The sequence below is a fragment of the Dromiciops gliroides genome, chromosome 4 (assembly GCF_019393635.1).
Source record: "Dromiciops gliroides isolate mDroGli1 chromosome 4, mDroGli1.pri, whole genome shotgun sequence".
Lineage (NCBI taxonomy): Eukaryota > Metazoa > Chordata > Mammalia > Microbiotheria > Microbiotheriidae > Dromiciops > Dromiciops gliroides.
The window spans coordinates 272,627,926-272,916,283 of record NC_057864.1 but is presented as its reverse complement, the minus strand read 5'-3'; the positions used below and the strand labels follow the sequence as shown (position 1 = coordinate 272,916,283).

Genomic DNA, 288,358 nt, shown 5'->3' with positions numbered 1-288,358 from the left:
CTCATCTAGAAGAGAGGCAATTCATTATTATTAACATCATCCACTACCATTTAAATAATGATGTCAAGTCTACAAAGCACTTTACAAATATTATCTAATCTTATCTTCAAAACAGCCCTAAAAAGTAGATGTTATTATACCCCATTTTGCAGCTAAGAAAGACAGAGATATGGGATGTCTAGGTGGCGCAGTGGATAAAGCACCGGCCCTGGATTCAGGAGTACCTGAGTTCAAATCCGGCCTCAGACACTTGACACTTACAAGCTGTGTGACCCTGGGCAAGTCACTTAACCCCCATTGCCCCGCAAAAACAAAAAACAAAACAAAAAGAAAGACAGAGATAAGTAACTTGCTCAGATACACACTCCTAGTCCAGTGCTTTTCTTGCCCACTTTCCTTCTCCTTGAGGGCAGCTAGGAGGCACAGTGGATAGAACTGTGGGCTTGGAATCAAGAAGACACATCTTCATGAGTTAAATCCAGCTTCAGATACTTACTAGCTGTGTGACCCTGGGCAAGTCACTTAACTCTGTTTGCCTCAGTTTCCTCATCTGTAAAATGAGTTGGAAAAGGAAATGATAAACCACTCCAGTATCTTTGACAAGATAATCCCCAAAATGGGGTCATGAAGAGTAAAACAAATGAACAACAATAAATTCCTCCTCCTCTATTCTGGGTTCTGAATAAAAAAATTCACTATAAATTAAGGTTTGGGGGTCACTAGTGCACAGAATTTTCTAGTCTACTATTTCACTTACTCCCCTTCCTATTGCATCTTATTTACCAACAATAATGCCATAGATCTGAGTACCACAAATCAGGCCCTGATTCCAAATCTAACATAGCTTTTGTGAACTGATCCAACCATTCTGGAGAGCAATTTGGAATTATGCCCAAAGGGCAATAAAGCTGTGCATACCCTTTGACCCAGCAATACCACTTTTAGGTCTTTTTCCCAAAGAAATCATGGAAAGGGGAAAGGGACCCACATGCACAAAAATATTTGTAGCTGCTCTTTACGTGGTAGCAAGGAATTGGAAGTTGAGGGGGTGCCCATCAATTGGACAAGTTGTGGTATATGAATACAATGGGATACTATTGTGCTGTAAGAAACAATGAACAGGAGGAGTTCAGAGAAACCTGGAGGGTCTTGCATGGGCTGATGATGAGTGAGATGAGCAGAACCAGAAGAACATTGTATACAGTATCATCAACATTGAATGTTGACCTACTGTGATGGACTACATTCTTCTCACCAATGCAATGGTACAGAAGAGTTCCAGGGAACTCATGATAGAAGAGGATCTCCAAATCCAAGAAAAAAAAAAAAGAACTGTGGAGTATAGATGCTGATTGAACCATACTATTTCTTTTGTTTTTGGTGCTGTTGTTTTCTTTTCTATTTTGAGGTTTTGCATCATTGCTCTGATTTTTTCTCTTATAACAGGACTAATGCAGAAATAGGATTAATGTTATTATGTGTGTATATATATATATATGTGTGTATAGATAGATATATATATCTATATATAACCTATATCAGATTACCTGCTGTCTAGGGGAGGGGGGGAGGGAGGGGAGGGAGGGAGAAAAATCTGAAATTGTAAAGCTTGTATAAACAAAAGTTGAGAACTATCTTTACATGTAATGGGAAAAATAAAATACCTTATATGTAAAATTTAAAAAAATAAATAAATAAACAAATCTAACATAGCTTAAGTCCACTCAGCCCATGTCCTTCTTCAGTGCCTTTTGCCACCCACAACATTCTGCCTAAGAATCATGCAAAACACCTGTACATATAGATGCAGTTGAAGATGTCAGACAGGAAGTACCTCTATTACTAAACCTACAAGGAGGTATTCTCAAGCTCACATCCCAAATGCCTTTCTGATACTTAACCTCTGCCTACCTCGAGGACTGAGAGTATTTCAAAATTGAGCCACTGTTGACCTGAAATAAATTCTTACCAATGTTTTCATCTCTATCTTATCTTTTGAGCAGCAAGGTGGTACAGCGTATAGAGTACCAGCCCTGGAGTCAGGAAGACCCATCTTTGTAGTTCAAATCTGGACTCAGACACTTACTAGCTATGTGACCCTAGGCAGGTCACTTAACCCTGTTTGCCTCAGTTCCTTCATCTGTAAAATGAGCAGGAGAAGGAAATGGCAAACCACTCCAGTATCTTTGCCAAGAAAACCCCAAATGGGGTCATGAAGGGTCAGACTCAATGACCTCATCTTTATATTCAGTCCATGGACACTGGAAAGCACACTCAGCATAAACGGATTGGGCCCTAATTCAAAATATATAGTAATGCAATATTCCAGAGTTCACCTTCTATTATTGCCTTTCAAAATTGATAGTAATTGTTTCTTTTACTTTCTCTCAGTGCATTAAAAGTATAGGAAGCTTTTGTGATGTCTATTTAGTAAGTAAACATTTAAATATATTTTATATTTACATATGTATATACATATGTATGTGTGCATATGTATATACACACATGTATATAGATTTACTCTTTTAAAGGGGCTTTGTGCTTTTGCAGATAGATATACCTGATAAAATAAACTGAAATAGATACTTTGAATCCTAGCTTATTGAACACAATAGCTTAGTTTTGTTTGAATCCTAAATCACCCTGCCATCTGGTGGTACTCCAAAAAATTACAAGTATTTGCATAGCTAAGCATTTTAGAACATTAGATTTTTCTTCAGTGGGTATCTTCTATACCCACTGTAGAAAAAAACCCATAGTTGAGAATTAGTCAGACAATGGTTAACATCTTAATGTGGATTATTTGAAATATTAGTACTGAGATCACTACATTTAAAAATATAAAAATCTAGAGGAGGTTTTTTAATCATTCACACCAAACACCTGAACAATGCCTTGCACCTATTCTATGCTTAACAAATTTGGTTTGATTGATTTTTTTCTTCAAGCTTATAAACCTATTTAATTTAGACATTCATAGCTGGAAGTAGCTTCAGAGACTCTCTAGCTCAACCATTTGTTAGGTTCAGCACCCACAAATAGGATTCTTCTTTGCATATGTGTTATTTTGCCATTGTTCTAAAAATAAAGCAAAGATAGGTAAATAAGTCTATCCTATTAGAAAACTAAAAAAGGCAAAACATTATATGATAAATGACCTTATTTGTAATGTTTTTTTTTTCAAATAAGTACACTGATAGTCAGACCTTCCTCAAAAATATTTGACCATTTTTAATGGTCAGTTAACCATTAAAAAAATAATAGGACAGCCAATTTTTCTCTTAGTAATAATAATATTATTATGAAGAGTCATATTATTTGGAACATTACCAGATTCCTAATTCTAATAAGGAACATTTAGTAGTATCAGTCAACATAGATTCAGTTTCTACTTATCATTGCTTCATTCAAAAAAATTTTAGTGTTTTCACATTGCTTTTATATCCAAAAATATCCTTTTTCCTTACCTACCTACTGAGCCATGCCTTGTAATAAAGAATTTAAAAAAGAAAGGGGGGGCAGCTAGATGGCACAGTGGTTAAAGCACTGGCCCTGCATTCAGGAGTACCTGAGTTCAAATCCGGCCTCAGACACTTAACACTTACTAGCTGTGTGACCCTGGGCAAGTCACTTAACCCCCATTGCCCCACAAAAAAAAAAAGAAAAAAAAAAGAAAGGGGGGAGCAGTTCAGTGAAAATAACCAACATATCAACCATATCTGACAGTACATTCAATATTCCACACCCATACTCCCCCACCCCAGGAAGGGGGACTATATATTTCCTCAGCTCTTCTCACTGCCAATATTAGAAATTACAATTACACAGCATCTGGTTTCTTTTTATTTTTAAACAGTATTAATACCTTCTATAAGCAAGGCAAAGTCCTAGGGACTACAGAGATTTACTTACATAAGAGAGGAGCTAAAATGAGGCAGTCACCTCACCCCACTTAGAGTGGATACATTTGTCAGGTCATAACACCTCTTTGATCATTCAGTTAATCAAAAGCATTAATCTAATGTACACAACGCCATGCCATGCAGCCTATTGAATAGCAAGCCAGTTTGGAACCCAAAATTTGAGTGTCTGACAGAATAGAAAAGTGTCAGCCAAGCCCAAGATTAAAATGTCAGCTTGGGGAAAGAGCAGAGCCTTTTCCACATACCCTTTTTTTTATCAGAATACAACCTTGTGAACTTCAAAGGGTCAGAGGATTTGGACTTTTCATTGGCATCCTAGCAGCATTCTTGGGAGAGAAGAGGTTTATAGTAGTGTCTTGGGTAATGAGGATGGCACAGTCGATTGAGTACTGGACTTGGAGTCAGGAAGACTCATCTTTATGAATTTAACTTCAGCCTCAGACACTTACTAGCTGTGTGTTTCTGGGCAAGTCACTTCATCCTGTTTGCCTCAGTTTCCTCATCTGTAAAATGAGCTGGAGAAGGAAATGGCAAACCACTCCAGTATCTTTGCCAAGAAACCCAAACAGGGTCACAAAGAACTGGACATGACTGAAATAACTAAACAACAATATAGTAGAGTCCACATTAGGAGCCAAGGAACTAAATCAAACTAAATCAAACACATTAAGGAAAGGCAGCTTCGAGATTAAACAAAGAGGTCAGTAGAAAGCTACACCATACCTAAAAGATCACTTTTCCCTGGATTTTCTATGTACTTGTGAAAAATTGTGTTAAAGCACTGGGGAAGGGAGGCAGAGAAAAGTGATGAAGATGTTTGAACCAATTGTTCTTATTATACCACTTGTGTGTGTGTGTATGTGTGTGTGTATGTGTGTGTTAGTCATGTCTGACTCCTCATGATGCCATTTGGGATTTTCTTGGCAAAGATACTGGAATGGTTTGCCATTTCCTTCTCCAGCTCATTTTACAGATCAGGAAAATGAGGCAAACAGGATGAAGTGACTTGCCCAGAATCACACAGCTAGTAAGTACCTGAGACCGGATTTTAGCTCAGAAAGAGGAATCTTCCTGACTCCAGGCCTGGTGCTCTATCCACTGTACCACCAAGCAAACAAATGGAAGGGATAGAATGTAAAACCCATGTCCTCCTGAGTCAGGCCAAGGGATCTTCTTTAGATTCAGCTACGGCTGAATTAACAGTAATTCTTATAGCAGCTAGGTGGCACAGTGGATAGAGCACCAGACCTCAAGTCAGGAAGGCTTGAGTTCAAATCCAGCCTCAGACACTAGCTGTGTGACCCCGGGAAAGTCACTTAACCCTGTCTGCCTCAGTTTCCTTATCAGTAAAATGAGGATAACACCTCCTTCCTGGGCTTGTTGTGAAGATCAAATGAGATGACAATTGTAAAGCATTTAGCACAGTGCCTGGCACACAGTAAGCACTATAAAAATATTAACTACAATTATTTGGTAATCAAATGTGGCATGCCCTATATTATTATATTCTATTTTATTATTATTATATTCAATTTTCACACACATATGGTTCGCACAAGATTGCCTGATGTTGTGTTGCAATTATACTGTACATCATAGGCAGTATGGGGTAGCAATTAGCAGGCTAGCCATAGAGCAAGGAAGATGGGTTCAAATCCAACCCATGCCACATATTGGCTCTGTGACCAATCACTTCATCTCTCAGTACCCTAGGTAACTTTCCAAAACTATAAATTACTGAGCAGGCGCTGACCCGCTCTGGTAGAGGGAGTTTCCTTATCAGTTTCCTTTATGTCAATAAGACCACAAGTCCAGTTTTTGTTTTTGTTTTTTAAGCCATTTCCAGAGCAGCTAGGTGGAGCACTGGATAGAGCATCGGCCCTGGATTCAGGAATACCTGAGTTCAAATCCAGCTTCAGACACTTGACACTTACTAGCTGTGTGACCCTGGGCAAGTCACTTAACCCCAATTGCCTTGCAAAAAAAAGGGGGGGGAAAGCCATTTCCATGAAAACTTTATTAATGATATATGACTGTCACTTTATTTTTTTTTCCATTGGGAGGCAATGGGAGTTTAAGTGACTTGCCCACTTTAAGTAAGGTCACATTTGAACTCAGGTCCTCCTAATTCAGGGGCAGATGCACAATCTCCTGCAACACCTGGCTCCTCGGTCACTTTATAAACTGCCCTTATACCTCCTGTTTTGTGGAACTAATTAATTACATGAGGTAGGACATGCTTCTTCCTCTACCTTTTCTCACCAAGTAGACTATAAGCTTCTAGAAGGGAGGATTTGTGTCCTTTTATATGACCCTTTGTAACACCCACAATAACTTAAACACAGTAGGTGTTTTTCTCATTCCTGCTATTTTTCTAGAAACAATCCAAGGACATTAGACCCAATCATATGCATTCAAGTTGAAAAGTGCTCACAGAACAAATAATGTTGCTTTTACAGTCTGCAATTCAAGTGGTTCTTTTCACCTAATGATGTGCTTGAAAAATAATTAGAAAAAGCTTTTTAAGCTCTCCATTTGTACCAGATCTGAGACTAATACCCATTAAAAAATAAAGTATGTGGCTTTTAAGGAAACAAATTTCATCCATTTAAAATTGTCTATAAATAACAAGATGAAAACATGAAGTGATGTGGGAAGTATCCTAAGTGCTTAATCCTAGAAAGAATAAAAGGCTTTAATTTATGACAGTTTTATATAATTAAAAATAACATTATGTTGAAAAGACATCTCTTTATCTTTCATACCTCTAGCTCTTTGTTTCTTGCTGGTATTCCAGTCATTTCTACTGAATTTTCTCTGGACAGTTGAGTAGCAATGGTCCCCTGAGAACATACACAATTTATTAAATGCTTTATCCTATATATGACACTCAGAGAAAGAAACATGAGAAAGAATAATTGGATTTTCAAAGATGTATTATCAACTCTATCCCCAAAGTCAAGCTAATTTTCCTATATCCAATTTATAGGTCCCCCATACATTTACTAAGTAAAAATAGACAATGAGGTACAGGGACAACATTACACATCTTTATTGTGTTTCGCAGACCAGGACACAAGAGATTTTGATAAATGATACAGAAATCACGCCCTATTCATCCCTCCTCAATAGGTGAGACAATGATACTTACCCTTAATTTTTTTTTACTTCCAATTTAGGATCACAAAATCACAAACCTAGAGCAAGAAGTGACCTTAAGGTGTGGAGAAGTTAAGTGATTTGTTTACTTTTTGTTTGGTTGTTTTTTTGCAGGGCAATGAGGGTTAAGTGACTTTCCCACTTTCCCAGGGTCACACAGCTAGTAAGTATCAAGTATCTGAGGCCGAATTTGAACTCAGGTCCTCCTAGCTGCCCATGATTTGTTTACTATTTGACGAGTTCTGATTTGACAAGTGTCCTTCTGATAAATTAGTTAAAATAAAGAGATCTTCTAAAGATAGATATATATATATATGGATATGGATATGGATAGAGATATAGATATATGCACACACATACATGTGTAATATCTATTATATTGTTATGTTATATTATGTTGTTGTGTTGTGTTATATTGTATTGTTTTATATTATATTAATTTAGTGCAGTATAGTATATCTTTTGTAAATTATCCATTTATTGGGAAATGGATGAACTAGTTGTGTCATATGATTGTCATGGAGTGTTATTGTGTAAGGGAAACCTTCAGAATACACATGGAAAGACCTTAATGAACTAATGGAAAGTGAAGTGAAAAGAATTGGAAGATCACTGTGCATGGTAACAGCAATGTTGTAATGATGATCAACTGGGAAAGACTTGGCTACTCTGATCAATACAATGATTCAAAACAATTCAAAAGCACTCATGATGAAAAAATGCTACCCAGAGACAAAATTTATGAATTGAGTGCAAATTGAAATATAATTGTTTTCTTTTATTTTTTGGCTTTTTTTTTTACAAAATGCCTAATATGGAAAAAAAATTTTTGCATGATTTCACATGTATAATTGATATTATTTTGCTTGCCTTCTCAGTGCATGGAGAAGGGAAGGAGAAAATTTGGAACTTGAAATTTAAAGAGAAAAGAATGTTTAAAAGAAATAATATTATGCAGGAGAATGGTAGATTATGAGCAATATCAACTCATAAAACAAAGATAATACATAGGAGATTTTTTAAAACAATTTTTTTTAAGTTTTACAGGTCAACTAGATTAAAAAATTTTGTCTCAGAGACATTTAAAGATAAAGCTGGAAGGAATACAAAAAACTGATAAAAGAAAAAGATCTTAAGTTTTAAATAATAAACTTGTCAGTTTCAAGGATAGTAGAGGTGTAGTACTTGATCTTTGATAGAATTGTCTTATATATTTTATTTTAAGAAATAAAATAAATTCTATTATTTAATCAAAAAGAAAAACAGTTCAAGGAAACAAATACTGAGTATTTCTTCTTTGCATGACACCATGCTAGGTACTATGAATTGGTGGCGTTTACAATCTACTTAGGAAGATAAGACACACATTTTATATTTCTAAAGACATAAAAGATAGACTCTAAGACTCAATAATTCCATTATTGGGAATATACTGGGGAAGTACTTTCAAGAGAAAAAAATCTTTGAAAATATTTTCACAGTAGCATTAAGTATATTTTTTAAAAAACCAAAAGCAACTTATGTGGCCAACAATAAAAAAATGATTAAATTAATTGTGAGACACTATCATGAAAAGGCAGCTAGGTGGCACAGTAGATAGAGTCCCAGGTTCAAATCCAGAATCAGATACTTACTAGCTGTGTGACTCTGGGAAAGTGACTTAACACTATTTGCCTCAGTTTCCTCATCTTTAAAATGAGTTAGAGAAAAAAATAGCAAACCACTCCAGTATCTTTGCCAAGAAAATGCCAAATGGGGCCATGAAGAGTCAGGTATGACTGAAATGACTAAATGACAACAAAAATGTTAAGAATACTGTAATGCTGGGGCAGCTAGGTGGTGCAGTGGATAGAGCACTGGCACTGGATTCAGGAGGACCTGAGTTTAACTCTGACCTCAGACACTTGACACTTACTAGCTGTGTGACCCTGGGAAAGTCACTTAACCCCAATTGCCTCAAAAAAAAAAAAGACATCAAGATTCTCCTTTGGGGGCAGCTAGGTGGTGCAGTGGATAAAGCACTGGCCCTGGATTCAGGAGGACATGAGTTCAAATCCAGCCTCAGACACTTGACACTTACTATCTGTGTGAACCTGGGCAAGTCACTAAACCCTCATTGCCCTACAAAAAGAAGAATACTATAATGCCATGAAAATGGAAGATATGACAATCACACAGAAATATGGCAAGATAATTATATAACAACAGCAACAATAACAACAATAATGATACCTAGCAGTTATATAATGCCTACTAATATGTCAGGCACTATTCTAAGCACTTAATAAATATCTCATTTGAGCCTCACTAATATCCTGGGAGATAGGTGCTATTATTATCCCTGTTTTACAATTGAGGAAACCAAGGCAGACAGAAGCTAAGGGAAATAATGCAAAGGGGAACCAAGCAAATCCATAAGCATTTAAGTGTCTACTATGTGTCAGGCACTGTGCTAAGTATACTAGCTACAAAGAGGAAAGCAAAACAGTCCCTGCCCACAAGAAATTCACATTCTAATGGAATGATAAAGTTAGCATTTATAATGTGCAGGCATAATGCTAAGTAAGTGCTTTACAATTGTTATCTCATTTCATCTTCACTACAACCCTGAGAGGTGGGTGCAGTTATTATATCCACTTTACTGAGGAGAAAACTGAGGCAAACATAGGTTAAGTGACTTGCCTGGGGTTACATGGCTAGGAAGTGTCTGAGGCCGAATTTGAACTCAAGGCTTCCTGACTTAGGGTCAGTTGCTCTATCCCTGTACCTCCTAGCTGACATAACATGTAGACAGGCAGACAGACAGAAGACAGACAGACAGAAAATGTGTATAGCTATGTATAAGACACATATCAGGTAGACAATAACTACTCAATGGAAGGCACTAGCTGAGACCTACAGAGATAATTTTTCAGAGATGGATCAACTAATACTTAAACAAAAAAGAAGCTCCATTTATGAATTGACAGTTAAAGATCCAAGTTCCACAGGAGCAAGATCATGTCCTCTGTGTCCTCTAACCCCAAAGAGAACATTAAAAATGTTCTATCTTTTTATCCCTAGCTACAATGAGGGAAATCTAATCAGGGAAGCAACAAATGAGTACACACTTTTACAAAACTAGAGTGAGTAAAACTGATCACAATTGCTTCTTTATTATTGACCCTTAAATGGCTTACCAAGAAATCTGTCTATGCATATTCTTCCTCCAAAAGTCCCAAGGTTCAGGCCTTTGGACAGATATGAGTCTCTGACTCTGAAGACAACTGCAGATGACTCTCATTTCCTCGATGAACCCAAGGGACAAATGCTTCCAAAGGAATATATGAATGATGCAAGTTTCAAACTTTTTTTCCTACACATGTGCCTCCCTTCAATTATCTAAGGTAGAGAATGACCTCATCTTTTTCTAAAAATAGAAAGGAGTCTTGTTCCAGGAGGATGACTAATACAAGATTCTCCATTTCACTGCACACAGAAAAGGGTACTTTACCAGAATTTATAATTAATAAGATAAGGGCTTAATTATTCTAGTATCTTAACTGGTTAGCAGTCCAACATCACCAACTCACTCTGCTAATACAAATAGCTATTAATATTTTTTAATTAGTGAAGATCATCAACTGGCTTTTATCTCTCCTTTCATATTTTCTTGGTGTCCACAGTGGTTATTTAATAGTTCATTGACTAATAGTATCAGCAGTATCAATAAGTCTCTGAAACAGGAGATGAGCATCCCTAGCATACCATCATAAAAATCTTGAGAATTCCCAGTCAAGATCATAAGTAAATCAGTCCCAAAGGTTATATTCACAGAATCACAAAATCTCAGCCTCAAAAAGAATTCTTTTGATGGTTGTTGAGTACATTAAGGTGACTATTTAGTAGAACCCCTAGTGGACAATGAATCCTTACTGTCACATTCAAGCAGTCACTCAAGCCTTTACTTGAAAACTACAAGATGGCCCAGAAAGGTTATGTGACCTGGCCAAGATTGCATGGCTAGTAAGTGGCAGAGCTAAAATTCAAAGTCAGTTCCTGTGACTCCAAATTCAACACTTTTTCCACTGTATTATTTTCTCTCCCACTACCTCCTGAGGTAATCCATTCCATACGGGCCATCTCTTATTTTTAGGAAGATACTTTGATATCAAGATTAAGATTCCCTTTTGTAATTTCCACCAAATTCTCCCCCTTTGACCCTCTGGGATCAAACACAACAAATTTCATCCTTCTACTTGACAGTTTTTCAAACACTTAAACACAATTATGTCACCCTGAGCCTTCTCTTCTCCATGCTAAACATTCCCAATTCCTTCAGTTGATCATCATTTGGCATGGACTTCAGGGCCTTTCATGATCTTGGTTGCCTTTCTTGGGAGTCTCTCTAGCTGATCACTATCTTTCTTAAGAAAACAATACTATCTTTTCTTTATTACTGGATGGTATGCTTCTCTAAAGATACTAGTTCTCTTGACAGCCATATCTCACTATGGAGCTTGAAGTCCACTAAACCCCCCTGATCTTTTTCTAACAAACTACCATCTCAGCATATGTCTCTAACAGTCTTCTGGGTCATATATGACTAACAAGATGGAAGAGTAGGCATTTCCTCCAGTCCCCACTGATGCTCAAAAAAAAAATTAATTAAATAAAAAAGGAAGTGGGGACGGAATTGTGTACTAGAGGTAGAGCATTTTTTTCCACAGGACAAGAAATCGAGAAGTCCAACAAAATAACAGCATCATGAATTTACAATGGAGAATGCTATCATTAACTTGCTTACTCAGCATCACCCCCTCACCAGTCTCCATACTCAGTAGGCACACTTACAGATCCATTGGCTTCTGCTTTGGCACCCAGTCAAAGATTCATCTCCTGCAGGTACACACATCCCCTGCCCTTCTCCAAGTAATTAGGCCATTGCAACAAACAGTGGACCTGGACTCTACCCAGAGACGAATAGAGGAAAGGCAGGCAAAAAAGGGAAGACCATCTTGCTTCCTTTCTGTCCAAAATCACTCATACATTAGAGAACCCCAATGCAGCAGAAATTCTGTCCAAAGCACCCACTATACCCTCCTTCAAGCCTACAAAAAACCATAGACACAGCTTTGGGTCAGTTAGAAAAGATAAGAATTGAGGGAATTAGAACAGCAATCCGGTGTGTGTTTGGACCAGGCCTGAAGGAAAGAAGACTTGGATATATCTAGGTCAGTACTGTTCCCTGAGAAGCTTACTAGGGTCAAACCTAAGGCTGGTAAAAAGCGAATTCCCCAGTATGGGAGAAGGCTAAGACAGCTTTGGGGCCTAACCCTAGAAGCAAACGCACTACCCAAGGGAAATATGTCAGAAAATGAGCAACAGGAAAACATAATTTAAAAAGAGGAGGCAGAGAAGGGGAACTGTGGCTGCTCCTGAGGTAAGGTCACCCTTCCCAAGTAGGGGAGCCCTAGGCAGTATATGGAGAAAGGAGGAGGTTCAGAGGTCAGCAGCAGCAGTGGTTTGGCTCAGACCCCAAGCTCAGAGCTTATGGCCAAGAGTAACTTACCTAGAAAGAGTGTAATATTAAGGCAGGCAAATGGATCTTTAATGAAATAGGAACTAAAGAGGATAAACTGCTTACATTTAAATATGGGGAGATGATAAGATTTGTCCTCTCTGATTTCTATCATTATCAAGTTTCATAGAGGAAGTCCAATTAGACAAGACCTGAGAATGGTTGTTATGTCTTGATGACCTTAAGAAAGGAATGGAAAGAGAGGAGATGAGGAATATGTGGGATGGGAGTGGGGAGGGGAGGAAAAGGAAGTTAAGGAAAATTCTCTCACGTAATAAGAGTATACAAGTAAACAGCTATATAAATAAGGAAGATGGGGGCGGGGAGGGAGGGAATGGCTGACACTCAAACCTCATTCTCATCTGAACTGGTCAAAAGAAGGAAGAAGAGAGACACAGAGAGAGAGGTAGCAAGAGAAAGAATTTGGTACAAAAATACATTTTATAATAGGAGGGAAATTAGAATGGCAGAACTGGAGAATTATAGAGAGTACAGACTAAGGGACAGACTAGTCCTAAGCAAAACAAATTGTAAGGATGTATAAAAATATTTATAGTTCTTTTTGACTAAGGATGGGAATCTGAGAAGATGCCTATAAATTGGAGAATGGATAATAAACAGGTTATGGTATATAAATATGATGGAATATTTTGTACTGAACTCTTATTAGAATAATGCCAACCATAATTTAAGAGAAATAATGATAACAACTACCCACCTCCAAATAGAAAGGTAAAGGACTCAGAATGGAGAACAAGACACATTTTTTCTGGCCATGGCCAATGTTAAAATTTGTTTTCATTGACTATACATTTTTAAAAGGTTTTTGTTTTTCTTGTGTTTTCAATTGGGAATAGGAGAGAGATTGAATGAGAGGGTGAGAAGGCAGATTCTGGCAAATAAAAATAAATAAATATTTTTAAAATATAAAAAGGGGAAAAGACTAAAAATACAAAAGATCTCAAGATGAAGAAAATTCTGTTAAAAACGAGCGAAATCAGATAAATCAAGAAGTGAAATACTAAATGTACAAATGCCTGTAAATGAATGAATGAATGAGTAAATAAATAAATAAGCAAGTAAATGAATAAAGAAATAGATATATAGATAGATTGATAGATAGATAGATAAGTGAATAAATGAATGAGTACACAAGTGAAAACACGAGCAAATAAATAAATAGATGAATGAATAAATATATGAGTGAATGAATAAGTGAATTAATAAAGAGATAAACAAATTAGATAGTTAAGATAGATAACAAGGCAGAGGAAATTAGATGAATTTTGTACTTGTGAAACTGATCTCTTGAACCTAAGTCTAAGACTTTATATTTACCCAGTTAAAGTTCATCTTATTCAATTCAGTACAACATTCCAGACCTTTTTTCAAATTCTGGTTCAGTCACACATTGTTAGCCATTCCTTCCAGTTTTGTATTATCTATAAATTGGATAAAAATATATCCCTTTTAAGTCACTGATAAACATGTTAAGCAACTCAGAGCCAAGCCAATAATAGGTACCCCACTGAACACCTCCTTCTAATGATTCTAATGAATCATGAGCCTTTGATTCTGACCATTCAACCAGTTCTAAATCCATCTTAATATACTGGCACAATAGATAGATTGCTGGGCCAGCCATCAGGAAAACCTGAATTCAAATCCAGTCTCAGACCCTTACTAGCTGTGTAATCCTGGGAAAGTAACCTCTGTAGGCTTCAGTTACCTCAAATGTAATATGGAGATTATAATAGCACCTACTTCCTAAGTTTATAGTGAGGATTAAACAATATAATGATTGTAAAAGCACTTAGGATAGTTCATTGCACATCTGTTATTCAGTTGTTTTTCAGTGGTGTCCAATTCTTTGTGACCCTATTTGGGATTTTCTTAGCAAAGATACTGAAGTGGTTTTCCATTTCCTTCTCTAACTCATTTTACAGAAGAAGAAACTGAGGCAATCAGAGGTAAATGCCTTGTCCTGGGTCACCCAGCTAGTAAACATCTGAGGCCATATTGGAACTCAGGAAGATGAATTTTCCTGATTCCAAACCCAGTGTTCTGTCCACTGTACCATGTAGCTGCTCCTGGCACATAGTAAGTGCCTAATAAATATTTGTTCCCTTCCCCCACATATGTCTACCTTTTCCACAAGAATATCTTGAGATACTTGGTTAAAATCTAGGTCCCTTATATATATAGTATATCAAGATCTAGATCAAGTATCTCTGCATAATTTCCCTGATTTACCAGTTTAGTCACTCTGCCAAAAAGAGAAAACAGGCTAGGGTGGCATAAGTAATTTGCGGGGGGCAATGAAGGTTAAGTGACTTGCCCAGGGTCGCACAGTTAGTAAGTGTCAAGTATCTGAGGTCAGATTTAAACTCAGGTCCTCCTGAATCCAGGGCCAGTGCTTTATCCACTGTGCCACCTAGCTGCCCCCATAAGTAATTTTTTATAAAGCCATGACAATTCTTTATGATTACCCTTTTATTTTCTAGATGCTAACTAACTCCTTCTTTGACAATGAATTCTAGAATTTTTCCAGGAATTGAAGTCAGATTTATGGGCTCATAGCTTGATAAATCATTCTCTTCTCCCTTTTCAAAATTTGGGAAATTCCCTTGAGTCAATTTTCCTGCTTTTTTTGTTGTACCAAAGTGAAATCGGTCCAGAAGTCTTCTTTTTAAAATTCTCCAAAGGAAGAAAATCTAATATAGCCTGTCAGTGACCCTTTTTAGTGTTTATGACTTTTTATCATTAAGCAGTCCATTACCATTCTGGGCCTCAAACTTTCTGCAGGCTCTGTCCTTTAATTCACAGAATTAGAAGGGACCTCAAAGGTCATCTAGTTCTGGCCAAGAATTCTTTTTACATCACGTTCAACAAGTGAGCATCCAATTTTGGAATGAAGACATACAGTGAGGGAGAACTCTTTATCTCCATTCCACTTTTAGATAGCACTAATTTTCCATGCACCAAGAGCAACTAGGTAACACATTGGAAGGCAGTGAGGTGGCACAGCAAATAGAGCACTGGGCTTAGAATCAGGAAGACTTTATCCTCATGAGTTCAAATCTGGCTCCAGACACTTACTAGGTGTATGACCCTGGGCAAGTCACTTAACCTAATTTGCCTCAGTTCCTCATCTGTAAAGGGCAAATCATTCTAGTATCTTTGCCAAGAAAACTTTAAATGGGGTCACAAGGTTGTTAAACCAAAAAAAAAAAAAAAAAAACAATTCAACAACTACAAATTTTTCGTGCTAGATAAAGATGGCATACTGTAGTGCTAGGTTAATAGAATCCAGAATCATTCAGAGAAGGGGAAGTAGAGAAAGGACCACCATTTTATAATTCCTGTGTTTATGAAAGATCTCTCAAAATTCTCACAGGGAGTGTGAAACAGGCTGGGAAGGGAAGGGAAGGGAATAGGCATTTATATCACATCTGCTGCGTGTCAGGTACTGTGCTAAGCACCTTTTTACAAATATTATATCATTTGATTACTAAGATGCCTCTGTTCTATTGGCAACTAACTCTTCTTTCTGACTCACAACCCTAGGTTGTCCTACTTTTCAAAAGTACTTAAATCTAACACATTGAATTTCCCATCTCATCCTATACCTCTCCTTGAGAGCAACCATACATAATAGTATTAGTTCCAAAAAATGAATACCCTAAGGCACACAAAAAAGTAAGTGGAAGTTCTGAGTTAATGTTTCCATTCTGTCCTCTTCATTCACATTCCCAGGAGACTGACTGGAAATGGAAATGAAGGAGGATCTATGCACCTGAGACTCAACTACCATCCCAACTGGTATATTTCCAGTCTCCTTGTCCAAGTTAAAACTGTAAATTCCTAGAGGACTGACAGTATTTTCTCCTCGATTTGAACAACCTTAAATATACAATTAGTTTTTAATAAATAAATTAGCTAATATTTATGTTGTAGAAGATGAAGTAAGTTCTACAATGATGGTTCACTATCTGATCATTTTTCGTTCTGAGTTATATCATTTGGGGTTTTCAAAATTCAATTATTGTGAATTAATAATAATAGCCAACCACTAAATTGTCCTGCCTGGTTTACAAAGCAAGAGATCATAGCCAAGGCAGCATCATATAATAGAAAGAGTTCTGAATTTAGAGCCAGGACAACCCAGTTTCAAAATCTACCTCTCACATATAGTAGCTTAGTGACCCTAGGCAAGTCATATGACTTCTCTGGGCCTTCATTTTTTATTTGTAAAATTGAGATAGTAATAGAACCCCATAGTACCTGCCTCACAGAGTTCTCATGAGAATTAGCTAAGATAATGCAGGTAGGTCAAAGTGCTTGGCAAACTTTAAAAATGTATTATTTAGATCTGGAAGAGACCTTGGATCACGGAGTCCAAAACTCCCATTTTGCTGATAAGGAAATGGAAGTCTAGAAAGGCTAAGTGATTAGCCCAAAGACACACAAGTAGTAGGGAACAGCATGTCTAGAAGGGGTCTAACAATGGCCTTGCCTTATGACTCTACCTACCATCCTTGTCCCCAACCAAAATTTCCTTCTTTGACCCTCCCTCTCTATGAGTCTCCTCATTCATTAGAATGTAAGCTCTTTGTGGGTAGGGACAGTCTCGCTTCTGGGCTTGTATTCCCATCATTTAGCCCAAGGAATAAGACCTGTGACTTTTTTGGTAGAGGGAGCTCCCAATGAAGAATTTCTCCCAGTACTAGTGGAAGGCTACACCTTCTCTGCAAGCTATACTCTGGGGCACACGTTCTTAACCTTGTTTGTGTCATGTACTTCTTTGGTCATCTGGAGAAGCCATGATATCCTTTCTCGGGATAATGTTTTTGAATGAACAAAATTAAAAGACAAAGTTTCACAAGGGAAAACAAAAGCTAATGAAAAACAAGATTTTTTTCCTATTCAAGTTCACAGACCCCTATGAATCTTTAATCTAGAGTTGATCTAAGTCACTTAGAAATTAAGAAAAAAAAAACAGAAACTAAGTGAATTCCTCAGCATCACAAAGTCAATATGTATCAAGAGTAGATTTGAGCCCATCTCCCTACATAGGACCCTGTAGATACCTAAAACATGTTTTTTTCCCTCCCTTCCTTCCTTCCTTCCTCCCTCCCTCCTTTTCTTCCTTTCTTCCTTCCTTCCTCCCTTCCTTCCTTCAAACATTCTTTCCACTATACCAGTTACATAAGTTATCATACAGAACTTTTCACTCTAATTCCTGAATTTGGGGGCTACAGAAAAATATTTCACAAAAATAGCATGCTATATTTTTCTAATTTATTAGGGAGGAAAAAGGAACATACTAAGATCATTTGCCATGAACAAGCAAGCATACAAGGAGAAGATGGGAGATGACTACATTTTTTTTCTGATCAGAATGCTTTACCTTCGAGGGTTGCTGGGTCAGCTCTCTAGCTCCTGGAATGTGACCCTGGACTTCTTCAGAGAACCTGTTGTTCCTGGTGTGAAAATGGTCAGCTGGAGCGATGATCTGCCCCTTCGCTTTAGCCTCAGCAAGCAGCCCTCCAATTATTGCTGCTTTCTGCCTGTCATGAGAACTGATCCAGGTTGTTCTTGGGTCCCTGTTGATTGCTCCAGGATCAAAGAGACTGTCGGAAATCTTGGATGTAGGCTCCTGTTGTGGTTTGTATAAGCAAAGAGGGGGAAATATCACTTTAAGACAGCAGTTCTTAACATGGGGGTTTATGCACTTTAAATAAGTAAGTAGATAGAGAGATAGAGAGAGAGATGATAGATGATAAATGAGTAAATAAATGAATGAATGATATATCTACACATATACGTACACACATATGCTCATATATTTCAATAACTGTAGTTGGATATAAATGGGATACTTTGTAATGCTTTCATCAAATTCCCCATGGTTGGAACTGTACCCTTTGAGCCTGTGCCCTTCTTGCTTACATCATGCCTCTGAAGACACTGCCATGACTGACACCTTTGAGTTTTGGCATTTACAAATTCACTTATTTCTACAGGTTTAAACAAAATAGTCCAAACAATATTAAAAATTGTAAAGATTTTATAAAGACACCCAAAGAGGATGTGGTAAAACCTGTAAAAGAAATTGACAGAGCAGAATAGCCAAGCCTGATCAACTCAACCACCATGGTTTTTTTTAAATCAAAATAACTAGCACACAATTCCAATGAGGAAACTGTCCCAGTGCTCAGGGGAAAATGAGATTCACAGCCATAAATAATCATAATACAAAAGAGGAAATCCTAAGCAATATAAAAAATAGTACCTTTTATCCCCTAAGATCCCAGAGCTCTTTGGAAAGGACTTCCTCTTGGAGAAGCTGAACCAAATAGACCAGTTAAGTCACAACTCATGCCCAGTAAATTACTCAAATCCCACCAGTGGGAAGGAAAAATTCTGGCTAAATTCTCTGGGGCAATACTAATATTAGACCAGGGTAGGAAGACCAAGGATGGAAAGTTCAAAATCAGTTTTAAAGGGGGCCAACTGAATAGAAAATATCAATATGTGCAAATATCATTTCCCATCTCTGTGCCTTTATCCATGCCAACAAGGTACTACCTCTTCATTTCTGCCCCTTGAAAGCTCTATTCTCCTTCCTTATGGCTAAAATGGCTAGCATTTATATACCAATTTAAGTTTTACAGAGAGAGATATTTCCTTTTTTTTTTTTTTTTTTTTGCAGGGCAATGAGGGCTAAGTGACTTGCCCAGGATCACACAACTAGTAAGTGTCAAGTGTCTGAGGCCAGATTTGAACTCAGGTCCTCCTGAATCCAGGGCCAGTGCTCTATCCACTGCTCCACCTAGCTGCCCCCTGAAAAGAGATATTAAAATATACATCCATCTTGTCTTTGTAGAGGTGGGAGACAAAGGGTATGAAACACTTCATGTAACATCTGATTTTGTTCATCTGTTGGTTTGTTTTATTAATCTATTTTTTCCTATTTTTCATTCTTTGTTATAAGCAGCCACTAAGCTATACATAAAGATCGCTAATGCCATATATTGACTTAAAATATATTAGCATTATTTATATTCTATTGTATTTTTATTTATTTCATTAAATATTCCCCAATTTCTTTTTTTTTTGCAGGGCAATGGGGGTTAAGTGACTTGCCCAGGGTCACACAGCTAGTAAGTGTCAAGTGTCTGAGCCTGGATTTGAACTCAGGTCCTCCTGAATCCAGGGCCGGTGCTTTATCCACTGCGCCACCTAGCTGCCCCCCAATTTCATTTTAATCTGATTGAGGGCACTTGGGAGTTTTGCAGGCTTGTACCACAGCTCTAATTATAAGGGATGGCTCTCTGAGAGAGGCAGGAAGATACATTGGGAACTCAAAATGTGAAAAACAAAAGATATCAGTGAAAATTAAAAACAAACAGAATTTATTTTCTAATTTTGTTTTTGTTTTTTGTTTTATTTTGCTTTGAGACTAGATTTCCCTCTAGCACCCAGGCTGGAAATATCATGGCCATTCACTGACTTAATCCCATTTATTGATCATCAGGGAAGCTTTGACCTGCTCCAATTTTGAACAAGGATGGTTTTCCTCTCCTTAGGCAGGATGGTGGCTCCCACTCTCTGGAGCTAACCATACTAGTGTTAGACTTAGTTTGGATACCTGATTGGCCTTAGTCCACTGCAGCTAAGAGCTCCTTGGCTCAAGTGATCCACCAGCCTCAGCCTCCCCCAGTAGCTAGGGATTACAGGTGAGTGATACCACACCTAGCAAAAATTTATGGGTGAAAACAAAACTAAAAATAAAACCCTTAGCTTCCCTCAAGACAAATGCCACTTCATACACAAAGCCTTAGTTGCTCCCACCTCCCCAAGTTGCGAATGCTTTCTAGCTCTTAAAATTACCTGTATTTACTTATCTGTGTAGAGAAATTCCTTGAGGGGAGGTACTTTTCCTTTTTTTCATTCTATTTCCATAGTCTAGCACAGTGCCTGGCACAAAGTAATATTTAATCAAAGTTTGTTGAAATCAAGGAAATATATTTCTAACTCTCAATTCTAACTTTCCAGATTTTTCATTCTTATCTTGATCTTTGTGTGAAATATGAAATTTATTAAAAGTTTTTTTTTCTCTCTCTCCTGCTGTTGGTACCAGAAATGAAACAACTTCCTAACAGGTCCTAAATGGAGAGAGCAATATCTGGATAATACTGTGGAGATTCACTCACTCATTTAATCACCGTCCGCTAGGCACTGTGCTGAGTGCTGGAGATATTTATATATGTATGTATATGTATGTATGTGTATGTGTGTATGTAGACGTAGATATGTGTATATAAATGTATATATGTGTGTGTGTGTATATGTATAGAGAGAGAGCTAGAGATATTCATATATGTGTGTATGTTTGTATTTATGTGTATATGTCTATATATATAGTGCTATGGGTATTCATATATATTTGGCATATATTACATATGAATATAATATCCCTATCACTATATATACATACACACATATAGGTATAGGTATAGGCATAGGCATAAGCATAGGTATAGGCATAGGCATAGGTATACATAAGAATATATTTTTATATGTATGTGCATGTATGTATATATATATGTATGTGCATGTGTGTGTGTGTGTGTATGTGTGTGTGTGTGTGTGTGTGTGTGTATAGAAAGATAAAGTCCCTCTGCCCTCAAAGATGTTCTGTTTAGGGAGCAGAAGGAACAGCAGAAAAGTAAACACAAAATATGTGCAAAGCAGATACAAGGTAATATCTGGTGGGCAACCAGCAACTCCAGAGGGAGATTAATGTCAGAACTGGCAGTACAGGATTATAAATCTAAATCTGAGGGCAGCTAGGTGGCACAGTAGATAAAGCACAAGCCCTGGATTCAGGAGGTCCTGAGTTCAAATCTGGCCTCAGACACTTGAAACTTACTAGCTGTGTGACCCTGGGCAAGTCACTTAACCCTCATTCACACACACATCTAAATCTGAAATAATCCTCAAAGGTCATGTAGTCCAACCTTCTCATCTTACAGAGGAGGAAACTGAGGCCTAGGAAGGTTAAGTTACTTGCCCCCAAGGGGACACAACATACACATCAGAAGTGGGATTTGAATCCAGATCCTTGGATTGGAGACATTGTAATACCTTGCCTCTCCCTATGTGCAAAGGAGAAGAATGTAAAGAAGTTTGGAAAGGTAGGCTAGAGCTAGATTGTGACAAATAGCTAGATGGTACGATGCATAGAGCCCTGGGAATGAAGTGAGGAAGACTAGAGTTCAAATCCAGCCTAGATATTTGCTAACTATATTGAATCTGGCCAAGTCACTTATAAGAGCACCTACCTCCCAGGGTTGTCGTGAGGATAAAATGAGAAACTATACATAAAGTATTTTGCAAACCTTAAATTGCTATATATAAGTGCTAGGGATAATGAATGATATATCTTCTGTAACAAAGAGGACCAGGTCAGAGAATGTGGATGGATCAACACAAATTCATCACCATTACTAGGGAGTAAGATTTCTTCAATATCCATGCCTTACTTATGGCCAATCAGTAATGTTGTCTTCACATACAAAGGTAAGACTTGGCGGGAGGGAGTTGAGGGAGGCAGGTAGGAAAGAAAAATTTACATAGAACCCCATCTCTTTTTATTCAAGAGTTTCTTCTTCTTCTTCTTCTTCTTCTTCTTCTTCTTCTTCTTCTTCTTTTTGGTGAGGCAATTGGGGTTAAGTGACTTGCCCAGGGTCACACAGCTAGTAAGTGTCAAGTGTCTGAGGCCAGATTTGAACTCAGGTCCTCCTGACTCCAGGGCCAGTGCTCTATCCACTGTGCCACCTAGCTGACCCTCAAGAGTTTTTTCTAATGAGAGGGTCAGATGTGTGCTAAAGTCTCTTCTTGACAGAAATTCTATGATTTTAAGCATTAGTTTATTGTTAAACTGTTTCAGTTGCAGACAGAACAGGTGGGTGTTTTTTGTGGGGGAGGGATAACTGGTTATTTTTTAATACTTATAATCAAATGAAATAATATTCATAAAGCACTTTGTAAACATTAAAGGACTATATAATATAAATGATTATTTATTTTTATTATTATTATTTTCTGATTATAAAGATTTTAGGGGCAAAGGATGACAAATTTAGAATGGAATGGAACTTTCAGGCCTTATGGACAAACCCTCTCATTTTACAAGGGAAGAAAATGAGGCCCAGAGAAGTTAAATGATTTGTCCCAAATCACACTGGTAACAAATGAATCTTCTTACATCTTCACATAGATCCTCTAACTCCTCTGCTTCTTGCTCTGGACTAACTCTTCCTTCCTTCCAGTTTTCTTTGGTTGGTCTGAGTTTGTACGGAAAACCTGGGTGAAAATTTTCCTTTCCCTTTAATGAGCTCCAGCGGGAATCCTGCAGGTTCCAGTCAGGGCCAACACAGCACCTGGGAGACTCTGGAAGCCACTTAAGTGTGTCCTGTGAGGAAAGTGAAGACAAAATGATAGACGTTATTTTTCGCATAGGTCTAAAACACAACTATCTTAGGAAGCAGTTGTAGGGCTGTTTATGAAAGTAACTTAATTAAAGTAAAGGGAAGGCTCACCAACTTACAAAATAGAGTCCTAGGAAATAGAGAAATCTTTTTTATTAACCAAACAACTTTACCCTGGCATATAAGGCTTTCTGCAAACTGACCCCAGCCTACCTTTCTGGCTTTATGTCATCCTAAGTGAAACTCCGACCAGCTAAATTGGTTTGCTCACCAGTATCGTGATTGTGCCTTATGCATCCCAGACTCTGTACATGCAAAGACTCCCCATCTTTCCTCTGCCTATAAAGATCTTATGAATCCATCAGGACTTAGGTTAATTATCTGTTATCTTCCCTGAAAAGCTATTCAAAACCACTGTAGCATTCCTTTGAACACAGACCTTTCATTGCCCATACAACCCATTTGTCAATTAATCTGTGTCCTGACTTTCTGCTATTGCTAAAATGTGATATTCTGCATTAGCGTTATCTCTGCTTATCCCTAATCACTCAGTTAGGCTATGATCTCCATGAGGGCAAGGTCTGTGTTTTGTCTAACCTGTGCACTTCAGCACCCAGGAAGGTGTTCTGTATAAAGTAGGTGCTCAATGTTTGTTAAATGTAAATGCTTATACCCAAAGAGTTATATTTGGGATTGGATATTAAAATTTTATGAGATAAAGGTAAAAGAAAAAATAAAAGTTCGACACTAGGGTGCAGGGACAGTGTTTATTCAATCCTGAGGACTAATGTATGTACTGTAGAATAGAGGTGTCCAATAGTTGCCTCACCATCCCCAATGTGACCTGAATTAGATTAAAATAAAATGAAAGGGCAGCTAGGTGGCGCAGTGGATAGAGCACTGGCCCTGGATTCAGAAGGACCTGAGCCTCAGACCCTTGACACTTATTAGCTGTGTGACCCTGGGCAAGTCACTTAACCCTCATTGCTCCACAAAACAAAACAAAATAAATAAATAAAATGGAAACTATCTACCAAAACAAAAAATATAATAGAACATAGGTAATGTTATTATGTGTTTTTCTAAATCAGTATATGGGTCACAGGGATCCTTATATATGGTTTGCTGGCCCTGTTTCCTTTAGTTTGACACCACTGCTATACAGTAAACATTCACCCAACTCTTGAGTGTCCTACCCAACACCAGAGGGCATGCTGAGGCATTAGCCACATAGCACCCAAGACTCTCAGGCTCTACAGCATCTGCCATGACTCAGCCTCTTGCTCTTGGTGAAGGCTCATTCTTCTTATAGTGTATGGGTGTGAAGCTACCCAATCAGATTCTGTGCCCACAATGCCAATCCTTTCTCACTCTACATCTAAGGAGGATAACTGGAAGATTCTAGCAAAAGGGCTTTCCAGGAACCTTGCCTCAATTGCCACATACTTTCTAAGCATGAATCTATTTTTCCCTAGACTTTGTATATACTTATGGGAGGGTGTGTCATGGATTTTGTACCAGTTGTTCTTACTATGTCTCTTTAGCAAATGCCCTTTTCTAAAAGTTAATTAGAGCTGGTAGATTAATCGATAATCAACTGACAGTCCTGACCTCCCCCCAAAAAATAATCAAAACACACCAATAAGGGCTCATGAGCTATAGAATTAGAAAGAAAATCCCTATCCATTAAGGCAACCTCTAGATCCATGAGAGGATGTAATAGCTACCCACTAAAAACTCAACTTGTCAGAGCCAAGTGAAAGTTGAAATAGTTGACCCAGATTGTGTGCTACATGAGCATATCCTGTGGGATTTTTTTCTTCTTCCCATAAGTATGGCCATATATACATGGGCAATTGTGTTCATCTTTCTTTCAAGAAGAGAAAACAGAATTGTTACATAAAAAAGAATTCCAGTCAATGAAAGGGCACAGATATTGTTTTATCTCCAACTTCCCAAAGGCCAGACAGATAGCACTTTAATTCAGATCACTGATCATTGATCAAAGTCATCCCGAGGGTGAATGGGAGAGGCGTGATTTCTTTAATGCTTGTGTCCAGTACAATTTTTTTCCATTTTCTTTAAATGAAAGACTCTGACCTGTATACTTTCATAGATTTGGGGAGCAATTTGTTGGTTGAGGATCAGAAAAGCATATCAAAGATTTTTGGACTGGGTTTTTGAAAAGCATCAGAAAAAGTATAAAGCAATTCTCAAAATGATAGTGTCTTGCCTTACATTACTCGACATCATGGCTCTCTGTTTTCATAACCCCTGGGTAACTTAAGTGCCTCAAACAATGCTGATGTGGAAGAAATCAGCAAAGCAATTCAGAACTATCTTTTTGCCTGCTTTCATTTGGAGTAAGAACATGAGGCAGATACTGAGCCTAGGAAAGAGGTGAAGAAATAATGAAAAGGGATTGAAATAGAAGTGAGAAGGAGTATAATATAAACTTTTCAAAATTTTGGAAACAAATATAGATCCAGTATCAAAAATGGAACTGTCCTCATGCCCCTTGGCCAAAAACTTTACCATCTACCTTATCCTCAAAATAAGAAGGCCTCAGGGCAGCTAAGTGGTCCAGTGGATAGAGCACCAGCCCTGGAGTCAAGAGGACCTGAGTTCAAATTTGACCTCAGACACTTGACACTTACTAGTTGTGTGACCCTGGGCAAGTCACTTAACCCCAATTGCCTCAACAAATAATAATAATAATAATAATAATAATAATAATAATAATAATAATAATAATAATAATAATGAAATAGCAAAATAAGAAGGCCTCTCTCAGTTCTTGTGAGATAATCAGAGCTGCTGGAAGGAACCTTAAAGACAATTTCATTAAACTACCTTCATTTAACAAATAAGGAAATTACCACTGAATAAGTGTTTTTAATTTTTTTTAATATCAAAGATCCCTTTGAAAGTCTGGTAAAGACCATGGACACCTTTGCAGAATAATGTTTCAATGCATAAAATAAAATAGAGTTAAAAAGAAAATTAATTATATTGACATACAATTATCAGATAACAAATAAGAACTTGGGACTAAGGTTAAGAACCCTGTCCATAGAGAGTTGTATCCCAATACCATACTGCCTCTCTCTTTTCAAATTATGTTAGGGTCATAGATTTAGATCTGGGAAGGAACTTCAAGGCCATTAAGTCTAATGTCTTCATTGTACAGATAAGGTAACTGAGGTCAGAAAGGTTGAATGACTTGCCCAGGGTCACATAGCTAGTAAGCATCTGAAGTAGGATTTGAACCCAAGTCCTCCTGACTTCTAGTTCACCACGCTGCCTCACTACACTATACTATGCCCAGCCAGCCTTAAAAGAAAAAAAAGCCATTTCCTTACACTTACACAGGACAAAAAGGACAAAGTGAGAGCATGGGGTTATAACCTACCCAACACCAGAGGGCATGCTGAGGCATTAGCCACATAGCACACAAGACCTCTCTCAGGCTCTACAGCATCTGCCATGACTCAGCCTCTTGCTCTTGGTGAAGGCTCATTCTTCTTATAGTGTATGGGTGTGACTTGCCCAGGGTCACACCGCTAGTAAGTGTCAAGGGTCTGAGGCTGGATTTGAACTCAGGTCCTTCTGAATCTAGGGCCAGTGCTCTATCCACTGTGCCACCTAGCTGCCCTTTCATTTTATTTTAATCTAATTCAGGTCACATTGGGGATGGTGAGGCAACAATCCACAGTTAGAAATCTGGGTTCAAAATATGGATCTGCTATATACTACCTTTATAACCTTGGCCAAGTCATTTAACTTGTATGGGCCTATTTCTCTTAGTTCTTGAAGGCTGTATATAAAGCAAATTTCTGAAGATCAAATCCTATGTTCTTCACAGACTTCCACTATGAAACTGGAAGCATTGGGACCAAAATATAATTAAATAATACTTAAGAAATCACGAACTCTTTTTTTAACCATCTAGGAGAAGAGTCAATTAAGAGCTAAAAATGTCTCTTAGAATCCCTGCAAAAACAGACCAGAGACTAGATTTAGCCCTTGGACCATAGTTTGCTAATCCCCAATCTAGGGGGAAACACTTTTTCTTGTAAAGTATGAAAAACAAACAAAAAAATCACAGAAAGAAATAACAAAACTGCAGACCCTGTAGTGGGAAGGGAATGGGTACTTATAGAGCACATACTATGTACCAAGCACTGTGCTAAGCACTTTTTACAAACATTATCTCATTTGATCCCCACAACAATCTTGGGAGTTAGGTACTATTATCATCTTTGTTTTACAGTTGAGGAAATTGAGGCAAACAGAGGTCAAGTGCCTTGTCACTTCCATTTCAAACCAGATTTTAAGTGTCTGAGAGTGGATTTGAATTCACGTCTTCCTGACTGTGCCTGTGTGTCCTTTCAGGGCAAGGTGGAGATGAAGTTCAATGCTGGAAAAAGAAGGTAGAGCAGAAGGTAATTTGTTTTATCTTGTTGGTTACCAGAGGTGGACAGATGGGGGACAGGAGAGAGTCATTATCTCCTTGGTTTTTAAATATTAACTTTCATGGATGTTCTCTTATAGAGGTAGGCAACTGAGACCCAGGCCAAACCAACAGAGACCAGGGCTGAGCCAACACAGATCAAGGCCCAGGCTGGCTGCCTGGACCCGGGTCCTGCCAACACAGATCCAACCCCAGGCAGGCCACGCCAGATAAATTTACCCCTGTAGGCTTTGAATCAGCTGCAGCACCGGCATCTTCTGGAACTAAGCTCAGGATCTGGTGAGAGGGTCGAGTGGTTTGCTGGGGGTATAGTACAGGGGTCACTTCTAGGACTGAGGTGGAATTTGGTTGTTTTACCCCAGCTGCTGGGAACCAGGAAGAAATCTTGAGTGGTGGTAGGCCAGGAGGGGAAGGGCATAGGCTCACCAGAGCTATCAACCCAGTGAAACAAAATTTTGTTTCCTGGTTGAAGGCAAGTAGGCTTGGGGTTATTTACAGGCCAGAGCACAGGCCAGGAGAGTGAAGAACCTGACACTCCTTAAATCATACCACCTTGGACTCCCTGAAGCTTGGGACGATGTAGCCTGGAAGCAGTGCCTTACGTTAATAAGGAGTTAAAAGTCAAGAAATAGGCAGGCAAGATGAGCAGACAGAGAAAGATGCAGACCATAGAAAGTTTCTTTAGTGACAAGGAAGATCAAGGTGCACCTTCAAAAGAGGAAAGCGGGGCAGCCAATTGACACAGTGGATAAAGCACTGGCCCTGAATTCAGGAGGACCTGAGTTCAAATCCAGCCTCAGACACTTGACACTTGCTGTTGTGACCCTGGGCAAGTCACTTAACCCTCATTGCCCTGAAAAAGAAAAACAAAAACAAAGAAAAGAGGATAGCAACATCAGGACTCCTACATCCAAAACTTCCAAGAAAAATATGAATTGGTCTCAGGCCATAGAGGTGCTCAAAAAGACTTTGAAGATAAAGTAAGAGGGATAGAAGAGAAAATGAGAGTGATGCAGAAAAGTCATGAGAAAAAAAGTCAACACCTTGAAAAGCCAAATGGAAAAGCTCTCTGAAGAAAATAATTGCCTAAGAACTAGGATTGAACAAATGGAAGCTAGTGACTTTATGAGAAACCAATAAAGCAAATACAAATGAATAAAAAAAATAGAGGGAAATGTGAAATATTTTCTTGGAAAAACAGCTGACCTGGAAAATAGATCCCTTAGAGGTAATTTGAAAATTATGGGACTACCTGAAAACCATGATTTAAAAAAAAAGAACTTAGACATCATCTTCCCAGAGATTGTCAGGGAAAATTGCCCTGATATTCTAGAAACAAAAGGTAAAATAGAAATCGAAAGAATCCGCCCATAACCTCATGAAAGAGATCCCAAAATGAAAACTTCCAGGAATATTATAGCCAAATTCCAGAGTTCCTAGGTCAAGGAGAAAATATTGCAAGCTTCCAAAAAGAAAGAATTCAAGTACTGTGGAGGTCCCAGTCAGGATAGCACAAGATCTAGCAGCTTCTACATTAAAGGATTGGAGGGAATGGAAGATGATATTCCAGAAGACAAAGGAATTGGGATTACAACCAAGAATCACCTACCCAGCAAAACTGAGTATAATCTTTCAGGGGGGAAATGGGACTTAAATGAAAAAGAGGACTTTCAGGTATTTGTGATGAAGTCTTGAACTGAATAGAAAATTTCAAATACAAGACCCTAGAGAAGCATAATAAGGTAAACCGGAAAAATAAATCATGAGGGAATGTTAAAAGGTTAAACTGTTTACATTCCTATGTGGGAAGATGATAAGTCTAACTCATAAGAAATTTCTCAGTATTAGGGCTGATGATAGGAATAAATTTAGACAGAGGGTACATGTGGGAATTGATTAGGCAAAGCATTTTATTTTTTGTTTATCTTTTTTTGTGGGGCAATCAGGGTTGGGTGGCATGCCTATGGTAGCTAAATTGGTGAGTATCTTGTGTCTGAGGTCAGATTTGGGCTCAGGTCTTCCTGGGACCAGAGAGGGTGCTTTGTTCACTGTGTCACCTAGCTGCTCAATGATGACATCTTTAAGGTAAAATTGAAGGGGGAGAGGATTGCACTGGGGGAGGAGGAAGGGGAGAGGTAGAATGGGGTGAAATTTCACATGAAAGAAGCAGGAAAGTGCTTGTGGAATGGGTAGAGAGATGGGGGAGGAGTGGGGCAGTGAATGAGCCTTATAATCATCACAATTGACTCAAAGACCTTACTCTCATCAGAATTGGCTCAAGGAGGGAATCATATACATACTCAGTTGGGTGAAGTAATCTATCTAATACTGCAGGAAAGTAGTAGGGGAAGGGGATAAGGAGGGAGAGGTGAAAGGAGGGCAGAGTGGGGGAAAAGGCAGTCAGAAGCAAAACACTTTTGAGGAGGGATAGAGTAAAAGAAGATAGAAAATAGAGTAAATATCGTGAGGAGGGAATAGGATGGAGGGGAACAGCAATAGTAGCTGAAAAAATGTTGAAGCAGAGGCAAGAGTACTCTAAGATGATGATGATGATTGAGTGATGGATTGATGATGATTGGGGGAAGATGAGGACTGATTGACGATGATTGATGCTGAGGATTGAATGATAAGGATAAGGATTGGTTGATGATTGTGAGGATTAATTGAGGAAGATGATGAAGATTGATGGATGATTGATTGATGATGATGACAAAATGTATGGTACTTACTTTGCTAGGCTATTGTGAAGAAAATTCTTTGTCAGGTATAAGGTACTATGCAAATGTTATCTATTACTGCTGTTGCAATAATGAGTTTATTGTAAGGAAATCTCTTTTTAAAGTACTATATAAATGTAGTTTATTATAAAAAAAACAATGAGTAGGATGCCATCAGAAAGACCTGGAAGGACCTGCATGAGCTGATGCAAAGTGAAATGTACTGTATACAAAATAACAGCAATATTGTGAGATGATTGGCTGTGAATGACTTGGTTATTTTCAGCAATGCAATGATCCAAGACAACTCTGAAGGTCTTATGAAAAAGGCAATCCATCTACAAAGAGAGAACTGATGGTATCTTTTTTTGTTAGTTCCTTTATCTGAAGTTTTGTTTTTCTGTTTTCTTTCACAACCTGGCTAATGTGAAAATGTTTTGCATGGCTGCTCATGTATAACTTATATTGAATTGCTTGAGTTCTGTGGGGGGGAGGAAGAGAATTTGGAACACAAAGGGTTTTTTTAATTGATGTCAACATTTATATTTTACATGTAATTTGGGAAAATAAAATTCTAAATATAAAAAACAAACAAACAACAAAAAGAACTAAGCAACTAATCTTCCACTGACCCCTAATGTGTGTATAGATATGTTCCTTTTGTCTAAGTGAAGAAATAAATGGGCACAAGTCTAAGCAACCTTTTCTCCTCTTCCCTACCTCTAGCCATAATTTTCCATGAGTTTCAAGAAGAGAGAGAGAGAGAGACAAACAGCCAGATAATCTCTTTGCTCAGAACCACCAGCAGAGACTGATAGATAGTAGGGAGTATTTGGAGACTATTAAGGAAAGGATAGAGGTCAGTGTCCACAGATGGATCCAGCTTATTTCCTTGGCTTCTAATTCTATCATGGATTATATAGTTAGAACTAGAAGACACCTGACAGATCATATAGTTCATATGTGGAGTCAGAAAGACCTAAGTTTAAATCTGGACACAGATATTTGTTAGTTGGCTGACCCTGGACAAGTCACTTAACTTCTTTTTGCCTAAGTTTCTTCAGCTGCAAAATGGAGATAATAATAATAATACCTCTGAGAGCTGCTGTGAGGATCAAATGAGATATCTATAAACTGCTTAACACAGTGCTTAGCACAAAGTAGTCCCTTAATGCTTTCTCCCTTCTCTCCTTTCTTTTTTCCCTCCTTCTCTCCCTCCTTCCTTTTCTCCTTCATCTTCCTCCTTCCATTCCTTCCATTCCTACCTTCCTTCCTTCTTTCCTTTCATTTTTCACACAAACAAACTAAGATTCAGGACTTAATTGTCTTGCCTGAAATCATAAAGGTGACTTCAAAGATTCTTTTTTAAAATTTCATTCATTCATTCATTCATTCATTCATTCATTCATTCATTCATTTATTTATTTATTTATTTATTTATTTAGTGAGGCAATTGGGGTTAAGTGACTTGCCCAAGGTCACACAGCTAGTAAGTGTTGAGTGTCTACAGTCAGATTTGAACTCAGGTCCTCCTGACTCCAGGGCCAGTGTTCTATCCACTGTGCCACCTAGCTGCCCCAACTTCAAAGATTCTTAACCTGGGTTCCATGAATTTTTTGTTTGATTGATTTTATTTTATTTTTAGTATTTGGACAACTGAATTTCGGCATTTCTGGTTTCCTTGAGAATTCTATATATTTTATTTTATGTATAAAAAATTACCCTGGGGGGCAGCTAGGTGGCGCAGTGGATAAGGCACCGGCCCTGGATTCAGGAGTACCTGAGTTCAAATCCAGCCTCAGACGCTTGACACTTACTAGCTGTGTGACCCTGGGCAAGTCACTTAACCCCCATTGCCCCGCAAAAAAACCCAACCAAACAAACAAACAAACAAAAAAATTACCCTGAGAAGGGATCCAGGCTTTTCCAGACTGCCAAAGCGGGGTTAAGAACCCCTGACTTTGATTGTAAAGTTACAAAGCTTGGAATTAAACCTAGGCAGCAGATAGAGTGCTACAATAGAAAGAATTCTGGCTCTGGTGTCAGGGGATCTGGATTCAAATCTCACTTGTAACATTGCCTTGTGACCTGGGACAAATCACTTAATCTGGTTCTCAATTTCCTCATCTGCAAAAATTAGGGAGTTAGACTAGATGGCCTCTGAAATCCCTTTCAGTTCTATATCCATGATTCTAGGTCTGTCCATGGTCTAGAACTGTTCTACTTGATTTGAATATTAAATTTGGGTAGTAGAGATATCATGCTTCCCTAGTTGATGGAAACATCTACTTAAGTTTCATAGGAATTAGAGCCAGAAGGGACCTTAGATATCATCTATTACAACCCCTTCATGGTATATGAGCTCCTTTGTCCAATATCATGACACAGTAGTAGATTTGGATTTGAACCCAGCTCCTCCAGACTGGACCTCTGAATCCAAATCCAATCCTCTACTAGTTCATGCTTCCTTCTTCCTTCCAAATCTACAAGTAGCTTGGAAGATTAAAGGACTATGCTTTTACTAAGAAATGAGGAGCACAGCAGTAAAAATACAGCATGAGATAGCTAGAGTTACAAGCAAGGGAGGACTTGTCCAAGATCAGATTTCTGTACTGGTTTGGATCCTAAGCAATTGAACAAGGGTCCTCGGGATTCTGGTCTTCTTAGAACTTGCTTCTTAATTATCTTTCCTAGAAGCAGCCCTCCAGATTGCCTCCTCTGGATCCTGACTGCACCTCATTCTGCCACTGCTTTGGCCATTCTGAAAATTGAACCTGGACTATAGGGTCTTATATAAAGAAGTCATTTCACTCCTTACTCAACAAAGATCCTTCCCTTTTATTTAATCTCTCCTGATTTTGTCCTTATTCATCACATTTTTCACAGATCAAGGTCCCTAAGTGTGTTTTCTTTGGTCAACAATTGGGGTAATGGATAGAGAGATGGTCTTAGAGCCAGAAAGACCTGGGTTGAAGTCCCATCTCCAACACATACTTGCTGTGTGACCCTGGAGAAGTCACAACCTCTCAGTACTCTGGACAGCTCCCTAAGGCCATATGCTACAGAGAGGGTGTTGACCTTTGCTACTAGGGAGTTTCCTCATCCATGGAGTTCCATAGTCCAATGAAATCCCAGGTCCAGTCCCTATCTCCTTGTGCTGGGCATCGTGACTTAAGCACTAGAAAATCTTCAGTCATTCTCAGTGCTTGTAATAATAGCTGCCGTGCATATAGTTAAGGTATACAAAGCCTTCTACGTCTAATATCACATTTTATGCTCCCAATAAACTTGAGGGTAGGAAATTTGTGTTTGGATTTTGCATTCTCAATGTCAAGCACAATGTCCTGCATGTAGTAGGCATTTAATATATTTTAGTTAAACTAATAAACAATTACATACAATAATTTCATCAGAGAAAGACAAAACAAAGTGCTATGGGTGGTATCAAAAGGAAAAGTGGCCAGTGCAATTAGGGTAAGCTTTTTGTATCTTAGATTTAGAGCTAGAAGATATCTGAGAAGTTTTATACTCATTTTATAAATAAGAAAACTAAGGCGCAATGAGTAAAAATGACTTGACCAAGGTCACACAGGCAGTAAGTAGAAGAGCCAGAATTTTAATTCCAAGCTCTGCACTTTTCCTCCTTTAAAAAAACAAAACACAACTTTCTTTGTATTCCCAGGGCTTAGCACAGTGCTTGGTGTATAATAGGTACTCAAAACCTTACTTTATTAACAATAACACACTTGCCTCAGATTCATAAACTGTGTGACCCTGGGCAAGTTATTTATCCTCTGCCTAAATTTTCTAATCTATAAAATGGGGCTAAAAATGAATAACACCCACTTCTCAGAGTGTTTGTAAGTATAAAATGAGATAATATCTGTAAAAGATAGTCAAGTTCAGTCAAGTCAGCAACAATTTATTAAGTGCTTATTATGTACCAGGCATTTTGCTAAGCACTGGGAATGCAAATACAGGCAGAAAGAACATCTCTATCCTTAAGGAGTTTATGTCCCAATAGGGAAAAACAATCCTTAAAAGAAAACTGAAAGTGAGAAAGTGGGGAGAAGAAGAAAGAATATATCCAGGGCTTGGTAAAGACAATTCAGAGAGAGGATTCTGGAGAGTATTGAAGACATAGCTGGCTAGGGTGGTTGTTTTAAAATGAAGGTTTGGGGAGGAATCAGTCAATCAGAGGAAGGGGACATTGTACTTTTCATTGTCAGATCCAGGGTTGGATTCAGCTTCCAGGGAAAGGAGGCATTTGTGAATGGTAGAAAAAGTCCAAAGAGTCAGCACTGGAACCTGGAGAAAGCAATACTAGCTGCTGCTATTATTATTGTTGTTTTGTTGATGCTATTGATGTTATTGATGCTATTACTGCATTACTATTATTAATAATAATTAATTATTATTACTATTAATTTAAGTTAGGAAGTAATTCAGTACTTCAATATGCATGGAACACACTAAATCTCCCTACTTACTTGTAAATTTCTTAAATTCATCAATTTTTCATTTTTCCACATTGAACTTTGCATGTATCAGGCACTTAAAGTTTTTGTGAATTAAACTGAAATTAATAAATGATGAAGAGTGGATAAGAGGTAGGATATTCCAAGCATAGGGAATGGTATGGCAAAAGTATAGAAAGGGGAATGTGTGAGACATTTTCTAGGAAGATATTGGGAGATAGGGCAGCTTGGTAGATAGAGTGCTGGGTTCAGCAAGTGCAAGAGTCAGCAAGACTCTTCTTTCTGGGTTCAAATCTGGGCTCAGACACTTACTAGCTGTGTGACACTGGGCAATTCACTTAACCCTATTTGTCTCAGTTTCATCATCTGTACAATGAGCTGGAAAAAGGAAATGGTTCATGACTGAAAAATTACTTAGCAATAAGAAATAAGGTTTGAAAGATAAATTGGGCTAAGATTGTAGGGGCCTTGAATATCAAATAAGATTATTCATTAGGAAATAGGGAGTCATTGAAGTTTTTGTTTTTGTTTTTTAAGCAGGGAACTAACTCTCTCAAAGTTCTGAATTAGGAAGACAGATGATCTCATAGTAGCACATGGGTTGAATTAGAGCAGGTTGAACATGGTTACAGAGAGACCAATGAGAGACTATTGTAACAACAATAGAGAGATGAGGTCTTGCACTAGGTTGCTGGCATTGAGAATAAAAAGAAGGAATGGATGTGTAGAGGTTGAATAGACACAGATTTGGGGATTTGATTTGATTTACAATATGTATAAGGGAGATGACCTTCAGATTTCAAGTATGAGTGATGAGGAGACTTGTCATCAGGAGACAGAAAGTCAGGAAGAAGAGCCATGTCGAGGGGTGTGGAGAGATGGAGATAATGAATTCAATTTCAGACATGTCAAGTTTGAGGTGTGGGTGGCCATATGGGTGGAGCCATGCAGTATGTCATTGGGAACTAGGGTTTGAGAACTAGAGATACAGATTGGGGATCCATTTGCATAGAGATAAAGGTTGAAACTCTGGGTGAGATCATCAGGTAAGAGAGTATAGTAAGAAAGAATACATGTCATTAGGCCTTTGAAAAGTGCCTTTATTTAAGGATCCAGCTAAGGATTAGTTAAATAACGAAGAACCACCAGGAAAGAACAGTGTCAGAGAAGCCAGTGGAGAGCATCAAGAAAGCAAGAGCGGGGGCAGCTAGGTGGTGCAGTGGATAAAGCACTGGCCCTGGATTCGGGAGTACCTGAGTTCAAATCCGGCCTCAGTCACTTGACACTTACTAGCTGTGTGACCCTGGGCAAGTCACTTAACCCCCATTGCCCCCCCCCCAAAAAAAGAAAAATAAAACAAGAGGACCTATTTTCTGCAATGTCCAGTTGCTTCAGAGAGTGAACAAAGGATGGAAAAATGAGATAAGACCGGGAGGTTGGATTATGTGGAGGTCACTGGTACTCAGAAAGAGAAAGAGAGCAGTTCAGTAGAACAGGAAAATTAGGAACTACGCTGGAAAGGGTTAAGAAAAAGGGGATGGTGAAGAAGTATATGCAGTGTTTGTAGACCATTCTTTTAAGAAATCCAGAGGTCAGATAGGAGGGATCACAAAAATAGTAGCCAAAGAGGGGTAATGAAGATGAGACAAAAACTTTGAGATTAGGAGGGAGTTATCAAATAAGATAGATGTAAAGCACTTTGCAAATCTTAAAGTGTCATATAAGTGTTAGCAATCATTATTAAGATATAATTATTACTCTTCTTGTGAAAAAAATGACTAATATGGAAATGTTTTATATATTGCACATGTATAATAACCTTTATCTGATTGCTTACCATCTCAGGGAGGGGGAGAAGAGGGAGGAAGGGATAGAATTTGGAACTCAAAACTTTTTTTAAAATATTTTAAAAATTTTAACATGTAATTGGGAGGAAATATGTATATAAACATAATTATTATTACATAAGGTTATATCACACCGTATGTTATAACATATGTTAAATATCACATAACATAAATTATATCATGATATAACACATTATAATAATAATTATTATTCCTTTAAGTCCCAACTAAAATCCCACCTCCTATGGGAAGCCTTCCTCAACCCCTTTTAACTCCAGTACCTTCCTTCTGTTAAATGATTTCCTATTTATCTTGTATATACTTGTTTATATGTTGTCTCCTTCATTAGGTTTTAAGTTCTTTGAGGGCAAGTACTGTGTTTTGCCTCTTTTTATAACCCCAGTGCTTAGCACAGTACCTGGCACATAGTAGGTACTTAATAAATATTTATTGAATTGAAAATCATCATCACCACCACCACCATCATCATCTTAGTTCATCTTTCCATGGGGAAGGCTTATCTAAAGTATATTCATGGGTCAGTTGTAGCTATCCTTCACTGGAATTCAGCTTTCATTATTCTAAACTGACAAGGAAGTTTGATCTCTGGAGTGGCCACAAGACTCAATAAGACATCACTAACTTTTTTTTTTGGGGGGGGGGAAGGTGAGGCAATTGGGGTTAAGTGACTTGCCCAGGGTCACACAGCTAGTAAGTGTTAAGTGTCTGAGGCCAGATTTGAACTCAGGTTCTTCTGAATCCAGGGTCAGTGCTCTATCCACTGCGCCACCTAGCTGCCCTGATCACTTTCTATCAGCTTCCTCCCCAATGAGAAGCAGACATTTCTTGAAAGTCAATGTGGTAGAATAGAAAGTGGGTTGGAGCCCAATAGCTGTGTGGACCTGGAGCTGAATCCCAGCTCTGTTACTTGCTACCTGAGTAACCTTGGGCAAATCCTTTTGCCTGTTGGGGCCTGTTTCCTCAGCTATTAAATGAAGGGCATGGCTTCTGAAGTTCCTTCCAGCTCACAAAGTCTATACCTTGTCTGTTCCATAGGCTAATCTTCCTTCTGAGGAACCCATTACATTGGTCAACCCTGTCTGCTTTACAGAGCTAAGATGACTAACTGTGACCTGAGCCCAGTCAAACTTTCTCCACCACTCACACTTCCCATTACCAGGGCTGTCCACTTCCCCAGGTTCTGTTGGTTGGCTGGTCACAGAGGTATATAATCTTCCAGAAGGCTGTCATTACAGTTAGGTAATCTCAAAATCTCATTAAATGTCCATTTAAAGTACCAGTCATAATTCCCACCTCACAAAGGGGAGCAGAAAGTTCTATTAAAGTGAGTTTAAGTTTTCACACAGCAAATCTTTCCCTAATAATTAAGAAATAATTAAAATTTAATAGTCTGGTTGTAGCTAGGGTTTCCCACATCTATAGAGTACCTGTATTGAACTGTTAAATATAAAAAGGAGCTTGATGCTGTGGATAGCTTGATGTACACAGAGCAGGGGCAGCTAGGTAGTACAGTGGATAGAGCACCAGCCCTGGAGTCAGGAGTACCCGAGTTCAAATCTAGCTTCAGACACTTGACACTTACTAGCTGTGTGATCCTGGGCAAGTCACTTAACCCCAATTGCCTCACCAAAAACAAACAGAGTAGTAAGATTTGAGTTCAAATGCTGCCTCTGAAGCCATGTGACCATGGGCAACTCATATCGCCCTTCTCATTCTCAGTGTCCTCATCTGTGAAATGAGTGGGTTAAACTAGGTGACTTCTAAGGTCCCTTCCAGTTTGAAATCTATTATATAATCTTCTGCGTCCCAGATAAAAACAGTGGTAAAGGTAGTAAGGGAGGCTTTTCCAAAAAAGGTTCCAAATGAGGTGGCATCCATACTAGTCATTTCAAGGATTGCTTTACACATGACTACTGCAGATATATACATAGATACAAAGTGAAATGGTCATATACTTAGCGGGATGTCAAAATGTGGCCCACAAAATGTGACCTAAATTGGGGGGAGGGCAGCTAAGTGGTGCAGTGGATAGAGCACCGGCCCTGGATTCAGGAGGACCTGAGTTCAAATTCAGCCTCAGACACGTGACACTTACTGGCCGTATGACCCTGGGCAAGTCACTTAACCTCTGCCTGCCTCAGTTTCCTTATCTGTAAAATGGGGGTAGTAATGGCACCAACTCCCAGGGTTGTTGTGAAGATCAAATAAAATAATATTTGTAAAACAAATAGCACAGTGCCTGGCACATATAGCAGGTACCTAACAAATGCTTAAGCAAACAAGCAAACAAAATGGATATCAAAACTGAATTCACTGGTGCTCAGGGCTCCCCTTCTTGTTTTTTCTCCCTGGCTTTATTCCAGCTTCCTCAGTTTGGAGTCACTGCTCTGGGTTAACTCTTTTCTTGCCTTGCCCCAAGGATCCAAGCATGAACTCTGACTTGACGTGGCGTGGCACATCAGATCACAAATTAGATTATGTTCCCTTTTCCCCGGAAAATGCTATCTCCTTGGGCCCAGTTAATTGCTTCTAATCACCATCATACTTCACATCCATCTCTGGAGGGTAGAGATTTGATAATACAAGAGTAGAAAACATTTTGCAAAGAATGGCAAGAAACTTAGATTAGCCCTAATGAAGAGCAGAGACAAACCAAATCCATTAAAACTCCCCAAAACTAACTTGAGGCAAAATTTGAAAGCTTTTTCAATCAATCAGTCACTCAGCAAACATCTACTAGATACCTAGCAGTTGCCAGGCACTGTGCTAAATTCTGGGGCTTCAGAGAAAGTCAAAAGACAATCCCTACCCTCAAAGACCTCATATTCTACCACAAAAGGTTTTGGCTTGTGAGCAGCTTTTTTTTCTTTTATTCCAGTCACCTTCCACTGAAGCTGTTAGGCTGACTATCCCTTGAGATCAGGGACTATTTTGTTTTTAATGGACATATCAGCAAAGGGCAATCATCCAAGAGGAAATGAAAAGGCTGAATATTTATCCCCTGAGAAGTAAGGAAAGAAGGAAGGAAAGATGGAAGGAAGGAAGGAAGGAAGGAAGGAAGGAAGGAAGGAAGGAAGGAAGGAAGGAAGGAAGGAAGGAAGGAAGGAAGGAAGGAAGGAAGGAAGGAAGGAAGGAAGGAAGGAAGGAAGGAAGGAAGGAAGGAGGGAAAGGAGGGAGGGAGGGAGGGAGGGGAGGGAAGGAGGGAAGGATGGGGAGAGAAGGGAAGGGAAGGGAAAAAGAAAACAAGAATTTATTAAGCAACTACTAGACATGAGGCACTGGGCTAAGCATTTTACAAATATCTCATTTGTTCCTTATAGTACTCCCAGGAGGTAGGTGCAATTATTATCCCCATTTTACAGTTGATAAAACTGAGGCAGAGGTTAAATGACTTGCCCAGGGTCACACAGATATTAAATATCTAAGGGATGGATTTGAAGTCAGGTCTTCTTGATTCCAGGCTCAGTGCTCTGTCCACTTTGACACCAAGATGGCTCTAAATCTATACCCTAGTGACAGGCAGAGGGCAAATAATATTTCTAAAGTGCCTACTGTGAGCAGAAGCAGTACATGTTCTTTCATCACTACTGAATTTTGCCATTATTGGTTCCTTTCCTCACTATTTCAACAGGTTGTCTGTTTCCCCTGTAGTTGTCACGTCCAATTTCCTGTGTAGTTGCCCAAGTCAGTCAAATATACTAAGACAGAAGTTCTTACCTTTTTTGCGTGCCCTAGACCCCTTTGGCAGTCTGGAAAAGACTATGGAAGCCTTTTCAGAATAATGGCTTTTAAGTGCATAATATAAAATACCAAAGGAATCCAATTATATTGAAATACAATTGTTCTTTTTTTTAAAAAATTCACAAACCCTAGTTTAAGAATCCTTGCACCAAGGAGCAGACCACAATGGTAGATTTGGTTTGGGATTTTTGACACCTATAGTGCTGACTGAACATATGATCTTAGCATGAATTTTCCTCAGATCAAATAAAGGAAAAAGGAAAAATTACTATGGATCAACTGGAGCAATCAATATGAGTGAAATTCTCCAAATTTGAAAGGGTTAAGAAAAAGGGCCAGAGTATTAAGTTACCCAGTATTTATTTTGCAATAAATATCATATCCAATGGGAAGCAGCATGGTATACTGGAAAAGGAGCTGGAATTGAAGTCCAAGGATCTGAGTCAAAGCCAGACTCTGCCACTTACTGTCACTTAGCCTCTCTGGGCCTCAGTTTCCTCGTCTATAAAATGAAAGGGTTGGACTAGATGATGATTGTAGCCCCTTTCCAGCTCTAGTTCTAGGATACAATGTGTGTCAGTTTCAGTCAACAACAACTGGAGAGGAGGATTGCCAATTCCATCCTTGGGAGTTGGTGGGCAGCATCAGTTTCTGAATCTTCGACCTTTTGAAGCTTTCCCCATTCTGATTCAATAGCACTAAAAAAAGCATTTGCTGTCTACCCCTTTTCAGAGAATGAGAGTGAAGGTATTGTGTTGACTTGTATATATAAATATATATAAGCAAATGATTGCTGGGATATAGTCAATATTCATAGGCCAGGACCATCAGAGACCACTTTTCAAAATACAAAATAGATTCCCTGTACCCTTTCTGCATACCCATTCCCCATAACTTAGGGACACTTGATTCTCCTTTGATGAGATTTCATCTTGTGCTGTTTTGTGTTTAAAAAATAGCACAAGGCATTCTGCTATAAAGTACACAGAATATAAATTCAGACCGTTCTTCTGAGAATTATTTTATGTTTCATGAGTCCATTCTCACTACATCTATATGATCTCAAACAATTGAATATAGATTACAAAACCTGCTCTCCTCCTACAAGGGAAATACAAGAATATGAAATCCTGACATACCATAACTCCCAGAAATCTATCTGATGTCTGAGAAATTTCTTCATGAAATGTTCTTAAAGCAACAGAACAAATTTAATAAATCATACTTTGTTAATAATTTCCCACTCGAGTCACACACCCTGTTGGGACATATATTGTATATTCTGGGTCCAAACTAAAGTCATTATTTTCCCCTGCAGACAGCTTTCTTCTCATGTTCCAAAAAAACCCTGATAGGATTACTAAGTTAGTCAAAATCTTTGTAAAAGACATAGATTTTAGGACATTGTAGCCCATCAGGTGGGGGAAAAAGTTTTCTTTTGAAAAGATGTGAGGGGAAGTGGGCACACAATTGAAGGAAGGAAAACACTGAGTCAAAACAACCAAGATAAGGTGGCAATGATACTTAGATCAAGAGGATTGCAAGCTTCAAATCACTTGTAGTGGCAGGAGTGGAAGGAAGGGCAATAACCAGCTAGAAAAAAGGAAGAAAAAAAGATATGGTATAAAAGCTCCACATAAGACTATAACTGTGCTAAGAACTTGGAGAAAACAGGAGACTATTTAGAAAGAAAAGTCTGGGCATGAGACATCTTGTATCATGTATAAAGAGGGTAGAGCTGGATTTCTAAGGATTTGAAGAGATGGGGCAGCTAGGTGGCATAGTGGATAAAGCACCGACCCTGGATTCAGGAGGACCTGAGTTTAAATCTGACCTCAGACACTTGACACTTACTAGCTGTGTGACCCTGGGCAAATCACTTAACCCTCATTTCCCCGCCCCCCCCCAAAAAAGGATTTGAAGAGACAATTTGATGGTATAATGCATCATAGGTGGCACAGTGGATACATTGCTGGGCACAGAGTCTGGAATACCTGAGTTTAAATTCTGCCTCAGATACTCAGACTCTGGGCAAGTCACTTAACCTCTATTTGCCTCAGTGTCCTTAACTGTAAAATAAAGAAGGAATAAAGGAGGAAGGAAGGAAGGAAGGAAGGAAGGAAGGAAGGAAGGAAGGAAGGAAGGAAGGAAGGAAGGAAGGAAGGAAGGAAGGAAGGAAGGAAGGAAGGAAGGAAGGAAGGAAGGAAGGAAGGAAGGAAGGAAGGAAGGAAGGAAAATCAAATGAGATCTGTAAGATACTTGCTATATAAATACTAGCTATCATGATGATGAGAATGATAATGATAGCTAACTGTCCCTAGGTTTCCAGTCTGATGCTTAGCCCAAGGGTACACTGCTTTGGCATGGGAAGCCACTCTGGTATCAAGCAGAAGGATGTAAATTAAGGCATCCAGCCCAGTGTCCCAAGGTAGCTTGTGTTGTTCCCATACTTCAAAGCTTCAGGTACACAGTTGAAGTGGCAGAGAGCTGATGGAGATGATTTCATAAGCACAGTGTACCTATAAACGCTTTCCTATATGCCAACAGACCCAGGAGAAGCAAGGTAGACACGTAATTATCCCCCAGTGAGCATGCAAATGAGTTCACTGGCCCTCTCACAATTAAAAAATTACAACTCCTCCCCCAAAATAAAAAAAGAAAAACCCACAACTAAAAAACAAAATAAACCCAAGCTTAAACAGACCCAACCCACAGCCCTTTCTCCTGAAACCTCAAGTGCAACCCGAAACTGGCCACACCCATTAAGCCTCCAGGCTGATGGGCAGAAAGAACAAAAACCAAGGAAGAGAACATTCAATGCCCAGACAAGTAGGTGTGTAGTTGTTGTTGTTGTTGTTTTTCGGAGCAGCAGTGTGAGAGAAGTTTAAACAAACAACCCCTTACACCAACAGTCTAAGGAGTATTAACATCCAATCCAGGGAACCCAGACAGGATCAAACTTTCACCCACAACAAGCATCCTGCAGGTTTAAAAAAAAAGTTTCTGGTGTTCTGTCAAGGCTGTCCCATAGGTTTTCTTTCTTTCTTTCTTTCTTTCTTTCCTTCTTTCTTTCTTTCTTTCTTTCTTTCTTTCTTTCTTTCTTTCTTTCTTTCTTTCTTTCTTTCTTTCTTTCTTTCTTTCTTTTTCTTTTTCTTTTTTTTTGTGAAAAAGACTGAACAATGACTTTGGGGGGGGGCTGGGCAATGAGGGTTAAGTGACTCGCCCAGGGTCACACAGCTAGTATCAAGTGTCTGAGGCTAGATTTGAACTCAGGTCCTCCTGAATCCAGGACTAGTGCTTTAGCCACTGTGTCACCTAGCTGCACCTGTCACATAGGTTTTCAATGAAACTCATACAAGCCACTATCTAGGGCCTGAGTTCCAATGTGGCTTCAGATCCTTACTAGCTGTGTGACCCTAGGCAAGTCATTAACACAGGTTACCGCCAACTTAAAAAGAAATAGCAACTTGTGGAACTTTAAAATTCCCCCTTTAAACTTAAAAAAACAAAAGATGATTTTTAACCTCTCCCCTTCTCACAACTGCCACCACTGACCCCCCTCAAAAGGTAATCTGTGATAACTCTATTGATGTAGAGTTCATTGCTGTCATGGGGGAAATGGGTTGGTGGGGGTCCTTAGGTATTCCTCTTTAAAGAATTACACCCTCTCACACACAAATCCAATTAGAATAAAATAATCTTTTATTTAGGCACTAGAGAAAGGAGACCAAGAGAAGTCTTTGGACTTCTCTCAAGGGGAGATGGTCCAGAGACCTTCTCTGAGATACCTATCTCCAACCAGAGAAAGGCTATAGGTTTTACAGATGGTAGATTGGGTGATCACCTGAGTCCTTATTGGGGGTGGGATGGGAGAAGTCAGGTGAGGAGCAGTTGTTCTATCTCTGTCCTCTTGGCACCACTCAGGCAGCAGCCACGCCTAATAGGTTTATCTCCCTTGCTTCTCGAGGTGTGTCTGTCCTTTAGTTTAGCTTCTCAAGGAGCATTATCCCAGACCCATGTCCTTTAGTTTAGCTGGCCAGTTTAAACTTTAATAGTCCTAATCCCATAACAATTGTTCTCAAAGGGAGAGGAATCAAAATGGTTTCCATTTATCTAGTGGCCCAAGGTTACAAAGAAGAATGTAAACTCTTTATGGGCAGGGATTTTTTCAATTTCTGACTTTATATACTCAGCCTGTTTAATAGATGTTCCTTTTGTTAAGTCAAAAGTGCTTCACCCACCCAATCAATCAATAAACACTTATTAAGCATCAGCTATAATGTTTCAAGGCAGCTGGTAGCACTCAACCTGAATTCAGGAAGACTTGAATTCAAATCCAGCCTTAGACATATTAGTTGTGTGACCCTGGGCAAGTCACTTAACCTCTCTTTGTTTTAATCCACTAGAGAAAGAAATGGAAAACCACCCCCAGTATCTTTGCCAAGAAAACCCTATGGACAGCATCATCCACAGGTCATGAAGGGTTGGACATGACTGAACAACACCACAATATGTCAAGTACTGTGCTTAGCAAATCATTTGATCCTCATAAAGACCCTGTGGGAATAGGTAGTATAAGGAACATTCAATGTTCAGACAAGAAAACAGGCCCAAAATGGTTGTTTGGTTTACCCAAGGACATACAACTAGTGGACTGTGAAGCTAGGACTTGTAATTCAGGTTTTCTAGTTCTGAGTTCAGCCCTTCTTTATACTACACGAGGGTGTCAGGTAGAGAGATTTAAAAAGAAATTAATCACAATCCTTTTATGTTAACCAACCACTTATTGTCTATTAGAAACCATCTTGGTTCCTAAGAACCATTCCTGAGAACTCACCAGATAAACTGTCATTTCAATTAATGTTGAATGTATACAAATGAATTCTTGCCCACTAATGAGGAATAATTGTCATTCTTCATTTCCTTGAATTTCACACTATTTAATACGATAGCTAGGTGGCACAGTGGATAGAATGCCAGGCCTAGAGTCAGGATGACTCATTTTCTAAGTTCAAAACTGACCTTAGACACTTATTAACTATATGACCCTGGGCAAGTCACTTCATCCTGTTTGCCTCAGTTTCCTCATCTGTAAAATGAGCTGGAGAATTTGACAAACCACTCCAATATCTTTGCAAAGAAAACCCCCAATGGGGTCATGAACAGTCAAATACAACTGAACAACAACAAAGAGCACCTAGAAACAGTCTCAGAATGCTTTTCACCAAACAATTTCATATTCCTTTATGGGGGGCGGGGGGGGGGGGGGTAGGGTAGGGTGGTAAGACTATGGCCCTAACCTCTGACTGCCATCTCACAGATGTTAACTCCTACTGACAGGGACCAACTAGGCAAGAGTATAAGAGAAGGATCAATAGAAATCTTAGATCTCAGGGCAGCTAGGTGGCACAGTGCATAAAGCACTGACCCTGGATTCAGGAGAACCTGAATTCAAATCCAGCCTCAGACACTTGACACTTACTAGCTGTGTGACCCTGGACAAGTCACTTTACCCTCATTGTACCACAGGGGGGAAAAAAGGAAAAAGGAAAGGAAAAGAAAAGAAAAGAAAGAAATCCTACATTTCTAAAAACGAACTCAAAATGCGTGTCCTCCTGCCTAACTCTGGATCAGTAAGACAGTCTTAGTGTAGAAGATAGTCTGTCATGGTTATGAGTTTAAAAAGAAATGCTGAGGCATCCAAAGAAAGCAGTTTCTGGCATTAGCCTAATCAGATTCCTGCCCAGTAGAACTTACAAGCTTTTGGCAAAGGGCCTTCAATGGGCATCCTGGTCACTGCCCCAATCTCTTAGTTTAGAATTCCATGACATTCCCGGCCCATTGCCAGATCCCAAAGCTGATCTTCCAAGCACTCCATGTAGCCTATGTAAAACAAAAGCTATTGGATCAGGTTATTTTATACAGTTTTCCTTTTTCAACCAGCTGTCTATTTTAAAATATATATATTCAAAAAGTATTCCTAGGGGCAGCTAGGTAGTGCAGTGGATAGAGCACCGGCCCTGGAGTCAGGAGTACCTGAGTTCAAATCCGGCCTCAGACATTTAACACTTACTAGCTGTGTGACCCTGGGCAAGTCACTTAACCCCAATTGCCTCACTAAAAAAAAAAAAAAGCATTCCTGTGAGATGGAATAAAGGATTCCTCAATACTTTTCTCCCAAACCAAACTAGCTCTTTGCCAGTTTCTCTTGATTAATCAGTTTCTTGTATCTTCAGGTCCTTCCTGGAACAGATCCCAAAGCAAGAAAAGGTTTCAAAGAGAGAACAGGATGAGGAAGGGGAAAATAAAGTGATAGGAAAGAAATTAAAAGTAAAACCATTTGGTCAGTCCTGTCTCTGTGTGTGTGTGTGTGTGTGTGTGTGTGTGTGAGAGAGAGAGAGAGAGAGAGAGAGAGAGAGAGAGAGAGAGGCGTGGGGGAGGGCGGTAAGAGAAAGGATTACCAGGAAAGAGCAGAGAGTGAGATGATTAAGTCATGCTCTCTTCCCTCATGACCATCTATTGCCCCCTTTCTTTCCATCATGTGATCATACCAAGGCACAAAAATCAAAGAAATGGGAGAAATGAGATGGAAAAAAAATTAGATAGGAAGTAAAATATAATTAATGTCTTAATGTCAAAGAAAAACATTCAGTCTTAACTACTGCCTGATGAGTTTTCAGTCTGTAAAGAAGTAGCAAAGGCTGGAAGATAGAATGGGAATAGTCCTACCTTCTTACTTCCCTACGTCTCCTTTCTTTCCAACATGGCTTTGGGCTCTAGAAGGAGGTAGAAAATGAGTGTAGTAAAGTTGGAGGAGGTAGTTTCAAGGGGCATTCTAAAGTTGATTGTATTTGCTCAGAAATAGAATCAAAATTGCCAAAAGGGCTGACCCAGCCCCTCTTCCTTAACTTAGGCAGCTTGATGGGCAGTGGGTAAAGCACTGGATCTAGTCAGGAAGACCTGAGTTCAAGTCTGCCCTTGAATTTTTGCTAGTTGTGTAACTTTGGTCAAGTTGCTTAACTTCCCCCGAGCCTCAATTTTTTCATCAGTAAAATGGAGATAATAATAACAGAACCTACTTTTAGGACTCTTAATACAATAATACTTGTAAAGCACTTAGAAAACCTCAAAACAGTATATAAATATTAGCTTATTTCTACTACTCCCTCCCAGCAAAGTTCTACCCTGATTCCATCAATTCTGAGCAGAAGGGCAGATCACTCAGAAGATTGCATAGCCCATAACAGGTTAGTTTGGGAACTGCAAAGTTCTACAGTCTAACCATACTGCAAGATCCCTCCTCTGTATCTTTTGCCCCAAGGGCCCCCTCCTCCCTGATTGGAGAGCTCCTCCCCGATTTCTGAGTTTAAGAAGGGTGCCCAGGGCAGCCACTTCATTTCCCTCCTCACTACAGGACTTTCTTCTTGCCTCTAGGCTGGGCATCCTCCTCCTCCCCACCCTCCTCTCCCTTTACAGCTTCTCTCTGTTGAGTGTAACAATAGTCTTTCTACTTTAGCTAGTGAGCTGCTTAAAGTCAAAGGGTGTATTTTGCCTTTTTTTTTTTCAGCAGTGCCTGAAAAATAATAATAATAAGCACTTAATAAATGTTTCTTGCCTGACTGGAACTCAGGAAGACCAGTTCAAAGTCCACTTCTGACACATCTTAGCTGTATGATCCTGAGCAAGTCATGTATCTTCTGAGTGTTCTGGGTAACTCTCTATAGTGTACAACTTGCATTGAGTTTATTTCCTCACCTGGAAATTCTTTAATAATATTGAAATCACAGGTCCAGTCCCTACCCCTATATTTAACAGCATATTTGATGGCTTCCTGTTTAAGTTTTGGCTAGGCTATTATATCATTTGTATTGCTTGAGTATGATGTTTAGGAAGCAAGGGGAAGGGACCAAGAGTACCCCACTTGAACAGATCAATTCCAAATCAACCAGATACCAAAACGAGTAAGCATCCTAAGCTAGTTAATTGTTTACATTCTAAATCATTTGGTGTTTGATTATTCATTTTTATAGCTAATTGAGGCCATTTCTTTTTCTAGCATGGCAATCTTTAGCTTCCCTCATCTTTCCCTTGCATTCAGAAAGAGAGAGAGAGAGAGGAAAGAAGGAAAGAAAGGAGGGAAGGAAGGAGGGAAGGAAGGAAGGAAGGGAGGAAGGGAGGAAGGAAGGGAGGAAGGGAGGAAGGAAGGGAGGAAGGGAGGAAGGGAGGAAGGAAGGAAGGAAGGAAGGGAGGAAGGAAGGGAGGGAGGGAGGGAGGGAGGGAGGGAGGGAGGGAGGAAGGAAGGAAGGAAGGAAGGAAGGAAGGAAGGAAGGAAGGAAGGAAGGAAGGAAGGAAGGAAGGAAGGAAGGAAGGAAGGAAGGAAGGAAGGAAGGAAGGAAGGAAGGAAGGAAGGAAGAGGAAGATAAGAATCCAACTTGCCAATTTTGGCTTCATTGAGAATGTCTTTTGTGTGGCCCTGGACAAGTCACTTAATCTTCATTGCTCGAGAGAGAGAGAGAGAGAGAGAGAGAGAGAGAGAGAAAGTTTCTCATAAAAGTTGGCCAATACCAATGACCGAATGGAGATTTTGAATTCCTCATGGCAATCACATCTTAATTTGCAGAGATTACAGACATTTTTTTCTTCTAATGAACATCTGCACAATACACAGACCTTGATTATGAATGTGTTGCACAACAATCCCCATATTGGTCACTAACTTTTCCCATAGAATGGGTGTCAGTCTCTAGACAAAGGTTGACTTCCTGTCAGTTTCAGATTTTTTTTTTCCTCCAGCCTCCACATCTTTTATTATGTTTTTCCCCCTTAGGTGTGGTAGATTTCACACAAGCTGGCAGAAGGATTATTGCACAAGGTTAGTGGGAGAACTTCCACTTAGAAGATTTTACCTTGAAGACAGTTAGCAAGCCTCCTGACAGGGTGAACCTGATAAAATGAAAAGGTTAGAGCTATATAGCCCATATCTCTGAATTTTCTGGTATGAAAACAATTAGATAGTATGTGTCTGGGGCAAACACATCATTGGCTTCCAGTTCCTTTTCCTGGTCCCATTTCCACTAACAATTTTTACTTATTTTACCATCTAATGCATGGGTTCTTACCCTAAATTCTGTGAAATATGTATTCATGTATGTATATGTATGTGTTTATGTATGCATGCATATACACATGTGTGTAAACGTGTTAAATATATTTTAATACAATTTGATTATAATGAGTTAAATATACATTGGAATAGAATTCACTTTATTTGTAATCCTAAATATTTTATTTTACGCACTAAGATCATTCTGAGAAATGATCTACAGGCTTTACTAGGATGACAAAAGGATCCATGACCACTCCCCCGCCCTCCCGCCCATAGGTTAGAAACAAGCTCTCTAATGTGTACAGTCATACTTCCTTAGATGGTTTGTTTGGTTGGGATGAGGGTGCTATTTCCTTCCATGTGAATGGGAGATAAAGATAAAAAGGGTGAACAGATAGTGCAATGCTAGCCTCTTTTCTGGCTGCTCACACCTTCCACCTACACAAAACCAGGAAGCATTTTAGGCCACACATTATGCTCTTCCTCTTCCTGTAGGAAATGCTAAAGACACAGAATGATGCCCCTAAAACTGCTACATAACAGTCTGAACTAACAAGAGGTCGGGAACCTTTGGCATTTGAGTCAAAGCCAGTAAAAGAGGTCACCAGTTCTCAATCCTGCCTCATAATCTTAAGATTCATTATCTACTATATATTATTCTAAGAAGAGTATTTTCCTTGTAATCTTGCCTGCTTGACTACTGCATAGCTTATTTTAATTTTTTAAATTGTTATAAAGGCTTTTAGCTCCACACACCGTAGACCATTAAAGCCACCGACCAACTAAACGTTTACCTTTGTAGAATTGGCCTTTCCCCTCCCAGCAGAACAGAAGGCAAAGGTAGCACAACATAAAACTATCTGAAAAGTTAAAATATAGACAGAACAGAAGGATCTCATCCTTCTCTTCTACTGTAGCCATGACTCAGTGAGTAGTAAAGAGTAGAGGATATTTTTTATTAAAAACAAAATAGCTTTGGAATCAAAATGATTTTTCTTTTAAATAAATTGATCAGCTGATGAAAAACAACATGATCATGACATTATTCTTACAAATTTTAAACCATATACACCAAAAGACAAGCTGTCCACTTGCATCTGACCAATAGTTTCTATTCATCCACTGGAAGTAAAAGTAGAAACAAGTAGGGGATGACATGGTACACAGGCACTGCAGAAACTCCAGACCTTTTCCAAGAGTCAGGGTGCAGAAATGACCTGCAACCTCTATGCCAACATACATGAAATTCAATAAATACCTAGTTGTTTTTTTTAAAGACCTTTATAAAGGCAGATTAAATAAGGAAATTTATAGTAGAAGAAAATTATTATTTCATCTGATTAGTTGGAACAAGATTGCTAAAGCATCCAAGATTAGAATCCATGTGGGTCAGTTAGTCCAATAGACTGCTGAAGTCACATGCCCCTACCACCCAGAGACTGTGCATTAACATAAGCATTAACTGGTGCTAACCTGACTACCTGACAGTAATAATGCAACTCCCAAAAGTGCCTAACTCAAAACCACATGTGTCTTAGGTAGTGAAAATGGCTTATTATAAGAACAAAATCAACTACAGGTTCTGCGAGAAAATTGCCACCCACTAAAAAACCCATCTTGATACTGTCATACAAAAAGTCTTGGGTGTCATTGTCCAGGGTGAGTTGACTTCATTAGTGAAATAACTTGGTTCCACTGACCTCTTTTAGCAATTTTGCAGTATTCATTTTTCAGCTTAACTCTAGTTCATATTATTTGTCCTTAAAAATAACATACCCTTCAATTCTTCCAAAAGTCTAAAATTTCAACAAGATGAGTGATGTACATCAGAACCTCTTGTTATAAGCCATTTTGCAAATTGTTGTGGCCAAAATATTCATCACCTATACACAACCTCTTGCAGAAAATAACAGACAAAAGCATGCATGCATGCACGCACGCGTGTGAACGAACACACACACACACACACACACACACACACACACACACACACACACACACACACACACACACACACCTTCCCTACCTCTGCCTGCCCGAAAATACAACTGGCTATTTTATTCATCTTTTGTAGCATTTTGTTACCCTTCCCAACAAACTCAATTCTCAAATTAAATTGTACCCCTAATACACCAGTGTTGCTCTTGTATATTTATAAGGTTTCTGCTTTATTACGGTTTTATATCTGTATATAAAACCTCTAAAGCCATTTTCAATAGCGTTATGCTTTCCTCTATAGTACAATTGTTTGTTCTCCTAATGTACTCTGGACCAGTCTCCTACTGTGCTTCCTGTTCCATTCTCTTTTACACAAATGGTACAAACCTCACTAGCAGGAGCAAACCCTCTGCATTAGAACAATTAAGACACTGTCTTCGTGCAAAGTTTTAAACGGTAAGTAATCAGACTTAGAAGCTTAGTCCTGCAGATTCATCTCTCAGTAATCAAACAGATGTCAAGTACAATTCAGGAGTCCCTCTTTATAGCTCCCTCCCCTCTCATTGGTTAAAAAAAACAACAACCAAGTTAATTGCTAATTTAAGACACACATGGCTAAAAATAAGTGCATCCCCCTTGTCTAATCTCATTGCTTAGGGATGTGATTGGTTAGGACTGGTTTGACATACAACAAGACATACATTAAGGCACAACTGGGTGGTACAAATACAAATGAATACTTTAGGACTGTCTCCCCCTCCCCCCTCCCCAACAAATAGTAAAATATGTACCGTTTTCCAGATAAAACAACAACAAAAAAAGAAATACATAATTTTCTTATGAAATGCCTATACAAAATTTTAAAATTTACACCATCTGAGCTGCCAAAAAATGTTTAAAAAAGTATCTCTTTTTTTTTTTCACATAAAACTATATCTCTCATCAGTAGGTCCGAGTATACCTGGGTCTAAAATATCCCAGCACTGTAGGAGAGAGGATCAAAAGCCCTCCTTCTCCCAACAAAGGACAACAATGACAAGTGAAGTTGTACAGTAGTGTATTCTACTCATTAAAAGTGACCAAAAATCCATTAAAAATATATTATCTGGAGATTACTGGTGCCACAACTAGTTAGTATAAGGCACTTCCTTCGAGACAGCAGCACCCTCCAATAGGCAGTACAAGGAGATGATGGGTCAGGATCTGGTTAAGACAAAGGGCTGGATGAGATTCCTCGGAAGACAGGACCATTTCAACAGCAGGGGAGGACACAGGAGGTAAAAACTTGGAGGTGAAGCTCTACACAGAAGTGGTCACTCTGTCAAAGGTATTATTGACCTCATTTTTGTTCGAATCCAGTCCTTTAGCAGCGTTCATATCATTCCGTAAATTCTCCACTGTCTTTTTCATACTCTTTAACTCTCCCGGGTGTGGAGTGGCTCGCCTTAGGAGTGTTCTCTAAAAAACAAACAGCAGAGGGAGTGTTTTTGTCTTTATTTCATTTTCTCAAAAAAACAAAACAAAACAAAAAAGCACATGTTTAAGGCATTTGTATTTAAATAATGTTTAAAAAATTAAAAGAATGACAACAATCAAAACTGAAATTTGTGAAATTATAATGGCCAAGTCCAGCCTTAAAGAAGACATGTGAAGGGCACCTTCTGACCTTCCTTGCAGAGGAAGAAGAGGTCTATGAACATGGGACACTGCATAAGAGACCATACTTTTCCATGTGCTAAGCTAATTTTGCTGAACATTTTTCTCCTCCTTTTTAATCACTTGTTAAAATGGGTAGCTCCCTAAGAGTGGTAGGTGACAGAGAGAAATCTATGTGATATAAAAAAAAAAAAAAACAAAAGGTATCAATAACTTTTTACAAAATACCAAATATTACCTTCTTAGAAAATACTATTTAAGAATGAAGTGAAATGCAGCCCTACCCTTTATCTGCATGTATCATCAGTAAGTTTCTGACAATTAATGGAAGATCAACATTAAGTGGAACAGTAAGTTAAGAAAGGTTTGCTAAGAGATGTTAAGATGTAACTATTGTGAGGGGGAAGAAAAACCAAGGGGGCTAGATTATCTAATAGAGTGGGTGCTCAGATATATGTGCCAGACAAATTTTTTAAATTAGAGAAAAATTTTCTCAATAAAACCAGTGACTGAGATGGGGGAATGGGAGGAAGAGTGAGAAAAGAAGTCTGTTAGGGGAGGAAAAACTCCTAGTTTAAAATTATGGTGCTTTATGGGGTTTGGCCTCTCATCCATAGGTTTCTGGCAGGGGAAGATGAGAGGAATTCATTTTTAATACTGTCAGTTGTAATTTCTTTTTCTGAATCAAATTAAGAGTGTACTGCATTAGTAAGGAATTGTCTGTACCTATGAAACGATCTTAAATATTGTTGTTCAGTCATTCGGTCATGTTTGACTCTTCGTGACCCCACTTGAGGTTTTCTTGGCAAATATAGTGGAATGGTTTGCCATTTCCTTCTCTAGCTCATTTTACAGATGAGGAAACTGAAGCAAACAGTGTTAAGTGACTTGCTCAGGGCCACACAGCTAGTAATCATCTGAGGCCAGATTTGAACTGAGGAAGATGAGTCTTCCTGATACCAGGCCCAACACTCTATCTAGTGCATTACCTATCAATAAAGATTAAGTGAATAAGGCCACAGAACTAAAAATTTTGTAAAAGGGTATGAGTAGGGGCGGCTAGGTGGCGCAGTGGATAAAGCACCGGCCCTGGATTCAGGAGTACCTGAGTTCAAATCCGGCCTCAGACACTTGACACTTAACTAGCTGTGTGACCCTGGGCAAGTCACTTAACCCCCATTGCCCCGCAAAAAAAACAACAACAACAACAACAACAACAACAAAAAAAGGGGGTATGAGTAATGGATTATTTCTATAAGGGTAGTTGAAATAACATTTTAACATACTTTTTAGCTCAAATAACAGCAGCAATGACCTTTAAAGGATATTTCCTGGAAGCTGGGAATAAGAACCAGACAGAGAGGGAGCAGACTTGTAATCTCATGGATATAGGAATTCCTGTATAAGGATATTCTGCCTGTCAACACCAGCCAGCACTTTGTTTGCAACTTTTAGAGAGCTCTCTATATCATGGAGGGGTTAAGTAATTTGGCCAGACTCACACAGTCAGTACATGAGATAATACTTGTAAAGTATGGAACAGTGTCTACCACATAGTAGGTGCTATGTATAATTATATAATACCTCTTCTCTTATCCTCCCGTCCTTCAGAACACTGTTCTTCCCAACCTCAATAAACAAAAGGCAATGAAGCAGCAATGAAAGCAAAGCCAACTCGCACAGCAGGGCAGACTTCACATGCTGCTAACTACTCTTAAATGGCTATTTCATCGAGATAGCATAAATATAGGTAACAGGAGCTTTTCAATGCAGTTTATTCATTTTACTGAGTAGTTAGTAAGGTGCCAATTCCACCATAATTATGAATACTCCACATGACAGCCAAGGTAAATTGGTCACAGAAAGGAGGGAGAAGCACTTGGCATAAAAGGAATAAGACTGCACACACTCAAGACAGTCTAGGCTACAGAGAGAACATTAATAAGGGCGCATAATTCGCTGGGAACTGTAGGGGAAATCAAAAACCAAATCATTCTCAGAGTAGAAGGGACTGCATGAAATAAAATATATAAATTAAAAAGAAATCCTTTTTTAAAATAGAATGCTTGTCCTTATTTACCACTTTGCAAACCAGCACTACAGTGCTGAAACAGAAAGAACAGAAAAATCAAAATTCATCATGAAAAAATGGCAGGTTGGAGCCGTTCTCTAAAAATGATTGCCAAACCTCAAAGATGAAAGATATTGTTTTCAAATAAGGGAAATAACCACTTAGCTTCCAGCTTTGAGCCTCCACGGGTACCAAGGGATACTGCTCATTTGAAGAACATACCATTTCATTATCCTCTTCGTCTCTTTCATCTTCTAAAAATCGGATTGCACTGACTCTGTTCACTGCACGCTCATTCCACGTTTCATCTGACATCTCATTGACTAAGCTTTCCAGTGCCCCACAGCGGGGCAGGTTCTCTGTTGGGATGACAAAAAAGCATATTAAACCAAAAGCTTGTCAACTCAGGCAGCCACTGCCTTCCACACATTCATTACATTCCTCATTGGGCTCAACTCAAAAGGCCAAGCAGTGTAAAGGAAAACAGGTTTCAAATCATTAACTCAAATGGCAAACAACTCCTGAAAGGAGCACAAAGCACCTTCTCAACTGTTCAGTTATTATGAGAGAACAGGAGTAATGTAGTAGGCAAGGGCTGCCTCATAATCTCAGAATTATATCATATTCATATGGTCCTTTAAAATTAAAAAAACAAAAAGGTTTTCTCACAATAAAACTGGGACTTTGGTATTGCAAATTATCTCCTATTATCCCCATGTTACAGATAAGGAAACTAAGAGATTAATTAACTTGGTCAAAGCCAGATGGCTATGAAGTATTATAGATGGAAATGAGATAATGACTCATAGGACCCTAGGATGTAGAGGGAGAAGGGACCTTTGAGATCACCAAGTCTGATGGTTTCATTTTACAGAAGGGGAAACTGAGTCCCATAGATAATAAGTGACTTGCCAAAGGTAAGACAGGTAACATGGAACACAGTCAAGATTGGAAACCAAATCTTTTGACTGCTCTGGTGTTGTGTCTACTATACCACATTGACTCCAAGTCTAGAACACCAAATAATCCATAATTCTTCATATGTTCACTAAATTCTGTGCTTAATGTCACACCATGGAACTACCTTAACTACATATATTATCCTTTTTGAGGAAATCCAAAGTTGATTGCTAACTCAGTAAAATCTCTGCTGTTCTAGCTACAGGGATATTAGATTTTAAGCCTTTTTTTCTCAGGATGTATACTATCTCATTTCTTTCCTTCAAGTTGTTGTTACTGTTGTCTGAGACTGGGTCTCCCTATTTCACAAGGCTGAAAGAACAAACATCACTTATTGGCCCATGAGCTTAGACCTGTCCTGTTTCTGACCAGGACCAATTCTTCCCTCTTTAGGCATCCCTGGGGTCACCATATTGGAGCTGGAATTAACTGGCTTTGCCCACTACAGCTCAGAACCACTTAATTCAAGCAATCCACCAGTGTCAGCATCCAGGAACAGAGATCACAGACATATGCCACAGCTCCCAATTCCCCCAAAATGTATAAGGAACTGATCCGCCTACTAAGTTGACAAGAGTTTAAAATAGGCCCTATGTGAAAATGTTAAAAAGAAGGCTCTGGGAGGTTCTAGTTCCCTTTAAAGTATTTATTGCCTTTTCGTCCTCTTCTGGGCCTGGTACTCTTAAATATTCCCCTACCAAAATTTGCTCCCTAGTGTTAATTTGTCACCAAGTAGCATCTCCATGGGAGAGTCACATTTTTTAAAAGCTTCATACCTAATACCGGAATGAAAGTCTTTGTCCTCTAATTGAAGAATTTAAGGCATTGGCAAGCAGGTGAGCATGTACTCCAGGGAAGGTGGGGCTCGTCCCAGAAGAACACCTGAAATTATATGTGTCACTAAACCTAGCTATTGGAAGAGTACTACAGGATGAAGCCGGATGTTCAGCTTGTTAACCTCTCATATCCTACTCAGCCCCTATGATGATGTGGAAATGATGTTTAAATTATATTTACCTTGGCAACTAGGTTCAGAAGGCAGTTGAGGAAGCAAAACACAAGTGAGAATCTTTTCTCCTGTTTCATGGTCTGTGTCCGTCTGGAATGTAAGCAGGGGCTGGGATTGGTTGTCAGACAGCCACAAAGCCTTCAACTTCAAGTTAGTCAGGGATAAAGGCAGATGCAGTAATCTGATTAAAAGAAACAATGAAGTTATGAACTTCATTTTAACCAGTTATTTTCGGGAACTCCTAAGAGTTAAACAAAACAAAAACATGCAGAAGGCCGCTCACAGTTGGTTTCCCATGACTGAGAAGGAGAGGCCTTTAAGCCAAGCTTCATTAATAAACACTGGAACAAAGATGGAGTATTGGCCCAATCATTCAGGGTTAGGATGATTATCTACAGAAGCTTTTGCTCAACTTTCCACCCACATCTGTGCTATTTCAGGACGCATCAGCGACTCAAGACAAGAGGAAAGAAAGAGGAGATTTAGCCGGACTTAGTAAATCTTGACATAAAAGTTGCTAAAGGGAGGACAAGGGAAGAGGGCAAGAGAAAGAAGGAAAGACAAAAGGGAAAAGAGAAAAAGAAGGGTATGTGAAAAGATAGAGAGGGGGAAGGAAAGGGAAAGAAAGGGAAAGGGAAGGAGAAGGATGGGAAAGAGTAGGAAAAGAAGTGGAAAGGAAAGAAGGGGGAGGAAATGGAATAGGAAAGGAGACAGAAAGGAAGGAAATCAAGGGAAATAAGAAGGAAGCAGATGGAAAAAAGGGAAGGAAGGGAAGGAAAAGGAAAGAAGGGAGAAAAGGCGAAGAGAAGACAGCACTCTGTCTTGCAACTGTGCATATTCACTGTCCATCCCTATGCCTGAAATGTTCTCCTCCTAGATTCTCAAGACTCAACTCAAAACCTACCCAGAGAGTTCTTTAACCCCCTTCTATTTTTCCCTTACCCACATCCCCCATTGCTATTGCCTCCTCTCTGAGATTACCTCCCATTTACTCTCTTTCTCCATACATATAAACACACACACACACACACACACAGTCATTTGCATGGTGTCTCCCCCATTACAATGAAAGCTCTTTAAGGACAGGGACTATGTCTGTACCTTTCTTTGTATACCTAATACTTAGCACACAGCCTTGCACATAGGAAATGCTTAATAAATGTTTATTGATGATAATGATGCTGATGAAAATGAGATGAAAAGAGAAGAGAAAGGAGAGAGGAAGGGAAGGGAAGGGAAAGTGGGGGTGGGGTGGAAGAAAAGTTCCAAGCCATTTATGGGAGTTTCTCTCTAGAGAAGAAAAATCCTAATGGTAGAATAAACTTCAGCAGTTTTGGCATAAGTGGCTTCAGGAAGCTTCTGGTCTTGGTCCCCTTCTCACTGTCCCTCCCTAATAGCATCAAGCAAAAATGAAAGGTGATAAGGGGTGATGTCTTAGCCCTGCTTATTATTAACACATGTGGTTCAAGAGTAGTTATTAAAACAAGTATCTGAACATATATTAAAAGCAAAGTTTCCATTAACTACTTCGCTTCACAGTTTCAATTGTCTGCACTTTAGAGTAATCTCTGCTAATTTCTCGTCTCATATTTTAGGGGATAATTGACAACACGTAGTCCTCATAAACACTCTCAAAGAATTTTGGAGCTGCAGGGTCTTTAAGGATAATCTTCTATATGTTACAAGGGAAGATTCTACTAAGGAAAAGTCATTAGAGAAATAAAAGCAATGTCATTGAAGAGGGAGGGAATCAGTAAAACATTTTATTTTTTAAAATAAACAAAGATCATCCAGAAAGCAAGAACTATCTTGCTTTTTTATTTGTATCTCCAGCACTTAGCACAGTGCTTTTTACATAGTAAGCACTAAATAAATGCTTTTTCATTCATTTACACATTTAAACTATTTTACATATAAGGCAACTGAGATCCAGAAGTTATGTGACTTGCCCAAGGACACAGATGCAGTTCATGGAAAGACCAGAACTAAAAGCAGATCTTCACTCTCAGTCTACACAAACACAAGTTTTTTGGAACAACTGCAAACTAGTCATGTCTAGTAACTCAACCAGAGCTAATTGATAAATGAACCTCTCGCAATAAGACACAATATATTTTGCTTTTCCTTCCTTCCTTCCTTTCTTTTTTTTTTTTTAAGTGAGGCAATTGGGGTTAAGTGACTTGCTCAGGGTCACACAGCTAGTAAGTGTTAAGTGTCTGAGGCCGGATTTGAACTCAGGTACTCCTGACTCCAGGGCCGGTGCTCTATCCACTGTGCCACCTAGCTGCCCCTGACACAATACATTTTGAAAATGAATTTACTGGAAACCTTCAGGCTTCCAACTACTCTACACAAATCTATTTTGAAAGTGTAAAGAAACTCTTTTGGAATAAGGGTCAATCACAAAAATTATGGAATTTAGGGCAAGGACTACTTGGCTAAATATTTCCTTCAATCAGAGGGATGGATGAATATTTAAAAAATAAGGATCACAATAAAACTGGTAAGGGGAATCATAGATCTACAGTCAGAAGGGATCTCGGAAGCCACCTGGATAAACCCCTTCATTTTTACAGATAAAGAAACTAAGGCCCAAGGAAATGATGTGATTTGCTCAGGGTAAATCAGAGAGTAAGTTATCCTCACAGGTAAGATTTGAACTTGAGGTCCAATGAATCCACAGCTGATGTTCCCACTAGAACACACTGCCTCCTGACTAGTCAAGTACTTGTTTCAAAAGTCAACAACAATGTCATTACCCAATAATCCTCCACACTTCTGGGGAAAAAAAAGGTTAACAAGAAAGAACCGCTTTTTTTGTTTGTTTGTTTGTTTTCTTTGGCTAAGCTCCTTTGGATATAATTTATTTTCCACTTTAAAAAAAAAAGGATGAAAATGATACACTCCATTAGCTATATTTCAAACAAACAAGCTTGCCCCCTCACATCTCAAATGTGGAGTTTCGATAAGTAGGTTCTAATAGGGTTCTTACTTTTACTAGAAGGCCAATCTATTTCTTAGTTAACATTGACAGGGATTTAATTAATGTATAAGAGAAATTTTCACCGATGGATTGTTGTAATCCATCTTTCTTGACCATTTGGATATAATAAGTAGTCACTGAAGATGCTGCTTTGAATCATGAACCCACAGAGTAAGGTAACTAGATCCATGTGGTGGCAACTATGTTGTTTTGTTGCATTTTTAATAAAGTTTTACTCTAGAATTCTATAAAATCATTTTGAATAAAGAAATGCATGAAAAAGATAAGAAGTAACTTTGGAGAAAAAAGGGGAAAATGCAGAAATTTTTAAAAAATGATACTACCTAAAATTAAATGCCTAATAATAATAATAAATATTTTCAGAAGCAGAAGTGGAGCTAGTGATAATTGGATAAACAGACAAGCTAGAAATAGTGATAAGTGGATTTTAAAAGAAAAAATATTATCCATAAGGTTTTCTATAATATTTTTTGAAAATTTTTCTAAGATATTTGTTACATAAGTTTGTCAAATGATTTATGTAAGTCAAACCATTTCTATTGAGTGCAGTAAAAGTTATTCCTCACTTAAATACCTTCCTTTAAAAAAGCACAAACACATAGTACATTAAAATCATTCCTTCTTTTGTTCAATCTGAAGGAACCGTTATTTTCAGTGCCAATCACTATTTTGTACAATTGTTCTTTGTTTGGTTTAAAAAGTGCTTCTGATGTTGTACCCGAAACAGAGGGTCTATTATATCCTCTCACTTTCCAGACTGCTGAAAACTACCAGGTCTAAGGGAAAAGAACAACAGTCATTTCCCCCTTTGCCATTTTAATTATAAAAATTAAATACCTCCTTTCATATTACACAGATAAAAATTAAACAGTTTGGTGGAATTTTGATCTCAATGATATGGGTACTGACTCTGAAGATAAAGAAGAGAGCATGCCCATGTTTTCTCATTCTGTGCAACTCCTGGCCATGCCTTTCCAAAGATCATCCATCTATCTAGACAATATGCTGAAGGCCTTTCTCTAGGTCTTTTGATATTCTGGGGATACCATGCAGCACTACTGACTATTCAACTCCTCTTAAAATAAAGATTTCCTAGATAATCTCCTTTATCTCTGTCATGAAACACTGGCAATAATCTACAGCCTTAAATCTACCATGTGTCTGTTCCTTTGGGACAACTATGATTTTGACTCTTTGGAGATTGTAGTGTCTCATCATGCTATATAGCATCATTAAAAGAATATTGGTTGGGGGCGGCTAGGTGGCACAGTGGATAAAGGACCGGCCCTGGATTCAGGAGTACTTGAGTTCAAATCCGGCCTCAGACATTTGACACTTACTAGCTGTGTGACCCTGGGCAAGTCACTTAACCCCCATTGCCCTGCAAACAAAAAAAAAAAGAATATCGGTGCTTTTAAAATGGTAAGCTTGTCTATTGGAAAAGTTTAGGATTCCTGATAGCATTTTACAGTTTCCTAAATGCAATCCAATCAGCTCTAATCCTCCTATTTAATTCTGGACCCAAGTTCATTGTCTATCTGCAGTATTTGTCCAAAATGGATATAGTGCTAGAGTACAACGATAGCTCATCTAGATACATGTCATAACCTAGACAATAGGCATTCTTCATTCATTTGGTACCCCCTTATGGAATGTTAGATTGATCTCTTCTGAATGGTCTTGAATTTCATTAGGGAGATGGTATAGCAACGCTAGGTCTGATGTAATCAGAACACCATTCTCAGAAGCAACAGTATCAAACTCATGTCAAAATTCCACTGGCTGCACCAGTAAAACTCTCTAGTGCAGCCTGAACTAGATTAAAACGTAATTGGGAAATGTTTTTTTTAATAAAAATATTATACAACACAGATAACATTAATCGGTAGTTTTCTAAATCAATATGTGGTATGTAGGGATCCCTTTCTATTTGAATTTGACACCACTGATCTATGGGGAATCTCTCATCTATTTGAAATCCATTTAGGACATCCTCCATGACAGAGGTTCGTTAACCCTCATGAGTATATATTTGGAATGGAGTAAACACTAAGTACCTAGATTGCACCAGGGACTGTGCTAAACACTTTACAAATATTATCTCATTTGATTTCTGCTTCATGTTTTGTTTGAATAATATTCAGAGGGTTAACGAACAAAGTTACTTCTATGATTGCAGCCTTCTACAAAGGAAACTTGTATGATCTCTGTATGTGCATGTGAGACACATCTTGCTGGAGGAGAGATTTGAGAACTGCACTTTATTCTCCTGAGTAAGTGGTGAGGTTTGTTTTTTTTTTAAATCAATAATAATAATAAAAATCTTGACCAAGATAAGGTCTGTATCGCAAAGAGATCAAAGGAAAAGGACCTATATGTAAGAAAATATTTATAGCAGCTTTTTTGTAGAGACAAAGAATTGGAAAATAAAGAGATGTCCATAAATTGGGGAGTGGCTAAACAAGTTGTGGTATATGATTTTGATGAAATCTCCTCTGAATTTTTCTGACTTCCTGTGACCCCATTTGGGTTTTTCTTGGCAAAAATACCAGAGTGGTTTACCTTTTCCTTCTCCAGCTCATTTTACAGATGAGGAACTAAGGTAAACAGGATTAAGTGACTTGCCCAGGGTCACATATCTAGTAGGTGTCTGAAACCATATTTGAACTCAGGTCCTCCTGATTCCAGGTCTGGTGCTCTATACATTGTACCACCTAGCTGCCCCTTTGAGAGGATACTATTATACTGTAAGAAATGATGAGCAGGATGCTTTCAGAAAAACCTGGAAAAATTTATATGAACTGATACAAAGTAAAGTGAGCAGAACCAGGAGAACATTGTACACAATAAAAGGAATACTTTGTGATAATCAACTTTGAATGATTTAGCTACTCTGAGCAATATAATGATACAATATAATTTTGAAGCATTTATGATGAAAAATGCTATCTCCAGAGAAAGGACTCATGAAGTCTGAATGCAAATTGAAGCATACTTTAACTTTATCCTAGTTTTTTTTATCTGTGTTTTCTTTCACAACATGACTAACATAGAAAGATGCTTTGCATGACTGTACTTTTTTAACCTATATCAAATTGCTTGTCTTCTCAACAAGGAGAAAAGGAGGGAAGAAGAGAATTTTGAACTCAGATGTTTTTAAAAATGAATTTTAAAAATTGTTTAATATGTAATTGGAGGGGCAGCTAGGTGGCACAGTGGATAAAGCACAGGCTTTGGATTCAAGAGGACCTGAGTTCAAATCCGGTCTCAGACACTTGACACATACTAGCTGTGTGACCCTGGGCAAGTCACTTAACCCCCATTGCCCCACCCCAAAAAAAAGTAATTGGAAAAAATAAAATATTTAATTAAAAAAAGGAATCTTATATTCTCCGCAACTTTTCAAACAACTGTCTGAAGACATGATACTATTTTGTGAGTTTCTTGTATTGCTAGTTACCTTTCTTTTACTGGGTAAGGCAGTTTTCTAGTATCCTTTGATCTGGCAATTGATCGTGGCAATTAACTTCAGCAGGAAATGTAGTTAGTTCAAACTGGTATCTTTTCTTTTTTCCATTTCCCATTTTTTATTATCAGTTGTTTGTTTGCTTGAATAGGTCAGCGTGGAGCTGTTCTAACTGTTCTATAGAATCATCTTTCAAATCTTCATTCTTTTTTTCTGGTATGGTTCAGATGTTTACCCCTGCTCTAATGAGTCAATGATCTGAAAAAAGCTGATTCATAAATGACTCCTGCATTATTCACCTCTCATTTCCTAACAAGATAATAAATTTTACTTTTTTGTGGCAAAGTTCTTTCTCACTTAACTTTAAGTATCTTCCAGAAGAAAGTATTCATAATATTTAAGTGGAAGATGTCTTAGTAAGTTATCAGCCTTTGGCCTCTTTCTTACTTTATTTCTCTAACATAATGTCTAATATAGTTTAACTGATCCTTGTCACCTTGCTTGATGTCTTAAAACTTGCAAAGAGTGTCTTAGTTTGAGAAAAACTGTTGTTTTTGTTGTTGTCAAGCAACAGAATTGGGACTTGAACACAGATCTTCTGACTTCAGAACCAAAACTCTTACCATTGTATTAAGCTGTTACCCTTGGGCATACAAGTGGCACTGCCTCTGATCTGCCTTATCTCTCTTTCCAAGAAGAAACAATGAGTCACTTTTTGATTTAGTTACAATTTCCTTATGGTTTCATTTATAATTAAAATGTCCATATTGTTATGGTTTAATTTATCCAGTAATATGTGAATTAGTTGGTCACTGAATGCTTAGAGTACTAAACGTCAGTCAACTGATCAAAAAGCATTTAAGAGCTTATTGTGTGCCAGGACCTTTGCTAAGTGCTAAGGATACAAAGACAAATTGAAACAGTCCTTCCCCTCAGGGAACTTACATTTTAATGGGGAAGAATTCATTCAGTACTGACACATAATCTATCTATATGTTTATATTTATGTATTACATATTCTAATATACATTATACTTTACATGTTAAGCATGTTATGTTCCCCTTTCTGCCAACAATGTGCAGCTAGGTGGCATAGAGGATAAAGCACTGGCCCTGCAGTTGAGAGGATCTGAGTTCAAATCTCACCTCAGACACTTACTAGCTATGTGTGACCCTGGGCAAGTCAATTAACCCCAAGTGCCTTAAAAAACATCTGGGGCCATCTCCAGTTGTCCTGATGTATATCTTGCCACTGGAACCAGTTGGCTCTGGAGGCGAGAGTGAGGTTGGTGACCTTACACAGCCTTCCCTCACTTAAATCCAATTCAGTGCAAATCATGACATCATCGAGATGTCATGGTCTTCCTCAACAATGAAGGACAAACAACAACAACTAGTAATGAGATTCTCTGTACATAGCTAGGCTGGTCTTCAGAAAACAGATGTAGTATGTTGTCAGGGTCTTTCCAGATTGTCAGAGAGATTATGTTTTATTGGTATAGTCCCTGAGAATCCAGGAAAAATCCATATCACTCCCATACCATATATGAAGCACTGGAACAGGATTTTGATGGGAAAATACATACCTTGAGAAATAGTAAACTATTTCAAGCTAACTATGAAGAAACACTGTCTTTTCACCTCGAAACTCACATAAAAGCCATAAAAAAGGCTAGCAAAATGTTGCTAATCAGTTGTAAGCCTGAAATCCATGTCTACCATGGGAGTATGTGGCAATGGCCTCTTTAGAGAGGCAGATCTTATAATGATTGTGTAACTCCATCCTGACACTAATGACTAGAATGAATCACCCACCAATCCTCCTGTAAAGAATCAGAGTGCCAGCTTGAGCATAGTTAGAAGAGGGCCAAGTAAACAATACACACAGGCTTATTTGCAAGTATCTTGTGGGCAAAAGTAATCCCAGTGGTGGTAGATGGGAAAAGAAAGGCGATGTTCATTGACAGTCTGGGCACAGGCCCTCTCCATGTTAAGTCTGGCTCTCCTACTGATTCGCTGTGTGTGGTTTGGGAGGGGAAAGAAATACACATAAGGCCGTTTCTCATAGCCTTTCCTTCCTTGTTACTACATAGAAAATAGGTCAAGGGACATCAGCCTTTTTTGATAATAGTCTACAAATTATATAATGCTGATTTAATTTTAAACTGGCATACTTTATATGACAGGATGTGATATACAGTGGATAGAGATGGACTTGGAGCCTGGAAGATCTGAGTTCAAAATCTGTCTTATACACATATTGGTTATGTGTACAGCTGGACAGGTCACTTAACTTTGCAGAGCTCTATACTAGGGGTTGGCAAATTGTCCAGTTTATGCTTTTTATTATTATTATTATTATTATTATTATTATTATTATTATTTTTGCAGGGCAATGGGGGTTAAGTGACTTGCCCAGGGTCACACAGCTAGTAAGTATTAAGTGTCTGAGGCTGGATTTGAACTCAGGTCCTCCTGAATCCAGGGCCTGTGCTTTATCCACTGTGCCACCTAGCTGCCCCTATGCTTTTTTTTTTTATATAGCCCATGAGTGAAGGATAGTTTTTATTATTCTTAAATGGTTGGGGAAAAAAGAATATTTTGTGAAATGAAAATTATATGAAATTCAAATTTTAGCATCCATAAACAAAGTTATATTGGAACACAGCCATGGTCATTTGTTTAGGTTTCATCAATGGCTGTTTCTGCACTACAACAGCAGAATTAAGTAGTTGTGACAGACCATATGTGGCTGCAAATCTGCAGTGCAGTTAAAATTCGACAGTGGGTTTTTAGTTCCAGGTATATATACCCATCATTTCAAAACAAGAAATGAAGAGGAGGGGGGAAAAGTTTTCTTTTGATTTTTTGAGCTCAGGACCAAGACGGAAATTTTTCTGAATGAGAACTGACTTCAACTGCTATTATCAAATTCTACATGGCTTTGGAAATTAGCTTTTGCTGCAGGCTTTTAATAATGTTTCTTAGTGAATTCAGCCTAAAATTAAATGCAAAACCACATTTTGTGTGTGAAACTTAAACTGCAATAAAGTCAATTTGATGAGAAGTAATGTGGTTTGATTCGCAGGTAATATCAAGCTGCCTTATACATTTCCCTGGATGTCAAAAATTAAAACAAGAAGCAAGGTCTCCATACCCACGCAAATTTTCAGCAGATATATTTTCCAAACTCAAACTACAGTTCCAGCAGCATTTTCCAGACCTTGATGTAAGCACAAATGAAATTTCCATATTTCAAAATCCATCTAACTGTGCAACGGAGGAGTATCCACCTAACCTTCAATTGGAAGCAATTAATCTGCATTATAATGACATGATAGAAGGCAGATTAGAAGGGTCTAATAGAATTCTATAAATGCCTTCTAAGCAATGAATAAGTTCAATTTAAAATAATATGCTCAGGGGCAGCTAGGTGGCGCAGTGGATAGAGCACCGGCCCTGGAGTCAGGAGTACCTGAGTTCAGGTTCGGCCTCAGACACTTAACACACACTTACTAGCTGTGTGACCCTGGGCAAGTCACTTAACCCCAATTGCCTCACTAAAAAAAAAATAATAATAATAATATGCTCGTAGATTGAGATCAATTTTTGTCAATACCTAAACTATATGAAAGACATATTCAAAGATGAAATATGTAAAACTTCATTACAGATGAATGTTAATAAATGAATATTTGCAATCAATTTTGATGATAGGGAACATTTAATTAATTAATGTTAATTAATGAACCTCAATTAAGTGAAATGTTATCCTACCAAAAAGAATTCCATTCTTCTCATTAGTAGACGAGACCTGTATTACTAAAAATTGTGCTCAATTATTATGATTACTATATTTTGAATTTCATCAATTAAAATTTGTACAAGTACCCTTATAATATCCTTGCTTTTGTTCCTCAGCCCACAAACTCAGATATTTACTTTTGGTCCTTTAGAGGAAATCTGCCAAGCCCTGCTTTAGAAAGCTCTCTAAGACTATAAGTTGCAGAGAACGTGCCAACTATATTGACAGAAGGAATTACTCTATATCTATGAAAACATTGGTCTGGTCCCTACCCATGTCCCTATTCTTTTTTTTTTTTTGCTGGGCAATGGGGGTTAAGTGACTTGCCCAGGGTCACACAGCTAATAAGTGTTAAGTGTCTGAGGCCGGATTTGAACTCAGGTACTCCTGACTCCAGGGCCAGTGCTTTATCCACTGCACCACCTAGCTGCCCCATCATGTCCCTATTCTTTTGTATGCTTTAAGCCCCAAGCACTGAAGGCCCTGGTCTCCACCCTCTACACCTGCTCTCCTTTCCCTCTTAACAAGAACCTCTTATAAACTGGGTCTTTTTCACTGACACTAACATGTTTATTAAGGAGTAATTCAAATGAAGACCAGAACTTAGAACTTTTAGGGTCACAGAAGTAGAACTGGAAGGAACTGTTGAGGTCACAAAGACCAACCCACTTTTTTACAGAAGTCCAGGAGTGTGTGTGTGGGTGTGTGTGTGTGGGGGGGTGTTACATGACTTGCCTAAGATCACACTGCCAGTAAGTACCAGAATCAGAATTTGAACAAAGGTCCTTCTTCATACTGTCACAACTATGCCCCATCACCAACCTAAAACTTTCTTCCTTTGAACACTTAGAGAAAAAACGTTGTATAAAATTTCATCTAGCCATGAATCATGCACTGTCTTATGTTATCTGTACCTGCAAAGAACTCTGGCTCAGGAGCCAGAAGAACCAACATCAAATCCCACCTCTGAAACGACCTTTATGACCTTGAGCAAGCCACTTCTTTGTGCTACTTCGTTTCTTCATCAGTAAAATGAAGAGGGTTAAACTAAGTGATCTCAAAGAGTTCTTGTGCTTTTAGTCCTATGAGCCCAAATAGTGAGGAAGAAGCTAAGAGAAAGGTAGGTACCTTAACTACAAAACTGCATAAGCATTACAGGCTTATTTACATTTTAAATTATGAATTAAATTACTATCATAACCAGGTTTTGATGTTGTACAGAAGAGGCAAATCAGAGATGAATGGACTTAAAAATCAGAATGAGATCTTTAATTGTGAATAATGTGGAATTTTTTTGCTAAACTATCCCTATTTGTTATTGGGGATTTATCTTTATTATTTTGTATCTTTCAATGAGGAAGAAATAATAAATACATGAGAAAGAAAGGAAGAGAGAGAGGAAGGGAGAAGGAAAGAAGGGAAGGGAAAGAGGGAAGAAGGAAGGAAAGAAGGAATGGAGGGAGGAGGGGGGAAGGGAGGGAGGGGGGAAGGGAAGGAGGGAGAAGGAAAGAAGAGAATGGAAAAAGGAAAGGAAGAGAGGAAGGAAGGAAGGGAGGGAGGGAGGGAAGGGGAGGAGGGAACAAAGAGGCAGCTAATTGGTACAGTGGATATAGTGCTGGCCTTGGAGTTAGGAAGACCTGGGTTCAAATCTTACCTCAGACACTTATTATACTGTGTGACCCTGAGCAAGCCACTTAACATGGGCCTATCTCAGTTTCCTTATCTGTAAAATGGGGATAATAATAACATCTACCCCCAGGGTTGTTGTGTGGATCAAATGAGATACCTAATGTGGTAAAAAAAAGTATGAAAGTTTTTAACAGTCGGTTAGGATAACTGAAAGACGCCAGTTTTTGAAGGACCACCCTTTCGGGGAGGAGACCAATGGCATGAGCTAAGCACGCCAGTCCGCCTGCTGCGCACGTCAGACTGCCTGCTAGCACTCCACTTCTGGGGTGCGAGCTTAAAAGGCAAGGAGAGAACGGAAGTGGGGAGCTTTTTTCCTGCTCTGCTGGTCTCCTGACTGCGCTGCACAGGCTGATGCTGACGAGAGTTCGACTGGGCCCGGCTCGCGGTTAGCAGCAGCATGCGCTTGACACGGTCTCTCTCTCTCTCCCCAAAGGTGGCCTTCGGCTTTTGGTGAGTTTTATACGGAATATAGACTAAGCTTAGACTTAAGATGATTTGTATTGTCTTTCTACTTTCCTATCCTTCTAATCAACATCACCTTGTGACTACCATACAATAAAAGCTCTAACTAGAAAACCAGAAGCTTCTTCCATTTACTAGTCTGAGAGATAAATTAAGGGAAAGGTTAAAGAAGGGAGATTTATGATCTAATATCCAATTTTAAATCTCACACTAAGATATATAAATCAAATGGCAAACAGGGTTTGCAAATCCTCAAATTAGATAACTACATACATAAATGACTCTACAAATCTGAATATGCTATATAAATACTAGCTATAGAATTAAGAGGGATTCTCCCCATCTGCTAGGTACAGATTAACCAGCCTTTAACTTCCTTTTGGAGTTTGCTACCTTCTACTTTATGGTCTGGAGCTCTGATTTTATTGGTGATGGGAACTTTCACATTAAGAGATGGCCTCCATTAATATAGATCAACAACTATTCTTCACCTGGGTTAATAGAATCATGGAATTGGACCTCAGAATCCATCTAGTTCAACATTTTCATCTTATGAGAAAGTAGAAAAAAGCACCAGAGTGGGAGTCAAAGGACCTGGGTTCAAATCCTGCCTTAGTCAACCTGGATGACTTTAAACAAGTCACTTAAATTCTCTAGGCTTCATGTGTTTAAAAATGAGGGAGGTGGATTAGATATCCTCTAAAGTCCCTCCTAGCTTGAAATCTATGATCCTATGAATTGAGGCCAGGGGTCAAGAGTTGGGATTTGAACCTGGTGTCTCAAGAGGTCAAATGACTCAGCCAGGGTCATAGAACCACCATGTGTCTGGGGTCTTTCTGACTGAATCCACTACAGCCACTCTGTCTCTCATAATTTTTTTGTTGTTGTTCTTGTTGTTCATCACATACCGAGGTGGGGAAAAGTGGCCCATTTATTGGCATCCTGACTCAATGCCTCTATTATTCCCTTATGAATCTGAAACTCTTGGGAGAGAAGCTTTTGGAATCTATGTCACAGGCACTGTCCTCATTGCAATTTCATTTTTTTATATGCTTGTGAGAAGAGGCAGAAATTGCTGGGTGTGCTTCATAAGACCTCCCATGGTGAAGTATTTCTACAAGCTTATGCATTTTACTAGTTTCTATAGGAGCACATAAAATAAGCTGTAATTAAAATTTTTAATTGCCTCAGATTGTGTTGCTAATGCACAGGCAGTGTGACTACAATCGGCTCAGTGGACAGATATATAACTAAATTTTTTAACTGGTCTTTCCCCCCACAAGTCTAGGAATCATAAAAATATAAACTTTTACTTCTTGGGAAAGTTGGAAACAGAGCCCTATTCATATGCACACCATTTCTGAAGAAAGGTTCACACAGTTCATGCACATGAAGAAGACTGGGGCCCAAACTGTTTTGTTTTGACTATTTGGGGTATAAGGACAGGAAGCTGGTTGCTGCCCATTCCAGATGGGCCCCATCCTATCCTTTGTCCAAGAATTCAATACTCCTCAGGAAGGAAGCCAACTAGTTCTCAGATAATCGAGAACTATTAGTGGCGTTAAAGAATTTACTTATGGAAGGTAAGCTGATGTTCTTGGAAAGAAAAAAAAAAGGATTTACTTCACACCTTCTGAACCTGAATTAGTTCCATTGATTCACCTCTGGGTCCCAGCTTAGTTTGGCTTTTTTTGTTTAGCTTTGCTGTCTTAAATCCATTAATGAAAGTGAATAATGTTCAAACACCATCCCTAGAATGATGCTCTGCAGGACCCAAGTAGGCTGGCATGTTCATTAGCCTTGTGAGAAATGCCTTAGCAACACCACTACAATGTTGAAAATCAGTCCAGATTGTTGGTGGTCACTGATTTAAACTATTTATCTGACCAGTACAATTTTCCTACTCCCACCTGATCTAAGAGCAATTTTATTTCTTCTGGCCTTGGCACACACCTTGTGATGTTACACTCCCAGTTGCTCAGTACTCATTCTGAACTCTACAGCAATGGTAGCATTGACCATTACCCACCAATTTAGCCTTTAAAATGCTTCCTTTACAGGGGGATTGGGGGGCTCTCTAGGCCTGTCTCTTGACTCAAGACCTCAAGGGTGCCAAAGAGGCTTCTGTTTCAATACAACAAATACATATTAAGTTCTGGGCAGAGCCCAGGGAAGGAAGGAAGGAAGGAAGGAAGGAAGGAAGGAAGGAAGGAAGGAAGGAAGGAAGGAAGGAAGGAAGGAAGGAAGGAAGGAAGGAAGGAAGGAAGGAAGGAAGGAAGGAAGGAAGGAAAAAAAATTAAATAAAATGCTTCCTTTAATTCAGTCAAAGATGTATTAAGCACCTACTATGTGCCAGGCACTGTGTTAAGAGTTGGGAATAACAAGAAAGACAAACATGGTCCCTGCTTTCAAAAAACTCATATTCTAATTGAGTGGGTGGGTTGAGGAAGGAGGCAGGGGGGAGCTGAAAATTGTAAAGAATCATAGAAAGACCAGGTGAGACTAGCCATTCTATGCTGCTCTCGATTCTTCAAAGCCCTGGAAGGTGGGAGGATGGGTGCTGCCAATGTTTGGAGGTAGGATGTAACAGGTAGTAAAATTGATATGGGAAATGGATCCCCATAAAGATGAAGTGTTTTATTTAACATCATGTGGCTAGTTAGTGGCAACACCAGTACTAGATCTCCTGACTTCTAGGCCACTGTTCTTTCCATCACACTGTCTCCTCAGGCAGCATTTTTAAATTGGGGATATTTTAAACTTTAATGGGCCCTAATCTGGTCTCATGCAGAGAATGAACTGAAAGTGAATCTGTAGGGATTCTCATCTCTGTATTCCCAGTGCCTAGCTTAGTGCATGGTATATTGGTTAAGGAATAGGGACTTGTTCAGTCATTAAGTCATGTCCAATTCTTCATGGCCCTGTATGGGGTTTTCTTGGCAAAGATACTGGAGTGGTTTGCCATTTCTTCCTCCGGAAATAGGGACTAGAAATTGTGAAAAAGTAATTATTAATAATGGATTTCTTGGGGGACCCAGGGATCAGTTTCTCCGTGCTTCCCCCCCCCCCTCCACCCCCCCCTCAAAATCCAGTTCTTGAGAAACTTCAACAAATATTCAGGACAAACTCAAGGGAACAAAAAGATTGTAGATATAGACTCTTGTCTAGCTTGGTGAAGGACTGATGGGATCAAACCACACCTAGATAATGGACTTTGCCTTGAGCAGCTTCAGTGAGGGTCTTGAGCATTTTCCCTGATGTCATCTGCAGAGTTCATTTTAATTTAGACCACCTTCAAATCATCTCAAACAATGGAATTGAATGATACTAACCAATTACCTTTGATCAATGTATAATGACCCACCAAAAGAGGATAGAAATCCTGGGAAGAGGCCAGGGGCTCTTTTGGCTCTCTTTTTGAGGACAGTATAGGTTTTGTGGTCTTCTGAACTCTCTTGGGTCTTGAGACAATGTGCTGTCTCTCTGGGAGACAGCCTGGGTCTTTTGGGGCATTTCCCCTGCTGGAGCTAACTGTCATGCTGAAGCTCTCTCCCTGCTTTCTATACCACAGGGCCTGAAACCATGAAAGGTTAGGGAGACACATGGTCAATTCTTTACTGGTATATATTAAATTAAAATATGCTTACACAAAACTGGTATCTGTAGCAAACAGTAATTATTTTAGAAAACACAAACTGTCCTATTACTTAAATAGGTTAACTCCCAAATGAGAAATTCCCAGATTGGCACATTCTCTGCAATTTATAGTATTGGAGAGTTAACTAAAGCCCTAAGAGGTTGTGTGAGTTGCCCAGGGTCACACCACAGGCACACAGTGGGAGTTTAATAAAGCTTGTTCATTGATTAATGGATGTGAAGACTTCGCTATGGGCTCACCATAATCTGTCCAATGTTGTCCTGCCATATTTTCTATAAAAGGAGAAAAAGGTTAATATTGAAACAAAAAAAGATGAATATAGAGAATTAGATGAACAGTTACAAAAGTTTTTTTAGACTTTTTTTTTTAAAAACTGTGATTTCATCAGAGTAGGGAATCCGTGATTAAAAATTTCCCTCTGGGGGGCAGCTAGGAGGTGCAGTGGATAGAGCACTGGCCCTGGAGTCAGGAGTACCTGAGTTCAAATCTGGCCTCAGACACGTTACACTTACTAGCTGTGTGACCCTGGGCAAGTCACTTAACCCCAATTGCCTCACTAAAAAAAAAAAAAAATTTCCCTCTGTCACAACAAACCTGTACCCTCCCTGAAAGTCTTAAGACAGTTGGCTGGCGGATGGATATTCATAGGTGAAGTCCCTCACAGTATGTATCAAAGACAGAAACAGAACCAAAGTCTTTCTGAATCTGAGGCTAAAATTAGATTGTAATTTCCTTGAGAGAAGGGACCACTTTTTGCCTCTTTTTGTGTCCCTATTGCTTAGTATAGCACCTGACATATAATAAATGTTTATTAATTGATTGAAAGCATCCTATCAGTTAAAAACTGTACATGTTATGTGTGCACCCAAATTTTACACACACACACACACACACACACACACACACACACACACACACACACACACACACACACTTCCAAACAAACCAACTAAGAAATTGCTTACCTATTTCCAGCAACATCTAGGACATGAAGTTCACTTGCTTGTGAAACTTCCGAGGGTATCCGGGTTAATCTGTTGTCACGCACAGAGAATACAGTGAGACTGCAACACCCACCAATCTAGAGTCAAAAAAAGAAAAGACTTTTTTTTCCCCTCTTCCACTGTTGAAAATCTATCATACAAATGGTGAGAAGCACAGACAGAATGCATAACAGGATAAGGCATGGGGACTGTGTCACAAGGACCATCAGTCAGAGTTAATGACCTATCCAGCTTAAGGTTTAAATTGAACTATAAGAGTTTTCTAACTCCCATAGTTTCACAAATGCCTTTTCAACACACTAACAATAAATGTCTTAATTTGATAACCTCCAAAGAGCAAGGGTAAATCATTTCATTAGGAAATGAGGATATTATTCTCCAATTCTAACTTCTTCTGAACTTTCTACTTCTTTCTTTCTTTTTTTTTGTGGGGCAATGAGGATTAAGTGACTTGCCCAGGGTCACACAGTTAGTGTCAAGTATGTGAGGCTGGATTTGAACTCAGGTCCTCCTGACTCCAGGGCTGGTGCTTTATCCACTGTGTCACCTAGCTACCCCCTGAACTTTCTATTTCTTTCAAAGAACTACTCAAGGACCTTGGCTATACAGTGATTTGTCAGGTTATCAGTTGCTGGGGAAATTCAGATGTAGGCCAGAGAATGACTTTTTAAAAAACAGACTGTCCATTATCAGATATTCTAGTTTCTTGGTTAATGCAAAGGTATGTAGGAATATAATAAATACTGATGGGAAAGCAAAAATGTATCATAATGTAGAAACGTCCACTAGCGGAGGATGATTACAATAGTTACTGATCATTTTCTCCAACTCTTAATGTATAAACATTTACTTTCCTTATGCAGGAGACACTACTACACAAAAGTAAGTTTGGTAATTATATTTATTAAACTTATAGCTGTCAGCTATTGCTAAAAATATACAAATAAACAATCTAAAAATATAAGTAATTTAAGGTCCCTGGATTCTATACAGTCTTCAAAAATATGTATAAAAAAAAAGTTAATAATGACAAATGTTGAAGGGAATGTGGAAAAACTGAGACACTAATACACTGTCAGTGGAACTGTGAACTGATCCAACCATTTTGGAGAGCTATCTGGAATCATGCCTGAAGAGTTATAAAACTGTGTATATGCCCCTTGACCCAGCAATACCACTATTAGGTCCACTTCCCAAAGTGATCAGGAAAAAATGAAAAGAACCATATGTTCTAAAATATTTTTAGCAGCTCTCTTTGTGGTAGCAAAAAACTAGAAATTGAAGGGAGGCCCATCAATTGGGGAATGGCTGAATAAATTGTGGTATTTGATTGTGATGGAATACTACAGCACTGTAAGCAGTGATGAACAGGTTGACTTAAGGAAAACATTGAAAAACTTGCATGAAATAACAAAGTGAAAAAAAAGCAGAACCAAGAGAATGTTGTATATAGCAACATCAATACTGTTCAAAGAATAACTGTGAATGACTGTTATTCTTTATTTTTTTAAAGTAGTTTATTATTTTCCAGTTACAAATAAGGATAGTTTTCAACATTTGTTTTCACAGGATTTTTAGTTCCAAATTTTTTTCTCCCACCCTCCCTTCCCTCCCTCCTCCCCACGATGGAAAGCAGTCTGATACAGGTAGTATATGTACAATCACATTAAACATATTTCTACATTAGAATGACTTATTCTGATTATAAATACTCAAATCAGCTACAAGAGAAAGCTTTCCAGAGAAAGAACTGATATGTAGAACTATATATTGTATATATGTATGTGAATGTATATCAAATGTTGGCCTTCTCTAGTGCAGGGTTAGATGGGAAAAAGGAAAACAGTTTGGAACTCAAATGTTACCCCCCCCCCCCAAAAAAAAAAAAAGTTAGGTGATTCGGTTAGGCAAAGTAATTTGTATTTCCTATAGGGTTAGGGAAACTGATAGAAAAATGATGATCCTAAGCTCAACATCTTACAGAACTTCAAAAAAAAAAAACACCCAAAAAACCAACCCACCACATTTTTCCTGTGGTTTAGATCCTGACTAGAAGTAATTACTAAGGACAGGTCCATAAAGGAAACTACTGATGTCTCTCTGAGGCATAGAAAAATTCACCAAAGGACTTCCTAAGTGAGAGGAAACAAAAGAAGTTTGTGTTCTCTTCTTTCTAAAATAAAAGCTTTTTTGCATTTTTCTATCAGAAACTCTTGTTTTCAAAAAAAGAAAAATGAAAGATATCACCTTTCTGACACAATAAAAGTCCTGTGAGCCACAGGATATTTTTATTCAGATTATACAGTATCTAGCTTATTTTATATATATATACATATATATATATATGTATATATACATATACATATACATATATATATATATATATATATATATATATATATATATATATATATATATATATATATATATATATATATTTGGCAGGGGAGGGGGAGAAGGGGGGCAGGGCAATGAGGGTTAAGTGATTTGCTCAAGGTTACACATCTAAAGTGTCAAGTGTCCGAGGTCATATTTGAACTCAGGTCCTCCTGAATCCAGGGCCAGTGCTTTATCTACTGTGCCACCTAGCTGCCCCCCTTCTTATGTATTTTTAAAAAGAATTTTTTTCTTAAAGTTTCATCACCACGCCAGAATCAACAAATATGTATGTTTAGATTTTTAAAAAATAATTCCAAAGATGTCAAGTCACTGGTCAATGGAAATGTGGAAGAACACTGTCTCTGAAAGTTAGAAGCCTTGGATTCAAATATCACCTTAGATAATTGTGCCTTGATTTCCTTATCTGTAAAATGAGGGAGTTGGATGAAATGATCTGAGGTCCTTTACAGCTCTAAGGGAAGGAAATAAGCATTGATAAGTGCCTACTATGTGCCAGGCACTGTTAGAAAAACTTACAAATAGTATTTCTTTTGATCCTCACAACAATCCTGCAAGGTAGGTGCTATTATTATCCCCATTTTAAAGTTGAGGAACTGGGGGCAGCTAGGTGGCGCAGTGGCTAAAGCACTGGCCCTGGATTCAGGAATTCCTGAGTTCAAATCCGGCCTCAGACACTTGACACTAGCTAGCTGTGTGACCCCGGGCAAGTCACTTAACCCTCGTTGTCCCGCCAAAACACACACACACACACACACACACACACACACACACACACCAAATAAAGTTGAGGAACTGAGGCAAACAGAGGTTAAGCGACTTGTCCAGGGTCACACAGCATTCTATCCACTGCTCTACTCAGCTGCTCTAGAGTTATCATCCCCACCAATGCTAACTAGATCTATTAATGTGAAAACTGTCAAAGTTTGCTGATATTTCTTCCAACTTTCAATTTCCTATTACCCTACTTTTGTTCCTCCATTTACCAAACCTGCAACATCAAGCTAAAAACCAAACCAAAGCAAAACATTCTTACTAGAATGTGACATATTATATATACATATACACACAGACACATACATACACATATATATTGACGAGTTAAATTTATCACCTTCGCTTGATGATTCAAATTAAATTTATTTTTAAATTAGTAAGGTTTTATTGAGGAATCAGTCATATAATAGAAAGAACACCCAATTTAGAGTTAGACAATCTGCTTTCAATCCCAGCTCTTCTACCCACTGCCTGGGTGACTCTGATCAGGTTGTTTTCTCTCTCTGAACTTTTCTCATATAAAATCCTTTGAAATATGAGAGGCAACTTAAGCATAAAACCAGATAGGAATCAGGAAGCATCAAACAGACTAAAGTAATAACTTTAAAAAATCAATACTAAACAACAGAAACAAAAGCCCAGAGGCCTAAGGAGAATGTTTACTGAATAAATTAATTTCAGAAGGGAAAGTAGTAAAATGTAGTCTGTGAAATCACTCACAGAGTTCATTTGATATTTCTGGAACCTAAAAAGATAGAAAAAACACAGTACGCCTGTCCAATATACTACCATCAGGCAGCTAGGTGGCGCAGTGGATAGAGCACCGGCCCTGGAGTCAGGAGGACCTAAGTTCAAATCCGGCCTCAGACACTTGACACTTACTAGCTGTGTGACCCTGAGCAGGTCACTTAACCCCAATTGCCCCACAAAAAAAAAATATGTATATACTACCATCTGTCCCAGGTATTATATGGAAACAAAGTCATTGGCTAATTAATTTTGTTACTGTTACAGCCATCCCCCGCCCCCAACTAAATTGACACTGTAATAAGCCAGCAACACTGGTGAAATATTGACCCCTAAAAGCATCTCTCTCTCTTTTTTTGTTTTTGCAGGGCAATGAGAGTTAAGTGACTTGCCCAGGGTCATACAGCTAGTAAGTGTCTGAGGATGGATTTGAACTCAGGTCATCCTGAATCCAGGGCTGGTGCTTTATCCACTGTACCACCTAGCTGCCCCCAGCATCTCTTTCTCTTTATCTCCACTCTAGGCAATATACCTTCACAACCCAACCCGAGTGGCTCTGAAACAGATCAGAAGCAATAACTCAAGAATTGACTGGAACTTTCATTTTAATTGTGTTGTACTGATGAGATAGTCCTCATAACCTCTTTTGTCAGAATTTTTCTTTCTTTCCTAATTTATTTGCTTCTCAAGCCTCTTTTTATTTGATATTGAATTGTTCATTCTGTTCTTTAACCCATTTTGACTCCTTGTTTTGCTGTAACCTTCTAGCTTTCACTTTTTTTTTTTTTCCTGGCAGGGCCATGGGGGTTAAGTGACTTGCCCAGGGTCACACAGCTAGTAAGTGTCAAGTGTCTGAGGCCGGATTTGAACTCAGGTACTCCTGAATCCAGGGCCGGTGCTTTATACACTGCACCACCTAGCTGCCCCTAGCTTTCACTTTTAATCATTGATTAGGGATTAAGAATTTCTAATATGCTTTTATTTTCTGTATTAAGTTTTTCATGTTTCTTTTTGGCCTTTAAGTGGTGATATATTTTTGTTTGCACATACTGGATAGATATTGATGTAATCCATTAATATCTTTCCACAGGTCTTCAATAATTTTTTTTTTTTTTTTTAGTGAGGCAATTGGGGTTAAGTGACTTGCCCAGGGTCACACAGCTAGTTAAGTGTTAAGTGTCTGAGGCCGGACTTGAACTCAGGTACTCCTGATTCCAGGGCTGGTGCTCTATCCACTGTGCCATCTAGCTGCCCCAATAATTTTCTTAAACTGCTTCTGCCTTAAAAAAAAAAATGGACCAGAACTCCTTGGAGATGACTCAAGTTCACCCTGCCCTCCCATGACATTCATGTACTTCAGCAGGGCTGCTTTCTCAGGGCTCATGGCACCATTCCCAACCCTGCCTCTTATCTGCTCAGCACCCAAATTCAAATCCAGGCCTTGTTCTCAGGATGCTTGGCCACTCTTTCAGGTAGGTGCTGACCATGCTTCATGTCACTTTCTACTCCTTGTCCATCCTTTCACCAAAACCCTTGGACCAGAGGGCTTGACTTGAAGGTTTTAGCCTTTTCATCTCTGAGCCCCTAAGAGGTGATAAGACTCATTTGATTTACTATTTTAGGAAGACCCCAGATATACTTCACTCTTACCACCAAACCAGTTTCTCACCCTTTTGGTGAGGAGGGAAGAGATCAGAGAAGGTTAGAAGTGGTCCCTCATCTAAGCCTTGAAAGATGAAAAGGGTTATGGCAGGCAGAAATGAGGAGGAAATACATCCTGAGCATAGAGGATACTCAAGGAACAGCTTGACTGGAAGCGAAGAAGTCAAGGGAACATGATTACTTATATTGTTGTAGTAAACTGTCATTATTTCTTGTATTGTTAACTTTTCATGTGTTTCTATCTTTTCCCCAAAACAGAATGTAAGTTCCTTGAAGGCAAATAAGAGAAAGTTTTATTGGGTTTTTTTAAAACTTCTCATAGTTCTTTGTACATAACAGGTGCTAAGTAAATATTTGTAGACGGAAGACTACCCATGAAGAAGTCAGCTTTTTTAATTGCCTAACTGGAAATTTCTCTGGTTCCTGGAATGAATCACTAGATGTGTTTGTTATTTGCCTTTTTTTTTTTTTAATGTGAGAATGAAGGCTCTTGAGTTCTGCAAAGCTTTCAGTATGTTGTGTTGCTTTTTTTTTAAATTTTTTTTTTTTGAGAAAAAAGAGAGCACACTATCCAGTAAAGCATCTTTTTAATACGATGTGTTTATGTTCTGAACTTCCTTAACATTTTCCATTTCCTTTCCCGCCCTAAACTCACACCCATTAGACAATGTCCAGGAGCGGATGGCATTTGTGTTAAGAGAAACCGGTCTATGCTGTGTACTGTCAAAGCAGCCATGGGACCTTTTGATCTCAATTGTTACCCAGTTTGTGTACTCCACCACTGCTTATATAAGCTCCTGCCAACAAAAAAGCACATGTTGTTGTATTTAGGGGACATACCTTAGTCAGTGTTTCAAAGTCACATTCCGTCCCCCTGGTAGCTCTGCCTGGTTCACAAAAATTCACAAACAAAACAAAACAAAAAACAAAACAAAAATCTCCTTGCTTTGCTCTTCAAAGGAAAAAAAGCTTTCCAAAGCAATTCAGTTCGTGGTAGCCAAAACTTACCTATGGGTTTTTAGAAAATGAATAAAAGAACTAAGCAGCAACTAAACTTGCATGTTAATTTTAGAGGGGAAAAAATGCCTAGTCCATTTAGAGTTCTTGATTTACCTCGTCAGATGAAATTCATAACTAACCTCCCCCTAACTATTCCACTCTACTCCACCCCATAAATGATATGAGGGCACTATAACAGGATGAAAAGGGATTTTGTTGCAATAACAATAAAAATAATATTCAGCTACACACTTTTACTTATTTATTTTTTTAAGGCAGGGCAATGAAGGTTAAGTGACTTGCCCAGGGTCACACAGCTAGTAAGTGTCAAGTGTCTGAGGCCACACCTGAACTCAGGTCCTCCTGAATCCAGGGCTGGTGCTTTATCTACTGCGCCACCTAGCTGTCCCCTTCTTCTTCTTCTTCTTCTTCTTCTTCTTTTTATGGGGCAATGAGGTTTAAGTGACTTGCCCAGGGTCACACAGCTAGTAAATGTCAAGTGTCTGAGGTCGGATTTGAACACAGGTCCTCCTACATCCAGGGTCAGCGTTTTATCCACTGCGCCACCTACCTGTCCCCCTACACATTTTTATAATGACTCTGTGTTTATTCTCTATATTTCATATAGGACCTTTGGAGTTTATTATAAAGGAATGTCAAGTTTCCATTTGTTTTGACCTTTTAACTGCATTTTTAGTTATTGTGAACTGTAAGGTCAAAAAATCAATTTGAATTACATTGCTTACAAATAAACAAAGACAGTATGACAGTGGAGAAAGAGCAGGCCCTACAGCCCAAACACTTGGGTTCAAATCCTGCCTCTGATCAGTATTGGCTGTGTGACTCTGGACAAATTGCTTAACCTCTCATTGCTCCTAGTCAACTCTCTAAGACTGTAAGTAGCAAAACAGATGCTGATACTTATTGGTGGTGAAAACATTTGAGGGAATCACAGGTTCAGATACATACCACCTTCTCCCCATCCTCTGAAAAAAAAAAATGGAATAAATACAGTAAGTAAAATCTGCCCTCCCCCCCAATCTAATGAAGATTGAAGATTGAAACAAGAACTTAGAAAGCAAAATGCTTTTAGGTCCTTTTCTATCAACATCAGAATATTGTTCAAAATTCTGCCCACATCATTAATGGAACATAAATCACTAGAATCAATGCTGTCTGAATATCTGACACCACTATTTTCACTAATCTGTGCCAGGTCCTGGCGATATGAAGCATTACCATGATGAATAAGCATTACCATGCAGAAGTGAAGGGGTAGCTGAGGTCAGACAGTCTGATGCTGAGGAGGACCATGGTTAGGAAGGCTTCATGACTTCCTCCAGCAGCACTGAACAATTTAGGACTTGGAGGGAAGAAGGGTGAGGTTGATAGGTGAGAATTATCCACCACTGAGACTAGCAAGGTAGGAACAGAGAGAAAGGATAAGAAGAAGAGAAAGAGGAATTCAGGGGTGGACAAGAGGTCATTTTTGACAGCAGGGTCAAGACTATATGGGAGGAGGAAACGAGGCCAAAGGACCAGAAGCTATAATGAGGATGGAAAGTGGGTGCAGAGAAAGGGGAGCTATGAGAAAAATGGAAATACGGGGTATGATACTGAATGAAACAGTCCCTGTCCACAGGGAGATTATATTCTACTTTGAGGCTCACCTCAGGTGTTGTCCTAACTAGTACACCCTCCCACATCAAATTATTTTATATTTACTTATCTCTGCTCCCCAGAAGAGTATAAGAACCTCGAGGGCAAGGCCTAAAATGATTTTTGTCTTGCTCTCTCCAGCCTTCAGCTCATTTTCCTGCACTTAATAAATGTTTGTTGACTTAAAATAAAGAGGAAGACAGAAAGAAGACCTGAGTCTTCTGGCTACCTTTGCAACCTCTTGCCTATGTGATTTGGGGAAGATTATTTAACCTTTTGGGGTCTGTTTTACCATGTTAAATTAGAGGGCTGAACTATATGATTTGATAGATTCTTGCCAGCTTTAAATTGATATTCCTCTGATAGCAGATATTGTAGTAAGAGAAAGGGGGGGCAGCTAGGTGGCGCAGTGGATAAAGCACCGGCCCTGGATTCAGGAGTACCTGAGTTCAAATCCGGCCTCAGACACTTGACACTTACTAGCTGTGTGACCCTGGGCAAGTCACTTAATCCCCATTGCCCTGCAAAAAAACAAAAAACAAACAAACAAAAAAAAAAAAGAGAAAGGGAATTTGGAGTTATGGATTGGGGGGGGGGGGGCAGCAGGGCAATGAGGGTTAAGTGACTTGCCCAGGGTCACACAGCTACTAAGTGTCAAGTGTCTGAGGCCGGATTTGAACTCAGGTCCTCCTGAATCCAGGGCCAGTGCTTTATCCACTGCACCACTTAGTTGCCCCGGAGCTATGGATTTTAAAGGTAGAAAAGTTTCATGTTTTGCTTGGCCTGATACAACAGAATAAAGTTCAATTTAGGTCTCCTGTAAGGAAGAAATTCCTAAAAATGAAGATCAAATGATAGAGGAATGGGAGATGATGGGTTCCTTCTCCCTAATGGTCTTCAAACAAAGGAAAGCTAATCACTTTTCAAGTATGTTGTAGAGATTGAACTGGGCGACACTTGAGGTTCTTTCTAACTTTGAGGTTCTGTATCTCCACCCCAAATAAGCCATGGACAGCTGGGGTGGGGTGGGGGCTGTTCTTGGGATGAACAAAGAACTAAGAGGCCAGGGTGTTAGAATAAACAAGGAATCTTGGGAGCAACTAGGTGGCAAAGTGGATGAAGCACTGGCCCTGGATTCAGGAGGACCTGAGTTCAAATCCGACCTCAGACACTTGACACTTAACTTGCTGTATGACTCTGGGCAAGTCACTTAACCCTCACTGCCCTGCAAAATAAATAAATGAATGAATGAATGAATGAATGAATGAATGAATAAATGAATAAATAAATGAAAGAAAGAAAGAAAGAAGGAATCTTGAAGCTTCTGAGGGTGGAATGGACAGTGTCAATTGAGGAAGATGGGGAAATGTCATTAAGGTCAGGAAAGGAGGGAACATAATCAGATGGTATAGACTTCAAAGAAAGGGGATATGCTAAATGAAGGCAGCAGAACCAAAGATGGCAAGGGATACCAAGGAGTATGTTGATTCTCCCCTGGCTCTTTGGGATGGAGAAAAGAAGCAGGCCAGTCCTGGAAAGGGTGGTAAAAGACATATGAGTTATCCTCTGAGGTAAGCTGAGTTTCCTTAAGTGCTAGGACCTAGGAGAGGAAAGTATGAGGAAGAGAGAAGATGAAAAGGAATTACTAATTATTATAGGCCTGGGGTGCCTCAGAAGTTTTCTGGGGGAACTCAGGGAACATTCTCTTTGAGAAGCTAAACCAAAGGATAGACATACCTACAGATCTGGACAGAGGTAACTCCAGGACCACCACCCTTCATTCCAGGCTCCCCCACCCCTTGGGGAGATAATCCTATTAGGTGAGAAAATGGGTAGTTGTCTCCTCTCAATGTGGATATAACAATCAGTCATACTCCCCCTGACCTGTTTGTAGGACAAAGGTCTCAGATCCCCTCCTCCCCTCAGGCTAACATGGTTCAAGGAGCCCTGGTCTCAATAAGATCCTGCTCCAGAGTTGTGTCCATATAAGGAAGCATAAGGTTCACTCCTGAATTATGCCCATACAAGAAAGAGGGGTGGGAATACTGTGTTCTGATTAGCTAGTTTTTGAGTAATTGGACCAGTGAGGAAAAAGGGGAGGGTCCATTCGAGTTAGGGACTAGGGTATAAAACAGGGCCTCTGAGCCCCCTTTCTGGGCACCCACTAGCTGCATACTATGGTGCCTCCTTCTCATGAGAAGAAAATAAAGAGCCTTTGCCACACCTCTGTTGAGTTCCTGAGAATTATTGAGAAGAGGATGGATTTTTTCCCCCACAGGTGTGACTGCTGCCTGAGTGGTACCTAAGGGATAGATAACTCCAGGAGTCAGGTCCACTTCCCCTCATTCCAGCTTCTCCCACCCCCAAAGGGAACTTTCCGCAGTATCTCAAAGAAGCATGACTCTGTGCCATGCCATCTCCCCATGAGAAAAGTTCAAGGACTTTTCTCTTGGTTTCCTTTCTCTAGCGCCAAAAAAAAGAATTATTTTATTCTATTTGTATTTGTGTGCCAGAGGATGTAATTCTATAAAGAGGACTTCCTAAGGACCACCACCCCACCACCATTTCCCCTTAACAGTAACAATAAAGTATGTATTGAAGGGGGTGGAGAGATTCAAAGGGCAGAGTAGGTAGATAAGGAAGATTGGGAAATGGAAGTCATTAACATAGAGCAGGGGCCTGCAAACCACAGTCCATGGGCAAATAAGGTTATATTGAAAAATCTGAAGCCCATTGCAGGCCAAAGTTGGCTGACCCTTGACAGAGTGGAAAGCTATCTATATAAAGCCTCCCCTTGCCATCCTGGACCCAATTCAGCATCACAATTTCTGCACATACAAGACCAGCCTTTGATCATCCATTGCACCATTTTGAATCAGTCCTTCATCCAGAGCAGTTAAGAATGCACTTAGAAAGCACCACTTCATTGTATCCAACCCCCTTTCACATTCTGCATTATTCTTACTTTCCTGTATTCATTCATTCAAAAAGCATTTAAGTTCTTACCATGGCAGCAAGGACTGGGGAGACAAAAATAAAAATAGAACAGTTCCTGCCTTCAAGGTGTTTACATTCTATTGTTCTAGAGCAGATCTCAAAAAAATAGAAGAAATTCATACCAAATAGAGTGAATTTCATCTTGAATTCAGGGAAGGGCAAGGGAGATAAACCAGGCATAATTTTCTACCCAGACTGTTTTAGGGTCACATATGGCTTTTTGGGGTTTTTTTGCAGGGCAATGGGGGTTAAGTGACTTGCCCAGGGTCACACAGCTAGTAAGTGTCAAGTGTCTGAGGCTGGATTTGAACTCAGGTACTCCTGAATCCAGGGCTGGTGCTTTATCCACTGTGCCACCTAGCTGCCCCTAGGGGTCACATATGTTAAATCAATTTACTGAATTGCACTCTTAAGAAGTTTAACTGATAACATTAACAAAGTGCACTAATTATGCACCCATGGTCTATGCGAATCTTGTGATAAAGCACCTTCAATTCAAGATCAAGTTAAGTGGGGGCTTTGCAGATGAAAAAGTCTAGGCTCCTGAAAGACTTGTACAAGGTCAATGATGCAGTAAGTAGGAGAGGCAGGGTCTGAACCCATTTTTTCTGAACTCCAAAACCAGTATTCCTTCTATCTCATGCGGCCTCCCTTGCATTTCCTGCTCTTCTTCTCATACCTATAGAGTGTTAATTTATTAAGCATGCCACATTCTTTCAGAGCATGATGTGGCTGGGGGCAAAAAATCTGAAGCATGCTTAGTATAGGAAAGAAGGAAAATTGAACCTTTTCATCAAAGAGACGGAACAATGCTGACAAATGGCTATTAAGTGCAAGTGAGAGGAGCCCATCGGGTGGTGCTTTATCGTTCACAGAATTCTGAATTACTTGGGAATGTTTCATTCATAGAAAAAGCATTCTTGTGAGTGTGAAAAATCTGAATAAATCCAACACACAGAAAGCCTTGGGTTTGGGGCCATGCAGCCATGAGCAAAAAGTTCAACTTAAGACAGAAATTTCCAGTAGTTGACAACTGGGATACAGCAAAACATCTAGCTGGGATGAAGTCATCATGCATTCAAATCATAGAATGAAAGTTATTGGTGAGACCACAAGCTGAACAATACTTACAGGCTTACAAGGTTACCTGACATTTTAAAATTTCCAAGCAGCTAACAATTAAGAAAACAAGAGACATTCATTTGAATGACAAGTTTTCCCACTAATACAAATACTGCCACAAACATATAAAAAACACATATTATCATGAAGCAGACAGTACATACATTTCCCCTACCCTGTTTTTTGTAAAGAATAACTCACAAATAAGAGCTGCTCCCAACTAAACTGCAATGCCCAAATGACAATAGACAATGCTATCTTTACAAAACAAGCCAACAGAGGAAAAAATAAAGGCAAAAACAAAAACACTGCACATCACGTCACTGTCAATTGCTTCAACTGTGCAAGTAGAATGGGTCTGCATTTTAGCACACCCTTCCACCCTCAGGATTTCAATCAACTGCTTTTAAGGAGGGTGTTCATTTTCACAAAACAATACAGAATCCAACAATAGCAGAATTTGATTAGATAGTATCTAGCTTGAAGGCAGAGCCAGCACACACTGAGCCACAAAAGCACCAGGGCTACACACACATTCCAAGGCTACCACTTTCATCCAGGGAAGAAAGCAAGAAAGCCAGGGCAGTGACCACTATGACGCAGAGAGGGCCAAAATGCTCTTTGGGGCTCGGCTGCTCCATTTCAACCGTTGGGGTCAAGAGCTCAAAGGCTTCTTTGGAACTGCCAAGCAGTTATCAGACAGTCTTGTAGACAGATGTTTAGCACATTTTCCCCTTCGTTTATCAAGTTGTGCATGGGTGAATACACAAAGGTTCATTTTTTAAAAGACCAAAACATTCAATGTTTTAACAGGGAGAGGAGGAAAAACATAGGAGGGAAAATACAGAAAAGGGACAGGATGTGAAAGCAAAAATTCTTTAGAGGCTGGGAACCTCTCCAACAACTAGAAATGGAAGCTGTGGTAGTATATTTAAGCTGGAATATAGTGCTACCATCAGAATTTTTTTAAGTATATCTAATAAAAATAATATAAGACAATACGGACAAAAAGAAGAAAAATTACAGAGTTATACAACTACATTCACAAGATAGAGGCATATTCATCACAATAATGGGTAAAAAAAAAAGAGTTCAAAGTTGGCTAAATTATTGTTTAATCATTTTTGGTTGTGTCTGACTCTTCGTGACCCCTTTTAAGGTTTTCTTAGCCAAGATAGATGTTAATTCACTGAACAGATACTCAATACAATACCATTTATAAAGCCCTCTTCCCCTGCTAAGATAAAACAAGAAATTTTTAAAGAAGGCTTTGAGAAACCCTAGCAGGAGCTCAGCATCAGCTCTGGGTCCTGGAAGGTGGCCTGCAGGACAGTGTATGGATGGGTTGGACTGAACTGAGTCAAGGGGGAGGAAAGTGCCTAGGGGGTCTGAGGACAATCTGCACTGAAAAAGAGGAGAAAGCAAAAAAAAAAAAAAAAAAAAAAAGAGGAGAAAGGAGAGGCTGTTGTAACTGAGTTGTCTGAGCTTCCTCAAAAGTTAGGAATTATGAAAGCAAAGCACTCAACTTGGGCTATCTACTGAGAGCACATAGTTCTTGAAGATAGCCCTGGATCAATTTGAAGAAAGTCAAACTTCTTGATATTTGAGGTGAGAGGGAGATAGAAGCAACAATAGAAATAAGGGAAAACTGGGATGTGGATACCAAAAATTTTAAAGAAAATATCCTAAATCTAAGGAGGCAAATAAACAACCATTATGTAGGACAGACAAGCTGATTCAAATTTGCTGCTCATTGGCAGCTCTGTGGTAAAGCAAAATATTGATGATATGGGTTAAAATTAGCTTTAGGCACCACTTAACTCTAAAAATTACCAGCTGCATATTGCTTTTGTTGTTCAGTCATGTCAGACTCTTTGTGAACCATTTGGGGTTTTCTTGGCAAAGATACTGGAGTGGTTTGCTATTTCCTTCAGCTCACTTTACAGGTGAGAAACTGACAAATAGGGTTAAATGACTTGCCCAGGATAACACAGCTAAGTAAGTGCCAGAGACCACATTTGAACCCAGAAGTTCCTGACTCAAGGCCTGTCATTCTATTCACTTTACCACCTAGCTTCTTCTCAACTCCATATTATTCCCCTCTTAATACAAGCTCTCCCCATATCCTCATACCCACCAAACCTACCTAATCTGCCCTACCCCTCCCCCGCACTGTCACTAGGACCTTCAAACCCCCAAATCCTTCCCATGTCAGTCCTCCCTAGCTGTTCTGGGATTCTTCCCTAACCTAAGCCTAGGAGCTATTAACTTATATGTTCATATCACTAGCATACCAGACTCCCTGGACCTTTCATCAGTACTGTGATACAGTTCTCCAGTCCTAGACAGTATTATCTGCCTTATCAATCCTTGCTTCTGGAACACAGACTATTGCTAAGCATTGTATTAGAGTAGAAAAAAAAGACAAAAATAAAATTATTCAACCCGCTCCCATTAGCTTATATCCAGAATTTCATCATTTTTAGCTGAACTGGTATCCCAGCTTCAGTCCCTCTTCAATTACAATCCATTCTTCTACACAGATACCAGATTATTAACAATTATTTCATCAATATTATTGTTGTTCCCACAGACTGAGAATGGCTCCACACCTATCAACTAAACTCTACATCTAAAGTCCTCCAGTGGCTGAACTAAACATCTATCTACCCTTATCACCCATTTTTCCTCAACTTAAGCCCTCCTGTTGGTATAATAGCATCGTCAGATCTCATGTACTGACTTTAATCAATTTTAAAACAATTTTAAAAAATTATATATGTCAAAGCACCGAACAATTTTAACCATACTTTTTAATAGTTTCAATATTTTTGTAAACATACATACCTCTTTTGGTAAAGACACTAATTTGTTTCTGTCTGCATTCAAGTTGCTCAACTTCTTTAGTTTTCCAATGCTTTTGGGCAATGTCTGTTTTAATAACAACAATTTATTATTGTTAAGAAAATGTGCTTATTTATTACCTAAACCAAGGGAATTTTTTAAAATTCACAAAGATTAATTTTCTGAGAAAAAACAATGCTTATTCTTTAACTGAAGGTTTTAATGTAAATATTATTATGATTACTAATATATTACATGCTATTATATTATTATTATTATACTCTTATATTACATGGTCTTTTACATACAGCATGGGTTTAAGTAAGTGAAGCTTTAAAATGAAGATGTGATTGACCTAAGTGAAAGTCTTATCTTTGGCAACCGGAAATAATAACAACATCAATAATATGGCCTAGTTTTAAGATTTACAAAGAACTTCACAAATACTACCACATTATCTTCATAACATTCCTGGGAGTAGGCTCAAATTGCTATCCCCATTTTTCAGATGAGAAAACTGAGATAGAGAGTGATTAAGTGACTTGTTCAGGGTTACATACTAGTATCAGAGGCATGACGATGATGATGATATTTGCCATGTAATGCACTTACATGTGCCAGGCACTGTGCTAAGGGCTTGACAATTATTATCTCATTTGCTCCTCACAACAACCCTGGGAGGTAGGTGCTATGATCACCACCCCCATTTTACAGATGAAGAAACTGAAGCAAAACGGTTAAGTGACTTGCTAGGATCGCACAGCCAGTGAGTATCCGAGGCTGTATTTGAATTCAGGTCTGTTTAAATCCAGGGCCAGCATTCTATCTGCTGTGTCAGCTGTCTGATAGAAAAACACCTAAATAAAAAAAAAGAGATGCTACCCATCTCCAACAGAACACAAATTGCTCTTCTTCTTGTGGCCTTCTCTGCCCAACTCCGAACGATATTCCACATGACAGCCCCATGTGTAATAACTTTTCTTTTTCAAGATAAGGAAGGAGTGTAGTATGGTACAGGGTGGGTCAAAAATCATATTTTAATCGCTTTTTGAAAATTATTTTTTCTTTATTTTTTGCCATTTATAAAATTTGATTTTTCATAAGTAATGGAAATTCATTTCCTATATATAGTGTACATGATGCTATGGTATTGTGAATTAAAAACAAAAAATAAAGAAATTATTAAATATTGAAACCCCTTCATGATTTCTGGCACACTCTGTAGAAAGAGCCCAGGATTTAGAGCCAAAGCATCTATCTGGGTTCAGATTCTGGCTATTTGGGCAAATCTGGTCTTTGGAAGCTGGAGTCAGTGACCTCTATGACCCTTCTCATTACTAAACTTATGATCGTAGTCCCAGAAAGGTGTGGATTTGTGTTCTGTTACCTAAGACAAGTCAGTTAACCCTCCTGAGTCTCAGTTTCCTTATCTGTAAAATGAGCAGGGTGAAATAGAGATCATCTAGTTTTTATCTCTAGATCTATGATCCTAAGAACTCTACTACTAAAATCACTATATAACCTCAAGGTTTTCCCCCCTTATTAAACCTAAGCTTTCTCTTCAGTAAAACGAAAGATTTAGATGAGATGACATCTAAGGTCTTTCTTTTTCTAAAAATTTATAATTTTCTGGTTATTATGGCCAAGGGACCAATTTAATGGCCTTATTTTTGAAAATGTTACTTTTTTTACCCCTGTGATCCACAGATGCAACTTGTTCCAAATTATTCCAAAATGTGGTATTCAAAGGCAAAATCAGTACAGTAAAATGTCATTAATAAAAAAAAACTGAGAAGGATAATCTTAATGTATGAAGAAATTTTCCTGACTTTATTGAAATACATTTTCTTTATTGCTTATAAAAGGATATTATTACTTAGAGAATGTGCTTTGATTAATAAAGATAATTTGAAATTAGTATTTTCTAAGTCATCCAAGAAAAAATACCACTAAACGATTTGCTGAAAAACACTGTTCTCTAAGCAGTTGGTTAAAATATTCACCTTTAAATGAGTTAATCTAATGGACCTTTTTTTTTTCTTGAGGGCCACTAAAAAGGTCATTTCAACTCAGCTGACACCAACATCAACCTCAGGAGCTATGAAATTTCAGCCACAGCTGTGGACAAACGTCCCTCCCTACCATAAACAGCAACACAGCTGAACAGCACGAACCCACTCACCAGAAGTTGATTTTCAGTCAGAACAAGCTCAGTGAGGCTTTCGCATTCTCCAATTGCTTCCGTTAGCTGCACCAGTCTATTCTGGTCAGCCTTTAAGATGGACAATTTCTTTAACTTTCCTATAAGAATATAATTTTAAAATGAGTGGAAAACATCAGAGGGAGAGGAACAGTGGTAAAGTACAAAGTGCAGCACAAGTCTTGGTATGGTTTCAAGCATTAAAGTTTAAAACTTCAGTAAGACTTTTAGGACAACTGAAGAACTGCCTTGGAGTTAAGGAAGACCAGGGCACAAGTCTTTCATCTGACACATACTAGCTAAGACTATAAGTTACAGATGAATTGCTATACAGAGTGACATTAATGGAGGTAGTTTCCATACCAGGAGTTCATTACTTTGATGAACCAACCACGTCCCCTCTCCCTAGGCCCAAATGAAAAGGGAGGGGGGGAAAGCTTCAGTTAGTTGCCCTTTGATCAAACGTTCAATGTTTTATTCATGCTGGCATGGGAAAGGGCCTATTTTAGTATCAGTTCACTCAGGCTTCTTAAATTATGAAAAGATATCTTTATTTACCAAATGATTCAATAACAAATTTAAAACTGATTCTCAAGCAGAAGATTAAAAAAGCATAGCAGCTACAAAGCAATTACTCTAAAGTGGTATATACTTCTTCCTTACCTCCCCCTCCTAGATTCCTTTGCTTCCTTAAGGGTATAATTCAGGGGCTATGTCCTCCTGGAGGGCTTCCTTATAACAGTCTCTCCCTCCTAAAATTATTTTGTATTACTTTGCATTTACTCAAGAGTATACATATTATTTCCTCCCAAGAGAAAGTAATCTGCTTTAGGGTGGTGAACGTTTTATTTGTCTTTGTATCTCCAGGGTCTATCACAGTGCCTTGATTATTAAGAAATGTTTGCTGAATTGATTGGAAGGAATGGACCATGCATTTCTTATCTTTATATCTCTGTATCACTGTGATAGGATCTTGGGGAAATACAGAAAAAATAGATAAGATGGTCATATTGAGTGAATGAATGAATGAATGAATGAATGGACAGGCAGAAAAATTTAAAGGATTTCTATCTCCATCAAGGGCAATACTGTTTTTCAAGCCACCTATGATCAAACCCTCCAAATTATCCTTGGTATTTCACTCTCTCCCATCTCCCTTATCCAATATACAGCATGTCCCAAAAGTCTTTGTGTAGCAAAACTGCACTGTACTGCCCTGTATTGTCAATCCTTGACAATTCTTCCTTGACATTTCTTGCTGCGATCCTCTTTTGTCCACTTTCTACCATAATCACCTTAGCTGACTGGCTAAAACCACAAAGGTAGTCAGTGATCAGGACAATTTTTGAACTCAAGTATTAATCTGTCACTGATTCTTATGAGGAGGGCACTTAAGACACTGTAAATGCTTGGGCAACTCAATGGCTGTAAATCAGGTCTGGGAAAAGAAGAATGAAGGTGCCCTTTGTTATTTACTGGGAGCAGCCAGTATTAATGAGCTCTTTCCAAAGCAAAGTCAGAATACAGCCCCTACCTTAAAGATGAGACAATCACCCTGGGGAAAAAGAGCATCAGTCTCATCTTGTACACCAATGTCACAGAGAGGGGAGGTGACTGTTGTGTTTTCAGAGAGTTCCAATGGATCCCTGTGCAAGCCTGTGCAATCATTAATTCTGTAATGATGTTCCCAAGGCCTTGCCACTCTTCCTGTGTGATAGCACATCACCATTAACTATACAATGCACACAAAACCCCTTCCTGCATAACTCAGGAGTTTTCTATTGCTTCAGGATTTTTTAAAATCCTTTTTTGTGGCAAGGGGGAAGGTCCAAATTTGTGATTTCATTTCTGTATAGAGAACCCAGGTATCTAAATTCCCCCAGAAGGGGGAACCTATATTGTTAAAGAGCTATTTAGGTACCAAATGATATAAGTCAGGGCTTCTTAAATTTTTTCCACTTGTGACCCCTTTTGGCCTGAGAAATTTTTGTTTGTTTGTTTATTTTGGTTTTTGCCTGAGAATTTTTTACATGACCCCAGGTATATAGATATATAAAATAGGTATGCATAACCTTTTACTGTTGCCAAATTTTTCACGACCCCCACATTCAGTTATGTGATCCACAGTTTAAGAAGCTTTGATATAAGTGATTTGCCAGTATGTGTCAAAAGTGGGCACATGGAATCCAGGCCTTTTCCACTCTGAAACCAGCTCTTATTCACTCACCCACACTGCCTCTCCTCATTACCTGAGGATACTTAATTCTCAATGAACATAGCATCATTTGTCTTTAAGATTTTTGTTTTCTTTTGGCCAACTTCCTAAGCAGTGCTTAAAGTCTCATAAATTTATTTATCCAACACTGCTCCATGCCACCATCTGTGCCCTACAGCCCTCTGCCACCCACACTAAAGCAATAGGTGAAATTTTACTGTTGGAGGATATTACAAATACAAGAAAGGAGGTAGACATATATGTTGTGTGACACTACAACTACCACTGGGAAAGCTGATTACAAAATGACTTTTTTCAGTATCTGAAAGCCTCTTTCATGTTTCCTTCTTCTCTTAGCAGGTAGCTATATTTGGTAACAACTATATAATTAAAATACATGGTTTCTCACTTTTTCAAAGTATTTTTCTGATATATGCTAGACCCACATGGGATAGAGTGAAAAGAGCTTGTGTCTAGGAGTTAGACAATCAGGGTTAAAATTCTAGTTCTGCCCCTTACTAGTCATGTAACTATGGGCTAGTCACTTAACCAAGTTTCTCTGTATATACAATGAAGATGACAGTATTTGCATGATCTACTTCATTAGTTTATGAAAAAAAAAGTACTTTACAAATGACACAACATGGGGCAGCTAGGTGGTGCAGTAGATAGAGCACCGGCCCTGGAGTCAGGAGGACCTGAGTTCAAATGCGGCCTCAGACACTTAACACTTACTAGCTGTGTGACCCTGGGCAAGTCACTTAACCCCAAGTGCCTCACCAAAAACAAAACAAAACAAAAATGACAAAACGTAATATAAATATGATCCATTACCATTTCTCTGGTGTTAGCTTACTTTCCTGAACCACCTAAGGAGAGGCAATGTGATCTACTGGGTAGAATGTTAAGACTTGGAGCTAGAAAGACCCGAATTTAAGTCTTGCCTTAGACACTGGACAAGTCCCTCAACCTATAAGCTTCAGTCTCTACATCTGTTAAAAAGGGGGTGAGGCTGATATTGCCCCATTTATCTCACAGGGTTACTGTGAACATCAAATGAGACACTAAGTAAAGTGTTCTACAGACCATAAATTAGTGGTGATGATGATAATGATGAAGACTATTTATCCATAATGTGGTGCAGTGGATAACATGACTTAGAAAGACTCATCTTAGGGGCAGCTAGGTGGCGCAGTGGATAGAGCACTGGCCCTGGAGTCAGGAGTACCTGAGTTCAAATCTGGCCTCAGACACTTAACACTTACTAGCTGTGTGACCCTGGGCAAGTCACTTAACCCCAATTGCCTCACTAAAAAAAAAACAAAACCTGAAAGACTCATCTTCCTGAGTTCTGATCTGTCCTCAGACACTTACTAGCTGTGTGACCCTGTGCAAATCACTTACTCCTCTTTGCCTCAGTTTCCTCATCTGTAAAATAAGCTGGAGAAGGAAATGGCAAACCACTCTAGTATCTTTGCCAAGAAAGCCCAAAATGGGGTCGTGAAGAGTTGGACACAACTGAAACAACTGAACAACAATTTATTCATGAGGGGAAGAATTTGGCTTTTTTAGAGTACTAAAAATTGCTGAAAGAAGGTTCTACTTTTATGAATTGTTAGCCTTTGCAAAAGGCCAAGAAAGAAACTTTTTGGTATAAAGTCATTTACTATGCTATACTAGAAGTATTTAAACCAGGTAATTTCACACCATGGGAAATTTTCATTCTTTTCATCCATATCTGATCCAACTCAGCTCCCACAAACAGATACATACCAGGTACTAGTGATGTCAGTTTGAGTATTTTTATAATCAATAAACTCCAAATCACTTCCAAACCAAGCCAAGCCTGATATTTTGCCTAATAAAAATGAATATAATAAACTTTTTTTAAAAAAAAGAGAGAGAGAGAGAATCTACATTTGTTTTTGTTCTCTGCAAACTCCTTCACATTCATCCTCTCCTCTCTTTCCAGTGTCACTAACTTACTACAGGTCCTTATTACTGCTGGTTTAGACCACTATATCAGTTGAAGAGAGGACAACTAGGTGACCCAGTGGATAGAGTGCTGGGCCTGGAGCCAGGAAGACTCATCTTCCTGAGTTCAAATCTGGCCTCAGATACTTACTAGCAGTGTGATGCTGGGCAAGTCATTTAACCCTGTTTGCCTCAGTTGCCTCATCTGTAAAATGAGCTGGAGAAATAAATGGCAAACCACTCTAGTATTTTTGCCAAGAAAACCCCAAATGGGGTCATGAAGAGTCATACGGAAATGAAAACTCAACAACATTAACCTAAGAGGTTTTCTCCCCTACCCTACAAAATACATAAAGTAGTGAAGTAATGGGGAAGGAGGGAAACAGGGGGAAAGGGAAAAGAATAGGCTTCCTGTGGAAGACATCTGATTTGAGCTCTGAATGAAACAGAGGTGAGGTAATAGTGTAACTTCCTTGCACAAAGAAGGATGATACGCAATAAGCCCTGAAAAGTAGGCCAAATCCAAACTGTGAAAGGCTTTAAATTCCAAACCCAAGAGTTTTATAACTTAGAAACGATAGAAGCAATAGGGAACCACTGAAGTTTCTAGAGAAGGGAAGTAATAAGGTCAAATGTTTTTCACTCCTCAGACCTTATAAATCAATTTGATATGCAGCTCTCCAATGCATGTTATAATGCACCATTTTGTTTTAGCTATTAGTATTTTTGTCTTATTACCTAATGGACTCTAAACCTGTTAAACATTCAGTGAATCTTATAAGGGACAGCTTTCTGGGAAGGAGAGATGAATGAAGAGGGGAAAAATTTGAAAGGGAAATGTAGGCAAAGTAAATACAAAATGATATCAATAAGATTTTCTAAAATTAAAAAAAACCCACATTTGTTGAAAAATGAATAAATAGCACAAATGTGCACACATCCTACATAAGTAACCTGAAAAGGGGCTTAAATAAGAAATTAATCCTCTATCTGCCTATCTCTGTCTCTGTCTGGGTCTCTATGTCTGTCTATATCTCTGTCTCGATTACACACACACACACACACACACACACACACGCACGCACGCAGTTTTTAGGCAGTTTAAGAAATGTATATAATGCATAGTACATTTCACAGCTCAAAACAAGTCTCTGATTCCCAGATGGGTTTCACACTTACCTATGCCATCAGGAAGAACATCCAATAAATTCTGAGAAATGACCAAATCTGTTAGGGAAGCTAGGCCGCTGATCTCGTCAGGAAGTCTTTCCAGCTTATTTTCAGAGACATCCAAGCACAGCAGGTTTTTCAAGTTTCCTATTTCCTACATTAATGACACAGAAAAAGAAAATCCTGTTCAAACATGTGAGAATTGTTTGCACTGGAATGTACTGAAACAACCTTACACCATTAAATTCCCAAAGGAAGGGTTAGGAAAACATGTTTTCCTAAATTTTGAAAATCACTTAAATCTAACAACTGAATTGAAGCCATAATAACTTTTTTCATGAAAAGCAGATCAAAACTGTTGAATCTTCACTCTCAAAGCTATGACAGTCCTCTAGAAAACAATTAGGATGCTAGCATTTGGAGCTAAAAGGCCCCTTGTAGATTACCTAGGCCAATCCCTTCATTTTACAGATGAGGAAAATGAGGCTCAAAACAAAGAAGAGACTTGACAAGGATATGTGGGGAAAATATTTGAAACCTGGCCCTCTGATTCTGCAATCAATACTCTTTCCACTACACTATGCTACTTTCTTATTTGGCCATCTTCCTGTACAAAAGTAAGGTACTAGCATCACCATTTAACTAAGGTCCAAAGAATTTTAATGATTTGTTCAAGATCACACAAGTTTATTGTGTAAAGGAAATTGAAACTACAACCCTACTTCAACAAATTCAAATTTGGAATGGGTTACTCTCTAAGAAGATGCATACATTTCACACATTAATCATGCACTCATCTCTGATAAAATTCTGCTTACTTCAATTGTTTTTTTAATATTAGTATACCCAAAACCACAGACCTCTAGCTGATAGCCATTCAGCTAAACTGGAGAAAACATTTCAACAAATCATAAAATAATTTACCTTTCAGTTTAAAAACTAGAATTGAGGTGGTGTAGTAGGAGTGCTGGGCCTGGAGTCAGGCAGACCTGAGTTCAAATCTGACCTCAAACACTTACTAGCTGTGTGACCCTGGGCAAGTCACTTAACCCTGTTTGCCTCAGTTTCCTCATCTGTAAAATGAGCTGGAGAAAGAAATGGCAAACCACTCCAGTATCTTTGCAAAGGAAACACCAAATGGGTTCACAAAGACTCAGAAACTGATAAATGCCTGAACAACAACAGTTATCTTGTTTTGTTGATGCCATTTTATCTAATTCAACATATAACTATTCAAGTACCCGCTAAATGCAAAGCTATATGCTATGGGAGACATGGTACTCTTCTTGGACTGCTTCTTTGACCTTATCCCATTCTGCCTCGTATTTGACTTATTTCTGTTTGTCTCATCACACTTTTTTTTAGATTGTGACCTCCTTGAGGACAGGGACTATTCTAACGTTTTTTTTCTTGGCTAGGCTGCCTCAGCTTTGATACTCAGTACCTTCTCAAGTCTCTCAGTTGCCTCTCCTTTTTGATCAGAGGGCTGATGGTCAGAACATTAAAGTCCTATCAAAGATTTCCTTGATAGAGGGTTCGGAACCTTCCCAGTAACTGTATTTGCCATCAGTGCCAATGCTTGGTTGAAACTCCACAGAAAATTATGCACCCTGTCGAATGACTTGCTCTACTCTTCCTTTTCTGCAATGTCTACCCCCATTAGACTGTAAGCTCTTTGAGGGCAGTAACTATCTTTTTTTTTTCTTATCCTCAGCACTTAGCACAGTACCTGCCACATAGGAAGCACTTAATAACTGTTTATTGAACTGACTTTAATTTTTAGCAATAAATATATAATCTGATTACCCCAGGATATACACTGAATTTTGTCTCTTCCATTAAACTGTGAACCCCTTGAGAACAGGACTTCTTGTTGCCTTTCTGTCTATTTCCTACACTTAGCATAGCAGCTGGAACATGGTGGAAACTTAGCAAATTCTTATTTATTTTTTCCTAAAATATTAGTAAATCCCATATATCAATTTCTTTCCTTGTCATATGCCTATTTTTAAGATTACAAGAATTCAGATTTACTGGACCTTTCTGGAAAAACAGGAATTCATTGTACAAGGATACTTGTAAATATAAATGTGGATTGTCATAAATAAATCAGATGATTAAAAAGATCATAGACTAAAATTCTATCCTGAGGAGTGTATATTTACATGTGTACACACATATATATAGGCTTCTCTGCCCCTCAGCTGGTGTTCCTTAATTCTCAGGCTATCCCCTTTTCCCTCCTCTCTTCCCACCTCCCAAATAACTACCACTCCCACTTTCTCCACCTTGGAATTTCCCAGTAACTTTCTACCTAGCTCCAAATTCACACTAAATGTTCTGGTAATGATTATCTTTCATTTCACTATCTTAGGAATTTTTGAGCCCACCAATTCAGAAAGTCAACATAAGCTCATTAACCCAGAAAAAAAAAAAGACATTAAAAACTGTGTTATGGTTACCATTAAGGGAGATCAGTGACATTCAGGCTAGAGGTTACTCCTATGGATTTTTCTGATTTATGAAGGATGACAGAAAAACAAAACTACACATATACTCATAACACTACCCTAGGGGCTTCATCTTTGTAAGCTACAGGTGAGAAAGAGAGACAAATATACAGAGACAGAGAGAGACACAGAGACAGAAACAGAGAGAGAGAGAGAAATTGAGAGAAAGTAGGAGAGAAGCCAGAGAATCTGGAAGAGTAGTTTGCCTTGTACCTAGTAGATGCTTTATAAATTCACTGGCATAAATAAATTGTTACTACCCCCAAAGACATGAAAAAAAAACAAAACACATTCATTACAGCTGAAACAATACAATTAAACAAATCAATCTATACAGTCAGTTCTTCCATAATGCTTTTTTTTTGAAAATGCAAATTTGTCACATTTTGAACACAAAGTGAATTTTAAATTTGCTTATATGTAATTTCCTCCTGCAGAAACATTGAGAGAACACAAAAAATAATGTCACTTCACAATAACTCACGAGTTGTAGCCCTTCAGAAGCCTACTTCCACAAGCAAATTTTAGGTATTTTTCAAGGTAAGGTGCATATTTATGGTACATCTTCTGGTGAAGTAGGAACTGTGGGTGAAGGAGGACTGCTTTGTCCTATCCAATACCCCACATTCCACCATGGATCAGGCCTCCAACTCTGGAGCTGCATGCAGCCCATTGAAGTTCCACACTCCAGCCTCGGCCAGTGATAATTGGGGCACAGGTTGAACAGCAGCTGAGGCAGAGGATGCTGCTACTATGTATAGTAGTATTTGTGTATCTGATAGCCATTTAACATATAGAAAACTGTGCTACAATTTTTAGTAGGTTCCTATTTCTTTTCTTATGTGCCACTGATGAAGTTTGAAGCATTGTGCCCCTACTTTCATTTTTCCCACAAGCTCTGTGGTTTTTATTGCACAATTGTGTATGGCTCAGTTCTTTGGGGGAACACAAGTGTCAAGTCAGAGCAGACCTGACTGTATTTTAAAATGTTTCAAAAAGAATCACATACATATAATTATTAAACTTAAAACTGGTTTCAGTCTTCAGTAAAGAACTACTCAGAGATGGAGGAAGAGAGGGAAATAAAAGGACAAAAAGAACAGAAATCGACCCTAGAGCAGTATGAGCAAAATTGTGGCAAACTCATAAAAAGAGTACTTTTTTAAAAAGTTGCTGTTTCTGGTCACCAGATGGAAGAGTCAGCTTATTAAGGCTGCATAAAATAGCTATTATACTTCGAGATCTGTTTGAGACCCAACTGTATCTGGAACATAGTTCTTATATTTAGTAATAACAAGAGAAAAATACAGACCCACATGCCAACAAAACAACTTGTAATGCTTAAGAGAGACATATAAGTAAAGCTTTTTATACTGCTTTTATATTGACTATCACAGGAATCTTAAGAGCAGTAAGTAGTTTAAATTACTCCAAAGCACTTGGCACCTTATAAAGTGCTACAGAAATATACGCCAACTATAAAACAGATCTCAGAAATTACCCAGACATCTGTTGAGCCCAAAGTAGGCTAGGTAGATATAGATAACAGGTTTCCCAAACATCAGGCACTCTAACAAGTCAATAAGCAAATAAGCATTTATTAAGCACCTACTAAGTACTAGGTGCTGTGTTAAGCTCCACCCCTTCCCACTCACCTACCCCCCCCCCAAAAGAACCAGTCCCTGCTAAGACTTCACAGTCTATTGGTAGGAATGATTGAGAATTTTAATTTTATCTTATAATAAGCATAATAAATAGTGTCTGAAAAAAAAATCTTCCTTCTAATGTGGTTTTCCATTACTCCTCAGTTTGGCAAGTCCTGTTTTTACTTATAAGGCAGAAATGAGTTTGTGTTGTGTTTTATGCTGTTATAAAGTTATCATCTACCTGAGGCAACTCAGCCAGCTGATTTCCATCCAACCAGAGATCCTCGAGATGTAGGAGTGATCCAATTGTTTCTGGCTAAAAGCAGTCAAAATAAAATGATGATCAAGAGGGGGGAAAAATAGACCAAATTCTCAGTCATTACGTAAGTAAAACAGAAGTCTACATTTGTCATCAATTCTAGTATCTAGTCTATCTTTAGTAAGAAAAAGTCATATGGCAATGAGTAATCTACCCAAAGAGAAAATGGAAGCAGATTTGGTTCATAATTAGATTTGCTCTGAAATAGTGATTTCCCTGGATTTGGTTGAAAAAGACTGAGATTCCACCACCAGTATGTTCTCATTAGCATCCAATGTTCATTCTACTTTATGCTCAATCATCAGTACTCCTCTGCCTTCATAAAGCTTCAAAGTCCCCACTTACCACTTCCTTCTCTTTTCTACTCTAAAATGCCAGTTCCCATTCCCATCCATTATAATTAACTCTTATCCCAACTCCTTCACCCTGCTGAGCATTAAACCCTGACTTGCTAATAGCACCTTCCCTCTCTAATTCATAAGCCCTGGGTGAATTGTGATAGATTCCTCAGTGGTTCCAGCTCACCCATGAAAGTTAAAAGAGCTGGTTGTCCATGAATGAGGTATGACATTTAATAAGGATAAACAGTTTTGAGTTTCCATCTTCTTTCCACAAAGGCTTACCAAATTGTAGATTTCATTGTTTCCTAAATCAAGTTCCTTTAGTCTCTGTAGCTGGGTGAGAGATCTGTGAGGGAAAAAGATCCAAAAGGAGAAGCAATATCAATTAGAGTAGAAATCAAGAACAAAAGCACTTTCCCTGCTTATGCTAGTTCTGAAAGATATGCTTCAGCATATATTATTAGTTAAAAGCTATCAAAAACAGAATTGGAAAGTGAAGGCAGTTTATTTTCCAAATATACACAGCCTTTTAGGACATGGCACTGCTTTCCACAAAAGTCATTTAGCGTGAGATGGCATTTAATATGGGAGCATTTGCAGGAATCAGACACCACCAAAACACTCCAGTGTTACCATAGAGAGGCAGCTTAATAATTCAGCATCCACCAACTTATTACAATTCATTAGGCAAAGGCAAGGAAGGGGCCAATATGAAATCATTTTTTAAAAATGCATCACATCTGGCAATGGACTATCTTTACATGGAAAAAATTCTCTCCAATACTCCCTCCCAGGTCCCCTGGAAACTCACTCAGGCAAATATGTAAGTAGGTTTTCTCTTAGTTCCAGTGAAGCCAGGTTATAAAGGCTGGAAATTAATCAGGAAAAAGAATAAGTAAAATCCTCATAATCCCATACCCATCATCCCCCCTCTCCCTAAATCTGAAGCTCTTAATGAAACAATATAAGGATAGAGTGCTGGGCCTGGAGTTGCGAAGGCTCATCTTCATGAGTCCAAATCTAGCCTCCAACATGCACTAGCTATGTGACCCTGGGCAAGTCACTTGATTCTGCTTGCCTCAGTTTCTCTTCTGTAAAATAAGCTGGTGGGGCAGCTAGGTGGTGCAGTGGATAGAGCACCCGCCCTGGAGTCAGGAATACCTGAGTTCAAATCCGGCCTCAGACACTTAACACTTACTAGCTGTGTGACCCTGGGCAAGTCATTTAACCCCAACTGCCTCACTAAAAAACAAAAACAAAAACAAAAACAAAAACAAAAACAAAAACAAAAACAAAAACAAAAACAAAAACAAAATAAGCTGGGGAAAGAAATGGAAAACCACTCCAATATATTTTCCAAGAAAACCCCAAATGGGTCACAAAGAGTTAGACACAACTGAAATAACTGAACAACAAAAAGTGTGATAGCTTGGGGAGGTGGGGGGAGTGGAGAGGAGAATATCTATTCAATAATCAGTAAGGAATAAAAACATCTATTCCACACTTCATAATGTTAAAACATTAGTCACTTTTTGGGAAGTAGACAGGGCACAAATCTAAGTAATAGAACATATGATTTTATTTATTATGATTCCAAGACACCCCCAGAACAAACATCTCATGCTTCTAACATGTGAATACTCCCATCAATACAACCACCCCTGGGGACAGAGATAGAAACACAACATGTGTTTCTGCTGGGTTGCTTTTTTTTTTTTTTTAACGTGCCAATGATGTGTCGTGACTATAAAAAATAATAATGCTTTTAATCTCACAGGGCTCAGAGCCATTCATATATATTATTGTACTTATGCAAATAATGGTCACATATTATCCCTGTTTTAAAGGCATAGACATTGAGGTCCAGAGACTTTAAATGCTTTCCCTAAGATGTATGCCAAAAAAAAAAAAAAATGTGTGGCATGGATTAGAGATGAACTTGATTTTAAAACTCAAAGCACAGGATTCTTCTAAGTAGATTCTGCTGCCTTCCCCAGAAAGATGGGACAAGGCATTATGTGTCTGCAAGGGGGAGAAAAAATGACAAAAATCTCTCCCCTTAGTTGTTGATTCTAGAAATGAATTTTAATGGCCCCTAATAACAAAAAATATACATTTTTACAAGATGTTATAAACAATATGATATATTATATTAAAACATATAGGCTATCCATCTTTGGATCCTTACAACTAAGATACTCTGTATCCAAACTTTACATTTACCCCTCCAATTCTTATAATATTTACCAAAGAAAAATTCAGATTATTCAAGGGGTTATTTGTGTGCATACAGAACACAAGGAGCCAAACATTATCCTAACACCATAATCTGTCTTAATCCTCTATCCTCCCTGCAGAAAACAAAATATAAACCAGATATTGAGCCTAGAGAAAAAACAGGTTATACCACATCAGAAAATGGGAATTTGACTTGAATGATCAGGATATAGAAATTCTTTAAACCTCAATTTAATCCTGGACCATAAATCCATTATTTAAAAGGCAAACTGTACACTGAAATTTACCATGATCAGTTTTAGGTAGAGTGAATAAATACAGTTCTTAATGAGTACAGGTACTGGAATTTGGCAAAAAAAAATAAAAAAATAAGTCCCATTACATGGGGCAAACTGAAGCATTAACAATATGTTACTTAATCCTTTCAATACTTTTCAAATAGTTTATCCTTTTAAAAAAATCAATCAAGGGGGCGGCTAGGTGGCGCAGTGGATAAAGCACCGGCCCTGGATTCAGGAGTTCCTGAGTTCAAATCCGGTCTCAGACACTTAACACTTACTAGCTGTGTGACCCTGGGCAAGTCACTTAACCCCATTGCCCGTGAAAATAAAATAAAATTAAAAAAAAAAAATCAATCAAGGTTTCTGTTCACAACTGGTAGGCAAACCAACAGAGGGAATGCAATTCTACACGGGGCTTGGAAGTTTCATTTCCCTAAAATGTTGGTAACTTTGCTCTGTGATTATCTCCAATTTATCTGGTATAGTCCTTGTTCATACATAGTTGTTTTATATATTGTCTCCCCCATTAGAGCTCCTTGAAAGCAAGGACTGGTTTTTACCTTTCTTGGAATCCCTAGGGCTTAGCAGAGTGTCTGACATATAGTAGGTATTGATAAATGCTTGTTGACTTGACCTGACTTTTAAACATTCTATTGTACTTGTTCTTAAGTCTATAGTGCATGGTATTTTTAGGTGGGGTTTTAAGGGAAGAAAATAATGCAGTATGCATTATTCTGTATTTGTCCAAATATGTCACCCTCAAATATATATCACAGCCACAAAATGAGGTCTCTGAAATGCAAAAATATGTATCAGTATACTGAAAAAACACCACCAATTTTAAGCCACATTCAGGTGTTATATAAACTATATTCAGGGAAAAGTAAACAACATTGGACTAATACCACAATACTCTACTTTAAAATCAATCTGTATTACCTATAGGTAAACAAAATGGGGGGGAGGGGGGGAGAGGGGGAAGTACATGAGAACCAGAAATTCGTAGAGTTAATTACATTACCATGAAGTTTTGAAAAAAATCATTTAAAGCCTAACCAATTTTAATGCAGAAAAGAATAGTTATTTAATGTTTTTGCATTACCACATTTACAAAATCAATTACAGGATCCTCTATTTTGATGTGAAAGGGATCTTTGAGCTCATCTAATCCAACATCCATATTTTACAACTGGGAAAACTGAGGCCCAGAGGTACACATTAGAGCATGTGTGTGTTTCACAAGAGCAAACACACACTCTCTCTCTCTCTCTCTCTCTCTCTCTCTCTCTCTCTCTCTCACTGAAAGGTACTAACAGAGAACTGGACTTCGAGTCTAGTAAATTTGGATAAGACTTACTAATTGTGTGATCTAAGCAAATAACTTAAATTGTCAGAGCCTCTATTTCCTCATTTGTCAAATGGGGATGATAAGAGCCATAAAACTTAATTCACAGTGTTATTTCAAGACTTAAATAAGATAATGTATATAAAGGGCTTAGCAAACATTAAAGTTTTGATGCTAGCTATCACTATCACAATTATACAAACAAACCCTTTAATTGAAGGCATTTTATAATGTTTGATGTAAAAAAAATCTCCATTTTTAAAATGCCACTATGTTGAATTAATTTTTTTAAATAATAAGCAAAAACCAAACCCAGTTATAATTCTAGCTGCCTTTGTTATCTATAGGTTATGAATACTTCTTTCTAGAAAAGTCAGGTACTCAATATTGCAAGCAGCAAATGCCATCACAAAAAATTGAAATTATTTTGGTTTTAGACAAGAAACAACTGGTTACCTAGAAGGAATCATTTCTGAAGCAGCTGTGTATGGTTAGAGACCAGGTTGCTAGAGCAAGGATCAAAATCTCAGAATCAGAAGCAAAATGAAGAGACATGAGGCTTGATTGAGGCAATGCTTCATTCAAAACCAGCTATTAATACAAAAAGAATTAGAAATGGATAAAGGAGAAGACACTGACACACTCCATCATCATTTCCTAAGGAAATTGAAGTAAATGCATAGTAAAATACCACAATGAAAAGACTCAAAGAACCTAGAAATTACCTCAGCTTGCAAATTCAGGTCTTCTTGCCAAGCAGAGCTGTAGGTTAGCCAAAGGCAACACTAGCTTAGAACATAAACTAATTTGTAAAATCTTATGGAATATAACAGTAGAAGATTATGAGCAGGATCACTTCATAATAAGCAAGTAGTCAAGGAAAATTAAAAGAAAGCTTGGCTTGTAACCTGGATCATCCCATGGACATTTAGGGATAAAAACAAAAGGAGGGAGAGAGAGGGAGGGAAGGGAGGAGGGAAGACAGAGAGAGAGAGAGAGAGAGAGAGAGAGAGAGAGAGAGAGAGAGATCCAGAAAGATTTCTATAACAAACTCTTTTCCCTATTAATGACATTTCTATTCTAATATCATCATCTCCAATATGCTGCACAATGAAGTAGAAATGGCTAAATGAGGAAGAGGTTTATGTGGTAGCTATCAATCTGGAGGATACTGAGGAATTGATTCTCAAGATATTTGAAAAAAGGGACAATGTTCCACTCTTGAGGGTGGAGATCCAAGGTTTTTTCTTACTTAAAAACAAGATAAAAATATCAATGCCTACTTTTCCACCACTACAAATGGTAATAACTTATATGTGATTTGAGGGTACCTTTGATAAACATCTAAGAAGGGAATCAGACTTTCCCAAATAATGTTCACCAACTATACCCTTACAGTCACACAACTGCCTGAAAGGAAAAGAGACGAGAAAACCCTACTATACTTAGTGCTTGCTGACTTTTAAACAATTAAGACATAACAGATAACTTTGATGATCTTCTGATTATAATAAAGCCAGGCATGAAACAGAGATTTTATGCTTGCCAAAGGTGCTTCCCACTGTCAAGGGTTATACCCAGCTTGGAGCCCAAATCAAAGAATTCCCTATAGATGATGCAGTCTTCCATTTACTCCTCTTTATGATGAGTGGACCAAGTTCCAGAAGAATGAGAAGCAAAATTAATCAAAAGAGTTCAAAGTATCCATACTTAAGAACCAAGTGAATGAAGAATAGCTATTGTCCTGATTATAGCATCCACGTGGATGCACAGATGGAGCTGATCTATCAGTACAAACATATGAAACAGAAACAAAGCATAAATAATGAACTGAATCCAGAAAAAGGAAGAGTCAAGCAGGTCACACTGCCTTTGGAAAACTGCATAATGCTTTAAGTAACCCCAAATTTCTCCCAGAAATAAACAGCCTAACTTTTTAAACATCAATATTCTTCCACTGATTATGACTCACACGGATGTGAGTCATAAATGACATAGTCTCCACAGAATTAAAGTTGTGGGCTATATAAAAAGGAGAATGGTACAAGGTAGGCAAGAAAAGGCTGCAATATACTAACAATGAAGGACTGGCATAAAAGAAACCATCAGGAAAATACATGACCCAAAAAAAGGAGGTGAAACAGTCACATAGCAAGAGGGAGAGATAACCTATGGGCAGTTCACCTGCCCTGTTGCTATCTATGCAAAGTCAAGAAGTTTAAGCAGAGGTTCCCAGTACATGCTGGGAGGACATGTACCAAAGGCAAAAAAGGATGTAGATAGTTTGTAATCTGTACTGTTATAGAAAATACCCATATCACATAACCCAAGTGACAGTGTAAACACCACCAACACATCTCTCTTGCATATGTAAAAATAATACAAGATTCCTCGAAAGATGTAACAGGAGATGTAAAGAAGCTTTGTTTAATGACCCTCTGATGATGCATGTTAGTTCTAAGTATTTGCCATGCCACTATCATGGGAAATGAGTCCCAATGGAAAAGGATTACCTATGAATGGTGAGAGTCTTGTGATGATAGGAAGCATTTCAAGTAAAAACAAATCTGAAACTAAGTGGAATTTATGTTTGCTTTGGGGAAAACTTTTTTTGGCAAGCTTTTCATCTCAAGTCTTCTGTTGCTCCCCACTTAAAGCAATGGAAACCATTAGCCCAGAAAAATTATGTTCCAACACAAAAAATTTTGGTAAAATATTCTGAGATCTCTTTTTATATACCCTCAGGAAAGTTATGATGCTGGGAACAAGAAATAGAAAATGCACAGGGGAAAAGTATTAAGTACCACATTCTAACCAGCAATATTTACCTAAACCTAAGTGTCTAGACTGGCTTAGAATCATCCTCAGTCCAGGATCACTAAGGTAACACCAGAACAAACCTGGAAATTTGATGATCTGAATAAATCCAAACGCAGGTTTCACCTATGAAACTGCCCCAGTTTCTCCAAAAGATTATTTCCTCTAACCCCAGTTTGGTTGAAACCAAGCTAATCTATAAGGTTAGAGAAAAAGTGAGAAGTCATTCACACTTCAATATTTTCTATACCTTGAACATAGGTAGATTTCAGAGAGAGAGCCTGTGGAAAGGGTGTGTGTGTGTGTGTGTGTGTGTGTGTGTGTGTGTGTGTGTGTGTGTGTGTGTGAGAGAGAGAGAGAGAGAGAGAGAGAGAGAGAGAGAGAGAGAGAAGAGAGAGAGAGAGAGAGAGAGAGAGAGAGAGAGAGAGAGAGAGAGAGAGAGAGAGAGAGAGAGAAGGAAGGAGAAAAGGGAGAGGGAAAGGGGTGGAGGAGAAGAAGGGGGAGGGAGGGAGAGAGAGATACTCAAACTCCATTTGACTTTACCAGTCAACTCTGTTGGAATATATGTAAAGGTGAGAGTCTGTCTAGAAACTTTCCAAATACAGAGGCAGAGACTAAGTTGATGGCATGCCATGAAGCGAACTGATTGACTGAACTTTTCCATCACATATGCTTCAGCTTCTGAAAAATGACAGTGACGTACACCCATGTTAAGAAGTTTCCATTGTCCTTTACAAAGAATATGACTTTCTCCTTCTTCCCTGCCCTTTTCCCTCCCCATCCCCTGCCTCCACACCCAAATAATAGAAAAACTTCTTAAGGGCACTCTAAAACTCAATGTTTACAAAGTTCACAAAAGCAGTCACAAAAGTTGCAATATTTCTTAAATGGGATTGTAGGCCGAGCTATAATCTTAAGGTTCTATTTCCAGATTTGGATGAAGTGGTTATTTTAAAGAATTTACATCTGTTCCCCACTATGTTTAAAATACTTTTAATCCACTTGAATTTTTTTTGCCCATTTAGGAGGCCAAGAAACCTTGGAGAAATAGAGAGTCAGAGAACAGTAGACACCATCATCCAAAAACACAAACCATACACTAAAAAATATAAAGCTATAAGAAACTTAACAAAAGCTTAAAGACAGTAGGATTTTCTTTTTCAAAAGATTTTTTTTTGGAGAGAGAAAGTTATTTGTGCTTAACCATTAGCAATCTTTTTACTCTTCATTAGCTAATTAGTTGTTTGGATTTGAGGGTTAAAAAGGAGGGTGTCACCAGTTTTGAATTTCTATTTGGCGACTTTGCTTTGGAAAATGTAAAAATAAAATTCTGGTATGCTTTTATTTTTGAAACAATAACCATCTTATGGCAAATTCTAAGCCACAGAAAAGAATGTTTTTACACATGCCAAAAGTTCTGGGAATGAACTCTAACTCCTCCCCTTCCCCAGCCTATAGTCATGTTAACAGTACACATTAAGTAGCTAAGTCAGCCTTTGGCTGTCCTAACATCTCTTTTTTTTTTTTTAAAGTGAGGCAATTGGGGCTAAGTGACTTGCCCAGGGTCACACAGCTAGTAAGTGCCAAGTGTCTGAGGTCAAATTTGAACTCGGGTCCTTCTGACTCCAGGGCCAGTGCTCTATTCACTGCGCCACCTAGCTGCCCTGTCCTAACATCTCAAAGAACTTGCACCTTTTTAGCTAGAGGAGTGAGGCTCTCACAGTGCAAGTCTGCAAAAATTCAGGTTATCATTCCCAACAGCAGTAGAGTAGGAGCCTAAAATTCAGACTGCTCCTCTCCAGTTCAATCAGCCAAAAGTTACTGGGCCAGTCCACCTGGGAAATACTTCTCCTTATATAGAATCCTCACAACTAAATGTTCAAGAATGCTATTCTTAGACAGGAAAATGTAATTAAGCAATGAGGAGTGCATCCTAAACAACAGTGAGGCAGAATTCACTTCCAAGAATAGGTTAACTTCGCTCTGGATGGTAAATCTGGGTAGTTAAATTCCTCTGGAGCAAATTTAGGCTTCTAACTTCACTTACTATTGACTCACAAAAATACACATTTTATAACACTAGAATGTTACTCTGCAAGTTCAAATCCATTCATAAGAGCAGTGAAATGAGTCTGAACAATTGGAAGCCTATTCAGAAAGTATTATCCGTCCAAGTTACACAAAAAGGAAATATTGGCACCTTTCTGGCTAACAGAAATATAAAACAAAGTAAGTTTTTTTTCAAGGCTGTGTCTGAAAATAAAAGTTTCCCATGAAAAAAACTTTGTTATTTCACAGACTATACCAAGGGCATGCCACTACTCTTCCAGAATTTCTGAAGGAAGGAGAAAGGCTTCTTCAAGGCATATTTCTGTCCTCTGACAGCAAGAGGGAGTATGGAAATAGTGGTATTTTAAGCACTGTCACAGACATCTATTTGGTACTAGAGTGTGAGTGAGACATTGAGGTGGGTACTAGAAAGTGAATTATAAAGCAAGATCCCCATCACCTTGGAGTGTTAGTTGATCCAGAAACACATAGTCATATATAGATACACATACACATATATAAACACACACATACACACATACACACACACACACACACACACACACAGGCGCGCGCATATGCATATATGCACATTTACACATAATGAAACAAATAAACTCAACCATAGCGGCATATATAATGAAATGAATAAATCTATATAATCAGCAGTGACAATCTGGATAGTGAAGGACTCAAGGAATTGGCTGTTTTTCTTCTGATTTATCAGGAAGCTTCATGAATAGAGAGGGGAGATGTTAGGGATTGTCTGACTAGTTTGAGCAGCTAGTAGTAGAAGGATTAAGGAGTAGGTGGCACTCCACATGTTTCAGCATAGCAAAAGGCTCTGGAAGCAGAGTCCTAGCTGGAAATTTCTAGGCCTGAGGTGAGTACCATGAAGAGTGCCCTCAGTTGAAGGAGTGCAGCTGGGGGGAGAAGTTTCAGCTGGCCATCTGCTTACTTCCTATTCCAACTAACTATTCTTGTTCAACAGTTGCTAAGGTCTGTGGTTCCCTTGCTGTTGAAAGACTGGAAAGTACTGATGGTACCCTCTAAATTAAGCACCCTCTAAATTAGGCACCCTGGGATCTTGGCCCCACCCTTGTTATGCCTCTTTCCATAAAGCACAGCCACTATAGTTATCAGTATAATCTGGGCAGTCTCCAACCATCTTCATGCCATGTTTCTCTGCTGTCTTTCTTTTTATTTGGGGGGGGGGGGGGCCAATGAGGTTTAAGTGACTTGCCCAGGGTCACACAGCTAGTAAGTGTCAAGTGTCTGAGGCTGGATTTGAACTCAGGTCCTCCTGAATCTAGGGCCAGTGCTTTATCCACTGCACCACCTAGTTGCCCCCTCCCTGCTGTCTTTCAGGAACATCTTTCAGGAACATTATCCCACCTTCTAGTCCTGAACCATAATTAAGTCAACACTACCAGGCTTGGAAAGGATGTCAATCAATTGGGCTCAGGGTCCACTCAGCATCCCAGTGATTTTCCAGGTTAAGCCCCTGGATGCCAATCTATCAGAAGTCCTCTCATATTAGAATCTAAGTTCTCTTAAGGGCAGAAATTGTCTTGCTTTTTGTATCAGAATTCTTGGCAACTAACAAAGTGTCTGGCACTTAGTAAGTGCTTAAAACAATTGGTTGACTACACAAAATTTTCTTTGTTAACTGAATATTTTAAATTCACTAAAGACTTCACTATTCAAAAGATTCCTATATGAAGTATATAATTATTAATTTATCTTGTGTATAAATGCAGAAATTCCTATATATAATGTGTATAAAGGCAGGAAACCAGATATATAATATTCCTACTTAAAAGAAGTTTCACATGTACATAAATTCGAATTTCATCAAGTTAGGCCAAGAAGCCTTCTTTAAGCACCTATGATGTGCCAAGCATCGTGCTAAGCACTAGGAATACAAATACAAAAAAACAAAAACAAACAAAAAAAACAAAAAAAAACAAAAAAAAACCAGTTCCTACCCTTGAAGTGCTTATATTCTAATGGTAGAAAACAACACATAAGGTGAGGTGTACCCACAAAATAGCTTGGGAGAGAAAGTCCAGAGTACAGCCTGGAGAGGAATGAAGACATGGCCGGCCCTCGCATCCTCCTTAGAATGAAGGTTGTGGGAGGAACTAGCCTATCAAAGGAGGAGTTTGCAGGGGCATAGGGTACTATCAATGTGAGCAGTGCAAGGGTAGGATGAACTTCAAAGGGTGATGAGATTTCCTTGGTTTCAAATGATACCTTGTTTCTTTCAAGCATTTACTGGTATCTTCCAGTGTAGCACAGTGTCTAAAACAATCCCAAATCTCTTTATAAATAGGAACTACACTTAATATTTCCCCAAAGCCTTGAGATCACTTGAAGGATGCTAGTTGGGTTTGTTTGTTTGTTTTTAAGGAAACAAGAAGAGGTGGAGAGAAATATCATAGGATCTTGGATATAGTTAGAGTTATATGAAATAACAAGTGACCCAAGTTCCACCTCAGTATTCTACAAATGAGGAACCTAAGGCCAAGTATGGAGAAGTGATTTGGCCAAGGCAAGTCCATAAGTGACTCAGCTGGGATAGAAGATGGATCCTCATGCTGCAAATCCAATCCTCTTTCTATCCTGTCATGCAGACTATTAGCTCTATTCCCCTCCTCCTTGGAAATCCCTATGTGACCTCAGGGATGGGAAGAAGGAAAGTTGAGCGGGAGTAAGGGAAGGGAAGAAACTGTAAATGCTAAGTTATATCGGGCCCTTACATAGGAAAGGAAGTTCTGGGGAGGAAGCTATGTAGTACAATGAATACAGCACTGGACCTGGAGTTAGGAAGATCTGAGTTCAAGTTTGGTCTCAAGACACATGCTAGCTATGTGACCCTGAGCAAGTCATATAACCTCTGTTTGCCTCAGTTTCCTTATCTATAAAATGGGGGTGATAACAATAGCACCTATGCAAGGACTGCTGTGAGGATTAAGTAAAATTCATAAAGGAATTTGAAAACAAAGCAATATATAAATGCTAGCTATTATTATTATTATTATTGTCTTTAAGATTATACAAGAAAGAACACATATAGTAAACTTTCTTCATAAAGCTTAGAAACTAGGTTACATTTGTCACTTAAGGCTTTTTTTTGGGGGGGTGGGTGAGTATTTTGGTATGTTTTGGGAGCCATGATTTGAAATACAAAATTACTTGGGTGGAGAAGGTTAACCATACCTCTAAAACTACTAATTAAATTAAGCCACTCAGAACTTTGCATCTAGAATATCATGTTCCATTTAAGAACTATGATAATAAGCTAGAAAATGTTCAGAAAAGAATAACCAGGATTGCAATGGGGCTTGAATCCATGACATATGAGGATGGGTTGAAAGAAGTGGGCATGTTTAACCTGCAGACAAGAAGACCCAGGGGGAGGATGTGAGCTATCTTCAAGAATGTGAAAGGCTGTCACAGGAAGCATTCCTGAGACTTATTCTCTTTGGCCCCAAAGAGTAGAACTGACCCGCAATGGATCAAGATTACAAAGAGGTGAATTTCAGTCTGATATCAGATGAAACTTTCTAACAACAGGAGCTGTCCAAAAGTGTAACTGAAGAGTTCCTCCTCCTTGGAAGTCTTCAAAAAGAAGCTGTATGACCACATAGAGGGTATGTTATAGTGGGGATCCTTTCTATGTATGGATTAGACTAAATGATGACTGAGATCCCTCCCAGTCAACGGAGTCTACGATTCTTATAATGGAATTCCATTCCCTGCACTTCATTACCATGTCTCAGATACCTTTTCCTTGCACCCCTATGACCCTCCTCCCATTGGTGAACTTTTTTTGGAATCTTCATTTTTAAGAAGGGACCAGACTAACCATCCTTCAATTCTCCACCCTTTGCCACCATGCCCCTTCATAAGCACCTTCCCTTCTACATGGTTTTCTTTGTTTTCTCTTATGCATAGTCTCCCCCACCTTCCCCCCTCAGTTGTTTTCTGCAGTATCTAACCTTCTTTGCCTTGGCTCTAAGTTGTCTTTTTTTAAAAAAATTTTTGGTGGGGCAATGCGAGTTAAGTGACTTGCCCAGGGTCATACAGCTAGTAAGTGTCAAGTGTCTGAGGCCAAATTTGAACTCAGGTCTTCCTGAATCCAGGGCCAGTGCTTTACCCACTGCACCACCTAGCTGCCCCTCCTCCAATAATTTTCATACAAACTTATGCCCAAATTTACCAGTTTCATTCCTCCTATGAAGTTATGTGGCTCACACTTTCAGCTCACACACTAGCTCAGAGCAAAATTCCTTAACTTCCCTAATAATAACACTGCCAAGGGCTCAAATATATTTACTTTAAAGTGCCTCCTTCAGAGAAATCTTGTAAGGTAGATAATGCAAGTATAATTAGATGGAGAAGGTAAGGTTGAGAGAAATTAAGTAATGCATTTGTATCTTCTGACACCAAGTACTGTGTTCTTTTCATTATAGCATGAATTTCATTATAGCTCAATCAGTTTTCCCTATCATGGACACAGTTACAGGAATCAGTTTCATGTTCAATAATAGTTACTTTTAAATTTGTGGCAGCTACAGTCTGAAAAATGAGGGCATATGATACAATCTGCCTTAGAAATGCTGAAAAATACTGAAGCATGGCTGGCTGGTATAAAACAGACAGCCTTGTATGAAAGAACAAAAATGTATTCAATGACCTGAGCTCCCATTTAGGTCTATGATGTAAACAGAGTCTGCATAAAGAACTTACTTGCCAATGTTTTCAGGTAGGGATTGGAGTGAGATGTCATTTACAGAAAGACATGTTAGATTCTGTAATTCAGGAAAGCTTTCTGGTAACCTAAAATATAAAAACCCAGTTAAGTCATTAGTTCTCCAAGCATTTGAAATGATAAGCATAAATATCACAATTTATTTTAAAATAACAACCTAGAGTTTTTGTTTGTATTAAAGAGAGGCAATCCAACTAAAGTATAAACCAACAATTTTACAGACATATTCTTACTTTTAGCCCCAGTACTAGCAGCAGCAGTGAGGATTCAACGAATACTTATAGATCGATTAATCAGAAAATAATCAAAGATTAAAAATAAACAGGCTTCTAAAATGAAAATAACTGACATTTCTTCCTATAAGCACTTTAAAATTTGCAAAGCACTTCATTTTATTTATTTTATTTTTTGCTTCTCACAGTAACTCTTGTGACATTTTCCCCATTTGAGAAATAAGGAAAACTGAGGCTCAGAGACTTGCCCATGATGGTACAGTTAGTAAATAACACAAAAGCCAGATTCAAGCCCAGGCCTTCCTGATTCCAAGTCCAGTCGTCCATCCATAACAAAAAAGTGAAGAAATTGTTTATATTTTAAGCTCTAATTACAAAGTGTCTGAGGTTTTTTTTTTCTTCTTTTGATAAATTACTGACAGAGAAATATAGGGTATAGGATAGCTATTCAATGAGAATAGAGAATTCACTCAGCCCACAAGATTTTCATAAATCACAGAGCAAAGTCTTAGTCATTTTCCTTCCTGTGTCTTTCAATCCCAACTGCAAAGCTATTGGTGACTACAGTTGAACGGCTGACAGCCCATGACTGTCTTCTTTTTTCTTCTTTCAATTCACTTGTACAGGCTGCCAATCACCTGAGACAATTACTTGTTTTATAATGTTCTTCTAGAAGAAACTTCCTGTACTCCTCTTGCTAGCAACAGGACTATGGACTCTTTAATAAAAATATTCTGTACTTTGAAAATGTATAAAAGAATCCAAGTTTCAGCATTTCCATGGTTACCAGTATGAAGAGGAAAAACCAACTTAATTGAAGAAAACAAACCACAAAAATTCTGTCGTTCCTAAACATTTTATGCTTTGTATACTTGCTTAAAAGAACATACTTCCAATAAAACAATGTGTGGTTAAAAAAAAATTCTTGAGGAAAATCATGCTTGTATTCTAGCATTCACTTAAAAAAAAACTTTAGGCAACACTACTCTTCTTCAGATTAGTGCAGCTAATTACAACAAAAATATTTCTTATTGCTCTGTTGTTTTCAGCTTCTATCCAACTCTTTGTGACCCCATTTTGGGTTTTTTCTTGGAAGAGATACTGGAGTGATTCACCATTTCCTTCTCTACCTCATTTTATAAATGAGGAAACTGAGGCAAACAGAATTAAATGATTTGCCCAGGGTCGCATAGCTAGTATTTGAGGCCAGATTTGAAATCAGGAAGATGAATGAGTCTTCCTTACTCCAGGACCACCTAGCTACCCCCTAAATGAAAACATAAGCAGGTAAAATAAGAAGAACAGGCCACTTTAACTGTAGATAGGACTTTCCAGTTTCCAAAATGCTTTTTCTCAGCAAGAAAACATTATTCACCTATCATGAGTCAGAAATATAATGACCTGACTCTAGTCACACAGTTTTAAGGGTTGGAGTTTGAACTTCAACCCAGGTCTTTTGACTGCATGTCCTGTTTTCTTGACACCATACCCCATTCATGACCTCTCTTATAAGGGCAATTTTTATAACACCTGAAATGACAACCTTAATAATAAAAAAGTTACTCATGCAATCACAGATACAGGGCTTGGAGGGACCTTACAGATAGGCTAGTCTCTCTCCCACCCAAGCCCCATTTTTTTTTTTCAAAGGAGGAAATCAAGGCCTAGAAAAGGGAAATGAATGATTTGGCCAAAGTCAACTAGGTAATGGCAAATACAGAATGGAATCCAAACCCAATAATCCAAACTTTAAATCTAGTGTTCTTTCCACTTTACCACACAATTCAATTTAACAAACATTTATTAAGCACTTTCTCTGTGCAGGAAACTATGTTAGAAGAGGAGAGGAGAGGAGAGGAAAAGAAAAAAGAAAAGAAAAGGAAAAAAAAAGCAGTCCCAGACCTCAAAGAGCTTAAATTGGGGGAGGCAGATGACCTGGCCTGAACTAGGTGTCAAACTCATCTGAGTTCAAATCTGTCCCCTGATACTTACTAGCTGAATATAAGCAAGTCATTTAATTTCTCTGAGACACAGACAATTCTCTAAAACTATAATTTATATATAGGCAGTGATCTGGGTTAGTAGAAAGAATTTCCACCACGCAATAAAATCACAATTTCTCCACCTATTTGTACTGATGCTTCCCCAGCAACCTGCACATGGTACCTGCTTCAAGTCTGGCAAGTTGAAGAAAGATAAAAATTCTGAGAGAAGTGAGGAGGGATAGCATTCTAGTCACAGAAGGAAAACTTATGAGAAAATATGAAGAAGAAAGAGATAATTCTGGGTCAAATTTCTTGGGTACAAAGAGAATGCACCAAGAAATATGTGGTTTTTGTTGTTTTGTTTTTTGTTTAGTGAGGCAATTGGGGTTAAGTGACTTGCCCAGGGTCACACAGCTAGTAAGTGTTAAGTGTCTGAGGCCAGATTTGAACTCAGGTACTCCTGATTCCAGGGCCGGTGCTCTATCCACTGTGCCGCCTAGCTGCCCCGCCAAGAAATATTTGGAAAATCAGGCTGGAGCTAAAGGGTGGAAGATTTTTATACAAGTCTGAGAAACTTGCATTTTATACTCAAGGCAAAAAGGTTTCTGAGGAGTGGAGTGGTATGGTCAAATCTAGGCCTCAGGAAGATGATTTGGGGAGCTCATGCAGAAGATAGATTGGAGAGATGAGAAACTGGAAACAGAAGAGACTAACATTTAGCATTTCTACCACTCTGTGGGAATCAGTTCATAGATCATACATTTAGAGCTAGAAAAGTTATTAGAGATTACCTAGTCTGGTCAATTTACAGATAAGAAAAACTGAGGCCCGAGAAGTCAAGTGAGTTCCAAAATGCCCTTTCTGTGTGGCGAGGTGCAAAGTATACATGACTTGGAGTCAGAAGACCTGAAGTTCATATACAAGGTTGGAAATTTTTAAACCCAGATCCTATGTCTCCAGAGTCACTTCCCTTTCCACTACAATACTGCCAAATATTTAAAATCGTGAATGCATTTTCTTAAGGACTCTGATAACAGGCATCTTTCTGACTGTCTCCATGACAGCAAGATCTTCTCAAGATTGGAAAAGGAAAAGGCAGGCATTACTATTAAGAAGAATAGCCAACACCCCTCCTCAAAGGCAATCCATCCAATGGCATAAAGTGACTTTATCTTGATTCACTTGAGGAAAGAGAAGCTTTCATTTACCCAACAACTGAAAACAACCAAAATAACAAAAACAACTTGATAAGCATTTATTAAACACCGACTTTGTGCCTGACACTGTGCCAGGGACTGGGCGGGTAAATATACGTAGACTAAAAACAATTCTTACTCTCAAGGAGCTTACATTCTATCTACAAATATCCAATGTATCAACTTCCTATATTTAAAATAATGAAAAAGTACCTACATTGTTTCTTGAAAGAAATGTCATATTTTAAGGGAAATAGAATACAGGGACTGAGACTGACCTTAAGATTTCATTGGTATAGGGAACTCCTGGGGGAGGAAACTCTGCCTGCCAATGCAGGCTGGCATCTTCTGTACAATTTATAAACTAAGGGGGCATGGGGGCAGCTAGATGGCGCAGTGGATAGAACACTGGCCCTGGATTCAGGAGTACCTGAGTTCAAATCCGGCATCAGACACTTAAACACTTACTAGCTGTGTGACCCTGGGCAAGTTGCTTAACCCCAATTGCCTCACTAAAAAAAAAAATTAAATATAAATAAATAAATAAATAAATAAACTAAGGGGGCAACTAGGTGGCACAGTGGATAGAGCATCGGCCCTGGATTCAGGAGGACCTGAGTTCAAATCCGACCTCAGACACTTGACACTTACTAGCTGTGTGACCCTGGGCAAGTCACTTAACCCCAATTGCCTCATCAAAAAAACAATTTATAAACTAAGTCACCTGGAGCAGGGGTGTCAAACTCATATAGAAATGGATCCTTTCAGGGGCATATTGATTTAGAAAACCACAAATTAATAGTATCTATATTGTATTGTATTTGTATTAATTGTGTTAAACATTACCCAATTACATTTTAACCTGGTGTGCTATTCAGTAGACCTCCCCCAGGAGTGACTTGCCAATGTTCACAAGGACAGTATGTTTAAGAGGAAAGAATTAAACCTAAATTTTCCCCACTTTGAGGTTGGCTCTCTAGCCACTACTCCACTCTGCCTCTTTGTATTTGTATCCCCAAGGCTTGGCAAAATAAAAGAATCCTTACTTTCAAGTAACTTACCTTCTAGTCATCAACATATTTTCACTAAAATTCAAATTCATTCTACTTGATATATTTAAGAAATTTTAATTAAAAAAAATTTAAATCATGATAATACATCTCTCCATTGCTTAAGAAAAATGTAATCAGATTTCATGGGAAATTAGAAAATGAAGAGAAAACAGAAGAAGGGGGGATTCCAGGTGTTGTGAGGTAGAGATCCAAGAGTAAAAGAATGGATTCTGCCCCCTCTGTTCTCAGGAATGGCCTCAGGTCAGTGGAGCAGCAAACTTGAGAAAAAGGAATGGTCAGCATCATGAACTTTTAGAGATGAAAGAGACCTAAAGTCAGACCACAAGGCCTGTGGTTTATTATTTATTTTTGAGAAATAACCAGTAAAAGTCAAGATAAAATAAAAAAACAACACCTTGGGAGGGGAATGCATAATGGGAGAGGGAAGGAGGATGGACTAAGCAAAATTAAGTTATCATATACTTAAGCTTGATAAAGACTGTTAAGAAATTCTAGCTAGTCTGTCTAAAATATCTAATGAGTGGTCGCCAATAAATTATAAGCTTTAGCAAGAGTTACGTTTTAAGCATTTATTAAGGAGAATAAGAATTTGGTAAAGAGAGAGAGAAAGGCCTAGATTCCTATCTATAAAGGGAGAGCGCATTTCTAGCTCTGTTCTCCACCAGAGTCCAAAGGAAAGAGCGAGACCGAGTGCCAGTCTCTTCCTTCTTCCTCCCACTAGCCTGCGTCACTTCCTGACGCCAAAGAAAAGACTCCTGGTCTTGCCCTCAAAGACCTTCCCTTCATGGGCGGAACTCTTCTACAGTAAGTCTCCAGCAGGTGGCGTCATTCCAATCGTTACAAGACCCAATTGTTGAATCCCCCTTTACAAAGGCAAGGAGATACTTTATGTCTGTGGAGACAGTAGGGAGAGGCAACGATCAGTAGAAAAGCCATAGAGTTGGGGCAGCTAGGTGGTGCAGTGGATAAAGCACCAGCACTGGATTCAGGAGGACCTGAGTTCAAATCCAGCATCAAACACTTGACACTTACTAGCTGTGTGACCCTGGGCAAGTCACTTAACCCTCACTGCCCTGCAAAAAAAAAAAAAAAAAAGCCATAGAGTAAGGATTTTTAAAGAGGGATGATGCATTATAATGGGCAATTGATATGAAAGTTGCTATCAAAATGAAGGAAGAAGGGTCAGTGGAAGACAAAAGAAGGCCCTTCATCATTCCAGAAGCAAGCATGAACCTTGAGTTATGAAAAGCTGAGTTGGTATCTGACTTCAGGTCCTTAAAGGCTGTCACCCTGAGCATGTTGCTGAACCTCTGTCTACATCAGTTTCCTCATCTGTAAAATAGGTTAATAGCAGCACCAATCTCCCAGGCTTATTTCAAGGATGAAATAACATGTGTAAAGAGCTTTGCAGACCTGAAAGTGATACATTAAGGCTAATTATTCATTTTTACATTCGATGAAGCCAAGTGGTTCAGTGAACAGTGTTGGACTTGGGAGTCTGGAAGATTTGAGTTCAAATCTTGTCCTAGACAGTTACTAGTTTGTGTGACTGTGGCTCAGATATTTAGACCCCCTGAACCTCAGTATCTTCAATCTGTAAAAGAGGGCAATTTTGAGGATCAAATGCATTAACACACACTTTGCAAATCTTAAAGCACTAAATGATGATGATTTACATTGCTCTGCCTATTATCTCAGTATCAAAGGCATAGGGGACTTCTGGGGGAGTTGGACTTGGAGTCAGGAAAACCCCAGATTCAAATCCTGCTTCTCCTACCAGATATATGACCATGGGCAAATCACTTTATATCTAAGCCTCAGTTTCCTCATCAGCAAAATATGTAATAATACCCATAGAGCTTATCTTACAGAGTTGCTATGAGGGTTCAGATGAGATTACAGAAGTAAAGCACTTTAAAAACTTAAAAACATTATGGAGGGTCAGCTAGGTGGCACAGTGGATAAAGCACCGGCCATGGAGTCAGGAGTACCTGAGTTCAAATCCGGCCTCAGACACTTAACACTTACTAGCTGTGTGACCCTGGGCAAGTCACTTAACTCCAACTGCCTCACTAAAAACAAAACAAAACAAAACAAAACAAAAAAAAAACCATTATGGAGATGTCATTGATTATTATTATTCAGATATGTGAAGGCCTGTCAAGTGAATGAGGTCTACATGTTCCCACAGGCCAACATAAGAATGAATAGGGAGGAATTACAACGCTTAAAATAAGAAAAAAAACTTTCTAATTCTTAGAACTGTCTGAAAATTCAGTATAATAAAGGAGTACTAAGGAGGTAGTAAGAAGATAGGTAATGAGTCCCTTGTCATTGGCTTCTAAGATCAAAGCAAGATCACCTGTTGGGGCTGTCACAGAATGATGCATCTGTCGGGACGCTAGACTTGGATGACTGGGGAGGTTCTTGCCAATCCCACAGAACTGCATCACTACACCTAGTAGGAACCTTGAAAATCACAGAATCCAACTCTCCCCATTTTAAAAATGAAGAAACAAAGGCCCTGAAATGATAGGATCATAAATTTTAGCACTAGAAGGGGCCTTCAGAGATAACCTGGGGTCTATAAACCTGATTTATAAAAAATATTTTAATAATTATTTACGGTAATATATTTTACCAGATTTATGATATCTGAATAATAATATATTTGTAATTATATAATTATTTTTCTCTGTAATGCTATTTATTTTATTTTATGCATTTAAAATCATTCTTCTGAGAAGGGGTCTATAGACTTCACCAGGATGCCAAAGGGGTCCATAATAAACTCCTTATTTCACAGATAAGGAAAGGAAAACTGAAATCAAGTGACTTGTCCAAGTCAATAGAGTAAGAATACCAGGCCCTCAAGTTGTAAATCCCAGGCTTGTTCTTTACCACTATTTCTCCTATGAGTATGAGTAAGATGAGGATGGCAGGAAGGCCTCAGGGCAGTTGTCACTGAGTCACCAATTGCTTCCCACCAGGAAGCGCAAGTTGAAGGTGGCTGCTAATCAAAGGGATGTGGGAGGGAAAGGAGAAATGAACCCAATGCAAACACTGGAGAAATGTTTAAATAAGGAAATAATATTTTTAAGAGTTAAGGAGGGGGGCAGCTAGATGGCGCAGTGGTTAAAGCACCGGCCCTGAATTCAGGAGTACCTGAGTTCAAATCGGGCCTCAGACACTTGACACTTACTAGCTGTGTGACCCTAGGCAAGTCACTTAACCCCCATTGCCTGCAAAAAAAAAACAAAAAAAACAAAAACAAAACAAAAAAAAAGAGTTAAGGAGGGGCAGCTAGGTGGCCCAGTAGATAGAGCACCGGCCCTGGAGTCAAGAGGACCTGAGTTCAAATTTGGCCTCAAGACACTTAACACTTACTAGCTGTGTGACCCTAGGCAAGTCACTTAACCCCAATTGCCTCACCAAAAAAAAAAAAAAAAGAGTTAAGGAAAGACTTACTAGTAAATTATTAGAAAACCTGAAGAAATAATGTGTTTCAAATAGGATGATTTTTATTAGAAAAACTAGACAGACAGTAAACTCTTCATGGCAGAAAATCATATTTTCAGTCCATACTCCACAGGACTTAAGATGCAAAATGCTATCCACCTCCAGAAATAAAAAAAATATAATAATGGAGTCTAAATGTAGGTCAAAACATACTATTTGGGGAGGGGGGGGGGTTGCCATGGGGGGGGAGGAAATGTGTTTTCTTTCACAACATGATGACTAACATGTAAATATGTTTTGCATAATTACATACATATAAGTATCGGATTTCTTGTTCTCAGAGAGGGAGGAAGGGTTGGAAGAGAAAATTCAGAATTCAAAATTTTAGAAAACAATTGTTAAAAATTCTTTTTATAGGGCAGCTAGGTGGTACAGTGGATTAAGCACTGGCCCTGGAGTCAGGAGGACCTGAGTTCAAATCCAGCCTCAGATGCTTGACACTTACTAGCTGTGTGACTCTGGGCAAGTCACTTAACCCCAATTGCCTCACCAAAAAAAAATTATTTTTACATATCATAGGAAAAAAATAAAATGTTTAAATTTTAAAGAAAGAATGTCTTCTATCTCCTTAGGGTTCCATGGTCCCTCCCTCTCTTAGGACTGGCTCTTTACCATTTGCACAGTATGTTCCAGAAATATTTGCTGATTAATATTTTTAAATAAAACATAAAGTATATTATACTTATTTCCCATTTCTAAGTATAGGTTTTACAAGTTACTGAAATTCCTTACACAGATTCCTCCCAACATATACTTTACTCTCCTTACCATGTTGCTGCTTCTTTCTTCTATTTCAATAATTTCTATCAATAGAACAGCCTCCTTTCCACTGCTAACATTTGGCATGTGCTAAGTGAAATGCTATTTATAAAAATAATTTAAAAGTCAGTAGCTCCTGATATGGTTGAAAACTGCTACATTAACCAATATATGAATTACCAAGATAAAAAACCAATCCTGAGTTTTATTTGACTTTTAATTTCTTCATATTAATGCAAAAAGAAATAGTCACCTAGTCAATGGGTTTCCACTGAAGTCAGCTCTCTGAAGTGCTTTGCAGAATGAGATGCTTTCTGGAATTTCAGGAATATCTGTTTAAAAAAAGGGGAAAAAAAACCCTATTATTTACCTTTACTACCAGTAAGATCTTAGAATATATTGCAAACATAAGATAGATTTGGGGAAAATGAAAAACAATCAAATGCATTTTGGTTTGTTTTTGTTTTTTTTTTCCTAATGACTGATATCAGAAAGCTAAAATATTTTAAATGGTCGGGGTTTTCAAAGTTGAGACTGTTATTTCAAAAATCATCTTAATAATTTTTTTTGGCTAGGACACAAAATCTGAGCTTTCATATATTTTTACAAGTTGCATTTCATTTCAATAATATAAATTTTCTTCTGACATGTTAAATGTTAGCATGGTAAAGCAGCTAAAATAGAAAGCCAAATAAGTTTTTCCTGGCCTCATGCTATTTCCACCACCATTACCAAATGATTTAAGAGCCTGGCTCACAGACGCTCTCCAGTCATTCTCTTGCCATTATCCTCTGGGAATTCAACATTAATGTAGGCAATCCCTCCCTCTAAAATAACCAGACCACACAATTTCTCAGCCCCTTCAACCCCAAAGACTATTTCATTTCTATTTATCTTCCTATTTTAGGCACACCCCAGCAAAGTCATACTTTAGGCCCCCTCAGTCAGTCAATGGACATTTATTAAGCAATAATTATGTGCTGGACACTGTGCTAAGCTCTAGGGATACAAAGAGGCAAAAGATAGTCTCTGCCCTCAAGGAGCTCACAATCTAATGGAGGATAAAACAATTTTAAAAATTATAAACAAGCTATATGCAGGAAAATAGGGTATAAAGGAAAAGAAGATGCTACAATTAAAAAGTAAAGTCTTCCTTTAGAAGATGGGATTTTAGTTGGGACTTATAAGAAACCGGAGAATCTAGCAGGCAGAGATGAGAAGAGGGAGCATTCTTGGGATGGTGGACAGCCAAAGAAAATGTCTAGAGCCAAGAGATGGAGTATGTCATTCATGGAACAACAAGAAAGCCAGTGTCATTAGAAGGAAAAGAATATAGCTGGTCATAAATTGTAACAAGACTAGAAAGGTAGGAGGTGGCTAAATTATGAAGAACATTTAACATCTCTCACCATCTCTTGGCATTACTATTATCAAGATCCTGAATATTGAAATTCTACTCTAATTGCTTCTAAAAGCAATTGTGAAAACAAATATTGAAAACTATCCTTGTACATAACTGGAAAATAATAAAATACTTTTTTTTTTTTTTAAGTGAGGCAATTGGGGTTAAATGACTTGCCCAGGGTCACACAGCTAGTAAGTGTTAAGTGTCTGAGGCCGGATTTGAACTCAGGTACTCCTGACTCCAAGGCCAGCGCTCTATCCACTGCACCCCCTAGCTGCCCCCATAAAATACTTTTTAAAAAAAAAGAAATTCTACTCTAATCACAACTGCTTATCCTTCTACCACTCTTACTTTCTCACTCACACTAAACCTCCTCTTCAACTTTACAGCGACCACTGTGTCCCAGATTCATTGCTTTTTTTCCAGCATGTTTTCCCCATTCTGGCCTCATTCACATCCATATCCAGTATACATTCCTCCCCCTGGCCATAGTCAAAAACTATGTGTCACTAGGTACTCTCCAAGAATCTCTTGCCCCTCTGACGCGTCCACAGTTAACCTCACCATCTCATTTCACTGAGCATTACTAGGTGACATTCATGGTCCAGCTGATTTTATCTACTACAAATGTATGGTCCATAGCTATAGCTGAGCCCTGGCTGCTGCTTAACAATCATCTATGGACTACCTGTCTCATTCCCTACTCAAAACTTTTCTTCTCTCCTCTTGCTGTTAACCAAACTCCCACCTCCCAAAGAAAATATGACCTAGACCAGGAATTCTTGACCTTGTATGTCATGTATGCATATGTCAGTCTGATGAAAACTATGGATCACTCTTCAGAATAATTTTTTCCAAATGTACAAAATAAAATAAAAATTATCACAAAGGAAACCAATTATACTGAAATATGGTTATCAAAGTCTTTTTAAAAACCCAGTTCCAGGGGCAGCTAGGTGGTGCAGTGGATAAAGCACTGGCCTTGGATTCAGGAGGACCTGAGTTCAAATCCACCCTCAGATACTTGACACTTATTGGCTGTGTGACCCTGGGCAAGTCACTTAACCCCCATTGCCCTGCAAAAAAAACCAAACAAACAACAACAACAACAAAAAAAAACAAAACAAAACAAAAAACCACAAAACAAAACAAAGCCAAAACCAAGTTCCCAGATCTCAGGTTAAGAATCCCCGGCTTAAATGCATACATTACTCCTCATCTTTGCCTACTGGCTTCCCTAGTTTCCTATAATTTCCAACTAAAATCCCATCTTTCTCTAGGAAGCCTTTCCCAAACCATCTGATCTGTACTACCTCATATAATACCCATCCTCCCTCCTCTATCATCATTCACCCTCACTTCCTCTTCTCAGCTCACTAAAGAGATTATTCACTATGACTAATCATTTTACCAGTGCCTTTGCACCCCAAAAATATCTCTAAAATCTATCTCTTTCTCCCCACTTACATAGCCACCAAATCCTAGTTCAGGCCTTTATCATCTCTCACTCAGACCTTGGAAACAGCTTCCCCACAACTTCCTAAGTGATTTTTCTAAAGTGTGGATCTGATCATGCCACCTCTTAATAAAAAAACTGATAGCTACAATTGGCTCTAAAACTATCTCATCACCTATTTAGCTTTTTAAGCTCTTCACAACTTGCCCCCAGCATTTCTTTCCAATATTATCATACAATATTATTATCTCTTTCCTGAACTCTACAATTCAGCCAGATGTTCTTATGCTGCACTATGCATCTTTACACTGGCTGTCCCCCATATCCTCCCATCTCACCTTTGCTTCTTTTTTTTTTTTTTAATGTGTTTCCATCTGTTTTCAGATACTACCAGTTCTTTCTCTGCAGATGGGCTGCGATCTTCATAAGTCCCTCAGGGTTACATTGGATCATTGCCTTGCTGAAAACAACCACATGCTTCCCAGCAGATCATCCCCCACTATTGCTGTTATTTTGTATACAGTACATTTCACTCTGCTTCAGCTCATGTAGGTCTCTCCAGGTTTTCCCGATAGCATCCTATTCATCACAACCTCTACATAGTACCTTAAGCTTGACAGAGAATCTTCTTCACAAAAACCCAGCAAAGTAGGTACCATACATTTTGCCATTATAATCAATCATCATAACTATTTCCCTCCATCCCACTCCCTTCCCGTGACATTTACTCTATCTTCTTTTTACCTATTACTCCTCAGAGGTGCCTTACTTCTGACTATCCTCTCCCTTGCTCTGCACTCCCTTTTTTCACCCTTCCTTCCTTGTCCACTTCCCCTCCTATTTTCCTGCAGGGTTAAATAGATTACTCCTCCCAATTGGGTATGAAAGCTATTCCCTCCATGAGCTTACTCCAATGAGATCAGGGTCCCTGAGCTAATTCTGTGTTCTAAATTTTTCTTCCTCCCTCCGTCCTCAACCCTCTCTATGAGATCAAGCAATTCCATATGTCATACTGGTGCAGTAATGCAGAACATCTTCATCTTCCTTGAAAGTATTTTGTTTTTTACTGCTCTCTCCCCCAATCTGTCCTTTCCTCCCTCCCTTCCCCCCCACTCTTTTCTCCTTCCCTCCCCCCCCCACCCTGGGCAAAAGTATATTACTATACCTACTTGAGTATGTACATTAGTCCTTCTTTGAGCCAATTCTGATGATATTAAGGTTCACTCACTCCCCAACTCCTTCCCTCTCTTCTACTTTCCTCCATAAGCTTTCTTCTTGTTTCCTTCATGTGAAATACTTCTCCCTAGACCATCTCTCCCCTTCTCCCTCCCCCAGTTTATTCCCTTTGCTTCTTAAATCCTTTGTTCCCTTGAAATCTCTATTCAAACACCACCTTCTTTCCTAATCACCCCTCCCCAGGGGCTAGTGTCCTCCCATACTATAAATTCAATTTGCATATATTTTGGATATATTTGTTTATGCATTTATAAGTCTCCCAATAGAATGTAAGCTCCTAGAGGGCTGGTATTGGTTTTGTTTTGGTTTTTTCATTTTTGTCTCTGTATCCCCAGCACCTGGCATAGAAAAGGTGCTTGATAAATTCTTGTTGACTGGTTGATACCATTTTTTCCCTATCTTACACAAAACTTCAAGACAAAGTCATCCCTCTTCTCTCATGCATCCTCAGTTTCTCTCTCAAGGCTAGCTTCTTCCCATTTGCATAGTTAGTCAATCAATAAAAATGTATTAAGTACCTACTATGTGTCAGGCACCATGCTAAGCTACAGGGATACAAAGAAGAGGCAAAGCCAGTCCCTTCCCTCAAGGAGCTCACAATCAAAACGGTGAGAAAACAAGCAAACAAATGTGTACAATAAAGCTACAGGCAGGACTAATAGGAAATAAATAAAAGTGAAAAAGATGAAAGCTTTGCTATTCTTAAAAAAAAATTTTGAAAAGGCCTTCCCTTTATCTTTCTATTCTACTCAGCTACCCATTTCCTCTTCTTATTCATGGCTAAACTTGTTGAAAAATTCTGCCACAGTGACAACAGTATTGTTCAATGAGCAATTGTGAATGATTTAACTACTCTCAGCAATGCAATGATCCAAGACAATCCCAAGGAACTTACTATCCACCCCCATAGAAAGAACTGATAAAAAGAACACTTGTGGATTGTATATATATAACCTGGTTGCAGATCTTGGGGGGGGGAAGGGAGGGAGGGAGAAAAATTTGGAACTCTAAATCTAATGAAAATGAAATGTTGTAACTGGAAAAAATAAAATAAATGTTTGTTGCTTAAAAAAAAAAATTCGGCCACATCTGATGCCTCTCCTTCACTCCCCAGTCTTTGAAGAAAGCCTTGGAAGGAAATCTGCTTTGGAAAGGAACAGGGCTAGTCAACTGATGATGTTCTCTAAGTGGGTTAAGACATTTAGAGCACCGATGCAATGACCAAATGTAATTCCGAGGGAAAAACAATGCTACCCAACTCCTGCTAGATAGGTGACTCAAGAAGCAGAAGGTGACACACAATTTTGGACATGACTAATGAAAGAATTTGTTACAAGTGTTTTGTTTTCCTTTATTCTTTTATTCAATGGGGGAAGAAAGTGACTTAGAGGTGGGAAGAAGAGAAAATAAATATTTGGTAACAAATTGTTTTTTTTTTAAAACCATTTAGATCACCAACAGAATATTTATTTCTTGAATGTTTTGGGAATACTTAGCTTCATCAAAGCATCCCGGATTTTGAGCTGAAAGGTACCTTGAAGGTCCAGTCCAAAATCTTCATTTTTCAAAATAAGGCCCAGGGAGGTAAAATTATTTGCCCATGGTCATACAGTTAGTAAGTGGCAGAGCAGAGATTAGAACTGAGGTTATCCAACTCCAAATCTAGCACTGTTTATACTGTATTATGAAACCTTTCTACATTGCACCAAAACTTACCAAAATATTACCCTACAGGCCCTTAAGTATTCTTGGCCTTTAGAAAATATTTAAATGTCATTTTTTCTTGAGTTTTCATTAGTACTATGAAGTCAAAATCTTTGAGTTTCAGATTTGTTCATTATTTTTAACAGAGAGAGTATAACATTTTACACTAAAGTCCCTTACTTTGATGTCTCAGCATGGTTTGGAGGAGGTGCTGTGTTCTCAAAGACTATGCCAGTTATGTCTAAGTGCTGGCAGGTTCTGCCCCACTGGTAAACGTTCAAGATAGAGCCAGTGATGGAATGTATGCCTGTCATCCAAAGACAGCCAAGATAAATTCAGAGAGGCTCATCACCAGAAGGTTGGCCACCATGTGTTAAAAAAAAATGTTTTGGCCACAATAACATAATAGACTGTCTAAGGCACAGAGAGATTGAGACTACCACTCATATTCATATAAGTACTCAGTAAAATCACAGACTACAAGGTGCCACACACACACACACACACACACACACACACACACACACACACACACCTCTGCCTGTTCACATAACAGAAATGAAATCATTTTTTCACCCATAGTATGTAGACCTAGAAGAAACCTTGGCAGGTATCTTATCTACTCTGCTCATTTGACAGATAAGGTAACTGAGGTCCAAGGAAGGTAAGTGACTTTCCAGAGTTACAAAGATAGTAAGCATATGAAGTAGAATTTAAACCCAGGCCCTCTTTCCTATGGGCAGCTAAGAAGTACAGTGGATAGAGTGCAAAGCCAAGAGTCAGGAAGACTGACCTTAGACACTGGCCTTAGACACTCACTAGATGTGTGATCCTGAGAAAGTCACTTAACCCTGTTTGCCTCAGTTTCTTCCTCTGTAAAATGAGCTAGAGAAGGAAATGGCAAACCATTCCAATATCTTTGACACAAAAACCCCAAATGGGGTCACAAAGCAAAGGTCATGACTGAAAAACAACTGAATCTCTCCTATAATGATGTCAATGCTAAATGTACTATATGCATCCTATATTTAATCTTAAGCAAAACACCAAAATTAACATAATTTGATCATTTAAAAAGGAAGTGGGAACAAAGAAAACCAATTCTGCCCATAAATTAGAAACAGGAACACACAACTAATTTCAAACATATTACACAAGTTTTCACTGAAAAATTCATAAGCCAGATGGTTTCGTTCCAATGTCATTTCCAAGACATTTTACAGGTCCTTCTGCTTTCACATGAGGTTTTAGTAATAACAATTGCCAAAACTGACATCTATAATAAAACCTGACTAATCAAATTATTTAGTGAGCTCTTTATTTCATGTCTTTCAAGCCTTTTTTCACATTATTCCCCTTCAGAAACTCTACACTCCAGCCAAACTGGGTCATTAGCTTTAACTCCAGAACTATATCTCATCCTGTGCTCTCAGACCTCTGCACATTAGTATGGAACATCCCCCTTGCCTGAAATATCGCCATTCCTCACACACATACCCCCCATGTGGAAGAAGGACTATAATTGTTCTATTTGACCTAAGAGAAATTAAGGAGAGCAATAGATAGAAGCTGCCAAGAGGCAAATTTAAACTTGATGTCAGGAAAAACTTGCTATCAGAGGCCATCTAGTACACCCCTCTCATTTCACAGATGAAGAACTTGAAGTCCAGGGAAGCTAAAGGACTTACCCAGGATTCTACAGGTAGTAAATGTAAGAGGTGGAATTTGTACCCCTGGTCCTCAGACTCCAGAATCAGAGTTCTTTTCCACTATACCACTCAAAAGCAGAATGGGTTACTTGGGAAAGTGGTAGGTTCCCAGTCATTAGAAGACTTCAAGCAGAGACCTGGATGACCATTTCTCACATATGTAAGAGTGGGGACTCCTCTGAGAGATGGGTTGAACTAAATAGCTACAAGGTCCTTTCCAACTCTAAGATTCTGTAAGTCTTCCTTTGAGAAAAATGATTATTTGACCCTCATATTAATAATTACTGAATTAGGACCAGGATTTTTTTTTCAGAAGCCTGTAGAGTGTTCAGTCTCTAAAGGACATTGCCAAGAAAAAAACTGAATTAACTTAGAAGTAAATGACATAATCAGGGTTATATCCCCCAGACCTTCATTAGAATAGGCTCACCTCTCATTGTAATATTTCATTCTTTCTCATTAATTGTTAACCAATCAGAGTTGATTGCCACCCATTTTTCCCATGGCACATAAACTATGAGCCCACTGCCATGATTCATCTTTGGCATTCAAGTGTGTCACTGACCCATTTTATTCGTAATATGCTAGCATTATTAATAAAATGATTGGTTACACAGAAATTATGTATCAAACCTTTTAAACATCACACCTTCAAGGCTCTGTTCAAGTACCTTCTACTCCATGAATTCTTGTCTAATCTCCTCACAATTAAAACTATTTTGTCCCTCTGCAAATGTTCCTAGGAAACTTTGCTAGAACATTCCTTTGTCTCATCTATACTTGTATTATACTCTGTCTCTCTGTATTACACTTACCTGTGTACATTATGTATCTACACTAACATTTTCCCCTCTCCCCTTACAATGTAAACTCCTTCAAAGCAGAGATTGTGTCCTTTTTTTAATCACTATATTCCCAGGTCTAGCATAGTGTCTGGTATATAATGGGTGCATAATAAATTTCTTTCTTTCTTTCTTTCTTTCTTTCTTTCTTTCTTTCTTTCTTTCCTCCTTCCTTCCTTCCTTCCTTCCTTCCTTCCTTCCTTCCTTCCTAACTTCCTTCCTTCCTTCCTTCCTTCCTTCCTTCCTTCCTTCCTTCCTTCCTTCCTTCCTTCCTTTCTTTCATGGGGCAATGAGGGTTAAATGACTTGCCCAGGGTCACACAGCTAGTAAGTGTCAAGTGTCTGAGGCCAGACAGAGGTGCTTTATCCACTATATCACCTAGCTGCTCCCATAATAAATTTCTAATTGAATTGCCACATATAACCCTGGGCTAGGAAATGAAAAGGACAGACATAGTTCCCAGCACAGCATCCATCACAAAGACATTTAATATTTGAAATCTATTCAACTAGATAGTTATCAAATATATACTTTATAAGACCCTGGAGGAGGGGGGAGAAGGGCCTATGTGTAAGACTATGCCAAGCTTAAGTGCATTAACAGACCTAACATAAGCAAAAACACAACATGAGATAATATTGATAAGTGTCATAAAAAAATAGTACAAGCTTCATCCAATTTAGGTGGAATATTGGCTGAGTTTGAGTACTGGAAAATAAGCTTAGGATGACACTCCATCTCTGAATGCTAAAACAGACTATAACCCAACCCCTGAGTTATGGGAAATTCCAAATTGGCAATGCTCCAAATTAACAAGGCTTGGGGGTGTGTACATACACACAATGCACTATTTCTGAATGCACACATATATACACATCTGTGATCATTACATACAAACCTAAGGCAGAATAGTATAGTAAAAAGAACAGAGCACTTGACGTCAGGAAACAGTAGTTCAAATCACTGCCTAATACTTACAAACTGGGTGACTCTGGGTAGGTCACTTAACTTCTCTGTTTCTGTTTCCCCACCAATAAAAAAATTTTAAAAATAAAATAAAATAAAAATAAACATGTACCACCTATTTGACAAGTATGTTGTAAGGAATTGTCTTGGAAATCTTCGGGTAATAGAGGCAAGGTTTGCTTCAACAGGTAAACAAACAAGAATTTTAACTAAGATATCCCAAATGAGGGGAATTTTATGTTCTTGAGGAAACACCCAACATTATATAGCCCAATGATGCAGCAGGACAAAATGTCTTCCTGAGCAACAGCAAGACGATGCCTACTTCTGACAATATTACCTTCTTCTTTTATCAAAACTACTCACTTTCAAGTAGGGCTTTAGGATTTACAAAGCACTTCCCTAACAAGGGAGGTAGATGGAACAAATATCCATATATTAACTTACAGATGAGGGTCAGTAGGACTGGAATTCAAAACCAGCTCGCTCGCTTGTGCTCGCTCACGCTCGCTCGCTCTCTCTCTCTCTCTCCTTTCTTCTCTCTTTCCCCATTCCTCCCCCCTCTCTTTTTCTGTCACTATTTCTCTGTGATTCATTGTCTCTGTGTCTCTGTCTCTCTCCCTCCCTCCTTTCCTCCCTCTTCCCTTTTCCTTCCCTCCGCCCCTCTCTTTTTCCTGTCGCTCTCTCTCTCTCTCTGACTAAAACATGTTGCCTCCCTCTACACAGTCCCCCTCTCAAGTTCTGATACACCCACTATCCACATAGTTCATGCTGGCCTCCTCCTCCTGCTGGTGAATCAGCCTTTCCTGAAGGTACATTCTACTTCAGGGCTCCTCTTTCTGATGCTCCTACATGAATCATTACTACAGCTTCCTCAACTGTCAAATGAAAGCATTAGCCTGGATGGTCTATGTCATCCTTTCCAGGTCTAGATACATGATCTAGAAAAATTATTTTCATTGATGCTCTTCTGGTCCCCATACACAATTGGAATACCCTATCATGCTGCATATCGGCAGTGACTTTTCGTCCTGGGTAGCAAATCCTGGCAGACACTGGACTGGTCTTAAGTCATCTTCATCTGTTCACTCAAACTTGGTCTCAGAACTGCTGAGCATTTAGTAAACCAGCTTTAAATAGTAGATCCACCACCCCAAAGAGACTTTCAAGGCATTCTAAAGATAACTTATCTAAATAAAGATCAAAGGGCTTAGGGAACAAAAACTCCTTCAAGAAAAGGACTATTCATTTCCCCCCCCCCCTCTCTCTCTGAAATATATTAGGACTGGAAGGGAACACAGATATCTTCTGGTATGGGGATTCTTAACCCAGTATCAATGAATTTTTTTTGTTAATGTTGTTGTTGTTTTTAATATTTTAATATCCATTTCAACATAGTCGGTTTCCTTTGTAATTGTATGTGTTTTATTTTATACATTTCAAAACATTCTCCTGAGAGGGGGCCAATGGCCTTCACCTGACTGCCAAAGGGGTCCATGACACACAAAAACTAAGAACCCCTGATCTAGACCAATCCCCACATTTTTTCAGATGTGAAAACTGATCCCTAGAAATGTTTATTTAGTGACTTGCCTAGAGTTATACAGCTAGTAAACAGCAGAGCAGAGGTTCAAATCTGGGTTCTCTGACCCCCAAAGCCAACACTTCTTCCATCACTGCCTGAATGAAAAAGTAAAACAATCTACCAAAGGGCAATTGATATCCCATCTGCTTTATTTTTTATATCCATTTAGAAAAAAGTTTATTAGCTCAATACAATCTAGCACCATGCTAATGAGGCCATGGTCATGGGTTCAATCTCTCTCTACCAACCCCAGACAGCTTGTCCATTCCATGACCATCATCAGAAACTATAAGCCCAGCCATCTGTTTTGAAAATGGTGACCTGAGAAGAATACATAGAAGGAACAACAAAATATCACTGGTACTAGAAAAACATCTCAAAATGCACATCCTAACACTGAAGGTCAGTGTTGTCTATACCCCTTACACCAACCTTGTCTCTCAGCAGAATGCACAGTGATGTTTAAAACATCTAGAGAATGGAAGGGAAATTTTTATGTTAAGTGACTTATCCAGGAAAATGTCTTAAATATTACTTGATGATCAGCTCCAGCTAATATTTTCTGACTACATAAAAACTAAAATGTGGGTTAATTATGACAGGGTGGAAAGAACAAATTTAGAGGCACATTCAAATCCCAAATCTGCTCCTTATGATTTGAGCATTTTGGGCAAGTCACATCTACAAGCTTCAGTGTCTTCATTTATAAAATAAGGAAGTGGGGGATGGACTAAAGTATTTCTGAGGTCCCTTCCAATTATAAATCCATAATCCTCTAATCCAATGAAAAGAAGGAGGTTTGAAGAGGAAAAATTAATAGCTAAATCCCATTTTAATACAATGCTGGGCTTCTGAATGGTTTTCATCAAATGTGTTGGCTGTTTTTTATGTCAATTACATGGTAGAAGATGCTTTAATGAGTCTTTAAGGAACTGTGGCTTCCTGCATATAATAATAATAATAATAACAATAACAGCAACATCATTTGCCACTTATATAGAGCTGAAAGGCTTCTGAAGTACTTAATACACATTTTTCATTCTTCCTCATCATCTCGATGAGGTAGGTACTGGAGGTACCTTTATTCTCATTTTAAAACTAAGGGACAAAGTGGGTAAATGCCTTTGCCATTTTCACAGTCTAGTATCAGAACCTAGTATTCAAACCCAAATCTCTCCTAACTCTGAAGTCCAGGATTTTAGTTGGGACTTAAAGGAAACCACGGAAGGCAGAAAATGAAGAGGAGGGAGATCATTCTAGGCATGGGGAACAGCCTGAAGAAAAATGATAAGAGTGGGAGGATAGAGTACAGTGTTCAACAAACAGCTACAAGGCTAGGCTAGTGTCAAATGATTGCAGAGTACCTGGGGGCATGAGAGGGGTTAAAGTGTACGAAGACTGGAAAGGTGAGAGGGGGAGACAATTCCCCTTTGGGCTTTAAATGCCAGGAGGACTTTATACATGATCCTGGCAGGGACAGGGAGCCACTGGAGTTTATTGAATAGGGAGGTAACATGCTCACACCTGTGCTTGAGAAAGATCATTTTGACAGCTGAGTGGAGGAGGGCTGGAGTAGGAAGAGACTTGCAATGAATGGGTGGACCAACCAGAAGGCTATTGTAAGAGTCCAGGTTTGAGGTCATGGGAGCCTGTGTCAGGGTGGAAGGAGAAAAGGGGGCACAATCAAGATGATACGAAGGTGAAATCGCCAGTCTCTGGCAACAGATTGGATGGGGGTTGAGGAGGTGAGAGAGAGTGAGCAAAGATGATACCTAGATTGTCATCCTGAGTGACTGGAAGGATGGCAGTGCCCCTAAATAGTAGCTGTTGTTTAGTCATGTCCCACTATTGGTAACCGCTTTGGGGGTTTTCTTGGATTGGTTTGCCATTTCCTTTTCTAGACCATATTACATTTGAGGATATTGAGGCAAAAAGGGTTAAGTGACCTGTCCAGGGGCACAAAGCTATTAAGTGTCTGAGGCCTTATTGGAATCAAAGTCTTCTTGACTCTGGGCCTGGCACTCTATCCACTGTGCCACCTTGCTGCCTTCAATAGTAGTATGGAAAGTTAAAACAAGTACCTGAAATAAAAGTTCATGCTACCAGAGGCAGGAAGAAAATACTGACATGGGTTTTTATTCTAGGTGCTTTCTTTAGAAGAGCATTCTGGGGCAGCTAGGTGGCGCAGTGGATAGAGCACTGGCCCTGGAGTCAGGAGTACCTGAGTTCAAATCCAGCCTCAGACACTTAACACTTACTAGCTGTGTGACCCTGGGCAAGTCACTTAACCCCAATGACCTCACTTAAAAAATGAAGAAGAAGGAGGAGGAGGAGGAGGAGGAGGAGGAGGAGGAGGAGGAGGAGGAGGAGGAGGAGGAGGAGGAGGAGGAGGAGGAGGAGGAGGAGGAGGAGGAGAAGGAGAAGGAGAAGGAGAAGGAGGAGGAGGAGGAGGAGAAAGAGAAGAAGAAGAAGAAGAAGAAGAAGAAGAAGAAGAAGAAGAAGAAGAAGAAGAAGAAGAAGAAGAAGAAGAAGAAGAAGAAGAAGAAGAAGAAGAAGAAGAAGAAGAAGAAGAAGAAGAGCATTCTGCATCCCTCAGAATTATTTACTATTGTAATATATCAGTCTTCCTGTGCAAAGCAGTCTTGGGGGGATGAGAAACTCTACATGTTGTGCTGCCAGATGCCTAGCTCAACTCTGCTTAAGAATAATGAGGATTGTCAAACAAAGGTCTATATCAATGCATGTTCCAAGTTGGCATGTGCCACCACAGCTGTTCCTAAGTAGATGGAAAAACTGCATAATTGTGGTCAGGGGAAAAAAAAAAACACCTCAATACCTCTACAGTAGTGTGTTCAACAGCTATGAAATTTCCCAGGAGTCAAATTTGATCTTGCAGACATCAGCAATATTCCCATCCAAGCAGCACCTATACCATAACAGTGGGTGGGGGATGAGGGATGCCCAGATAGGGATCATGATGAGAACAATCAGTAGGAGGGAGGTATAACAGCAATACTTTTGTGGATGGTAAGTTTGGGGAAGGGAAAGGATCTCTTTGCAAAGTGGGTTTGAAGCTTGAATTTAAACTTAACAACTGTCTACAGATTTTAAACAGATAAATGCACTACAATTACCAATGCCTCTTCCACCTCACTAATTCTATGCCCCAATAGCTAAATAAATGAACACAAGTACATTGAATGCCGCATTCACCTTCAAGAAGCAAATTCCCATAGAAACCTAAACAAAAAGTAACAAAGAGGAAGAACGTTATTTTTCTTCCCTATCTGATTTCTTGTAGACACTAATCTAAATCTGCATGGCTTAGTATATAAAATGCAGCCTGGCACTATTACATTTCTCTCTGAATCCACCCTTCCAAACCAGATGGGCAGGGTAAGGGTCTTCAGACCTTAGACCAGGGTACGGGCCCATGAATAGATTTCAGAGGGTCCATGACTTTGGATGGGGGAAAACACTTTTCTCAATATAATCCATTTCCTTTATAATCTTGTATTTTGTTTTATGCATTTGAAAACATTCTTCTGAGAAGGGGTCCAGAGGTTTCACCAGACTGTCAAAGGGGTCCATGACACAATCAAAAAGAACGCCTTCCTTAGAATGAGCCAATTACAATCAGAACCAAAAGAAATATTGATGTTTTTCAAATACTGCTACCACTTCAAATGAATGTTCAGCTTGAACTGTTATTTCTAAATAGAAATTCTAACAGTGAACATTTAAACATTTAGTCCCTATGATGTGTCCTCAAAAAAAAAAAAGCTCTAAGGATAATGGACAAGAAGAACCTAACCTAGGAACCTAGTTTCAATTTCTTCTAGGAAGCATCCCTTGACCATCCCAGGATTACTGATTATGTCTTAAGAGATGTCAGAGCATCTTTACCATTTTCTGGCCACTTGTATCCTGCTTAGAATGTATAAAAGTCTTGTCTCCCCATCTAGACTTTATGTGCCTCAAGGGCAGAGATGATCTCTTCTACAAGACAGGGACTAGACCTATAATATCATTAGTGCAGTGAATTGGATATGTGTGGCAGGACTATGCAAAGTCACCAACCTCACTCTTTCCTCCAGAGCCATCTGGGTCCAGTGGCAAGATATAAATCAGAATGATTGGAAATGGCCCCGGATATTTGAGGCAGTCGGGGTTAAGTGACTTGCCCAGGGTCACACAGTAAGTGTCAAGTGTCTGAGGCTGGATTTGAAGTGGGGTAGTCTGGACTCTAGAACCAGTATGCTATCCACTGTGCCACTTAGCTGTCCTCTATGTTCCAGGCACTGGGGATAGAAAGATCAAATTGAAATAATACTTGTTTTCAAGAAGCTTACAATCTACCAGAGACTTAGTTCATTGCCTACCCTTTTTCCTAAGCCTTTCTAGATTGTAGGGCCTTAGGGAGCTCATTCAGCAATGAGGTGGACTTTATAAAAATACAGGGTAACCTCTATGGTAATAAAGCACTAGAGCTGGTCATCAGTGGAAGGACTCTTTGGGAAGGAGGCCAAATCAAAAAAATATAAGAAGCTCTAGAAAATGGATCAATTGCACTCCTAAAAATGATTTTTTGGAATTTCAAAGAGAGACACAGCTGTGGGACAAGATGATCTCAAGAGACTGAACTGCCAGCAGCTAATGAAAAATTTCAAAAAAGGCTACTGAAAATATAGGTCTAGTGACTATTGTACTTTCCTGAACAGCCTGGCCTGTACAGCATTATGGAATGAAGGAACAGGACTCTAAAGGAACAGAACATAAAGGTGGCTTTAAGGTGAATATGCAAAGGGTGAAGATTTGGAGTAGGTATAGAAAAAGTGAAGATGCAGCCCAGAATACTAGGGACTGAGATCAAATTCTCTCAGCTTCAGTTTCCTCATCCAACAAATGAGGATAATAATAGTACCTCCTTAACAGGGTTGTTGTGAAGAAATAAAATTTATACTATATATGTATACATCAATTAGATATCTAGTAGAGCAGTAGGGCTGACATCTGAATCTGGGTCTTCTGACTCCCTGGTCTTGCACATATTAAGCTCTTAATGAGTATTTTTCCAAATTGTTGAAGTTGAATGTATATGTATATCTATATCCATCTCTCTGTATTTTTATATAGTTTTAAAATACATTTATATATTATGTATATATTTTATAGAGAGAATAAAATGTGATTTATATTTTTGTATACATAACATATATATTATGAAATATATAATTTTTATATTTTATATGGAGATACCTATGTGTATGTACATGTATATTTCATTTCCTCACAACCATGAGATATAGAGATATTAATATAGATATAACTATAGACACAACTTTGAAAACCTCAAAGTGCTTTATAAATGAAAGCTATTACTAGCTAATGTTAGCTATTATTATTGCTACTACTTAACTTCTCAGTGCCCCCAGGTAGCTCTCTAAGATTTTAATGCTATTGTGCATGGAAAGAAGTTTACTCAATATAATTCCCTGTATTAATAAAATCACGGGTCCAAACCAAGGGAAAAAGGGAGTAGGGAGAGGAGAAAGAAGTATCCCATTATAACCAAGTTGCCCTCTTTACCACAGAGAAAGGAAAGGAATTTGGTGCTGCTAAAATTCAGGGGCTAATGACTCTCTCTGGAAATTTAGACTTCTGATTAAGAATTCTTCTTCACAATGACAAGCAGGACGATTTCAGAAAGGCCTGGAAAGACTTGTGTGAACTGATGTATAGTGAAGTGAGCAGAATCAGAACATAGTGCACAGTGACAGCAATATTATTCAATGAAGAACTGTAAATGACTTAACTATTCTTAGTAATACAATGATCCAAAACAATCCCAAAGGACTAATGATAAAGCATACTATCCACCTCCAAAGAAAAAACTGATTATTGATTGAACACAGACTGAAGCATGCTATCTTTCACTTTCTTTCATTTTTTTCTTTTATTCAAGTTTTCTTGGACAAAATTACTAATATGGTCAAGTTTTACAAAATTGCACATGTATAACCCATACCTGATTTTTACCACATTGCGGGGAGGGAGAGTGGGAAGAGAGGAAAGGGATAGAATTTGGAACTCAAAACTTTAAATAAAAATGTTTATTATACTAAAAAAATTTTTTAAAGAATTCTTCACTATCAAAGCTATCACAGCAACAGAAAGAAAACTCACCTTCAACAATTTGGACAAATGCTCATCAAGTGCCTAATTTGTGCAAGCCTGGGGAATCTGAAGACATAGATTTAAATGTCAGCTCTACTGCCTACTAACTAGGTAACAGTTTGGCAACTCAACTTCTCTGAACCTGAGTTTCCTTATCTGGAGATTATCCCTACATAATAAGTAATAATAGTGCTTATAGTACCTACCTTGAAGGTTTACTATATGGATCCAATGAGATAACAGTCAATTTCATTTCTAAACTAACTAAACAAGAATAGCAAATATTTTTAATCATTCCTTTAGAGTAGAAATTGTTAATTTTGGGTCTGTGAACTTGGCTTTGTTTTTTAATATATATTTTGATAAGCACATTCTGACATAATTGATTTACTCTGTAATTCTATGTATTTTGTTTTATTCATTTGAAAACATGATCTTGAGGAGGAGGTTACACTAGGCTGTCATGACACAAAAAATGATAAGACACCCCCACCCCCACCCCACTGGAGTGTAAACTCCTTGAGGTTTGTTGTTCAGTTGTTTCAGGCATGTCTGACTCTTCATGACCCCATCTGGGGTTTTCCTGGCAAAGATACAGGGATGGTTTCTCATCTCCTTCTCCCTCATTTTACAAATGAGGAAACTGAGGCAAACAGCATTGTGACTTGTCCAGGGTAACACAGCTAGTAAGTGTCTCAGGCCAGATAATGACTTCCTTACTTCAGACCTGGCACTCTAGCCACTGAACCACCTAGCTTCCTTAAGCTCTTTGAAGACAGACTATTTTTGCCCTTTCTTTGTATCCCTGGCACTTAGCATAGTGGCTGACACATGGAAAGCACTTACCAAATACTTGTTGACTTGACTTGCTTCTGAGAACCTCTGCTCTAGAACTTCCTTAATTTCTTATGTTAAAAATGCAGCAGCTCTGGAATTCCTAACAATCTTGGGCAAAATGACTTGTGATTCCACAGTATGGCTATATTTGGTTATATTATCTACCTTCATCTCAATTTGCTTACAATCATCTAAATTAGATGTGAAAACTCTTGTCCCTGAAAACATCTGTTCTAGTGGCCTAAATGATTCAAGAGCTAAAAATGTTTCTTTCCCTCTTGGACAGCAAAAATTGACACAATTTATATTCTGAAAAGGGAGCCTGCATCGTTGAAATGCCAAAGGTGTCTGGAAAGCAAAACAAAAAAGCCACAAAACCACAAATTGCAATTGTTGGACTGGGATTCAGCTGATAAACCAGGATTTTAAAATATGTTTCAGTATCCCAGCTTTGCCCTGTACTACCTTAGATCTGCTATTTCTAAAAGACAACATTGGTACTGATATGATTATAAGATAATTAAAAATTTTTGTTGTTGTTGTTAATACTTGCCAAAGTTTTTTTCATTTAAACAGTAGTCTTAGAGACTGTATACTTAAACTAATGACGCTGACAAATTTGAGGGTCCTCCCAAACCCCAACTCAAAATCATTTTGTATTTTTGTACCAACTAGCCTGTTTCCCTTATTTCTTCCCAACAGAAGGTAAGCCTGAGGGCAAGAACTACAGTTTACCTCTCTGTTATCAGTGCCAGTGCCTGGCACATCTTAGCTACTTAATAAGATGTTTACTGGATTTTGAATGAATGAATGAATGAATGAATGAATGAATGAATGAATGAATGGTTTGGGTAAAATATATTTTTGGAACGTCACTTTTGGAAATACCTTTGCTGCCCATTTCTAATGCATACACATAGACTCACATCAAAACAGAAGAGTGCAGGTTTGTAATACTCAGATATTCACCTTACTTTTCTTCAAACATGACTCTAAATACCTTCCCCCTTCTCTCTTCTAACACTGCAACCACTATAATGCAGGTTCTCATCACATCATATCATACCTAGACTACATCAATAGCCTGTTTGTTGGTTGGTCTTCCTTTCTCCCCAACTCCATTTCAACTTCCATTTAGTTGTCAAGTTGATTTTCCTAAAGTACAGGTATAACCATGTCATTCTCTCTAATCAATAAGCTTCAATGGCTCCCTATTGCCTCCAAATATAAAATTCTGTTAGGCTTTTAAAGCCCTTCATATTTTATTGTTCAGTCATTTCAGGCATGTCTGACTTTTCATGACCCCCTGGGGGTTTTCTTGGCAAAAACATTGGGGTAGTTTTCCATTTCCTTCCCCAGATCATTTTAAGCACACTATGTGTCAGGCACTGTGCTAAGCTCTGGGAACACAAAAAGAGACAAAAGACAATCCTTGCCTTCAAAGAGCTTCCAATCTAATGAGAGAGACAACATGCAAACCAATATATACAAAGCAAGCTATGTACAGGGCAAAAAAGAAATAATTAACAGAGGGAAGGCATTGGAATTAAGAGGGATTGAGGTTTTAATTTCTAATTCAGTAAATATAATAAACATAAGCACATAAACAAATTTCTTTGGAAGGTCCTCAATAATTTTTAAGAGTATAAAGTGGTCCAAAGACCAAAAAGTTTGAGAACTGCTATACCAGACTTTGTCTTAACCAAACAGTATACTCCCCCCAACCCCTCATATAGTGTTTTTCATACAGTACTCTGCACATAGCAGATATTTAATAAATGTCCAATGAATTGGTTTAAATAAACAAGAACATAAACAAAAAGTACCTATGAAACAAGCATCATAGATAAGGAGTCAAAGTTTCAGGGCAAGTACTAAAGAGGTTTGTTGACCTTACCCCTGCATTATGCCTCACATTTTGTCATTAGCAATAAGTCATTAGTGGTTATGAATTAGGAGAGTATGGGCATATTACAACTTTACAAAGATGACCAAGGGAAGGATACAGTATTCAATGCCTTTTAAATTAAATGCTTTTTCAAATGAAATCAAAACTATAGATGATCTTAAATGCAATGGTTTAATGCCTATGGGCACCAGTATGGAACACCACATCTTCAATGATAACTTATGTATAAGTAGCATAATAAGTATGAGAGAAATAAATAGGGAATAGGGCCTGGGCTATGATTTCACTGACATTAGGAATCCCCTCTACCCACAGTAGGGTCAGCATCTTCTCTGCATGTCAAGAGTTGCCCAGAAACCTGAGAGGTTAAATGATTTGCCCAGGGTCACATAGGCAGTCAGTGTCAGAGGAAAGACTTGAACCTAGGTCCTGGTTCCAAGGCCAGAACTCCCTATCCATTTTGTGACAGTGCCTCTTATGAAAGTCAAACAAACTAATGGAATAATGCCTAATGTTGGGTTGTAGTAAGAGGAGCATAATGTAGCGAACAAGGGAAGTAATAGTGCTACTGTAGTAGTCAGTACAAAAATATCTGGAATATTGTGTTCCTTTCAAGAAGTCATGTGTTGAAAGGAAAAATCAACAAACCAGAAGGTTTTGGGAGCAGGACAAACAGGATGGTAGACTCTTCCCAAACTTGCCCCAACCTACCTTTCCAAACTGGCCTTACTGCTCTTCCTGCATGACTCTCCATCTCCCACGTTTGGGCTTTTGCACTGACTGTTTGCCCTGCCGGGCATGTCCTTTCTCCTCATTTTACCTCTTGGAATCCCTACTTTCTTTCAAGGATTGTCTCAAGTAGCACTTTCTATATAAAGTCTTTCCTGATCCTTGCAATCCTTATAGATCAAGGCATTTATTAAACACATACTAATCAGTCAGCAAGTGTTTATTTTTTTTTTTTTTTTAGTGAGGCAATTGGGGTTAAGTGACTTGTCCAGGGTCACACAGCTAGTACGTGTCAAATGTCTGAGGCCGGATTTGAACTCAGGTCCTTCTGAATCCAGGGCCGGTGCTTTATCCACTGCGCCACCTAGCTGCCCCAGCAAGTGTTTATTAAAGTGCTAGGCATTGGTCACTGGGAATACAAAGATCCGCAAAAACCAGTCCCTTCCCTCAAGGAGCTCACATTCTAATGACAGAAATATTTTGTGAGAAAGTAATTATTAATAATGGGTTTTTTAGGGAGACCCTTTCTCTATACCCCTACTTTGGAAGGTTCAGTTCAGGAACTTTAGCTAATCTTTTTGGGACCAGCATATTAAGCAGCACCTCTCTGGATTCTGACTTTGTCCCTCAGGGGGTCTCCCATTAGACCCTGTGGTAAAAATTATTTGTGGTAAAGATTAATATTCCCATTTTTAGCTAACTCATTTGGGAGGGGCCACACCTGGCCCACCCTGAGGTTATGAAGGCAGCTTTTGAAGGACCTCCCCTTTTGGGGGAGGGGAGATCGAAAGCTCCCAGAAAGGAGGCAGGCTACTTCCAGTACTCTAGCTCGCTCTAGCTCGCTCTAGCTCTTTCTGCTTGGGCCCTTGGGGTGGTGGTACTCAGCATGTGTTCTTGCTCTGTCTGAGGCAACTGCTGTCTCTGGTCAGCAACTGTAAGCTTTCAGGTTCAGTGAGTTACTTACAGAAAACCCTAAATTCCTTTGAACTAGCTAAATTGGAAAGGGTCTGGATTAATCTTAGAGTTAAGAATATCTATCTGTATTTCTATTTTCCTCTTTCCTTATCTTTGATTTTTATTAGTTTCAACTTTGTTGTTTAATTAATTCCCAAGTAATAAAATCTGATCCTTTTGTGAACTAAAGCTTAGAGGCTCCTTTCTTATTGGCCTGGGAAAAATATCTAAAAAGGGCTGTTCAGAGGGGAGGGTTAAACCTTAAAGGTCCCTCATATTTCCAGGACCCCAATATATAAGGTGAGTCACCCAAATAATGCCTAGTATATCAAATTTTGGCCCTCACAACGCTGATGTCATCACAGTAGAGTTCATTTTAATATGGACCACCTTCAAGTCCTGGCAACCAATCAAACTGAATGATGCTAGCCAATTAGCTTTGATCAGTGTGTAAGGAGCCACCTCTATAGAAAAGAGGAAAAAACTCTGGACCACAAGGCAAGCACGATTCTTGACTTGCACTCTAGGCTCAGCACGCTGTGCCATTGGTGAACATTCTCCTCTCAGGCCAATATAGGTAATGTAGAGACAAAAATGTGGCTGGAGGGGGGGGGGGTGTTCTGCTTTTATTAAATGTCATGTGGTCAATTCTTTACTAATATTTAATATGCTTTAATAATAAATACTTACTGCCCAAACAGATACAATAGCCATTAATATATAATTAAGTAATATTTTAGAAAACCCAGCCTGGCCCCCCCAATAATTTAGTTAAAAATGGTGACCCAATAATTTTGATAACACAATTTACATATACAGGTATAAACATGATACATACAAACTAGACACAAGGTAACCTTAGAAAAGAAGACAATAATAGATAGTTGTTCTTTTTCAGTCATGTCTGACTCTTGGTGACCCCATTTGGGGTTTTCTTTTTTTTTTTTTAATTGCCCACCACTTTTTATTTTACTTTCGCAAAAACCCCTGTTATGGGAGCCATCCCATCCCCTAGATGTTCCTTACTCTCTGTTTTTCACAGTGGACAGTCTGTGGTTCTATTGCCTCTACCACCTCTTGTGAGTGTGAGTGTGTGTGAGTATAACAGACTTATCTCAAACCTGAGGGTGCTATTCTCTATTTCTATGTACAATATATGGATATCTAGACCCTCTTTGGTCTTTGAATTTGTGGTTTCCGGAGAAGGCCAGATTCTGCACATCTCCAACTCCTGGAGATGGGGTTGGGGGCACCGAGAGGCTTGAGTTCCTGAGGGACTGGGGCAGTTGCTTGAGACTCAGAGCTCCATTGCCACCCCACTATGGAGGTTGTGGTTTCGGTATACCTGGGAGCCCCTCAGTCTCAACAACTGAAGGGTTTCTGGGATTTGATTTCCTGGATACTGCCAGAGAAGTAGCTCTGAGTGGGAATTCAGGGCCAGCAGGAGGCTGGGGCAGAGGACCCCAAGATCCCCAGTTGAGTGAAGAGAATCTTCCAAAGGCCTGATCACAGGTGGGGCTGGGGTGCTCATGGAGAAAGCTACTGATGGACCATAGTAGGGGTGATCATTATCCAGGCTGAGGTGGGAAAAATGGGAGACCATGTTCTCCTCAGACTTGAAGTGCTTCTGAAGAGAGTCTTAATGCTCCTCCAGACTTCCCCGGGGTCTTTCTGGGCCCCAGTTGGATGGCCCAGCTCCATGGGTGGCTGAAGGATCATGGAGTTCCGGGGACCTGCGGGTAAGAGAGATTCGGATCCCGCTGCCCTGAAACGGGGGCTTAAGGAGCCACCAGAATCCGTGTCTGCACCTCGGTGGGGTGGGGACAGAGCAGGGTTTTCTTGACCAAGATACTGGACTCCTTTGCCATTTCCTTCTCCAGATCATTTTACAGATAAAGAAACTGAGGCAAATAAGGTTAAATGACTTGCTATGGATCATACAGCTAGTCAGTGTCTGAGGCCACATTTGAACTCAGGTCTTTCTTACTCTAAGCCTGGCACTCTATCCATCCAGCTGTCCCTAGTAGATAGGGGATTAAGAAAGACCTCCTGGGGCAGCTAGGTGGCGCAGTGGATAGAGCACCGGCCCTGGAGTCAGGAGTACCTGAGTTCAAATCTGACCTCAGACACTTAACACACACTTACTAGCTGTGTGACCCTGGGCAAGTCACTTAACCCCAATTGCCTCACTTTAAAAAAAAAAGAAAGACCTCCTGCAGAAGGTGGGATTTGGGTTGAGTCTTATAAGAAGCCAGAGAAATTAGGCAGAGATGAGAAGAAAAAGTATTCTGGACATGAGAGTCAGCCCATGCAAAAGCAAAGAGTTGGGAGATAAGCCTTGGAATACAAAGAAGTACAAAGACAGTCCCAGCCCTCAAGAAGTGGTTATTCAACTAGAGAAGATAACTTATAAATAGGTAAATACAGTAAACAAACAAAGCAGATGTAAGGGAGTATCTACCCTACCAAGTACTTATTTTGTATATAATGTCCATAAACTTATTTATAAACAACTAGGTAATGTAGTTTCTTCCTCTGTAAAATGAGCTGGGGAAGGAAATGGCATGCCACTGCAATATCTTTGCCAAGAAAACCCCCAAATGGGGTAACAAAGAGTGACTGAAAATGACTCAACAATAGCAACAATAAGTGATTCAGTAGCTAGAGCACTGGATTTGGAATCAGGAAGACCTTAGAATCCAACTCCAGACATTTATTAGCTATGTGACCCTGGGCAAGTCATTAACCCTGTTTGCCTCAGTTTCCTCATCTGTAAAATGAGCTGGAGAAGGAAATGGCAAACCACTTCAGTAACTTTGCCAAGAAAACTGCAAATGGGTCACAAAGAGTCAGACACAACTGAAAAACAACTGAACAAAATGATTCTGTGAACTCACAGAATAAGGATACTGTCGTATTTATCTTAAGCTATGCTCAGCTCCTAAGCACTTTACTTTTTTATCTTATTCCTAACTGTATTTTCATGCTTTAGCCCAGTTGGTTCCAACTTGTTCTCAGATGTTAAAATGACTTAAGAAGACAAATGGTAAATAGTGCTTTCACAGTTCTCTGCCAATCACCAGGAGCCCCACCCTCCTGGCAAGCTATCTCAATCCATCTCTCCTATCTATCTTTTAAGCAACAGGCCACTGGATGGATGGCTAATAATAATGATAGCTAGCATATAGCAGCACTTTTAAGGTTTGCAAAGTACTTTATAAATATTATCTCAATTTACTGTCACAATGGTCTTAGAAGATTATGTTATGATCCCCATCATACAGATAAGGAACCTGAGGCTGACATCATCTACTTGATTTTTTATAGCTAGTAAGTGTTAAGGCCATATTTGAATTCAGATCTTCCTGACTCCAAACTGCAGCATGCTGTCTACCGTGCTCCCAGATTGCTTCCCTCAAATGATATGTTACCTGTTTTTAATAGAAGTGTGTAATTTCATCATTGAGTATCTACCCAACCAGATTTTGCAGTAATTTTTCAGTTGTGTCCAATTCTTTGTGACCCCATTTGGAGTTTTCTTGGCAAAGATGCTGGAATGGTTTGCTATTTCTTTTTCCAGATCATTTTACAGACAAGGAAACTGAGGCAAACAGGTTTAAGTGAGTTGCCCAGGATCACAAAGCTAGTAAGTGTCTGAGATCAGAAAAGGTGAGTCTTCCTGACTCCAGGCCCAGCACTCTATCTACTATACTACCTAGCTGTCCATGTATTATTTCCTGGGTTCAAATCCTACTTTTGCTATCACCTTTGTGACCTTAGAAAAGTCACTTAACCTAGAATGGTCTTAGTTTTCTTGTCTTATTTTACAGGTAAGAAAACTAAGCCCTCTCTAAGTTGAGGGATTTTCCCATAGTCACAACCATGACAGCAGAGGTTGTTTGAACCTAGGGCCTCTTGCTCCCAACCAGATGCTCTCTTCACCAAAAAATAAGCAAGTATCTTTAAGGTAAAGGAAACAAAAATGTTGAACTACTACCAATTTTTCCAATCCCTCTTTCTAAGAAAAACAAACTGGTTTGGGGGAAAGTACATGTGTATATGGAAGTGATTTTCAACATTGGGAAAATTAATAATAGGATTTAGAGTTGCATTAGTCAACAACCGAATATTTATTAGGTACCTGCTATATGACAGGCACTAGGAACCAGAAATACGAAGACAATTAAGCCCTGCCCTCAAGAGGTTTACTATCAAGGGATCTGGCAGGGACCCTAGAGACCATTTTGTTTTACAAAGGAGAAAACTGAGGTCAGGAAAGGGAAGTGATTTTGCCCAGGGTCATATAGGTACTAACTAAGTGTCAGAGCTGGGATTTGAACCTTCAAACACAACCAATCATAACTTAGACAATCATAAAACATAATCCTTCAGGGAACCAAATTCTAATTTTAAATTTGTCCATGACTCTCTAATTGCAGTAAAATTCCACTGGGATTCTTAACCTAAAGTTCATAAACTTAAAAAACCACCCTATTTTGATATAATTGGTTACTTTTGTAATTGTGTATATTTATTTTACACATTTAAAAACATCATTCTGAGAAAGGGGTCCATAGGTTTTACCAGACTGTGAAAAGAGTCTATGACCCCAGAAAAGTTTAAGAACCTTTGCCTTAAATTGTACTTTCTTCTGCACCTATTTGGCTCTGGATGGGAAGCCCCAAAAGTAAGCAGCCTCGGCAAAATTCCACACAAGCACAGCCATGTAAAAATATCTGATCTCAAGTCAGGCTAAGAAGTCTCCTAATTTGTTTACTCCTCTTTTCTCTATTCTCTATCTCATCTACTGCTGACTTGGCACACCCTTCTGGAAACTCCCCTTACCAAGCTCACCTTTGAGGGCTAGAAGGAGAGGTGAGGCTTTAAAAGTATATTTTTATCCTCCACTGAGGAGCTAAAGGACAAGAAGAACTTAAAATTCCACGTATGTTGTTCTGAGGCATCTGTCTTTAAGAGACATACCATTCCCAGGCCCCTATGGGATATATCAATTATAAATCTATGATTATCTTATAGGTCCAAGTTGGTGAAAAAATACCAGAAGGAAAGAGTTAAGGACCTGGAATTCATTGGAAAAGAAAGTCATCGTTGTCCTCATCATCATCGCCTACATCTATGTTAAGCTTAAAGGTTTACAAAAAGCTTTCCTCCCAACAATCCTAAACAAAAAAGATGACTTCCATTTAAAATTCAAATTTTATTCTGAGTAAAATTCACAAGTAGCTGGCTTATTCACATACAGTATGTTCAGGAAATACTGGGAAAGTATATTGCTAAAAGATAATTATGATGTCTGTTTATTCTCTCAACAGCCATATGTATTTGATGGCAGGAGGGAGAAGGGGGTGGGGGGAAGAGTGTCAATCCCCATGCACTTGACAAATTAGATAGAGTCCAGAATCAAAAGTTTAGTAATTGGTCTGTAGCAAAGATTTGGACCTTTAAAAGCAAAAACCAAATCAAAACCCTCCCTAACCCACACTATTTATTGAAAACAATAACTAAAAATTTCTCCAGCATAGTTTTGTTTTTTAAATGGGGGGGCAGGGGGGGGAGGGCAATGAGGGTTAAGTGACTTGCCCAGGGTCACACAGCTAGTAAGTGTCAAGTGTCTGAGGCCGGATTTGAACCCAGGTCCTCCTGAATCCAGGGCCAGTGCTTTATCCACTACACCACCCAGCTGCCCCTCCAGCACAGTTCTTAATAACAATTCTTAATAGCTAGCTTTATTATAAATAGCGAGATAGATAGATAGATAGATAGATAGATAGAGATACATGCATGTGTGCATATATATATATATATATATATATATATATATAGAGAGAGAGAGAGAGAGAGAGAGAGAGAGAGAGAGAGAGAGAGCTTCTTTAAAGTTCACAAAATGCTTTACAAATATCTCATTTGATGGTGACAACAACCCTGAGAGGTTGGTACTATTATTATCCCCATTTTACAGGTAAAGAAACTGAAACAAATACATGTTAAGCAACTTGCCCAGGGTCACATAGTTAGTATTGTCTGAGAGAGAATTCAAACCCGGATCTTCCTCTTGAGATCTGTGCCCATTGGTCTTATCAAGAATCGTGTCACATTTGCAGTGTGACACAGAGCACAGGTCCTGGAATGGGGACCTGAAAATCTGGCTTCCAGTTCGAGCTTTCCCAGGCAGCTCTGATCCATCCAAGCCAGCAGTGTGAGTCACTTACCCTGTGCTCAAAGTACAATATAAAAAGGGAGCTATGATCATTTGCAGCGACAGGTCCAAGTTGACATCATTGTCCTGCCTGGGAAATACAGGTCACAACACTTTTAATTAGGTTCCTGAGAAGGAAGCCTCGGGCTGCCTAGTGGCTTGTTATCACTTGGCTCAGGCCAGATTCACATGACAAAATAGATTACTTCAAAAGCAAAATGAAACAACACTGGTACTCATTTGGAATCTCTCTTCCAGCTGGCAACCACAAATCCAGTACCCACACTGCCTAACTGAGCAGGCATCACTAAATGTCAACCCACACGCTAGAGTTTTGTTTGGTGTTTTGTGTGTGTGTGTGTTTTTTTTTAAAGAAAATATTACAAGTATTTTTGCTACTGTAGCAAACCCTTCAACCAGGAATCCAGCATTGTTACTGAAATTCGGCATAAGGATGAGCTACTCCCAGAAAGGGAGGAAAAAAACTCTTGGCCAGGCTTGGCAGAAACATTTTAAGAATCTGGGGTTAAAGAAAGGGCTTGGTAACCTTAAAAGATTCAAACTAGGAAGACTTTTAGTCCTTAACCTCTTTTTCTTTTTCTTTTCTTTTTTTTTGAGACACTGCTGCTTCATTATAGTACTGTTTTTGTTCAGTAATTTTTCAGTCATGTCTGACTCTTTGTGGCCCCATTTTGGGAGTTTTCTTGGCAGAGTAGTAGTGGTTTTCCATTTCCTTCTCCAGCTCATTTTACAGATGAGGAAACTGAGGCAAGCAGGATTAAGTAACTTATCCAGGGTGGCACTGCCAGTTAAGTGTCTGAGACCAGATTTAAACTCACAAAGAGGAGTCTTGACTCTACCCACTGCACCTCATTATAGTACTACTACTGATAGGGTATATTTGCAAAGTCTTTGGTAAGGTCTGAGCTGGAAGGGTGCTCAGAAATCAATCCAGGGAAGGCAGTGTGAAGCAGTGAAAAGAGCCATGGATTTGCAGGGGACCTGAGGCTGAATCTTGACTTGTCCACTTTTGTTCTTGTATAAGTCACCTCTGGGCCATACTCTTCTCATCTGTAAAATGAGAGGTTTGTATACACGACTGCTAAGACCACTTCTACCTCATAACAACTGCAGTAGAAGCAGCAATTTTAGCTTTTTAAGGGCAGCTAAGTGGTGCAGTAGATAGAATTCTGGGCCCCTTAGTCAGGAAGATTCATCCTTTCTGAGTTCAAATTTGGCCTCAGATACTTACTAACTCAATAATCCTGGGCAAGTCACTTAACCCTGTTTACCTCAGTTTCCTCATCTGCAAAATGAGCTGGAGAAGGGAATGGCAAAGCACTCCAGTATCTTGGGCAAGAAAATCCCAAATGGGGTTACAAAGAGTGGAACGTGACTGAAAAACAACTGAACAAAATAGCTCTTTAAGTTTTGTGAAATGCTTGGCAATTATTATCCTGCTCAACCCTCAATCATCCTTATAAATAAGTGCTATCATCATATCCATTTTACAAATGAAGAAACTGAGGCTAAGAATATTTAAATTACTTTCTGAGGGTCACATACCTAGTAAACGTTTGAGGAAGGTTTCAAACTCAGACATAACTGACTCCAATTCCAACATTTTGTCCATTCTATCTAGCCCAAACCTTTCATGTTACAGATGAGAAAAGTCAGACTTAGAAAGCAGAAGAAATTTGCCCAAGATGCCCATTAGTTCCAGTGGCAGGAAAGTCATGATTTTACAAATTACCAGAAAGAATTTTTTAAAAATAACAATATTTGGGGGGGGGGGGTGAGGCAATTGAGGTTAAATGACTTGCCTAGGGTCACACAGCTAGTAATTGTGAAGTGTCTGAGGCTGGATTTGAACTCAAGTCCTCCTGAATCCAGGGCTGGTGCTCTATCCACTGTGCCACCTAGCTGCTCCTAAAATAACTATATTAATAATCCATATTTGTATAACATCTTAAGGGTTACGAAGTGCTTTCCTCAAAACAATTCTGAGAGAGAAGCAGTTTGGGAGAGACTGAGGATCATCCCGATGCTCACACAGTAAGTGTCCAAGACAGGATTTGAACCTAGGCCTATTGACACTGAATCCAGTGTCTTATCCATATCATCATGCCAGGAATACAAATATTCCTGTGAAATTAGCAGCAAAAAGAAATAGCAACAGTTAACTCTTCTACATTTACCTCAAGAGAAGGTGGTAAGGTAGCCTGAGGAAACCCTCCCATAGTGTAGGCAGAAAGTAAATTAGATGTGTAAAGGAAAAATTTAAAAGCAAGGATATAAGAAAGTCCTCAGTGTTTTCTATATATTTTTTACTTTTTTTCTTACTTTTACTTTTTCTATACATTTTTTTTTACTCTTTTTACTTTACATTTAGAAGAAAGAAACAAAAGTATGTTAAACTGGATCTATGGTAAAATCCAATGAGCAAGGGACCTGGCTCTGTGGTTGAACCAGAACAGAGGGTTTTAACCTTCTTCATACCATGGAACCCTTTGACAGTCTAGTGAAGCCTATGGTGCCTTTCTTACAACAGATGCGTCTAGTCATCTGGTTGGAAGGAATCCAATCAAACTGAGAATTTTACTCAAAGTCCGAAAGAAGGCAGCCTTACAAGGAATAAGCAATGCTTATTTCTTTGTTACATTATAATTATTATAATATCATTAATATAGCGATGCTGATACCTTTTCTGATATAAACATTGAACAATCCTACTAATCTATTATGGCTACTATTCATACCATGGAACCCTTTGACAGTCTAGTGAAGCCTATGGTGCCTTTCTCAGAGCGATTTTTCAAATGAATAAAATAAAATGCACAGGACTCCAAAGGAAACCATTTATATTTAAATAGTTGCCAAAATGTTTCTTTCACCCAATTTCCTAGAGCCCTAGGAGAAGAAGCCCAAGTATTCAAGTATCCCTTCTAGCTCTGCATATCAGGATACTGTGGATTTCCTCAATATTTTAAAGCATCTCTGTAGATACATGTGCACTCCTCCAAAATCAATTTGCGTTCACCTGGAAAGGGAAGTTGGAGAAACTGGACAAAGAGTTTAGTTCCTTTCTGTTGCCTCCACCTTAAGAACACCTGCTTCTGTTTGGAACAAAATTATGAATGGGTAGGTGGTGGTCATTTTTTCCCATGTTACTTTAACCTCTGCTCCCTCTGAATTCCTAACACAATAGAAGGCCAGAGATGAGCCCGGGAGAGGGCTCATCATCCTAAAGCGGTAGTTTCGGAGGTAAAGAAACAAATTCTGAATTGGACAGTGTCCAAAATTGAGAGGGTGAGGGAAGAAACACAGATATCTGCTCAAGGCCTGGGACACTTTACCCCTTCAGACTTATTCTTCTCCTGAGCAATACTGTTCCCAGCAGCAGCTGAAACAAGAAAAGCCACCTGCTGAACTACTAGCCATGTAGGCAAGCATCCTGAGCAGACAGTTAACCCAGACAAGGCAGCTAGAGAGAAACAATAATACAACAGGCTCTTGTTTCTTGACTGTGGCAAAACTCAGGTCTGCAAGGATTAAAAAAAAAAAAAATGGCTTGCATTGCATTTCTGAAGTGGGTGTGTTTACAATTAGATACAAGTAATAAAGAAGACTGACTGTTCATAACTGAGTGGGAGGGTTTAGAGGCCTGGTAAATTTATTACTTGCCAGACGGAGTATGTACTCGGAAACACAGAAGGGTTTGATGTAACACAAGGTCATTATCAGTAACCTTCAAGGTTGGTTTTAGAGTTAATTAAACATAACACAAAACTGAGTTGTAAACAACAGACACGTCTAGTCATCTGGTTGGAAGGAATCCAATCAAACTGAGAATTTTACTCAAAGTCCAAAAGAAGGCAGCCTTATGAGGAATAAGCAATGCTTATTTCTTTGTTACATTATAATTATTATAATATCATTAATATAATGATGCTGATACCTTTTCTGATATAAACATTGAACAATCCTACTAATCTATTATGGGAGGGCATACACTTTTTCAAACCCCCCCAATAGTGATGGTAGTTCACTCATAATTACCTATACATTCATGCTCAATTCCTACCATTATTTACATTTGCAGGAGGCAGAGAAGTACATTGAAAAGAGTTCATCTCTGGAGGTAGAAAATCTAGGTTCAAATCTCAGCTATGCTACATACCACGTCTGGAAACCTTCCCACCATGGGAAAGTTACAACTTCTCAGGGACTCAATTTTCCCATCTGTAAAATGAGTGAGATGAACTAGATGGCTTTTAAGGTCTCTTCCAGCTCTAATTTTATGACACTATGACATATAGCCAAGGTTGAGGATATAGTTTCAACCCAATCCTTCTTTGTCTATACAAAGTCAACTCTTAGTCCATATAGGTACTGAGCCAATGACCTTGCCCTCACCAAGAGAAGCAGTAATGATCCTGGTGCTTGGGAATACCAAGAAAAACCAAAGCCAGTCCCTGCCCTCAGGGAGACAACCTACAAACAACTAGGCAAAGCTGTAGGCAGGATAAAGAGGAAATATCAGCAGAGGGACAGCACTAGTATTAAGAAGGACTCAATGATGAGTGAGATGAGCAGAACCAGGAAAACATTGTACACAGTATCAACAACATTGTGTGTTAATCAACCCTGATAGACTTGATTCTTCTCAGCAATACAACAGCACAAGATAGTTCCAAAGGACTCATGATGGAAAGACTCTCTAAATCCAGAAAAAAAAAAAGAGCTGTGGAATATGGATGCAGATTGAACCATACTATTTCTTTTGTTTTGGGTGCTGCTGTTTTTCTTTTTTGAGATTTTTCCTTTTTGCTCTGATTCTTCTCTTATAATATGACTAATGCAGAAATATGTTTAATGTTATTGTGTGTGTGTATATATATATGTATGTATATATATATATATATATATATATACACACACACACATATATATATATGTATATGTATATATGAACCTATATCAGATTACCTCCTGTCTAGGGGAGGGGGGGAAGGAGGGGAGGGAGGTAGAAAAATTGGAATTAGAAATCTTATAAAAACTAATGTTGAAAACTATCTCTACATGTAACTGGAAAATACTTTTACAATAATAAATTTTTTTTTAAAGAATTAAGAAGGACTCAGAAAGGCTTCCTTGTAGAAGGTGAGATTTTAGGTGGGTCTCGAAGGATGCCGAGGAAGCCAGGAGGCAGAAATGAAGAGGAAGAGTGCTCCAGGGAAGAGACACTCTCTGTGTAAATGCCCAGTCAGGAGCTGGAGGGTCTTGTTCTAGGAACAGCAAGGAGACCAGTGTTACTTAATCAGAGAGTTTGTATAATTGCAAATACAAATACACCAACTCCTACACTCCAGGCTTACTCAGTGGTTCATGGTGGTAGGGAAACAACCAGGAGTGTGATGAAGCCAGTTTGAATTGGCCTGCAAGAAGCAATTGTTAAATTTTCAGTGTGAGCATTTAGACTTTGGAAATCAGCAAAAGCTACCCATCGGGGCTTAATTTATTATTTTGTTCATTGCCTAGACTTAAGAAAGTGATAGAGAAAATGATAATAATATAGATTAAACTGATAAATGGATCGAGTGTACTTTTTTCCTCCACAGTATTTACCTACACACCAATGGAGTCAACCCTAGATTCTGAAAGGAACTATTAACATAGAGTACAAACTGGAAAAAATCCTCAAGCCAGAATGACTAAGTACAGACCTAGAGTCAGACTGAGCCTGTATAGATAAAGTATAAATGTTATCTAAGAGCCTCACCAGAAGTAAAATGTATTTGGCCACAGAAAGTACTTATAATCATAGATTAAGGTATGGAAGGTTTGGATCTGTAAATCAACCAACAAACATTTATTAAGTACCTACTATATGCCAGGCAGTATGTTGGGTGATAGGGCAATAGAGACAAAAATTAAATAGCACCTGCCCTCAGGGAACTTAAAATCTTTACAGTTTCCACACACACATAAAATCTGAAGTCTTTTAAAATACTGAATTGTACACATATGCTTCATAAAATCCTAGTGTTACACAATCCAGCCCAACACTAGAATCCTTTATAAAATGTATCAGTCATCATCCATCCTCTGCTTAATATATCTACATTCATATAAATACATATACAACCAAATAAAATGAGCTAATGTCTACAAGGTACTTTTCAAAACTTAAACCTCTATATAAATGTCAATTATTATTTATGCTTAACTACCTGTTAATTTATTTTCATTTGTAGCAGTATATATGGACATACATATAGACATGTATAAATAATAATTGACATTACATATTCCACTATAACCACGAACAAGTTATCAGTAAAAGAGAAAGAAATCATTCCTATTAGTACCCACCTGCCAGGATTGTAATGAGAATGAAACATGATAATGTGTATAAAGTGCTTTCTAAAATCAAAGTACTACATCAATAGGAACTACTGCTATTGCTAAGCATGCCACCCACTATTTTTGGATAACTGTGTTTCAATAGAATAGGTTCTCTTTATGCACTATGTTTTACACATTTTAAAGCACTATCCTCGGAGAGGGTATACGGGCTCACCAGCCTTCCAAAGGGGTCCACAACACAAAAACAGTTAAGAATGCTTGCCTAGATGCAATTACAAACATCCTCCTGGTGACTTGTTTTCTAGAGTTGCCTAGCACTCTATCTAATTAAATGGTAGCATTTCCTGTTGTCATCTAAGAATGAACTTCTACAGTCTCTCAATCAATCACCCAAAAAACATTTGTTAAATGGTATTACTAGGTCCCAGTCAGTCAATAGACACTGTATCTGGCACTAGGGAGACAAAGAGGGCAAAAATATCCCCTGCCCTCAAGGGGATTACTTTCTAACAGGGAAGGCAACATATACCAAAATCCTTATACACAAGATCCATGTACAGTAGATGGAAGGTAACAACCCTGGAGGGGAAGTCACACCCCAGTATTACTATTTTCAGGAGTAGTGCCAGAGGCTCTCTCTCCTCCCTCATTTCATAATAGCTAACATTTACCATATACAGCACTTTAAGGTTGACAAAGTAGTTTACAGTTATTATCTCATTTACCTTCACATCAACACTGGGATGTACATGCTGTTCATTATTATTCTAATCTTTACAGTTAAGGAAATTGAGGCAGAGGTCTAGTGACTTGCTCAGCTACTAAGTCTCTGATTTCAGATTTTAATTTAGGTATTCCTGACTCCAGGTGGAGTACTCTTTCTACTGCCTCTAAGTAGCAGGCTATCAGGACCTCTATTTCTGGGCTCAAAACCTAATTGAAATTAGAGCAATCTTAGGTATCTCTAAGAAAAAAGCCAAAGAGAGAAAGAGGCCAAGCATGTCTACAGAGTCTCACTGAAACTGTTTGTTTAAAAAGCAATAATGCCTTATATACATACTAGCTATGTGACTCTGTGCAAGTCACTTGACTTCTGTATGCCTCAGTTTCTTCAACTGTAAAATAAGGATAATAATAGCACCTACCTGCTTGGGTTGTTGTAAGGATCAAATAAGAATTTTATTTGACAAAAACTCTCTCTCTCTCTCTCTCTCTCTCTCTCTCTCTCTCTCTCTCTCTCTTTCTCTCTCTCTCTCTCTCTCTCTCTCTCTCTCTCTCTGTTGTGACTGACTGTCCCTTCCCTTTATACACATTCCCCTCTAACAGCAAGATTTCTGACTTCCTTCGCTCTAGTGGGGTGTCTTATTTTAATCTTATTTCAACTATATAAAAAGGTGTTGGGGTGGGGGGAGTTGCATTGAAGAAATGAGAAAAGGCTGGGCTCAACTATTCCATCCCCTCTTTTCACTAAGAAGCAAGCAACAGTGGATACAATCCTACATTTGCTTCAAGAACCAATGAAAGGATCCACGTGCCAGCCCTCCATCTGGGCACCCTCCCCCTTCAGCAATTCTAAAACTGCTTGACAAGAAGTTGGGAGAGCAGCATGATCCTTCACAAGATGCAAGCACCTGCAGACAGACAGACAGAAAGCAACTGAGCAAAAAGAATGAAAAAAGGGAGAGAGAGAGGATGAATCCCCGGGGGGACAAGAGTAATTCTTGTCTTGACAATGCCTTTAGGGAAGGCTTCTTAGAACTACATGCTGGAAAGCAAAATTGGGCAACACAGCAAGACATGTACATTCCTTTCTCCATCTTGCTCAAGTTGTCATGTAAAAATATTTTAATGCAAAAACTCCTTTTCATTTTCAGGACCAAAAACCTCTACTGACAGAGGCAGACAAATTTAGTGCAAAGAACACTGAAACTAAAGGCTTAGTATCAGGGTTAGAATTCCACTCTATTGTACTTACTGTGTAAGCCTGAAGCAAGTCACCTCAATGCCTTAAGCCTCAGTTTCCTCATATATAAAATGAGACAGGTTAAACAGATGAAACTCTCAGAGTCCTTCCAAATTGAGGGAAGATGATCCTAATTTATAATGACCACTTCCAATTTTAAAAAATTATCCTAACAGTAAATGGGAATGCAATGAACTCACTCATAAAACTGGAGGCAGATAGCAGGATGGATCAAAAAAACAGAACCCTACAATATGCTTTTTCCCCCCAATTACATATAAAGATATTTTTTGAGTTCTATATTTTTCTCACTTCCCTCCCCCCTCCCAAAGCCAGCAAGGAATCTGATACATACACATTACAATCATGTTAAATATATTTTCACATTAGTCTGATTAGAAGAATCAGAACAAAAGGGGGGAAAAGGCAAGAAAGAATAAGCAACAACAACAAAAGGAGTAACAAAAGTGAAAATAGTATGCCTCAATCTGCATTCAGACTCCATATTTCTTTTTCTGAATGTAGAGAACATTTCCACCATGAGTCTTTTGGCATTGTCTTGGATCACTGTATTGCTGAGAATAGTTAAATCTATCACAGTTGATCACACTGTTGATACTGTGTACAAGGTTCTCTTGGTTGTGCTCATTTCACTCAGCATCAATTCATGTAAGTCTTTCCAGGTTTTTCTGAAATTCATCTGCTTATCATTTCTTACAGCAAAATTGTATTCCATTACATTAATATACCACAACTTGTTTAGCCATTTCCCAGTTGATGGGCATCCCCTCACTTTGCAATTCTTTACCAACACAAAAAGAACAGCTATAGATATTTTTGTACGAATGCATTTTTTTCCCTTTTTTATGATCTCTTTGGAATATAGACAAAGTAGAGGTATCGCTGGGTCAAAGGGTATGCACAGTTTCATAGCCTTTGGGCATGGTATCAAATTGTTCTCCAGAATGGTCGGATCAGTTCATGGCTCCACCAACAGTGCATTAGTGTTCCAATTTTCCCACAACTTTTCAACATTTATCATTTTTCCTTTTTGTCATATTAGCCAATTGGATTAGTATGATGTGGTACCTCAGAGTAGTTTTACTTTTCATTTCTTTAATCAGTAGTGATTGAGAACATTTTTTCATATGGCTGTACATAGCTTTAATTTCTTCATCTGAAAACTGTCCATATCCTTTGACCAATTCTCAACTGGGGAATGACTTGTATTCTTATATATTTAATTCAGTTCTCTATATATTTTGGGTTTGAGGCCTTTATCACAAACACTGGCTGTAAAAATTGTTTCCCAGATTTCAGCTTTCCTTCTAATCTTGTTGTCATTGCTTTTGTTTGTGCAAAATCTTTTTAATTTAATGGAATCAAAATGATCCACTCTACATTACATAATGTTCTCTATCTCATCTTGGGTCATAAATTCTTCTCCATAGATCTAACAAGTAAACTATTCCTTCCTTTTCTAATTTGAATCATGTATCCATTTTGACTTTACTTCAGTGAACTGTGTAAAATGTTGGTCCATGCCTGGTTTCCGCCATACTATTTTCCAGTTTTCCCAGGAGTTTTTGTCAAATAATGACTTCTTATCCTAGAGTCTAGAATCTTTGGGTTTATCAAACAGGAGATTGCTATATTCATTTACTGCTGTGTTTTATGTACCTAACCTATTCCACTGATCCACCTCTCTAATTCTTAGCCAGTACCAAATAGTTTTAATTGTTGCAGCTTTATAATATAGTTTTAGATCTGGTATAGCTAGGCCACCTTCCTTTGCATTTTTAAAAATTAGTTCCATTGATATTCTTGACCTTTTCTTCTTCCACATGAATCTTTTTATAATTTTTTTCTAGCTCTATGAAATAATTTTTGGTAGTCTGATTGGCATGGCACTGAATAAATAAATTAATTTAGGTAGAATTCTCAGTTTTGTTATATTAGCAGGGCCCACCCATAAGCAATTTATATTTTTCCACTTCTTTAGATATGATTTTATTTGTGTGAAAAAGAGTTTTGTAATTGTAATATCATTCCTCAGTTTGCCTTGGCAGGTAGACACCCAAATATTTTATATTGTCTACATTTGTTTTTTGGGCAATGAGGGTTAAGTGACTTGCCCAGGGTAACACAGCTAATGTCAAGTGTCTAAGGCTGAATTTGAACTCAGGTCCTCCTGACTCTAGGGCCAGTGCTTTATCCACTGCACCACCTAGCTGCCCCTACAGTTGTTTTAAATGGGATTTCTCTTTCTACCTCTTCTTGCTGCACTTTGTTGGTCATATATAGAAATGCTGATGATTTATGTGGGTTTATTTTGTATCCTGCAATTTTGCTAAAGTTGTTAATTGTTAAAAGTAGTTTTTTAGTAGATTCTTTAGGATTATCTAAGTATACCATCATATCATCTGCAGAGAGTGATAGTTTTGTTTCTTCCTTGTCTATTCTAATTCCTTCCATTTCTTTTTCTTCTCTTATTGCCAAGGCTAACATTTCTAGTACAATATTGAATAATAGTGGTGATAATGGACATCCTTTTTTCATCCCTGATCTTATTGGGAATGCCTCAAAATTATCCCTGCTGCATATAATGATTCCTGGTGGTTTAAGATAGATACTATTTATCGTCTTAAGGAAAGCTTCATTTATTCCTATGCTCACTAGTGGATAGGAATGGGTGCTATATTTTGTCAAAAGCTTTCTACGTATCTGTTGAGATAATCATATGATTTTGGTTAGCTTTGTTATTGATGTGGTCAATTATGTTGATAGTTTTCCTAATATTGGGCCAGCCCTGCATTCCTGGTATAAATTCCACCTGGTCATAGTGTATTATCCTGGTGATAAATTGCTGTAATCTCTTTGCTAATATTCTATTTAGAATTTTTGCATCAATATCCATTAGAGAAATTGGTCCATAATTTTCTTTTTCTGTTTTTGTTTTTCCTGGTTTAGATATCAGCACCATATTTGTCTCATAAAAGGAATTTGGTAGGATTCCTTCTTCACCTATTTTGTCAAATAGTTTGTATAATACTGGAATTGTTCTTCAAATGTTTGGTAGAATTCACTTGTAAACCCTTCTGGCCCTAGAGACTGTTTCTTAGGAAGTTCAATTATGGCTTGTTCAATTACTTTGTCTAAAATGGGCTCATTTAAAAATTTTATCTCTTCTTCTGTCAATCTAGGCAGTTTATATTTTTGTAGATATTCATCCACTTCATTTAGATTGTCAAATTTATTGGCAGATAGTTGGGGGAAATAGTTCCTAGTTATTGCTTTAATTTCCTCTTCTTGGTGGTGAGTTCGCCCTTTTCATTTTTGATGCTGGTAATTTGGTTTCCTCTCTTTTTTTACAATCAGATTAACCAAAGGTTTATCTACTGTATTGGCTTTTTCATAGAACCAGCTCTTATTTTAATTTATTAACTCTATAGTTTTCTTACTTTCAATTTTATTAATCTCTCCTTTAATTTTTAATTTGGTATTACATTGGAAATTTAAAATTTGTTCTTTTTCTAGATTTTTAGTTGTATGCCCAATTCATTGTTCTTCTCTTTCTCTATTTTATTCATGTAGGCATTTAAAGATTTAAAATTCCCCCAAGAACTGCTTTAGCTGCATCCCATAAGTTTTGATATGTTCTCGTTGTCGTCATTCTCTTGGATAAAGTTATTGATTGGTTCTATGATTTGTTGTTTGACCTACTCATTTTTTAGGATGAGAGTATTTAGTTTCTAATTAATTTTGGTTTATCTTTCCATGGCCCTTTATTACACATAATTTTTATTGCATTATGATCTGAAAAGGATGCATTTATTATTTCTGCCTTTCTGCATTTGACTGTGAGGTTTTTATGCCCTAATATATGGCCAATTTTTGTGTATGTGCCATGTACTACTGAGAAAAAGGTATATTCTTTTCTATCCCCATTCAGTTTTCTCCAGAGGTCTATCATATTTAATTTTTCTAAAATTCTACTCACGTCCTTAACTTCTTTCTCATTAATTTTGTGATTAGATTTATCTAGTTCTGAGAAGAAGAGGTTGAGGTCTACCACCAATATAGTTTTGCCATCTATTTCTTCTTGTAACTCACTTAACTTCTTCTGTAAGCATCTGGATGCTGTACCAATTGGTAGATACATGTTTACTATTTATATTACTTCATTGTCTAGATATCATTTCCTTATCTCTTTTAATTAGATCAATTTTTGCTTTTGCTTTGTGTGATATAAGAATTGCTACCCCTGCTTTTTTTTTTAACTTCACCTGAAGCATAATATATTCTGCCACAGCCTTTTACTTTTACTGTGTGTATTTCTCTGCTTCAAATATGTTTCTTGGAAACAGCATATTATAGGATTCTGGTTTTTAATCCACTCTATCTGCTTCAATTTTGTAGGACAGTTCATCCCATTCACACTCACAGTTATGATTACTAACTATATTTCCATGCATCCTAATTTCTCCCTTGTTTGTACTTTTCTCTTTCCTCCCCCCCCCCACCCCTTCTTAATACTGTTTTGTTTCTGGCCACCACTTCCCTCAGCCTACCCTCCCTGAGATTTTTCCTTTCCCCTTTCAACTCCTACTTGTGCCCTTCCTTCTATAAGCCCAACCTCCTTTTTGTCCTTTCCCCTTTCCCCTCCTAGTTTTACCCACCCTTCTACCAGCACCCCACCCTTTTCTTTCCACTTCTACTTCCTTATAGGGTAAGATAAAATTCTATACCCAACTAAGTATGTATGCTATTCCCATTGTTATTCCCAAATCAGATGAGAGTAAGGTCAAAACAATGCTCACCCCTCCCCTCTTTCCCTTTATTGTAATAAGTCTTTTGTGCCTCTTCAAGTGATATTATTTACCCCATTCTGCCTTCTCTTTTTCTCCTAGTATAATCATTTTTGTTACCCCTTAAGGTATTTTCACATCAGAATCAACTTATACCCACACCTTCTATGTGTACCCCTCCTATCTTCCTTAATAAAGATACAGTTCTCAAGAGTTAACAAGTATCTTCTTTGCAGTGTAGGGATGCAAACATTTTAACCTTATGGAGTAACATGTTTTGTTTTTTTCCCCTTTTAAAATTTTCATGCATCTCTTGACTCTTGTATTTGTAGATTGAATTTTCTGTTCAGTTCTGGGCTTTTCATTAGGAAAGTTTTAAAGTCTCTTTTTTTCATTGAATGACCATCTTTTCCCCTGAAATATTATACTTAATTTTGCTGGGTAGTACATTCTTGGTTGTAATCCCAATTCCTTTGCCCTCTGGAATATCATATTCTAAGCCCTCTGATCCTTTAATGTTGAAGTTGTCAGGTCCTGTGTTATTCTGATTGTTGTTCCTTGATATTTAAATTGTTTCTTTCTGACTGCTTGCAGTGTGTTATCCTTTACTTGATAATTCTGGAATTTGGCTATGATATTCCTTGGAGTTTTCATTTTAGGGTCTCTTTCAGTAGATGATTGCCGGAATCTTTCAATGATGATATGTTTTTCCTCTGGTTCTAAGACATTGGGGAAGTACTCCTTGATAATATCATGAAATATGCTGTCTAGACTCTTTTTGTGATCATGGTCCTTGGGTAATCTAATTGTTCTTAGGTTGTCCCTACTGGATCTATTTTCCAGGTCTGTTGTTTTTCTGAAGAGATATTTTATATTTTATATTTATATTCTTTTGGTTCTGCTTTACTTTTTCCTGTTGTCTCACTGAGTCATTAGCTTCCATCTGAACAATTCTGATTCTTAAGGAATTATTTTCCCCAATCAGTTTTTGCACCTCCTTTTCCATTTGGCCAATGCATATTTTAATGAGTTGTTTTCCTCAGTCAGTTTTTGTCCTTCTTTTTCCAAGCTATTGACTCTCTCTTGTATAACTCTCATTTATTTTCCCAGTTTTTCTCCTACTTCTCTTATTTGGTTCATTTATTCTCTTATTTGGTTCTTTTTTGAGCTCTTCCAAGAGGGCTTTTTGGTCTCAAGACCAATTCTTCTTCCCCTTTAAAGCTTCACATGTAGGTGTTTTATCATTGTTGTCCTCCTCTGAGTTTATGTTTTTATCCTCCCTGTCACCAAAGTAATTTTCAATGGTGAGGGTTCTTTTCTATTTCTTATTCATATTTTAGCTTCTTTTGTGCCTTTTAAGGTTGAGATGTGTTCCTGGGTTACAGCATGCACTGTCTCAAACTTCTTTTGCTGGGGGCCAGAGGCCCAATCACTGGATTTCTGCTCTGAGGCTTCAGCAACTACCCCACCTGGCAGCTTGCCTTCTGCATTGGCACTGGAGGCCTCAAAACTGGCCTGCTGTGCCACTAACTTGAAGAACCTCAGGTTCTCAGCTCCTGATCTTCTAGGTTAAGTCAGGAGATTGTTTCACTCCATTGTTTTGTTTTGTTTTTTCCAGGTTTTGCAGCTCCAGAATCTGTTGAGAGGCTTAATTTAACACTGTTTATGAGGGAAATTTAGGATACCTCAGGCAGCTTCGTGGTTTCACTCCACCATCTTGGTTCTACAATATGCTTTTTACAAGGATCATATTTGAAGGACAGAGACACACACAGAATAAAGGTTAGAGGCTGGAGAAGAACCTATTGAGTTTCAGCTGAAGTAAAAAAATAAAAGGAGAGGCAGCAATAATGATCACAGACAACAAAAGCAAAAAAAGAACTCATTAAAAGAGACAAGTAATAGCAATACTAAACATAAATGCATCAAATGGTATAGCATCTAAATTTTAAAAGAAGTTAAATGAGTCATAGGAGGAAACTAACAGTAAAACTATACTAGTGGGAGACATCAACTTTCCTTTCTCAGAACTAGATAAATCTAAACAAAAAATAAATGTGAAAGAAGTTAAGGAGGTGAATAGAATTTTCAAAAAGTTAGATGTGATAGAACTCTGGAGAAAACTGAATAGGAATAGAAAGGAATATATCTTTTTCTCAGTGGTACATAGCACCTACTCAAATATTCACTATATTTTAGAACATAAAAACCTCACAACCAAATGCAAAAAGAGCAGAAATATTAAATGCGTCCTTTTCAGACCATGATGCAATAAAAATCACATTTAATAAAGGGCATTAGAAAATTAGATTAAAAATTAATTAGAAATGACATAATCTAATCCTAGAAAATAAGTGGGTCAAAGAACAAATCATAGAAATAATCAATAATTTCATTAAAAAGAAAACATACCAAAATAATGAAATTCCATTTAAAATAACTGTAAACAATATAAAATACTTGGGAGTCTACCTGCCAAGACAAACTCAGGAACTATATGAAGACAATTACAAAACACTTTTCCCACAAATAAAATCAGATCTAAGCAATTAGAAAAATATCAATTGTTCATGTGTAGGCCATGCAAAAATAATACAAGTGACAATTCTGCCTAACTAATTTACTACTTATTGACATGCCAATCAAACCACAAAAAAATTATTTGATAGAGCTAGAAAAAATAAGAACAAAATTCATCTAGAAGAACAAAAGGTCAAGAATATCAAGGAAATTAATAGGGGATAAAACCAAAGGAAGGTGGTCTAGCAATACTAGACCTCAAACTATATTATTAATCAGTAATCCTCAAAACTATCTAGTACTGGCTAAAAAATAGAGTGGTGGGTCAGTGAAAAAGATTAGGTACACAATGCATAATAAATAGTAATTTAGTATTTGATAAACCCAAAGATAAACCCACTATAGTAATTTAGCATTTGATAAACCCAAAGACCCAAGCTTTTGGGACAAGAACTCACTAACAAAAACTGATGGGAAAATTGGAAAATGGTATGGCACAAATTAGGTACTGTCCAACGTATCACATAATGCACTAAGATAGGGTCAAAATGGGTACATGATTTAGACATAAAGGGTAATGCCATATGCAAATTAGGGGAGCATGGACTAGTTTACCTGTCAGATCTACAGACAAAGGAAGAACTTAGGACCAAACAAAAGTTAGAGAGCATTATGGAATGAAAAATGGATAATTTTGTTTATATGAAAAAGGTTTTGCACAAACAAAACCAATGCAACCAAAATTAGAAGGAAAGTAAAAAGCTGGGGGTGGAAGGGGTTACATCAAGTATCTCTGATAAAGGCCTCATTTCTCAAATATATAGAGAACTGAGTAAAACTTATAAGAATAAAATTCATTCACCAATTGATAAATGGTCAAAGGATATGAACAGGCAGTTTTCATATGAAGAAATTAATGCTATCTATGGTCATATAAAAATGCTCTAAATCACTACTGACCAGAGAAATTCAAATTAAAAATAACTCTGAGGTGCTACCTCACACCTATCAGAGTGGCTAATATGACAAAAAAGGAAAATGTTGGATATTGGATCTTGGAGGAAATAGGGGAAAACTGGACACAAATTTACTACTGGTGGAGCTATGAACTGAATCAACCAATCTGAAGAGTAATTTAGAACTATGCTTAAAGGGCTATAAAATTATTCATATACCTTTTGACTCAGCAATACCACTACTGTGTCTATATCCCAAAGATATAGGGTGGGGGAAAGGGGAACAAATTTATACAAAAATATTTATAACAGCTCTTTTTTGTGTTGGCTAAAAATTGAAAATGAGAAAATGCCCATCAACTGGGGAATGGCTGAACAAATTGTGGTATAGGATTGTAATGGAATATCGTTGTGCTATAAGAAATGTCAAGAAGGATGATTTCAAAAAAATCTTGTAAGACTTACATAACTGATGGTGAGCAGAAGCAAGAAAACACCATACACAGTAACAGCAACATTGTACAATGAACAACTGTCAATGACTTAGCTATTCTCAGCAAAACAATGATTCATAACAATCCCAAAGGACTCATGATAAAAAATTATGTCTGCCTCCAGAGAAAGAACTGATGGCGTCAATACAGAAAAGAGCATACTATTTTTCACCTTCTTTCTTTTTTGGTTTGAGTTTTCTTCTACAAAATAAGTAATATGGAAATGTTTTACATGATTGCACATGCATAATCTATATCAGATCACGAACCATCTCAGGGAGGGGTGTAGGGAGAGAGGAAGGAATAGAATTTGGAACTCAAAATTTAAAAAAAATTTTTTTTAATGTTTTCCCTTGTAATTGGGGGAAAATATTTTTGAATGGTTATTCTTTTTTTTTGGGGGGGGGGGAGCATTTACAGTCATTAAAGGTCCAGAAAAGTCTCATTATGAAAGTCCTTGACACTGGAGCAAAGAGTTCAAAATCAGAAAAGGATATGGTTTTATCAATGGAAATACAATAAAGATTACTTACCATTCCCACTTTGCTGGTGCACCCTAAGGGACACAGAGCTTTCCCATTTGACTTACAGCTCAAACCCACTGTATTTATTATTTTCCCCTATTAAAAGTGAGCTCCTGGAGAACAGAGACCATCTTGCTGTTCTGTTTTTATCCCTAGCACTGTATTAGCACTGTATTCATGGTGAGTGCTTAATAAATGATTTCTAAAAATTTAATCTATCACCTTTATTTCCAGATATGGTCCTTTCCTTCTCCTACACAGAAAGCCATTCCTGGTAACAAAGAATTTTTTTAAAAAGGAGAAAGCAGTTTGAAAAACTAACCAATACACCAACCAAGTCTAATAGCATTTACAAAAATACTCCATACTCACAATTATAAGATATGCTTATAAATTTCAAAAGATCCAAAATGATCTTTTCTTGAGGCCAGAGATAGTTTCATTTTTTATTGTGTATCCCCACCACCTCCCACAGTTCCTTGCACATGTTATAGACTTAAAAACGTTTAATGAATTGAGTTCATTTTCATACATAAATGCTCTTTTGGCTCAAAACTAATGTCATTCTTTTTCTTCCCAATATGATCCTAATAGTTTGAGATTTCAGCCTTTTACCTCCAAATACAAAAGTTACTGCTGTGTTTCTTTCCCCATTCCTTTTGTGGCATTACTCTTCATTTGTATATTAAATGATATCTAATTTTAAGGCTTAGCTTATTTTTTAAGACAAAAGGGATCAATGTCAACATTCACAGTGCTCTCTAGCTATAGTCATATTCCAGGCAAAAGTGTGGTAATCAAACTAATAGTACACTTTCATGTATATTTACTCACTGGGTCTTCACAACAGCCTTGTGAGGTAGTTTTACCTAGATATGCTCATTGTTATTTGATGGATGAAGAAATGTACCTCCAAGGAGTCAAGTGAATACTCTCTGCACAGAAATATATAAATTGTTACCTCATTTTCACCAGGTTAGTTATTATGAAAAGTGAAAACTAATTATAAAATGGTTGTTTCCCCAAGAAGAATTAAGAGTTGCAAAGATGGGGGACTATGGATGTTGACTATTGCATATCTCGGGATCTCTGAACCCAAATCTCTCCTGCCTTTTTGTGGCTAACCTCTTTAAGAAAGCCATCTAAGGGGGCAGCTACAAGGCACAGTGAATAAAGCACTGGCCCTAGATTCAGGAGGACCTAAGTTCAAATCCAGCCTCAGACACTTGACACTTACTAGCTGTGTGACCCTAGGCAAGTCACTTAACCCTCATTGCCCTGCAAAACAACAAAACAAAACAAAACAAAAAAAGAAAGCCATCTACTACAGATGCTTCACTTTATCCTCACACATCTCTCTGTAGTCTGGATGCTAAACAAATTCAGATAAAACAGTTCTCTCCAACATTACCAGTGATCTCTCTATGGCCAAATCCTAACAGTCTTTTCCCAATCCTCATCTTTCTTGCCCTCTCTGCAGCTTTTTTACATTATCAATATATTCTTCTCTCCAGGTTTTCATGACAGTGATCTCTACTGATTCCCCTCCTACCTGTCAGTCCATTGCTTCTCAGACTCCTTTGCTAGAACTTTATTTGGTTCATGTCCACTACGTGTGAGGGTCCTGGGCCCTTTTCTTTTCTCCCTCTATACAATTCCACCTGGTGATCTCATCATCCCCTCCAGTCTATCCTCCACTCCACTGTCAAATTGATCTTCCTAAAAAACAGGTATGACCATGTTACCTCCACATTCAATAAAACTCCAGTGGTTCTCTATCATTTCCATAATCAAAGATAAAAGCCTGTTTTTCACTGAAAGCCCTTCATAACCAGGCGCCTTACTTTTCAGTCTTAAACCTTAGTTTATCCCATGTACTTGTCAATCCCATGACAATACCCTCCTTGCTATTATACAAGACACACCATATCCCAACTAAGCATTTTTACTATCTCTCATGCCCGAAATTCTCTTACTCCTCATCTCCATGTCCTGGCCTATGTGTCTTCCTTGAAGTTGCCGCTAAAACCCTACCTTCTTCAAGAAGGCTTTCCTGATCCCCTTTAATGATGAGATCTCCTCTATGTGGTTATTTCCAATTTATCCTATGTATGTATATAACCTATATACATACAATATAAACATGTGTATATTACAGATACATATATATGGTTTATATATGGCTGTATAAACCATATACTCACACATATAAAACCACGGGGATTAGGGGGAAGGAGGCTATTTGCTTTGTGAGGGCTTTTTTTGTATCTCCAGCACTTAAAACAGTGCCTAGAATATAACAAAGCCTTAATAAATGTTGACTGATTGAAATCAATAAACACGTCTGCCTCCAGAGAAAGAAGTGATATTCTGAATACAGACTGATACATGCTATTTTTCACTTTCTTTCTTTCTTTCATCCCCTTTTTAAAATTCAAATCTTCTTATATAAAATGACTAAAAATGGGGCAGCTAGGTGGCACAGTGGATAGAGCACCGACCCTGGATTCAGGAGTACCTGAGTTCAAATCTGGCCTCAGACACTTAACACTTACTAGCTGTGTGACCCTGGGCAAGTCACTTAACCCCAATTGCCTCACTTAAAAAAAAAAAAGACTAAAAATGGATACGTTTTATATGATTGCACATGGTAACCTATATCAGATTGCTTACCATCTCAGGGAGGGATAATGGAAGGAGAGCAAAGAAGGAAGGAGTAGAATTTGGAACTCAAAACTTGAAAAAAACATGTTAAAGAAATCAATAAAGCTGATCAATACATAAAAAAAAACCTGACATTATATTGCAGTGTATCACATCTGTGGGGACCGCCCCCCATTTCTGCAAAGGAATGGGCAGAGGTATCTTCATATATCTCTTCTTCAGTGTCAAACTTATTCTTTGTAATTCCTCAGATTCATTTTCAAATATTTTCTAATTGTTCATATTATCATTTGCATTGTTGCAGTAATTTTTGGAAAGTTTTATAGGCTATGCTTCCTTCACTCTATCAGTTCATGTAAATCTTTCCTTGTTTCTTTGTATTCACCATATTTGTTGTTTCTTTCAGCTCTGTTCATTAATATTCCACTACATTCATGAACCAAAATTTATTTGGCCATTCCCCAATGGATGGACATCTACTTAGTTTCCAGTTTTTAGCTACCACAAAATGCAGCTATAAATATTTTGGTGTAAATGTAAACTTTCTTTTTGAAGGTGACCTCCTTGGGATATAAGCCCAGAAGTGGAATGTTTAGGGGAAAGAGTATAATCATTTTAGCCACTTTACTTGCATAATTCCAAACTGCTTTTCAGAATGGTTATATTAATTCACAGTTCCACCAAAAACACATTAATGTGCCTGTCCTATAGCCCCTCTGTCATTGACTATGCTCATCTTTTGTTTTCTTTGCCAATTTGATAGGTACAAAATGAAACCTCAGGGTCATTCTGATTTGCATCTCCCTAATTGGTGATTTAGAGGAGGGGTCTGAGAAACTACAGCCCCAAATGCTGCAGCCAGCTTTTGTACAGCCAATAAGCTAAGAATGGTTTTACATTTTTAAATAAGATGTCATTGCATCTGAAATACTATAAAGTGAAGTTTTATTATATTTTAAAATGTAAAAACTACTCTTATCACAAGGACAGGCAGTAGACCCAGTTTGGCCCTCCCACCATAATCTGCCAAATCCTGATTTAGGACATTCCTTTCTACAGTTGTTAATATTTTTCAATCCTCTTCTTGAGAACTGTTGGTTCATATCTTTTGACAACTTACCAGTTGGAGAATGGCTTTTGGCCTTCTGCAGGGTGGACCAAAAGTCATGAATATTTAATAATTCCTTTATTTTTTGTTTTTAACTTACAATACCACAGCATCATATACAGTATATATGGGAAATGAATTTACATTACATGTAAAAAATCAAATCTTGTAAATGGCATAAAAGTAAAGACAAAAATCAAAATTTTCAAAACATTATTAAAATATTAGACCTCTTCATGACTTTTGGCCCACCCTGTATATTTCTGCTTGATGCTTTGATATCTTGTATGCAAACCCTTATATGAGAAATTTGATAGAAAAAAAATTTCCATTCAATTACTTCCATTCTTATCAGAGATCAGTAATTATTTTTTACTTTGATAAAAGTTTATTCTTGACAAAAATTATCAATAAATACCTTGAAATGAAAAACAAAACAAAAGGTATTTTTGCATTTTTTGTCTGTTTATTCATTTAATCCTATTTAGTTAAATGCTAAATGCTTTATGCCTTATGTGAGAGTATTCTTTATTTTATATTTTATTTATCTTTGTTAACAGTCACATTTTAAATAAAAAAATATTTTTACAGAATTGAAACAACATTAGTAGTGTGCTTTTTTAGGACAGAGATTAACTAAACAGACATATGAGCATTGATAAAGATGGTCAGTAAAAAAGAGACTCAGATGAACATTTTGCAGACTACTAAAAGTTTTCAACACTTCACTAAAGGATAAATGTGTCACAGATATTTCTGAAATACAAATGCAGATCCATTCTCATTAAATCAACAGTATTTAACAAGGCTTAGAAGTACACACTGTCCCAGGATGACGAAAAGAATGTTGGGCAAATAAAAAAGAATAATAGTTTAATGGATCTTACAAAGATTGTACATGCATTAAAAAGAACAAGGTGATTTCAAAAAAGTATGTGGGCTGGTAAGTATTTTGCAATTATTTAGAGTTGATGCAACTATTCAAGAATAACAGGTAGTTTCAGTATTTTTACTTCACCATGCAAAGAAGATGATGGTGATAACGGCTAGAATTTATGTAGCATTTTAAAGTTCGTAAAGTCCCTTAATCTTATGAGACTCATAAAAACCCCAGAAGATAGATTCTATTATTTTCCTCCTTTTAATGATAAGAAAACTGAGTCTAAGAGAAGATAAGTGACTTATAAGGCATCACATAGCTAAGAAATGTTTAAGACAGTATCAGAATCCAGGTCTCCTTAACATCAGCCCTCTTTCCACTCCACCTCTTACCATGTTATCAGGTACTATCCTAGGCACTCAGGATAAAAATATTTTCGAGAACCACAAGATTCAAGAAAAATATAAATTCTAGCAATAATGTCTTACTCAATTCTATTTGTTGGGTCACAACGTATAGTAAATAATAATCAGTAATCTTTTGCTTACCATTTCTAGACACATCCAGCTCTACCAACTGCATGAAGTTAGCGATTTCTGGAGGGAGCCGCTGAATTTCATTATCACTAAGTCCAAGTTTCCGTAATTTTACTAGCTGAAAAAATTGCTGAAAGACAAAATAGTGTCATATAAGTTACATGAGTTTCATATATATCCATAATCCAAACTTTCTGAACAAGTGAAAGTTTAAGGCATTGCTCATTCAGTGAGTAAACCAGCATTTACTCTTATTGATGGTACAAATTAATGCTAACTGGGGGCCTTTAATTAACCACAGGTTAAAAAACATAGACTACTTTTAATAGAGAGAGCACGCTTATGAGGACAGCAACTGACATGGATCAAAGTCATATATTCAACATTTCTACAAATGTGTGAGTCACAAATCCATTGTATTTAGGATGCTAATTTTTAATTATTAAATACATCTTCTAAAAACTATTTCAGCAGGGGTTTCTGGTAATAATGCAAAATGTATATAAAATATAAATTATATAAAATAATTATATAAAAATAAAATTTAAAAATCTTATATGTTAAATCTTTCATTTTTATATCACCTTCATCTCCAAATGCATCCCTTCCATCACTTAAACATTTTTTAAAACGGAAAGGCAGTTCAAAAAAACTAATCAGCACATTAACTGGTGTGATTTATTATCCAAAAGCCCACACTCATAGATTTCCTCACCTCTGCAAAAAAGAGAGGGAGGAGCATTTCTCAAGAGGTCACCAGGCTCAATCAAGCTCAGTCATTATAATTATATAGTTAAGTTTTTTTGGCCTTTCCATTTCCACTTTTGAAATCATTGGGTATACTGTCTTCCTTCATGAACATATATTGTTTTCCTTCTGCTTATATCACTCTTCATCAGCTCATATCATTCAGAATATGTTTCAAAAGTAAAACAAATCATCTCTCATCAGATGAAGGTAATGTTAGAGAACTATCTATGATTAATAGTGTCCAATAAAATGATTGATCCTTTTGGCATCTGTAATTGGTAGACTATTTAAATCTATAGAAAAAAATAATGTAATTCCTTTATGCTGATCATACTTAAGTATTAGCTAACACAAGAGCCTTTCATACAAGTCACACATTTGAACGACCAGGCCTACACAAATTGTTTAAGCAGTTGGGCAGTTTCACAATGTACGCGGGTGTTTACTCAAGCATTGAAAGTTCTCTTTGTCTTGGTGAGAACATGATCCAAAAAGCAGGACTAATACTGGCCACTGTTCCATATGTCTAGGGTTTAATTCAGGACTAACAAAATCAAATGGTCAAGATTCTTGATCAGAGGAACAATGAATAATAAATTCAGTTTGGGCAGTTAGAGATGATCACTTAGCAAATTAAAATTCCCCTAGAAACACTGAATTTAAACTCACTTGGGATTTTGTTCTAAACCCATCTATTGATTGAACTTATCTGAATGCTTAAACATTCCTTACAGCAAAAACTGCCTTATCAATTAAAATGGCATAGTGGATAGAGCACTGGACTTGAGAATCAGGAAGACCTAAGTTTGACTCCTGCTTCAGACATGTAGCTGTATGATTTTGGACCAGTCACTTAATATCACCTACCTACCACAGGGTTACTGTAAGGACCAAATGAAATATAAAGCACTTTGCAAACCTTAAAGTACTATCATCGTCATCATCATTTTTTTACAGAACTGCAGTAAAAACAGGATTTCCTCTTCACTCTCTCCCATAATGCAATTTAAACCATCTAAACATTTTTTGGGGGGAAGAGAGTCCAGACCTATAATTTCAACAGTATGGAGAACTCCCACTGTAACAACTTATCCATAATTTATTGTTGTTTCTTGTCCTTCATTCTCCGAGAGCACTTGCAGTGAATTGGATTTAAGTGAAGGAGGGTTGTGCAAAGTTACCAGCCTCACTCCTCCAGAACCATCTGGGTCCAGTAGCAAGATACTGGATACTCATGATGCTGGAGATGGCCCCAGATGTTTCTGAGGCAATTGGGGTTACATGACTTGCCCAGGGTCACACAGCTAGTATGTGTTTGAGGTGAAATTTGAACTCAAGTCTTCGACTCCAGGGCCAGTGCTCTATCCACCGGGCCACTTATTTGCCCCCATCCATAATTTAGGGTCATGGGGGATAATCATAGCAAATACCTCACAGGGTTATTGTGATGATCAAATAAGTATGTATGAACAGTGCTCTATAACCTTAAAGAGCTATAGAAAGGCTTTGTTCAGTTGTTACAATAGTGTTTGACTCTTCATGACCCCATTTAGGGTTGGGGTGGTTTGCCATTTCCTTCTCCAGCTCATTTTACAAATGAGAACCTGAGGCCAAAAAGGTTAAGTGACTTGCCCAGGATCATGCAGCTAATAAGTGTCTGAGGCCAGATTTGAACCCAGGAAGATAAGTCTTCCTGACTCTAGTCCCAACACTATCTTACTGTACCACCTAACTGCTCCCACAGAAATGGTAGCGGTAGCTCTTATTAAGTATTAGAGAGTTGCCTGGGACACTAATAGGCTAAGTGACTTGCCCATGATTGCAGAGACAGGGCTGTCATATGTAAGACTTAAGCACAAGTGATCCTGATTCTAAGGCCATACATACTCCTACACACTATAATAACCTTTTTCTCCTGCAGCATGAATAGAATGTCTGTCCCAAGGTACTGCAAATACAACAAATCCAAAACAGAACACATTACCATTCCTCTTAAACTCACTCCTCTTCCCTTTTTCTGTTGAGGGTACCGTTATTCTCCTAGAAACAAAGTCACACAAACTTGGAGTCATCCTCAACCCATTACTCTCCCTCCCCCACATTTTCCATCAGATGCCAATCATTGTTACTTCTGCCCTATTAGCAGTTAAATACCTATAAAAAAATAGGGAGAATTATGTCAGGAAATGTAGTGGCTTATAGTCGTAAACATAGTTAAGTGGGGTAAAACAGTACCTTCAAACCTATGGATAGATAGGATGGAACTGACAGCTCCTTAAATCAATACCTACATGCCAAAAAAGCATTTTTCTATGTGTGTCAGGCTAACTACATCCCCTTCTGCAGAGTTGGATAATCAAAATGTTCAGTTCTGATTGACAGGTTAGGTAGTCTTAAATTCACAACAGCTTCAATAGTTTCTCCTCCCTCTCTTTCACATTTCACATCAGACATATCATTCCTGTGATTTCCTCTCCATCAAATCCATCACCAAATCTCATCAACTCTACCTTAACAAAAATTAGCAAGCAAGTTCTGAGTCCTTGTGAAGTGCCCAGCATTACAATAGGTACCAAAATGGACAGAATACAAGAGAAGCATAAGAAATGGTTATTGTCTTTAATTGTTGAACCTAAAGAGAGAAAAATAGACATGTAGGTGCTAACCTCTATGGTAGTTACTCTGTTAAATGCAACAGTATGGTTTACATGCAGGCCATAAATATAGGAAGAAGAGTTACATCCAGGTCCTCTGATTCCAAAGCTAGTGTTCTTTCTACTGTATGGTTCTAAGGACTGGATTAGCTGATCCCTAGAGGTACAGTACCTTTCTAATGATTCTACGATCTGTAAATCTTGTTAACAAACAGTGAAAGGTACATGAAAAGTGTGTAAAATGTGCAGCTATCAATGACAGAACAAGGTGCAAGGACAAATTTCTATTAAATATTTAGCTGACTGTATTGTCTAACAAAATTCTAAAACAGTTCAACGTCTGCCATGTGTGAAATGTCAACTTCAGGGAAATGTCTTTTAGAACATTAGTCAGAAACATTTTCTAATCATCTCAGATAAAAATTGAGACATTTGTGAAGTGATAAACAGCTCTGTAATTAGACTGAGGGAAGGATAACTAATGAGATTAGTCCTGGGCTGTATTAACTTGATTAAGGAATTTGAAAAGGAATAACAGCATGCTAATAAAATAGGTAGATGTTAACAAATTATCGTGGATGCTGCCCAAACCATCAGGGCAAAGAAAGAATACTTATAAAATTAACACAATAAAGAGAGATGAAGGGGAAAAAATGAAGCCATTTTTGGAGCATTGGAATCTAAAAACAGATAAAAACACAGAACTATACAGTGGGGTAGAAAAAAAAACTAAGAAAAAATACTAAGCAGAATTTGATACAACCTCCTAATGATATAACAAAAAAGTTAAATAGGACAAAGGCCAGTACCATTTTATTGTTTGTTTGTTTGTTTGTTTTTTAAATGAGGCAATTGGGGTTAAGTGGCTTGCCCAGGGTCACACAGCTAGTAAGTGTTAAGTGTCTGAGGCCGGATTTGAACTCAGGTCCTCCTGAATCCAGGGCCGGTGCTCTATCCACTGCACCACCTAGCTGCCCCGGCCAGTACCATTTTAGACATCAAATATGGGGGACAGTAAGAAAGCCTTCATGCAACTTGAAAAAAAGATCACCTTCTTTATTCAGGACACTATATTTATTTGGGGCAATTGCCAGATAGTAAATACTAAATATTGAGGAACAAAAAGACACAGAAATGATGAAGATTGAAAATATCTCAAAAGGAAGAGTTTAGTCTTCACATCATAACTAGGCAGGGAGTAGCATAAGCAATATGGAATAATATGACTGCCTGCAAATGCATGAAGTATAGGCCAAGGGAAAGAGAAATCAAGGCCAAGGAAAAGAAAGGCAGAAAAACTGAGTCACTATCTTCCTTTGCATAGGTACAAGGACTGTGCAATTAAATTACTGATTTTTTTTAATCAGTTTCCTTTTTTTTTTTTTAACCAACTTGTGATTTCATTAATATAGTAAGCTCCTTGTAAGGAAATTCCCTCTCCCAAAGCAGGTTTGTAATTGCTCTCTAACTCACAGTTTAGAGCATCATACCTCAGAGACTGTGCTAAGGGTCACAAAACCATCATGGTAAGAGACAGAATGAACTCATGTTAGAACACAAGCACCTTTAGAGCAGGGATTTTCACTTTTGTCTTGCTATATCCCCAATATTTAAGCGCATCTAACCCATTAGTATAACACTTAATAAAATGTCTATTACCTCAAGGATCAAAAATAAAATCCTCTGGTTTTTAAAGCTTTTCATAGCACAACCTCCTCCTACCTTTCCAGTCTTCTTACACTTTCCTCTCTTCAGACATTAGTCTTCTTGTTGTTAAAACACCATCTCTGGGGCAGCTAGGTGGCACAATGGATAAAGCACTGGCCCTGGATTCAGGAGGACCTGAGTTCAAATCCAGCACAGACACTTGAAACTTACTAGCTATGTGACCCTGGGCAAGTCACTTAACCCTCACTGCTCCACAAAACAAACAAACAAAAACACAACAATAAAATACCATATCCCACTATGGTATCTTTTCACTGGCTTGTCACCATGTCCAGAACAGGCTCTTTCCTTACCTCTATCTCCTGGCTATCCCCATGTTCCTTCAAGACACAGCTCAACTCTCGCTTTCCAAAAGAGGCCTTGCCTAGTCCCCCACTCAATTGCTAGTGCCTTCCTCCTAGTCTAGTCTAGCCTAGTCATGCCTCCCATTTATGTCACATACATGCTATATGAATATAGTCATTTGCATGTTGTCTTCCCCATTTGAATGTGAGCTCCTCCTTGAAGACAACAACCGTGTTTTTTGCTTTCTTTGTATCCCTAACACTTAACACAGTGCCTGGCAGATAGTAAACACTTAATAAATGTTGATTGATTCAATATCATAAATATTGTCCTTTTTAAAAAATGTAAAGAGAGTCAAACACTCAAGCTAATTTTCCCTTTATTACCTTTAAAAGCAAACTTGAGAGAAGTCGTATTTTGAGCAGTAAACTTTGTTATACATTTTGAAAAGGACTCATTTGTAATATTTTCTCTTATAAGATTCTTGATCCTAAATTTGACTATAACTCTATACCTTGAGGTCTGTCTGTCTTTCTGAGAAATCACTAACTTCTTTTATACCAGTAGTCGTCCAGTGAAGTCTATGGTCCCCTTCTCAAAATAATGTTCTAATTGTGCAAATTAAAATGTATGAGTACAATTATATTGAAATATTATGGGAAAATGCACTAAGATTTTTAGGATACCCCATATATGCAAAATAAATAGAGTAAGGGGAAGGGGGCGTGGTATGGAGAAGTATGGAGAGTACCTCTCATTTTCAGAGATCAAATCAGGTTCCTTGTAGGACGTATTTAAGCTATGATTTGAAGGAAAGTTGTTATCTGAGTTCAAATCTGGCCTCAGACATTTACCAGCTGTATGACCCTGGCCAAGTCACTTAACCCTATTTGCTTCAGTTTTCTCATCTGTAAAATGAGCTGGAGAAGGAAATGGCAAACCACTCCAGTATCTCTGCCAAGAAAACCCCAGAAGGGGTTACAGAGGGGTTCCTCACCTCTGCCTCTATCTGAGGCAGAGGTGAGGAAAGAATATATTTCAGAAGTGAGTGGGAGACATAGACACAATGTAATGCATAAGGGGCAGCAAGGAGCACAGTCTGTCTAGAACAGAGTTCATAAAGGGGAACAAGGCAGTAAGCCTGAAAAGGCAGAGCTGCAGTTATATTTTTGTTGTTATTCAGTCACTTCTGACTCTACGTGACCCTATGTGGGGATTTCTTGGCAGAGATACTGGAGTGGTTTGCCTTTTCCTTCTCCAACTTATTTGATAGATGAGGAAACTGATGCAAACAAGGTTAAGTGACTTGTCCAGGATCACACAGCTAGTTAGTGTCTAAGGCCAGATTTTAACTCAAGAAGATGAGTCTTGGAACTCTATTCACTGCACCACCTAGCTGCCCCCAAATCTGCCACTGAGAACATGCAAAAGAATATGTCCAGGTCATAAATAAGTTTATAGTATTTAAAGCTAACTATTTTGAAGGAGAATCATCCATAAGCAGTTTGAAGATTTGGTGTGTTTATTTTTTTTTAACTGTCTTACAATCTCTCTAATACTTCAAAAGACTTGCAATTTCATTGATCTAGCTATTCCTTAATACCAACACTGGTCACACTCTCTATGCCTTAGGAAGTTTTCATGAGTTGTACACACCCATGTACACACGTGGTCACCAGTTCTCTAGAGTTGAGCCTCTCTGATCTTATCTAGGCTGGTACTCAGACCACAGACACTAAATTCCCTGTTAAGTCCAGAGTCACAGCTTTTCCAGTAGTGAAGTAGTATCTGCCAAGGCTCATCCTTTACTAGCCTAGTATTCAAGAAGCCAGGGTTACTTCCTTGCCACTACTTCAAAACATTAGTGGAAAACTTTAGAGTCACACTCTCATAAACACTTTCAAAAAGTTTTCTATAAATTCAAAGACAAAAGAGAAGGTTTGGGACACATTCTCTAAACTTTTGAGAGCGATAGCATGGTAAACAACTTATGCTCTCCATTGGGCTGAAGGCATTGTGGTTATAGTTTTTTTAAGGAACCCAAAAAATTCACCTGAGCCCACCATCCACTGCTTTCATCAAAGGACAACAGAATTGGAAGCAGCTTTGAAGAGACCCTTTCAAATTGGACCTTTTCCTATATTACAGATCTCATTTCAGGCTAAATGTCTTTTAAATATTTCCAAAGAAAATGATCCTCTGTGGGGAATCCAACCCTCACAAATGGAAAATGTGTCCTTAGAGTCATTTTTTCAACAAATATTTATTAAATGAGAATAATGTGCTAAAACATAATAGAGAGCCAACCTTTTGGTCTGGAAAATCTGGATTCATGTCCCACTTTTGAGACATAATGGTTGTGTGACCCTAAGTAAGTCACTAAACATGTCAAGGCCCCAAGGAACTATTTTTAACACTAGGTAACAGTGCAGATATTTGGCATCAATGGAAAGAGCTTCCTTACTGGAAGTTTCCCACAGAGATAAAATCAAAGGTCCAGTCCAAATGTGCCTGGTGCTATGTTAAGCACTGAGCTTAAAGCTAACAAATTCTTTTAAACTGTAGCATGCTTACTTTTTTTGTGTGTGTGTGAGGCAATTGGGGTTAAGTGACTTGCCCAGGGTCACACAGCTAGTAAGTATTAAGTGTCTGAGGCTGGATTTGAACTCAGGTACTCCTGACTCCAGGGCCAGTGCTCTATCCACTGCGCCACCTAGCTGCACCCATGCTTACATTTTTATGCATCTATCATTGCAGTTTCCATATTCCTGCTGTCCTTTATGAAAGAGCCCAATACATACTTTAAAGAAGTGAAATCACCTATTTATCTCTCCCTATGACCTTTGTGCTCTCCCATCTCCCATCTCTCCTCTCTGAAACCTACATCAGGGTAGATTTTCTGTGGTGAGAATTTTGACTGTTTTAAAAAGCAAATGACTCAGGTTAAAATTGTTCTTGTTTAATCACTTTTAGTTGTGTCCAAGTCTCTGTAACCCCTTCTGGGGTTTTCTTGGCAGAGATACTGGAGTGGTTTGCCATTTCCTTCTCCAGCTCATTTTACAGATGAGAAAACTGAAGCAAATAGGGTTAAGTGACTTGGCCAGGGTCATACAGCTGGTAAATGTCTGAGGCCAGATTTGAACTCAAGTTCTTCCAAGAATCAAAGGGGAGAATTGTAAAATTGAAAACTGACTTTCATTCTAATTTTAAAACTTAGTCAAGTTGGCATAGGTTTTAATATTCTTGTATATGGTCTAAGTCCAAACTCCTTACCTTTTCCACATCCCAGAGAAACTTGTCTAAAGGTCAAGCTTTTGTCTTGTAATTGTGAAATGAATTCCTACCCTTGTATTATCTGACTTAGAGGTGTGAGGTGGCACAGTGTATAGAGTGCCTGGCCTGGAGTCAAGAAGACTCACCTTCCTGAGTTCAAATCTGACCTCAGACATTTACTAGCTGTGTGACCCTGGGCAAGTCACTTAATCCATTTGCTTCAATTTCCTCATCTATATAATGAGCTGGAGAAAGAAATGGTAAACCAGTCCAGTATCTTTGCCAAGAAAATCCCGAATAGGGTCATAAAGAGTTGAAGTCAGACAGGATGAAAAAAAGGATTGAAGAGCAACAATAACATCGTCTACCTTTGTAACATCATCCACTACCCACTTAACCCAAATAACTCAAATTCAAGTTGCTTCAGTCAAAGCCATTGCAGACCACACTCATGTCTTGCACAACAAGCCTATCACCTGAGGATTACTTCCATCTCCCAAAAAGGAATTAATGGGGAGGACTCCCTGTTGGCCCTCCCTCAGAGTCCTTAGTCAATGAGAGAGGTCATTGACCCAATTTATCATGCTCACTGCACCACCTACCTGCCCCCAAATTTAAAATAACAACGTCTACCCTTAATTATACTGCAGACATCAATCGTAAACCCTACAAGACCAAAGCTCAAAAAGTCAGAGAAGTGAGAGACAGAAGAAAAGTGGAGGAATTTACTCTTTGGAGAGATATAAAGGCGTTCTATCAATCTGGATAGACTGGATAAATTCCTTTCCACCAAGAGTATGATAATGTTCTTCAAGAGGTTCACAGATAGCTCACAATTTTCAAAGCCGACTTTTAAAGATGCATTTAGCCAAAACTAATCCTTAGTAAAGGGGGAGGGGAAAGGACAACAAAGCATACAAGGCACATTGCTTTCTGATTTTAAAAAGCAGTCATTCAAAACAACTGGAGGATCACAAACATACTTTATTTATAGTATTACCAAGTCATTTCTAATAAAACATGGATTAGACAACTATGAAGCTCCCTAGCACATGGCAGCCAAGAATTCATCCCCTGACTAACTGCTGAAAACAAGTTAAGCACTGCATTGGTAGTCAAGACACTGGTATTTAATGCTGGAGAGCCTGCATTTCAGACAAACCAAATATTACCAGCAGCAGATGAACATTAGCAAGCACTAGAAGAGTAAATAACGCCCATATACCCACCTAGATGTCTTTCCAAAGTTCTTAGTTTTAAATGCACCAAAAATATTGGGTGTATTAAGAAGTCTTATCTATTGGATTAATTGGGCAAAGCCTTTTCTCTAAGACCATTATGCAATCGCCAACTTTAAATCAAGACCCAGAGTGGGCTCAACACCAAGTGTTTGAGGAAAAGCACTCACTTGGCAAAGGTATTTTTCTTTTTTATAAACCAATTTCTAATAGATCTTTTTGGTTTTTATATCATCTTCATTTTCTCCTGTATCCCTCTCCTTCACAGACAGCCATCTCTTATAACAAAGATTTTTTTTTAAAAGAAAAAAAAGAAATGAAGAGAAAAATAGTAAAGCTAATCAATATATTTTTTAAAATCTTACATTATATGCAATATTTCATACCAGTAGGCCCAGCTTCCCCACAGGAGCAGAGAAAGGTCTTGTTCTTTATGATAAATTTAAGAATTTTCAGTTTTGATTGTTATTCTTTCTATTTACATTGCTATAGTCCTTGTGTATATATGTTTCTCAAGCTATGCTTACTAATGCGAAGTAAGCATTAGTTCATGAAAGTCTTTCCATACTTCTCTGTATTCAACATGTTCACCATTTCCTACAGCTCAATAATACTCCACTGTATTCATGGACCACAATTTGTTTGGCCATTCCCTGCTGGATGGGCATCTACTTTGTTTTCAGTTCTTTGCTACCATAAGCAGTGCTACTACAAATATTTTAGTGTAAATGAAGCCTTTCTTTTGGTCAATGACTTCCTTGGGGTATACATCAGGCATTTTTCCAACTGCTAATGTCCAACAATAACAAATACACTAAGGTATCCTTCCAAAAATATCTGTGACCATTTTACAACTGCAATTTAAAACTAAAATTGAGATTTTATCATTTTAAGCAAATATCTCTATCTGTATCCATTCCTATTTTCCAAAAGATTTTATAGATCTTTCCTGAGGTCTTGGAAATAAATTTCTTCCTAGTTATCTTTTTTTCACACCTGCTCAATCCACAGTTTGCTACTGGCCTAAAAACAAGTTAGTAAAAAGGTAACAAGGAAAAAATTTCAGGTCTATTCCCAAGTAAGTCAAACTCATCTGTGAAAACAAAATGGGGCACTCACCCAAGTGTACTCATCTCTTACCTCTCCAAACTGAACGAAATAGTAAATACTAATAATCACACTGATGGGGAATCCTAACCATAGTGAATGCTAAGTCTTAAAACTTTCTGAATTGCCCCTATTATTTGAAGCATTTGGAAAACTAATACTACCCAACAAATCCTGCTCTGATGAATTTTCATTCCAGCCTTCGGTACAATTTAGAAAATGCTCATGAGCTGTCATTGTACTTTATAAGCCATCCAAGTCTAACAAATTTGCTTTGCCGCACAGGGAGAAAAAGAGGGAGGGGAGCACTTTTCGATACTGTGACATTATTCCAGGGATACTGTGACATTATTCCAGGGATACTGTGACATTATTCCAGGGATACTGTGACATTATTCCAGGGATACTGTGACATTATTCCAGGGATACTGCGACATTATTCCAGGGATACTGCATACTGGTTTCCTTTTTATTTCTATTTTAAAAGAAAGTTTAATTTTTACATTTTCAAATAGTAGCTGCCCAGGGTAAGAGACCAAACTAATGTTCCCACTTTCCATTTTATACCAACGAACATGCAAAAATGCAGGATTCTTGACTGTAAGCCTTACCCAAACCCCACCAACAACCACAGCACCAGTGAATGATCCTCAAACAGCGCGGTTCTTTCCCTGTAGCTAACGCTGGACCAACTGGCAATCCCCATCTACGTAATTATATTTGCTGACTGGTTGGCCTCAAAAAGAATATTTTTTTTTTTTACTAAAAATGGCAGAGTAAGCATTTTATTTGGCACAGGACCCCAGAAGTTCTCATGATCAGAAATTTTCCCCTCTTTGTAAGGTGAAATGATATTCAAATAACAATGGCTGCTTTTCACACAGCAATAATAATAATCATAATAATGGCTGACATTTATCTGGTACCTACTATATATCAGGCACTGTGACAGTACTATACAAAACCTTGCTGTTGTTCAGTTGTATCTTCTTTGTGACCCTATCTGGGTTTTTTTTGACAAAGATACTGGAGTAGTTTGCCATTTCCTTCTCCAGCTCATTTTACAGATGAGGAAAAATGGGGGAAATGGGGTTAAGTGACTTGTCCAGAGTCACACAGCTAGTAAGTGTTTGAGGCCAGATTTGAACTCAGGAAGATGAGTCTTCCTGACCTCAGGTGTGGCACTCTATCCACCATGCCACCTAGCTGCATGCAAAATTTTACTACCTTATTATTTCAATGGTTCCACACCACAAAGAAGCATGACTATATCTGACAAGCACTAGAATTCTTATTTTATAGAATAAGATACAAAAGCTCAAAAGGGATAAGTGGATGCTCGAGGACAAAGGGATAAGTGGAGAGTGTGACTTGAATCTGTCCATGCCAAACACCTCTGATGCTTTTTGCAGATGACTGGGGTGGATTTCTATACCTAGCACAAGGCGTGCCTTGGAGTAGGGTTCTGCACCCATCACAAAGGATGCTGCTAACAAACATGATCACCACAAAATAAATAAGCTCCAGCTGTGGGACACCACGATAGTCTTCTGTCTGGCTCTTCTAACTAGATAGAAGGAAAATAAAAGTCAATTCCTAGTTACCCAAATAAAATGCAATCCTGACAGTCCAAAAGATTCTGTTTTAGTTTGCTTAGCTACCCAAAAGACAACAGACTTAAAAGATCTTAGAGCTGGAAAGAGCCTTATCATAGGATCAGAGGATGAAAGACTGAGAACAGGAAAAATCATTAGAGCCTATCAGGAATGCAACTCCCTCATTTTATAAAAAATATTGGGGGCAGCTAGGTGGCGCAGTGGATAAAGCACGGGCCCTGGAGTCAGGAGTACCTGAGTTCAAATCCAGCCTCACACACTTGACACTTACTAGCTGTGTGACCCTGGGCAAGTCACTTAACCCCCATTGCCCCGCCAAAACAAAAATATTAATAATAACTAATATTTACATAGCACTATAAGATTTGTGGGACAGCAAGGAAGAACAGTTTCTTTAGTGACAAGGAAAATCAAGGTACACCCTTAAAAGAAGGTAGCAACATCAGGGCTCTTACATCCAAAGCTTCCAAGAAAAATATGAATTGGTCTCATGCCACTGAAGCACTCAAAAAGGACTTTGAAGATAAAGTAAGAGAGGTAGAGGGAAAAGTAAGAGAGGTAGAGGAAAAAATGGAAAGAGAAATGAGAGTGATAGAGGGTCATGAAAAAAAAAACAGTCAACAGCTTGAAAAGCCAAATTGGCCAAATGGAAAAGGAGGTACAAAAGCTCTCTGAAGAAAAACATTGCTTAAAAATTAGGATTGAGCAAACAGAAGCAAATGACTTTATAAGAAATCAAGACACAATAAAGCAAATTCAAATGAATAAAAAAATAGAGGGCAAAGATGCTTAGGGACACAAATGCCTCACTGCCCACCATTCCCCAAATAAGTGAATGAATGAATAAGTGAATGAATGAATAAATAAATGAGTAGATGAATGAATAAACAGATCCTCCTCCTGAGCAACTTACATTCAGTCAACTGAAGTTTTACTATGTACTAGTTGGCCCTAGGGACTACACAACGCTTTGCTTTAAATTTCTAAAACTCTTCAGAGTTCATAAAGCACTATTTTCTCAGGGGCCTTGTGAGGTAAATTGTACAAGTTTCATGATCTGCCAGTCAATAAGGAATTTATTAAGTGCCTACTATGTACCAGACCTGAGGTGGCATGCTTGGTTATAGTGATACCTCACCTGACTAGACTCCAGTGGGTCAGCTAGGATTCAGGTCTACTCCATTCCCATGTCCACAGAAAATCATAGAGCAACTATATGGCTCAGTGGATATAGCTCTGAGCCTGAAGTCAGAAAGACTTGAATTCCAATTCGGCCTCAAACATTAACTAGCTTTGTGAACCTGGGCAAGTCACTTAATTTCTGTTTGCCTAAATTCACTGGAAAAGGAAATAGCAAACCATTCCCCAGTTAGCATCTTTGTCCCAAAATATCCCACTGACAATAGCATCAGGAAGACTCAGACAGGAAAGACAGACAATGCACCAGGAACTGTGTTGAATGCTAAGTATACAAAGAAAGGCAAAAGACACTGCCTGCCCTCAAGGCAGCTCACAGTCTACTGGGAGGAGACACATGCAAGCAACTATATAACCACAAGTTAAACATATATATATATATGAAATAAATAGTAAATATCTATTATCTATCATATATAAAGACATAAATATGAAATAAGCAATACAGGCAAGGCACTAGAATTAAGAAGGGTTGGAAAGTCTCTTGTAGAAAGTGGGAGTTTAGCTGGGACTTGAAAAAGCCAGGAAATCCAAGAAGCAGAGATGAGGAAGGAGAGTACTCCCATCATGGGGGACAGACAGAAAAAAGGACCAGAGCCCAAAGATGGGGTATCCTGTTCATAGAACAGCCAGGAGACCAGTGTCACTGGATCAAAGAGAGGGGAGGGGGGCAGGAAGAAGATATGAGGTATAAGAAGACTGGAAAGGCAATCACTAAGGTTCCCAAAGCTTTTCTTTGGGTCACACACCTACCTGGCAAATGCTGGACTATGAACTCAAATCCAGATTTGCTAATTCCCTGACCAATGATCTTGTCATTAAGCTATGCTACCTCTATACTCAAGTTTCTGGACATTTCCATAAGGGCATATCTGAGATTCAAGTAGGATGACTGCCCTTGCTAGTCTATTCTTAGAATGGTACATGGTGTTTAAAAAAAAAAAAAAAAAAAGGAAGATAATTGAACATGCACAACCTATATCGTATTGCTTACCAGTTTAGAGAGGGGGGAGGTGAGGGAGGGAGAGAAATTTTAGAACTCAATTTTTTTAAAAAGAATGTTAAAAATTGTTTTTATATGTAACGGGAGAAAAAATAAAACATGATTTTTTTTAAAAAGGCAAAAATCTTGATTTGTATGTTTCAGAGTACAAAGTGCTAGATCTAAAGTCTGGAAGAGCTAACTTCAAGTCCAGCCTCAGATATTTATTTACTAGCTTCTTGACTCTGGACAAGTCACTTAACCTCTATCTACCTCAGCTTCCTCATCTGTAAATAATTATAATAATAATAATAATAATAGCACTGTCAACCAGATGAAAACAGGGTATTTCCCAATATCTTGACAGTACCTACCTCTTAAGGTTGTTGTGAAGATAAAATGAAATCATTTAAGTGCTTTGTGAACTAGGGAAGCTAGGTGGCGCAGTAGATAGAGCACTGGCCCTGGATTCAGGAGTACCTGAGTTCAAATCTGGCCTCAGACACTTAACACTTACTAGCTGTGTAACCCTGGGCAAGTCACTTAACCCCAATTGCCTCACTTAAAAATAAAATGCTATATAAATGCTAGCTATCATTATTATTATTTCACTCCAAATAGTAGAAAACAATGCTGGAGTTATGACTATTTTGCATGCACAAATCAAAGCACATTTAGTACTAAGCGCCTAAAAGCAATGAGGCTTTAATGTCAGTTGAGAAATCCATAAGCAGAGAGTATTCTAAAATCCCCTGGCTATTATCCCAAGAGGTGATCACAGGTACTGAACTTGGGATTTCAATAGCAGAGTGAGGAATCTCCTCTAACAATGCACCTTGTATGCACCTTGGAGGGCTGTCTGGAGAAGGAGAGTTTAGAGGAATACAGCCTGTGTATATAAGAGCCAGGACTTAGATCCAGGTCTTTCTGGCTTGGAGGCCAGCTCTCTAGCCTCTACAACACACTGGCTTTTATTACACCAATACAGGAGGTAAATACAAAAGTGAGTATTTGGCACTAGCCCTAACCAATTTAAAAATATAGTCTAGAGTTGCTGAAAAGATAAAGGATGAACTAGTTCTGGATGCGACTAAGGGGCAAGGGGAGGGGCATGTCAGGAGCTGATGGGGGCTAGGATGGACACGTGATAGAGCTGGGAAAGAGTCAAGGTTATGAAAAAATGGCAATGCATTTAGATGTGTAGATAGGCCTGTGTTCTCAAAGACAATGCATTCCAGCACTGTTTTTAGCTGTGACAGGTCTTACCCAGCTGATAAGGGCTTTCAAGCACAGCTCCCACCATAGTCTATCTGTCCTCAGAACATCAGGCAGAAGGCTGAGTCACCAGCACGTGGTGAACTTTTCAGCTACTGAAATCAAACATGGCCATTTCCATTGGGAAGGTGTGCCCACACCAACAAAATCAAACATCTCAGAAAGACCCCACCCCATTCCCTTGGAAACAAGCAAAAGGGAGAACCTGAGTTCAAATCTGGCCTCACACTTGACACTTACTAGTTGTGTGACCCTGGGCAAGTCACTTAACCCTCATTGCCCTACAGAAAAGAAAAAAAAAGGAAAAGGAAAAGGAAAAAGAAACAAGCAAAAGCAAAGAATGTTAACCTAATCTCAAAATTGATACAAGAACAAAGGAAGGACACAGATGATCCATCCTGATGTTGAGTGACCTTTAACCGGGTATAGGTAATGAATCAGTCCTCACCTCACAAATCTCAATGGTTTATAAATTGGGTAGCAGGCACTCAGTAGGCATTTCCTCAAAGAAGCAATGTTCTAAGTTTCCTAGCAGGCTCACCAAAGTCCAGTTAGCCCATAATATACCTAAATATAACAGGTTATTAACCAAAATACACATAAGCTTTAGTGGCTCCCCAATCCCCCAGGAGAAAATACAAAGTGCTCAGTTTGAGATTTTAAGCCCTTCAGAGTCTGGCTCCAACCTATCTTTCTCAAGAGACTTCACTTTACTCCCCCTCACACACTTTACATTCCAATCAGATTGGCCTACTTGCTCACTGTTCCCTGTACAGGACATTCCTGGCTATCCCCAACCCTACCCCCACCCCACCCCCATGCCTGGAATGCACTCCCTCCTCAAGAGATGAACCTCTTGGAATCCCTAGCTTCCCTAACACCACAGCAAAGGGCACCTCCTACAAGTGGCCTCTGTAGACCTTTCCTCAGTTGTTAACATGTCCTCCTTTCCCTTCCATAGATGTACTCCATTTCTCTTGCATACATAGTTTGCATTTCCTTTACTTATCATCCATATACATATTCCCCTCCCAGCAAAATGTAAACTCCTTGAGGGTAGGGGCTATCTTCATTCTTATTAGTATGCCCAATACCTAATGATGGGAAGAAAGCACTTCAACAAAAATTGTGCTATATTAGGGGAATATAAACAAAAAAGGAAGACAGTCTATTGCCTTCAATAAGTTCATATACTTGGAGTCAGGTAAACAGGGCTATTTAACTCTCAACTCTTATTCAAAAAAAGGTACCTACTTCCCAAGGTCAATTACTTCATAGATGGCCCAGAATCAGAAGCCTAGCAGGGTCAGTGATCCAAGCCAAATCCAATGGTCTGTGAGCAATAATGTTATTTACATTCTAAAATCTTTTTTTTTTTTTGCATTAAAAATGTTTGTATTTAAGAATGTTGATTTTTTTAAGTACAATTTAATTTCATGAAATTACAAAAAGGAAGGGAAATCACAGGAAAAAATAAAAGTTCAACAATTTTAAGTACATTTCCAAGAATTTTTTAAATTGTTTTTAAGATTTGGGGGGGGTATTTTAAATAAAACTTTATTGTATTTAAAGCAAGCACAGACTGAATTTGGCCCTCTGACAAACCAGGTTTTATGTTTTTGGGGGGCCAGAGGAGGGAACAGCAGAGTAGACCTTAATTAATATTTGTTGAATAAATGACTTTTCTACCCCCACACCCATTCATAAAATTGAATTATTCCAGTGTTAAGATTTTTCTGTACCTTCAAGTCTTCAGAAAAATTCACACCCGTCAAAAATGACTTCTAAATAACATGGGTAGATCTTTACAATGCTTATTTTAGGAAATACCCAAAGGCACTTTCAAATACAGCTAACTTTACAAAATAATATTTCGAAACAGACTTCTTTTCCTTGACTTTGGAATACTAGAATAGTTCAATTCAAAATAATTTGAAGACACCGAAGACTCCTAAAATTGTTACCAACATAAATGTATTCACTTGAGGAAAGTACATTAAAATTGGGAAGCTGAGAGGAAGGGAGAAAAGGAAAATGTAATGTTTTTCTCCTGACTGTCCTACTTCTCTTACTGCATTATTAGGCCATCATTCTTCCAAGGTCAAAATTCAGATTTGGCCATTTTACCTCCAACTTTTCATGTGGAGATGACCCCATATACTGATAACACTTTCTTTCCAGATCAGCTTTTAAATTCCAACTGCCTAATTTGGGTTCTCATCACCACAATCCTCACATCTTCAATAGCCCCTGTGCCTGGAAGCTCGTGCTTCTCCAAATCATTTTACAGACCACCACTTTCACACTAACCTTTCCAAACAACAATAATTCTAGATGTTTGATCCAGGTCAAAGTTGTTACAGCTAGATGGATGGTTTTAATCTACGATGAGGACTCTTCCTATAGCTCCACTCACCATCCCAGTGACCTTCCAACCAAAATCTCCATCTACAGACATGATCTCCCCTTTAGAATATCATCTCTGGGGGCGGGTAGGTGGCACAATGGATAAAGCACCGGCCTTGTATTCGGGAGGACCTGAGTTCAAATCCAGCCTCAAACACTTGACACTTAACTAGCTGTGTGACCCTGGGCAAGTCACTTAAGCCTCATTGCCCTGCAAAAACAACAACCACCACCACCACAAAGAATATAATTTCCTTGAGAGCAAGGGCTAGTTTCATTTTGGCTTTTGTATCCCAAGCACTTACGATGATTTTAGACACCTAGTGAACACTTAAGGACTGTTTTTTCATTCATTCATTCATTCATTCATTCATTCATTCATTCTCTTCTCCAGTTTACACAACCACAGATCTTTCATCCACTACATCTACATACACCTATGTACTCCAAATTCAGCATCCGAGTTGTACTTTCTTCTGAATGCTCTCCAGCTCTTTCCTCCTTTAGAAGTTTAAAAAAAGAAAATTGGGTGAATTGGGAGTTTTTATGTTTTAAATTTCTAAAAAAGTATCTTTAACTTCCATCCATGATTATTTCTAGGGCAGCTCTAACAAATGTGAAAAGATATAAATTGGTCTGCAAAGCATTATAGCTCAGTAAATGAATTCATGTATACATGTCTATTTTTTTTTTTATAAAAGTTGCCGGGGCAGCTAGGTGGCACAGTGGATAAGGCACCAGCCCTGGATTCAGAAGAACCTGAGTTCAAATCCGGCCTCAGACACTTGACACTTACTAGGTGTGTGACTCTGGACAAGTAACTTAACCCTCATTGCCCTGCAAAAAAAAAAAAAAAAGTTGCCAAATTTTTTGACAAGCACTGAATGGGTATACCAGTCAAGAAAGAAAACCTAGGTCAGCAGACAGCTGACAGCTTGTTGTTTGTTTGGGGGTAGGAGCAGGACAATAAGAGTTAAGCAACTTGCCAGGGTGACACAGCTAGTAAGTGTCAAGTGTCTGAGGCTGGATTTGAATTCAGGTCCTCCTGGTCCTCCTGAATTTGGGACCTGTGCTTTATCCACTGGACCACCTAGCTGCCCCAGTTCTATGGGTTTTTGCATAACAATCACAGCAGGTTACAAGCCCATCAGGGATCCATTTCTATACTAGTGTTTTCAGTAATAATAATAAAAATAGAGGAGCAGCTAGGTGGAGCAGTGGATAGAGCCCTGGCCCTGGATTCAGGAGGACCTGAGTTCAAATCCATCCTCAGACACTTGACACTTACTAGCTGTGTGACCCTGGGCAAGTCACTTAGCCCTCATTGCCCTGCAAATAATAATAATAATAATAATAATAATAATAATAATAATAATAATAATAATAATAATATGTCCTTATGGCACTCTAAAATCAGTTCAAAATAGAATTCATCTTTCCCATAAATCTGCCATTGTGATATACTTCCTTATTCCTATTAATGACGTGGCTATTCTTCCAGGCAGCTAATCCAAGAACTTCAGGGTCATTTTTGACTCTTCTTATTCCTTGCTAAGTATTTAAGATTTTTCATTCACAGAAACTGTCTCATCTCTTTCCTCCCCTGCATTCTAGTTCAGACCCTCATCACATCTCTCCTGGACCACTGTGAAAATCTCTGACTTAATCTCTCTGCCTCCAATAATCCTGCTTTTCAACAGAGTTGCCAAAATAAATTTCATAATGCATAGATCTGATCAGGCCATTCCCCTGCTCAAAAAAACAGTGGTTCCCTATTCCCCTCCTCTATACTGGGATTTCTGAGTGAGAGTCCATAAATAGATGAACTTGGATGGAGGAAAAGTATATCTTTATTTTAGTGCATTCGATTTCCTTTGTAAGCTTATGTATTTTATTTTATGCATTTAAAATATTATTCTGAGAAGGGATCCACAGATTTCACCTAATTTTCAAAGAGGTCCACGACATAAAACTGGTTAAGAACTCCTGCCCTACACAAACTCTTATAAGTTGACATTTAAAGCCCACCATAATTTGATTCCAATCTGCCTTTGCCAATGTATTTCACACTAACTCCCCTTTGTGCACTCTATATTAAAGTCAAAAAGAACTATAATTGTTCACCAACCTCATCCTGCAATCTCTCCATGTCCTGCATCTGCACCACACACACACACACACACCCGAAATGCACTTCCCTTACACATCTCTCCCACCTCTTAAAATTCATTTCCTTCAATGACCAGATAAGATTCCACATCCCAACTAAAAGTGATCTTTCCCTCCAGATACTTCTTTGAGCAGTTTATATTGCTTTCTCCTTAGCCTCTATCAGATTTTTTGCTTTATACTTATTAGTGTACAGGCCACATATTCTCCTCTACCCCCACCATTAGACTGTAAGCACATCCAAGCAGGCACTGTCATTCCCTACTCCTTCAGGGATTAACTATACCTTGCACATGGCAGATACACACACACAAATATATGTATTTGCTAAGTGAACTGAGTTATCAGCCATGGAGACACTTGAATGACTTCAAAGTTTATAATCCAGCATCACCTTCAACTCCTCATTCATAGATCTAATCAGTTGCCAAGTCTCATCCATCTCATCTCCACAACATCTACATATTCTTAGGCTACTCCTGGGACTCACCACCCTATTTCTAGCCCTGACAACCTCTCACAAAAGCTTCCTAAGTGTCATCTCCTCCTCAAATCTCTCCATCATGCAATCCATCCTGAATTTAACTTCCAAAGTGATAGTCCTAAGACACAGGTCTGACTATGTCACCCTGCTTCCTGATCAATAAACTCCGGTCTCTAAGAATAAATATAAACTCCTGTGGCATTTGAAGCCTTTCACAACCTAGCTCTGGTTTACCTTTTTTAGCCTTAATAAACATTAGGCTCTTTCATGCACTCTTTGATTCAACTAAACTGGTATTCTTTTCTTTTTTTCCCCACAAATAATATGCCATTTCCTGGATTCCTGTCTTTGCAGGGGCTGTTGTCCTGCATGCCTGGAATGCATTTACTCCTTCCTCCTGACTCTTAGAATACCTTGTTGAATTCAAAGGAAGGAAAGCTCTGCTTCAAAGTCCAGTTCCTATCTGTGGCTTTTCCTGGTACTTACCCCTCATTACCCTGCCCCCCCCCAGCTCTTTTTTTTTAATTTCTTTTTTTTTGATGAGGCAATTGGGGTTAAGTGACTTGCCTAGGGTCACATAGCTAGTAAGTGTTAAGTGTCTGAGGCCGGATTTGAACTCAGGTCCTCCTGACTCCAGAGCCGGTGCTTTATCCACTTCTCTACCTAGCTGCCCACCAAGAACTATTGAAAAGTGAAGCAAGACAGGCTAAGAATGTAACATATACAATGACTACAACAACATGAATCAACTGACTGAAAAGAGTACAATGACAACCAACATTGAAGCTTAATACTCTGTAGGGGAGGGAGAAGGAAAATATTGGAAAATTAAGGTGATATAAAAACAGATACAAATAAAAGATATCAAAAGATTTTTTAAAGTCATATTTTAATGAAAATAAATATACATACTCCAATCCCTCCCTGACCAAATAACGCATACGTACTTATGTTACATCTCAGAATAGCCTCTTAGAATAGGAATTACATGCCTGTGGTCACTGAGGGCTGTGACAGCAGAAAGCTAGCCATCACTTAATTAACCATGACATCACTGTATAAATCTAGAAAAAATAGGGAGGATTTGAAAAACCTTAAAAGCTTGGACTCAGCTAGATTTGGCCCAAACTATTTAATTTTTGCATGTGAATGATACAACAAAGAGGGGGTTATGAATAGGACTAACATAAAATTGACAAACTAGATGATTAGATGACTTTCTGAAATGACTATCCATGGAGCCAGGGGCTCATTTCCCAACCAGCAGAAGAATATGTCTTAGCAGTGGAAGGAGCCCAAACAATTATCTAACTGAATATCTCCACTTTGTAAATGAAGGGCTGAAGCTCAGAGGGAAGTGATTTGTCCAAAGTCACACTTAGTATAAGTCATACTAGACCTCAGGCCTTCCCTCTTGTCAATTCAATGCTATACACTACCAGGCCATCAGCATGTAGAGAGAAAAAAGAGACACAAGCTTTTTGGCATATCTTTGACATATAGTCTAGAGGACTGGCCCAAACCCAATCCTACTGCATTACCTCAAAGGAAGCACACACATGGGTTACATATCTGCAAGCCACCAGAGAATAAAGTACTTACCCTGACCATAAGCATTTCTCCCTCCATACATTCTCTCTCCCCCCCCCTTCCCCGCCCAGGGCTATGGGGGTTAAGAGACTTGCCCAGGGTCACACAGCTAGTAAGTGTCAAGTGTCTGAGGCCAGATTTGAACTCAGGTACTCCTGAATCAAGGGCCGGTGCTTTATCCACTGCACCACCTAGCTGCCCCACTCCATACATATTTTTTTTTCTTTTTGAGGCAATTGGGGTTAAGTGACTTGCCTAGGGTCACACAGCTAGTAAGTGTTAAGTGTCTGAGGTCGGATTTGAACTCAGGTCCTCCTGCAGGACTCCAGGGCCGGTGCTCTATCCACCCTCCATACATTCTTAAATTGTATATTCCACACCAGGAAAAGACAATGGAGATGAACAGAGGGAGACAAAAGCCAATGGAAAAAAAGAATTCAGTTAATTCCTAAAAAGATTTCAACACTTTGGAATCAACTAGCAAGCTGGCCAAGTGTCCAGTCAGCTGGTCTGTCTGTTCCACTGCCCTCCAGTCCACTGCAATATGGCTTACTGTACTATGACTACACAGACTTGGAAAGTTTCCCTACATAGCAACTCTTCAGTAAGACATGGCTTCCACCAACTCAAGGTCAGTTATTTATGAGTATAATGGAAAGGCCAGTAATTTTCCTGAAATGTCAAGTCTACCTTCTCTGGTTAAGTGGTTGAGATAATAACAGTAAGTAAAGATCAGTTTTTCCCTTCCCCTCCTCAATTCCAAGCTATGACTCCATTCATTTTCTCTTTCACTGACTTTTTGTAGATACTGGTGGAAAGAGACTTTTTTATTTTAACTTTCTCACTGTGCTTAAAGCCTTGGAAAGCAAGTTTAGACTGTTTCTTTGTCTCGTGAGCCTTTACTTTTCCTGTATTCTCCTACCTCCTCTGCAATTTTCCTCCTTCTTGTCAAGTATATGCACTCCCATCCTTTCCAGTCAGACCCTTAGAATGGTGGATTCTCACAATCTGGAGCACTTTTACAATGCTCCAAAGGTCTAGAAATAAACATGCTGCTAAAACAAAAGCAAAAGCAAAAGGCATCACAGATAAGAAAACTTTTTTGACCAAAAGAAGCATGATGAACAAAGCCCACGTGGAATAGGACAAAGCAAGCCAAAACTGCATAAAAATCATCAACATCGTAAATACTTTTTCAACTGGAACTCTTTGTTTCTTTGAGCCAAACCTGTGATTTCATCTATGCAGGGAAGTCCCAATGTGGGAATTTCGTCCTGCAAGGAAATCTGCCACTTATTCTCAAGATTTTAGATCCAGAGATGGAAAGGGGCTCATAGATCACATCATTCAAAATCCTAAATTTGCAGATGAGAAAACTAAAAGTACATGGGGTTGAGTGGTTTGCCCAAGGCCACAGGAAATAAGCTTCAGAGGGAGGATTTGAATACAGTGCCAATGCTCATTCTATTCTTACCTAAAATAATCTTAGAGGGTTGCCTAGAACACTATGAGATTAAGAAACTTGCCCAAAATCCCATAGCTAGGATTTAACCCAGGGCTTCATAATCACAATGATACACTATAGCATATACAATACAAAAAAAAAATCCACTCTCTAAAAGCAAAATATTAACCTGGCACATAGTCTATCAGTAAGCATTTATTAAGCACCTAGACTCCAACATTCATATTCCTTCACTTTTTTTTTCCTTTTTTTTCTTTTGTGGGGCAATGAAGGTTAAGTGACTTGCCCAGAGTCACATAGCTAGTAAGTGTCAAGTGTCTGAGGCCAGATTTGAACTCAGGTCCTCCTGAATCCAGAGCTGGTGCTTTATCCACTGTACTTCCTAGCTGCCCCCTTCCTTCACTTTTTTTTTTGGGGGGGGGGGGGCAATGGGGGTTAAATGACTTGCCCAGGGTCACACAGCTATTAAGTGTCAAGTGTCTGAGGCCGGATTTGAACTCAGGTACTCCTGAATCCAGGGCCAGTGCTTTACCCACCACCAAGCTGCCCCCACCCTTCCTTCACTTTTAAAAAAACAGGGATACAAAGGGCTATGGGACTGTTCATACCCTTTGACCCAATGGTACCACTGTTAGGTCCATATCCCAAAAAGATCATGGAGGAGGGAAAGGGACTCACATGTACAAAAATATTTATAGCGGCTCTCTTTGTGGTGGCAAAGAATTGGAAATCAAGGGAATGTCCATCAATTGGGGAATAGCTAAACAAGTTGTGGTATATGAATGTCATGGAATACTATTGTGCTGTAAGAAATGATGAGTAGGAGTTCAGAGAAACCTGGAAGGACTTACGTGAACTGATGCTGACTGAGAGGAGCAGAACCAGGAGAACATTGTACACAGTAACAGCAACATTGCGTGATGAACAATGGTGATAGACTTGGCTCTTCTCAGCAGTGCAATGATCCAAAACAGTTTCAAAGAACTTATGATAGAAAATGTTCTCAAAATCCAGAAAAAAGAATTGAGGATTATGAATGCAGATTGAACCATACTGTTTCTACTATGGGGCTATTTTTTTCCCTTCTTTTTTGAGGTTTTTCCCATGTGCTTTGATTCTTGTTTCACAATATGACTAATGCAGAAATATGTTTAATGTGATTACCCATATATAACCTATATCAGATGGCCTTCCGTCTTGGGGAAAAGGGAGGGAAGGGAAGGTGGGAGGAAAATTTGGAACTAAAAATCTTATAAAAACAAATGTTGGAAACTATCCTTACATGTAACTGGAAAATAATAAAATAATTTTATTTTTTTAAAAAAAAGCAGGGATAAGTAAAACTTGGTCCCTGGACTTAATGGATTCTCAAAACATAAATGGAAGAGATTTTAGAGTACAGGCTATAGAGAGAAAAAGACAAAGTGGCATAGAGGAAAGAGCACTGAACATGGAATCAAAGAACTTATAAAGAAAAATGTCCAGATCTAAAGATCAACCATGGTATGAGCACATGTGTCCATGATAAGAAACTGAGATAGCCCTAAGTACTGATAGACATATACACAGGAAGCTAGGGGCTCAGTGGATAGAGCACCCTGCCTAGAATCAGGAAGACTTATCTTCCTGAGTTCAAATCTGGCCTCAAACACTTAGTAGCTGTGTGACCCTGGACAAGTCACTTAACCCTCAGTTTCCTTATCTATAAAATGAGAAGGAAATGACAATCCATTCCAGTATCCTTGCCCAGAAAACCCCAGATGGAGTCACAAAAAGTGACTGAAAAACAACAAAATAAGAGAGTTGATTCAATAAGGCAAAGAAATTGGAATATTCACAGGCAATGACACTGGAATTTACTGAGACCTGTGCTTTAAGAATATCAGTTTTATAGCTATACTGAGGATGGATTGGAAAGGGAAGAGATAAGGCTGGGACATCAATTAAGAGATTAGTGCAATATCCTTCCTGAGAGGTCTGCACCAGGATGGTAGCACTGTGAATGAAAAGAAAAGGATGGATGAAAGAGAGTTGTTATAAAGGTATTCTCAACTAATTGAATCAAAATATGAAACCAACTGCTAACTTCCAGCTATTGAAAAATTCAGGACCTGTTTTACATAATCATACATGTATAACCCATATCTGATTGCTTGCCAGGGAGGGGGTAGGGGAGGGAGAGAAGGATGGATAAAAATTGGAACCCAAAACTATAAATAAAAATGTTTATTACATTGAAAATTCAGAACCCAGGTCAAATTTCTGGTGGGTTAATTATTAAAATCTGTTTATAAAGCCAATTTAACCTTATTAAGGGGAAGGGAGGAACCTTCTTAGAATAGTTAGCTGCACTGTTAATAAACTGTTGCGGTTCAATTCAGAGGATGTCAAGTATATAAATACAAATATGCACACAAATATGACCCTATAAACTATATATACCTTAATGGTAGACAGAACAAATGTCTCTTAAATTTTTCCTACACCCCCCCCAACCCACAGTGAAAAACATCCTATAAATGAATGAATAAATGAAGCATTTATTAAGTACTTACTATATGCAAAGCACTGTGCTAAGCTCTTTGAATATAAGTAGAAAAGATTGCTCCTGATCCCAAGGAGCTCACATTCTAATGGACACAACAACCCATATGGAAGATTTTAGCTGTGAGTCAAACAGAAAAATCCCATGGTACTTAGGGTGTAGCTGAAAAGCAGATGGTAATACTTCTTCTTTAATGTCATTTCCACCGAAAAACTGGTATCAGTTACTGATGCCTGAACCATTTGACAGTGCCAAGGACTCTGAAGGCAAGAACTTTCTTTTCTGGATCTTCGATAGATGCAGCAGGTACTATAGAAGCAGAGGCAGTTGCTAGAATGCAACTCCACAGAGGTTATTTCCCAAGATGATGTCTGTAGGCAATGGACTAGACTCATTACCTGTTCCAAGGGTCCTTGGAATCAGGATCTCAGGATGTCTCCACTGGGGTCCGAGGAGAGATGGTGGTCAAGTTAGTGGTAATGGTTTGCTTTTCCTAGCATATGCTATCCCCTATCTCTCCTTCAGAGTGCCTTGCTACTGCAGCTACACCAGCTTGCCTGCCCTATGGGTGATTGGTAAGGGATGGGAATGGCTGTTTCCCTCTCCACAAGAGTTGCTTCATCAAACAATATCTGTGAATACTAGACTTATAGCAGGGTCAGTCATCTGGAAACAGAGGAACAGCATCGACATTCTCAGGGCTCTTGTACCCATCTACCCATTGGTGGCAGCTGTTCAAAAAATGCCACTGGTGGTCATGAAGAAGGAGGGTTCCTTCTCTTCAAAATTTCTCTCCTTAATGATGGTTTTGGGACTGGCCTAGGGTCACTGTTGTTCAAGGCTCTTGGATTCAGTGTCCTGAGCTATATTTCTCAGGGACTGGGAGGAGATGGTAGTCAATGTGGTGCTGGTGGTTTACCTGCCTGGCACTTACTCCCTCCTGCCTCCTTGGGTCCTCTTGGCTGCCTCCATACAGTTTACAGAGCACCCTGAATGTGATTTCTGGGTAGGGAATTCCCAGTTTGGGAAGTCCCCCCAATAAACACTAAGCTAGATATTTGGAAATTTTCTGTGGCACAAAGAGATTAATTGACTTGCCCTGGGTCACATATCGAGAAAGTGACAAAGGACTTGAACCTAGATTTTCCTAACTAAAAGCCCGAGCATTATTAAGCCAAGCCGCCACTAATGTACTGATATAAATCAGTCCCTGACTTGTTAAATAAAACCATATTGAAATAATATAGTGGAGTGGAGTGTTGGGTCTGGAGACAGACAACTTTGGTTTGGATGCTGGCTCTGTCATTTAACTCTGTGACCTTGTGCCTTAGTTTCCTTGGGGGTTGGGAATAAGCATTTTTTACCTACTATGCACCAGGCACTGTGCTAGGTACGTTATATCTATATTATCTCATTTGATTCTGAAAAATGAGGGGGCTGGACTGGATGACCTCTTAGGTCCTTTCTAATTTCTCTATCTATGATCATATATCCAGATGTATTTATATATGCATTAAGGTAGCAGTCACCACTAAGGGGTACATGACAATGTTCTAAGAGGTTGGTACTAAAAATTCTCTAATAGAATCTTTTTTCTTTTCTTTTTTTTTTTTAGTGAGGCAATTGGGGTTAAGTGACTTGCCCAGGGTCACACAGCTAGTAAGTGTTAAGTGTCTGAGGCCGGATTTGAACTCAGGTACTCCTGACTCCAGGGCCGGTGCTCTATCCACTGCGCCACCTAGCTGCCCCTCTCTAATAGAATCTTAAGCAGTAAATAACTGCAGAATACTATGAGGGATAGATTAAATTACCCTAGGATTCACAACATATTTAGTTTTTATTGTTGAAAAGGGTTCATAGAACAAAAAAAGTTAGGAGCCACAGCATTAAGGAATTGGCCTAGATATACTGAAGGTTCTTCCAGCTCTAACACTCTATGAATTATATTTTGGCTCTTCAAAGGACAAAATGTTCAGTAATGATTTTTGCAGTTATCCCATAGTTGATTTTTCGATCCCATTTATAGCTCCCCCCGCCCCAAATATGAAAGCATACATGTCTGGAAATGGGTAACAGGGAAGTTTGGGTGGGGGGGTTATAAGGAAGTACAAGGGTTAACTTGTTCCAAAGCTGAAGAAAATACCCAGAGTACATTATTAACTTAAACAAAAATGAGCAATGTGTGCTGGAATGGGGGATGAGGAAAGTGGTTGCCTTAGAGTAAATGGATCCAGAAATTCTCCTGTTCAAGAAGGGAAGAAAGCCTGGCCAAAAGACTATGCACAATGGCTACAACAATGTAAACAAGGTCATTGGGGAAAGGTAATATAATTCTGGTCAAAGACAATGGTCAATGTCAATAGCATCCTGACAAAGTCATAAGATCAAAGATTTGGGTGTGGAAGAGAGGAACCTTAGAAGGAAGGGACCTTCTTTAAAAGTCCACTAGTGGGGCAGCCAGATGGCGCAGTGGATAAAGCACTGGTCCTGGATTCAGGAGGATCTGAGTTCAAATCCGGCCTCAGACACTTCACACTTACTAGCTGTGTGACCCTGGGCAAGTCACTTAACCCCAATAGCCTCACCAAAAAAAATCAATAAATCAATAAATTAAAAAAAAAAAAGAAAAGAAAAGTCCACTAGTCCTACCCCTATCATTTTAGAGGTTAATGAGGGCCACAGGGCCCTTAAAAGTAGCAAAGCTAGGATTCAAACCCAAGTTTTCTCACTCCAAATAAGGGAGTTCCTTCCATCTGTCCACAGCTGGTTCTTTCTGTTAATCAATAAACTTTTTCAGAGAATACACTTTAGAGATTTATTTAGATTTGGAGAGTAAGGATATCTTATGTCAAAACAGAATATATCAATGCATGTTTTATAAGAAATTCTACTGCATAAAATATGGTGAAAGCAGATCCACCATCCACTTTTTTAAGCTTAAAACTAAATCAACCTAAATTGAATTAACAAACCACAACTGAGATGGCAGAAAAAATGGGGGGGGGGGGAGAAGAGGGAGAGAACACACTCTTTAATATAAAAAAAAGCAAAGGATATTTTCTTACACTATAATTTTATATTAAAAATATCAAATTCATAGCCTATGGGTAAAAAGTACTGAAGACTTGTGCTGTGAATACCAGGGATAAATAAATAGCAGAGGAGAAAGAGATAGAAATAGACATTTATATAGTACCTACTATGTGCCAGGGGCTACACTAAGAGCTTTTATAATTATTATCCCATTTGATCTTCACAATGGTAGGTATTATGATCATCCCCATTTTACAGATGAAGAAGCTGAGGCAAGCAGAGGTTAACAGACCAGGGTCACAAAGCCAGTAAGTGTTTCTGGTTACATTTGAACTCAGGTCTTCCTGACTCCAGGCCCAGGGCTCTATCCCCTTCAACACTAGCTGCCTTAATAAGGAAGAAAAGAACAAATGTTTATCAAGAGCTCTCAAGGAGGTTACAATCTAGCTGATAAACCTTAGAACATTACAGCCTTAGAACCAGGGATGAGGAATTTTCTTTCTTTCAAGAGTTACTGGGGGCAGCTAGATGGCTCAGTGGTTAAAGCACTGGTCCTGGATTCAGGAGTACCTGAGTTCAAATCCGGCCTCAGATACTTGACACTTACTAGCTGTGTGACCCTGGGCAAGTCACTTAACCCCCATTGCCTGCAAAAAAAAAAAAAAAAGAGTTACTGACCAAGTTGAGGGTAAAGGAAGAGAATCAATCAAGGGTTACAAAGAAATAAATAGCATTTCATTTATTTTAAAGACACTTAGAGGTGCTGTGCCAATAAAGTAATGAATAATCTAAAGACCTGAATAACAACTTAGGTGTTCCCTCCTATGCCAGGCTTTTTCTTAAAATTAACTTTGTATTACTTTGTATTTACCAAACAGCATCAATCTAATAGAAAGTAAGCTTCTTGAGGACAGGGACTGATGGATTTTCATGTGTGTATCCCCCACCACCTCTCAGCAAAGCCCCTGGAATATTGTAGGTGCTTAATAAATGCTTGGTAAATGAATGTTGTCCCCCTCCATAAGGGCAGAGGTAACCATAACTCACACTTACACAGCCCTGTAAGGTTTGCAATGTAATATTCCCAAAGGAATAATAACTGATGTGTATAAAGCAATTTAAAGTTAGATATATATTATCTCACCTGAAGCTCGTTGCCCGGTGGGCAAAGAACGGTAGGGATCATCTCCTTTCAAAGATGAGGAAACTGAGGGCAAGAGTCACACTAATAATAAATGAGATAATAAGTCTTCCTGACTCCCAAACCAAGACTATCAACCATTTCTGACCTCCTCTTTTAGAGAGCTAGTTTAGGAGCCCCAGAAAGAAAACCAATTTCAATGTTTTATGGTCTCACCAGATTTTTAACCAAAAATAGTACTTCACCTAGCTTAATGACCCACCTTCTCTAGATTTGGCTATTAAGAGTTTGGACTTGGGGCAGCTAGGTGGCGCAATGGATAAAGCACCAGCCCTGGATTCAGGAATACCTGAGTTCAAATCCGACCTCAGACATTTAACACTTACTAGCTGTGTGACCCTAGGCAAGTCACTTAACCCCAATTGCCCTGCAAAAAAAAAAAAAAAGATTTTGGACTCTTTCCAAAAAATCTAATGGCATCTTCAAAGAAGAATTATTATGGTGGGAACCATTCAAATTAATTCAGTAAGTATTTCTTAAATATTTACTATGTGCAAAGCAACATGAATAGAACAAAAAGCATTCCCTGTCCTCAAATAGCTTTCATTCTAAGGAATACAAACAATAGGAAAATAGATAAGTAAAGACAAAATAAACTACAAAAGGAGAGAATACTAATAGATTCAGAAAGTCTTCTTAACCTGGGGATTGTGATCTTTTTTTAAATATTTTGATAACTGGATTTCAATATAATTGTTTACATTTGGAGTCCTATGTATTTTATGCATTTAAAAACATCGTTCTGCTAAAATTCTAGCTATACTGTCTAAAATATCTAATGAGTGGTCACCAATAAATTATAAGCTTTAGCAAGAGTTAGACTTTTAAGCATTTATTAAGGAGAATAAGAATTTGGTAAAGAGAGAAAGGCCAACATTCATCTATCTACTAAAGGGAGAGCGCATTTCTAGCTCCCTTCTCCACCAGAATCCTCAGGAAAGAGAGAGAGAGTGCCAGGCTCCCCCTTCTTCCTCCCACAAGCAAATGTCACTTCCTGACACCAAAGAAAAGATACATGGTCTTGCCCTCAGAGACCTTCACCTCATGGCGGAGCTTTTCTACAGTAAGTCTCCAGCAGGTGGCGTCATTCCAATCGTTACACTGGGAAGGGATCCCTAGGCTTCATCAGGCTCCCAAAGGGGTCCATGACACAGAAAAGGTGAAGAACTCATGCTCTAGGCACATAAGGAAAGGTTTCATAGAAGTAACACCTGATTTGGCCCTTAATGGAAGCTGAAGATTCTAAGGGATCAGCAAGAAAGGAGATTATACTATATATGGGAGACAGTCTACACAATGGCATTAAGGGAAGAAATGGAAATTTTAACTGAATATGCCACCAAAAGTGAAAACAATTCTACAGGCACTGTTCCCAATAAGGTTTAAACTACAATAATACTTGGGAAATCAATCTGCCTTTCTTCCAAGGTGAGGGCTTTTTTGTTTCTTTGTTTTATTTTTGCAAGGGTTCAACACTCATTTGAATATATAAGCTCTGGTGTTTTGGGGTTTTTTTTTAATCCATTTCTCTGTTTTATCACCATACTTCCTAAGACTAAAAAATCATCTTTCCTTTTCTTTTATTTTTGGGGGGGTGGGGTGGGGGTGGGGCAATGAGGGTTAAGTGACTTGCCCAGGGTCACACAGCTAGTAAGTGTCAAGTGTCTGAGGCCAGATCTGAACTCAGGTCCTCCTGAATCCAGGGCCAGTGCTTTATCCACTGTACCACCTAGCTGCCCCCAAAATCATCTTTTTTAATAAGTTAAGATGAAAGAATATAAATTTTGTTCAATAAATAAAAAATATTAAGATATTTTAAAGTAGCTTAAATAAAATAATTTCTAAATTAAAATTTTTAATTTAATTTTAATTAATATAATAATTATAACAATTATGTTGATAATGCCATTGATAAATTTAAATTTATTTTCAACAGTCATTGTTTAATAATTAACTTTAAATTTGAGTAAAAATTAAATATATAAAGAACATTTTACTATTTTAAGATAATATTTTTAAATATTTAAATATTTTTAAAACATTACTAGAAATCTTTAAAGGAAGAAGTTAGGAAAAAGGAAAAGAGACTAGAGGGAAGAGAAACAGAGAAGAGGTAGAAAGGCACAGAGATGCAGAGGAAGAAAAAGCAAACACAGTGAGAAACTTTGGTAGATTCAATTCAATTCAACATAGCAAGCAATTTTGAAGTGTCTTCTTTGTGACAAACATTGTGTTCAATACAGAGGATACAAATTTTAAAAGGGCAGATCTCCCTCCCTCAAAGGAACTTACATAAGTAATACAAAATCTATATACTGTAAAAATAAAGTAATTGGGGACAGGGAATTGGTTACCAACAGGAGAGATCAAGAAAGGTCTTGCATAAGAGGTGGCACAGGGCTCAATCTGTGAAGAGGTAGACAGACCAACATACCCTTTGGCTTACATAGGTCTACAATCCACAGAGGATGATCACCTATTGCTTGCCCCTGAAAACATGAATTTAACCATGGTCCACAACTCTTCAATTACTCTTTATCTTTAAATTTCCAGAAATTCTATTCTGAATTAGATAGCCACAGCAATAATCTAGGGAAGAATTATTCAACCAGCAGCACCAAAAAGAACAACTCTCACATTCCGATTTGTTGTTGTTCAGTCTTTTCACTCATGTCCAACTCTTCATGACTTCATTTGGGGTTTTCTTGGCAAAGATACTGGAGTGGTTTGCCATTCTCTTCTCCAGCTCATTTTACAGATGAGAAAACTGAAGCAAGCAGGGTTAAGTGACTTACATGGCTAGTTAGTGTCTGAAGCTGGATTTGAACTGTGGGAGATAAATCTTCCTGACTTCAGACCCAGCTCTATATCCATTGTGCCTCCTTGCTGCCCCTACTAATACAGGTCATCATTTTCCCTGCAAGTTACTTGGAACATTAAAAAGTTAAGTGACTTGACCAAGGTCACACAGTCAATGTATACAAGAAGCAATATTTCACAGTCCCATTCTTCCAGGCCTTCTATTTCTCACAAATAATTGGCCTTTTGGCCAATTTATTGCTCATTAGTAATTGTATTAATGGAGATATAGTAACTGTATTAATGGAAATATTAAAATAAACTGAAAGTTTCTATTAGCAACATTATAATGATGTATTTGTATCTCCAATGCCATGTGTGTGTGTGTGTGTGTGTGTGTGTGTGTGTGTGTGTGTGTGTGTGTATAGTAAGTGCTTAATAAAAATATATTGCTTAAACCACTGTTAGGTCTCTATCCCAAAGACATTAAAATTTTTAAAAAAGGAAAGAACCTATTTTTACAAAAATATTTATAGCTGCTCTTTTTGTGATGGGTGAGAATTAGAAATCAAAGGGATGCCCATCAAATGGGGAATGGCTAAACAAGCTGTGGTATTTGATAGTGATGGAATATTATTGTGCTATAAGAAATGACAAGCAGGATGATTTCAGAACAACCTAGAACTTATGTGAACTGATATATAGTGAAGTAAGCAGAACCAGAACAAAGTTATACACAGTAACCATAATGAATGATGAAAAACTGTGAATGACTTAGCTATTCTTGGCAATACAATGATCTAAGAGGATCCCAAAGGACTGATGATGAAGCATGCTATCTGCCTCCAGAGTAAGAACTCATATTGCTTGAATACAGGCTGAAGCATGCTAGTTTTCACCTTCTTTCTTTCATTCTTTTTCTTTAATTCTGGTCTTCTTGTACAAAATGACTAATATGGAAATGTTTTCCATGATTACGCAAGTATAAAATATATCTGAGTGCTTATCCTCTCAGGGAGGGGGGAGGGAGGAAGGGATAGAATTCGCAACTCAAAACTTTTTTAAAAAATATTTTTAAATTGTTTTAACATGTAATTGGGGGAAAATAAACAGTATTTTTTTTAAATAAAGAAGGCAGAAATGGGGAGGGAGGAAGGTGTATTGCTTGACTGCTGTGTAATGTTTCCATGCTTTTAATGTACAGTTGGAAGGATATGTTTAATCATTCACACTCCACCCTGTCCCGGGCTTTAAGGCACACAACACACATCTGTAAGATAGCTGGCCAAAGGTGGTTGTGGCCACAGAACAGGACTTCTCTCTATGGAATATAATCTGGCCCATACATAAATTGACTCTGAAACACTGGCAATCATCCTCACCACACCCTAACCAGCAAAGGTAAGTAACTTCTATTGCCAGAAACAGCAAAGTTAGAGGCTGGGGAAAGCCAAGATTTGGAAAAATCAGTAGATTTCCAGATTCTAAAACTCCAATTGGGATACTTATGCTGGTATTCACCAAGGGGACTACACTATGGGAATCATTTAAGAACACAAATAAAGAAGGTAGGTGACTATTACTACTTTATCACCATCGATGGGCTCCTCTATGCTACCAATTCGGGAGGAATACTCTCTCCATTTTAGGGAAAATGAAAACATAACAAGATCTTATTAAATCAAACCCCTTACAAATTCAGAATTTTCAATAAGTCAATATGACAAAAAGAATTTTTACTTAAATGAAATCTGTAAAGCACATAGCAAACTTTATAATTGAACAAATACACAAACACATATATACATTATTATAAAGTTACAGATATTAGCTTAACTTGGGACTTCAGAATTTATAATTCCTTACTATACATTTTGCTCTTTCATATATTTCTCTTATATAAATAATAAAAGGAGGGGTAAAAAGCAAGAAAAATATATTCACCAAATACTTTGTCCCCTATGCAGATCTTTAAATTTTGTATTATTGTGACCACTATACGAATGCTTTAAAACAATAATTACTACCTACCTATGTGGGCAGTTAGGTGGCACAGTGGCTAGAGTGCTTGACACCTGAGTTCAAATTTGGCCTTGGACGATGACTAGCTATGTGACCCTGGGCAAGTCATTTAACTCTGTTTGCCTCAGTTTCCTTATCTGTAAAATAAGCTGGAGAAGAAAATGGCAAAACACTATATTATCTTTGCCAAGAAAACCCCATAAATGGGTCATGAAGAATTAGACACAACTGGAAATGGTTTAACAATAACATCAATGAAGCATTTGTACAAAGATTGCCTTTTGTCCCTGCCAGGAACAAGGGAAGACTGAAGGAAAAAACTAGACAAACTGATTTCCAGGAGCTGATATGAGAGGAGGAGAGAATGATTCAGATCTCCCTCTAAGAGCAAAATCTAATTCTCTTCACCTCATCCTTTCTGTACTTGTTTCTACTACCACCACAACAACAACAATAAAAACAATTAACAGCAATAACAGCTAGCATTTATATAGTGTTTTAAGGGGTTTGCAAAATACTTTACAAATATTAACTCATTTTACCCTCAAAACAACCCCAGGGGAAGGAAGGTTCTATTACTACCCCCATTTTACAAACAAGAAAATTGAGGAAGTGATTTGCTCAGGGTCACACAATTAGTAACTGACTGAGGCCAAATCTGAATTCAGCTCATCCTTATTCCAAGTTCAGTGTTCTATCTACTGCTATCTCCCCCAGGCTTAAGACACTGAGCTACTGAAACCCTTGATGTACTGACAACCCTATGAGAAAAAAAAAAAAAAGAGGGGCAGCTAGGTGGGGCAGTGGATAAAGCAGCAACCCTGGATTCAGGAGGACCTGAGTTCAAATCCAGCCTTAGATACTTGACACTTACGAGCTATGTGACCCTGGGCAAGTCACTTAACCCTCATCGCCCTGCCCCCTCCCCCCCAACAAAAAAGAGAAACTCTAGAAGTAAAAGATGATGCTAGAGATCATTGAGAAAGGCAATTCAGGATGGTAAAGGAACTCTAATTCACATCAAATGAGGATCCGTTTGAGGAACAGGGGATTTTTAGACTGAAGGGAAATGGGATGGGGTAGAAAGGAGGAGGAAGGAAAGGTGTTATCCTTGCAATTTTCAAGTATCTGTAGGGCTATCATATGAATCAAGACTTGGACTTTTTCTGGTTGACCTCAAAGAACACAGAACAATGATTGAAAGTTGCAAATATACAAAGTAACCAACTTTGCCATTGCTATGACTTAGATCGAGGCCAGGTGATCATATAGTTATCTCTCACCTCTTATTTTATGGTGAAAATATCTGGGAAGGGTCAGGATGGATTGTATGATGTAGTTTTATTACAGTTTACACTTGAAATATATTTGGGGTTGTAATAATCAGGGTGCCACCCCCTGCTGAGAAAGACATTGTGAGAACCAGGGCGATGCCCCCCTGAAAAGAAAGCATGTGACTAGCATCGGGAAGCTGCTTGGTGTCCGAAAGTTATGTCTATTCATAGACCACCTGTAAGTCATGTCAATCAATGGACCAGCCAATTAGCTTGGAGCTGTGTGTGGGGACTGCCCCCCTTCCAGTCCCCCAGAAAGGTTCCACTGGAATGCAGGGAGGGTGAAGAACCAGCATGTGGTGGCAGAACTTCACATGTTCTCTTTGGAAGCATGGATAGCTAGGTGAAAGTGGCTTTCTCTCTCTCTTGGTTAACCCCTGATATACTTTAATAAATGCTTAAAAGCCTAAATTATTGCCAAATTTATCAGTAAACTTAGCTAGTTCTACCCCCCACATATACTGGGGGGGGGCAGATAAGTGATCACACATTAGATTTTAAATATCACAGGGTTCATCAATGTGCTTCACCTTTTTAATCAATACTTAGAATTGCTTAGAATACATATAGTCCTTCAAAGCATAGTGAAACCCCCTCTGAAAACCCTGAAATTCACAAAGGACTAGTATCTACCTTGTCAGCTAACCATATTACATTAGGCTTTTAGCATCCCAGGCTATAGTTTAGGAGATGGGATTTAACCAACAGGATATGTGATGAATAACAGTTATTAAAACAGTTCTACTTTTAAAAGAACACTTTTAAAATATACTCCACTATGTGGAATTTCCACTAAGCGGGACTAGTCCTCCTCCTTTCTTTTTTTCCCCTTGATTGTAATGTGATTTCACTGCAGTAGGGGACTCAGGCCACAGCCATAAGTTAGTCACTGAATGTAAGAAATCAAAAGCTCTGGGTGCCAGATCCTGCCAGTGAGCAAGGGAGCAGCACTAATCTGATATGAAAGATTATGTTTGAGTAATCACATTAATATTCGGTGACCTGATTCTGATGGCAATGGCCTCAATGCCATTCTTTTATGGTTAAAAATAAATAACCCAGTTGAGAGGTGGTCACTCCCAAATGTACCACCTAAGTCCTGGCTATTCTCAAAGCTACTTTTGCTAGCTTATGGATACAAACAACCACGACTTTCTCTCCTGCTTGACCCTACTACAAAAGACAAATTGATTAGTCACTATCTAGAACTTCTCCACTGTGTTAAGTAAAGACTTCTGCCTTATCTACAAACCATACCATTTGTAAGGAATTCCTCACAACCACAAGGATGCCTGGAACCTTCCTCCAACAATTGATGCAAAAACATTACCCATCATAAAAACCTTACAGTGCTATGATACAGGTCTAGCAAGCTTAGAAGAGTTGGGTGAGACAGCAGAGAATGCCAGGGCTTAAGTACTAGGTTCTACTCCTATTAGATCCATTGACAATTGTGCTTATCAAACCATTGTGCTTGCATTCTCCTGTGGAACCAGAGCCAGAACTAATCCAGGACAACTTGGGTTTTGTCTCAGTGTGGGGATGTGGTAAGAAGTATATTTCCTTTCTGCTGTGTTCCTCAAGGCCAGAGCTTCTTAAACTTTTCCATTCACGAACCTTTTTACCCCAAGAAATTTTTACATAATCCTGGGTCTATAGGAATTTAAAAGAGGTATACATAACCTTTTATTTGTAATGATTGAAATGATGCCACCTGATGGAGACTTACTGTAGAAAAGCTCTGCCATGAGGTGAAGGTCTCTGAGGGCAAGACCATGTGTCTTTTCTTTGGCGTCAGGAAGTGACATTTGCTTGTGGGAGGAAGAAGGGGGAGCCTGGTGCTCTGACTCGCTCTCTTTCTGGTGGACTCTGGTGGAGAAGGGAGCTACAAATGCGCTCTCCCTTTAATAGATAGAGGAATCTAGGCCTTTCTCTCTCTCTTTACAAAATTTTTATTCTTCTTAATAAATGCTTAAAAGTCTAACTCTTGCTAAAGCTTATAATTTATTGGTGACCACTCATTAGGTATTTTAGACAATATAGCTAGAATTTTAGCTTTAACATACTGTTGCCAAATTTTTCATTACTCCCTTCTCAGTAAGTCTGCATCCAACTGGGGCTTCTCCTCCTCCTTCTGTCCTTCTATCCATGTGGGGAGTCATACATGTGGGTGTTCTATCCAAAGGAATATAATTTTTAATCACTTATACTTAGCAAGGTATGTTAGAGTTTGGGAGCTAGATTTTCCCCCTATTTACTTTATCTTTTTTTTTTTTCAAAAAGCTGAGACAACTAACTTTTCATCTTCATTTATGATTTTTTGAAATATAGTTCTGAAAAAATAGGCTTTGAAAAAGCCCATTGTGGGGCAGCTAGGTGGAACACCGGCCCTGGAGTCAGGAGTACCTGAGTTCAAATCTGGCCTCAGACACTTAACACTTACTAGCTGTGTGACCCTGGGCAAATTACTTAACCCCAATTGCCTCACACAAAAAAAAAGAAAAGAAAAAGCCCATTGTGATTCAAATGGAGCTTCTTGACTATGCCTTTAAATCACTCTGGCTTTCACTGATGCCAATAATAGGTCCCAGCCCAAGCCTTTCTTACTCATTGTTTGAGTTTTGATGGCTCAGCAAGAGTGTAAATAGCAGTTGTTTTCTGTTGAGGGTCTTCCCCACCCAGATTGATTCTTTTGCAGTTGTTTTCTATTGAGGGTCTTCCCCTCCCAGATTGATTCTTTTGTGATGGCAAACTAGGCCATCTTTAGTCTCTATTCTCACCTGGCCCTTAATCATTGAATCGGCATTGGCTCAGACAAACTTGGAAAGGACCTTAAAAAGGTCAAGGTCTGCCACTGCATCCTGGGTCATCACCAGTCCTCTTGATTTAAATCTAGCCCCTGGATTCCTATGACTCTGGAGGAGAGAGTGAGGCTGATGACTTTGCATTACTCTGTCTCACTCAAATCCAATTCACTCACAAATAAAGACATCACCCTACTGATGTCATTCGTCCTCTTTGAGAATGAAGGAGGAACAACAACAGAATCCAACTGGGATAGACTATTCTCTGTGTTATCCCCACCCAACTGAATTTGTCTCAGATGTCAAAATTCCGAGTTATGACTCCCAGCATAGTGTAAAAGAAAACTCACTGGACTCGAAACCAAGAAATCAGGATTTAATCCTGACTCTGAAACTTACCAGTTGGGTGACATTGGACAAGTCATTTAAATTTTCTGAGATTCAGTATTATCTATTAAAATTGGGATACTGACCACACTGTGAAGCATTTTGTGAACCATAAGTACTATACTGTCTGATAAAACAAAGAATTCAAACAAATGTCCTAAGGTGGCTGTGATATCATGAAAAGAATATTAAATTTCAAAACCAAAAGCCTGGATTTATATCAAGCTCTACCATGTACTACCTTCTTAAGTCTTGATCCCTAAAATTAGCCAGTTGGTGTAGATCATTACTAACATCCTGTAATTCTGGAAAATCACATTGCTGGGCCTCAATTCCCTAATTTGTTAAATGGAAACAATACTGGTAAATCCATGCTATCTAATTTCAAATGTACCCTCACTGCTTCCAAGTGTATTCTTTCTGTATTGAAGCTTTATCCTACTTCCCTCAATGGCTGTTACAAACCTCTTCTCTCAAGTCCCCAATGCCTCCTCCACCTCAAATTTCAGTAGGTGTGCTGATAATGTGCTTTTCCCTCTGCATCTTTATCTCACCTCCTTTCTTCCTATCACTGAAGAAGAAATGGCCCTTCTATTTGCCAAGGTTCCATTATTCCTTCTAACTGTACTCCCAATGGTACCTCTTCCAATCCTCCAGGAAATTATCCCATTAGTCTCTAGATCTCTCATCCTCATTCTCTCAACTTCAGTCTCTTATCTGCTAACTCCTTCCCCATTGCCTACAAATATACTCTGGACAACCCTACTCTTTGTTTGGGTTTTTTTGGTGAGGCAGTTGGGGTTAAGTGACTTGCTCAGGGTCACACAGCTAGTAAGTGTCAAGTTTCTGAGGCCGGATTTGAACTCAGGTCCTCCTGAATCCAGGGCAAGTGTTTTATCCACTGTGCCACCTAGCTGCCCCCAACTCTACTCTTAATAACCATTCTACCCCACCATTCTCCCTGAAGCTATCATCCTAATCTTTCAAGCCTTTCATAAGTAAACTCCTAATCATTCCCCACTTCCTCACCATCCAATAACTTATCAATCCCAGAAATTCAGTTTTTAATGCCACTACTAGATTGAAATTGCTCATTCCAAGGTAACCAATGATATCTTATTTGGTAAGTACAATAGCTTCCCGTCCTCCCAGTCTTCATCCTTCTTTAGGTCACTTTGGCTTTTAATACTATCAATCAGAACAAATTCCTAGTTAGACAGACAGACATACAGACATACAAATACACACACACACACACACACACACACACACACACAGACTTTTGGGGGAGGGCAGGGCAATGAGGGTTAAGTGACTTGCCCAGGGTCACACAGATAATAAGTGTCAAGTGTCTGAGGCCAGATTTGAACTCAGATCCTCCTGAATCCAGAGCCAGTGCTTTATCCATTTCACAACCTAGCTGCCCCAACACACACACACACACACACACACACACACACACACACACACACTTTTGAAAGTTGCATTAGATCCCACAAATCTCAAGTAGAAGACTCCCAAATCTAAATATCAAGCCAGACCCAATCTCTCTACTAAACTGAAATTAGATATTGACAACTTCCTGCTGTATTTTCACACCTGGAGGTCCCAGATGAATCTCAAGCTCGGTAGGCCCAAAAGTAACGTCAGTATCATCTGCCTTAAACTTCCCTATATCTGTTGAGGACAACATCATCCTTCCAAACACACAGATTTATAATCATGGAATTATCCTTGATTTTTCTCAAAACTACATTCTCCACTGACCCTCTCAATTGCCAACAACTTCCCTCCACAACATGTCTCTAACTTTCTCAGGAAGACTTATCTTTCTGAATTCAAAGCTGGCCTCAGACATTAACTGTGTGACCCTGGGCAACTCACTTAACCCTGTTTGCCTCAGTTTCCTCATCTGTAAAATGAATTGGAGAAGGAAAAGGCAAACCACTCCAGTATCTTTGCCAAGAAAACCCCAAATGGGGCCACAAGAGTCACTCATGTGAAATAACTGAACAACATTTCTACCCTGTCCATCTATATACAACTACTACTAAAGTACAGGTCCTCATCTCCTCTACCAGACTAGTGTATTAGCCTCCAAACTGGTCTACCTGCTTCCAGGCTCTTCCTTTTTTAATGCATTCTCCACACTATCAAATTGTCTTCTTTAGGTAGAGTTCTTATGTCAATCCCTTGTTCATGAATATTTTTTTTTTTGCAGGGCAATGGGGGTTAAGTGACTTGCCCAGAGTCACACAGCTAGTAAGTGTCAAGTGTCTGAGGCCAGATTTGAACTCAGGTACTCCTGAATCCAGGGCTGGTGCTTTATCCACTGCGCCACCTAGCTGCCCCTTGTTCATTAATCTTTGAGGTTCTCCATGGTCTATAACTAAGATGCAAACTCTTTTAAAAATGCAATTCAGGATGCCCACAACTGACTTTTATCTACCATCTTCTGAGTCATATTTCATACTACTACCCTTCATGAACCCTAACCAACCTTACATCTTACAACCTTCCAAAATGAATCCTCTGCATCAATCAGGCTAGTCACTTCAATGTTCTCCCCCCAAAAAGTCTACTCATTCCCACTTCCATGCCCATAGAATCTAAGCTTCAAGAGACCTCAGAGATCATGTAGTCTAAACTCATCCTTTGTGCTGATTAAACTGAGGTCCTAGTCAGAAGCACAGACCCAAAGTCATTCATTCTACAAATACTTAAGTACTTACTGTATACCCAGGGCTGTTCTAGAATGAGCACAGTGGAACCTCAAAGGTCAGCTAAGATAGACATCTGAGTCTTTATTTACAACATCTCCAAGTAGTTGTTTTGCCTTATTGACTTAATACTTCTGATTCATGACCTCATCTGTTAGCCCATTCCATTTTCAGACAGCCATTATTTTAGGAAATTATTCCTTATATGGAACCACAACCTGCCTCCCTATATCTACCACTACTAGTCCTAATTCGACCTTCTAGGGCCACACAGATATAAGCACTATTAAGTCAAATCTATCATCCACATAGCAGCCTGAGAAATATTTCAAAATGGCTCTCATATATGTAGATATCTTCTCTCCTGGCTTACTATCCCCATTCCCTTAAATTAATAGTTTCAAGTTCCCTCATCATCTTATTTACCCTTGGTCTGAACACACCCTGGCTTGTCAAAGTCCCTTTTTAAATCTAGCACCTAAAATTTAATACAATAACACAGATCATAGGATCTGAAGGTAGAAAAGGCCGTATGTGATCAAATAGGTGAACCCGTCCTCTCCACCATTTTACTGACAAAAAACCTAAGATACAGAGAGGTTAACTTTACCCAAGATCACACTGAAAAGCAAAGGCTGTCCAAAGAAATAATAAGAGAAGATGCCTTCCCCTACTCCTTCTTTGAAGAGACAGAACATAGGTGTGAACCTCTGCATATAATTTCAGACTTTTCTGATATGTTACTTAGTTATGCTGAATTTTTTACTTCATCTTTTTTTTTCTTTTTTCTTTTTTTAGTAAGGCAATTGGGATTAAGTGACTTTCCCAGGGTCACACAGCTAGTAAGTGTTACGTGTCTGAAGCCGAATTTGAATTCAGGTACTCCTGACTCCAGGGCCAGTGCTCTATCCACTGCACCACCTAGCTGCCCCTACTTCATCTTTTTAAAAAGAAATCTTTCTTATAAGAGATGGTTCTCTGGGAGGGGGTAAAATGTAGTTGGAAAGAAAGGTGATAAAAAAACAAAACCTATCAATAAAAATATAGTTTTTAAAATGTACAGGATGAGAGGTGGGGAAGGAAAAAAGTAGAGTCAGGATTCAAATTCAGGTCCTCTGACCCCAAACTCACAATTCTGTCCAATGTGCCACATAGTGTTCCAATATTCCAAATGTGGTCTTTTCTGGCAGAGTACAGACACACTATCACCTCCCTTGAACTAGACATATTTATACTACCTAAGATTACATTTAAGCTTTTTTGAAGTCACCTGATACTTAATTAATTGTGAGCTTGCAACCAAACATTGATAGAGCTTTAATGTTACAAAGCAATTTACCTGGATTAGCACATCTGAGCTTTACAATAACTTAGTAAGATAGTATAAGTGCTGCTATCCCCATATTATAGATGAAAAAACAAGCTGATAGAGTTTCCAAAATCACCAGCATGGTAACTGTCAAAGGAAATCCCAAAACTCGAACCTTCTGATTGCAAGTCCAGGACTCAAACTTCTTCATATAAAAAAAAAACTTCTAAACAGATTTCCCTTGACTAAAAATCTCTACCCCCATTTAACAAATAATAATGATCATAAGAGTAATGATAGTGGTAATAACATTTTGTAGTGTTTTAAGATTTACAAAGCATTTTACATTATCTCATTTGATCCTCAACTCCCTCCTTATTGTATAACATCCTTCTAAGCATTGGCTCTGTCCATTCAATTATACATGTATTAAAATCCTACCACATAGAAGACACTGTGCTAGGTACTGGGGAACCAGTCCTTGACTGCAAGAATCTTACTCACTAATGAAGTCTTATTCTACTACTGTGCCCCAACCAATTCAAAGCTGGTAGTTCTCAAAGTTTGTGGTTTATGGATCCCTTGGGGTCCGGTCCCCAAAATCCTGCCAGGGAGGTGCTCAAAGTCAAAAGTATATTTACAGTAATACTATGATGTCATTTGTTTATTAAAATACTCATCCCTTTTCCAGTTACATATTTGTATGGGAATGATTTTTCTTCATATATACAACCAAAACAACATATCACAACAGATAAAATGCAAAAGCAGATGTGAAAACTCTGTTCTTTTCTATTATTGCAGATATTAAAGAAATGCACAAAAATATGTAAAACAGTGTTACTCTTCTCACTAATTCTTTTGTTTTGGAAAAGTTAACTTCATAAAAATGGTTTTTATCTTAAAATGTGTGTATTATTGTTAAGTGAATTAATAAAAATGCTTAAATTTTAAATTTCTAATAGAATAAACATTAATAGAAACCAAATAGATTATTTAAATTGTTATTTGGGGTCCTTAATAATTTATAAAAATCTACAGGGGTCCTGGGAGCAAAAAGTTTGAGAACTACTGCCTTAGAGGATAACTGGTACATCCCCTTGCCCAGCATTTTCTAGATGGGTAAAATGAGGCCCAGAGAATGCCTTACTCAACCTTACAAAGATGGCAAGTATCAGCTCGGATTTAAGCCCAAGACCTCTGAAACAGAACAAGTACTTGATAAAAACTTATTGATTTTGTGAGGGCCCAAATTTGATATACAGAGCATTATTTGGGTGATGCCAGAATATTGGGGTCCCGGAAATATGAGGGACCTTTTAGGTTCCCCCTCCCCTCTGAACTGCCCTTTTAGATATTTCTCCCAGGCCAATAAGAAAGGAGCCTTACAGCTTTAACTCACAGAAGGATTAGATTTTATTACTTGGAAATTAATTAAACAACAAAGGTGAAACTAATAAAAATCAAAGACAAGGAAATAGGAAAATAGAAATACAGATAAATACTCTTAACTCTAAACTTAACCTATGCAATCCCTAAACCGTTTCCAATTAAGCTAGTTCAAAGGAATTTAGGGTTTTCCGTAATTAACTCACCAAAGCCTGGACAGTCTACAGTTGCCCGCACCTGCAAGGAAAAACAGCCGCCCAAGCCCGAGGACTTGCGCCGCCACCACCACAAGGAGAGAAGACAGAGAGACTACATTCTGGAAGACGCCTAGCATTCCAGGAGAACCCTCCACCTCCCTTCAGGGAGTGTTCAATCTTTCCTCCCCCAAAAGGGGAGGTCCTTCAAAAAAAACTGCCTATGGAGAGTTCTCCTTCTAACCTCAGTAGCATATGTAACCTCAGGGTGGGCTAGGTGTGGCCCCTCCCAAATGAGTCAGCTAAAAACTGCAATATTAATCTTTACCACAAATAATTTTTACCACGATTTAAAAAAACATTGTCAGTTCATTGAACACACACTATAACAAGAGTACTGTACCTAGAATTGAGAAACGGGGAGACCAAAAAGAAATAGAAAATAAGGTGGGAGGACCCTCATTAATCCCAGGTTAGCCATCAAGCTGATGCATTATTTGAGCAGCTACTTCTGCCTGATGTTGAATCAAGCATACTCTCAATCTTCAATTTCTAACCAAGGTACTTGTAATACAAAGTCTTTGGTACTTAAGGTGAGGCAAGTCAACAAGAGTAAAGTTTAAAGCTATCCACCTCTCACTTGCTCAAGTGCAATTGACATAAGGCAAACAACACCAAAGAGTGTCCCATCTTATTTCCAAGGGCAGGGAAACTACCACTTGGGATGCATCAAATTCAGAATACATACTACCATTTTCTTTGGCTTAAAAAAAGTATTCCTGATCTTTTTTCTTCAGTTGATTCTGGGAATCAACAACTGACCACAAGAGCATAAGTATTTGAAGCAGCTTCTCCTCCTCCTTATCAAATCCTTGATTATAATGTTTAAACTTAGAATTGTGGTTGTACCAAGCCAACAAGTCTCACTGGGCATGTGCAGAACTGTTCCCACCACTATTCTAAGGCTTAAACTGTGGCACCAAATCATAGAATTCATCTCAAAGAATGTTCAAGTGGGAAGGGACAGTTGCCACATTTTACAAATAAACCTGAAACTCAGAGAGGGTAAATGACCTGGCTGAGGTCATGTGGGTAATTAGTGACAGGGGCAGGAACCAAATTCAGAAATCCAGATTCTTTCTCCTTCACCACCATGCCATTCAAAGTGGAGGACTACAAAAAAATCTACTCTTGGCACATCTTCAAGTCCACTCCCCAAATCACAGAGTTTAAAGTCGGAAGATACCATAAAAAGATGATGGCCCCATCTAAGGGTAGGGGTACTTAAGCTGGGGTCTATAAACTTTTAAAAAATATATATTTCAGGGCAGTTAGATGGCGCAGTGGATAGAGCAATGGCCCTGGAGTCAGGAGGACCTGAATTCAAATCCGGCCTCAGACACTTGACACTTACTAGCTGTGTGACCCTGGGCAAGTCACTTAACCCCAATTGCCTCACCAAAATATAAATAAATTATATATATATATATATATATATATATTTCGATAACCGTGTTTCAGTATAATTGGCTTTCTTTGTAATCCCATATATTCCATTATTCTCAAAAGGGGTCCAAGATTTCCGTGACACACACACAAAAAAATAAAAACTCTTGATCTGGCCTAACCTTTTTTTTCCCCCTCTTTTTTTTTTTTTTTTTTTTGTGTGTGTGTGTGTGAGGCAATTGGGGTTAAGTGACTTGCCCAGGGTCACACTGCTAGTAAGTGTTAAGTGTCTGAGGCCAGATTTGAACTCAGGTGCTCCTGACTACAGGGCCAGTGCTCTATCCACTGCGCCACCTAGCTGCCCCTCTAACCTTTTAATTGTATAGTTGAGATAAAGGAATTCCAGAAAGGGAAGTGATTTGATCAATATTATATATATACAGCTAAGACTCTCTGAGAACCGAAAACAGCCAGTGAAAGAATATCAGTGAAGGTCAGGTCCCAGACATCAGGTTCCTCTGCAACACAACTTTCTCATCAGAAAAATCAATTACTGGATTGAATAAAAACATATTAAGCATTTTCTGTGTGCCCAAGTACTGACCATAAAACAATCCCTCCTGTCAAGAAACATCTTTTATATAGGGGTAGAAAGCACGCATACACAGTAAGTATATACAACAAGGTAATTCTGGTAGGGAGTAAGTGGGGGAATCAGGAGAGGTCTCATGTAGAAGATGACTTTAGAGCTCAGCTTGGAAGGAAGCTAAGGATTCTAAGAGGAAGAAATAAGGAAGGCGGGCATTCTGGGAATGGGAGAGAGCCTGTGCAAAGGCACAGAAAGGGGCATGAAGACAGGAGATAAGGGTATTGGGTGTGTGGAATAGGAGATGGGCCAATTTGGCTGGATCACAGAATTCATGAAGGGGAGCTGGGGTCCAAAAGGGATTTAAAGCCAGAGGAACTTGTGTTTCCTACAACAGGATAGGGTAGTCTACTGCAGCCTATAGACCCCTTCTCAGAAAAAATGTTTTTAGAGACATAAGATAAAATACACAGGATTGCAAGGGAAACAAATTATAATGAAATATAGTTATCAAAACATTTATTTAAGTTTCCAGGTTAGTAACTTCTGTCCTAAAGGAAATGGGGAGTTGGTAGAACTTATTGAGCAAGACAAACCTGCTGAGGGCGTTGGTGCTCCCAAGCCTGCTCTTCCTCCCCACCTATTAAATAATAAAGTAATTTATCATCTTGAGATATTTTGAACTTATTCAATTACTTTATTTTTTTAAATGCCTCACTATCATATTACAATGATTCCAATCTGAAATTTCCTCCTGAATAAATAAATGGGGGGAGGGGGAGAATAAAAAGAAATTTCTATCATAATTTTGTTTTATATTGGAAAGGAATAGCAAATTGTGCATAGCAGATTTGCAGCTTCATGTACAATCATCTTTTTTATTGTACTATGTTATAGCAATGTTTTATTCCACAAATTTAAAAAATAAGTAAATTTGATAAATAATATAAACTTAAAACCTATATATGCATATGCAGTCAATATCTGTCCATGATATGAAAACCATAAGAGTAATATTTATGATGACCCTATAAAAGGAAAAAAAAATTCACCTCTCTTTTAAATCAGATCAAAATAATTATTCCCCACTAAAATAGTTTAAAAAAAAAAAAAAAAGAAATTTCATCCTCTATCTATATTCCTTCTGTGTGCTGTCTCACACTAATGATGTTCCTAATGTATCTCTCTGCTCAATCTAACCTTGTTTCTCACCATTCATTTTCTTTTTCTTTATTTTTTTGGTTTGTTTGGGGGTTTTTTGTTTTTTTAGTGAGGCAATTGAGGTTAAGTGACTTGCCCAGGGTCACACAGCTAGTAAGTGTCAAGTGTCTGAGGCCGAATTTGAACTCAGGTCCTCCTGAATCCAGAGCTGATGCTTTATCCACTGCACCACCTAGCTGGCTACTCACCATTCATTTTCTCATGAAGCTGCCATACTGCTGCCCAATCTTCAGTTTGAATAGTACAGACTTGATGCTCAGGCTTTCTAAAGCCTGGACAATCATTAGAACATATGAGGCAGATGGCACAGAGGAAAAACACTCTGATCTGAAAAATAAAAGGATCTCGGTTCAAATTCCAATGTGCTGTTTTATTACCTGTGTGACTCTAGGTAACTTACCTCTCTGGGTCTCAGTTTCCTTATCCATAAAAAGAAATCATCAGGTAAATTCTAAGATGAGATTTAATTCTAAATCTATGATCCTTATTCAAAGTTAAAAAAAAAAATCTGTAACAGTCCGAAAGACTTGCCTAGTCCTGAATTTTGACCCAAGGTCAGGAATATGATTAACTGAGGACATGGTCCTGATAAGTATTTATTAATCACCTTAATGAGAATGCAGCTGTATTTTATAAATCAAACCAAACAAATGTTATAAACCCAAGCTCTGTTACTTTTTTAAGCCAACTCCTAACCCTCAAAGGTACTCTATCAGACTTAAGTTCCTATTTCTCATTATGAAGCAGCTGTCAACATTTCCTAATTAGATTTGCCAGGGGAAAATTGTTTGGTATGGAAAGAAGCCAGCCAGCCCAGAGGTGGCAAAGGGGATGGAGAGTGGACAAAGTCATCTCCAGCTGGCCACATTATCCGGAAATGAATCTGGTACACATTACAATTAAAGGGAACTCCCAAAAGCAACAAATTCATACCCATGGAAAGTTCTTGACGAAAGGTGCTAAAGGAAAACACTGAAGGCTGCTTTTCTCTCCAAAAAAAAAAATCAACCAATCTCATTCCAGTAAAATCAAATTCTCTGGAATCTAATAGTCGATAGCCTTGATGGGAAAATATATTTAAATGATGACAGTCCAAATAATTCCTTATTATATACAAGGAGCTCAAAGCAATTTACAAAAATGTCCACACAAACAGGCTTAATCTCCCAAAGAACCATTTACAGTAGTAAATTACAGTTCTTGTCTAATAAGTACTACCCTAGCTAATGCTCTTCCAATAGTGCATTCTTAGGCCTCACTTATCAAAGTCTAGCCCATTATTTCATAACTTCTCATAACTTCCTTAATGACACAGAAACAAACAAACAAGTAATCACTATCCTCATTATCCAGGTGAAAGTACATTAAACATGTGACCTCCAGCAAGCCACCTTACTTATCTGGGCCTTGGTACCTTCATCTGAAATAGGATCAGGTTTTTTCAACCCTGTTTAGGAGTGGAATCAGACTGAACATAACTTTGTTCAAAGGCATTTAGGCTTGTAGAGCCTAGAGACCCTAAAGGTTACCTTGTTCAACCTCCTCATTCCATAGATGAGGAAACTGAAGCCCAAAAAGGTTCAGTGGTTTTCCCCCTGGTAGAACCAGAATTTGAACCCAGATCCTCTGAGTGTAAATCCTGCATTCTTTGCCCTGTATCATTTTTGTTGTGCTAGTTGTTGTTCATTTTCCAGTCATGTACGAGTCTTCTGACTCCATGCAGGTTTTTCTTGGCAAAGATAAAGGAGTAGTTTGCCACTTGCTTCTCCAGCTCATTTTACAGATGAGGAAACTGAGGCACAGGTTCCACAGTGAGTGTCCGAGGCTAGATTTGAGCTCAGGAAGATGAGACTTCCTGACTCCATGCCCAGCACTTTACCCACTGAGCCACCTAGCTGCCCCCGTACAATTCTGCCTCCCAATTTACAAAGAGGAACAAAGATTCAGGTATTGGTAGTAAAAATTGGGGATTTCTATAAACTTAAAACAAAAGTGCAATTTAAGTGTCAGATCACTAGATTAGTCCTTCCAACTTAAAGATGCTATGATTTTGTGAATTGAGGCCAAGTTGATTTTTTTTTCAAGGCCTCTTGGAGCAGACAATAACCAACAGACATTTATTAAACACCTACAATATACCAGGTACAACAGTGAAAGTCTCTGCCCTGAAGGGGGCCTACATTCTAACAAGGGAGACACCACATACATAAATGTGTGTACATATACAAATATATACACAAAACATATACAAAGCGGATACAAGCTAACTTTGGAAAGGAAGACTGTAGCAGGAATCTCCTGTAGAAGTCTCTTGAGTTGACTCTTGAAAAGAATTCTAAGATGCAGAAGGAAAGAGGGGGAGTATTCCCAGCATGGAGAATAGTCACAAGACAGAGGTATATCATATTTGAGTATCAGCAAACAGCTGGACCGTAGTGTGGAAAAGGAGGGGAGTCATACGCAAAAAGGCTGGAAAGATAAAATGGTGCCAATTTGTGAAGACCTTTAAAAGAAAAAGGGCAGTTCAACTTTGAGCCTCTATAGGTACTAGAAATCAAAGGGGTTTATTGAACAAGGGAATAAGATGGTCAAACTCATGCTTTATGAAAATAACTTTGATAGCTGTGTTTGGAGTGGATTAGTGAAGGAAGAGGCTTGAGGAAGGAAAGCCAATTAGGAAGCTATTGCAATAAACCAGATAAAAGGGAATGAGGGCCCAAATTAGGGTGATGGTTGTGTGTGTGGAAAGTGGGACTATGGAAGAAATATGATGGTTATTGCAAAGACATGATTTGACAACTGACAGATATATGAGGTGAGGGAGGGTAATGAAGTTTGATGAACTCAAAGACAAGATCAAGATTATGAACCTAATAATGGTGCCCTTAGACAGTAAGAGAAAAATTTGGAAGGGAAGATAAGTAGTTAGGATATATTGAGTGTGAAATGTGTACAGGACATCTTGGGCTTGCTTGGGCTACTTTTTAGTCTAGTGGGGTCTAAAGTCTCTCAAGTTATTTTATAGGGCAGCTAGGTGAAGCAGTGGATAAAGCACTGGCCCTGGATTCGGGAGGACCTGAGTTCAAATCCAGCCTCAGACACCTGACACTAGCTGTGTGACCCTGGGCAAGTCACTTAACCCTCATTGCCCAGCCCCTCCCCCCCAAAAAAATCAGGTTATTTTATAGTTCTGGTCATAATTACAAGGAGTATTTTAGAAATTCTATTGATGCCATGGCACTGTTCTAAGTAAACCTTCAAACAAATAATGTAGCTCTCCAAAATAAAAATTTGCCTTAAAAGATCATTTTTAAAGGGGTCTTCTCCAGAGGCAGCTATTTATTGTTGTTGATATATTGTTTTGGTTTAGTATTTGGGTTGTTTGGGAGGTTTTTTGTGGGGCAATAAGGGTTAAGTGACTTGCCCAAGGTCACACAGCTAGTAAGTGTCAAGTGACTGTGGCTGGATTTGAACTCAGGTCCTCCTGAATCCAAGGCTGGTACTTTATCCACTGTGCCACCTAGCTGCCCCCACTATATTATTTTCAATATTAATAATGACACCATGGATTTTTTAATAGACTTTTTGCATAAAAGAGCAGACAACACTGACTATAGTTACAAGGGCAATTTTTATTTGGGAGGTTTGAGGGAAGGGGAGCTTATTATGAAGAAAGTTCTTCATTGCCCATAAAAAACAAAGTGTGGAAATCAAGCTTCTTTTTTAAAAGTCATTTTGAAAGCATTACCTGGTTGTTATCAATCCTAGAACTTTTATTAATGCTATGATTTTTTATTAACTTATGCCAGAGTTGTGGGCTTTTTTTTTAAAGGAATTCCAGTAATCAGTTTACTTCCAAGTTATTCCATTACAAGAAACACTTCCATCAAGTATGAAATTTTTTAACTATCAGTAAGAGATATGAAACCTAAGTTCATAGTACAGGACACACACACACACATAACATACTTTCACAATTACACATCCTTAAGGAGGGAAGAAAAAAAAGGTCCATGATATAACTAGCCTCACTGTGACCAAGCACTCACAAATGGGGTGACAATATTTAAGAGCAAATATGCAAGAGCAAAACTCAAAACACTCTGCATCTGAGAAATTATTTTGCATTAGATGCAACCTGCTGGGGCTACAGCCACCTATTAGAGACCCTTGCCAACAAAGTCCTTGGGAGTGTCAAATGGCTCAGCACCAGAAACTGATATGATTTTATCACTGAAAATGACATCAAAGGAGAGGCATTATTACCATCTGTTTTACTGCTATACCTTAAGGACTGGGGGACCCTTCCATCTGCCTTGCAGCTGAAACCTTTCATTTATATTATCGACTTCATTAGAATGTGAGTTTCTTGTAAGTAAGGACTGTCTTCCTTTTTTTTTGTTTGTTTCCTCAGAGCTTAGCACCATGTTTTCCACATAGCATTTAACAAATGCTTTATTCTTTCATTTATTCATTCATCAGGCGGAATATTGGACCAGTCTATTAAAGTTCTTCCTATTCTGAGATCTTACAATCCCATGATGTGTATGTCTTTAACACTTCTCTCAGGCAAAAGCATCTACATGAGTGTAGTGGGAAGAGTCCTAGATCTGAAGCCAGAAGACTTAGGCTCAGAAACCCTAGGTCACAGAGCTGAATTGAATAAATCATCTACCTATAACATGAGGATAATATGCAATACAGTTACAAGGAAAATGTTTTATAAACCTTACAGTGCTGCAAAAATGTAGGATGTTGCAGGGTTTAATTGAATTAAAACAGAAGCTCAATGAATTGAAATAATTCCTATATTTTAGTAGGAAGATAAGTAGGAACTTTCCCCAATTCTGTTAAACACAACTCATACATTTCAGTGGGCATCTAAGTAGGAATTCACTCCAATATTGGGAAATTTATGTCTACAGACAAAAGGTGAAACGCCTTTATACTTTGTCGCACAAGTCAATCTATGTACAATTATTTATTGCATGTCTAAGATGGGCTGATTCCATGGGGGAAAAAAATATAGTGGAAAAAATCATTAGCTGGAGAACTACGTTTCAGGCTTAGCTCACCTACCAAGAAGCTATGTAACATTAATTCTTCTCATCTTTCTGGGCTTTAATTTCAATTTCTTTAAAATGAAAGGGCTGAAGTACTTCTGATAAAGGCCTCATTTCTAAAATATATCTAGAACTAAATCAAATTTATAAGAATCCAAGCCCTTCCCCAATTAAGAAATGGTCAAAGGATATGGACAGGCAGTTTTCTAATGAAAAAAAATCAAAGCTATCTATTGCCATATGAAAAAATGCTCTCAATCACTATTGATTAGAGAGATGCAAATTAAAACAACTCTGAGGTAGTACCTGACACCTATTAGATTGGCTAATATGACAAAAAAGGAAAATAATAAATGTTGGAAAAGCTGTGGAAAAAATGGAACACTAGTGCATTGTTGGTGGAGCTGTGAACTGATCCAACCATTCTGGAGAGCAGTTTGAAACTATACCCAAAGGGCTATAAAGCTTTGCATACTCTTTGACCCAGCAATACGACTATTAGGTCTTTTTCCCAAAGAGATCATAAAAAAGGGAAAAGGACCCACATGTACAAAAATATTTATAGCTGCTCTTTTTCTGGTGGCATGGAACTGGAAATTGAGGGGCTGCCCATCAATTGGGGAATGGCTGAACAAGTTGTGGTATATGAATGTCATGGACTACTATTGTGCTGTAAGAAACCATGAGCATGCGGATTTCAGAGAAACCTGGAAGGACTTGCATGAACTGATGATGAGTGAGATGAGCAGAACCAGGAGAACATTGTACACAGTATCAACAACATTGTGTGCTGATCAACTGGGATAGACTTGATTCTTCTCAGCAATACAATGTTACAAAATAGTTCCAGGGGACTCATGATGGAAAATGCTCTCCAAATCCAGAAAAAAAAAAAAAAAGAACTGTTGAGTCTGGATGCAGATCAAATCATACTATTTCTATTGTTTTTGTTGTTCTTGTAGTTTTTCTTTTTTGAGGTTTTTCCTTTTTGCTCTGATTCTTCTCATTACATGACAAGGCAGAAATATGTATAATGTGATTGTACATATATAACCTATATCAGATTATACTTGCTGTCTTGGGGAGGGGGGGAGGGAGGGGAGGGATGGAGAAAAATTTGAAACTAGAAATCTTATAAAAACAAATGTTGAAAATTATCTCTAAATGTAACTGGAAAATAATAAAATATTTATATGGGAAAAAAATGAAGGGGCTGAGCTACATGGCCCCTTCTACCTGTAAAATTGTAAAATCTTATGTCAAAAGCTGAAGACGTACATGTGACCCAACATCAAAGAGTTTAGGAAGAAAAACTAAGGCACATTGTAAAAAAGAAAATTGAAGTGGTAAACTGCATGGTGCTAACTAGGCACACAGTAGCATTTCAGAAAAAAGAAAAATCGGTGGGGGCTGGAGTTCAATACAATTTCCCAGGACCAATCTATGAGCATTAATTAAGGACCAAAGAGGTCATACTTTAGTTGAGCCTTTGGGGAAAGGTAAATATGTGGTGGGAACTACAGACAAGCATGAACTGTGAGATGACACAATACAACTACACAACTAACTATATGTACCAGGTTTTCACTGGAAAAAAGTAGGAAATAATGCAAGGTGAGAGCAAACTATGGAATGACTAAAAGCCAGGCAAAGGTTAGATACTGCAGAAGACAACTGCGAGCAGGGGGTAGCTAGGTGGCTCAGTGGACAAAGCACTGGCCCTAGATTCAGGAGGACCTGAGTTCAAATCCGGACTCAGACACTTAACATTTACTGTGTGACCCTAGGCAAGTCACTTAACCCTCATTGCTGGGCAAAAAAAAAAAAATACAAAACTTAGAGCCAAGGCAAAGAAAGTTAGATGCTGCAAAAGACAACTGAGAACCAAATGTAGATTCCAGATCAAGGAAGTCACAAGATGGAAATAGTACTTTAGCAGAATTAGCCAAGTCAAAGTAAATGCGATGAATAAAAGCAGGATTTATACAGGCTTTAAGGCTTACAAAGGACTTTCCCCAGGGAAATAGATATTGGAAGTATTCCCCCTCCCCCTTTTCTAAATGGGGGAACTAAGGATCAGAGAAGAAAACTGACTTTACCCAAAGTCACACAGTAAGTATTGGGGTCGGCTACCATTTTTATTATTATTAGTCATAGCTACACGAAGCTTTAAGATTAAATGTGAGCCTCTTGAAAGAGGTCAGGGAGCTAAGGACAAAATGTGGAAGGATGTCCACATTTGGAAGAAGGAGGAAGATGGGCCAGTGAAACAGAAGGAGCCAGAAATGTAGGAGAAATCATAATAACAATAATCCCACTCTATATTTGTGTAACACATAAAAGCGCTCTTTTGTTCCTTATCTCATTTGATCTTCATGATAATCTTGTAAGGCACCCAGGGAAGCTTCTATCATTCCTATTTTACAGATTAAGAAATTGGTGACCCGGGGCGGCTAGGTGGCGCAGTGGATAAAGCACTGGCCCTGGATTCAGGAGGACCTGAGTTCAAATCCAGCCTCAGACACTTGACACTTACTAGCTGTGTGACCCTGGGCAAGTCACTTAACCCCCATTGCCCCGTGCAAACAAAATAAAAAAAGCAAAAGAAATTGGTGACCCCAATGTGCCTAATCCTCCTTGTCAATCAATCAGTGTTGAGGGAAGCTCTGTTGGGGGAGATGGTCCCCAATCTGCAGTTTTTGTATTACCTGCATGTAACAGCAATTGGGGAGCAGTTGAGACTCCATGGCCCATCTCATTTTGCTGATGCGGACCTGTAGAATTGTCTTTATCTCATTATGAAAGTTATCAATAAAAGCTGGCTCCATCTTGAATCCCTTGTTGACCTCTAGTGATCAGCCCATCGACAGATTGATACCTTGACATATTTTTTAAATAAATTCCTTTTAATTCTCAAAAAAAAAAAAGGAATTGAGACTTCAAGAAATTAAAGAACTACCAAGTGAGCATGATATTTCGGAAACCAAAGGAAGCACATTTCAGGAAGAATGTATTCAACAATATCAAAAGAGATGAGGTCAAGAAGTAAGATGGCAAAGAAATGGAGCCTGGATTTGGCAAAGAGGGAGCCATTTAATAACCACAGCAAGCATAGTTTCTAAGTATAGTTGTTGCAGTAGAAGCCAGACTACAAAGTTAGGAAGTAATTATAAGAGTAGGAAGTAAAGGGGAAGAGTGTGGGAGGGAAGATTCAAGAAGTACAGCAATGAAGAGTAAGAATTAAATGGAAATTTGAGAACACCTAATAGAATGGAGGAGATCAGAGTCAAAGTGGTTTTTGCATTTCAGAAAAAAATAGGCTTAATGTTTGGTGAATTAAACTGTTTTGTTTTGTTTTTTAAGTTACTTGACTATGTAAAGGCAAATGACAGAGAGCCCATTGCAGATAGAAAACTGAAGATGCTAAAGGAAATGGAAATAATTATGGTAGGTAGGTTTAAAAGGTAAGAAGGAATCAGCTTCAAGCAACAGGTGACAGGTTAGCTTTAAAAAAAAGGAAGTAAACCACTTCTCTGAGACTGGAGAATTACACTACAAAAGAAGGTTGGATTCTAAGACCTTCAGGGCCCTTTCCAAAATTAACTACTATGATTTTACAAGAAAATAGGTTTAAAGAAAATAAGAGGGCGGCTAGGCGCAGTGGATAAAGTACCGGCCCTGGATTCAGGAGTACCTGAGTTCAAATCCGGCCTCAGACACTTGACACTAGCTGTGTGACCCTGGACAAGTCACTTAACCCCCATTGCCCTGCCAAAAAAAAAAAAATACAAATAAAAATCATCAAGCTGTCAAAGATGATGGACTGAAATAGTCAATGTTTAAGAGACAAATATCTGGAAAAAACATGCTGTTGATTGATTGAGACGTTAATTGGCCCAGCTATTCTGGTTAAAAATTTGAAAATATGAGAAAAAACTGGCTATGATGTTCGAACTATTTGACTCAGCATAACCACTACTAGACATATAACCTAAGGAGATTAAGGACAGAAGGAAAGAGGTCATATGAACCAAAATAATCAAAACATGATGACATAAAACTTGGAGAAAAGTTAGGTGCCCATCAATTGGGGAACAGCCAAAAAGCCTGTTATATAAATGTAATGGACTATCATTATACCATAGGAAATGACAAGTATGAAAAGTCAAAGAAACTTGAAAAGACATAGTAATTAAAATAATAATAACTAGCATTTCACTAGTGTTTTAAGGTCTGCAAAACTCTTTACATATGTTATCTCATCAGATCTTCACAAAATCCATGAGAAGTAGGTAGTGTTATTATCCTCATTTTTTACCTCATCCTCAGATAAGGTAACTAAGGCTTGAGAGAATTTAAACAACTTGCCCAGGGTCATACAACTAGTTTCTGAGGCAAGATTAGAACTCTTGGCTTCCTGACTCCAAGTGGAGAATCGCAACCACTTAATCAGCAAAAATGCTGACCTTCTTTGGTAGAACGAGTTTCCTCATCTGTGAGTTTTCCATAGCAATGAAATCATAGCTCTAATACCTCTCCCTGTTGCTAGGAATACAGTGGAATATTATTATGCCATTTAAAAATGATGGTTATGAGAAATCCAAATAAACTTGAAAAGACATATGAACTTGATTGCACATGTATAACCTATATCTGATAGCTTACCACCTCAGGGAAGGGGGTGGGGAGGGGTGGTGGGGAAAGGGAGGAAAGGCTAGAATTTGGAACTCAAATTTTTTTTTTGTTTCAAAAATTTTTTTAACATGTAATTGGAAGGGAAATAATTTTTTTTTAATTTTAGAGACACATGAATTGACACAAAGCAAAATAAATACAAAAGAACAACATACCCAACGACCTCAAATAATGGTAGGATCATGGACAAGACCTGAAAAACACCTTAAATAGTCAGTAAATTCAACCCCCTCATTTTTCTGGAGGCAAAAACATAATCTCAGGAGGTAATTTGTTCAGTGTCAAACAGGCAATAAGTGGCAGCACTAAGGTTCAAACTCAGGTCCTCTTACTCTCAATCCTATGCTAAAAACCATTTAGATCAGGAGTTTTTAGTCTTTTTTTAAAATCATGGACTCCCTTGTCAGTTGGGTAAAATCAACTGTATCTCAGAATAATGTTTTTAAATGCATAAAGTACAAAGGATTACAAAGAAATACAAATAGTAATGAAAATAAAGATGTCATTTTTATTCTCATCCAAGTACACAGACCCCCTGAAATTGATCCACAGACCATTTAGGGTCTCTGAACCCCAGGTTAAAAAAACCTGATTTAAATTAATATTATGACCAATTGTAATTCCATAGACAAATGATGTAACTTATCTCCATATTCTTTTTTTTTTCCATTTAGAATTTTATTTTCCAAATTACATGTAAAAGCAAATTTTGACATCAATTTTTTTAAAACTCTGTGTTCCAACTTCTCTTCCTCCCTCCCTTCCCACCCCTCACCCCAAGCACTCAAGCAATTCAATATATGTTATACATGAGTAGTCATGGAAAACATCTCTACATTAGCTAGATTGTGAGAGAAAACAGATAAAAAACAAAACTTCAGATTAAGGAATTATTGAAAAAAATGTGTTTCAGTCTGTTTTCAGATACCATCAGTTCTTTCTCTATTTAGCTGTATTGCAATCTTCATAAGTCCTTCAGAGTTATATTGGATCACTGTATTGCTGAAAATAACCACGTGCTTCCCAGCAGATCATCTTACACTATTGCTGTTATTTTGTATACAGTACATTTCTCTCTGCTTTACTTCATGTGGGTCTTTCCAGGTTTTTCTGATAGCATCCCGTTCATGATAACTTTTATATAGTACCTTAAACTTGACAGAGAATTTTCTTTACAATAGCCCAGGCAGAGTAGGTACTGTATGTTTTGCCATTGTAGTCAATCATCATAACTATTTCCCTCCATCCTATTCCCTTCCTGTGATATTTACTCTTTTCTATCTTATTTTACCCTATTCCTCCTCAAGTGTTTTGCTACTGACTGCCCTCTCCCCCACTATACCCTCCCTCCATTCACCCTTCTCTCCCTATCTTCTTCCCCTCCTATTTTCCTGTAGGGTTAAATAGATTACTCCTCCCAATTGGGTGTGTATGTTATTCCCTCCTTGAGCCCACTCTGATAAGGTTAAGGTCTTTGAGCTAATTCTGTTTTCTAAATTTTTCTTCCTCCCACCCTCCTCAATTCTCCCTATGAAATCAAGTAATTCAATATGTGTCATATATGTGCTGTTATGCAGAACATCTTCACCTTCCTTGAAAGTGTTGTGTTTTGCTTTTTACAGCTCCCTCCCCCAAACTTCCCTTCCCTCCTTCCTCTCTTCTCTCCCTACCCCCCTTATCTCCTTCCCCTCCCAATTTTCCTCAGGGCAAAAATATATTACTATACCCATTTGAATATGTATGTTATTCCCTCTTTGAGCCAATTCCGATGATAGTAAGGTTCACTCACTCCCCCACTCCTTCCCCTTCTTCCCCTCTCCTCCATAAGCTTTTTTCTTGTTTCCTTCATGTGAGCTACCTCTCCCCAGTCCACCTCTTCCCTTCCCCCTCCTCCAATGCATTCCTCCTACCCCTCAACACTATTTTAAAGATGTCATCATGGGTTAGCTAGGTGGCACAGTGAACAAAGCCCCAGCGCTGGACCCAGGAGGCCCGGAGCCCAAATCCGGTCCCAGACATGACACCCCACCCTGTTTGCCCCACAAAGAACAAGGATAAACAAAAAATAAATGCTTTACATCCCTTATATTCAGTTCAGACCTGTGTCTTCTAAGTGTATTATTCCTTTCAACTACCCTAATACTGAGAAAGTTCTTAGTTGGAAGGATTAATTTCCCATGTAGGAATGTAAACAGTTTGATCTTTTAATATCCCTCATGATTTCTTTTTTCCTATTTATCTGTTTATGCTTCTGTAGGGTCTTGTGTTTAAAAGTAAAATTTTCTATTCAGTTCAGGTCTTTTCATCACAAGTGCCTGAAAGTCCTCTTTTTTATTGAAGTCCCATTTTTTCCTCTGAAAGATTATACACAGTTTTGCTGAGTACGTGATTCTTGGCTGTAGTCCCAGTTCCTTTGCCCTCTGGAATATCATATCACATGCCCTCCAGTCCTTTAATGTAGATGCTGCTAGATCTTGTTTTATCCATATTATAGCTCCACAGTATTTGAATTCCTTTATTTCTAGCTGCTTGGATCTGGGAGTTCTAGAATTTGGTATAATATTACCTCTTTCAGGAGGTAATTGATGGATTCCTCCTCCTCCTCCTCCTCCTCCTCCTCCTCCTCCTCCTCCTCCTCCTCCTCCTCCTTCTCCTGTTAAGTGACTTGCCAAGGGTCACATAGCTAGTGTGCTATGTATAGGACTGCTATGCCAGAGAATTAATGAGAGATGAAAAAAGGAAATGAAAAGCAGCAAAAAGGACCAAGGAAGTTAAATAATATTACTCTATGAGATCATCCATGAGGTTCTGCATCCTCCTCCAAGGGTCCTTTACAGTACAGAAATAGGTCCAGAGACATTACCTAATAAAGATGAACTAAGACTGACTGAGAGGGAGAGGGTGAAAGTTAGAGATCTTCGGATCATCATAGATTCAAAGTTGGAAGGGACTATAGAGGCCATATATGTCCAATTTCCTTCACTGAGGGAAGAAAAAGACCTTAGAGATTATTAACCCAAGCCCTTTATTTTACAGATGAGGAAACTAAAGCCCAGAGAAGTCACTTGACTTTTGCAAAGTCAGAGAGAGTGAAAGAGACAGAGAGAGAGAAAAAATAAAAGAGAGAAATATATGTTCATATGTATGCATATATTTATACATATATGTGTATGCATACATACATACACACTCTTAAATATGTATATAGTTATTTATTTGTGGGAGGGGGTATGCCAGAACCACCATTTGAACCCAAACCCTTTTACTCTAGATCTAGCACCCTATCCATCTATTCAATGAACAAGTCTTGGAAATGTATTTCCTGAAGCACACAGAGGTTAAGTGATTTGCCCAGGGTCATGTTATAAAAGTATCAGAGGCAGAATTTGACCCAGGCCTTCCCAACTCCAAGCCAGGCACCCCAACACTCTATTCATATGCCAGACAAAGTGCATTCATAGCAAGTGATTGCACTCTTTACTCTCTCAGTAAAAGATTAGGAGGCCCTTAAAACCTATCTAGCTGGTCCTTACTTTCCTCACCTGCCAAATAAGTTGTTTTTATTAGATTGGAGTTCTCCATTCTTTGTGTGGGAAGTAGATACCTTAATCTCCCCCAAAAAATCTAAGTGTGGTGGAAGGAGTCATGCCAAAAGACATAGTCCCCAAGGGGGAGATGGGTAAAGTAGATTTCAAGAAGAAAGGGAAAGGAGAGAAAAATGATTTAGACATCTACCAAGTGAAGCTTTCCTGTACTGCTAAAAGATCCAGATCGAGTAGGTGAAGGACCCCTCAAGTAGATGATTTCAAGGTTCCTTCCAACTCTTAGAAATGACAGACTAAGAGGTTCTGATCAAGGAGTAAGAATGCTTAGTGAGTGATATCAAAAGTAGATTCCCCCCCCCCAAAAAAAAGTAGATCCCACTCCTAGAAATAACCAAGTCCAGGAGTCAAGAAGTATGTCAAAATAATATGTACAGTAAGTCTAAAAAAAGGTTTTAACTAAACTCTGAAGAGCACAGTTGGAGCAATGGTTAACCTTAAGAAGAAATGCCTCTGAAAGGACTTCTTGTTCATCTGCTTCCCTTGACACAATCTCTTTATATTACATTTTGCCCTCCTGAAAAATTTCCATTTAGTGTCAACAGAAATACCTGTCATTTCCAAAAAACTTAAAACCATCATCTTCCTAAAAAAAATAAATAAATACAGAAAAGTTTATAAAAGTTTACACAACAAGGTAGTCAACAATTTACAAAAGCAAAGAGAGATGGATGATCTTGGTCTCAGGATATGGGTTCAAATCCTACCTCCTAGGGCAGCTAGATGGCAAAGTGGATAAAGCACTGGCCCTGGATTCATGAGGACCTGAGTTCAAATCTGACCCCACACACTTGACACTTACTAGCTGTGTGACCCTGGGCAGGTCACTTAACCCTCATTGCCCCACAAAAAAAAAATCCCACCTCCTGTCCCTTACCTGTATGACCTTGGTCAAGTCACTTAACCTCCCTGTACCTCCGTTTTCTCAGCTGTAAAATAAGGAGGTTGGACCAGATCCTTTCTAGGGTCCTTTCTAGCCCTAGATCTATGAGTTAACCTTGAAGCTCTACAGATACTATCACAGAAAACAGTCAGACTTTTGCAGTTTGGATGTCAAGTTTTCACCCAATTCAGTATGGATGACATCTTCTGTGGTCTCTGAAAATTATTAGGTTACATATTTCTACACTGATGACTGGCAACCTCACTTAAAGGTCCCCAAACTAATTAACAGTACATTTAACATCTTAAACCAAAGACAAAGCAAAGAGATAATCCACATGTTTGGGAAATGCCTTTGAAAATTAAGCTGCCTAAAGAAAATGGGTGGTTTTTCTGCCACTGAACTTGAAAAAAAAAAAATCAGGGGTTTTGCTGAACTCCCAAGTCAAGGAAATCCCCATGATTTCCAGGCCCAGAAAAATAAAAAGCAACTTGGTGCAATAGATTAGCACTGAACTTGGAATCCCCAAATTTGAACCCCAACTATACCATTTAACTATGTAGGTAACCTTGAGTAAAGAAATGAACCTCTCTGGACTTCAGTTTTCTCATCTGTAAAATGAGGGGTTTGGGAAAAGAGACTAGGATCATGAAGTGAACACCATTCTGGGTGGCACAAGAGATGAAAAAGGCTGTCCAGTAGCCCTCTCTCTAGATTAACCTCCTACCTTGCTGGACCTGGTACAGGCCTTGGGACAAGAAGAGCCTTTTGGTGACCATGATCCCCAAGACCTTCCACCCCCTAAGCAACAAGGCATTGTCTCCTTCCCTTTTAGGAAGAAGGGGAATTAAATCTCGAGAACTGGCCTTTGCCTTCTCCAGTCTGTCTTGTTGGGGAAAGAGAGATCTAAATTCCACTTGAGAGCATTTGCCTCAGTTTACACATATGTGCATGTCTGTCTTGCTTAGCAGAATAAATAGCTGCTGGTCTAGGGAAAAAAAAAAAGAGGGGTTTGAACTAGATGATGTCAAAGGTCCCTTCCAACTTTAGCTCCTGTGCAAAGTGTAAACCAAAGCCATCTATAGAAACAATATTTGAAAAGAGTAAAGAAAAAAAATCATATAATTCTGAGTTAAAAAAAAACACCTCAATAATGAAGATCACATCTAGGCATAAGAAGGAATCAGACAGCATTTGATTTCAGCAAATTGTCTTTTTGTTATGATGATTTGGGATGATAACAGGACAAGTGACTGAATTTCAACTACTTAAACTTTAGAAACCCTCCCTAGTAGTAGAAGAGGAATATAATTTTAAAATTTTTAGAGACTGAAAAAAATGCAATGGTTATTGAGGCAGTAAGTTCTACCACTCCCCGCACACCTTAGACTTGTGAACTCTCAGTTTCTACATAACCATGAAGGAGGACATTTCTCTCTGAAGGTCATTCTTCAGCTTGGCTCCCAGAGTGGACAAGTTGGTTATAAAGAGTTCTGAGACCCTGAAGTCCCTTGATCAAAGCACGATCAGCATATATCTTTTAACGGGTTTGGTTGCAGATGAGTGATTGATTCATTGATGTAAACAATTTTCTTAACATTCTTACAGTCTTTCTGAAGAATGTATCACTAAGAATCCATTAAGTCTGCATATCCAAATCCTGCCCTCCCTGTGCCCGGATCAGGAAAGAGGAAGGCCAGGTAAAGGTTCTGCTGGTTTTTATTTAGGGATTAGAGGAGAGAGGGGAGAAAGTGACAGGGAAGAGAGAAGGGGAAGTGAAGTGGGGGGAGAGAGGACGGGAAGAGAAAGGAGGGTGCAGCTTCCCAGCAACAGGGCTGGGCATTCAGCTTTTCAGCAGTGGACATCAGGAACACACCTCAAACTCCCCACGCCCAGTTCTGTCTCCACTATCTTTCACTCCGTCAGCTACGCCCAGTGCCAACAGCAGGGCCAGCCAATCTACAGCTGTTCTGAGCACAGCCCACCTGCCGATAAGGCTCAGAACACATTCCAATTAAGATGCCCAGATAGGTAGGCTGACTTTACTTTTTCACCACCTGGAGAATCCTAGCTGCCAAGAAAGAATGCACGCCCTGGCTAAGTTCTGAGAGGGGCTCCCAGCTTGGAAGGTGGCCATGAAACCCGGAGGAAGATGAAGTCCCTGAAAGGGACAACTCCTTTTTCCAATGGGTTTGGGATGAGAAATATTTCCCCATAGGCTCATGGATTTTTGAGAGAGAAGGGACCTTAGGGACCATCTTGTCCAATCCTCTTACTTTACAGATGAGAAAACTGAGATCCAGAAACAAGAAGTGACTTCCCCAGGTTCACACAAGTACTCAGTGACAGAGCCAGAATTCGAACCCAAAGGCTCCGACTCCAAATCTAGCATAATTAAGGGAACTGGGTTCTTTCATCAGTATGAAAGAAAGAGTGCCCAGAAGCCTAACTCACTGGATTTCTGTCCCGTAACTTGCCAAGCCCAATGCAGTTTTCTAACTGCACTAGTCTCTACTTTAAATAAAACACACACACACCAATAAAACAAAATTAAACTTTTTCCGCCTGTGATGGGTACCCCTCAGTGGTCACAGCGCGTATGGGGGAAGGAGGGAAGCAGGTGAATGAGTTAATGGGGCACCTGTCCATTCAGACTCCCCGGGGAGGAAAGAAAGCAACCAGGACAGGCAGAGTGGGGCTGAGGCTGGCGGAGCAGCCCCACAACTGGGCAAGCTCCCCAGGAAGCAGCCGGCAGGAGCTGCGCGCGCTTGCCCGCTCCCCGGCCTTCCCCAGGTGAGCCCGGCCGTCCTGGGCTTGGCACACTCACCTCGGGCAGCTCGCGGAGTTGGTTGGCGTCTAGGAGCAGCTCCTCCAGGCTGCGGGTGTAGCGGTAGATCTCCTCCGGGACGTAGACCAGGGAGCAGTGGCGCTTATCGATGGTTTCCACATGACGGTTACACCGCCACAGGGGGATGCAGTGAAACATCGCAGCCGCACAAGAAACAACAGCAGCAGCAGCAGCTGCTGCTGCTGCTGCCGCCGCCGCCGCCGCCCCGAAGCCGCCGCGGGTCCTGAGCAGCGCGCGCCTCCCGGGTAGGCTCCGCGAGTTCCTGAAGCCCCCTCAGACTGCCTCACTGCTGCTCCGCGGCTGCTGCAGCTGCCGCTGCTCTTTCAGTAAACCCGGGCCACGCAGGCTCTTCCCCACAGTAGTTCTCCTTTCCCTCCTTCTTCGTCCCGACTGACTAGGGGGCTGGGAGGTCAGGAAGCGCTCCCAGCAACCTCAGGCGCCTGCAGCCGGCTTCCAACCCTCCCCCCGCCCCCTGCCCCCTATCCCCTCCCACTTCACCCAGCCTCCAGCCTCCAGCCTCCAGCTCAGCTCCGCGCAAAAGCTTCCTACTTGCCCCCGAGCCGGCCCGGACTGACTGAGCATGCCCAGCTGCCGCTGCCGCCAGAGAGAAAGCCACCAAGGAGTTTGTTTTGCAGGCACGGGGGATCCAATAATCCAGGTTTTACTAGTAGCCAAAAGGGAAAAGGGGGTCAGGAAACTACAGGACCCCAACTCTAGATCCTCTATACCACCCCCCCACACACCTCCTGAGCACAACAGTCTCAGCAAAGGATGTGATTCCACGCAGGAGATTCAGTCTGGAAGGGTCTGGGGGATGGGGGTAGGGGGGAGAGAGAGACAGAGAGGATCGCGGGTGGTCACTGGCGCAACTGAGGAAAGTAGACCGAGGTTGATTAGATTTTACCTATATGCGTCCTATCCCCACTCTCTGCCTCTGAAAAGTTTCTCTTCCGGGGTCAGCTAAGCAGACCCAGACAAGTAAATCTTGCACATTTTAGCCCTGGAAAAGAATTTGTTGACTTATTCGGATATGTCTGTGCCACCACCCTGTGAAAGCCCCGTCATCGGGACCCTGAAACTGTCCCCGCAGCAAATGAAGTTAGGCAGCCCCAGTAGTGGAAGTGGAAGCTTAGTTAGGAGGTATCCCAGAGTAGCTGGGGGGGGGGGGGGCGGTGAGGAGGTGGACGTTGGCGCATAGAAGGACGTTGTTTAGCTCCCCACCATCCTCTCTCCACCGCTGGCATCCCCACTGTTGGTACCCTTACCAGGAGTTTTTGATGATCTGGCAGAACCTTGATCCACCTAGGTTCTTTCTAGTCCTGCTTTTGACCTGTGCAAGTCACTTAATCTTTCAGTGCCTCAGGCAACTCATAAAGACTCATATACAGATGAGTTGCAGATCACCAACGGCATTGGTGGGAATAGTTTTCAGAGAACGATTTCCTTACAGAGATAAAATAACAGCCGATTTAAAAATTTTTTTTTCTTCCCATTAGTACCAAATGAATCACAGTCTACAGACTCTTCACCTGTAAAATCTGTCCCCACTCCCACCCCAAGCCACATCCTGAGTGTAGGCTTCTAGGGAATACCGTGGTCATCCAGGAAAAGGAAATGAATCAGAGGATGTCTCTGGACCAGTTCTGCTCTAACTACCTGTTTGTTTCATGCCTCCAATCAGGACTGGTGCTGATTGAAATGTTCTAGTATCAATGGAGTCCAGGTCAACATACTCATATCTAACCACTTAATTTTCATAAAGAGTGATCTGAAGCTATAAACCGTCAGTACGTTTTGGTTAAGCAGGAAATAAATGTAGATAACGTCACTGTCAGTTAATCTATAAACATTTCATTCAAAAAATTTTTTTTCAAGGAAACTACAATGTGTAAACTGTTGCTATTGATGGAGATACTAGGTTGCTGTATAATGAATATTGTCTATTGTACCCATATCTATGATTGTATAAAGAGAGCAGGGTCTTCTCTGGCATCAAAGAACCTACATTCCAACAGAGGAAGTAAAAATACCCCCAAAAAAACACCTATTGAAATAGCAGATAAGAAGATGAGATAATTAGTGCTATAATCACTATATTTGTAATACACTTCAGTTTTCACAGTATTTTAATATGTTAGGATCATAGGATTTGGGGCTGTAAAGAACTTTAGAGGTAATCTGATCCAACCCCCTCATTTTATAGGTTAAGAAATAGAGATCCAGAGAAATTGGGATTTGTCAGAAGCCCCACAGGTAGCAAGAGCCTAGTCCTCTGTTCCCAAGTGCTTTTTGATTCCCTGCTCAGGACCAACTATCCTGTAAGATGAGCACCTCACTGAGGTTAAGGCATTAGACCAAGATCAAGAGAGGAGTGAGTAGTCAAGTAGAGGCTAAAACCCAGGTCTTCTGAGTTCTAACCCACTACAGGAGGCATTCTCTGCTACTAAAATGTTTGTTTTGAATCTGCTGTAGAGAACTTGTGACCTTTCAGAGTCTATACCATATTCTCCCGTTGTACTTTAGCCCCCATGCACTCTGACAGTTGTACCCCTGTCCCCTAATGCACTCTATCCTCATATTTGCCTGTTAAATTCTCTTGCTTCAGCACTGATCTCAGGGGCTACCTTCTGTTCACCCCATCCCTCCATAAAAACCTCTCCAAATCTTTCTAGAGCACTTTGTCTAGATGTCCCCTCTACCTTGTAGCAAACTGATTTGGGTACTTGTATCTCTATTAGATGCTTCTTAAGAGCAGGGAGCGTCATTTGTATCCTTACTACATATTATAAAGTGCCTAGAACAAGGTAGGGCTTAATATATTATTCTTGAATTGTTCACTGAATTGAATTGGTTGCCCCTTGGCCGACAAAATAGGCTTGCTCTCTCTGTGACAAGCAAAGTGAATAAAGATTGGTGAATAACTTCCTTAAAGTCCCTCCCTATTTCCATCTTGCTCCTCCTTCCCAGTGTTTCTTCACTTTCAGGTTCTACTATCCCCTGGGCCGTACCTGTTTCCCTTCTCCTTACTCTCCCCTCCCTTGCTGCATTTGCTAAAATCCGGAGATGTGGAATCCACAGGCGCTGCAATGATTATGTGACTTGGAGTTGAGCATGCTCAGTAACCGGGACAGATTTTGGTCACAAGAAGCTTTTGCAGCACAAGCAGCGGCACTGGACTGCTACTCCAAGAAGCACTGTCACAACTGCAAACTCCTCTTTCCCTATAGTCCTGAGCAGAAACTATGCAAGGCTACGTACGATTTAGTTTTACCAGCCACGGTTATCCCATTTTCCACCCTTTATTCTCTTTTTCAAGTTCCTTTCTCATGAGGAAACAAAATGACATCTCTTTGCTTCCTGATCCCGAAAATGATCCCTTTTCCCATCTCAACCCTCTTTAAATTTCCTGTGATTTCTAGCTATTCAATCTCAACACATTGAGTATCCCACCTTGCTTATTCTCTCCTTTGTTCCAGTCCTTACTCCTGGGTATTTGGATATTCATTCAAAGCCCGCCCCCCCCCCCACACACACACCCCTATGAAGTCATACTTCAAACTTAAAGCCACCAAAAATTCAATAAAAGTTCTAAGTGAGACCAGAGAAAACACTAGCAAATTTGGCTTTGCCTTAACTTTAAAAAATAAAAAAAAAATTTTAAAGCAGTCCCCACCCCCAACTCAACCAAGTCAGAAATTGATGGACAAAAGATAGCAAAATCTTGATCCTCTTAGTAAATACCATTAAGTGTTTTCGAGATATTTGTGGTCACTGAACTTTTTTAATGTTTGAGTTTTATTGTAAATGGTCTATGTGGTATTCTATAAAGGAAAATTAATTTGAGGAAAACCCATCCTAGAGTCAGTATTATGAGCATCTAATCTGTGCATGATCATTAATTGAGAAAGCAGTGACAATGTAAAAGAATTATGATTCTCATACTGAATTTAACTAGCAGAGAATCATTTTAGAAATGACAAAGAATTTTGAGATTATCTCATCCAAGTTCACCTCCAAAGAAGCTAAGTGACTTCCCCAATGTCACACAGCAACAAATAAAACATGTATCTTTTTCCCCCTTCTTGCAGACAGTTGTACAAAGGGAGGGAAACCACAAATAACACCAACAGGAACAATTCTAAGCTTCTTTAGAGTTAATTAGTTTCACTACACAACTGCTGACAAAGTGTCAGTTTCATTTTTTCTCTCTTGGCTGAGAAGAGATGTGTCAGGTTCTCTTCCAATCCAGGAAAGGAAAAGAAGATTGAGAGGTGGGGAGAAGGGTGGGAGAAGTAGCAATCTACCTCTGGTAGTTTTAGAGTTATACTGTACACTCTGCATTAGAGCAATCTTTTCTCAACTCCCCATGACTTAGACTCTTTTCTAGAGCCTGAATGCCTGCCTCCAGATAGGGTTGAAACCAAACTATCCAAAACAAATGAGATCCTACCACCTGTCTTCATAAGATATTTTTACAGTTTAATCATCTTTAAAATTAAATTTTAAAATTTAAATTTTATGATTTAATAATCTTTTAAATCAGAACGCAAATTTGTCTGAACTAAATCTTGTGTTGCTATTTAAGTTTAAGCCCAGTTCACAGAACCTCAGAGCTGGAAGAGATCTCAGGGACTATCAGCTCATACCAGAACAAGAATCCTCTCTACTACATGCCTGATATGATATGCCTTTGCTTGAAAACCTTCAATAAGGGGGATATATATGTATGTATACATGAACATATGTATACATACATAAATATGTATACACATATATATGTATATATACATGAAAACATATACAGGTGTGCTTGTGTATATCCTGAGTCAGTCAATTTCATTTGAGGGGAATGTCTAATTATTAGGAATGTATTTTTTTCCTCTTTAAATTATGCCTAAATCTGTTTTTTGCAACATTTACCCATTGATCCAAGTTCCTTTGTGCAATGACAACTTATTAAACACTCAGTATATTCAAAACACTGTTTTAGGTACTAGGGATACCAAACAAAATAAAAACAGTCTCTGCCCTAAAGAAGTTCACATTCCACTAGGCAAATACTGTATTTTCCCCCTTCTTTTGTTGTCATATAGACACAAAATTTAATATATGGATTGTTCAGAATCTCACAGTGCTATCTTCACCTTCCTCCATTGACTACTCCCAGAAGTTGCCAAGAAGCAATAAAGATGACCCATGAACTTCACCTGCCTTCTTCCCTTTTTCCTGGTTGCCTGATAAAAGTACTGATAAATGAACAAAGAGTCAGCAGCATTATGTTTTAGTTAAAAATGCATGCTATCATCATTCCTACTGTCCTCCTGATTACCAAACTATAAAAGGAGAATCCAACTAGGCATATTAGGACCTTGTGGGAAGTAAGACAGAAAAAATTGAATGGGTAAACTTAAAACTATCATTTCTTTACCTGTGAATAGTGGAAATTTCTGAGCAGAATTACCAATAGAGAGCCAAAAAAGTCTGGTCTTAAAGATCACAGATCTGCTACTGGGATTTTGAAAAATGTCCTTAGCCCAACACTACCCCTTTCCCTTCCCCTTCCCCTTCCCTCACTTGCCTCCTCCTTCCATCAGTGTAGAAATGGGGTGGGATTGGGGTTGGGAGAGAAGCCTACTTCTCCTAGGATCCATAAATTCTTTCATTATAGAATCCTACATCTGTAGCTGAAATGAATCTTCATTTTATAAGTGAGGAAACTGAGGCAAAATGAAGTTAAATAGTCATATAGGTAGCAAACAAGAAAGCTGGGATTTGAACTTAGGTTATCTGACTCCATCATTCTTTCCACCATCTCAAATGAGCATTAATGACAAAGCTTGTTATGCTTGTGAGATAGATTCTCCCTAGTTTTTTTTTCCTCTTCTATGTCATTAGAATTGTCTGTTCTCATATTATAACAATCCAATTCAACTAGGCAAAGGAAAATTCCATTAGGAGAGAAATACCTTGTTTTTGTCATTTTTTTTACCTTCTTGTTAACATAGAGAACATTGGGATTAATATTAGCATTTAACAAAATTTAGCTAAAGCAAAAATTGAAGGATGTCATTTTGCTAAAGTTGGAAGTATCCACAAAATTAACCTGTCTAAAAAGAAAAACAAACAAACAAGCCTGGACCCATGACTGTTTCATCAAAGCAGGGAATATCAGCATAGGAGCTTCTTCAATGCAAAAGAGCAGCTGCTTTGTAACTGACAGTCTTGAGAGTGTTGATGGTAGTATGGAAGTTAAATGACCTGGCAAGAGTGACACAGCTAGTATGTGGAAGAAGCAGGAATGGAACTCAAGTTCCAAGGCCAGCTGTCTATGGATTCGCCATGCTATCTAATTAACTTTTTTTGGAGACAATTGGGGTTAAGTGACTAACCCAGGGTCACACAGCTTGTAAGTGTCTGAGGCTGGATTTGAACTCAGGTCCTCCTAACTCCAGGCAGGGCCTGGTGCTCTGGCCACAGTGCCACCTAGTTTCCCCTATTTAATTAACCTTTTAAAAATGCTATGCAAGTATATAAAAAGTTTGCCTGACCAGACAAAATTAAACTTGTACAGTTCCACAAAACCAATTTAAAATCATTGGAGACTGCTCAGAGTTTGCTAGGCTTGTTCCAGTGGCTGATTTTCTTTGTGCTTGTGTAGACTTCCTATGATGATCTCAAAGCATCAATAAAGGCACTAACTTGCTTAAAGCTGAAACTATCTAAAATGTAATTATGTCAGCAACAATTTTACTAATGAGACACTAAAGAGGCCAGCATATTTTTAGGCTCTAATAATCCTTGGCCTGTTTTTAAAACTCAGTTCTTGCGACCTGACTTCTTCAGTTGTGAGACAACCTGGAGTCCTTTCTGTGGATGATTCAGTTATTACTATGTTACATTACTAGGTCAACTACCAAATCTCCTACATGATGATTACAGAATGCAGATTTTTTTTAAAGATGTACTAATCATCCTCAGAGGTAACAATTTATTTCTTTAACATGTCTGCACCTTGAGAATGAAGACAGCATTTTATCAATTCCCTACAAACGCTGGCACCTGGAGGGAGTTAAAAATTAAAGAGCTTGGGTGGAAAGATCAGGATCTGATATTAATATGGCACTAGACTTGATACAACCTGAGCTAATCTCTAGCAGGACTTGACTCTACAGGTATGTCCTGCTTCAAGAAAACCAGACATAAGAAAATGCAGGCTTAAAGCTTATCTAATTTTAGAGGGTGAGCTTTCATATTACCAAAAAATCCATTGAGTGTCTTTACAAAGAGATCTCCTTGAGGATTTTCCCCCATATAGTCCTGATACATTTATCAGGTGAGAATATTGAGAATATATTCTGACTGTTCATGGGGTGTGAATAAGGCCTGGATGCCTCCCAGGTATGACAGGAATTCTGTTCTGATTGGCTGAAGGACTTGGTCATGCTCCTTGTTGCCTGGGTAAAACCATCTAAGTTCCTTTGGGACTGAGAGATTAAAATGTTTGGTAGAGAAAAGGACAGAGAGCTTTCCCAGAGAAGGAATTTCTTGGAGGAGAGAATGCCTCAGCTTCAGCTTAGGTCTCCTCCCTCCTCCCTATCTCAGTCAGAATACTCAGTCATCAACTTCCAAGCGACTGGAGGTTTGAAACTTTTTCTTTAGAATCCTAATAATGTCTGCATCAGAAGCCAAGAACAGATTGGATGTGATATGCAAAGCATATTTAGGCCTACAAAGAGCCCAGGTGAAAAACCTTACTATACCTAAGGGGAATATCATGGAGACTACAGCAAAAGTTCTTCTGGGGGTTGTGTTACCCCTTTACCAATGTGTTCTCTAAGCTTTAGCCCCCTTTCTCCTGGACTCCATATGTACTTGTGGAAAAGTATGTCACATACTTTGGGGAGAATATTTGTATCAGTTGTGCCGAGTAAATATTATATAAATACCTTAGCAAATATTCCTTTTTTAAAACAAGTTAAGTCTGGCTGACTAATTGATATGAAGTTATAACCATGTTGGGAAGCAACACCCATGTTGGGTGTTCATAAACATTAGATAGGCACTCTAATCTCCTAAAACTGAGGAGACAAGTGACAGCTGAGTTCTGAGGACCCTTGGCCTAATGGCTCCAAAGCATGCACTGTATTTTACATAGTAAAATCTTCTGGCACAACTAATAGTGCAATTTAATTCACTAAAATATGACTTATAACTTTTTTAAAGAACACATCTACTGGGGCAGCTAGGTGACAGTGAATAAAGCACTGGCCCTGGATTCAGGAGGACCTGAGTTCAAATGTGGCCTCAGACACTTGACATTTACTAGCTATGTGACCCTGGGCAAGTCACTTAACCTCATTGCCCCACACAAAAAAAAGAACACTTCTATTATTTCATTAAAATAAAGTACCTTTGTGTTCATATTAAATGTAATCTAATTAAGCAGCTAAATTGATATTTCCCACTACCAATACAAGTATTGATACAAATACTTAAAAGCCACAAAACAATAATTATGCGGAATCCTAAAACAGTTTTAATTTACCTGAAACCTCATAAGGAACATAAGTGGACATGTGAAAAGTTTAGATTGAAAGGAAGAAAAACAAATTGTTAAAAAAAAAATAATCATTTGAATAACTGGCGAAACAGTATACACAATGATCACAATAATGTAAAGGAAAGCAATAATAATAATAATAATAAAGATCAGATCAGTGCAATGACCCATTTTAATGCTAGAGGTCTGATGGTGAAACATAACCTCCTCCTCCTCCTGAAAAAGAGTAGTGCACAGCAGTACAGAATTAGGCATATGGTGTTGTCAGGGAAGGTCAATGTGTTGGTTTGTTGTGTTTGACTGTACTATGCTTTGTCACTAGGGCAGTTTTTATTATGGATTAGTGACAGGGATTAAGAAGCAACAGAGGTTTTTAAATGCACAAATAAAACATCCCAAAAAGAAAATTGTTCAAACTCTCATAAACAGAGAAATGCAAAATTTTTAAAAGTTCAGGTAACACCTTATATCCATCAAATTGACAAAGTCAAAAACTAAAATCAGTATTGTTTCAGTTAGGGGTAACAAGTATGGTATCATATTCCTGAAATCTTTTTGGAAAAGCACCTGGCAATATAGATAATATTCATAAGACTGATCTATCCTTCATTCATACCATTAGGATTATGCTTGAAGGATATTATTAAGAAGAAAATAAAACATCTGAAATACAATTTCTAAAAATGAAAAAAAAAAAAAGGAAAATGATCCACGTACCCAACTTCAGGGGAATGGCTAAAAAAACTGTGAGAGATTAATATAAAGGAATTATTATTACACCACTAGTGTAGGTAGTGCAAAATTGCTATTTCATTCATATGTGAAATTCTCAATGTGGAAACAACATCCATTGATGCTAATTGGCAACTCCTCTGCAATTCACATCTAAGAATGTCTCCTAGACCATTGAGAAGTGACTTGCCCATGCTCACTATTACCTATCAGAGGTGGTACTCAAACCCAAATCTTTCTAGCTGCAAGGTGGGCCCTCTGATCATTTCCCCTTACTGCCTATTAAAATGGTGTATCAAAATTGATTCTCACTTATGAAAGTTTGTATTGAAGATAAAAATAAAATAAAATGATGTATCAATAGAGTAGAAAAAACAGAATCAGAACAACATACATACTATGCATGACTATTAAAAAGCAACAAAATCCAATAAGTATACAGATGAAGAATAAATTAGAAGAAGTCAAAGAACTAAATTCAACAACTGATTTTAACAAATATTGGTTAGGTGATTACCTATGCAAGAACACTGTGTCAGGCTCTAAGTATACAAAGGCAAAACCAAATTAGTTCATAGATATTATTGTTGGGTTTTTGTTAGATTTTTACATGCATTTAGCAAAATAAAAATATGTTTATATTTTGTGGGTTTATATATTATTTCTTAATTTGATTAATATTGTTGCCAATTATCAAGTTTATAGTTTTAATAAATGTTTATTAAAATTTTCTCACCAGATCAGATTCCTGGGCTCAAGTTGCAGTTCTGACACTTAGCTGTGTGGCTTCCAACAAACCATTTAACTTTTATGGGTCTCAGTTTCCCCATCTGTAAAATGGAGACACTGATCCTTACATTAGCTTTCTTTTACATTGTTAGAGGAATCTGTGAATTGTTTTGACCAGTCTGGAAAATAAATTGTAATTATTCAAGAAAATTTGCTAAACTATACATACCCAGTGACCCCTCAACTAGGCCATATATCTCCAAAAGGTCAAAGAGAGAGAGGGAGGTCCCATTTCATCTATACCAAAATATTTTGGTTTTTTGGTTTTGTTTTTTTGTTTTGTTTTTAAGTGAGGCAATTGGGGTTAAGTGACTTGCCCAGGGTCACACAGCTAGTAAGTGTTAAGTGTCTGAGGCCGGATTTGAACTCAGGTACTCCTGACTCCAGGGCCGGTGCTCTATCCACTGCACCACCTAGCTGCCCCCTATACCAAAATATTTTACTATCATTTTTTATGGTAGAAAAAAAAAGAAATAAAATGAATGCCCATAAATAAAGGAATGACTGAATAAATTGTGTTATATTCATATAATAGAATAATATTATCCCATAAGAAATTACAAATATGAGTAATTCAGAGAAAATAAAATAGCAAACAATTACAAATGTCCTTACTACATGCCAGGCACTGTACTCACAACAACCCTGAGGACAAGTATGATTATTGTGCCCATTTTACACCTGAGGTAACTGAAGCAACAAGAGGTTAAGTGACTTGCCCAGAATCACACAACTAGAAAATATCTGAGGTCAACTTTGAACTTAAATTTTCATGTTTCCAAGCCCGAGCTCTAGCTTCTTAGCAGAGAATCATGGGAAGTCGTGTATGAATTAACACAGAACAAAGAAACAAGAATCAGAAGAGAATAAAAAATACAATGACTACTAGTGTCACTGAGAGTGACACTAAGGCTGCTGAACTCAAATTAATCACAGTAACTAGTCCTGGTCCTAGAGAAGAGATAATGAAACATAATTTCCTTTTCTAAAGAGAGAGGCAAGACACTATGGGAAAGAAATGAATACTCCATTAGACATAATCTCTCTGTCGTTCAGTTCTGCATTAACTGTTTTTCTTTGTTACAAGGAGAATGTTCAATTGGGAGAGGAGTCATTGTCAAAGAATGATTATGGTATAGAAAAAAATCAACAAAACGTGAAAATATTTTCATCATGAGGTAATGCTTATAAATCACTCCAAAAACCAAAAATAATGAAAAAAGTGAAATAGTATTAATATAGCCTACCACTGAGTTAAGGGTCTTTTTTTTTTTTTTTTGCGGGGCAATGAGGGTTAAGTGATTTGCCCAGGGTCACACAGCTAGTGTCAAGTGTCTGAGGTCAAATTTGAACCTAGGTCCTTCTGAATCCAGGGCCAGTGCTTTATCCATTGTGCCATCTAGCTGCCCCCAAGGGTCTTTATTTTTACATTCTCAACAGACAAGCATTATTTTGCACTGGTTCTCTCCCATTCCTGAGAAACTAGCTTTACTTTTTGCCATTCTTATCCCATACATATATTCACATTTCTCCTACTCCCCAAAGAAACCTCTAACCAAAATGGTTTTTCTAATGCCACATAACATCTAAAGATTCCTCCGAGCAATTGTGTGAATACTACGACTACAGAGAAACCTGCTGATATTTGTTCAGTTATTGCCAGTCCTCAGTAATACTGCCAACCCCTGAGTCAGACTGGATTGTTCTGTTGTAGCCATTGTAATCCAAACACTACCCCAGCAAGGTACTGTTGACCAATTTCTCCCAATCAAAAAAAAAAATCTTCTCCACTTGAGTGACTGTCACCTCATCTGCTTAGTCAGTGGAAGTTTCCTGTCACAGCAACCCTCTCCCTTTCCTCCAGGGAATAACCCCCTAGGTAGAGCAGGGCTCCCAACCTTTTTCCAGTCCAAGTAAACCTTGGCTTTCTGTAAACTTTCCCATAAAATCGATTCAATATGAAAGGAAATAAATTCTAGAGTTTATCGACATGTACACAGTTTTTCATAACAAAAGCTTTATTTTGTACATATCATTTTAGTACTATAAAATTACCAAATGTTTATTAGAATTTGTCAGATAAAGTAGTGAGAGCCTTGATTCTGTTTTTTGTCACACAGCAATTTTATTCTCAGTATTGTTTTTTGAAAGTGATGCCTGTACATCATAGTCTCTAGTTTGTTTCTTGTTTTTTATTTGATCGAGAAAAGGAAAAGGACTGAGATAAATTATGTATCACAGAGATAAATTGTTATAATTGTAATTAAAGCCTTAGGAGTAGCAGTGGGATATGTCTCTTCCAAAGTGCACCAAAATTTTTGGAATTTCACTAATTGGAAATCAATTAAGAGTTTCTGATTATTGCAGAGCTCAATTAGCTCCATCTTTCACTAGGTCACTGTCTCACTTTTGTCTTTGTTTTTTCTATTTAAATATGAAGAGTTTCATATCCAATTTTGTCTTGGTCAATAGATCCATTCCTTCAACTTCATCTTTCAGATTTTTCATATTTACTCAATACTCCCACACTATCCCAAGCTCCTCACTGTTGTATTTCCGATCCCCCCCCCCTTTTTTCACTAAGCCAACTATTTTTGGAATGTTTCAACAGGATAATATAGTTACTTAGCAAATATTGTTCATACCCTCCTGATGAGCTTCTTGTACCTCCTGGGGGACACATAGTCCAGATTGGCAATCCAGGAGCTATGTCACAATTCCCTTAGGGACTTTCTTCTTCTTGAATGAATAACCTACGTCACCTCTAGGCTATATGTTCGGAAATTGATGAGGCTGTGTATATTCTGAAGCACCAAGTGACCATTACTTCATATTTAATCAATGAATACTCCTTTACCATAACCCTAGCACTTCTTTCCCTGATTCTAGCAAGACTCTTGACCACTGTTGGTTGTTGCCTGTCCCATAGTACCAAGTGATTACAGCCCCTACTATGAAAGTATTAGTCATGAATAACCCAGAATGGTTGTACCTTGGGAAAGACTAAACATCTGATAATGAAGTGGATAGAACTCAGGTTTGTGTTCAAATGCAGTCTCAGACACCTCCTAGCTGTGTGACCCTGGGCAAGTCACTTAACTTCTGTTTGTCTGAATTTCCTCAACTGTAAAATGGCAATTATAATAATACCTACCTGAAAGGATTGTTGTGAGGATCAAATGAGATAATATTTGTAAAGCATTTAGCACAATGCTTGGCACAAAATAGACAAAGAAATGCTTTTTCTCTTTCCTCTCTGGCTTGCCTCTCTTTGTCCACCCTCAGGGCTCCTCTCTCTTGCTCAGGGGCCTCTGTTCTGATCCCTGGTTGCCACAAACATACAGGACCCTAGGATCATAGATTTAGAGATGGAAGAGACTTCAAAGGTCATCCAATTCAACCTCATTCATTTGACAAATGAGGAAACCGGGGCAGCTAGGTGGAGCAGTGGATAAAGCACCGGCCCTGTATTCAGGACCTGAGTTCAAATCCAGCCTCAGACACTTGACACTTACTAGCTGTGTGACCCTGGGCAAGTCACTTGACCCCAATTGCCTCACCAAAAAAAAAAAAAAAAGGCATCGGACAAATGAGGAAACTGAGACCCAGAGAGATTAAATGATTTGGTCAATTAAATGAGTACTCACTTGAGTACTAAGTAGCAGAGTTAGACTAGACAATCAGAGGCATAACAACAGAAGCACAGACCATGCATGATGAGCCCTTTGGGAACCAGAATATCTGACTGACCTCCAGCTTCACTGCCTGCAACATGAATAGGCTGTCCTTGCTGTGAAGATACCCTGAAAGTCACAGTGCTTGTTCCCTGAGCCTGTGAAAACTGTGTACCAGATCCCTATAGTGGTAGGAGAAAAGATAAGTTTCTTTTCATTCATTCATGTGTTTATTTGTTAATTTTTTTTTCATTTCAGGAAGTTTATTTTGTATTCTTTTTTCTAATGCTGCAAATTCTTTTTTAGTTTTTAAAAATTTTATTGATATAGTTTTGTTCTACATCACCCTCACTTCCTTTGTAATCTTTTTTTCTGTGTTTGAGGCAATTGGGGTTAAGTGCCCAGGGTCACACAGCTAGTGTCAAGTGTCTGAGGCCAAATTTGAACTCAGGTCCTCCTGAATCCAAGGCTAGTGCTTTATCCACTGTGCCACCTAGCTGCCCCCATCACCCTCACTTCCAAATATATTCCTTCCTCTCCCATCATCAGAGAATCATTTCTTATAATAAAGAATAAAAAAGAAAGAAAAGCAAAAAATAAACAAAAACTTAACCAACACATCAATCATGTGGATATTGCCCTATATGAAAGAAATCACAAGTCACACAGACAGTATATGCAATGTTTCACACCCATAGTCTCCCAGGGTGGTATAGTGCAGAGATGTCAAACACACAGCCTGTTGGGCCTCAGGAGGCTGTCAACATTCCCGAATGTAGTCTAAACCAGGTTAAAATGTAATTGAGAGGGGCAGCTAGGTGGCACAGTGGATAGAGCACCGGCCCTGAAGTCAGGAGGACCTGAGTTCAAATCTGGCCTCAGACACTTAACACTTACTAGCTGTGTGACCCTGGGCAAGTCACTTAACCCCAATTGCCTCACTAAAAAAAAAATGTTATTTATATTCAACAAAATTTGTAAAATAAATTTTTTAAAAATGTAATTGAGAAATATTTAACAAAATAAAATACAAGAAAACATAGTTGACATTACCTTTTCAAACTGTCAATATGAAGCCCATAGGGATCTCCCTGACATAGGCTTCTGGTCATTGAAAGGCATAAAAAGTCTTAAGTACAAGTAGTCAGGGCCCTTTGGTGGCTTACTGAAAACCACATTGCATGAGTTATAGTGTCCACCATATCCTGTCCAGATGACCAGACTTGTTTCTATAAGGAAATGAGGGGAAACCAAGACCAGAAAAGCTAAGTACCATTCTATCCTTGTTGTTCATTCTTGTTGTGTTAAATTTATATATTTTTTAAATTAAATGTTCAATGCCTCATTTTATCCTAACATAGAACTAAGAGACTGCTGATGAAACCTCCATCAGGAAGTGTTCCAATATAGACATAGGATAGTGTTAACTCTCTCCTTAAGAGTTGTCTTCTGGGGGGAAGCTGCATGGTGAAGTGGATAAAGCTATGGCCCTGGATTCAGGTGGACCTAAGTTCAAATCCAGCCTCAGACATTTCTAGCTGTGTGACCTTGGCCAAGTCACTTACCTCCCCCCCCCCCCATTGCCCTGCAAAAACAAACAAACAAACAAGCAAAAAACAAACAAAGTAGATAAAGCAATGGCCCTGGATTCAGGAGGACCTAAGTTCAAATCCAGCCTCAGATACTTGACACTAGCTATGTGACCCTGGGCAAGTCACTTGACCCTCCTTGTCTCCCCCCCCCCCAAAAAAAAGGATTGTCTTCTGAATAGACCCCAGATAAACATAAGGATTGAGATGAGAGCTCCCAATGTATTTGTTCTTTTGTTTGTTTGGGCGGGGAGAGAGGGATGCAATAGATAATATCTGGCATTTCTATAGGACTTTAAGATTTGAAAGGCAGTTAGCATACACCATGGCCACACAACAACCCTGTAAGGGATTGCCTCCAGCACCAAATATGGAATGCTCCATTTGGCATTCAAAGCTCTTCATAACCTAACTACCTCTAACTTTTCCAGTCTTTTTATACTTTATGTCCCGACAAGTACTCTTCCATCCAGTGACACTGGCCACCTGGCTATTCCCCAAACAAAACATTGCCCCTCTCACTTCTAGGCATTTTGTCTGGCTGTCCTCCATGTCTGCAATCTCTCCCTCCTCCCCTCTGACTACTGACCTCTTTGGCTTCCCTTACGTTGTGTTTCATTCATTTCAGATATGTCCAGACTCTTCATGACCCCATGTGAGGTTTTCTTAGCAAGATACTGGAGTGATTTGCCATTTCCTTCTCCAGCTCATTTTACAAATGAAGAAATTAGGCAAGCAGGATTAAGTGACTTGTCCAGGGTCACACAACTAGTATCTGAGGCTGAATTTGAATTTGGGTCTTCCTGATTCCAGGCCACCTAGCTGTCCCAGTTTTCCTTAAGTCCCAACTAAAATCTCACCTTCTACTGGAAGTCTTTCGTTCCCCCTCCTAATTCCAATGCCTTCTTTCTGTTAATTATTTCCCATTAATCGGGGCAGCTAGGTGTTGCAGTGGATAGAGCACCAGCCCTGGAGTCAGGAGTACCTGGGTTCAAACCCAGCCTCAGACACTTAACACTTACTAGCTGTGTGACCCTGGGCAAGTCACTTAACCCCAATTGCCTCACTTAAAAAAAATTATTTCCCATTAATCACACATACCCATATATATTTTGTTTTGTATATATTTTATATATATATTTGTTTGCATGTTGTCTCCCTCAATGTGATGTAGGAGGCAAAAAGGGGTATTCTGGTTCTCTTCCTGTGGTCACCCACAGTATTGCAATAAAACTTGGGAAACTAAGTCACTAAGTCTTGTAATTCTTTTGGGATGACTCACAATCAATTGACCCCAAATTCCATCCCACATCAAATGGATTGTGAGCTCCTTGAAGGCAGGAACTATCTTTTGCCTCTTCATATCCCCAGTGTTTAACACAGTATCTGGCACATGGTAAATGCTCAATAAATGTTGATCAATTCATTGATTAGTGGTTTCATTTCTATTTGAGTTTGAAACCAATGGTAGAGTAGATCAGGCAGTGGTCTTGGAGTGAGGATAAACCTAGGTTCAAATCCTGGGCAAGTCACTTAACTTCTCTTGGCCTCCATTTCCCCATCTGTAAAATGAGGGGGTTGGATTCAGTGGCCCCTAAGCTTTCTTCCAGCTCTTTATCTATGATCCTATGACCTCAGTTCTCTTATAGCCGTGGAATGCACATCTGGGGCTCTCAAACACACCCTCAGGCAGATTTTTAAAACAAATGCTATGACATAAATTCAGTGAGAGCTATATCTGGATGGCCTTATTATCATCAGACCAGAAAACTGAACTCCACCCTGTCAAGTATGGCCACAGCATGCAAGATTCCTGGGGAAGGGAAACAAATGCCAACCCAGAACACTGCTTCCTAGCAACCTTCCTACCAGTTCACACACGAAATAAGAAGTTCAGTGATATATGCATTATACTAATTCACTACTAATGGAGCTACAAATCACTCCAGCCTTTCATAAAAGCAATCTGGAATTATTTGTTTATACCCTTTGAATCTCGAGAATCTCCACCAATGGTCATGCCATGAAGAGGTCCAAGGCAGAAAGAAAAACCAAAATGTATATGGCATATATGGGGGGCTTGTCAGAGGCAGGATTTGATTTTGTCTTCCGACTCCTGAGGCAAAGCTCTTTCTCCTTTTTGTGGTCACTGTCTTTTTGTGAAGCCTTGTCTCTGTAGTCAGAAAGCCTGAAATATAATCCTACCTCTGACATCATAATACCTCTGTGACCTTGGGCAAGTCACTTAAGTTATCTTGGCTTTAGTTTTCTCACCTGTAAAATGAGCTCTAAGATCCTACTGATGGAGGAGACAAAAAAAAAGGGGGGGGGGTTAACAGAAAAACCTAAGACCTAAGCTCTAATTTAGATCTGAGCTCCAAGAGGTGTATAACTTACAGGCCCCAGTTCTGAAAGGGATTCAGACCCCAGTGAATGGGTCACTTAAGGCTTGAGTCTTCAGTAATACAAGTCAGGGCCTGGGTTCTCGCTCCCCCCACATTAATCAGTACCCATAACAAGAACATACAGAGGCAGGTCGTAGAGACCTTAACTATAACAATGATACACTGACAGGTTATAGAAATTCTACTGATAAATGAAAATATTTTGAAACTAAGCATGGGAATCAAAAAGTGACATGTGCAGAAAAGGCCAAATTTGTCCCCATATTCACTTTATGAGTGTAAACCCCCAAAACACACCTCCACGGAAAAAAGGTACCTGCCTGGGGGTTGGCTTAGGACCCCAGGAACTCCAAATTAGGATAGGCCCTCCCCTGTACCTCCCTAAGGTGGACATTATTACAATGAGACTGATAATCAATTTATTCATACTAAAAATATAACTATCTTTTCTTTCACTATTCAAGAAATACCTTTCCACTTTTCTGGTTCTCTCCCTGTGGTCACTCACAGTACTGCAATAAAATTTGGGAAACTGAGTCACTGAGTCTTATAATTCTTTTGGGACCTCATGATCAATTTGACCCTAATTCTATCCCACATCACTATGATCTCATGATGCCACCAGTGTCCATCCATTATGAAATGACTAAACAAGTTGTGGCATATGGAAGCAATAAAAAATGACAAATATGAGGAAATCAGGGAAGTACCACCACCTGTATGAACTAATACTAAGTCAAGTAAGCAGATCCAGGAGAACAATTACTACAATAATATATGTAAACCAACATTTCTTAAGTATTTACTATGTAAATTTAAAAAAAAACATAACCTCTTAGAGCTATGGAACTCTGATTTATTATAAAGATCAATTTTGTCCTTAGAAAACAAGATTCAATGAACTTCTGTCCTCTCAGTAGAGGGGAGTGGTCATGGCAGGGAAACTAATGATTAGAAATTTTGCATGTGCCATTAAACTTGATTGGTTGTGTTGGTAAACTGGCTTAATTTATTTGTTGTTGTTGTTTTCCTGTTAAAGGGATTATGAGATATACTAGAAATAACTGTGCTGTAAAAGCAAAAGGCATTAATAAAACCTAAAAAGGAAAAAAAGGCATGCTCACATCAAGAAAACTTTCAAGGAAATCCAGACAATGCTGCCAAGCCCTTCCCCCAGAGAGCCTTGTGTCTTTGTTTAACTCTGGCTCAGAAACCCACTGAATTCCCCTCAAGGCTTGTGGCCAACCCAATTATCCACTGACAACTGATAACAGCTCTGGCTAGTCTTCAAATATCTGAGCTAATGTTAGTGCCTCAGGACAGTGGAACAACTTTTCAGTGTATTTCATCCCGTCCCCAAATGTTCGTGGGTCTTCTCTAGTTACTGTTCTACTACCACCTTGGGTAATCCACAATCTGGACATGTCCAATCAACTTTAAAGGGTTAACCTAACTTCACTGTGATTGTTAAATATAAATGTCAAACATATTCTCCTCCAAGTTTGGACAGGAAATAATATTTCCATTTACCATGATCTCAAGTCATCTTCAAATTTTTCACTCAGTTGAAAAATAACATAGAGTTTACATTCTACGGGAGGAAAGGGATAGGGACATGACATATACACAGTCAAACTTCATAAGGTAGGTTGTAATGAGAACAAAGGAGAAATACAGAGAAAATACTCTAGGAAAATATGAGGAAGTAGGGAGCACCTTCAGCTAAGAGATGGGGTGTAGTTGGGGCTGGGAGAAGGCATTAGGAACTACTTCATGAAAAAGATAGCACCTCAGCCAAGCTTTAAGGGAAAATAACTATTCTGAAAGATGGAGATGAGGACAAAGTCAATTGTGGAAGATGACCTATTGAATTCAGGAGCCAACCAACAGTCCATTTCTGAGGTACTATAATACAGAAGTATAGAAAGGAACAAGCATGAAATAAAGATTAAAAGCTAGGTTGGAGCCAGATTATGGAGCATCTTAAACTTCAGGCTGTTTATCTGTGTCCTAGAGACAACAGAGAGTCACTGAAAGTAAGGGACATAGTCAGGTCTGTGTTGTAGTAAGATTGTGCAGGGGCATAAAGATGAATTGAGAGAGAAGAAAGACCAGAAGCAGAAAGACAAGTTGAGAGGCCACTCTAATAGTCTAGCTGAGAAGTGTTGAGGACCTGAGTTAAGAAAGTAGACTTGATCGAAGGAAAGGAAACAGATGCAAAAAATATTGTGGATTAGAATCAGCAGAACTCTGCAACAAATAAAATGCAAAAGGTAAAGGAGGGGGAAGAGGCAGCACAGGGTAGTGGATCAGGCACTGGACTTTAAGTCTGTAAAACTTGGGTTCAAATTCTACCTCAGATACTTACTGGCTGTATGACTATGGTCAAGTCACTTAAGCTCTCTCAGCCTCAGTTTCCTCAATGGTACATAACTCTTTTTAGAAATTTAGTAGTGGGGCAGCTAGGTGGCGCAATGGATATAGCACCAGCCCTGGAGTCAGGAGTACCTGAGTTCAAATCTGACCTCAGACACTTAAAACTCACTAGCTGTGTGACCCTGGGCAAGTCACTTAACCCCAATTGCCTCACCAAAAAAACCCTAAACAAACAAAAAAACACAATGAGTGATTCTCCATTTTCTCAGTAAAATATAAGATGATTCTGAGGTGGAACTGGGGTGGAGGTAGAGTTATGGGTTTCAGGAGGTTTGGGAGAGTCATGGTAGGGAGTGTGGTAGTTAGTCAGAGATGAATAAAAGATATCCTTGTAGAAGTGAAAGTCCAGTTGAGGTTATTATGGGGTTATTATGAAAATACCAACTTGTATTTTTATAGCACTTTAAAATTTATAAAATGTTTTATACATATTATCTCATTTGAGTCCCCAAATAATCCTATGAAGTACAGATATTATTCATCTCGTTTTACAGATAAGAAGATTGAGGCCCAGACAAGTTAATTGACTTGCTCATGGTTACACAGCTAGTAAATGTCAGAGGTGGCATTGGAACCCAGGTGTTCTTGACTCTAAATCCAGTACTCAATTTGTAATGGATCCAGCCAACCCGATGTTGTGACTTCCTCCATTAGCATTCAAGTGCTTCGGGATAGGAGCAGAGAGGCAAGTAGTTGAGGTAGCCCAAAGTTAAGGATTATCAGGGGACAAAGGGCTAAAGAAGTTACAATGATAGACGGGCTATTTGTTGTTCAGTTAGTTCAGTGGTGTCCAACTCTTTGTGACCCCATTTGGAGTTTTCTTGGCAAACATACTGGAGTGATTTACCATTACTTCTCTAATGCATTTTACAGATGAGGAAACTGAGACAAACAGGCTTAAATGGCTTACCCAGGATCACACAGCAAGTCTCCCAGGCTGGATTTGAATTTAGGTCTTCCTGACTCTAGGTCTCCTGCGCTATCCATTGCACCACCTAGCTGCTGCTAGACAGGGTATAGAGGAAAAAAATAAATTGAGAACAGAGATGATGGATTGGGAAAATGGGAGGTAGTGAGGGGCCAGAAGTTGAGGTTGGGACTGAATATTGGTTTAGGAAAAAGTAGAAGAAGGTTGTGATGAAAGAGAAAAAGTTCTCAGTTCGTGATTTTGATAGTGGAACAATTTTGACTGATGATGAGGTCTAATGTGTCAGTCCCTCTGTGGATAATTAAAATAGAATAGAAATAGGAATCATGGAAGTCAATCACTGAAGTTCAATGAGCTAGGCTATAGTATTTGAAGGATCAACATAATCAAAAGTGAGGACAGGGATTTAGCTAGACTGTGAAATAAGAATACAACAACAAGGATGTGGATAGGCTGATACAATCAGATTGTGTGAACTTCAAAGAAAGAGAGGTATTGGTGAAGAAAAAGAATATCTGAAAGTGGCAAGGGATAGCAAAAAATATGCCAACTCCTCCTTCTGGTCTATTGAAGAGAAAAGAGGTAAAAGTGTTGCTAGAATTGGAAAAGGTATGTTCGGAAGGATGACTCTCTTCAGGGGAAAACCAGGTTTCAGTGAATACCAAAACATGAAAGAAGTGTGTGAGGAAGAGATCTAGGATGACATGAAATTTGATAATGATAGAGCAAGGATTCTAGAAGTCAGTGGAAACAGGGGTTGAGAATGTGGGAACCAAGAACAGTGGTCAGGGGTCTTCACATAGAAGATCTGAATTATAGGCATTACAAAATCAAAAGATAGGAACGTGTTAGCCTTGGAGAAGGGAAATTGCTACTAAAAAGGGAGACACTTATAGACTAAATCTGTCTCAAGGTTCTAATTAGAACCTTAGTCTAGTGTCTCCCAAATGGAGTCCCCTTTGATGACCTTAGGAGTGACCTTAGAAGAGGAGGAAAAAACAAAGGCATATGATACCCAGGATGTCCATAAGTAAAGGAGGCTTTTGCCTGGTATCTGTGAGATTCAGCCAAACCAGCCTTATGTCTTTTCCTTGCCCACCACACTCCATCTCCCACCCCCATCCCTTTTCATTAGCCACTCCCCAATGCCTGAAATGCACTCCCTCACCTGTTTCATAGATTCCCCTTTTCCTTTAAGATTCAGTCCAAGTACCATCTTCTGCATGAAGCCTTTCCTGAACCTTCCAACTGCAAATGCCCTCACTCCCCAAATCCTTGTGTTTAGCTACTTTATGTGTATGTACATACGTATGTGTTTATTAACTTTGTATTTATGCCATATGCATTTTTATATGCATTACCTCTCCCATTAGAATTTAAGCTTATTGAGAACAGTTATTATTTCATTCTTTGTACTTGTATCCTCAACATCTAGCATAGTACCCGGAACGCAGTAGGTGCTTTTAAATTTGATTGATTAATTGGAGTCCCTCAATTGATTCCTTAAGGAAATAAATTGGTACCTGCAGTCCTGATTCACAAAGATGGAATGGTAAATTTGTTAAGGAGAGTTAAAAAAAAGAGGGGGTTATACAGGAATCAGATATGGAAATAAAGTAGACCTAGAGAGAGGGGCCTTGGGAGGAAACTTCTAAAGGAGGCTTTAAAATGGTATTAACCTTAATAGAGTATACTGTATCTTTGTAAGTCAGTACCCAGGTTAGAAATGGCTATGTTCCAAAAGTTTGTTTGAAGTCACTCATTTTAGAACTTTACAAGACGCTTTTTCATTGGGTATCATAAATGGAGGTTAGGTTCCCACAAAAAAGGCTACCCCACAAAAGTCAGAAAACCACAAAAGGAGAAAATAGTAAGGAAGCAATACTAGTGCAATATTAACATTTATATAAAACGGAATATGTAGCTTTTAGTTTGGTGTATAGTGTGCTGGACTTGGTGTCAAGAAGATCTGAGTTCAAGTCCTCCCTCAAACACTTATTAGCCATGTGACCCACTGCAAATCATGTAAATTCGCTCAGCTTCTGTTCTTTTATCTGTAAAATGGATGTTCTTGAGACAACTCAGATTCAACATATCTAAAACAGAATTTGTTATCTTCTTCCCAAAACTCATCCTTTCCCCATACTTTACTTCTGTTGAAGGCACTACCACCAGAGTTCATAACCTCAGTATTATCTTCATCCCCTTTTTTTCTTCCTCATCCCACATGGGTAGTCAGGTGCTGAATCTTGCTGTTTCTGTCTTCACAATGACTCTCATACATGACCCCTTTTTTCTACCCACTCCAGCTACCACCATAGTTCAGGTCTTCCATAAATTCTCACCTACTTGGTCTCCCTGCCTCAGGTCTCCTTTCAATCCAGTACATCTTCCACATTTCTGCCACTCATTTTCCCTAATTGAAGAACTGAAAATGCTACTCTCCTCCCTACTCATAAATTGCAGCAACTTCAGTGACTAGGAAAAAATATATGAACTCCTCTCTTTAGGTTTTAAAGGTCTTTACAACCTGGACCCAAGCTATCTTTCTACCCTCATTCTACATTGCTCCCCCTCCCACACTCCACAACCCAACCAAACTGGTCTTCCCTCTGTTCCTTATACACTGAGTCTATCTGCAGTTTCTTGGTCTTTTTCTGGGCCACCCTTCAATCCCCCACCACCATGACTGAAATGTACTCCTTCCAAGGGCCCATCTTGTTAATGTTAATATTCTTCCAGTGATGCTGCCTATTGATTCATAAAATATGACAGTCTCTTTGGAATTAAAGTTATTTTTCACTCAGAAGACAAGGAAGAGACTTATGATGGCATTGGGTTGGCTGCCACATAATGGTGTAGGAGAAATGGTATAAAAAATGTTACCAGAAAGATGTAGAAGTTGTTTTCCATGCTTCAAGCAATACCTCAGCAAGATTTGATGCCCATTTGCATAAAAGGTAGTCTGGTAGAGAAGCAAAAACAAGGGACAGACCATCAACCTACTATCCTGGCATCCATGCAATGTTAAAAGTCCTAGCCTTAATGGCTAGGTGAAGCAATGGATAGAATACTGGGCCTGAAGTCAGGAAGATCTGGGTTCAAATTCAGCTTTTGACACTTATTAATTATCTAAATTGGAACAAGTAATTTAATCTTTGTCTTCCTCAGCCTCCTCAACTGTAAAATGGGTATTATAATAATAGCATCTACCTCCAAGGGTTGTCTTGAGGATCAAATGAGATATATTTGTAAAAAGCAATGAGCACAGTGCCATTAAGCACCTAGTAGATGGTTAATTCCTTTTCCTTCCCTTTCCTCTGGCAGTCTGGTGAAGCCTATGCACTCCTTTTTCAGAATTAGTTTTTAAAATGCATAAAATTAAATGCAAAGAATTACAAAGAAAACCAATTATACTGAAAAATTGCCATACACATATATACTTACAGACATACACATACATGTATGTACATACTATTTATATCTATCTATCTATCTATCTATCTATCTATCTATCTATCTATCTATCTCTATCTATCTATCTATCTATCTATCTCTATCTATCTATCTATCTATCTATCTATCTATCTATCTATCTATCTATCTATCTATCTATCTATCTATCTATCTCTGTCTGTTGGTTCATTTGTCTGTCTGTCCATCAATCTATATATCTATGCTCATGGGTCCCAGGTTAAGAAAGTAGAGGAAGACCCTCAGCCCTTGGATGGACCCCTTGTGAAGGATTTCCAGAAGGATTTGGGCCAGGGTTTCATAGGAAGGTGTGGATAAGTTGTGATCTGTACCATTGGCAGGAATGCCCACATTAATTAGAGCTTGAGTTTGTATATAATTAAAGGCAATCAACTGGGCCTGAGGGAAGAACTCTTCAGTGGAAAAGAGGGTGTAATCTGAGTCATGGTCTGGGAGAGTAAACCACAGTCCATGCTGGGTCAAGCTGAGGTTCATCAGAATGTCAAATTCAAAGGACAAGGTGGGAGGCAGGAAATAGAGGGCATAAAAGTGATTAAAAACTGGGGGAATTGGTGTGGAGTAGTCAATGGCAATAACACCGGACCCTTGTCTAATCAGGAGACATGGGCAAGATGAGGCTTGGTTCTCATGTGGCTTTTCCACCCAAGGGCACATTCATTCTTTTCTAGTGGTAGGATGTTAGTCACACCATCTCCTTGCCCCACTGCATCGGTATGACCTTGGGCTGATGTACTAACAGCACCCTTTTCTTTCTCTGTGGCCACAGAATGGAATGGAAGACCATAACTTCCACTAGAATGCATTCCCTGAACTTAACTTTCTTCAAAGATCATCTCAAGCACAGCCTCTTACAGGACATCAGCCCTGATCTCTCAGTTGTAAATGCTCTTTTCTGCCTGAAAGTACTTTGTATTTATCTGTCATCAAAAGTAAGTTCTTTGTAGTTAAGGACTGATTTTGTATTTCCACAGTTCCTGGCCCTAGTAATCTATTAAATTGCGAACTCCTTGAGGGCAGAGACTATCTTTTGTCTTTTTTATATCCTCAGTGCTTAGAAGAGTATCTGACACTTAGTAGGTGCTCAATAAATGTTATTGCTTAATATTGTGTAATAAATGTTTATTGAATGAAGAATGAGTCTGGTAGTTTTGGTGGAAGGTCTCTCCCAACTCTAGGACATACATATTATCTGCAGGTTCCCATGTCCTCTTCTTAGACCTATAACTTTACCATTCCACCAACTATTGGAAATGGTCTTATTTCTGTGAGACTGTTTTCTATTGTGAGAAGTCTTATTATTTCTGTGAGACTATTCTTCTCAATCATGCAGTTTGGGCTTAAGGTAAGCCCATTGCAAAAAGTACAGCTGAACACTACAGATACATTGTGATGGGGATAACCATACCCAATAGACTTACCATGTGAGTAAAAGGAAGAGGGCTTTCCACTCAGTCCAAAGTTTTCAGGAAGGTCCATTAATTCACAGGTTATAGGCTTATTTCTCAACTATTGACTCCTGAAGAGTTCCTAATGTTCGAAGAGGACCATGTCATCAGGTGATGTCGTGACTTGCACTGAATTGGATTTCAGTGAGGTGTTAAGGGCTAAAATTCTAGCTAAACTGTCTAAAATATCTAATGAGTGGTTGCCAATAAATTATAAGCTTTAGCAAGAGTTAGACTTTTAAGCATTTATTAAGGAGAATAAGAATTTGATAAAGAGAGAGAGAAAGGCCTAGATTTCTATCTATTAAAGGGAGAGAGCATTTCTAGCTCCACTCTCCACCAGCGTCCTCAGGAAAAAGAGAGCCGGAGACAGCGCCAGTCTCTTCCTTCTTCCTCCCACTACCCAACATCACTTCCTGATGCCAAAGAAAAGACTCCTGGTCTTGCCCTCAAAGACCTTCGCTTCATGGGTGGAACTCTTCTACAGTAAGTCTCCAGCAGGTGGTGTCATTCCAATCGTTACAGTTGGAGGGCTGTGCAAGGTCACCAGCCTCATTCTCTCCTCCAGAGCCATCTGGGTCCAGTGGCAAGATACAGATCAGGATGACTGGAGTGGGCCTCAGATGCAGTGGGAGACCTTGGCCTTTTTAAGCCAAGGTCTTTCCTATGTCTCAGTTTGATTGAAGTAATGTCCATTCTGTGATTAAGGCTAGGTAAGAAATGAGGCAAAGAATAGCTTCTTTTACCTAGTCAAAAACCAAAATCAGTCTGAGGGGAAGACCCTCAGGGTTTCAGGTCAAAACGGAAACAATAGCTATCCATACTCACTCTGAGCCATCAGAACCTAAACAATGACCGAGTAAGGCTTGAGCAGGGACCTACTGTTGGCCGATCATGAGAATAAGAATAATTTGGTTTTTAACAATATAACATGGTCTTTAAAAAAGAAATCTAGCCTGTAAACTCCAAGATGTCTTGCCAGGTTTCAAAGATCAAAATATATATATATATATATATATATATATATATTCCTTTGGGTAAAGCACCCACAGGTAAGGGTATGATTGTCTATGTGGACAGAGGGAGAGGAAGGAGGGAGGGAGAGGGGGAAGGAAGGAAGGAAGGAAGGAGGGAAGGAAGGAGGGAAGGAAGGAAGGAAGGAAGGAAGGAAGGAAGGAGGGAAGGAAGGACGGAAGGAAGGACGGAAGGAACTGGGTAGAAAGGTATACATTGAATTTGGAGTCAGAGGACCTTGATTCAAATTCCGGCTCTGTTATTTATTCCCCCATGTGATTGTGGGAAAGTCACTTAACTTCCTAGACCTTCATTTCTTCATCTGTAAAAAAGAAAGTTGAGGACTAGATGATCTCTGAGATCCCTCTCAACTCCAAATTTGTGATCCCAAGAATGCAGGGAGACTGGAGTTAGAATCTCTAGTTTGCTTAAGAAGGCATGTTCTGGAATGATCATTGAATTTTATAATTATAGTATAGCATAAAGCTACGGTGGAGAGTAGGGTCTAGACTCAACATCTGGGTGGTGTCTGGACTGGTGTCAGGCAGCAGGGCTCATCCTAACATGATACTTCTTTTACAAAGAAGTTGCCAGTGGATAGACCAGAGAGAACGCTGATGAGATTGCCACAACTCCAGCCATAACTAAAGACAAGAAGGCTCATAAGACAAGCTTACTGCTCAGTGAGTTCAGGCAGATTGGTAGCCATGACCACCCTGGTTAGTTCGTCATGGAAAATAAATATCTCCTCTTCCTTTTCAGTTTTCTTTTATGTTTTCTTCCCTCGTTAGAAAGTAAGCTCCTTGGGCAGCTAGTTGGCACAGTGGATAAAACACCAGCCCTGGATTCAGGAGGACCTGAGTTCAAATATGGCCTCAGACACTTGACACTTAACTAGCTGTGTGACCCTGGGCAAGTCACTTGACCCTCATTGCCCCAGAAAAAAAAAGTAAGCTCCTTGAGGACAGGGACTGTCCATTCCTTTTGTCTGTATTTGTATTCAGAGAGCTTAGTACAGTGTTTGGCATATAGCAAATATATAATTTATGTTCACTGACTGATTCTGAGAACTGATCCACTTCTTTTTTTTTTTTTTAGTGAGGCAATTGGGGGTAAGTGACTTGCCCAGGGTCACACAGCTAGTAAGTGTCAAGTGTCTGAGGCCAGATTTGAACTCAGGTACTCCTGACTCCAGGGCCAGTGCTCTATCCTCTGCGCCACCTAGCTGCCCCGATCCACTTCTACCTGGAAGTTGACTTAGGAAATTGATATTCCCAGTTCCTTCTAAAAAGTATGATCTTCATGTTGCTAACATCCTGGTGTTTCTTTTCTGGGAGATTTCTAATTTGTCAGTGTTTTCCCTAAATTGTAGCACCAAAAACCAAATGCAATACATCGTATGTGGTCTGATCAAGGCAAAATACAGAAAGACTATCAACTTCCTCATTCTGGAAATCATTCCTTTATTAATTCAGCTTCAGCTTGCATTCACTTTGCTGTCATCCAAGTCACACCGTTGACTCTAGTATTCTATGCCAATTTTGCCTTGGGGTCTGAGAGGAGTTGATATGTTGACTGGCTTTTCTTTTCTTTTCTTTCTTTTTTTCTTTTTTCTTTTTTTTGCAGGGCAATGAGGGTTAAGTGACTTGCCCAGGGTCACACAGCTAGTAAGTGTCAAGTGTCTGAATCAGGATTTAAACTCAGGTCCTCCTGAATTCAGGGCCAGTGCTTTATCCACTGCACTAACTAGTTGCTTGATATGTTGACTTTAACACAGTCTTTTGCCCTTCCAGAACCAGTGGATCTGGAGTTAGGCAATCTCAAAGAGTGTGTCAAAAGCATCCTGGAACATACTGAAAGAACACCTCCACATATTTCAATAGGGATAGCCAAGTGGGCAACCTGTGCTGCCAAGACAGATATAATAAAGGCTACTTTGGTCCAAGATGCCACAGATGGTGGAGGTATATGTGACTTTGAACAAGTCGCTTAACTCCTTTGTATCCAGCTTCAAAGGATTATTGATCTAGGGTTGGAAGTCATCTAATCCCACCACTTCATATTATAGTTAAAGAAAATGAGATCCAGCGAAATTATAAATCACTTGCCTAAGACAAGATGGATTCCAGTGCAGGAGCCTCTGACTTCAAACCTCATCTGTAAAATAAGGGTGTTGGATCAGATAACCTGTTTCTTTTCAATTCAAGATCTATGAATCTATGATCCATGAACCATTTGCCCAGTACTCTATCTGCCTAGTGAAAACACATGGAGGAGTCTATTTCTACTATCTAGGTCCGGGAACACCAGTCAGCTGCAGAGCAAGTGCCTTCAGGACTATAAGATCAACTTCCTCTGAGGTTCCCTTTTGGAGGGCTGCAAGTCAGCCATCTTAGAAGCCCTGGTTGAAGCAGAGAGCTTATTGGCCGGAGAATAATATTGTCTGATTGCAGGATTCTAGAAAGTTGAGGTTGACTATTTTAGGTAATTATGGGTACTCAAGAAGGCCTGAAGGAAGAACTATCCAGGGGAAAGGAGGACTTAAATGAAAGTCTGTGTTGGATATAAAGGTCACCTTCTCTAAAGGTAGTGGCAACTAGGTGGCATGGTGGATAGAGTGTCAGGCAGGAGGAAGAAAAACTCCTCTTCCTGAGTTCAAATCCAGCTTCAGACACTTAGTAGCTGGGTAACCCTGGGCAAGTCACTTAACCCTGTTCGCCCCAGTTTCCTTATCTGTCAAATGAGCTAGAGAAGGAAATGACAAGCCATTCCAGTATCCTTACCAAGAAAACCCCAATAGAATCATGAGACATGACTGGAAAATGACTTAACAATAACTCTAAGGGGAATAAACTCATAGATCTGGGGACAAAAGGGACCTCAGAGGCCCCCTAGGCCTCTGAGGAAACTGAGTTCTAGTGAGAATATGATTTGCATACAACTAGTAAATACCAGAGGCAGAATTTGAACCTAGCACAAAGGAAGTGATTAATAAACATGCTAAATGACTGAGTTCATGTGCTATGACTACAGAATCTATGAGTGTTCTTTCCACTTTAGATAAGATATAAGAAATAGAACGGGTAGATAGATGGTGAAATGGATAGCGTACTGGGTCTGAAGTCAAGAAGACTCATCTTCCTGAGTTCAATCTAACCTCAGACACTTCCTAGCTGTGTGACCCTAGGCAAGTCACTTAACCCCATTTGCCTCAGTTTTCTAATCTGTAAAATGAGCTGGAGAAGGAAATAGCAAACCACTCCGGTATCTTTGCCAGAAAACCCCAAATGGAGGTCAGGGAGAGTCAGACACATTTGAAATGACTGAACGACAACAAAGAAATAGAATATGGAACAATTCTCTAGTATTGGGAGTCAGCAGAATACATGCAAATGTAAAGCACTCTATAAGGATATAATAGGCAGCTACAAGCACTATGGTCTCACTCAAGACATTCCAGTCACAATTTCTCTTCCTTCTGCTGCATCAGGATGACCATGGAATGTTGTGTCAGTAATAAATGCCTTTTTAATGATTGTTGTATGATCATATAGGATAATATTTGTAAAGCGATTAGCATAGAGTCTCTCCCAGAGTAGGTGCTTGTTCTCTTCCTTTTCTCCCTGGCATAGGACTAAACATCTAGAGGTCTTCTAATTCCAAATCCGATGTTTTTCGTGTCACAACAGGTTGGCTCTGGATGTACCATGGTGCTAAGCATTGTTCTAAGAACTAGAGGTGTAAATACAAGTAAGCAACACAGCCCTTGCTCTCAAGGAGCTTACATTCCAAAGAAAGAGAATAATACATAAAAGTGAACTAGGAAGGAGTGGAGATTGAGGGGCCAGTGTGCTATACTCAGTAGCATGGTGTGGAGATGGCTGGGATGTGATGTGGGGGCCTAATTAGGAACATGATGAGTTGAAAACTCACCAATGAGAATCGAACTCTCAGGGGTTTAGTCCAGGATACTGATGGGAGGGAGATGAGGATGAGGGACAGTGTGCAGGCAGTATGGTCTGGCAATGGGAAATAGTACCATGTGGAAAAACTGCAGGTAAAGATGGTGCCGGTTATTGAGGCCACATATGTAACTAGGAAGACTACACGGAGTCAGAAGCCTAGAAGAACCAGTGAAGAATGCACAAAGAAACAGTGGTTGAATGAGCCTTAACAAGTGGCTACTGAAAACCCAGTAGAATAGGAGGAAGGATAAGACTTCTTGAACAACACAGAAGCCTCTAGGAAAGGCATAAAGAAAGAACAATGAAAGACAGCCTGAAGCTTTCATATGTGAAACCATATATGGCTTTATTGTTGTTTGTTCAGTCATTTTCAGTCATGTCTGACTCTCTGTGACCCCTGTTTGGGATTTTCTTGGCAAAGATACTGGCATAGTTTGGCATTTCCTTCTCCAGCTCATTTTACAGATGAGGAAACTGAGGCTAACAGGGTTAAGTAACTTGCCCAGGATCACACAGCTAGTACATGTCTGAGGCTGGATTTGAACTCCAGAAAATGAGTCTTCCTGACTCTAGGCCTGGTGCTTTATCTACTGCATTTCCTAGCTACCTCATTGATCCTGAATATAGCTACAATGACTTTATACCTTTTACACATAATTTTTAGTTTAGTCAGTTTTCAGAGGGGATTTGGTAAATTATGCCATCTACCATGCTGCTAATCACATGACCCAGAAGTTAAATGATGACTTTATGCTTATGGTTGATTGTTGGTTATAACCTTTAGCCTGTTTACTCCCTCTGAGCAACCCACGATTATGGTTTCTGCCCTTTCATGACTTGCAGCCATAAAACACCATCAGAAGAATATTGATGTCTAGAAAGTGGATTGTTGGTTTAGAAAGAAGCTTGGAAAGACAGCTAGGTGGCACAGTGGATAAAGCACTGGCCCTGGATTGAGGAGGACCTGAGTTCAAATATGACCTCAGTCACTTCACACTTACTAGCTATGTGACCCTGGGCAAGTCACTTAACCCTCATTGCCCCACAAAAAAAAAAAAAAAAGCTTGGGATTCCACTCCCATACCTCATGCGACATGGAGGTGACCATGGGTTACATTATCAAAGTGCCAAATTAAGTAGTTCCTAACCTGTTGGAAAAGTTTCATATTTGGCCCTGACAATCAACTATGTTTACTTTCCAAGGACCAGCCTAGTTGTGTACAAAAATTCTAACCACTAGCAGGCTGATCACTAGTGCTGAATTGTTTGGCCACTTCAGTCCATTCACAATTCCTATTCTGGGGACATTAGGACATTTTCAGGAGAGTAGACAATTCTTCAGAATTTAATTTTATTTTTTTTTACTATTTTGGAAAAGTTACTCATTTCCATTGCAAAATTCCCTGTTGCAATCAGTGTCGAATTGTTTGGTTTAAAGTTACTCTTTGTTTTATGACTTACATGCTTATGACATTGGGACTTTTTTCTTTGAAGGGAATAGTATACAAAAACCTAGATTTGAGGAAAAGAACAGCCTCAGTTATCGAGGTTTTTCAGTACTATGACTACCATAAATCTGTCCTTCTGTCCTTAGTTCAGTGTTAGAAACTAGAATAGTTCTCTGCATACAATAGATGCTTAATGAACATTGGTTGTTGCCTATCCTATGGTATCTTATCATAGTGTATTGTAATGCTGTTACGACTTTCTATTTCAGTATCTCTGGATTCCCCAGTTTTTCTTTATCTATTAGTTTGCCTAACCCTTTGATACAGAATTTGCCTGGTTCTATTTCATATAGTCCTGGCCTTCTATACAACCTTACCTTTGTTACCTGTTCTTACCTTGTTTGCTACTTTCTTACTCTATTTGTAACCCTCCTCCCCACTTTTGTGCAATTTCATTGTCTGAGCTTCTCATACCTTTGATCAAATCTGCCTTTTGAATTTATAGACTTATTGGTGCCATGATCACCTATCAAACCCAATTTTTGCCAAAGAAGCCAGATTTCTGAGTAATTGCCAGACTCTCACGTACACCTTGAACATTGACTCCTAGGCCCTTTACTAGGTCTGACTTGCTCCTAAACCTATTCCTTAATCTGTACCCATATCTGTTCACCCACTGTCCAATACTAGTCCTATTCCTTGTACTGGCAACAAATTTAATGGTCTAGGTCCTGTAAATCATCAGGACTCCAGGAGCATAGCGCTATCTGCCTCAGCTGCTGTATTAGTTGCCCTTATGTTTTTCTAACACTTTATCAATCTGTTTCTAGCTTAGCCCATATATATATGGCCATACCTTTCCCCTTTCCTAACCAGTATTTGCTTACACTCAAGGTCAGGATTTAAGCATATCATTTACTTAAATTAGTAAAAGCATTATAAAATCAAAAGCATTAAATAATGTCACATGGAATGCAACATTCCAACCCCAGATCCAGTCCTTTCTCAAAGAGAAACTCCTTTTTAGCAGATGTCTATTTCTCTTTCTTAATCTCGTATCAACCCTACAAAATGCTCTCTCCAGTAAAACATCTCCCCTCACGGAAGTCCTATTGAATCCTCTCTTCTGCAACTGAGCTTGGTGTAAAATGTTCTCTGTAGAGAGTACAACTTGTTCAAATACTTGGTCAAATTGTCTCAAAGCTGGGTCCCAGAACTGAAAGGTATCTGGCAGACTTTCCCTTCTACATGGGGTGGCAAGGTCTTGGGTCCTGCACTGACTCAGCTTGCTCATCTCTACCCTGCTGGATATTCCACAGATGACTTTTCCATTATGGCTGGATGGCTCATGAGGGCTACTGCCTTGAGGAGAAACTTTAGTACGGTCATTTCTCTCTCTTTGTTCCAGTTTTTGAAAACTCCCAAGTTACCTGTCTTTTCTCATTCCAGCAACAGTCCAAATTGGATCCTGCTGACCCTGAAGACACCTGGAGGTATTTTAGTGCTGTAAAGTTCTCTTGGAAACTCTGTTCCCCCAGGTTGTCAACAGCCATGTCCCCCAAAATGACAAAAGGGGGAGATGAAAGAAGTTTTTGGTTTTGAAAATGGGAAAACTTTAAAAAAATGTATCGCTAGGGGCAGCTAGTTGGCTTGGAGTCAGAAGTACCTGAGTTCAAATCTGGCCTCAGACACTTAACACTTACTAGCTGTGTGACCCTGGGCAAGTCACTTAACCCCAATTGCCTCACTAAAAAAAAAGTGTATTGATAGCTTTTGTTATTTCACAATCTACATTTCCCAATATATCCCTCCCCTCTCCTGCTCTTAGGGTGCTATTCCTTACAACAAAAAATTTAAAAGTAAAAAAAAAATCACGTCAATAAAACTAAACAACATATCTATCAAGTCCAATGTTATATGCAGTATTGTACACCCATAGAGGTACATTTTCATATTTCTTCTCTGGAACCAAGTTTGGTCATAATAAATTCAGAGCATTCAGTTTCTTTTGTATTTGTTGTTCTTTTCATTTACTTTTTTATAATCATTGCATATTGCTTTCTTCCAGTTACCTTAATCTGTATCTGTTCAAAGTTTTCCTTGGGAAGACTTTTAATATCTATGCTAGTATATCAGAAGATTGTAAGCTCCTTGAGGGAAGGTACTGGTATGGTTTGTGTTTTTTTGTTTTTTGTCTTTGTATCAGCAACAGTTAGCAGGGTGTCTGACACATAGTAAGTGTTTAATAAATGCTTATTGAACTTAATTGAAATAACACAAATATTCATCAGATTCACACAGAATCACAGACACCTCATATGTTGTGCTAAAGAGACTCCTTATACTGAGAAACTTTTTATACATCTGGATGAATGAAGTCCCATTTCTCTAGCTGGGTGGTGCAGTGGATAGAGCACTGAACCTGGAGACAGAAAAAGCTGACTTTGAATTCTGCCTCACATACTAATTAACTGTGTGGCCCTGAGTATGTCACTTAATTTCTGTATGCCTCAATTTCCTCACCTATAAAATGAGGATAATAATAGCAATCAGGTCCCAGTTGTTGTGAGGATGAAATAAGATAATACTTGCAAACCACTTTGCAAACCCTGAAGTGCTTTAAAAGTGCTAGCTATTATTTTTATTAATAATAATTCTAGTTCTTTCTTTCATAGGCATAGTTGTACTGTATTTGTTGTTCAGTTGTTCAGTCATGTCCGATCCTTTATGAGCCCATGAACCATAACATGCCAATGCCGTCCACGGGGTTTTCTTGGCAAAGATACTAGAGTGGTTTGCCATTTCTTTGTCTAAATTACTAAAAACACACCTCCAGGTGATTAGAAGGTATTAGTTTCTACCAATATAGCAATCACAAATTTGTAGCTAAGTGAAACAGCTGTCAGGTGCAGCATAATAATGTAGGGTCCAGGGGACTAAAGGTTTAAACCACATTGCTCAGTGCCCAGTGGATTAGAAGAAAAAGAGGAAGGATATGTCATGCCAATATATCTCCTGCTTCTTATGCATACATGCATGCATGCATGAACACACACATACATGCACATATGTATTTGACTCCATGCACACATAGCTGCCAACATTCAGGGTTTTTTTGTTTTTTGTGCTGTTTTTTTTTTTTTTAAACCAATTCCGTGGTGTTTCTAACGGACAATAATTCTGCAACCAATTTTGCAATATGTTTACGACCAACTGTGTGAAGTTGCAAAATTTCATCCTCAAATCCATTTGTAGGCAGAGCTACTGCATCTTGGTGAAGCTATTCCCCACAGAACAGAGAGGAGAAGAATGCCTTCTTTGTGGCTCATTAAACAAGTGCAGAGTCATGCTATTTATTTTGTTCCTCGTTCACCTTAAAAAGCAGTACATTGTCTATCGACTGTCACTCTTAGCTCCTCTTTGTGCTGTGTATTGGAACAATTCATAGGGCCTATGAAGAGTTTAGCTTCTTTCTCTCTTGCCCTCTCTTTCAGTTAACCTGGTGGCTAGTTACCCACTCGACTTGACCTCTGTACTTTTGAAAACAAATGGCTGCTGGCAATTATCTCCAAGATTCTTTAGCTATCTTCAAAACAGCACAATACCATTGTGTATTTCTGTTCCTCTGGCTAGCATTCTTATTTCTAGAACTTTTCTGGACCTTTGGGGGTGGCTGTTTCTTCTTGTGCCATCCTCACAATTATCTTTTCTCCTCACGGTTGATGGCTCGTATAATTAAGTGACGTACTCCAAAATAAAGACAGAAGTGGTGATTACATTCCCATCAGCTGAAAAGCAGTGGCTCCCACAATGTAGAGTGTGAGTTCAAACCTTTTCTTTAAAAACAGCAACTCAGTCCACACAGCTGCAAAACAGAGCAGTTTAATAAACTGGAAGACTTGTTCAAAGTATCTTGAAAGGAGAGTTGTCCTCAAAATATTAAGATTAGTAGCATCAGAAGGACAACCCTATATGCATTTATTTGATAGTTCTAAAACATAACAAAAGAAATAACTTTGATGATCCTCTAGTTATTAATATGAAATGAGGTTTGAAACAGGGAGACTCAGGCTTGGCTAAGGTGGGAGCTATTATTGTGGAGGACAAGCACACAGTTGAAATTGAAGAGATTCTCCATTGATAATGAGATCTTTCAGATATTCCTGTTTGCAGATGGCATTGTATTGACTGCACATAGTCCCTCAACACTCCAGAGTCTCCTACGTGAGACCCATAATCACACAAAAGGATTTGGTCTTACCATCCACATTGGGAGAACCAAATGGATGATCCATGTCTAGCATCCAGATTATAATTACACAGTAGGACAGACAATCCATACAGCTCATCAATCAGTATATTTATCTTAGACAGACACTACAATTTGATAGGAAGCTGGGCCCAGAATTGAATAAGAAGAGGAGAGCAGGCTTGATTGCCTTTGGGAAAATGTAATACTGTAAACGATCCCATACTTCTCAGTATAACAGGCACATCTTTTGCACAAATATCTTACCTGTGGTATTGTATGGAATACTGTGCTCTAATTATTAAAGAATGATAACTGGGGCGGCTAGGTGGCGCAATGGATAAAGCACTGGCCCTGAATTCAGGAGAACCTGAGTTCAAATCCAGTCTCAGACACTTGACACTTACTAGCTGTGTGACCCTGGGCAAGTCACTTAATCCCCATAGCCCCGCCAAAAAAAAAAAAAAAAAGAATGATTCATTATTAAGAATTAAAATAAAATATTACCACAAACCCCCAAAGCAGTGGAGAGGTGTAAGAAAGCTGAGAAATTATGGAAGACATGAGGTAAATGATATCATCAAAGAAATGCAAGATTGGAGGAAAAAAAAAGTGGGCTTTCTCACATACTCAGAACAAGGGATACTCAGTAGACAACTCACATACTCTATTGTTATCTGTACAATGTAAAGGGATGTGGAAGAAAGCCCCCAGCATGTTGGGTGGACCTTCTGTCATAGATATATTGGATGAGAGTTGTACAGAATGGATAGGAATGTATGGATTCCAATAGGCATTATTAACGGGAGTACACAAGGTGATAAGACAAATCTGGATCTATCAGTGTGTTGTAGTAAAATGTGTAAATATCTTTTTGGAAAACATTCAGAATACACAATACCTCCTTTAAAGAGGCACCTTCATCCAGCAATAATAATATTGTTCTTTGTCTTAGAGGATCTGTCTTTGAGTCTTATTTCTAATGCATATTAGCTATGGGACTTTGGGTAAATCACATTAATCTAATTTCCTCATCTGTAAAATGGGGGCAATAATACTTTTACTATCTTTCTCACGGGTTGTTGTAAGGAAAGCACTTTATCAGCCTTAAAGGATTTTGTAAATGGGAACTACTGTTACTAAGCTTTAATACAAAATGAAGCCATACTTTATCTTGCTTTTGAGTAATACAGAATTATTCCTAGTGTTTTTTAAAATTCAAATGTTAAACACCAACTATATACAATGCACTGTTCTAGACACTAGAGGTACAGTGAAAAACATGAACTTGTCCTTGTCGTGAAAGAACTTATATTCTTTCTTAAATTATTTTTTCAATGAACAAATAATTATTTTTCTCTCTCATTTCTTCATTCTCACATTAGAGAGAGGGGCAAGGAGAGGGAGAGAGAGGGGGGAGGGAGAGGGAGAGACAGAGGGAGAGGGAAAAGAGAGAGGAAAAGGGGGAGGAAAAAGGGAGGGGAAGGGGAGGGGGGAGAGAGAGACAGAGAGAAACAGAGAGACAGAGAGACAGAGAGAGAGAGGATCCTTATAACAATTATTCAGAATCAAGCAAATTCACCCACTAGCCACATCCAGAAGCATCTTGAGTCTATCACCTTTCTGGCAGAAGGTGGTAATGTGTTTCATCTTTAGTTCTCTATAATTGTAATTTGTTGGGATTTCAGATGTCTACCACCATTCCTGGCTCACTGGTAACTTTAGAGAGAGCAGTTTCAATTGAATGATGGTATTAGAAGTCATATTTAAATGTTCAGAATGAAATGAGAAGAGAGAAAGTGTAGTTACTACTGTAGATGATTTTTTTTCTCTTAGTTGATGAGGGGAGGAAGGAAGGAAGGATACAGAATGAAAGCAAAAGGGAATGGTTAGATCATGAGTGTTTTGTTTTTTTAAGGATGGGGAGACATAGATAATTTTTTTAGGCAGCAGCAAAGAAGTCAGTAGACAGGGAGTAATTGAAGACAAATCTTTCTCTAACAGACTAGGACCAACATCTCCCTGCTTTCAGGTCTTGATTATTGAAGTTTGTGCTGGCTATCACCTCCCCTGGCCTACCATTTACACAGTACTTTAAAGTTTACAAAGCTCTTTTCTCTTTCTCTCTCTCTCTCTCTCTCTCTCTGTACATGTGTGTATTCTCATTTTACTCCCAAGTTATTATCCTCATTAGACTGATAAGGGAACTGGAGCTGCAAGAGGTTAACTGATTTCAAGGTTAGAAAGCTAAGGAAGTGCCTGAGGCAGGATTATGAACTCAGGTCTTCTTGACTCCAGGACTCAGCACTCTGTCCACTGTACTACCTAGCTGGCCGAGTTTGAATCCTGATTCAGACACTTGCTAGTTATGTGAACCTGGAAAAGTCATTTAACCTCTCTGTGGTTTTCCTGATCTGTAAAATAGGAATGATATAATAGCATCTAACTGCAAGGTTGTTGTGAGAAGCAAATGAAATAGCTTATGTAAAGTGCTTTGTTAGTCTTAAAGCACTCTGTAAATTATTATTATTATTATTATCATTACTATATAACAATAAAAAATGTTAAAATTATCTGGGTGCAGGGCAGCTAGGTGGTGCAGTGGATAAAGCGCTGGCCCTGAGGTCAGTTCAAATCTGACTTCAGACACTTGACACTAGCTGTGTGACCCTGGGCAAGTCACTTAACCCTAATTACCCTGCCAAAAAGAAAAAAGAAGAAAAAGTATCTGGGTGCCCCAAACCTTTAGATACAACCCTAGTCCAGCCCTAGTTTCCAACTTAATATACCCTGCTTCTTGATTCAAAATGCTTTTAGCCTGGGAATTTATTTATTTATTTAATAAATAAACATTTATTAAGTGCCTACTGCATTCAAGGTGCAATGGTAAGCAGGACTGAGGAATAAAGTGAGGAATAAGATATAACCCCCATCCTAAAGGAGTATATAATCTAGTATGAGAGATAAGATATACAAATAGTTGTAATACAAGACAGAAACTGATAAGTACCAGAAGAGCTTTGTGTGGTTCAGAAGGAAAGATTATATATCTAGTGGGAGAGGGATTGATCAGGGAAGGTTTAGAGATTCTGGACTTGGAAGGAACTTAGAGGTTATCTATTCCAATCTCCTTGTTTTACAGATGAGGAGGGGACAGAGAAGATAAAGTTTCTCACCCAAGGTCACATAGGTAGCAATTAGCAGAGCCAAGTTTCAAAGTCAGGTCCTTTGACTCCAAATTCCCATTTCTCTTCCCTGTACTATATTGCCTTCTACCTCATGCATCAAAAGCACATTAAAGCTAAAGTTAGAAGAAAGTCACTATTTTGACAGGTAGGAATAAGTACACAAAGGGAGGGAACATTATATTTCAGGCAGATGGCACAGTATTAGCAAAGGTAGGAAAGCACAGGGAACATCTGGGAAACCTCAAATAAACCAGTTTGGCTGGAATGTAAGGTACGCATAGGGGAGCTGTGGGAGATAAACCTAGAGAGATGGGGAAAGCATGGAAAAAGCCCTAAATATCAGCCTGAAGGGAGTTGACTTGATTTTAGGGGCAATGGTGTTCCACTGGGGAATTTTGAATATATACACACCATGATCTGAACTATGCTTTCAGATGACTAATATGTCAGTTGTCTAGGGTGGATTGGAGGAAGTTTATTAAAGTTGGAGGCACCAGTTAAGACACTGTTGAAGTAGTCTAGGTGAATAGTAGTGAAGGCCTGAACTGGAGCAGAGGCAGAAGGAATGGAAAAGAAGGTACCAATGTGAGAGACTGTGGAAACAGAATTGCTCAGACAAAAATTGTATGGTCATAAGGAAGAGGAAGGGGTAACCAAAGATGACTCAGGATTTTTTAGTCTATGTGTTTGAGATGGTGAAAGTAGCATGAACAGAAATGGGGAAGCAAATAGAAGTAATAGATTGGTTGAAGGGGAGGAGGAAGAAGCAGAAAAGTTTGACTTTGGACATCTTGATTTTAAAGTGCTGGTGGGATATACAAGTGGAAAGGCCCATCAGGCAGCTGAAAATACAAGCCCAGAGATCAGAAGTGAGGTAGGGCTGGAGCTATAGATCTGAGAATCAGGCATTGTGATATATTGTTAAAGTTCTGAGAGTGGGTTATGTCTCCAATTAATCAATCAACAATATATCACAGAAGCCAAGAAAAGCAAAGTTTCAAAGCTATAGTCAACAGTGTCAAATGCTACAGAAACCTCAAGAAGGCTATGAACTGAGAAAAAACCAAATGGATTTTACTCACTTGTAAAATGTATAGATGCTCTTTTATTCATCTTGACTTTTAACACAGTTTACTTCTGTAATGTTAGGAAGTATGTTTGCAATTGGGAGTTGGTCCCATCCTACTGAGATGTCCATGGAAAGATCTTCCCAGATTTTTCTGTGTTGGATCAAGTTGTGTGAAATATTAAATGTAATCCTTTAGAACCTATCTTTTTTTTTTTTTGTATAATTTTTTGTGTGTGTGTGTGAGGCAATTGGGGTTAAGTGACTTGCCCAGGGTCACACAGCTAGTAAGTGTTAAGTGTCCGAGGCCGGATTTGAACTCAGGTTCTCCTGACTCCAGGGCTGGTGCTCTATCCACTGTGCCACCTAGCTGCCCCAGAACCTATCTTTTGTTTTCCCCTTTAGCTGTCCTTGGCACAAAGGTTATAGTAACAACAACCAGTCAACATGCATCCATAACTGAAATAATCTTCTTTCATCTCAAACCATTCCTGACTTTCCTAGTTCTGTCCATGGTCTGAAGTCATCCTGCACATCAAGAAATTATCTCTTCTAAACTCCAGTCCTGACCTTGCCAACTGACTGCTGGACATCTCCATTTGTATGTCCCCATGGTATCTCAAACTCAACCAGTCTAAAACACAACTAATGACATTTTTTCAGAAACTTCTCTCTTCTCCAAACTTCCTGGATTCCCCGATCACCACACTGATTACTCCTTCTTCTTAACTCCCATAACATTTATTGTCTATTTGTCTTATTTAGTCCCTAGGATATGTTATGATATATGGTTATATTCTTGTGTACTACTTTTCCCCCTACACTATAAACACCTTAAGGGCAAGAACTGTGCTTTGTATAGTTTTGCATCCTCACGGCCTAACCTGCCAAATACTAAGCACTTAACAGATGTTTGCTGATGATGTTGAAAAAGTATCTCTTGAACACTTACTATATGTCTAGCACTGTGTTGCCTTAAAAATATTCAGGGCCATCTCCAGTCATCCTCATGTATATCTTGCCACTGGACCCAGATGGCTCTGGAGGAGAGAGTGAGGTTGGTGACCTTGCACAGCCCTCCTTCAGTTAAATCCAATTCACTGCAAATCATGATATCACCTCCCAATGTCATGGTCTTCTTTGAGAATGAAGGACAAACAACAATAACTGTACGCAGAGCACTGGGTTAGGAGCTAGAGAAAATATGGAAAATTAAAGAAGACATTTTCCAGCTCTTCCTACAATTTATCAAGTAAGACATGATGTAATCATAATGCAAAAGGGAACATATTAAGAGTATGTCTGGCAAGTCATAAAACAGAAATAAATATACCAATTATATATATGTGTGTGTGTGTGAAAATACAAAAATAGCCACCATTGCTATAGAAATTGAAATGCAGTGTCAAAATAGAACAGGAATTTCCTATAGAAAAAGTTCTGTTGTTTGTGGATAATAATGTGCTTGTTTCATCAGCCCTGAGAATATTTCCAAACCTTCTAAATGAGAACTCCAATCTTTCAAAAGTTTTTCTTCATAATTCACAGAAGTTAAACCAAGTAGATGAATCACTTAATCAACAGACATTTATAAAGCACTTCCTGTGAGCCAGGCAATGTGTTAAGTTCTGGGGATTTAAAAAAAAATGCACCTTCAGTCTCTGAGACAACATGTATGTATGTACACCTATATACACAAAATTCAAATGCCTTTTAAGAAGGCACTAGCAGGCAAAAGATCATAAAAGGGGCAGCTAGGTGGCGCAGTGGATAGAGCACCGGCCCTGGAGTCAGGAGTACCTGAGTTCAAATCCGGCCTCAGACACTTAACACTTACTAGCTGTGTGACCCTGGGCAAGTCACTTAACCCCAATTGCCTCACCAAAAAATTAAAAAAAAAAAGATCATAAAAGGTCATTTGAGCTGGGTTTTGAAGGAAATCAGGAATTCTTAGCAGCAGAGATGAGGCGGGAGGGCATTCTAGGCTTAGGTGCCATAAGCACAAAGGTATGCAGATGGAAGGTGGAGCATTATATATGAAAAATAGCAAAAGGGTCAGCTTGTCTGTCACTAGGTAGCACAGTGGATAGGCCCAAGGTCTGGAGTCAGGAAGACTCATCTTCCTGAGTTCCAATCCAGCCTCAGATATTTACTAGCTGTGTTGACTCAGGGCAAGTCATTTACTCCTATTTGCTTCAGCTTTCTCATCTGTAAAAATGATATGTAGAAGGAAATGGCAAACCACTCCAAAATCTTTTTTTTTTTGGGGGGGGGACCAGCAATGAGGGTTAAGTGACTTGCCCAGGGTCACACAGCTAGTAAGTGTCAATTGTCTGAGGCCAGATTTGAACTCAGGTCCTCCTGAATCTGGGGCCAACACTTTATCTACTGCACCACCTAGCTGCCCTGTCACTCCAAAATCTTTGCCAAGAAAACGCCACATAAGGTTATGAAGAGTCAGACATCACTGAAACAGCACAACAACAACAACTAAAACACAGTTCAATAAGGGGAGTAATGTTTAAGAATGGAAAGATAAGAAGGGGCTAAATAGTGAAGAGCTTTAAATGACAAAAGGACAATTTTATATGTGATTCTAGGAGATCATAAGCAGTTAGTAGAGTTTATTGAGAGGAGGGTGTGACACAATCATACCTGTACTTTATGAAAATCACTTTAACAGCTATATTGAGGATGGATTAGAGAGGACATAGACTTGAAGCAAGGAGTTCCATTAAGAGGCTACTCTCAGGGGCAGCTAGGTAGCGCAGTGGATAAAGCACCGGCCCTGGATTCAGGAGGACCTGAGTTCAAATCCCGCCTCAGACACTTGACACTTACTATCTGTGTGACCCTGGGCAAGTCACTTAACCCCCATTGCGCGCCAACCCCCCCCCCCCCTGCAAAAGAGGCTACTCTAATAGTCTAAGTGAAAGGTGAAAAGGGTCTGAACTATTGCAGTGACTGCATGCAGCAGAATTGCGGACATATTCAAGAGATTCTGTAGAGATAGAAATGAAAAGATTAAGAAACTGACTAGGTATTTTTTGGTAAAGAATGGTGGGAAATAGAGGATGGCAGAGCTTGTGAAAATAGAAGGATGGTAGTACCCTTGTCAGAAAAAGGAAAATGTAGAAGAGTGGGGGGAGTAAGGGAGGAGGAAAAATTCTGTTTTGGATGTGTTGAGTTTGAGATGCCTATGGGAAATCAAGCTCAAAATGTCCAAAAGTCAGTTGGTGATGCTGGGTGGAGCTCAGAAGAGAGGCTAGGGCTGGATATATGAACCAAGGAGTTATCTGCTTAGAGATAATAATTGAACCCATGGGAAATTATGAGCTCATCAACTGAGAAACTATATAGAAATAAAAGAAGTGGGTCTGGTAAATAGGTATGACCAATTAGTAGGTATGACACGGATAAAGATCTAAGGAGACTAAGAATCAGCAGGCAAGTAGGAGGATAATCAGAAGAATGTCTATTGCCTATGAAATGCAGCTGAAATAGTCTACACACAATAGTGTGTACCACACACTACACATATCATGGAGAGAAACTGAAGATTAACAATCAGAACTGAATAGTAAGAAAACAGCAGAATGGAGAGAATAAACATGGGAAACAGAACAATGATTTCAATTATCTCAAGCATTTCCATATAACAAAAACCTTTTTTTTAAGTACCAATATTCTGCTGGTGATGTTACCTAATTACAAATCAAGGAGTACCACAATGTTTTAAGAATCAAAATTGAGAGTAGAGGTTCCCAAAGCAATATAACCCTGATCAAGTGACTAGACCTTTTGAACCTCAGTTTCCTCATCAATAACATGGTTGTTATGAGAAAAGTTTATTATAAACTTCAAAGTGCCCTAGGAATGTAACTTACTATTATAGCACTAGAGACATCCCTCACACATGGGTCTCTCCCAAAAGCTAACCCAGGTTAGAGGGATGTAAAGTTCTTTTTTAACTCCAACTCTCTATAAATGTCAGATATTATTAAAACAAGAAAGGCTCTTAAAATTATCAAGAAAACTGTGATTGATGTGGCTGTCACAATACTCAGTTTGGCTGTAGTCGTTCATACTATATTCCAGGCATATAAATCAACCTTTTAAGGTTGGAAAAATAACTTTTTCAAAGTTGGAATCTATGTTCTATTCCAGGTGTGCCAACAGCTGAACCCCACAGGGGTGAATCTCAGTTACTTGGGCTGAAGGGCACTGGGACTTCCCCTGTACCTGTTGCTACAGCAGCTGCTATCAGGCTAATGAGCAGCATGAAGGTAGGCGGGAGGGAGTGAGGAAGGAAGAAAGAAAGAAACCCCAGCTGAGATGATCTATATTTATTAGCAGCCATTTACGTTGCAGACTAAAGAAGTTGAGTTACTTCCATTTACAGGAGGATATCTATAAACTTTCTGACCCATGACCCTCCTGAGCTGGGGAGCGGTTCCTCCTCATCTCCATCTCCTGGGATACTCCTCAATTCTGGGATGGCATCATTTCTAGCTCTAGGAAAATGATAGGTCTATTGATAATCACTGTGTTTGTTTTTTTTTTAATCTATCCTGGAATCAACCCAGCCCACTTATAACTGTTTCTTTGCTTAGATCTGGGGTTTGCTTCCTGGTGGGACCTTTGGGGGAGACTATGCAGGGAGCTTAGGTTCAATCCTGAAATTTTAGTGTTTAAAAGTAGACTTACATAGCTGACTTATACTTTATCCCACCATATTTGGTTAATTGTAGCCAGGGCCTAGAGTGTCACTGCGTGGGAAGCAAAGAAGACTGACAAAAGGGGGATATCAGATTCTACCGCCTAAGCATTCAGGCCATTATTATTGCCAACTTCAAGAAACTCTTTACTCCTTATTAGATCTTTTAGCTTCCCCTCCTGCAGAGCCAAGCGGGTCCTACACGTATGTCTGGGAAGCCCCTCTCTGTTCTTTCGGCTGCCTTAGAACACCAGGCTGATTGTACACAGGCAGCAGGGAGCCAGGCTTTCACTTAGCCTGCCCAGTCATTAGGCGTCTGTCTGAAAGAGGAAGGTGTCAGCGATAATAGGAACCCAAGCCACCAAACTGTCACATGCCCCGCATTTTGTGGGTTACCACAGCTGCATATGGTGACCTCTGAGTTTTCTGAGCGGGCTGATCTCCAAAAACAGTAGAAATTCTCCTCTTCTCCCTCCCAATGAGGAAAGAGTCTACAGGGCTTTGCCGATACCTTTCCTTAGCCAGCTAGGAATCCCAAGATGCCCCTGGAGGATGCCAGCCTGTGTTTTTCTTGATCTGATTTCTGTCTCTCTGGCCTCTGCTCAGTTTATTCAACTCAGGGAACTTCTTTTCAGACTCTTTGGCTCGAGAAGAGCCTGCTCAGCTCTTCATTCTAGCAACCAAAGCAACATTTCAAATGGTTTCTTGGAAAGCTCTCTTTATAAGCATTGGGGTTTTTTCTTTGCCACAAAGTCTGATAAGATAGATTGCTCAATCATTTTTATTATTTATATTTTTACAACTCTTCTGTATTTTTAAATTTATTTTGTTAAACATTTCTAAATAATGTTTTTATTTCATTAATTATCTTCCAAATACATTTAAAAGAATTTTCAATGATTATTATTTTTTAAATTTTGAGTTCTAAATTCTTTCTCCCTTCTGCACCTGCTCCTTCCGTGAGAAGGCAAGAACTTTAATTTTGAGGTCATGCCAAATATTAGCCATGTTCCAAAAGAAAACACAAACAAAATAAAACAATAAAAATAAAGTTTAAAGAAAGTATGTTAGATATTTCCTGTAAATGTATCATCTAATTTGTATTTCAGTTATTTTTATACATGTTTTATCTTCACTATCATATTCCCTTCGATAGGGCCTCTTTGTAACCCTGGGGCCTTACAAAATGCCTTGCACATTTTTGCTGAATGTGCTAATAAATATTTGTTGAATTAATCCATGAATGAATGGGAGGATGGATGTTATTTGTGCTACAAACATACCACTATAACTTCATGATACAAAATACAGAAAACTACATTGTTAAAAAAAAAAAAAAGAAAGAAAGAAAGAAAGTATGCTTCACTCTGTACTCAGAGTTCATCACTTCTCTTTCTGGAGGCAGATAGCATTTTTCATTGTGGGTCCTTTGGAATTGTCTTGGCTCATTGTCTTGACCAGAGTAGTTAAGTCTTTTACAACTTATCATCCTTACAATAATGCTGTTACTGTGTAATGTTCTTTTTGGTTCTGCACACTTCACTTTGCATAAAATTATATGTCTGCCGGTTTTTCTGAAACCATCCTGCTTATTATTTCATATAGCATGATAGTATTCCATCACAATCATATATAACTTGTTCAGCCATTCCCCAATTGATGAACATCTCCTCAGTTTCCAATTCTTTGCCACCATGAAAAGAGCTGCTATA

At 38.7% G+C, this 288,358-nt stretch overlaps 2 protein-coding genes across 2 annotated transcripts; both read right to left on the bottom strand.

Moving 5' to 3' along the window:
* Window positions 1-50,472: 50,472 nt before the first annotated feature.
* Window positions 50,473-241,369, bottom strand: LRRC1 (leucine rich repeat containing 1). The gene is made up of 14 exons (XM_044004083.1): window positions 240,926-241,369; window positions 174,659-174,776; window positions 124,352-124,430; window positions 115,312-115,401; window positions 102,638-102,694; window positions 102,109-102,172; window positions 101,408-101,482; window positions 97,020-97,164; window positions 91,634-91,752; window positions 89,455-89,538; window positions 74,209-74,324; window positions 57,168-57,340; window positions 55,413-55,549; window positions 50,473-52,921 (listed from the first exon to the last, which is right to left on the bottom strand). Exons 1-14 carry the CDS (start codon window positions 241,082-241,084, stop codon window positions 52,763-52,765), a joined length of 1,575 nt encoding a protein of 524 aa, XP_043860018.1. The 5' UTR covers window positions 241,085-241,369; the 3' UTR covers window positions 50,473-52,762.
* LOC122755519 (host cell factor C1 regulator 1-like) lies at window positions 146,905-147,326 on the bottom strand. The gene is given in 2 exon segments (XM_044004084.1): window positions 146,905-147,263; window positions 147,266-147,326. Coding segments are annotated over 2 exon segments (420 nt in total).
* Window positions 241,370-288,358: the final 46,989 nt, after the last annotated feature.

Coding starts and splice junctions, on each gene's coding strand:
- LRRC1 (XM_044004083.1), bottom strand. CDS start 241,084: ATGTTTCACTGCATCCCCCTGTGGCGGTGTAACCGTCATGTGGAAACC. Junction 101,483..102,108: donor ACAATGAAATCTACAATTTG/GTAAGCCTTTGT, acceptor GACTGCTTTTAG/CCAGAAACAATTGGATCACT. Junction 97,165..101,407: donor AGCTGGCTGAGTTGCCTCAG/GTAGATGATAAC, acceptor TCATTAATGTAG/GAAATAGGAAACTTGAAAAA.